Consider the following 288,358-nt stretch of genomic DNA (forward strand, 5'->3'; position numbering starts at 1 on the left):
CCTTCGAAGCCAGTATTTTCAGTCATGATGGACACCATTACCTGATTTACTAGAATGGCACTCAGTAGAGCGCATACCTCTGCCAAGGCACAACGATCCCCTTTAACTCAATCAAGGCTAATCCAGCATCAAATAAAAGATATTTAAATCCGCTAGATATGCCTGATTTTTTTCGTCAAGATCCTTGCATTATTCCCTGGGAAATTAACCAAAATGTCGGGGAAAAACGTCCTATCTTGCATTATTAAAGCAACTGAGATAAAACTCCTGGATGTCCCTTTATTCTGAAGTTCATGGGGTCTATTCTGAGCTGAGACCCATCCTCCATCCAAGTTTTGTGGAAGTCCGTTCACCAGTTTTTGTGAAATCCTGCCAACAACCAGAACATAACCTCGTCTGCGGAGGTAACAACCGCCTTCCTTTTGCATAAAGATGAGATAAATGTGTCGAAGCGACCTTGATGAACCACCACAGAGTTGTTCTTGTGCTACTTTTCCTGTTGTTGCTTTGATTCATCGGAGCTCAGATACACCCGTCATGAAGTCACTCAGCTGCGCGCGATGAATAAGACATGAATAAACCCCCCGACGATCAATGCGAGACTATTTATAGTGAGTAGACAGAAGTGATACTGGATCGATACACCAAACACAAAGACATTGTTTGCAGATGAAAATAGAGGGAGTCACGCTCAATGAACCATCAGAACAATGGTGATGCTTCTGGAGTGTGCTGAGTGCACTGTAACCCGGTTCGGGTCGTACTGTGCCGTGCGTTAAGCAGCTGATCGGCGGGATAATTGTCGCCAGCCTGTGAATTTTATTTATTTTGAAGATTTAAGCAGCTCTTAAACCACCAAACCACACAGCTAGTGTATTATTCACAGCTTCACAAGAGGTAGAAACACGACACGCCGCAGGGCTGAGAGCACACGCACACATCATCAGTCTTCAATCAGTCGCATTCCCGACGGAAACGTGGAAACTTCCTTCCTGCGAGGAACTAGACGGCTAGAAGCCGAGGGAGCGGGGCTGCAGAAACAGGAAATTGGTGGCATCGTAGAGAGAGGATGAGAGGAAGTGAAGTGTTTGATTTGAGCTAATGAAGATTAACTGGCAGCTCTGCCAGAGCGCCGAGCGAGGAAAACCCAGATCGTCCCTGAGGGCCTCACCTTACAGGAGGGTTCAAGGGTCGGAAGGAGTTCATACTGAGGGTTATTTTTGCAGGATAGCGTCGTTCAGGAGCGCAGGGAAGGAGCGATCTCACCTGGTCACAACAGAATCGAGGTTATAAGGACGACAAAGGACGCCGAGGTCACGAACGAGACGCGTCTGAGTCCAATTTTTAGACGAGGACACGATTGATTCAGGAGGGGAAAAAAAGATTAGAGTGTTCTTTCATTTTCTGCACAATCCAGAGGAATAAACGCAGCAGCAGACAAACGTTTCTCTCGACCTCAGTGTTGTTAAAGAAGTCCGCTGCTGCAGCCTCACACATGAATCATCAGATCATTAAAGCTACTCGTCCTTGGTTCGGTTTAATGTCAGAGACTTAACACGAGGAAAAGATAAAAGCAGGAAAATTGAAGAGAGAAAGAAAGAAACTGTGAGTTACAACAGTAAGACCATCAAAGTGCCACAGTGCAGTGAATGTAAAGGAAAGGTTCACCCAAAAAAAAAGAAAATTCAACCTTTATCTGCTCACCCTCATGCTGATGGAAAGTCAGGTGAAGTTTCTTAGTCCACAAAACATTTCTGGAGCTTCACGGCAAAACACACCACCTTCCCAACATCCCAAGACTGATTTAAGACGCAGCGAGACAAAACAAAGACGTAAAAGACGTAAACGGACAGAGAGGGAGGCTGGAATGGGGAGAAAAGGCGTGTTAGTGTCTCGTATCTGCAGAGATTTTCTTATTTTCTCACTTTGTTGCTGCTCGGGACGCTTTACCAACCCAAAATGTGGCTGTTTGACGTCCTGGGAATGAGACTCAACAATCAACTATCTTTGTGGTGCGTTCAGGAACAGCTGGGACAAATCCTACTGATTCTACCTTTAACTTTAATAGTCTTTGAATTATATTAATATGACGTGAGCTTCAGTTAGCTTTGACCACAAACGTTCTTCAGAGGGAGACTTTTTACTCTGATACTCTGAGTACATTTCAGAGCCTGTACTCTATTACTTTTACTGGAGTAAAGAAGCTGAGTCAGTACTTCTACTTTTGCCAGAGTCTGTTTTTTACACAAGTATCTGAACTTCTACTGGAGGAGCGAGCGTGTGGACTCAGACATGGTGCACACTAAGAGAAATCAGTCGAGGGTGCAGTCACATCCATACAAACAAGGCCGATACAGCTATTCCATTTATTTCTAGTAAGAAAATGACGTCTTATATAATGTTTTTATATAATTTGCACCATTTTAGATCAATGAAATGAGGAGCAGTACATTATTTCAACAGCAGAGACGAGCCACAGACGAAATATCCTGACGACAACGCTCAAAACAAATCGATCATCGATTCGAGAACGGAGAAAATCAGGTGTTCATGTGTGACGTGTAGAAGATTTCATCATCATTAACGTCTATTTCAACTTTCTAGGAGCGTCCCTATGCATCACTTTTCTGAAATTTCTCTTTGAATTCGTCGTGCCACGGAGCAAAGAGGGGCGAGCGAGGCTGAAATCCTAAATGAAGGCTCTTCTTTGGTATGCAGGTAATTAAATTATAGTGTTGATCAAAGGAAGGGCTGGGAGAGGTTTTTGTCTTTTTTGTCTCCTTTCTTTTTTTTCTCTTCTCCTTCACATTTTCCAACCATTTCTTATGCATCCCTTTGAAGAACTGAAGTGACTCATTCCTCTTTGTTAGACAAAATATTCACTGAATTGTTCTGCTTATGCAACGCTTAAGCTTGTTGGCAGAACACGGAAGGAAACCAGAGGAATATATAAAAACACAGTTATCCGAGGTGAGTTTATTAGCGTGCTGTTGCAAGCCTGCTGTTTTCCAGGGCTGGATGATACGATGCTGCCATCTTGTGCCGACAGAGTAAAACTCAAATCCACGTCTGTCTCTGAATTTCATCCTCGAACACACACCAACACCGAGAGGATGTCACCTGTCTGAGGATGTGTGTGTTGGATCTCTCTTTGATGAGATTAGCGGTGTGTACCCTGCCCTTCATTAGGCCTGTTATTCCTCACTGATGTTTCGGGATCTCAGATGAGTCTTCAGAGCTTTGAACTCTGCCCGTGTGTTTTTGTTGCGTCTGTGCTGACGACAACGCCCTGTTTTTATTCCTCTGCAGCGGGACAGCTCAGTCACATCCTGAGAATATGCATAAACCTACATGCTCTTTCATTTCAGGCCATGTTTCATAGACTTTTGGTAATGGTGGCTGAGAAGGGTCAGAAGTTATAAGATGTTCCTGGTGACATCTTGGCCATTTTTAAAAGATTTTAGCTGATGTCTACTACTATTACAACTTTGAGATACTAACACTGGACTTGAGTATTTACTGGAAGGAACTTATCATCATATATCATTTATATGAATGAATATTGATTAATAATACAAGATATTATCGACAATTAAACATGATATTATAGTTTATAAAGGCAGTAAAATAAGCCTCTCCGTCACCAGCTAACATTACATTGATTCATTCATTAAAGGAGCTCGATGTAACAATTTACATGCATTTAATCGCTTATTTATCGGCCACATGTGAGCGGATCGTAACATGATGGGACAATTTGTTTCTGTTGTTTAATGCTGGTTGATTTCTTTGTGTCGATGAATATGACTTTGTGCACGTTTCTCGAGTAGCTTTGCGTAAACGACCAGCTTCCTGCACAGCACAGAAGTTTCATTGTTTTGTTTTATGTAGGTTATTTCTCAGGGACGTTGCAAATTAATGAACATTACTTTAAATGTGCAAGAATTAGCCAAGACGCTAGCTTTCATCTGAAGTCCCCGGCCAACAAAAGATGATGAAGCTGTATGATGAAGCTGTGATAGTATTGAGTAAATTCTGCTCATGCTGCTCACGTAATATTTGCAAAAGCAGGACTTTTACTTGTAATGGAGTATTTTCACAGTCCGCTATTAAAACATAGTAAACGACGGTTCGACCACGCTTCATTTTTTATTCTCTACTATATCAAATCTGCAGGTATTTGTACATTAAAGTTTCCTCATCACTACCACATGAAGAAACACTTGTGATGACGTGATGTAAAAAGTCCAGCAGTGTAAAGCGTCCTCCATCTTTGACCTCATGGCTTCCCTCTCTGATCATGAAGAACACACTTTTTTCCATTACATCCGTCTTTGTGTGTTTCTCTAAGTGTCACCGCGGTGTGCAGCGCTCGTAGGTGGAACTGATGTAGAATTTGTTGCAGACAGCAGCGCCACAATCAGCGGCTTAATAGGCCGTGAAATCAACACTCGCAGCAGGGCGAAGCCAGATTCGTGTCCCTCTCATTGCCCCCTTAACATGGTCACATGACGCATTAGGATAACAAATAGGCCGTAACAGCCTGGCACTAACAAGGTAAGTGGGTACAGGTCTGCAGCACCGTCGGATATAACACATATTACCTCACTGTCCTCTGATTAGCTGCCGGCTGTGATTCCTGCTTCCTGCCGCTGAGCTGTAAACCCACAACAGACCGAGGCCTATTGATTGATCAGGCCGCACATCCATTTCAAATTGGCTGTTTGTTTGTGAGCTGCTCTGTTTGCTTTGGCTCAGATTTACCTTGTGATTCACCGGAACGTGCGTCCTTGACAGCTGACGGACATGTCCAATAAATGAACACAACGTGCTGCAAATGAATAAATCAATGGCTGACTTGGATTGAGTCTGACTTTGTTGGAGGAAGTCGATACTCGGCAGAATAACTCAGGTGCAGCAGCGTTCCTACACCAAACTTAACTCAATTTATGAGCTTTTTTGGAGGTCTGTTTGTCAAACTTTGTTCTCTTAATTTTTTATGCATCTTATTGAATCTTTGAGAGTTTTTTTAGGACCAGAAAATCATCTCGTCTTCTCAAAAAAGTTAACACAGATACGTGTGTAGATGTGTAGTGGAGTGTACGCCAGATTCAAGACAAGTTTTTTAACATTTTAAAGTTTTATTGATGTTAAGTTTTGTCTGGTCTCGACTTCCCAATCCTGAAAGTAGCGACAGGTGACCAAATGAAACACACCGTTGAGTAAACATTTGGGATAATGTAGTACACAACACAGTCTAGTTGTTTTTAGACATTTTAATGCAGAATACGCACGTATTATATCTTTAAATTTGGCTACTTCAAGGTCACTAATCACACCAAAATAATAACAATTTTACAATAAAAACAATTTTAAAAGTTTGAAATTTAGGAGACCGTATCTTGCAACTAGAATTGTATTCTTAGTCCGGGAAATGTTTCTTAAACGGCATTTTCACTTTCATGTTGGGAAGAAGAAAAAGTTAACATTATAGTGAATAAATAAAACATGCAAAATCTAAATATAACAAAATATTGAAGGGGACTAGACCTCAGTGTCACATTACATCACATTAATTTAGCTTTTTTCTCCAAAGACTGTTACATTAAAGGTCCAACTTGGAGTTTTTCAGCCACTAGGAGTGCTATCGAGCAGCATTTTAACGATTAGTTCCCCTTTTCTTATGTTTTTTACACACCACTGCTGCCAGTTTTGTGCTACTCTGCAGTAAGTGGCAGTAACGTGCAAAGAAACAAAGTTATACGCCGACAAAAGCAATGAAAAAGAAGACTGCAAGCTAGCAAACATCAGGATGTTTTCCTGGAAGTAAAAGCAATGGGCAAAGTCATCGACAATTTAAAGCAGAAATGTAGCACATCTTCTCTCTGAGTGAATTCAGGAGCTGGATTTCCTCACGAGGAAACGAGGAGGTGCCCAGGTAGTGGAGAAAAGCTTCACATGTAATTAAAACGTCTTGTGAAAACATTATGTGCTGCTTGTTTGATCCGGCGCTCACAGCTGACCCTGCCCTCGTCTATTTACCGCCACATGACAGCGTGGTGCATTTGAGAGCATCAGGTGCAGCCGGCGCTCTGCAGTCAATAATGTGCTCTGTCGGGGGGTCGAGCAGTTCCTCTCTATAAACAGTGTGCTCTCTAATGTAAATAGTGCAGCCCTATACCCAGCCCTCATTATACACTCTGGCTGTGTGTTTAAGGCTCCTCCAGGGCCTCCAGGCCTGCTGTAACAGAAGTGCAACACATAACAGCAGACTGAGCCCGGCTGAAGTGAACCGAGCTGCACCGAGCTGAACTGAACCGAGCTGCACTGAGCTGAACTGAACCGAGCTGCACTGAGCTGGGCCCGTTCAACACGCCGCTCTGCAGCTGAGCGCTGGAGAGGAGAGTCTGCCGGGTGGACAGGGACACATCTAAGACCTTTAAAGACCTTTTTAAACCCAAATCTGCCACAGGAAGCCCGGTCGTGATAGTCCTTTCCTTTTCCTTTCCTTTCCTTTCCTTCCCTTTTCCTTTCCTTTCCTTTCCTTTCCTTTCCTTTCCTTTCCTTTTCCTTTCCTTTTCCTTTCCTTTCCTTTCCTTTCCTTTCCTTCCCTTTTCTTTTCCTTTTCTTTCTTTTCCTTTCCTTCCCTTTTCTTTCCTTTCCTTTCCTTTCCTTTCCTTTCCTTTTCCTTTTCCTTTCCTTTTCCTTTCCTTTCCTTTCCTTCCCTTTTCTTTTCCTTTTCTTTCTTTTCCTTTCCTTCCCTTTTCTTTCTTTTCCTTTTCTTTCCTTTCCTTCTCCTTTTCCTTTTCTTTCTTTTCCTTTCCTTTCCTTCCCTTTTCCTTTTCTTTCCTTTTCTTTCCTTTCCTTTCCTTCTCCTTTTCCTTTTCTTTCTTTTCCTTTCCTTTCCTTTCCTTTTCCTTTCCTTTCCTTTCCTTTCCTTTCCTTTCCTTTCCTTTCCTTTCCTTTTCTTTCCTTTCCTTTTCCTTTTCCTTTCCTTTCCTTTCCTTTCCTTTCCTTCCCTTCCCTTCCCTTTCCTTTCCTTTCCTAACTGTTCCTTTCCTTTCCTCTCCTTTCCTTTCCTTTCCTCTTCCTTTTCCTTTCCTTCCCTTTTCTTTCCTTACTTTTTTTTTTAAACAGAAATCTGCAGCCCCGTCACGGTTGTCCTTCCTTTCCTTGATCACTTTTCCTACATGAAGTCTGCAGGTTGTCAGGAGCTACTTCTCAGATTATAGAAACATAAAGCAGTCCTGTTTCTGATCTCCTCACCTCTTCCTTCTGTTTATTTCCTCTCGTGTCCAAGCTGCATGAACCTTGCACATCGAAGAAAAGCCAAATTAAAACTCATAAATAAATAAAGAGAAATTCAGCAGGGAGAGGCCTGTTGTGATCGTCCCACCTGTTCCTCTCCTCCTGTTATATCTGGGTCGCGCATAATTTCGCTCATTAGCCGAACTTAGGTCCTTTTTTTACTCAGAAAAGTGCCGTCAGCAGCTCATCAACACTCTTTCTCCTTTCTTTTCATGTCCGACACAAACAAAACACACACCACATTTACTTCCATCACGTCCAACTTGCAAAGCACCTGGAGGCCGCTGACAGCCGTAACAGTCTTTCATTCTCTGCTTTTTCCTTTCTTTTCCTCGTCCTGCCTTGCTTTTCATACCGTAGTTACAAGAAATAGAAAGTCAAATCATGACAGAAATCTGCGGCCTTGTCACGTTTCATCCAGCCATATCTTTATCGTCTCATCAGGTGAGCTGCTGTTGAGATTATTGAATCAGAAATCAGTCAAAAACAGCCTGCTGCTCATCATCTTACCTCTTTCTTCTGGTCTTTTTCTGTCCTGACCAAGTTGCATAAACTCTGCACATTAAAGCCAAAATTAAAAGTTGTAAAGACATTTTAAAAGAGGAAATTTGCAATAAAACAAAACCCAGATGCTTTTCCTTTTCTTTTTCTCTTAATAGCCCAAATAACAACAGTTTTAAGTCTCTTTAACACAGAAATACGTCTCTTTTCTGCTTATTTTCACGTCCAACGTGAACCAATTCTGACTTTTTAAAAGATTATCTGACTCAAACGAGAGGAAAACATCGCACTTCCCCTCCACCCTGCTGTTGACAGCTGTATTTAGGAATCTGCAGCACCTTTTCACACCAGCCTTTCACATCACATCACATGAAGTTTGCTGCAGCTAATGTTAAGACCTTTTTAAAACAGAAATCTCTTCTTTGGTGAACAGATATCCACTCCCTCTGCAGACGCACAGTACAATGTGGCCCAGCTGAGCTCACTTTCTGCCTATAGAGGTCAGTATGGACTTAAGGAATCAGGACGACAGACGTACATGTGCTGATCTCGTGTGTCGTCTGCTGGTGAAGGCTGTGGTGTCACATGACAGATAGGATTACACGTGTGTGCTACTGGAGAGCAGATGTATACGACCTGCTAGTTTATCAGCAGATGACTGTTGTTGTCGTGTAAACAGCGGCGGAGTGAAGTGTGTGGACACACGACACACTCGTCTACAAAACAAGCCGACGATGATGTCGAGATAAGAATACAAATCGTAGAAGAAGCCACAAGAACAGATTGAGTGTTCGATGATGGATGTTACTAAGTTTCATCTGAAGCCTGCAGCGTCACACTGATAGTAATTTATGTTATTTAAAGTTCTCATTTATATCAGATAGATTGTGGGCAGGTCGGTCATGACCGTGTCCTTTTTCACATAATGCACTCTTGACTTGAAATAACTTACTTTAATGTCTTTTAGGTCGTATTTCGACATGTTCTGCGTGCTTTAAATTGCATCTATGTGTATTTCCATATGGATTATTTAATTTAAAGGGGTTATTATGTAGTTTAGGAGAAGAAATTCAAATTCTGAATTTGAATGAGGTTATAATACAAACTGCAAGTGAATAAACAAGCTGCTCTCAGAGGAAAACACTGTTTGAAGCTAGAAAAGGTGGCAGGGTCCGCCACATATGAACAAAGTAAAACAGTATGAAATTGTCCTTTAAGGTCAGTTTGTTTATTCAGTCATGAAAACAAAGAGTTTGTTTATTTTGATTGAATGAACGTCCTCCACAAAACTACATAGTGCACCTTTAAATGTCAGTTCCCTCTCTTATTGAAGACATATAGGTTAACTTTATCAAGACATGTAATAAATGTGAATAAAAATAAACTAAAAGTGATGCAAATATTTTTATTCTGTTCAAGGTGCACAAACTCTGCACATTAAAGCCAAATTAAAAAAGTTGCAAAGACCTTTTAAAAGAGAAACTCTGCAAGAAAACAAAACCCACTTTTAATTCCTTTATTGAAATAGAATATCATCTTATTTTACGTCAAGATAATAACAAAAGTGTGTGTTTTAGTGTTTCAAAGCGTAATTTCACATCATGTTTGAACTTCAAGTGAATTTTGGATCCACTGTGTTGCCCATCATCATAAAGTGCAGCTGGCACGATGATGAAGTCTCTTTTTTATTTCACCTCTTAATATAAAAACAAACACTTTAATGCATCTAATGGCTCGTTTGGTGTGAGTGTCGCAGGCTGGACTGAGCTGCAGCAGCACCAGCACCACCAGCAGCAGCATCCACCCGCTGAGGTCAGATCAGCCCGGCGGGCGGCGCATTGCTACCTGGCTGAGATCCCGCACGGCTTTTCCCCCCCCGCACACACACACGGAGAGTTTGAGAAGTGCCCTGGACTTCCTGGTACGGGACCATGGACGTCTCCTGCTCCAGTTCGGCCGGGGCGATACCTGCAGCGATGTGATTCGCGAGGACCCCGTCGAGTCGAGAGCAAGGTGAGTCGGTTGTTAGCTGAACGTTGCGGGGAAACTTCGCCGAAACGCATCTGTCAGTTGCGGTGGCGTCTACTGCGGGGCTGAATGACGGTAGCTCATTAAAACGGTAGCTTCTTTCTTTCTTTTCTTTCTTTTTTTAACCGCAACATGGCGTCCGCCGCTTTGAGGGCACTTTGTTGGGCGCCCGTGTGAAACTGTTCGCGTTGTTTTACGCCCGGGGAAGATGATATGTTGTGTTTTATTATTGTAAACTTTGTGCTTATTTGTATTCACCGAGGCCTACCTAGCCAAACCCACCTGCTGTCAAGCTAGCGCGGCGCGACACGGCGGCTTCCGGTGTCGTGCGATAAAATAAAAGTCGTGTTTGCGGGCAGACGTTACAAAGAGGTTAGCTTGGCTGTAAAACGTACTTAATATCGGGGTTTTTTTGTATAAAATGGCCATGAATGTGTGCTGCTTCTTCTTCCTAATGCTGTTATTAGTCTGTAAATTCAGTCAGTGTTACTGGCAGCACGTGTTAACGATGTAAATAGCTGCTAATGTTGAGTTACTTCACTTCGGGGTTGTTGCGCATTAAAACAAGCTAAGCTGTGTGTAAAGTCATAAACATAGTATCTAAAAAAATCTGCCTTTTAAAATCTGGTGATATTTGACTTGACATGCTAACGCTGTAGCTTAAAGGTTCAAAGTAAAGCTAATAACTGTATTTTTAACTGTTAAGTCTTTTATTTTGAACGTCACGTCGCTGTGGTTCCGGTCGCATTTCCGGATATTGACGTAGCCGAAACCCCCCAGGCTGCCTCCCGCAACGGAATCAATGCGGCCGGAGCACCAATCACGGCCTCCCATTGGCTGTCGCCCCGAGCTCTCAGGCTCCTGATTGGCTGCGACGGCCCGTCACTCACTTTGATGAGCTCGGAGCTGCTGCTGCGTCGGTAGCGTTTAAATGAATCGAGCAGCGCAGTTGTTTCCGTCTTTAACTAAGAAAATACGCGGGTATGAACCGCTGCGTGTGGGTGCGGGGTTAGAAATGCGTGTGTTTGATAAAGTTGAGCACTGCGTGATGTTTCCTGCCTCGCGAGAGAGCGGGTAGAGTTACCTTTGTAGCAAGGTGCGTTAAGTTGTACAGTAAGGGAATGTAAGCGGATGTAAGGTGATCCACTTTCAGAATAAAAGCCTGAAACGTGTCAGAGCCATATTTATGCCTATAGAGTATATGGAAAAAGCTAAATTTTATAGTACACACAGTGAAAATATTATATTCATATAGAGTAAAATCACATTAACAAATAAGTCAAATTACATGTAGACATTATGATTCCTGCATGCACTGATAGAGCTTCTAAAGGCTTGAACATACAGTAAAAACCAATACATATAAGTATTTCTAAAGATGTATATAATAAATATTCAATTCCATAAAATACATCCAAATCTGTATCAGTTCAAAGTACGACTAAAGCTCTTCCTTATGAAAATGCTGGTTTTATTTTGAAAGTCATGCTAGGGACTCATACATGTGAATGCTGCACAACTAACACTGGTGTGTCTTTCAATCCTTCCTATCCCGCTTCAGGATAATGCGGCTTAGCGCAGTCAGGGGCTTTACAGTTTGAAAACACAAGGCGTTTACTAGTAGTACTAGTGGTGTGCACCACTGTGACTGGGACGTGTTTTTAGGGACCCACAACCTTGTGATGTGGAGTCCACCTGCAGGACTGGAGGGTCGAAATAAGCAGAGAGGGATGTTTGACTGCCAGTAACACAAAAAAACAACCACAAACTGAGAGAAAAATCAAGGTTTTAGTCAGGAGAGTGTGTTTTTACTGTCCTGATGTGGTTGTCGGATTAAAAAAGTCTGACTTTGTGTTGGTTTTTCCCTCCGTGGTGTTCAGTGTCAGGCTGCGATGAACGAGCAGCATGTCAGGATGTGTCAGGGTCAGACTATTCGCTTTATCAGCTTTTTATTGTGTCACTGCTGCTGCTGCTGCTGCTGCTGAGTGGCTTTTCTGGGATCAGCCCTTTCCCAGCTCTGATGCAAAATAAAGATAGGGAGCCGAGCAGAAGCAACATTCCTGGAAGAGGCACATCCTGTCACACTATTACTACGACTAAAACAGTCATAACGTAAGCTGGAGGACTGGCTTAAAGCCCGAAACAACAAAAAAAAAGCTTAATTCTGCTTATTAGAGTTCTGATACCTGCAGCGTTTCTTTGGCAGTCTTGTACCTGTAATTCAAACTGTAACAAACAAACTGATTCGTCTCCTCTAATCTTTGTGTTACTTCTTCGTTAACTTTAGTTGACTTGGAAAAAAAAGTCAATGAGACGTCTTTCCTGGCTGAATACAGGTTTAATAAAAGTTGCTGGTTGCGACCCACAATCCCTCTGACTTGACCCTTGCAGTAAACCCATCAGACAGCGTCTCGGCGTCTTGCTCGTGGACACTGCAGTAGCATAAAAGTTCACTGCTGCATTATCTTGAAGTTAAAGGTCTGATTAGTCGTCATGCCTCACTGCTGCCGGTACACCATTGTCAACAGCTGACCTTTTTACACGCAGCCCCCCGCCGACTCTGATACGTAGCTGCTGCTCTGTGTGGCATTTTAGAGACGGAGGGAATGTGAGGCACATTTGCGCCCTGCTGATAATAGTTAACTACAGCTGCAGATTTCCTCTCAGGGTTTGATTTGTCTTAGTTAAACCCTGTAATGCAACATTTTACACATCATGAGCAGCTGTTGTTATTCATATACTTTGCTTTAAAGCTCTAATATGTAACACATCTCTAACTTTACTCAAGGTAATGTGCTTTTCATGTGGTCACTTGTTGATATAACTTTCGGGAGGGAGTCGGCAGCCAGTTAACGTTTCCACACACCATTGATTTGTTGACATTTGTACGTGTCATGCTCGCCACAATATTGACGCTTCAGCATTGTTTGACATGTGAGGCATGTTTACGACCAGACCTTCATATCGGGGAAGTGAGGTGGGCGGTGGTGGACTTTCAAGCCAGTGACTGCAGTTCAAGGCTGTGTTTCAACATTTTTAAGTGTGAAACCACGGGATATTTTTGATGATGGACCTCAGCTTTTTCAATACTTGCAAGCATGACTTCACTGGATATTTTTGAGGAGCCGCAGGGACAATTTTCAGCCGAGTTTGTGGATATTTTTGACGAGAAGTCGAGATATTTTGCGACCAAAAAAAGGTGTTTTAGGACCATCTCCTACCGTGTTTGTGGTGGCTAAAGCAGGTATTTAAAGCCAAATCAAAACTTATTTTCCTAACCCGGCATTGTCACAACGTAGAATTCAAAATTGAACCCAAAGAAGTGTAAAGATTCAACATATCTGTGGTCTGCAGAAACGTATCGTCAACATTTATTTTTTAGCGGCTGGGTTAGTCAGCGAGTGAGTAAGGAAGTCGACTAAACATGACGTTAAAAACTTTTAAAAATGACCTCGTCAGTGAAAATATCTGCCTGAATCATGTCAAGACATCAAGACAGCAACTCCCATGATTCCTTGCTGCTTACATGTTTTATTTTGTTTGAATTGAGAAAGCCCAAGTGGGAGAAATTACACAGACTTACACAGTTTAAAAGCCAAAAATCCAATATACAAATATAAAAAAGAGAAAAAAGCTGCAAATCTTCACATTTGACAACTGAGACACATCTAAGGTTTGACATTTTTGTCCAGTAAATGACTTGAAAGTCTTAGTTTGATTAACTAATCGACTAATCCTCTCACCAGTTGTGTCTAATTTAGTCAAAAAGTGTCATTACAATTGGTTCAGTTTGGGCTTTTCTGCAGAGAACTTGTTAAAAATGACCTTAATATGAATCTGGGAAAGTATTGGCACACTGGATTATACCTCCTAAAGTTTTATTTCAACTGTATTAATATCTGGATCTAACCACAATGTCCAAATTTGGTAAAGAACATAAAATGTGACGGATCCAGAGACAGATCCTCACACTGAGCTGGAAGCTGCTGCTGGATTTGTGGCTCGGTGACAGAGAGGAAATGGAAAAGCCCCGCAGTCGTCAGGGTCAACAACCACAAATTAGTTCATCTCCTTCTTCTGTTCCCTTTCTATCTCTGTTACAGCGTCCACAGAGCCTCTCCAGAAACAATCGAATGAGTCAATGAGTGTGTGTGTGTGTGTGAGAGAGGGAGAAAGTGTGTGTGTCTTCCTGTTGAAAGGGCAGTTTATTTGCCAGGCTGCACGGCGTCAGGTGGCTTCCCAAACTCAAAAGGCAGTTTTGTCTGACTGGATGTCTGTAACGTAGCAACAGAGACTTTGCAGGGTCTCTCTCTGAGCGTCATGCGGTGAACCTTCGTCTGTCCTCACAGTTGTATACCTGAAACTAAAAGTTTCCTGTCTATGCCATCATACAGAAAGGCTGAAAAAGCTTTTTTTTAAAAAGGTTTGCTTATCCATCTCTGTCTTACTTAAAGAAATGTACTTTCTTAAAGAGGCAGCGTACAGTCAGGCTGGGAACAGGGGAATAAGAGGCCTGGAAAACTGGTTATGAAAAGGAACCCACCATAGTCACTGGCCTCCATGTCAGGACTCGATCGGTATGGGTTTAACATCTTATGGATGCAGTCAGATGAGTAGTTGATCTGCTGCTTTCTGCTGTTTCGAGGCAAACTCATCCACTGGCAGTGGGGCAGGAGTCAATCACCTATTTTAATTGGTTGCAAGCTGCATATAAGTGATAAGTTTGTTGTAAAATTAGTATAATTATCACCTTACTTGTTTAATTTGTACGGAAACTGTGTCAAACAACAGGTTGTGGTGTCAGAAGTATCGGTAGGTGGATTTTATGTATCTTTGGACATGCTAAGCTAGGCTAACTAGCTGCCGGCTGTAGCTTTTATATTGACCGTGCAGATACAAGAGTGAGATGAAGAAGGCGTGGAGTAAACATTGATATCTCTGGTTCTGCTATCCATTTCGATTATTTGTATAGGTATAGATATGTAAGATGTATATTCCTCAAGACTGATGTTGTCATCCTGAGTTGCAGTGTCTCTGAAAATGACTCAAAACAGTCCTGCAGGGCCACCGTAGCTTCACCTGTCCATACAACCTGGGTAGGTTCAGGGACAGATCACGTTTTGGCTTCTGTCGCCTCAAACACGGCTGGAAAACGTGGAGACTTCATGTCAAAAATATCCAGTGGTTTCATGCTTACGAATGTTGAAACGTAGTCTTGGCACGGTCGCCGCCTTCTCCTCCTTACCATACGCTCCTTTCTAACTTTAGGCAAGAGAGCAAATTAGTGTGTTGCTAAAAATGTTGAACTATCCCTTTAAAAAGGCAGCAGAACGTCTCACATGTTGCTTTCAGGAACCTGCAGGTCGGCTGAAGTCTGATCAGGATTTCAATACAGTGCAGCAGAGAGGCAGGCAGCCCACACACACAGCAGATGTAGCCTGACAACACACACACACACACACACACACACACACACACACACACACACACACACACACACACACACACACACAGTACATTCCCTCACTGCCGTCCAGGCCTTGGCACCGGGTTGCTGCTGCTGCTGCTCGTCTTTATTGGCCGCTGATCCCGCTGGCTCGCTGCTCTGCTCTCTTTTAATGCCCGGCTTCAGAGCAGCAGCACACAACACACCACCAGATGCTGGGCCGCCCTCTGGCCTGTCTGTGTGTGTGTGTGTGTGTGTGTGTGTGCAGCGAGAGAGCTGCTTTGGCTCCTGACCCGGCTTCAGATGTAACTAACCTCATGTCCAGCAAACACACACCGCTGTATCGGCCAATGTGGGTTCATGAAGGCCGATACAGACGATTTTGGATAAATGTGCCACCAGCTGCCGGTGGTGCTGTTGTGTCAGCGGGCCGTTGATGCACTTCAGAGAGGTCTAACCAGTCTGAGGTTACACTGGTTACTCTTTAACACAACATAACAGCAGCTACACGTCGCTCACAGCTGCCGGCCCGCTGAGTTAACAACACAGAACAAAAGAGGTCTTGTTTCCAGCAGCAGCGAGGTTTGACTGATAGAAAGGTTGTTTTTTTAGATTGACTTCAGATAGAAGCTGCAACTAATGAGAGTTTCTTGAGTCGTTTTTGTCTTTGCAGTCTGACTTTACACTGAGGATCATAATGTTTTTAATTACATTTTGGATCAGTTTAGAATTAAAGTTGCTTAATTGACGACTGGAAGGCGTTTTAAGACTCCAACTTGCTTCAACAGCTCCGACAGTGGAAGACAAAGTTAGCTGGCAGACATAGTGGAGCATCGAGCAGCTGGAGGGCGAAACAAAGCGAAGAGGAGAGCCGGTGTTGGACTAAAAATCTCTCAGGTGTCCTGAAACACGACTCTAAATGAGCGATGACGCTTCTCTGTGTCTGCTGGATGTGTAAAGATGTTTGCTAAGTTACAGCTCGTTGCACTGCCCCCAAAATGGTGCAGAAAATGTTGTTTAAATTGATTTTAAGGTATTTATTTTTTCTTACATACTTATCTTAAGTTTATTCAATCAGAATTAATGAAGTTTCATCAATAACTCCCTTTATTCGTCCCATAAACCGTCCAAAAGATGATATATTCAGCATTTTTCTTTGTTTTTTTGCTGTATCTTACTACTTAATAATCAATGAAACCAACTGTATCCAACACTTTAACTACAACAGAGCTCTTCTCTTCACTGCCACAGAGCTGTTGGTGGTTAAAAAATGCATCATCCCGTCATTCAGACCTTTTGACCTCAGACTTTCTCTAAACTGACCCCCGGCTCCTCAGTGACGGCGCGGCTGATTGGCTGCGTGCTGAACAGCTCTGTTAGCTTGGGTCTTGACGACTGGCCGGTGTCCCAGCTCAGCGGCAGAGGTGGACATATGGTGGATCTAATCCCCCGGTCAGAGCCTCCGAGCTAATAGGGCTTCAGATGTTCTTAGAAACACTTGGCTGTTCGACTGAAGTATGAGAGATTTCTGCGTCTGAGTGTTTGCAGGTGATGTCAGGTGTTAATATCAGAATGAAGCTCTGATGTTTTTTGCTTCCGTTTCTGCTTTCAGAGACTAAAATCTGCTCCCACATTTGAACCACAGCTGCTCTTTGATTCTGCTAAATAGCCTTCAACCCGTCTAAACCCAGCTGTAAACTCCGTGTCGATGATAACGACGGAGATAACGACGCCCATCAGGCAGTGTTAGCTCTCTTTCCCACCTCTTGCAACGAATGAATCTGTGCACAGATTGCTGCTCCGCTGCGTGTTTGTCGTTCCCTCCGCCGCTGAAACAATCTGCTGACCTGTGCTGCTTTCCCTCGCAGCCCGGGGAGGATATTGGATCCTCCAGCATCTGCAGTTGTCGTGCTCATGGCAACATAGGGAGGAGGAGGAGGGGGCGGGGGGGGGGGGACTTAATTTCTACATCACCTGCATCATTTCCTCCCCTCCGCCTTCCTGCCCACCCCTCCCTCCTCGTCCAACAGGCATCTGCAGAGTGATCAAATTACCCATTATTACCGCATACTATCATCAGATTACTGTTATTCAGTCCAATGACCGTGCCCATTTGGATGGATGTTCATGTCCGCACACGCACACACACACACGCTCAAACAAGGCTGTTCATTCAGCCGCCCTCTGCGCCCTGCCAATTCTGTCCCAGTCAAGATGTTAATGGGCCGGCCCGCATCCTTAATCAACTGTGTGTGTGAGAAGGTTGGTGTGAGGCAGTGTTTGTCCATTTCTAAAGACATCGGGAAGCATTCGTGTCCCTAATTTCTTTATCGATTACAGAAATAATTATGTTTTTTGTCTATTAAATGTGAGAAAAGCCCAAGATGATGACTTTAAATGTCTTGTTTTGCTCAACCAGCAGTCTAAAATCAAAAATATTCAGTTTACAGTGATAGAAAACAGAAAAAAGTAGTTAATCCACAAGTTTTGGAAGCTAAAATAAGCAAACTTTTGGCATTTTTTTCCCCTTGGTGAGATTCCTGGTAGCCAGCAAACGATGAATCATCTAGATTAGATCATCCAGAGCTTAATCAGAACTTTGTTTGGCTCTCTGCTGATTAAATAAAAGACATGTAACCGGACAACTAGATGGCTAATAAAAGAGCGAGCCAAGCCGCTGCTCCATCCAAGTTATTAAGTGTGTTCGGGATGTGCAGAAGTGATTTCCTGTGTTTCTTTGCTCTCCTCCTCAGGTCATGAGTGCCTCTAGGAAAGACCCAGTGGATTATAACCTCACCTGTCCAAAGCCCCGCCCTACCTGGGCCTCGCCCTGCCCCCCACCCCCGGACTCCCACCATGAGTAAGTTCCTGGCTGTTCATGTGTTTCCTCTTTCACAGGTGCCACTGTGGTGTGATTTAGCTTTTCTTCTTCTATACTCTGGTTAAACACCTTTTCACTGGCTTTTATCTTTAAATCAGGAAGTATGAAACACTCTGACACACTGTTGCATGTGCGGTGACTCGTGGAGGTTTCTGAAGTTGCACTGTGAACCATGAATCTTGAGTTTTTGTGGAGGGACTCACGGTGGAGCTGAAAGCTGGCACGGCCACCGAGATACATGTCAAACAAGAAGACAGGATGAGGGCTTGTTTTATATTATTAAAGAATTATATAAATCACCGTAAATACATAAAATCTTATTCTGTTGAAACAAACATTTCTTTCTTGCAGGAAAGCCCTGGCAGTGTGTTTGGGAGCGTTGGGTTGTAGCGCTCGTGCATAGAGAGAAAAAACGCTGCATGTTGAGGGTCGACACGCTAACGATAAGCTCAGGATAGACAGACGCAGCCAGAACGAGCTTCACCTCCATTTTTCCTGGTCACCAGGGTTACAGGTGACAACCCTGCCCCAGCTGTTGCCTGAAAACAGTGATGATTTTCAACTAGTGGCTACGGGGCCTGAACAATCTGAACTAAACTACTTTAAAGGAGAATTTGGCTGTTTCGGTACGCTTGGTCACAGTCAGAGTTGGGTGTTTAGTGGAGCTGCAGATTAAGACTCTTTCATTACTGAGGCTTTAACACTGTTTGGTGAAATCAACAGCAGTGTTTGACTTCTGTAATGCTGGATTAGTTGCTGGGCTCGGAGGTGTTTGTCGTGGCTCGGCTTTAGTTGGTGAGCGAAACCATTTTTCCCAGCAGAGAGAGCTGGAAGACACTTCGGAGTGAGCGGTTTGGTTTTTAAAATAGATTTGTGCCGTGATATGTAATCTACAGGAACAGGGTACCGTCGCAGGAAAACAGCAGAAAACATAAGAAGTGTTTGAGATGTAGCGTGAACACGTTGGATCTTTACACCTTCATCCTGCTTCTCCCCTGTGACGGCAGAAACATATGGCACGGTGCTGCAACCCACCACCTCATCGCTCATCAATCACGCCGCAAAGCATGATGGGAGGGCAAATGTAGCGGGATGTGCTCTCCATCAGCTCCATCTACAGTGTGTGTGTGTATATGTGTGTGTGTGAGTGTGTGCGTGTGTGTCGTTGCACCGCTGTATGTCAGAGTGACTGTAATGGCACGGCCTCACATGTCGGCTCAGTGTGAGTCACCCGGCGAGGACAGACTGCAGTATATTCGCTTAATGTGTCATATGTTCATACATGTGTGTAGCGTCACACAGACACACACACAGACACACACACACACACACACACTGCAGCAGCAGAACTGATTGTTTTTATCTCCAGGGTGTGTCCTGTGATATGGATGAAATTCATATCATGGAAAGAAAAAATCATGTTGTGATTATTTTGACAGATACGGTGATTTCGATACGAGTCACAGTTTTTCGTGGATATTTTGCATTTTCATTTTCGCTGAAACAATCTATAAAAATGATTTGTGTCTGTTCATAACAAGCACAGATACAGAATATAATCTCTCGTCATCTCTGCATCATCTGCGTTTTATTTCTAATGGTATGTTGTGACACTTTTAACCTTTTATAAAAAAAATGGCCGCTCCTGTGATCTAGATATCGAGATTCTGATTATATTACAACGATCTGTAATCCCTCATCTCTGCCCATACACAGATAGATGCTCTCTCTCTTTAGCCCTGAACTTGACCTTCCTGTATGGATATCATTTTAATGTAAGTGGAGATGAAGTTGGGGGATTATGCTGTGACTGAATGAACAGTCTTAAAAGTTTAGAAAATGTGAATAAAACTTAATTGTAACACAACGTTAACGCCCTGGATTTACGATGCATCTCAGTAATACCAAGATTGGATGTTATATTAATTTATTGCCAGCAGTTAAGCTTCACACGTGTGAAACAGACACTTGATACGAGGCCTCAGTAGTTTACAGCTCTGCCCTCTCAGACCTTCTTCTTGTTGTCGTGTGCTGCTTAGCTCGCTTCACAGATAAGAGCTGAACGGCAGCCAGCCAGCAGTGTTAACTCACTCTGCGCCGTCCAGAGCTGCGAGGCTGCAGATCTGTGTACCGGGGGGCTGGCACTGGGTTACCGGGGCAACCCAACGCATGTGAGGCGTTTACTGGAAGGCGATTGGATTAAGCAGACGCTGCCGAAGGGGAGCGCTGAGAGGTTTAACCCGATTACTGCCTTTTCCTTTGCACACTCCGTACACATACACAAACAGGTGTGTGTGTGTTGGTGCGGTGGTGTGTGTGTGTGTGTGTGTGTGTGTGTGTGTGTGTGTGTGTGTGTGTGTGTGTGTGTGTGTGTGTCAGGGGAGGTTAGGTGGTTGATCTGATTGATTGTGAGTGATTAAAATGGAGGGAAGCGTGATTGATGAGCTGAGTCGTGTAACAGCGGGAAAAGCCTGCCGGCAGCTGGGTGGTTTATGCGCTCTATTTCTAAGTGTGTGTGTGTGTGTGTGTGTGTGTGTGTGTGTGTGTGAGACCCAAAGGCCTTGTTGTTTTAGATTCATAAAATCGATACATTGTTGTGTTAACAAAGAAGGCAAAACTTGTTGAAAATGGAAGAAAAATGACGACTTTGTGTCTAAATCTGCAGCCACAAACTTTATCAACGTAGAACAAATCAGAACGAGTGAAACAAAATGTAAAAGTTGTAAAAACAAGCGACAAAAGTCTCTAAAAGTTCTTATGATAATGTCTCTGCCAGCCTAAACTCTTTATAAACACCTGAAACGGAGCAAAATGACCTCCAAATAATGAAAGAGCGGAAACACACGGGATGAACAAACTGCTTATTGTTGTTTTATTGTGACCTGAATGTGCTTCGTAAGCAGCCGGCGCTCGGGGAGACAGCCTTTTATGTGTTTCATTATTTATCCCAACCTTTGATAGACTCGCCCTCTCGCCTGGAGATGGTTGATATCCTGAGCTAATTACCTTAATTACCTCCCCAACAACACACACAACCAAGGCGCACACACACACACACACACACACACATGCACTCAGCCGCCGGGCCCGGGCCCGGGGCGGGGCGAGGTCAGTTTCCTCTAACGAGTCTCTTAACAAGGATGGATGACTTACTCCTGATGGTCTGAGTTTTAGTGGAAAAGTGGAAATAGGGGATGGAAGGAGAGACAGAGGAATGAATAAGACTCTTCATTTAACGGAGCTTCGCTGCAGGGAGTCCTTCAGTGGGGTCTTAGATCCCTGAAGTGCTGGCAAGCAGTGCAAAATACTATAATTAGTAGTAATATTGAGTTTTAGACTCGTGTGAAAGCGCTCATTTGACCTCGGACCACACAACCAGACTGCTGAGTGTCTCATTCTGCTGTTTAACTGATGTTTGCTTGTGGTGCAAAGACAAATAATCAACTCCAATCGCCAGAATAAATGTTGGCTAAGTACGTTAGATAAGTAAAACTGAACGTTCATTGACGCCTGTCGAGGTTAATTTTTCTGTTTCATGCTCTGGTTAAGTTGAGGCACAACAACCACTTGATGGTTTGGAAAACATCATGGTTTAGGCTTAAAATACCTGTTTTGGTCGCCATGAGATTTTAAACTTCACTTTTTATTTCCACTAAACACAAAAAAAAACGTCAGTATGTTTTATGCGCTGACGTACAACAACTTTTCTTCTCCATTTTCATCTTTGCGGCTGTTGTATTGTATTTTACAATTCCTTTTAAATCTTGATTTGTAAACTAAACTTTCGTGGTGCAGTGCTTTTTTATTCCCTCGAGCTTTTAAAACCTTGAGTCTGGCCGTGAGCTGACGCTAAGAAAGGCCCTCGTTTCTTAGAAATGACACTTCTGACACTTATTTCCCGGCTTACATAACAATACCAAGGATTTTCAATGTGATCTCAGACATTTGAAGTCCGCTGTTTGCCAGACATGTTGCTATATCATTCACAAAAATGAATAAAATCACATCACATGATATCATAAATAAATCCATACAGGCATGTCAGGGTACAAAACTTTATCAGCCGTCCGTGATCTAATCAAAACATGCCCACGTCCCTTCAGGCTGGACATGACGTGACAAATAATATCAGTGTGAATAGAAGAAGCACACAGTCATTATACGTACTAATAATACACCACAGCTCTGTCTGTCTGCGGCACAACGACTCCAGCTGCTCCCCCACAGACCCGACGCTGCTGGAGGAAACAGATTCAGTGATAGCAGCGGAGGGAGAGGAGATTGATGACAAACGAGGAAGAGACACACAAGCAAAGAGTTTTTATTGGTGTTGTATAAACAGCGCTGTTAGTTAAAGGACGGGTAATGGCTCTGCAAAGATTCAGCAGCGTGTCGTCGTAGAGATAAATGGAGGGAAGGAGCGAGGGATAAAGAGGAAGGAGCTCCAATGTTGTTAATAAGTTCCTATTTATATTCTGTCTCTTCCTGTGGAGGCCTCACATGACTTTTCCTGTGTAACAACAGGTCATAAGGCACTGCATTACCTTTTAATGAGCATGTGTCACGAGGGAAGTGGCCACCAGTGATGTATAACAATAACAATGTGTAAGAATTAAGATCAGTAATACAAACAAAATGGATTTTCCCTTGAAGGTTCGTTCTCAAACAGCTTTACGGCAGTTTTGATGCATCTACAATATACATTATAGTTTAACAACACATTTTTCTCGTACTTTAACATCTATGTGATCTTAGATTGTAACTTCTTGGTACTTTCTAAATGTACCAAGAGTTTGCAAAGCAGTTTCTCCCTAAGATGTCACCTTGTCTTTGCTAAACCTAATTATACGAAGGCCAGTCAGTGTTAAGAAGTCTCAGTGTGTTATGTCTTGCCCATTTCTTCTCCTTTTATTGTTATTACTATAATTAAACACAGAACAACAACCCAACAAAGTGGTAAATGTAGTTCGGAAAGGCAACATTGTCCATGTGACATTTAAAGATATAATATCAAACATTTCTGCATTAAAATGTCCAGAAGCATCTTTGACTTTCTTAAATATTTTGTTGAGTTGTGTACAAGCTTACTCAAGGTGACTTGTGTTTTATTTGGCCTCCTTTTCGCTATAACTGTGGAGTGAGGAAGCAAGTCCATTAAGGAGAATAAATGTAATGTGTAATAAAACGTTAAAACAATACCTCGTCTGCGAACATCTGTGCCAAAATTACATCGTAGAAATTGTCATCAGCAATGAGTGTGTGTTCACCACCAGCAAACCGAATTTGACCTCAGGATCGTTTATTCACATTACATGTACAAGTGTTTTTAAATCCCAAACCAAGATTACTTTACTGAACATTAGCCGTAAAATAAAAAGCAACAGACTTCAGACAAGGGTGTGTCTGTATGTTTGAATTCAGGTCAGCCTCTGACTAAACTCAGCACTCACCACATACTCTGGTTCTCTCTCCTTTCCCCCCCCCCCTCCTCTCTGTAACGTTACGTTCATGAAGTAGAAGTTCATGAAGTTAATTTGCTGCAGTCAGGTTGATAAACAGGAGTGAAGATAAATCCAATTTTTAATCTAAAAACTTAAAAAGTAATCTCTGGGCTCTCCTTCAGCGGTAAACGGCTCCAGATCAGAGCAGAATCTGATGTGAAAATGAAATCGTTCCTTCATATTTTCACATATTTGGACAATATATTCCTGAAAAATCACTTAAAATGCAAGTTCAAAGTGTCTTTCCTCTTCTTCATTGCCAGTCTGTTTCTAAAATAAGACATCAGCAACCCTAAAATTACCTTTTTAAAGGTTCCATGTTGTTATTATCCCCAAATAAGTGTTCAAATGTGACTTTACGACCTCTGAACTCATAAATGGGAGGTTGTAGGGAGCACTGTTGTGCAGCATGATGATGATGAGGCACGGACGATTGGCTGCAATCTGTTCACCTGTCCTTCACTTATTACCACACACACACACACACACACACACACACACACACACACACACACACACACACACACACACACCTCATTCATCTCTCCCTGTCGGAGAAGACTGATGTCACTGGGTGGCCTGCTGGGCACAGTGTCTGGGTGTGGTGCAGGATAATTACGTCCTCTTCAAAGCCTCATCTGGCCTCCATCTGCTGGACTCTAGCATGGTTAGCTTAGCCACAAAAGCACACAGCAAAGGGTCTTTACACTTACAATCCTGCTCGTCCTGCGATATCTATTAAAAGTCAGCTGAGCGTGCAGGTTTCTTTGTCCAGCTACAAACGCACAGTCGGACACGTTCACACCTGGAAGCTGCTCAACACACACTTTCTGTAGTTAGCTCTGTTTGAAATGTTTGTCTGAGCACCCGAGACACCTCGGAGAGTGTTATTACCTCGACCACATTTTCCAAGCCACAAAAGCCTTGTGAACATGGTGTGTATAAGGTAGATGACAGCTAATGGTGCCAATGTGTCGTTCTCCGCCCAAGACGTCGCCATTTCAAATAGCTCTTAGCGGGTGTTCAGACTGGAAATAGCACCGCGTTAAAGTGCTGCTTCGGTGGAGGAGCGTTGCTTCCGGTGCCACCCAGCTGGTGAGGAGGGTAGTGTGTGACTCCAGTGCAAATAAAACCCACGTTATTCTGAAGGTACAGCAGCTTCTTGTGTGATGTTTTACATACACGTCAGGCACTTATATGGCGACTGATCTTGTCCTCTGCTCGGAGGGTAAGGAACTCCCAGGCCTCGTTGTCTTCCAGGTTTTTCATACACATGTGCTGGCTTAGCTTGACTTGGTTTGACCCGGCACATCAGCCCTGCGCGGCAAGGATTAGTAATCCCGTTACAACACGGATACCTGCTTGAAGGTCTACTGTAATGGCGTACTTTTCTTGTGTAGTGGTCAAAGGAGCAGCAGTAAATACTCTTCCTTCCAACTTCTGAAACAGCTGAAAGTAAACACGATGAAACACTAAAATCCAGCAGATATCTGAAATTACGAACAGGGACGCAGGAGAGAAACTAAACTTCAAACCATAAAGATTCAGTACGAAGCTACACAATTACTGAGAGCTGAACACTCAGACTTTTAAAAGCCTTTCTCTCGGGTTTCCTGCACAGACATGAGTGCAGTTTTGCGATCATGTGCTTGGCCGCGGTTGCACGACGTCACTGCAGCCCGCTTGGCTGAAGACTGCGCCACAATTCGAGTCCAGGTTTGAACATTTATAAGTGTGAAACTTCAGGATATTTTTGAAGCGAGACCATGCATTTCAACATTTGTAAACCAGGCACCACTGGATATATTTACGGAGACCTCAGGACAATATCCAGCCTCACTTGTGGCGACAAAAACCCAAATCATGGCGTTTTACTAACCATAACCAAGTGGTTTTTTCTTGCCTTAACCTAACCAGAGCGCCACCACCAAAAGGAAAGGGTCCATGCCAGACTTGGTGCGGTGAAACTAGTAATGGAAATTGCTGCTGCTTGGTTTGACTTGGCCCAAAGTGCCAGTGGAAAAACACAACAGCATGGTTTACAAAATGCCTCGCAGCAGCAAATGATGATGTAAAATCACCTGTACATTTACCTTTACCTGTAACAAGTTTATTGCTTTTTCGGCTGCCATCATAAAACAAACTGTCACGTATTTTAGGAGCAAAGCTCGGAAGAGAACTGATGAATCCTTCTTCATTGTTTCTGCTCTGTAGTGATTGTTTTCCACTCTGTCAGCTTCTGCTTTGGTTGGTGTATAAACTCTGCCTCATGCCAATAAAGCAGTCAGAAAAACAAATTGAATTGTGGGTTAAAAAAAAAAAAAGAGGGAGCAAGTCGGAGTGAAAACCACAATAAGAAGCGTTCTGGGAGTCGCAGGCGTGATGACCATTCTGCTGCAGCAGTGAAAACACAGTGTTTATAAAGTCTCCGGTGTTAATGTCACACTAGAGACGGCCTCCACTGGCACATCGCTGCCTCATTTCCTTCCTGCGGGAGACCTTAGATGTGGATCTGACACAGCGGCTTTAATGAAACCAGCATGTCACATCCGGCATAAAATCTGGACTAATTTTAATCCCTAATTTCTATTCAAGTTCAAATTCACAGCACGCTCAGCGTGACGAGGGCCTTGAAGTGGAGGAAGCGCGGCAGGCTAATAAACCCGCCCGACCTGTGTAACAACAACAACAGTCCAATTTCCTCAGGTGCTTTCCCAACAAACAAATACCGATCTTTCTAGCAATTAGCCTGGAGTCATTCTGTGGGCAGAGAGGCTCTGACTATCTGCAGTCTGAGAGGAGTAAGAAGACACATTTCACACCAGGAGATGTGTCATCATCACTTCAAGGCTTAAGGGTTTAACTGTACAAAAACAACAACAAATGCTGCCTTCAAGTGCTGTCAGAAATGTGGCGTTAAACTGAGCAAACACGAGCAAAGCAAGGACAGCAGCAAACAGGACTGAGCGAATCTGTAATTCCCCTGATAGACCAGATGTTACGAGGCAACACATAACAGTGCAGATTTAGATCCAAAATGAAACAACAGAAAGGCACGTTGTAGCTGTTATTACTGTACGTTTTTCTTGTTTTTAGCACTTGAACATTACTGGATGTATTTCATTATGACTTCTAAAGTGAGGAGTAGCTGATGAAAAGCAGTAACATGCAATAAAACCACTAAGAACGCCCCCCCGAGCGAGAAGGCTGCCAAATCAGTGACCGCAGATCGAGTCTACATTTCAACATCTGTAAGTGTGAAACCACTGGATGTTTTTGATGACTGACCGCAGCATTTCAACATTTATAAACATGACGCCACTGGATATTTTTAAGGAGACCGCAGGACAGTTTTTGAGCCGTGTTTACGACGAAAACTAGATTTCTTTGACGGTACGTGGGGCCATTGTTTCCGTGTTGGTGGCGACCAAAGTGGGTGTTTTGAACGAGACCTCAGGACATTTCCAGTGGTGTTTGTAGATATTTTAAGCCAAACCGTGATGTTTTCCTGAGCCTAACTAAGTGTTTTTTGTGCCTAAACCCAACCAAAGCATAAGCACAGTGTCGGGACAAGAGAGAAAAATAAAATTCAACCTTCAATACCAACAAATCGTGCGACATAAGGTCAAAAACACACACATAGCGTTTTTGTTTACAGCCTTAAGCGTGTTTCTTTGTACTAAAAGTTACTGTATGAACATGTGAGGAAAAATATCTAAATATCTGGACCTTTTCCGTTTTTTATTCATCACTTTTTTTTCCTCAAGAGTTCAAGTGTCCAACCAGTGCCAGAGCTGATTTTGTAATCGTCTCATCTGGATGGGATGCTGTGTGTATCGCTCAGAAAGATAACTTGTCCTTGTGCGGCTTTGATCATCATTTTCTTTTTCTGCGATCGCACACTGACACATTTTAAAGGACTTGGGACCGGGAAGAGAATTGAACTCTGAATATTTCACTTGAAAGCATTTTGTGCTTATTTCTATGCTGTTAGAAGTGTCTCCGTCGTCTCTGTTTTCAGTCGACTCTGTCCTCCTTTCTCTCTCTCGCGCTCTCTCTCTTTCCACCCAGCCTCCCTGTTTCATTTCAATTCTTGCCAGTGTGTATTGGGTGACGTTTGAAGGTTAGTAACTGTGTGTTGAGTGTGAAATGTGTGATGTGATGCCAGTTGTGTGGAGGAATGCAGTTCTTCCTCTCTCCCCTCTCAGCGTTTTCTGTCCTTTCCTTGCAGTGGTGAATGATGCTCGGATGTCACGTTTGTGGTGACAGCGAGGTTGTGTTCGTGTGTGTGTGTGTGTGTGCGTGTGTGTGTGTGTGTGTGTGTGTGTGTGTGTGTGTGTGTGTTGAGCAATAGGAGGGGGTGGAGGGGTGGAGGGGTTACAGGAAGGAAGCCTTGCTGGAATATGATTACATCTCCCAGTAAACAGGGCAGCAGTAGGAAATGGATCCTCAGACCCTGTCCTCAGGGCATCAGCCTCGACATACTGAAGCCACCAGTCAGAGGATTCAATGAGTAGTATAATGTTACTCAGACACACACAGACACAACCTGGTAGATCACATACCTGAACGCATCCTCACCTGCATGTAACATACTTAACATAACATAGTTATTTGTCAGTTTTTCCCTTCATTTAAAGCTAGATCTGGTCCAGTCAGTCGTCTGGTTTGATGGATGAGATGCAGTTTGATTTGATGTGATGGTCACACTCGAGGTGAACAGTCCTGCTTCAAACCAGTCGCCAGAATGAATGTTGTGTTTCTGCAAATGCTGTGCTTCGGGTTAGGCACAAAAACCACTTGGTGAGGTTGAGGAAAAGGTCGTGGTTTGTGGTGTCATGGTGTGAAAAACACCCAGGTGGTCGGAGATGGTCCTATTTTCAGTTTTTGGGTCCCACTAAAACAGATGGTCCTCACAGACTCGACCATTTGGCAGCCTTGTGATCGATCAGTTGTTTCTGGCCATGAAATGTCAGAAAATGATTAGACGTGTCCATCACAGTCCCTCAAAATGTCTCGTTTGATCCTTCCAATTATCCAAAACCTGACAATATTCAATTTACTGTCAGCAAGGGCAAAGAAAACCAGCTAATATTCACACTGGAAAAGCTGGAGCCAGTTAACCTTTTCACACTGAAGCGCTGATCGTAGATAAATAATACTAATAATACTATTTTAGAACAGAATAACAACCATAGTCCAACTATGTCTTTTGTATTTCCTGTTCGAAAGGTCGGTGGATGTGCAGACGACGCTGGTAAACATGAAGCTGATGCTTTCATTGATTTTGTCCTGTGTCCCGCGGCCCAAACCAGTCTTAGTTTTCTTGGTTTCTCCCACTGCAGGCGTTGAGATCCTCTATTTTCATTTTATCTTGTTTCTGTTTTTAACATTTCTAACAGACTGCAAAATCCTTTGATGTACCTTTTTTTGTGCAAGTGACTGAATCCAGCTTTTAACTCCATTATATTAATGAGCGCCTGGACATCTTGGTCTTCTTTGTTCTCCACCTTTTTAAAGTCCTTTTTGTTCTTGTGATGTGGCCTCTAACAGTACCTGAATCATGGATTAGATACAGCTAGTTGAGCAGTGCCCCGGTTTAGTTCCAGTAAGAAGTCAGTGCAAACAAAAGCAGAGTGTGTGCTCCACCCCAAAATCCTGTTTGAACAGGAACTTTATCTTATTAAGAAGAGTCCACTTCATGGTTCTTTAATAGCAAAGATAGAATTTCAATCATCTTTTCACTGCCTCTATGCAAAGTTTGTAGTTGCAGGGCTTCAGTAATACATTTCTGGTTGGCTGGATGGATTTCTCTGGCTGAGTGGAGCATGGAGGAACAGTTTGATACCTCTTTGCAACTGTGGTGCTGCAGCTGAAAAAGGATTTGCACTGCCACCTGGTTCATTTTCACTGCTGCAGGGCAAGTTTTCCATACTGCTGCACTTTTATCAGGTTTCCCTGCTACATTATCCAGCTCAGAGTGGACCTTGGGATTTAAAGAAGGTTGGTGTGGCATATATACGCTTTTTACTCCTGATGTTCTTGACAAAATAGCAGCAGACCACATATAAGTTTGTTTTCTTTGAGGGGCAGGGGCGTGACTGGACAGCGGTGGCAGAGATAAATGCAATTAAGCCATAAAAGTCAAGTTTATAGGTTGCAAATATCTGTGGTTTCCTTCAGCTTTGGTCCAATTTACTTTACTTTCTGTAGCTGTATCTTAAATATTCAGTCTGCTGCGCTGATTCAAACGTGCTTCACCCACACCCAGTTTTTCCAGAGGATGATTTGACTGCAAAAAGAAATAAGTATCAGAACAGAAGCGGCTCTATGTCGACTCCAGCCTCCAGTTTGCAAACACACGAAGAAGAAATAAGTCTTTGGATGAATACTGTTTAATATCATCCACTTTGATACTTCAAGCAGGATAATTACACCAGGAGAATGTGATACCGACCCACACAAATGTCGTTCTCTGTTGCTTTCTCTCCCTCTGACATGCAGACAGAAATTATGACATCGCCTCGTCACCAGCTTTTCATGGCCTCTGTGTTTAGTTGCCATGGTGAGACGAGCAGAGCAGCTGTTTTTCAGCGGCGGCGGCGGCGGCCCTCCTGCTCAGAAAGTTTCGTCCATCAATACTTAATGTCTGGACTTAAGAACGCCGGCATCTTGTACAACAAAAGAAAGCTTTGCTGTGTGTGAATGTTTGGCTTCAAGGGCTTTTAAAGTGTTTTTCAGCTCATGGAGCTGCTGTGAGTTCACCCAGACTGCATGTTCTCCGCTGTGCTGCATCTCATCTCAAGTTGTTTCCTTTGAAGAGGTCAAGTTATTCTTTCTTCCAGTAAAGGTGGAGTAAGATACATACAAGAGTTTTAAGGTCACAGTTTCTTGATGTTTCCATTCAATATTTAGTGAATGAAATGTCACAAAATGGTGACAAACGGCTTCAGATCAATGTTTTTGATCACAAGAGTGAGAGGACTATTTACAAAACAAGTTTTAAAGGTACAATATGTAAGAATCAGTCATACGCCAAACAACAGCAGGCAGCATATCGCAAGAGTAACAGCTAACTGTAACAGCTGTAGTTTGTTAGCTCATTTAGCAATGCAGCTAGCAGTCAAGACCGTGAGCTCGGAACACCAGTGGAGGAGGGCTAGCTGGTTAGCTAGCTGGTTAGCTAGCTGGTCAGCTTGCTAACTTAAGTAGGTATCTCTGCAACACAATACCTAGAAGTCTCTGACATAACATTTAAACGTATATTTCTTCTCTTTCTGTTGATAATTTTATTTAGTTTTTGAATGTCTTAAACTCCCACACACTGTTAGACTCACCCGCAATCAAGAATAAAGATTTTCCTTCATCACGAGTACGCATATTGATGTATTTTACTGTAATGATACTTGTAAAAAAACACTTAAAAAAACATTATCTATACTTGATACTCATTTCGCCCGAGTACTCACTCAACCTTAGTGCCTTTGTCGTCTCTTTTATAGGGATTAGAAACACACACACACATATAAGACACAGAACAGGTTTTCCCATAAACCTGCCAAAACATGACACAAGACGTTGTTGCCGTGTCTTCGAATCAAGTGTTAATGACAAACAAATCTTATCAGTCTTCAAGAAACCACATATGCAACCTCCCAACGACACCACGAGCATCTTACAGTAAACCAGCAGCTGTGGAGAAACCACACACACACACACACACACACACACACACAGCGGCCGGTGACAAACATCTCACCGCCCGTCAACCCGTGATAAACGACACACACCCTATCGACCAATGTCAAGCGGGATACACCTGATCGACTGTGTGATGTATGAATGCACGAGTGTGTGTGTGTGTGTGTGTGTGTGTGAGAGAGATTGAGACAGTCAGGCCGAGCGTGGAGCATTGTGGGTAATATTCGCTCACTCCCACGCCGGTGCCGCAGTCACCGGGGCTGTGTCGTCGTAGATCTTCGGCTGTCTGCCTCCTGCGTACATCAAACCCCCGCTTCTTCTGCTCGGCCCGTTCCTCTGCTGCTTTACCAGCTGTTTATTTTACTGTCGCCCTGTAAACAATGCTGCGCACGCACACACACACACACACACACACAGCGCTCTCTCTATAGGAGCCATTGAATCTCCCACCTCTGTGGTAAACATCATGGCTGTTTACTGTGAGGCTGGGTCAGGCAGGCCTGGGAGAGGTTAGCTGTGAGGGAGGCCTGGAGTCCCCGTCACAGACGGATTTATTGGCTTTCTGATATATTAGCCTTTGGTTAGGGCTGTGTTTGGAGGGTTTTACTTTTACTTCTTTATTTTCTGTTTGTCTTGCCTTTCAAGACTTAAAAGAACGAGAATAACTATCATGTAAAGGTCTGCAGCTGTTAGTCTGTTAATGATTTCCTTTACTCATCGATTAATTGTTTGGTCATTGAACTCTTAGAAAATAGCTTCACAGAGTCTTTCTTGGCATACAGTATTTAATTGCATTGTTTTGACGCGTTATCAACATCCGGTGGTGGCGCGTAAATAAATAGTACTGTACTGTAGTAAAATGTACAAACCGGTGATCAACGTAACATCCTCACTGGCCTCCATGCTTGTGTTTCCTTTAACTGGTGTTGTTCCCTGTTTCCGGCGCAACTGTGATGTGAAACGTGACGTCAGTGACGTACAACGCTTCAGACAAAAATCACAGACGGGATGCATTGCCTGCGGGTAGTAGGAATGGGGTCAATAGGTGTTTCTTAGCGGGTAAAAAACCTGTGTATGCCCACTTATTTTGGTGGAAAAGCGTCTTTCTAATATGTAGTTACAGCCCCTATTGCATGTTTGTTCAAGGATAGATGGTGCTGTATGGTCTTCAACTGTGAAGGCCTGTTTTGTCTACACAAAAAAAATCTTTTGACCGAAACAAATGGGGAAATATCGGATTAACTTTCCTCCAGCGCACTGGGACACGCTTTACTTGGAATTGGCATGTTTTTATGTGTATGCGAAGACAGACGCTGATATCTGCTTTACATAATTTGTACTTGGGAAGCAAACCGTCCTGAAGGGAAAGCGCAGTTTGGATTGATGCCTTAGTTCAGCTTAATGTGCACTTAACTGGTATGACAAGAACTGGTAGTAAAGTCAAGTAGCGACATGACAAGAAATGAGGTAAGTGAGATAAAAACACGAAACAAGGTTGTCATGCAGAATCAAAGTTGGGACAGCTCGAACAAATAGGCCACAGTGGTGCTGCGGATCGAGCCAGTTTTATTTATACAGCATAAAATCACAAGTATAGACTCCCTCTGTGCTTGTACCCTCAATTCGGATAAGGAAAAACTCCAAGACAAGACAACAAAGGAGAGAAAGCTTACCGAATTTAACACGAGGAGAAACAGAAATCAAGTCAGAATAAAGTTCAGATTGTAAACTATGAAAAAGAGCTATTTCATTATGGCTGTGGTTTCTCTCTAGCCTCATAAAAGTACCACTTATGAGTCAATGACTCGTGTTTACAAACCCTGGTTTTGCATTTTATGGAGCAAAACAAACCAAAACAAAACCACATGCAAAAAATGCAACAAATTAAAGTCAACCAGTGTGGTTCAAAGCAGACAGGATACGCAACAGTCGGCCAAGCTGTCAGTGAACTTTGGGAAATGCTTTGAATTTCAGCATGGCTGGAAAATGCTTTGATGGGTTCGTGATGCACTTTGTTTCACTGTGAGCTGATATCCTTGCTTCAAAACGAGGAGGTCGTTCGAGTCCTAAATGTGATTAGTTTTTACTGGAACTTCTTGTTATAAAGTTTTAAGTGAGGTCAGAGGCAATGACGTGAATGAAGCAGAACAGGTGGTGTTGGAAAAATGTCACAGCACGATATCTAACCACCCGTGAAGGACACTGGAACTCTGGGCCGGAGTCCGATTGGTCGAAAAGCTGCACACTTCAAACAGGAAATGACACGGGGAGGGCAAACAGGAAGTGTGAGGCAGAGCGGCGATGTTGTTCCACTGTGTTTTCTTTCCCGTCCGTTCCCATTCCCTCGCTCGCCGTGGCGCCACGCCAGGCCGAGAGAGGAAGGGGAGAGGAAAGGGAGTGAGAAAGTCAGAGAGAGGAGGGCATTCTGGGGAATCCCCCCCTCCTCCACCCTCTCCACCCTCTCCTCCTCCATCCACAGACTGTTCTGAACTGGGCAACCTTTCAAAATGCTGACTCAAAACTATGAGCCTTATTGTCTCCAAGGAGTGTCGGAGTGTTGTGACGTGTAGGAGGGTTTGGATCCAGATACTTTTGTTTGTGAGGCTGCCAGCTGTCGACAGATGTTCAGTGTTTTATAGCTGTCCGTGTGGAAAAACGCTGCTTTTTTTTAAAAAAATGTGACACTTCTGCTCATCTGCTATTGGACTTCTTTCACCGGGTGGACAGAAACATGTCTCCAACAGGATAATGTTGCTGCATGTCTGTTGGAAGTGTAAGTAGGAAATTGTCTGCTAACATATTAGATGATAAATATCTGTAATGTGAGTCTGTCATTTTTGTTTTGGAGCCAATCTGCTCCCGAGTGACCAAACCTTGTAATTGATGCAGCCAAACTTGAGACTGGATAAGTGGAAATGTTGACACGATGGTGAGGCTAGATAATCAGTCAGAGGCTCCAACAATTAATCGATAAGTCGTCAATTATTAAATTAATTGCCAACTATTTTGATAGTCCAATTGCTCTGATTTCAGCTTCTCAAATGTGAATATTTTCTGTGTTTTTTAATTAATGTCTTTGGGTTATTGATAAAACAACGTCATCTTGAGCTTTAGGAAACACAGATCGACTATTTTCTGACATTTTATAGACCAAGCGCCTGATCGATTAATTGAGAAAATAATGAACAAAAAATAATTGCCTGTTGCAGAACTCATCCTCTGCAGATCGTGACCGTCTGTAGCTAACTTCATCTCAAAACCAGCTTGTCTAAAAACATGAGTTTTAGCATCACAACCAGCTATTAATCTTAGCGAGCTAAATTATGTGTTTGAGCTATATAACATCTGATCTCATTCAATTTGAGTTGAGTTGTTCATGTTCATATTGTCCCCGTGCACGGCGTCTCATTGGCATTCAGCAGCAGGACTCTTGAGTGCCGTGACGCACTGAAGCGCAGTAGGCAGCATTAATCAATGCGCCGAGCAATCAGCACCCAGCCTAATTCAATCACCCCTCCAACAGAATGCCGCCATTAGGACAACAGACGAGTGTGTGTTCACACCGCCGTTATGTCTGTATGATTTGTGTGTGTGTGCGTGTCCCTCTGGCAGCCGCCGCCGCCGACCCGAAACAAACCCCTTCGGAGAGACGGAGTGGGAAGAGGAAGCAGATAGAGAGCATTATGGAGAGGAGTGCTGTGTTAAATTGGTGTTGCCACTTCTCTCAGAGGCAGAGGTTCAGACCAGAAAGATGGCAGTGTGGAGGGAGCTGTCATTTTCTGTGGAGGGAGTTGAAGAGGAGACAAAGGAGTGACATCCAGCTGAAAAAACCTTCACAGTGTGTTTCCTGGCACGCAGAGAAAATGTTCATTCATTCGTGTCGTGATAACTGAAGACAGTCCTTGAGTAATTCTGAGCAATGCTTGACAATACGGACTTTAAAGAGTCTGTGTTTCCTGTTGGAGTCTTTTTCTGGGACTTTGTCTGCCTTTCAATAGATTTCTTCTCTGTTCTTTTTTATTAATAATTCTTCCACGGCTTCTGTTTCACTCCCTCTCACATTGTCTTTATTTGTAAATTCCTCGACTGTCATCATTCATTCAAGCTGGCAAAGAAAATCCTTCGAAAGCTCACATCTGGAATCAGAACTGCGAGGGTTTGGCCAGTGAACGATGTCGTTGTCCGTCGCCAATGGCCGACAGCCATCGACTACAGAGCCCTGACAATTGCTAACATCTTTATTTTAAAGGTCCCCAAAGAGAGCACAAAAAAGTGGTATGTCCCCTCAGAGTTGCCGTAAAACTGGAGTTATTGTGACATGTGGGAAAGAAAATGGAAAGAGGCTTGTTACATCTCCAATCGCATCGATGTTTTGTTGCCTTTTCTAAGCTCAGCTTCCTCTGTATAGTTAGCCGGCTAACTTTGCTTCAAGCTTCTGAGGTTGAACAAGCTAAGTTGCAGACAAAGACCCTTTTAAACCCAGCATGGAGATGAATTGTATGTCGAAGGTGACTGGAGACATTTTTCTCTGCTGGGTGAGCCCGTTTGACGTTGCCGTCAGAGCAACAATGGGAAACAGGGCTAACTACAGTGTTGAGCTAATGAGCAACTGCTGCCTTGCTGCAACACCGAGGGGACAAACTACCTCAAATTCAGAAACACATATTACGATTTATTGATAAATTAACCAGACAAGATTATCTAGTTTCGACTATACAAATTAAATACGCAAAAAAATCAAGTTAGCTCCTCACATCATTGCAGAAAACATGGAAATCCAACTCACCATAAATCGCACCTTCTTCTTTTTTGCATCTTCATTAGTTTCAGTCATTTTTAAAGCCAATATGCCAAAAATTCTCTGGTTTCAGGCTCTCAAATGTGAGAATGTGCTGTTATATGTGCGAGCGTATTAAAATATGAATCTTTTTGACTGTTGTTTCAACAAAAAACACAAACTCCAGACATCGCTGTGGGCTCTGAGAAAGTGTGTTTCCTATTTTCCCACCATTTTTTCTTTTTTACATTTTATAGACTAAACAATTATTGTAGAAAACAATCTGCAGATTAAAATAATCGGTATCTGCATCTCTAATTAACAGCGTTACAAAAATGTCTGTATCGACCTGCCGTTTCACATCATCCCTGCTCTCTACAGTTGTTGCTGTGTTTTGTTTCCAACCCGTGTGCAGCATCTTTTCTCTCCGACACCGAAGATCGAAGACCCAATTGCAGCATCGACAGCCTCTCGGTTGCCAGTTTGAGTGAAGCCGGCTGCCACCGGGCCGAGCTCTTATCAGGCCTGTAGATTAAAGACACGATGCATCAGCGACTCGAACAGACTTACAGTAACCGTCTCCTCTCAGTCAAGAGGGTGTTAAGGCGAACTGGTGGAGGGCCTATTGATCTGGTGTTTGTGAGAGGGCCCCTGTATGACAGGACCTATGGGTGCTGCTGGGAGGAGACTGAGGACTCCATCAATAACAACTCAGCTGCAGTGATAGCAGCTGGATCCATATCACCTCTGTCCTCTTCCCTCGCCTTACTTATTCTTTCCCTCATGTGTGTGTCTCCTTTGATAATCCCTCTTCAAACGCAGGATGTGAAAAGTTTTACACAGTGATCTTTGAGAAAGTTCTTACCCGTGAGTGCTCTGAATGTGAGGACGAGGTAAGAGGTAATTCAAAAAACCAGCCACACAATGAAGCAGCAGTTCGTATGACCCGAGTTATTCGATGCCTCTAACGCACATCAGACACACCGCAGCCCCTTAACAAGACCACGCAGCACGGTGTAGTGCAGCACAAAAAGTGAATATAGAGTGCCGCACTGGATTTAAAAGTCTCTCCAGCTGCAGCTAACGAGATATATCTTTTTAAAAATGTTATCTTATCTGTGTAACACTGAGATGATACAGTTTTTCCTCAAAAATAAGTTCCGTCTCGTCGTCTTTCACAGCTACACCAGAGAAAGATGTAAGGAGTTTGTGCTACAGTAGCAGAGATGTGCCAATATTAATATGTACAAAAAATACTTGGAGTAATTATCAGAGCTGCTGCTGCTGCTGCTCTGTGAGTTGGACCTGATTAATTTTTAATACTGCTTGCACATTTTTAAACACAACTAAAAAGAGCAGCCTCAAAATTAAAGTCACAAAATGGAAAACGTAAATGTTACAGCACAGTCTAATTAGAGATTTAATATGAAAGATAAAAAGACTAACAAAACATATTACATTAGATTATTACATTTAACTCAGTTTTCTTTTTCTTTTTTATAGCTCTGTGTTTCAATGAAGGCCTCAGAGCTTATACGTGTAAGGACACTCCCACACAGGGTTTAAAACCCTGCAACTCCCCTCCAGTTAGTTAGAACTGAAGAAGCCTCTTGAATTGAGAGGTGAAACGTCTTCAAGAAACTGAAACATATCCAGTTGTCTACGATACAGCACTTAGAACAAGCTAGTGGATGTTTTTGACGAGGGACAATTCACAGCCGTGTTTGTGGCTACAAAAAATGAATGTTTTTGACGGGAAGCTGGGCCATCTGCTGCTGTGACACGCTTGATACCTAGTGCCATAGTCCAATCCAGGTGTATGAACCTGCAGAAATGTGGAACCGAGCTGCTTTACACGGAAAACAATTAGTGTGGGTGAAGCATGTAAGGTGCCACCGTTCTGTTGTGGAGTGTTGCTCCTGTAGCTGCGAAGCTAATTTATCAAAGGTAGGTGTTGGCGTCACTGAAAGGTGAGCACCATTATGTTTGTAAAAGGCCACACTTTCACCTCAAAGTGGCGAGGTCACAGCCTAGCAACAGTGGGTCTGAGGCATAGCAACAGCAGCTGCAGAGTCAATTCAGCAATGCAGTAATTGGACCGTTTGACTCGGTGCCGGAGGATCGACACGCTAACAAGTACAGAGACATTTCATCACTAGGACACATGTGCATACTGTGGCACACTGAGCAGCTGGTTGTTTTATAGTGACTCCATTTGTGTAAAAAATGAACCTGACTGTGCTGCTGCTCCTCTCTGCATGCTGTCCTTGGGAAGATGCAATGTGTGTGTGTGTGTGTGTGAGAGAGAGAGAGCTCATTGTGGGTGTGTGTCCTGCTGAACATGAGCACTAATGGCATTGTGTGTTCATGTGATGCCTTGAAGGTGTTGCGGTGTCGCTGCTCAAGGTCATCTTCAGACCGTTTGACTGGTTCCAACACAGATATAGGAGAACATTACTCACCACAGGGGCTGCTGGGAAATCCAGTTTGGATCTGAAACTAGAGAAGAAGAAAAGGATGGATGAAGCAGTGATGGAGACAATGATTTGGGGGTTTTGAGGCTGGTGGCTACTGGAAGTTTATTACAATTTTTTATTTTAAGTGTTTTCTTTTTCAATTTTCATTTTAATTTTTTTTGTTTCTACTTTTTCTTTTTCATTTTTTCATTTCTATTTCTGATTTTATTTGTATTTTTTATTTTAATTTTTTAATTTTTAATTTTCAAGTTGTAGCATGTAACAAGATGGTGTAAATCTGCAAATAATTGGGGCAGAAAAGCTTCTGAATTAGCATTCGGATCACAAAACATACATTTATTCATAATTGCCTGTATCGATTAGAGTCATATTCCCCGTTGAAAACCCAAATTTGATCAATTCTACATTAAATACGAATGATGTTAAACAAAACACTATCATGTCAGAGCTCAGTGATAAATTTGGAAAACAGACCCCAGTGGAGATGAAGAAATTACAGCATGAGCGATACATCACCGACTGGAAGAATAAATTGACTGATTACAGCGAGATGATGCAGTTAGAGAGAGAAACAGGGAGGAGAGACTGTATGTGGAGTGGTAATGGACGGAGGCAGAGAGTGAACGAGACAGGCAAGAGAAGGAAAAACTAACTTAGAGCTAACAAAAGAGGTGGAGGGTTAATAAACATTATTATGTGTACTGCACGAAGATGTACTGGATATAATCTCCATTTTATCTCATTTTAATCCATAATTGACCACTAAAAGTATTTATTTCTGACAACAAGTGAAGGATGAATATTTCAGCCTGTGTGTTATATAAATGTTGCCGTCAGAAACGACTGTTTGACAAATGAAATAGTGTACGTAGGTTGAGAAACGAGGACAACTTGTGCTATTGCGATGACCTTGATCATATTAACATTAACCATTACATCACAAGATCAAACTCACGTCAGTAGCATGAGTTGCTAATGGCATAAATATGACTCATCAGGTCACTGTAACAAGGAACAATCTTTATTTCCCTGGATACAAACTGTACATTTGAGGCCATTTAAACAAATGAAAATATTGCTAGTTGGTGAATCAAGACTGAAAAAATCTTTGAAAAACCGAATTGTGCGTTTAATTGCTAGCTCGTTGAATCGCGCTTGTTCGGAATCGGTGCGGACATCCCTGAAGATCAAATGCTGCACTGAGAATCACAATAAAATTACTTTAAGAAATCTTTAGAAAGTTAATTCCTATTTTTAACATTTGACGACGTTTTACTGCTTCGTCAGACTCAGTGTAACTTTATATGAGAGCTTTTGGACAGTCAGTTTGTAAGTGGGGTCGCTTAACACCCTTTCAAGGCTTTTCACACTGAATATTCTTAGTGCAGGGATATCCTTTGACCTTAGGATAAATTTGCACCTTTTGTGTTTTCTGACTGATGAAACGAGTTATCTTTAGTTACATGAATCTCTGTGATCCTCTGATTGGATTTCGGCAGCACATGGAAGTGTTGCAACGCTGACAACATACCTGATGAAGGTTGAGGAGTAAGCTAGACTGTGTTCAGGAGTTCTTCTCATTGTTTAGATGTCATTTAAATCATGTTTACATTCTTGAGTGACGTGGCGCCTCTCTAAGTCCATTGTTGGTCCATTGTGTCCCTGTTTCACACGGGGCACCATTGTATCATGTTATTAGCCCTAGGCGAAGTACTGTGTCAAAAGTCTTTGTGTAACAGCCTTGTAAAAAATACATTGGCTGTCTTGCTCAGTTGCTGTATTTTTGAAGGAGGTTTAAGAGGAAGTCGTTGTGGATACCACTGACCAACAAATCCCTGATCAACAAGGAGTTGCAGCCACAGATTGCAGTGTTTCAAATTATAAGAAGCACATTCAGTTCTGCAACAGCCCACAATTACACAGTTGTAAAGGCTGGTGATAACCAGTGCGAGAACCATGCAAAAGACCTCATATACGCCCAAATCGAGTTGTGTGTAAGGAAAAGATAGCCGTGCCAGGTATGGATCCCTGAGGAACACCACAGGAGCAACCAGCTATCGATGTAGAGAAGTCTACTTAAAAACACCTGTAAAAGTTAAACCAGTATAAAACTGTAACTTAAATACCAACCATACCATGAAGTGAACAATGTCATGCACAGTATTAAAGGTCCAGAAGAAGAAGGATATCAAGAGTAAACGATTGAAGACACAACGAGATTAATGTTGCGCGATAGATCGTGAACTTGGAAGTATGACCAGTTTACAGCATATTCTAAGACAACATGTGATGTCTTAATTAGCCTCTCTTGTCTTGAACAGTAATTAAAAACGTCTTCAGTGCAATAACCGGCACCCTGAGGGAGTGAAGGTTGCGACAAAGACACTTTGAAAATGTGAGAGGGTGTAACCTGAGGGTGACAGTGTTACTGATGCCACCGGGTGCACATTCACATATACACACATCTCCTGCTGTGAATTTTTTACCCCATTACATTCTGCTCATGTTCTCAGCCTCACAGTAAATGTAAGCGAGAAAACGGCGGTGGGTGACCGAGACATAAAGCAACACAATGAGAAGCGGGGAGACAAGGAGGAGGGAGGAGTGCAAGAGAGCAGAGAGAAGGGGTAGGGAGGGAAGGAGATGCTGTGGCTGAGTGAGTGGAAGCGGTCATTAATACGAATTTAAATGATGTGAAGAGAGGACAGCGAGCAAAGCAGCCCCGCGTTTTGCAGGACTGATGGGAGGAGAGGGTGATGGGAGAGGATAAGGGGAGTCAGAGGAGGAGATGAGAGAGTTGGACAGTTGAGAAAGCATCATCAACGGTCAACTGTTTATGTATTGATCCACAACAAGAAGAGGAAAAAAAGAAGGAAGAAAGAAGATTTCTCTGCTGTGTTCTGCTTCTCTGCTGTTGTCTGCCGACTGAAGAGTGTGTGAGAGCTCTCCAGCTGAGCGACGCATCACACGCGTGATGAACACATTCAGTTTGCGGAGAGTCGGCGCTGCCAGAGAGCATCCTCCGCTACTTCCAGCAGCTGCCAGTTGTTGAGTTGAGATTTAGAGGCTGTTTCATGTGGAGCGGAGACAGCAGTCGAAGCAGGTGAAGCACTTATCAGGTAGTGTGTGTGTGGAGACCAGCTGCAAAGAGTATCTGAGGACGTTTGAGCGCCGGAGAGTTTTTAAGCATGTGTTGAAATCTGAGAAATACATCAAAAAAAATAAAGGAGGAGCAGAAGATTCAAAGGAAAGGGCTGTTTTTTTTTTCGCCAGTTTGGGATGCTGAAATCAAGATCCCCAGGAGCCGGGAGTAATGATGTGGATCATTAGGGGATGAATCCTGAGGAAGAGCCAGGGAGGGATGAGGTTGAGGGGGTTGAGAGGGCAAGAATGGGCTGCCCCTGCCCTGTGGCATGTCCAGCTGCCTCTACCGCTGCCTCCCCGTGAGCATGCAGGTCCTACAGATCGTCAAGGAGCTGGTGTCGCCGTCCAGACGCAGGGCAGTGGCCAGATTTGGAGGTGTGTGCCGGTAGCGTACATCACATTTGTTCCTAGATTCTGTTTCTCTTTAAAGTCAGATAGATGCAGTGAAAAATTTTTGTCTCTAAGCACCAAAAGAAATACCAGAATTTTTGGGGAAAAGCTGAATCTGAGAAGAGGGCTGCAGTCCAAAGGTTTTATGAGCCTTGTGAATGTTTGCAGAAGGATTAGACCAATATAAGGGGCAAACAAGCCTTTTTTATTAAAACTGGTTATTGGTTATTTTCCCCTGATGCAGCGAAGGTCTGCTGCTGTTCTGTTCATGAATGTCAGTCTGTTAACCCAAGAATGAAAGCTGCCTCGCCTCGCTGTCAGGAGCTGTCATTAGTTTAAAGCAGATTTCAGATTCCAGCGATGGTCTGAATTCTGCGTCTGAGGCTTTTACACTCTGGGGTCCGGTTTCACAAAGATTTAGTTGACAAATCTGTAGAATTAAGAATTAAAAGTTTTGCTCTTCAAACAAACAAGTGCGTATGAAGTGTCACCCAGCCGTGTCTAAAGATAAAAGCGTTTCTAGCCTTTCTAAATGGATGTACTCAAAGGTTAGACGGGGATGAATGGAGATAGCGGCGCACACTTCAGGGACAGTGTCTTCTCAAAGCGATTCATAGAAGCAAATTGGAAGTCGTTGAGCTGTCTGGATTGTCCGTTTAACTCTCACTCATACTTAGTTATCGTCTGCACATTCAGACGTTACACACAAGAGCCACCCAACACATCCTCATACCTAACGGCTGAATAGGTTGAGTGGCAGTGACTCCCAAAATGACATGCAGTCCGCCAGCGACAGGTGTATCTGACCTTCTTTGTATGGTCGCAGATGGTTAGTTTCAGGAAAACATTGTGGTTTGGGGCAGAATAACTACATTATGAGATGAGATGAGATGAGATGAGATGAGATGAGACCTACCGACTTTACTTAAGTTACGTTCTCAACATGATGTAACTGAAGTTGTTATTAGCATTATTTTCAATAAAGAACAGGTGTTCACCATTGTTGAACATAACTCATAGTATTTCCAAACAACATACTTAAACAAGGAAACAAGGAGGTTGGTTAGGGTTAGGCATGAGGAGTGAGGAGTGAGACTGGTTAAGGTTAGGGTAAGATTATCAGGGTAAGCGAATCAGAAGAAGAGTAGGGCGGGTCATGCCTTCGCCATCCTGGCGTCTTTGAGGACAGAAACTTTTGTGGTCAAGTTGTGCATAAAAGTGAGGGGGAAATATCACATCCACTGACAACAGTTAATTTTATCTGCCTACAAAATAAAAATAAAAATAACGAGTGAATACTTAATACATCCACAAATCTTCCAGCTCAAACATCCATGACATGTTTGACAACTGTGCTCATGTTTTACCCACAATAAGTGTAACCGCACAGCTTCCATTTCACACTAGCACAGTTTTAATGTTAATAAAGCTAATGATTTTATTTTCAGTGTCGTTATGGACGAGGTCAAACTTCTTTCTCTGAATGGGAGGGACAGTCCCCTGGAGTCTCCACTGTAATAGCTCTGTTGCTGTGGGACGCGAGTGTTAAAGTATATATGTGTGTCCTGCAGCTGCATTTCTCTGGCGTGCAATGAATAATGAAGCTTGATGCCCGGGGTAATGGCACACTCTGCGACCCCTGACCCCTCGTCCTGTCTCCTGATTGGATCAGCTTGTATGCGATGGCCTCAATCTGTGTCCGCTATTGCTTTTATTATAGTACAGTCACTTGTTTCTCCAGGATTTTTTTTTTTTTTTGCCGCTGCAGGAGGAAGAAAGTCACAGCTTGTTGACTTCTAGCTTCACTGCTCTTCAAATAAAAAAGCAGCCTCCATATTTCCAGAGGGGCGATTTGCATGAATTTAACGAGGGGCTGATGGGCAGGTAAATTGGTGCTTCTTGTAGATTTTTCTTAAAATGTGCTGTAATTAGGACACTGATGATAATTTATGGTAATTTCTTTCTGAGTACTTTCACTCTCTGTCACAAAGTGTACCCAAATTTGCATAGGATGTGTATGGTGTGGGGGCATTTTGGGCATTCACCTAAATTGGCTTTACGAAAACATTAATAAAATAGTTTCAAGTGATATTTTTCATCAGTCTTTAAAGTTTCCCATGAAATCATGAACAATGTTTAAATGTTTTTATCACATATGTCTTGCTCTGTATGTCAGGATTCGACCCAACAGTGGCAAAAAAGTCATTTTGTAGGTATTCCTAATGGTATTTTAGAGTTTGTAACTTCCTGAAAAACGATACAAATTGTTGATGACTCATCCTGCACTCAGGGGCGTCTACTAATGTTTCCTCCAATAAACGCTTTCTTCATTTTTATGACACCACCATGGATGTATAAGGAGAAGAACGGCGCCAGAGCAGACTCTCTATGGGGACCAGGCCTCACGGATTAGTGTACTGATCCACTGATTTGGGCGAAACTGGATCATATTTTATGGAGGAAGTATTTATTGGTTGTCCCTTAAAAGTCTCACAGCTGCTGGCATCGTCAAACTGGCCTCTGTTTTCTCGGAGGTTTTGTTTTGTCCACAACAGGGAGCTGCCAGTCCGCATTGTCGGCGGCGGACCGCTAGCACTAATGGCACTTTCAGCACTGTTGGTTACTCTAACCACTGATCAATACCCGTGTGAAGGCACAACACGTAAATATGCTGACGCAAGTAGTCCTATTTCTATCACAGCTAAAACAAAATGGTTAGCTTTAGCTCTGTTTGTGCCACAATAAAGCAATCCTTTACATCTGCTGCCAGGCCCTGCGAAGTAGAAGTATTTATGTGATAGAAGCTTGAAATGATTCACTTTTAAAGCCTTGTACTCAGGTTGAAAGTGCTTGTCGTCTCCTGTCAGCTTGCTTTGATAACAGTCCACCAGTGCACTCATGGAGAACCGGTTAAACCTCACAAGTACGTTCTGCAGCGTGGAAAGTCAATGTTTTGGCTAGAAATTGCTTTTATCCTGAATTCAAGCAGGTAAATGATAGCTGGAGTCAGACTCCTTATTTTTCTTACAGTGAACTGATCATTTTTCGAGGAGGTGAACAAAGTCAGATATGTCTGTATCTGACACCAGGGCCCAGCGATCAACGGAGCTTAATACTACAACTTAACCTCTGAACCGATGCACTGACGACTCGGTGATCATTTTAATGGATTCAGCCCAGAGGCGTCACCTACACTCTGACTCAATACGCTGGGTTTTCAATAGGAATTGTGAAAAGTGAATTATCTGTGCTCGGACAGCATAAATTGGGTTTTTCCAGCAGCTTATCACTGTTTTTTTGTGTGTGTGAATGCTGTTATTGAATCATTTAAAAAAACATAATCACGTTCAGGGACGACTGCTGGCTGCAATTGGAAAGCTTCCCCCGTGGGCATGAGCATTTTGTTAATATGGTGCAGTGAAACATAACAGTGTGTTGTAGGAGGAAAACTCATTTCACAATCATTACAGTTATTATTGAATGTGAAGGAAGAGAACATTGTTTTGTTTTGTGGGTCATTTGAAAGCATGGCCAAGTTTGCTTTTAGGATGTTTCTGTTTATCTCTTGTAGCTGGGGACTTTTACAACGTAAACAAACAACCGAAAAAAACATAAAATGGCTCCATACAGCTCGTCCGGCGTCTCCAGTCTCCAAAAGCCACAAGATCCCAAATTGGTATCCCCCCCCCCTCCCTTTTTAAGCCAAAATCTTCACTGTAGCAGCTAAGCTAAAAGCGTTAGCACTCAAGTTGCTCCACCATGCTAAGGTTTGGCAACTAAAACCACTTATTTGAAGTTAGGAGAAGTTCCTGGTTTTGTTTAAGTACAAAAGATATCAACACTAACGTCCCACCTCTGAACTCTGTCGTTGGTGTCGATGCCCGGACTTAAGAAACAAGTTACCCAATCTAAAACAGTGTAGTGGCTGCCAGTCTTGTTGGCACAGGTCATGTTTGTTTACTAAATTCTTGTTGTAATGACTTATTGATTTTTTTAAAAGTGGAACCTCTAACAATCACAACCTGCACTCAGCCTCCGGCTCCAAACTGCAGTTACTCGCAGCGCTGGTTCTTCAACGCCGTTGCAAGTGTGTACTAGACTTGATGACAGGTGTGTGAAAGTTGTTGTGAGGCAGGAAAGTGTGTGTAATCAGCTCTAAAGGCACAGACACTTAAACAGAGAGCGTTTCAAAGATTTCGGGCCCCTTTTATCGAGTGCCCGGGAACGATTCACACTTTCCATTTGGCTGTCGTCTTTATCTCCGTCCATCAGCCCTGCAGAGGAATTCACCTTGGCTCTTCTCTCAGCTCGGATCAATGCAGGCAGATTTAGAGATGGCCTCCAACAGATGCAGCGCACATGCATAAATTCACACACTGCAGTGCTGTGTAGGCTGAGAGGTGCTGAGGTGTGATGACTAGAGGTGCAGGGTGCTAGCAGATGTTGTTGATGTGAGGCTCATGATCAGGGTGGAGCCAGGACACTGACTAATATGTGAAGAAATGAATAAGAACTGCTCTCCCTTTTCTCTTCTTTAACAATACAGCTGAACACTTGCAGGGGTGACCAGAGAAAAGCCTGATAAGGGAAACTAGTCACCGTATGAATCTGAAGCAAGGAAACTTGTATCATCTTTGTGTTGGTTAAAGAAATCTGTCAGCGTAATGACTCATGGCTCAGCTCCAGTAGCCTGCAGGAGCCCCGAGGCCTCAACCCCTGCCCTCGTTTAAAGCTCAGCGTAATTACCCTGGGATCTCATTATAATTTCAGAATTCAACCCCGTGTGTCTTCGTTTTGTGTGAGTAATTCAGTGAGGACAAACAGAAGCTGAGTTTCGGTCTGTTTTTTTGGGATTATCTCCATGTAGCACGGAAACATGGTGGGGCATGACAAGCCTCCTGAATTTGTACCACACAAACTATCAAAGCTCTTATTAATAATTTCACCTGCAGCAAGAGAAAGGAAACCGCACTGAGGGAAACATGATATCCATCCCAAAACACACGAGATGCTTCCAGGACTTGATCCAGGACTGTCTGCGAGTGTATGTTACATGCTTCATAATAAAACAAGAAGTGATTACACACATAGATCAGACAAATACGCCAAACGCAACGTGTTATTTCAGCCCCGTCGCCAGGATAAAATGTGAGCAGGAAACGTTTCTGCAAACAAGATACGTCAAAATGGATGCGTCATATTGATATTTGTACCAACCAACTTTCATATCGGTGGAAGTGGAAGGGCCGCTGATGGAGTTAAAGGCGACAACGCTGCCAAGCCAGTGACCGCAGTTTGAGTCTGTGCCATCGTGACAAAACTGGGTGTTTTTACGGAGTCCTTGTGACATTTCAAGCAGAACATGTATTTTATGTATCTCCTAGATAGTTTCCACATTTCCTCGTAGATGGCAACTGGTTTTGTTTCCTCTTCCTCTTCTTTGAGGTTTATCTGCAGTTGGCAAACAACTGGTTTTGTTTTCTGGTTGGTAACCTCTGCTTCTTCTACTTTGTTTATTACAGACAAGCATAACGTCACCTATATCGCCATCTTCTGACAATACCAGGCTTTGCGTAGCCTAGTTTATTCGATCCAAACCATTTGATGGAAACAATTCGCTTGACAATTAAATGGAAACACAACTGTTGACAGAGCTGGGAAGAGGTTGTGTGCCAGACTATTTATCTGCAGATAGACTCACCTTTCTGTTGATCTTTTGATTTGCTGTCTTTTTAAACAGAAAACATATAATAGTGAGTTTAGTGTCTGTGAGGGGAGGAGGAGCAGAGCTGTGCTGCTGCCAAACTGCAGGCTTCTCCTGGTCAGCACCACCAGCAGCTCAGTATCTCACTGCATTATTCAGTAGCCCTGATACTTCTTTCTCTCTCTCTCTCTCCGTCTCTCTGTCTTTCCTGTGGCATCCTAACGCTCAACTAGAGGAAAAAAGGTTCACTCACATATTCAAATACTGCACCAGAAGCTTCCAACAAGAACACCTTTATCTGTTTTGCATACCAACTTGTGAACCATCTGTGGGCTCGATGTGGGTGTGCAGGCTCGTACGTGTGTGTGTGTGGAAGGGAAAACCGCATGCTGGTTAGTTAAGGAGGGTCGGCAGACAGTCCGGGCCCGGCGGGCTTCGGGCTGCAACCGCCTGCTGACGTCTACGCTGTAGCAGCCGAGCTAATTGCCTGTCTGTCCTCCCTAAAGGGCGAAGCTGCGGTGCTCTTCGTATGGCTGCTGTCGGCCTTCGTGGCAGAATGTTTAAGTTTCATCTCAAATTGCTGATTTTGTCTTCTTGGCTTGTTTAATATTTCTCTGCTCGTGTCGGATTCAGCAGAATGTATTGATCCCTGCCCGCTGCTTACACCTCGTCTCGTTAAATTATGTATCAAACGACTCTCTGAAGCCCCTCAAACATCATTACTGAGCTCCGGCTGACGCATTGAGAGTGCGCTGTTGTGATGGAGGTTAAATGTGCGTAGGTACGTAAACACTGACTGCAAAGGCGGCAAGGAATTGCCTCTGTTGTTTGTTGTGATATAGATATCACACTGTTAATTAGGGATGTGGATTCAGCCGATACAATAACTAATAAAAGCCTGTTTTTCTACAGATGAGATAACCAATAACTCCACATTTTTGTACTGTGAAAATGAGTTAACAGCCTGTACTTTATGCTCACCTGAGGGGGATAAAGGCTCAGATGTAGTGAGCAAACATGGATGATTTATTATAATATTGTAAAAAGACTTTTCCCCTCCTTTCTGAACTCTTGCAGAGCATGAATTGCAAATTAAAGTTGTGTTTTCTTCCTCTGAAACTGTGAAAACAAAACACTGAGGGAAAATATTGACACGACACTGACGGCATTAAATTTTAGATTTGTATTAAAAGATTAATATAACAAAGCTATAACATGAAAATGAGATATGACTCCTCTTTCTTGCCTTGTAGCAGAGAACATCAGACAAGAACAGAGTTCATCAGTTTTTAATGAACAATATCGACGACAGAATTTTGTAACACAACACGATCAAATCTTCATTATTGTGGCTAAAAAACACAAGTTTCTGTTGTATATTTAAAAGTATGAATAGTTCGTACACAACACGACCTTCCAGGTAAAGAAATCACAGGGTGTGACCGTCACAGACGAGACGAGACTTCTTTTTCTACATTATGGCAGTAAACTTTAATGATGCAGTGACCTTCATCAAGACCTGTTAGCTTTACAGACAGTTAATTTTTATATTGCTTATATTTCATATATTCAGTGAACAGTTGGGCAAACACTGAACAGGAGCGAGACCTTGAGAAAAGTGGCCAAAGTTCAACGTTTTTAACAAACTGTGATAAAGAATTGTGAGATTTCCACCTTTAAACAACAATTAAAGTGTCACTGAAGCTGAAAAATGAAAAAAAGGACTTTTAACTTATATATTATTCACGTCGGAGGGTTGAGGATGAGTTCAGGTGTCACAGTCTGAGGAGTGAAGCTGCTCTGTAGTCTGGCGGTTCGGCGGCGGATACTTCTGTATCTCACGGCTGCAGGGTTTCATTCATGAAATGAAAAACCAAAAATGACCTAAAATATAGTTTCAAAACAATCCTTTTGCTTTCTCTTCTTTGTTTCAGCCCTCAGTTCAGATCTCTGTGCACTGAAACTAACTCAATGTGCTCTGTTATTTCTTTCCGATGCCACCCGCCCCGACTTGTCTTGTCTTGTTAATGACAAACTGGTGACGATCATGATGTTGGCACCGGTTTCTGTGCTGTGTCACAGGTTGTCATGGCGATCAGCTGCGTTTGATCAAACTTGTTCTGTCGACTGATTTTCAGTCGTCGGAGCTTCATCGGATTAGAGGCAGATTAGATTTCAGCCCCCTACGCTGAAATATGTTGCACATTGTTCCTGGAGGAAGTCGTCCATCACTGTAGTCTGAAAATCTGAATACGTCCGACAGAACACAGAAGCTTTTTTTTTTTTTTTTTTTTTTCCACCATTTGTCATCTGCACATGTTCAGTGTGAGAGAGCATGGCAGCTAATTAAGTCCACTTGGTGAGATATAGCCTTTTAAATCAGCCTCAGCCTTTTATTTTGGCGGGGTAGAGCACACATACAGCGCACAGAAGTCACTGTGGGTTTAATAACAGTGTGATCGCAGTCGAAGTGGATGCAGAAAAACGAGGAAATGACCTCTGGGCTTTAACCAGTGAGGAAGTTTAACTCGCAGCCTTTGAGGAACAGCAGCTTTTCTCACTTTCAGTCTGAACTGCAGAGCTTCATCCATCCTCCAACTCTCTGCTAAAGATACTGTAATAAGACACTTCCTGTTAAACCAGACGTGCAGCTCAAAGTGCTTTACGTTACGAATTTAAAAAGAGAATGAGCGATCCGATGACTGCATGTACCTGTATTTAGCTCCCTCTGCCTCTGATCTGTACCCACATTTAGCCTCTTTGAACAACATGACTGCATCTAATTATCTTCCCGGCTGCTGTTTCGCCCACTGACAGACACTTTGATATTGATTAATATTTGCTTTGTGGGTGTCTGTAGCGCTGCTGCGGCGCTCTGCTCGTCTCTCCTCTAATATTTCATTCTTCTGTCCTTGGTCTGTTTCTGTGGAGGACTCAAACTGACAAAATCAAAACTAGAAAATGATTTTGCATTAGTAAATTCAGTGTTGATCCTAATCTGGTGGAGGGCACCAAACAGGAACGACAAGAGAGAGACGCTCTGTGCTTTATAACTGAAGTATGAGCGGGACACACACTGTTTTAACATCACAGACGATAAAGAACAGAATAAAATAGTTTTGATAATAAACTTTATTTATATAGAACCTTTTAAAAACAGAGTTTACAAAGTGCTCTGACAAACAAGCCGAAGCAGGAAACTCAAGAGGACAATATTACAGAATGAACACTCAGTCGAGACAAAACACGAGGAAGCCGCGTCTAAGATGAGTTAAAACAAGAAGGCACAACAGAAAATGAAAAACAAAGAGACAATATGAGTCGTTACAAGAGTCGTTAAAAGGCAGAAAACAGGCAAGATCACAGAAGAAGAAAGAGAGAGGAAACTTAATGCAAAAACGGAGATAGATAAAAGAATAAAGGACGATAAATAGAACAACAATAAACAAATAAAATTAGTAAAAGACGGTGAAAAGAAAAGCGTTAAAACACGAGTGTGAGGCTGCAGGAAAAACATACAGCTGCAGGCTGATAAAGAAGTTCAGTGCGGCGTTCGACTGCTAAAAAGACGAACAGTTGAATATTTTTATTGAGCAGCCAGTTCAATAAAATCCTGATAGATGTGTCGACAACATACAAATAAATGAAATAAAAAAACATTTGTTTATTTCCTGTGATTTCAACACGGCGCGTCTCCTGAACGGTGAAGCGTCACAAGAGAATACAGAATCGATCAGAGCTGATTATTCTTGATAGTTTCTTCTTTTGCTGCATTTCATGGCATTTAAATGTATTTATCAGGTCATTTATTTATTCATATATATATATGTATTTCTGATTTTTGACAGTTTCAGTATGTTTCTGCAGTTCAGACATTTTGAGACACTTTCTCCGCATTTTCACTTCTTAAAGACCTTTAGGCTCGACTAACACGCTGTAAACAGGCGTGAAAAGAGGCTGCAAACAACCCAGAATGCAACACTCTCCTCAGAAGTCTTGAGTCACAAGAGTTTTGTTAGACCCAATGAATGAAATCCTGAGGCTGGTCACTACGTTGGGTCATGATGAGGCTTCATGACTGAACTTGAACTCATTTTCTGCGCTGTTACACGTCTGAATCATCTCCGTTATTTCACAAGACCTGCTGACTTATGATTCGTATTCTTTTGTTCTCGTTCATTTATTAAACATTCAGGTCAGAGGTGGTGTTTTTTTTTTTTTTTGTTCTCCTGTATGTTGGTAGGGTTGTTGACGGTGCCAGGATGCCCACCCACTCAGATACAGAGCTGAAGACAGGAAACAGAAAGAGGAGTAAAGTTAATGAGACATGAAGATACAAGCGTCAGGCAGGCTGTGTTGTAAGAACCAAACAATCTCTACATCCTCTACATCTGATGTTGTTAAATAATCTATCAAGTGACATTTTATTTGATTAATTTGTTAATCTAAATCTTCTTCCAGAGGATCTTTCACATTTATAGAGCTAGAGTTGAGAAAATGATAACAAATCCATTAAAGTTTCAACATTTGTAAGTAACCTTGAGTTAAATAACTCAAAGATTCAAAAGAGGAGACGGATACAAAACCATGTTCCATCAGACTTTACACAAGATGAGCAGCAGACGATTAAATATGTATCTGACACACTGAGCTCCAAATACTGAAGGCCCTGATTCATAATTATTAAATGAATGGGCATGGATTATTGATTCGATGCACATGGAAGTTTGCATGGGAGATTATGAGTCTTGACGCTGATGTGACGAGATCAGATAGATCGTTTCAATATAGAAGACTCCCCACTCTCTGTAAACTGCAAGAACATCACAGATACAGAGCTGTACTTCCTTTACAAATGATCTGCAGCCACAACTCTGTCTCGTAGGAACATCCTACTTATTTGTTTTCCTCATTATGTTTAAATGTGAATAATAAACGCTGCCTGGATCATCTTCACAGGCACTGTTGTTTGGTTAGACAGAATTTGTGTTTCATTCTTGAAGTCATTGCAATCTTCACCCCGTCACCATGATATAACGTTCGCAGTTAACATTTCTGCAAACCACAGATATGTCCGAGGTTGACATTTGTACCAAACATGTTAGTTATTACAGCCATCGAGGCTGCCAGACGGCCGACCGCAGTTCGAGTCACACCACAGGATATTTTTAAGAACATCTGGGGATATTTACATCCGTTTTTGTCCATTTTAAGGAGAGCTGCGAACATTTTCAGCGTTTTTTTCTGGCGACCGAAACCAGCTTCATCCAACGTGAAGTTGAACCATCTCCATCCGTGATCGTGGCGACCAAAACAGGGATTTGAAGCCAAACAATGATGTTTTCCAAACTCTGTGTTTTTTGTGCCGACACCTGAAGTATATATTGTGCGATTTTAGCCCGTTTTTTACCCGATTTTTGAGTCGCACAACTTATTTTAGAGTCAGGCTGAATTTCAGCTTCGTCGGGCGTTGCCGGGCAGTGTTTTGGGGGGAGCAAGGACATCCCAGTGCTCCCGAACTGCCAGTGGATACATTTCTGACATCCACGGGCACAAAGTGGCAAACAGAGCATCTGAAAATGCCATGGCAACACGACAATGGACAGAAAATATGGAGGCCAGGTTGGTCAAGCTTTGGGAACAGCATGCATGCCTGTCTGATGGTTCCTCCTCCTCTTACCACGACTGAGATGATTCAGAAAAGTTCATTTTGCATCCTGATTTAAACTAATCATGGGCTGTGGCTTTACATCACAGACGATTTACTCGTATAGTATGAGCTGGAATTAACAACAACATTTCTAAGATGCCCAGCTTAACTAGAGCATAAGCACAGCGTTGTGACGAGAGAGAAATAGAAAATTCAACCTGAACAGACCTAAAGTTGCAACGTAAAGAATATTTGAATCAAAAACTGATTCTGGATCAAATGGGACACCCCAGGGTTAATAACAGTTGTGTAGAGACATTTTGTAGAGAGCACCAAAACTAGATAACTAGTCAAGAGTTTCATTTTTGCTTTCTGTCCAGTTACTCATAGAATTTACTTTAAAAAGCTAAAGTCCATGAATAGGTGAAAGAGATTGGTGCAGCAGGAAGGTCCTGTACGTGCTGAGAGCCTCTGAACATGAATCAGCGTCACATTTTGAAGGTAGTGAATCACAAACAGACGTGTGGATTAAGTGGACTTCCAGCAAGTCGCCTGAAAGCGGTAAACTCCCCCCGCCCTCTCGCTCCTCGCCGTGACCCCTGGAGCTTCAGAAGTGATAACAGCACTTAAGTCCCATCCGCCAACTCGCCTCCTCGCAAACACAGATATTTCCTGTACCGATGGAGCTCGCAGATACAGCAGATAGAAATGACAAGAGAGCTGCCTGTTGCTCATTTTCAGCCCCTCCCTCCATCTTGTCTCTGATACGCCACATCACAAGACCCTTCATGGTACATCACGTCCATTTCATAATGAAGTTTTAATGGAGGCTGTTTATCATCAGACTGTCATCGTCTGTTTCTCAACTTCGACTCACTTGAAAGACGTTTTGTACGAACAGTTGGGAAACAGATAAATTGCTGAATTAATTACATAAATTAACACATTTCTGTGGCGTGAGCGGCTCAAACAGAAGGTTTAAAAGTCCATTTCTTCATTTTGGTTGAAACTAAAATGCCCAAACTTTAACTCAACTTGTCCCTCACATTTTTTTTTATTTTTGTGACATTTCCTCTCAAACAGTCCTTCCCTCTGTCCTCTCCCCTCTGAAGTGTTGAATGGAGCTTGTTGTTGTGTTGTTGTTGTGTTTGGGAGGAGAATGTTGTGTGTGGGACTGACTCGCGGAGGATCTGAAGTCAGATTTCTGTCTGTCAGTCAGTCTGGACCGTAGTCCTCGGTAACAAACGGTGGCTTTGTGATCTCACTTCTCTTTGCCTCTCGCTCATATTTCCTCTCTCCGGCTGCTGGTGTGAAGCAGTGCGTGGCGACAGAGAGATGGGATGAGGTAGTGCAGGTTGTCTCTCGGTGTGTGTTGGCTGAACCGTGACCGATGCGGACTAAAGCGCTGACTCGCTTGGAGGTTCCACCGGACCGCTGGAAAAGAGGTAAAGGACGGAAAAGATTTGCTCTGACGATCCAGGCGACAGTTTGTTTGCGTGCATTTTTGCTTAATACTCCGGTATGTGATGGGTACACATGGGAGGATTTTTGTTTGAACTGGTTTATGTAATTAGATTTAAATTGTTTGTTTTTAAGTGCGACAGTATCAGCTGAACAATTTGAGCAAAGACTTGAATGCTGTCCTTGTTTCCTCTCCTGAGAAGTGGTTTAGAAACTGCTACTCTTCTTCAAAGACGACTACAAGAGACACCATTGTTTTTACAGGACTTCTGCTGATGAGAGTCTCACGCCGTTCATTTAGCAAATTCCTTATCTGTGATGAAGTTACTTTTTCTATCTCTGAGGCAGCTGAGCTTGATGTTTTGATCTTCTGATGGCGTGCTCACTTTGGATCAGCCTGATCGTGCTTTGGATACAGCTGATCCAGTCTCTGAGTTTGAGTCATGATTTACGATTAACAATTGCTTGTTCTCATTGTCGATTCATCTGCAGATAATTTTCATGATTAATCAATCAAGACAGGTGACGAGACACTCTACAGTAAACTGTGATGTGCTAACAGCTCAGCGTACAAATATAATGCACTAATATTAGAGCGCTTATATCATATGCTAACACAACAAGCACATAATGATGCTGTGTGAAATGTCTGCTGTCGCTCCAACAGTTGTTAATCAGGTGAGCCTTCGTACTTGACAGGTGCTACATTTTAGCAAGCTAACATTAGCATGTAGCTTCTTTCTTTCTTTCTTTCTTTCTTTCTTTCTTTCTTTCTTTCTTTCTTTATTTTATTTTCTAAATCTTACAGAAGCAGCGTTTGTTAGCATTTTACATTTTAGCAAGCCAACATTAGCATGTAGCTTCTTTCATTCTTTTCCTTTTTCCTTTCGTTCTCTTTTCTTTCTCTTATTTTCTTTCTTTCTTACAGAAAGTAGTATTATTTATTTATCTATTTATTTCTGTTTTTGTTTTTTTAGTTTTTCTCTTCTTTGACTCGTAGAGAGCATCACAGCTTCATGGGAGTCATGAGACTTGTTGTGTTAATATTTAAACAATAATAACCCATTTTTTGTATCAACAAGCAGGATGTGTCCACATTATCCTGGCCTGACTGTTCCTCTGTATCCTGCAGTAACATTTGAAAAATAAATCAACAGTAAAACATTTTGGCTGCAGGATTAACAGAGCCGGTGCAAAGTACAGACAGTGTGGAGGTTAAGTATTTGTCTGTGAAGCACCTTTGGGATCAGGACGGCTGAAGTCTCGCTCGGTTGTCACTTGGCGTGGCATCACGTTCGTGTGGTCGACTACAGGTTGTAAATACAGACGCTGAGAGACAGATGATTGTTTTGGAGGCGCAGTAATGACACATAATAGTGTACTGTAAAGTGTCTGCAGCTGCGTCATCACTTGTTTGTTGTTAACTGGGTGACATCATTTGCTGTTTGTGTGCAGAGTTTCATCATTGTGTCACTTCTGTCACTGCCACATTGTTTCCAGTATATTAAGCAATCAAAACGTATCGCTTTTTTTGATTTTTTTTGTCGGTGTTAACTTATTTCTTCACATGTTTAGTGACCACACGGTTGCTAATTAGACACTGTGGCTTTATCTCGAAGAAACAGTGAATCCCTCCTCTATAATTAATGTCTTTATCATTACTATTCCTCTTGCTGAGCGTCTATGAAAGGCCGAGAGATGTACGAAAATGGCTGCGGGGAAGCAAAGAGCTATAAACAAGCGACGACTCCTTAACGTGTAGAACAAAGAGGGCTCATTACAGCGGCTTCAGGGGCGCAGAGGAAACGAGGGGAAGCTGTTATTATGCTCGTCATGTTGTTCATTGTCAGTGCTGCTGGTTAACAGTAATGATAATGAGGAACAAACACACAAATACAACCCCACAACGCTTCCTGTCGCATCGACTGCACTGTAGAATTAGATTTTACTGCGACATGTCTCATCTGGAGCCCTCAGCCTCACGTTGACTACACGCCTCACGACTGAGGCTTTGGTCACCAACCCTAAGTTCTGCTCTGCTCTCTGCTTTTCACCAGAGTGCGGCGTGAAAATTGAATCACAGTTGGCTTTCAAGGCTGCTGGATTGAAACAAAACACTGCACAGCCTGAGAGCAGCGTTCACGTGCTCACCTGTTAAACCCCGCTGAGGAAGTTGCACCTGAACTTCCTGATTTCTCGACGTGCTGTGATGGTTTTCAGACGAGTTGTCATGCACGAACACCTCTGACCTCTCAGCCCTCTGCGCTGACGGTAAAGTCCCACGTGACCTGAATGCGGCAGGAGTGAAGGGCAGAGCAGGGGGGGACGGGGCGGCGGGTGACGGACGGGGGGGACATTTTAATCACAGCAGGACGGGGGACAGTTAGCTGGAGCTGACACGGGCCTCGCCGCCGGGGACTGACTGGCAGCTCAGAGCGGAGGAGGAGGTGGAAGGTCAGCTCTGCGGGGGTGTTTCCAGCCTCGTAATGAAGGATAAGCAGGATGAAAAGAGAGAGAGAGTCTTTTAAAGGAATAATCCGCTCTGAGATCCTCTTTAACTGATACGTGTCGTCATTATTCTGTTGGTTCATCAATGTTTGTTTGTTTCTGCCTCAAGTGATGTCTCAGCTTTCTCAGGATTACTGAAGCGTTTCAGTTCACTGTGGTGTTTTTGTTTGAAGGCTGAAGAGAAAATGGTTTTGAAATTAGAAATGAGTTCCTTGTTACAAAACAGCAGAGTCGAGACAATTCATTGATCAGCCAAAGCAAATATGTTGAAATTCTGGTGTGAATATTATCTGAAAGACAAAACAAGATATTTTAAGACGTCATCGTGGTGACTTGGGAGTGTCTTTCTCATTGTTTAGTCTATGAAATGTCAAAAATGCTCACCGCAATTTACCAGAGCCAAAAATGACGTCTTCAAATCGGCTCTTTTATAACCGGTTTAGGTAAGAAATACAAATGAAGATGATCAAGGCTCATATTTAATGTTTGTTTGTATCGGGCCGTGTTTTCCCCGAACAGAAACAATATGGCGTCCACCTCCGGTTCACAAACTTTCTCTGCTGCAGCTAAACAATACGCTAAAATATGTTTCTGTAATGACACAAGTGTATTAGCCCATCAACCTTGATCTGAATCTGCAAAGTAACTAAAGTTGTCAAATAAATGTAGTGGAGTGCCTTACAATTGCACTGAAGTACAGTACTTGAACACATTTGTAGTTAGTTACATTTCATCCCTGGTTGTTCTCAACTTTGATGCTAAGTTTTTTATTTTTACCAACTTCCACTACGTTTAACCTCTACCCTACAAGTCCTAAACACATTGCAGAGCTGCTGAGATAAAACACCCTGTAAACTTGTACTTCTACGATCACCTATAAACTCTGTGGACCCACTACGATGTCCAACGAGAGCTCCACGGCCACAAAATAAAAACACGCACACACCAGAAATCTCCGTCACGGATGCCAATGTGATCCTTGAAGCATGAAAAGGGGTCTAATTGCATTTAGCTTAAGTCAGGCCACTGTGGAATACTAATATGGCTGTAAGGGGTTCAGAATTAAGGCTAAGCTTCAGTGCAAAGAAAAGACTGAATCCCCATTTCCTCCCCAATTCCTCTCCCCCTCACTATGGGAACGGCAGGGCCTCCCGGGGCTGAACTCCCAGCAGAAAGAAGGCTTTACTGTATTTGTTTATTTGCCCCAGACAGCTCGCCTTGTTGTGTACGGACCCCAGCAAGTCGTCTCCCGCTGTGTGTGCTCTCGGGCAGCCCACAGCGACGTGCCTTTATTCACTGACACACACCATCCTGTCATAAAAATGCCAAGCGGGCTCAATAAGGAGCGTGTTTGTTCGGAGAGGTTTGGAATTCCAGTCAAGCCTTTTCCACCCTCATCGAACCCCAGAGACCCGGAGAGGAAGCTGGAGAAAGACTGGAGTCAAATACTTCCTGCGAAGGGCTGGAAAACTGTCAGAAAGACGAGAGTTACAAGGAATATAATGATGAGGGGTGTGTGGAGCCAAGACTAACAGTTTTGTAGTCCATCGTGTCTTTTGAGCAGCATTAGAAAGCTTCAAAAGTGGCTATTTTAGATATGAACAGTGATAATTACAAGATTTTAATGCAGATGGAGGTTGTCCTGACTGGTTTCTCACTTAAGAGAGACTGAAATTCTTCAAATCAGGACAGTTTTTGTAGTTTTTGAACAGTTGAACAGTTCAAAGGAGCCATTTTCTTCCATGTTGGTTACAAAGTTTGGAGATTATTCTACATTTAAAGACATTTTTCACATGTTTTACCAAAGTGACCACCAAAAAATAAATAAAAAATCATCTGTTTGACGTTACAAAGTGACAAGATACCAAAAGCGAGACGACAAGAACAGCAACGCTATTTCTGACACAGGACGTAAAGAGAACCACGGCCGCTAAATAAAAATAAAAAATGTTTCAAATATGTTTTAGCTGTTTTTTGTCTTTATTTAGCCGTGTGGTTCTCCTTACGTCCTGTGTCACGTGAAACCAAAAGTGAACGCTGACTTATTCATTTAAATCCAAACCGTGATCTTTTCCAAAACCTAGTCAAGTAGTTTTATCGCCTAACCCAAACCAAACTGTGACTGAAAAGTGGAAAGACTCTTTTAAATACCTGAAAACAATACATTAAATCACACGTACCACCCTCTCGACCAGCTCATCGTTCAAAATACCAGGCAATGGAGCATTTTTATACTTTATCCCCTGAAGGTCGACCGTTCCAAAAACGGTTTTCCAGCAAAGAAATTCTTATAAAACCACCCAAACGGTCAGAATATCAGATTTCATGCACACGATGAGGTCAAAAACACAAATTATTGGAAAAAAAGCGTGCACTCAGAACTTTAAAACAGCCTATTTACCTAACAAACAGCGTGAGAGTTAAAAAAAATTAAAAAATCTGAGCAGCAGTCGCTCCGTGACTTCTGCATGCATCATGCGGGCAGACTGGAATTACAGTCCTGCCAGTCAGAGCTTGTTCGCTGTCAGATATTATCACATATGTTGAATTATTACAGAATTAAGGCGGAGCTGTGCTGAGGCTGGATATCGTACGGGGTGTCTGAGGTCATCAGACACGACAGAGTGTGTTAAAAAAAGCACCATGTGTGGTGTTTAGTGTGATGTTTCACCCCGCGCTGTCTCGTTCAGCCTCTCACTGTTTGTAGGTATGATTCATTATGCGCCTCCATTACTACGTGCCACACACCAAACACAACATAAACACAACGTGACCCCACTTAATGGAGTGTGTGCCAGCTTTGTTCACACGCATCCGATGTTTGGAGCCTCTCATGGTCGGCTGAATCAGGAAGTGTGTGTGTGTGTGCGTGTGTGCGTGTGTGTGTGTGTGACTGATCCTGTCCGATAATAAAAACACACGCAGTGGTTGTGAGGAATGTAGATTAGATACATAGAGAGGTGAGAGGTGTCTGTTAGCTGTGTGTGTGTGTGTGTGTGTGTGTGTGTGTGTGTGTGTGTGTGAGTGTGTGTGTGTGTGTGTGCAGCAACAACACATTCACACTCGCACAATGTGGTGTATAAGATCAGCAAACATAGAAAACCTCTCTGTGTCACTGAAACGCCTTTCTGTCACAGCAGCCTGCCACACACACACACAAACACACACACACACACACACACACACAAACACATTATCCTCCCAGGCTGAGGTCAGGCTGACACGCTGGCCGTCCTGCAGTGAAGCGTTCCTGCTGGCCTCACCAAGCTTTCTCCGACTGGTTTGAAGAGTGTGTGTGTGTGTTCAGAAGTGAGTGTGTGTGTGTGTGTGTGTGTGTATATGTGTGTGTCCTCCACGTCAGCTCTTGGCTCTGACACACTCAGGCAGAGTTGGAGTAACACAAAGCGTGTCTGTGATGACAGAATAATCTGATGTGTGTGTGTTCAAGTTCTGCAACGGATGATTTTCTTGATTGCTCTTGAGATCACTTGGTGCGAGGCTGCAGCCACTTAAATGTGTAGAAGCTTAAGTTTTGTCTCAATTACTACAGTTCAGTCACATAAAGTATAAGCTGAATTTACAAGCACTTCATGCCGAATCACAAAACGCTGTGTTTTACAAACTTAGCTGTCTACATTTACTGATAAGCAAAGAAATATAAAAATACGATACTTTTCAAAGGGAGTCTGGTACAGCGGGCTCCTCGTGGAACTGAACAAACCAAATTCCATTCAAAAATCTGCCACTTTACTGGCGTCTTTGCTTTATCAGCTGATGTTTATCGGCAGATTAGACCGTTCACAGAGGGTGGAAACATTTAACACGTCAGAAAAGTTATATTCTGATTAAAATCTTTATAGGGCATGTAAACAAATATGGGATCACTTTATTTAGCTTCCATGTGAAAAGGGCAAGTTTGAATCTCTGATCAAAGTGATTTTAATCGGGTTGAAGAAACATTTGTGGTTTTCAGTCATGCTAACATTAGTAGCATTAGCTCATGAGGTGGCAATGTCTTTCAAAATGTGGGTGTCAATCGCTGATTGAGATGAATGACCATGCTTTCTAACCAGTACCAACATAGCATGCTAACATGCTAATTTTTAGGTGTTAGACTCACTGTAACTGTAACCTACATACATATTTTTAAACTTTGAATACCAACACTCAAATAAGATGTTGACAATATAGTAAACAAGCTAGCAAATCACATGCTAAAGGTTAGCATCACAAAGTTAACACGTCAACCTGCCAAAGAACGAATGCTAATATAAACATCAGTGTCCTAGTTTTGACTTTTTAGTCTTGTCTTTAGTCAGCATCTTGATTCAGATGAACAAACATTTTATCACAAGTTGCTCCATAACCTCGTCTGTTCTCTGTCCTCTGCCAGGAACATTTTAATTTTTCAAAAGAGTGTCTCACTGTCTTGAAACTACTAATTAAAGGCAAATTTATGTGTATAACACAAACCCAGAGGCGACCCAAAGTGCTTCACAGATAACTGCACGAAACAATAGAAGCAGCAACAGAAATACATCTAGAATAACACAGTAAAAAGCCCACACAGTGCAAAAATAAGACACGCTAACAAATACATTTATAAGCAAAAGTTAATTATAAGCAAATGTAAGCAGGCCGGTCTTGGATTTAAAAGTAGTCGATGAAGCTGAAGGCAGCTTCAACATGTTAACTCTGAAAAACACTGATGGACGAGGGACTGAAAACCACCAGCATGATGAGAAGCTCGTGAAAAATATCATCACACTTGCTGCGGCTGAACGTCCATTAACAAAACCACCAAACACGCATGAATCTCCTCCTGACTTTGTGTAAAAACCCTGAAACCTTTGCAGCTGTTAAAGTCTTGAAACTTGTCGACACTCATTCATCTTTTTCTTTTTCTCTGTGTGTCTCCAGCGTCTGATACCGAGCAGGATGCGGCGGTGAAACTTGACCAGGAGCGGGCTGAGATAGTCGCCAAATATGACAAGGTACGCTGACGATTACACTTCATCCGGAGCAAAGAGGTTGTTGTTGTGGTTGTTCTTGTGGTCATCCACAGCCAGATTCCAGTCACTCAGTCATGCTGAGACTTCATAACAGTGTGGTGAATCCCTCCATAAATCACCGCCTTATTGCCCGTGAAACACAATAATAACAGCAGGCTGCGGGCATTGAGCGAGCCTGTGATTACAGTGCGAGAGCCACGTTTCAGATGAAACCCGTCCTCAGCCAGAGCTCATTAACCGCCGCTGAAAATCAACATGTAAACTACGCACGGTGTATTTAAAAACCACCTTAACTGTGTCAGGAGGGCAAAGAAAGACAAACATCTCTCCTGCAGAAGAGGAAACAATCTGTATATTTACATTAACCACCTGTACAGTGATACAGTGTGTGTGCGTGCGTGTGTGTGTGTGTACAGTACGGATGTGTGTGTTTCCTGAGTGACACCTCTATTTCACAGGCCGGCGGTATCAGTCGGACCAGCCCACCACGCTCGGTTTGTAAATTAGTCTTTTTAATTTAGTCCAGCAGGCTGCATAATCAAGCCGCCTCATTAAAAGTGAAGAGACCATGGAGAGAGGAGATGATGGAGGCGTGTGTGTGTGTGTGTGTGTGTGTGTGTGTGTGTGTGTGTGTGTGTGTGTGTGTGTGTGTGTGTGTGTGTGTGTGTGTGTGTGTGTTAGTGTTTGGCGAGGCAGAAAGAGGCACAATCAGACCTAAATCAATGTCATTGTCACTGTCGGGGATGGGAGGAGTTTTAATGGAGCCGGTTATCACGGCGACCACACTCGGTCGCCGCTCGTCGTTTCTCATCAGCCGACGTGCGTTTGTGGATATTAAAATGATTTCTGGTCTTTTGAGGAAAATGTTTTTGGTTCCAAAGGATTTTTCCTCTCAGCGCCGGCTGCTGTTTGTGTTGTTCACACCTGGTGTTTGTGCATCGAGGCCACGGATTGTAGATATGTCGTCATTTAAACTCAGGAAATCATCGATGACGGGCTCATTTACAGCGAGAGTCCAAAACATTTATCAATAAAAGCCGAGTTATATGTTGAGCAGACAGTTTGAAGCAAGGTGTGGAGGCTAAGGGTCCTGCTAAACAACCAGAACCTCTCTCAAGGGAGCAATCGGGCCGGAGATACAAACACTTGCTGGAGTCTTTAAGAGAGTCTAAAATCATGCTGCATTATCAGCATTTTGTTTGGTATTTAATATCACAACTGATAAAATGAAAATAATTCAAATGAAATAATCTGAGAGGTGACATCCCTTCCTGAGCTGAGGAATTAAACCTCTGAGGAGCTGTGACAAGGACAACCTGCTTTGTATTAAAGGGCCAGAAGCTTAAAAAGATGGTGGGAAACCGGAGATTTATCGTCATGAATCGGTTAATAAACTCTTAATAAACTCAGACCAGCGGCTCTGAAAGAAAGCACACGTGACTGAGCTGTGCATTGGATCGTAGAGGCGCTGAGCCCCGAGTCCTGCTTTAATTTTCCCCTGAAATTGATTTGAAGCAGCGAGAGAAGTGATGAATGCGTCGGCCATGATGACGCAGAGAGTGTGAACACACACGTGGTGCATGAGGACGGATCAACACCGACGTCTGTTCATCCTGCAGAGATGGTGTTTATATAACTGGTGGAGGGCGGAAAGGAGACGCATTTAGAAATATTTCACCTCAACATCTGGACCTCGGACCGACCTGCAGAACCACAGACAGGCTTTCTTTGTCTGTTACTGTAAGAAGAGTGTTATGAAGATATTGTAGTCGCACACAGAGGAGAGCAGCAGGACAGTCAAGTATCAGACGGTGTTAGAGGATCACTAATTGTTTCTGCTGTGCCCTAAAAGTACTCAAATCATCAGGCAAAGATCTCCTTACATCCATGTTGTAGTGAATTTTGCATTTTTGCAGTTTAAAATTTAGATTTGAAACATTTGCGGAACAAACTGATGAGTCATGAATATTTTTGGGACTTTAAAATGAGCTAACAGGCCGAACAAGTATAAAAAAAACTATCTGTTTATCATCTGTTCACATATTCATTAAAAAAAACAAATGGAGACTCTACATCACAAACTCATTTTCCCTCTTATTATTTGAAATTCCTCTCATGGTTTGAAGTTTTCTTTGGAGTATTTGCTCAACGATCGGCACATAATTTGATTAATGGAATGAATAAACACTGGTCTTTGTCTGTAATCAGTAATTTGTTCGGCACAATGAGGCATAAATTGCTGTCTAATTAAGTAGTGCTTGAATCACACTTGTAGAGCTCTGTGTGCAAATAAAGATAACGACACCAAGCTTACAGGCTTCGAATGCAAAGGTGTGGTGGGTGTCAATCAGCAGGTGTTTTTTAAAGGGTCACTTCAGCCAAATTATTTAAAAAACACATATTTTCTCACTCACTGTACCTCTAATGCTGAGGTTTACAGACCATGGACACAGATATTATACAATTATTGTGACTTATACTTTCCATGGATATCATAATGTCCGGTGTTCATTGTAAATAAACGTCCAGTTAGACGTCGCAGAGAAAAGTGGCTCCTTTTAAGTCCAGAACCTGCTTTAAAATCATCACATTTTTAAGTTTCATTCAATATCAAACAAATCCAGTGATAGTTGTTTATACTTCCATGGGTGCGTTGCAAACAGGACCTGCTTCCAGCTAATTCGGCGTACGTTGTGACAAAATGTAAACAAGTATAGTTTAAAAATAACTTTGCTCAACATTGGGAAGATTATACTTCCTGTTTAAATCGTCCAAAGCATTGTGGAAACTGTTTCTGGTCGGCACAAAAATGGCTGAAAATGTCCCCAGGTTTCCTTAAACAGCACCTGGTTTTGTCACCAGAAAAGCAGCTGGAGATGGTCCGACTTCCTGCGAAGAAAAGCTAGTTTTGGTCTCCACAAAAATGGCTGGAGATGTATGACTTACCGTGAAAAAAGTCCAACTTGGTCGCCACAAAACCAGCTGGAGATGGTCCAGCTTCCTGTGAAAAAAGTCAGTTTTGGTCTCCACAAAAATGTCCTCTCTACCGGAGAAATAGCACCTGAAGTGCTCATGATTATTTTAAGTGAGCTTAGTCCTAAACGATATGAAAAGAGCAAAAGATGGTATGAACAGCTAAAGCACAAATCCTGCTTTAAGCTCATATTTGTGTCAGTTTGAGGACTTCAGCGGCTCTTTCACCTTTTTGTCCTCTCTCTCTCGCCCTCTTTGATATTCCCGTCCTGCTCTCCTCTCTCTATAATCCTTCTTCACAAACTCTTACTGTGAGTTTTCTGTTTCATTGGTTCATGATGTTGAATTAACTAGACGCAATTTTTTATATCTTTTTTCGGAGGCCTGGAGTCAGACGGTGACGCAGGTGGGCGTCTGGCTGTTCATTTCACACCTGTTAATCGCCACACACACACACACACGGTTTCTCTGTGTCTCATAAACACACACTCACGCCGACACACTTTCCCAAGGGCGGCGGAGTCGCAGCTCCCCTCGTAATCTTGCAGCCAATCAAAACATGATTCTCTGCCCCGGAGGAACGTGGGTGGCATGTAATCAGAAGTCAGCGTTGAGTTTATTACGGTGAACGAGCAGCATCAGACAAACCGCACGGCTGCAGGTGATGAGGAGCTGCACCGCCGATGGATCTGTTGATTGTTTTCCTGATTAACTGATTTATTACATCGTCTATGTAACATCTGAAAATACTCAAAAATATCCAAGTCCAGCATGATGTCAATTTTTCTTTAAAATGTCAGAAAAAAGGGGACGATGCCCTGAGCCTTAGACGACAAGTTTTTTCCTCCAAGCCAAAGTTGAAAACTAAACTTCAGTTTACTTTCATATGACACAGAAGAAACAAATCCCTGACGCCAGGGACTGTTTCCTGTTTTAACAATGAAATAATGAATCATTTATCATAATAGTTGCCCTATAATTTTTAGTTTAATCACCTGATCACTTAATCGGGCTGGATTTTCAAGTCCTCGTCTTATTGTATCCTTTAATTTATCGATTATCTTCAACGTTAATGTAGATGTGGTGGTTTTAACTGTTGTCTCCTGAGTAAATGTTTAAGACGAGACGAGGACTACCTATAACTGACAAAAAGTAGATGTGAGGACAGTCGGATGTTGTCATTCAGTCTTTTCACAGTGTTTTCTCGTCTCGTCTTGATTGCAGGGAAAAGAGGCCGTCGTGGAGCCGTGGGAGGACACCAACTTCCACCTGTACAAAGTCATCGACCGCTTTGGCTTTGTCCAGTAAGTAAAACCACCGTCAGCTGTAATCATTCCTAATATCTAAATGAATAACCTGCAGAGGAAAGTTTGAACAGTGGAACCACAATGAAGGGAACATGGAGGAGAAAATGAGAGGCTGCGAGGGAGGAAGAGTGTCTGTGGGTTTGGACGGCCGGTCGGGAGGCTGCGAGGCTCTTAAACATCACTGTGCTGAGGGTTATATATAGGCTGGCACATGCAGGCAGGAAACAGCCCGGTTAGCCACAATCACAGGGCGACGGTGTGAGGATAGAGTGGTACGATCCAGACCAAAGGCAGGGAGGGATTGTAGGGAGGAACAAAAACATGTGGCCTATGTGATTGTTTAAGACGGGGACAGAAGTAGCCTGAGGTGAAGGTCACAGACCGGGAAGAAGAAGAAGAAGAAAACGATGAAGCCCAGGAAGGATGCTGCGGACTGGAAGGACTGGCAGCAGAGAGGAGCCCAGATCTCCGTGTTCTCAAGAGGCCGAAGGAGCAGAGCGAGAGGAGACGTTAAGAGAGAGCGGGTTGTTCAGTCAAGTGTGAAAGGACCAGAGAAGCAGTCAGCAGTCAGCCACACAAGAGTCAGAGCTAACTTATTATTTTAATTATTGATTCATTTAATCGTTCTGTCTAAAAAAAAATCAGAAAATAGTTTCATCAGTCCAAAACCCAAAGATATTTGTTTAACATGATATGGAAAGGAGAAAATTAGGCTGAAAAAACATTTTCTGCCGTTTTTGCTTCAAAATAGTTGCGATTATTTTTCTGTAGATCAAATAATCAATTAGTCGGCTAATGGTCTGAAAAAAGGAAAAATTTCTTCTGAAAATATTTTTACCAAGTTTCAAACATGTTTTCTCCTGCTCCTTGGTTTCACATAGAAAAAAAAGTTTTGTTTTTAATGTGTGAAATCAATTGGGAGAAACGTTTTTCAGAGATAATTTTTTTCTTTTCCATTTGAAATCAACTGATTCTTTGATTTTTTTGATTTTTTCCAGAATTTTTTTGTTTTTCACGAGTTAAACTTTTTCAGGAGAAACAAAAAAAACCTGAAAAAAATTTTTCGCTCGATTTCACACAAAAATTTCCTCCTGGATTTTTTTTCTCACTTTAAAATATTTTTCACGCACAATTTTTTTTTTCTCCTGAATTTTTTTCTCCTCTCAGTTTCACTCACTTTTGAAAAATGTCCTCCTGTAATTGTTTTTCAAAATTGTCTTCAGAAGTGTCTTTTTTACTTACGGAGAAATATGTTTTACTTAAAACCAACTTTTAATTTGTTTGTTTCCAGGAGATATTTTCTGTCATTTATGAGTAAAAAAAAAAAAAAAACTGAAAAAACATTTTCACTCATTTTCAAACATGAAAAAAAAATTCTTCAGGGAAAAAAAAAATTCTTCAAACTTTATTTTAAAAAACTTCAGATTTTTTAAAAAAAACTTCAGATTTTTAAAAAAAAATTCTTCAGATTTTTAAAAAAAATTCTTCAGATTTTTTTTATTTAATTTGAAGAATTTTTAAAAAATCTGAAGACATTTTTAAAAAAAAATTTAAGATTTTTTTTAAAAAATTCTTCAAATTTAAAAAGAAAAAAAATCTCAGATTTTTCCCCCAGTTGGTTTCACACTTGAATTTTCTTCTGAAATTTGTTGTGAAATTTTTCTTGAGAATTTTTTCTTGTCCATGAGTACATGCTCTTCGTGGGGATACAGTTGGTGCGTGTGGTTTGGCAGAAAGAAAATAGTTCTTACATGAAACTGATCTGGATGGATAAATAGCGCTACAGCTGAGAGGGAAAATAGGTATTTTGGGATGAACTGTCCCTTTAATTTGTCATTTTCTTGGAGGTTTTATGATCCTAAAATGCGAAAGTTCTTCAAAATGTAGTCAATCAATCAACTTTCACTTTCTAGCTTGATTTTGAACCCCGCCGTCGTGTCTTAAAGAGGAAAGATGTGAGGAGAACATGTTTGCCTGCAGATCGAAGATTTTCAGCTCATCACGTCAAAATCTGTGCGTTCTGTTTACGGTTTAACTTAAACGGCAGGAAGTGTCGAGTGCAGCTCTGCTGGTAGAAATCACTGAAGATGAAACAGAAAATTCACTGACTTCATCTCAAAGAAAACCTCCTGCAGCGACTCTGAAACACAGATAAGCAGAAAACGAGGAACGTCTAATCTGTTATTTCCTGTTTGTGTGACCGCTGACATGTCTGATGTTCCTGTCAGGGAGAGTGAGACGAGCACTGACCCCGATATCATCATGAACTAAAAATAAACCGGAGGTTAACAGAGATCGTCCTGCTCTGCTCGGTTTATCTCTCCTTTCTCCTGTTTTTCTCTTGTTCATTCCTTCTCTTTCTTCTCCTCTCCTCAGTGAGAATGAACTCCCGTCCTACGACTCAGTGGAGGAGAAGGTCAGTTACTTTATTACTTATATTTAACTTCTGCGTTCTGCAGCATTTGTTTTTATTCCAAATAATCAATCCTAGAGTTCTCGAACAGATCCAGATCAATGTTGGGACTATCTGGATTCTTCGTTTGGTTTTTAAAAACAAACGCAGCCTTGTTGTTTTATCTCGTCTTGTATTGAAATGTTTTTCAGTCTGCTTCAGGGATTTTTAAAATATCTTCTCGTCTGTTTTATTTTTTTTACAACCTGTGATGTTTAACATGTCAACACACATCAAATGTTGCATTCATGTACCATGGGAAATAGGAGCTTTTACACTTGAAAAGCTCAGGCCACCAAGTGCTTGAGTACTTTGGGAATAGACTCCAGATCCAAAATAAATCAGTATCATCCTCTTTATTTATCTCGTCTTTGTATTTATTTTCCTGAAATTGGACACAAATTAAGTATTTAATTAAAACATAATAAATAAAAGTAGAAATTGAGTCCACAATCCCACAGCAGCACACATCTTGTCTGAATCTGTTTGTAAGTGACAGATGTGCTTTGTTTCTCTGTACAACACGAGCTCGCTCACGTCTGCTGACGGCTTTAACTAGAGCAGCTCTGCGGCTTCAAACAGCCTTTGAACAAACAGTCCGATCGCTCCCGAGTCGTATCTCTTTTAACTGTCAAGATGCTCTGACAGCGATTCCCATCGGACGTGAACGCAGCCGCAGACAAACAACGAGAGAAGAAGTCGTTAACGTGTCACTTTTGTTTTCCACACAGCAAAAACACACGGAGGTGGAGAGGACCTCCAAATGGCTGAAGATGCTGAAGAGCTGGGACAAATACAAGAACAGCGAGAAGGTGAGCTTCTGTTTTTCTGATCTCATCCTCCATCCTTCCTCTTTCACACTCCTCTCCTTCACATGACGGCTTAACGAGAAGCTTTACAAACAGAAACAAATGAAAACAAGGTCGACAAAGCAGACGGGAAAAACCTGCATTCACCAGAGCAGAGCTGAATATAAAATCAAGTCATGCAAAAGTATTAAAACATCCACTGAGAGCTCGTTAAGTAGGAGCAATTTAGAAATGATGAAAAGCCAAAGAAAGGAGGCGAGCCTTGAGCTGAGCTTTGAATGCTCAGCAGATCTCAATTCAGAGATTCATCTAACCAGTGAGTTTACCAGAGTTCAGTAACAGGATCTGTGCATTCAGCGGTCAAATCGTCTTTAATCCTGTTTTTATAAACTCTGTATTCATTAGTTAAATTAATTCAGTTGAAGCCGTCTGTGCAAAAAATTCAGAAAATTATTTCCAGATTTTTTAGCTCACTCTGAAGAAAAAAATGTTACACACACATTTATTTTTTTCTACTGATTTTTTCCCACCAAGTTGCACACATTAAACAACATGAACATTTTCCTTCTGCAATTTTTTGGGCCAAATTTCTCTCTTTCTAAGAGATGAGATGGATGAAAAAAATAATCCAGGAACTTAAAAAGATTATGCTGGCAAAACATTTTTCCCACCAGTTCTTAAGTCATAAACACAGGAAAGAAAACAAATGAGATAAAACTTAGAAAATGGATCACCAGAAAAAGATATTCCTCACTTGCCCCTCGGGGCTTCTGTACAAAAGTGCTTAGAAAAAACATCCAAACAGCCGGTATACAGGTCTTTATTTTCAACATTATGTCCACACATACACATCTCCTCCATGTGTTAGGTGTAAAGAATTGAAGCATGAAGGTAGTTGTGGTTATTATGATGTTATATCTGAAAATAATCCAACCAGGGTCGGGGTCCTAAACTCTAAAGTCATGTGACCCGTTGAGAAAATAAAACTATTGATAAGTGCAGCTTTAAATCAGACAAAACCATCCAGCAATCACAATAAAAGAAAAAGAGTTCAGGTCGGTGCAGTTGTGCCCTCTGCTGCAGATGTGGAGGACTTTGTCTCCCACATGCACCATCAGAGGGGAGCAGGTGTCAGTTCTGGCTGCCTTCATTAGTCCTTTTAGGTCCAGGTTGTGTTGTGGTGTTGCCCGGAGCTCTTCAACACGACCTTCATTTGTATGAGTGGATTCAGCAGGGACTCAGTGTGAAATAGACTCATGGCTGGCACTGAGAGCACAGTTAGAGTCCCCTTTGTTTTACAAAGAGCGAGTTACAGCCAAGGACACCGAGGAGTGTTTGGACGTTCCCTCCATCACATCACTCTCCATCTCCTCCTCTTTCTTCTCTAAAGCTTCGGGGGTGTTTCTTTTCCTCGTAATCAGTGAGCTCAGCGAGGAAACAGGTCACGCTTCATGTGTCTCTTATTTTGTTTCCTCACAGCTGCTGAGAAACATTTAGCCTGCAGTAGCGAAAAAGAACAAGAGAGCCGAGCAGAGCAGATGTAAAGCAGCCATAAGCTTTGTTATTTCCTCCTCGCGCCACACACGAGGAGCTTGGCTTGGGGTTTAGCATAACAGTGATAATAAAGAAACATCTGAAAGCTTTAAGGAGGTTGTGGCGTACGACTACAGCTGCGTCATTCTTCATAATAACTGTCAGGTGAAAACAGAAGCACGAAAAGTCATTGTGTTCTCGTCGATGTGGTGACGACTGATCAGGTGTTCAGTGGCTAGTTTTGCTTTTGGTAACACAGATTTGATTAGAGCTCAACAGTGACCGTCCACTTTTTGAACAGCTCTGGTTCCAGAAGTGAAATTCCCATTTATCCAAAAAAAATAAAATAAAATAAAAAAATTTCCTTCTGAAACTTTTTGGGGAAGAATTTTCTTCTGAATATTTTAGGGGAAAATTTCTTCAGAAAATGAAAAAATTTCAAAAGGAAATTTTCCCCAATAATGTCTTCTGAAAATTTTGGGGGAAAAATTTACTTCTAAAAAATTGTGATCATGAAAATTTGAATCAGTGCAAAAAATTGTGAAAACGAAAAAAAAATAAAATAAACACAAGGTACAAGACTGTGTGCATAATTATATAAACCACTGCTAATTATTCCTTTCCAATGACTTCCAACTCTACATGGCCTCAGTCGTAATGATTTCATCCTTTTTTGTCCTCATTTCTAAGAAAATGCAGCATGTCAGAGGGGAAATCATGGTCGAAAAAAGCAGTAAAGACAAAAAAAACAATATAAATAAGAAACAAAACTTCACACCAATCAGACGACTTGCTGTTACACCCACAGGATTGTGGGTAGTGTAGTACTTCTCCATGAGAATGCATATAAAATATATTTTTCTTAAAATCAATATTAAAATCGTTATGATTTGTGGCTTCTACATCAGAATATACCATCGTTTCACAGCTTCCTTCATTTTACTTCAAACCAATCACCATTTTTGTTTGTAATGTAAGATCCCTGCCCCACTTATTTCAGAGTGGATACATCTAATTTATCTAAAATGCTTGTTTGATGCTTTCCGTTAGCTTCCAAGCTAACCACGTTCACTCGCCTCCAGTTCTCTTTGTGCTCAGGCTTCTCCATCTCAACCAAACTTTTTTTCGGTCCTCTCAGCTCAAATGTCGCTGCATATAAACAGTGCGAGCTGCTGGTTGTCGTCCGCGTTTGTTTTGGTACAAGAACGCCCGACAGCTGGTGTTCTGGCAGGACTTGAGGTGTCGTCTCTCGTCCGTACTCCAGCCATTTACTGACCGGTCGAAACATTTATGCTCCTGGAAACAATCTTCAAAAAACAATCAGTCTCTCGAGATTGAGATTGTTTCCTCTCGCAGCAGCAAACAACTGATTTGAGGACAATCTCCAAGTGAAAATCAGTTTCTTCTGTGAAAGAAAAAATCTGGTCGTCTTAAAACCAAAAAAACAAACAAAAACAAATGAGCTGTTTGTTTGTACACAGTAAAAACAAAGAAACAGTAGAACTGCACAGATTCACAGAAATGTAAATGTTGACACACGTGTTCAAGTACACACACACACACACACACACACACACACTCAAAGGATGATTAGTCTAACAGATGCTCTCATTGACTCGCTCATCAGAGCCTAATTACAAGGCTGTTGCACTAGAAACTAGTGAGTCCCGAGTGTGGTGGGAGAGGTTGATGAAGTGTAGGCTTTGGATACTTCACACACACTCACACAACCAAATGTCATTAATCAACGTTCTGCCTTTTAATAGAGAAAAACACCAACCACACGCATCCATCATGTGCTTCACACACACTGACGTGCAGGCGAGAGCTGACTTACGACTCCTCATCAGCTCTAAATCAGACCGACTCCCTCCACTTGTAAAATATATAAAATATGATAATAAAAGTTGTACAAATGTTACAGAAACACTTTCCAGTTATAAAGACCCGAGGCCGTATTCATTTTCTTGTCAGTGGGAGTCGTCCTACATGATGGTAAAAGTTCATAATTTCCTTATAAAATGAAGTCATTAAACAGCTGAGAGCAACTTTTACTGAAACTGAAAGAACTGCTCATGTTTAATAAATGAATTTAATCACGATGTCATCAATAAACAGGAGCCCGAGGGACAAATTAAATTAGACGGACTGACAGTTTTCATTAACAGAACTTGTGTTAAAAACAGTCTGATGTTTATTCGTGAGAGTAAATCTGCACTGAGTCTGAAATGTTTTCCCAGTTGAGCAAACTAAGAACGCAACTAACATTTATTTTCAATATCAGTTATTCTGCTTATTTTTTTCTCAAGTTAACTCAGCGAACAAATCGTTTTAATGAGGTCATTTTACATGAATATAGTGCGAACTTTACCGGGACATTCGTCAATGGGGATCAAATTAATGTATTTAATGCAGTTGGTGATTGTTTTCTGAACACTTATTGAGCGTGTTGAAGTGTTATTATTGTAACTAAACTATTACGTTGCTAAAGTTAACAGATATTTTTAAAACTTAAACGATCTCCGTCCAGATGAGCGTTTCAGCAACGTTTCAGAAATAAACGCAAACTAGCAACTTTCCTGAAAATCAGGCTAAAATGATGGAGCACAGATTCACAGAATCCTCCAGGATTATGTTATTTTTATTAAAATCTACAGCCAAATTTAGTCTCTCTGTATTTCAATATCGGTTAGCTCTGACACGTCTCCAGCAGGAGCTACCTCTAGCTGCAGGATGTTTTGTGAATGCGCTCCCCTCACAGAGCGACTGTCCTTTTCATTCGTGTCCCGTCAGTCACCTGTACGGCACACACACATTTACAGTCCCAACACCTCCATATCTGCTGTATAACTGTTCCGCCTGGTTGGGTTTTAATAGCTGCAGCCGGAGACTTCACTGCTCCGATTAGCTTTGCTGTTCCAGCAGTTTGGGTTTTAAGACTTAATCTTCCTCGCCCGGAGTCCGACTGATTTTCCATCTCTTTGTGGACGCTGAATTACTTTGGACTGTTCTGCATGCAAAGCAGTCTGTCTAAGTCTCTCTCTCTCTGCCCACAATCTCTCCTGGAGCTCGTCCAGCCAGATGGTCGCGGTTCACCTTCCAAAGCCCTTTGCTTTCGCTCGGGGAGAGTGCGGAGTACATTCATGCATACACTGTTTGTATCTTTGACAGGATGAGTGCAGCTCAGTTGATGGGTTTCTCCATTCTGAATCATTTTTGGCAACTGCCAGAGGCTCTGATTGCATCTCTGTGGCCTGCAGCAACAACCTCTGAACAGATTAAACTGTGGATTTTTCACTTTGCTCGTTTCATCTCCTTGCTGGCATCATATTAATGTTGTTTATTCAATTGTCTTTTTGTACACTGTAGCCTGTAAGCACAAAAAGGTTCTGTGTATGTTAATAATCTTATTAACATCTGGATTAACTAGTAACTGGGATCAGTGGAGCCAAATTTTACCCATGGTAGTGGTGAGTTTCATTTGGTTGCCCCTTCAATTTCCACAAACATCCAGATTACTTCACTGTAAATTAGCTGTAAACTAGCAAGCAACAGCTCAGAGGTTGTGTGTATCTCTGTGTTTTAATTCTGGTCAACACTGACTCAACTCAGCACTCAGCAGAGACTCTGACTCTTAATTCCCGTCAGGTTTGCCGACTTCTCTCTTTACTCCCTGACGCATCGTTTGATGTTTTCCCCGGGATATTATAGCGACAGTCGACCAAATGAAACACACTGTTGCCTTGATTAAATCACAGATTTCTCTGGTTTGATCTTTGTTGGAAACATTTGCGATAATGTACGTACACAACTCAACAAAATATGTAACAGAGATCTTGTCATTTAGACATTTAATGCAGAAAGCAGGATTTCCACAGGTGAGGCTTTGAGAAACATTTCTTTTCTGGTCAAGTCTTGAATATAAAGTTTCTGTGGTCAGGAAAGAACCATTAAATTTGACATTTAATGAAAGGCCTGTCAGAGTAAACCCCTCCTCTCTGCTCTGCTCTGCTCTGAAAGTCCAGGGTGTATCTGAGGTGAACAAACTGGCTATTCTTTGAAGGCCTTTTTCTAACAAAGACCTCCTGCTGTTTGCTTCCTTCCAGCTGGTCAGGAGGATCTATAAGGGAATTCCCCTCCAGCTCCGAGGGGAGGTGTGGTGCCTGCTGCTCGACGTTCCCAAAATCAAGGAGGAGAAGAAAGACTTCTACGAGGTGCAGAGCTCTCCCACACTAGTTTACTTCATTACAGCACAGGCCTCATAAAGATTCCAGCCAGCACACACACCTCGGTTTTATTTGATTTCAGTAAGCTCCAGAATTATTGTGGGCAAGATGTGGGTTTGGAGGCTTAATTGTGTTTGTGTGTTTCTGCACGCCGCAAAGTTTCTTTTTGTTCTGCCGAGAGACAAACTTTGGATCTCATTAGAAAGTTTAGCTGCCAGGATCAATATATCGCTGCCTTCAGTGGCTGTGGGGAAGTATTCTAATTATGAGTTGAGGGCACATACAGTGAACAAGCAAACCAAGTGGAAAAGATTTACTGTAGACGGGAAATGTTCTGTCTGGTGAGCAGGAAGCTGTGCCCATAATAATGCATTTTATCTTTTGTGACTGTTGAAAACTGCTACGGTACGAGTTTTTTTTAAATCTTTTTACCCTAAATTATCATCATGTGAGCAGAACAGAACACGTTTAGTTGATGAAAATGTGTCTAGCTACATTTTTAATAAGATCTGAATAACAAATATGTGCTTTTCAATCTGTACAATGTTATTTTAGAGGTTAAATTTCATCTAAACTACTAAACTGAAAAACATCCTGAATAAATTCAGGAAGAAATCCTGCTGTACATTCTCTGTAATGTTTCATTTCAGCACTACATGGCTAGTTTAAGTAGTAATTCACCGACTAGAGATGCAATAATTAGGCTAAACTAAGGTCAGAATGGAGGTGCAGTACTGCTCGTAGTTTTCATCATATGAAACAATCTTTGTAGTTTATTTGTTCCAGACTTGGTCGATTGTTACTGGATGTTTCCCAGACTGATATCTGGCAGTAAAAACACTCTTGCAAGGCTGTGTTTGTGATTCTTCTCTCGTGCAGACACGTTTTAGTTCTTGAGAAACTGATAAAACACAATGTGGGACTTTTAAGAGTGTCTGAATCCTCCTCGGTCACTGATCTGTTCTTATTCTTTGTTTTCTTGTTGATGACAGAAATTAAAGGCCCGAGCCAGAGGAGTCTCCCCGGACATCCGTCAGATTGACTTGGATGTGAACCGCACCTACAGGGACCACATCATGTTCATGCACCGCTACGATGTCAAGTACGTATCTCCAATTAAATTCATGCAATGATACAGTTGTTTGTATTTTTTTATTATAGAGAAAATATATGCATCACTTCCTGTGGATCAGATCTCAACATGACTGAAGAGTCAACAAAAAGAGCAATAAAACACCACAGGAGCTGCATTAGTCAGAGTTTAACAAGATGTCTTCGTGGTTGGATTAAACACAGAGAAAGTTAAATAATCGTCAGGCCACTAACTGATTCCTACAATCTGAAGCCTCAAAGAGTTCCCAGTATGGAAGTGAGAGGACTCATGTCCCCTTTCTCTGTCTGGACTTCTGCTTGGTTACGTAAATTTGACAAAAGCCTCTAAACTTAAAGCCAAGAGCCGCTGCTCTCATATACGATACAGGAACTAAGCTTTATTACACTACTGGTCTGATATTAAGAAATCGACCCTTTAGCCTTTCATTTTCGTGAAGAGGATACTGTACGTCACGTTCCTTTATTTTACCCCAGAGATTAGAGATAATGTAACTGGAAGCTCAAGCTGTTAGGATACAGAACCAAAACTATGAATGATGCTCCCGGGTCCAAACTCGGTGTTATTTGCAGCATTTTGTGGTAATTGTGGTTTTGTGTTTGTGTTCTCAGGCAGCAGGCTCTCTTCCACGTCCTCACAGCCTACTCCATGTACAACACGGTGAGTCACTCGCACTCAGTCTGCAGGAAAGTGTGAAGGTTACTTTGCTTTTCACTCTCTTTGTGGGCTGAAGCATCTGTCTGTGAGCCTTTTTATGCAGAGCTGGAGCAGCTCTATGTTTGCTGAAGTACAGGACTTCTACTCTGTTACTTTGGGTTTCATGTTTCCCAGTAAAACAGAACACAGACATAATAATTTATCACATGAAGTCCTATGATACAGATCAGCTGTGCCCATTATTAAAAAATAAAATCAAGTTCTGATTAGTTTGAACATAATCGACGTAGTAAATCCTACGCTACATTCGAGAATTGGCATCGTTCAAGAAGAAAATCGGGCTCATGGACACGCGGGCAGTAAGGAATGAAGTCATCATCATCACCCCGACTGTGTGTGTTTGCAGGAGGTGGGCTACTGCCAGGGCATGAGTCAGATCACAGCTCTGCTGCTCATCTACATGAATGAAGAGGACGCCTTCTGGGCGCTGGTCAAGCTACTGTCTGGGCAGAAGCACTCCATGCATGGTAACACATCTACTCGCTACTCTGCTCTAAAGAGTTTGGTTGTGTTGAGCTCTTCTAGTAGGACATCCCTCAGTCTTCTTCAGCAGGTTGAAATGTAGGAAAGTGCATGTTTAAGTTTCTTTGGAGATAATTTAAAACTCCAGAACAGCTACTAATGAACCTTGTGGGTTTATATGAGCCAATTTGGTCTTACAAGTAGAGAGAAAAGGAAAAAGAGGGAGAGAGACGACGACAGTTTCACTGCTGGTTATATACTCTATTTAGGAAATATAAATATAAGACTGTGTAAGTAGAAATTAAAATGTGACTACAAGCCAAGTAAAAAGAGATTGTGAGAGTTTTTGCTGTAAAGCCCTACACACATACTGGTATAAAAACGATACTGAAAATGTGGCTGCTGAAATGCTTCCAAACAAAGTGGACAAAACCACTGCGACAGAGACAAACTGCAACCAAAACACAACACAGCTGCATCCTGTGAATGTTGGTCATATGAAGCATATCAACAAAAAGGCTTCAATGAGGAGGACAAATGAGCCAGCGGGCATTCTGCAGCAATGAGCTCATGAGTCTGTAGCAACTGACCCTAAACCTCCATTAGAATAAGATCAGGGTACTCGGGGATAAGTCTTATAGATTAATCATACCGACGTATGTTAGCGGCCCTGGGAGCCAGAAATACAGACAACCAATACAACTGGGAAATGTTAACATTAATGACTGAATATTGCACATAACTGCAGGACAAAAGAGTAAGAGACGTCTGCGTCAGCCCCGTTGACCTGACCGTCCCTCTGTCCTCACCTGTAGGGTTTTTTGTCCCCGGCTTCCCGAAGCTGATGCGTTTCCAGGAGCACCACGACCGAATCCTGAAGAAGATGATTCCCAAACTGAAGCAGCACCTGGTGAGACGCAAAACATGACTGTCGCAGTTAATAATGCAACAAGTCCTGAACGATACAGAAGAAGAGGATGGTGGAGAGTGCATTTATATTTGTATTATCTTGAGGTCACAAGTTAATTATTCGTTAAATTGTTGTTAAGTGATCAGTTATGAATCCTATGACATTGATCTTAATGGCTGAATTCTGGTGTGATCAAATGAACCAGACACTCCTTTTTTGGGCTCTTTTGAGTAGGGAACATTTTATAAATTTTATCACCCCTCAAGGCTTTTTCAACCGTAACTTCCTGCTCAGAGCACTGAATAGGTTTTCTGTTGGGTTTGTTTGTGCCGCTGTAGGACAGCCAAGAGGTGTTTACCAGCCTCTACACCATGAAGTGGTTCTTCCAGTGCTTCCTGGACAGAGTGAGTATTTGAGCAGCAAGTTTGCCTCATAAAACTGCTGCTGTAGGATCTCTTTCTTAAAGGTGATGGAAAGATTTCTTTGTGTAAGCCTCCATTTAATGTTTAGTGTCAAGTGATTCCTCCACATACTACCATCCTGGCATAATGTTCCCATGTCAGTTGTTTGGAAAATAAAAAGGCATGTCTAGCTGCAATCATGAAGAAAAAACTTCCATCAGAGTTTTAAAAGAGAAGTGTGGTGATATTCTGTGTTGTTCATCAATCTCCAAAAAAGACCCAAAATCAGTGATGAATCGATGATAAAAAAGATTGTTAGTTAAAAACATCAATGCCTCACTGTAAGTCTGTATATTTGTGAGCCATTTTTTGAGATTCATGTCTTCTGTGACCAGCACATGTTGATTTTGCTCTTTTCATTGGATTTGTTGACAATAAGAAAATATAGCCAGCCTTATCCTTCAGGGCCACTGTGAGCCAAAGCCATATATCTGTCTACGAGAAGCTGCAGGGAAAACAATGAGGTGATCTTCTGACCTTTTGTTCCATTTGTGTCCAGACTCCCTTCACCCTCACCCTCAGGATCTGGGACATCTACATCTTGGAGGGTGAACGATTGCTGCCCTCCATGTCCTACACCATCCTCAAACTGCACAAGAGTAAGGCTGTTTACTCCACACAGCGCTAACTGCTGGTGTCGGGCTCTCAAACACTGAAAAGGGCTTATTTATGTGTTTGTCGTCCACAGAGCACCTGATGAAGTTGTCCATGGAGGAGCTGGTGGAGTTTCTGCAGGCGACACTGTCCAAAGATTTCTACTTCGAGGACGACGTTGTGATCGAGCAGCTACAGGTGTCCATGACGGAGCTCAGGAGGGCGAAGCTGGAACTGCCCGCACCAGGTACTGCTACAGCGTGACACACATGGACACATTACAACTACTGTCATACAGAAAAGGGACATTTTTGACTGATATTTGGTCCTGTGGTGACACGACTACAACAGAGCCACAGAGAGACATCTATGAACCAAGATTCTGCTGTTCTTATTTACAGTTAGTCGCAAATCTGATCCAAAGTTTCAGACCTGATAGTTATGACAACAAGTACCCAAATTGTTGGGTTTTCAGTGTCCCTAATTAGTCAGAGGAAAAAGGAGGAGGAGAAATTCTCACCACTCCACTCCGCTCACATGCTCTGTTAATCACCAACTATTTTGATGGTCCATTAATCACTTTGAGTAATTTTTTTAGAGAAGAAAAAAAGTCAAAATCATTTGATTCCAGTTTCTTACATGTGAATATTTTCTCGGTTTCTTACACCTTTAGTAAAGTAAACTGAATGTCTTTGACTGGTGGACAAAACCAGACATTTGAGGACGTCATGTTGGGCTTTGGGAAACAATGGTCGACATTTTTCACCATTTTCTGACAATTTATAGACTAAATTTATAGATTAATCGACAATGACATTAATTGTTATTTGCCTCCCTGGGTCAGACAAAAGAGAGCAATTAAAAGTAGGATTCATTAAACTGTGATGGGCATTTTTTTCCCACTTTCTGAAGTTTCGTCAACTCAAAGAGCAGTGCAGAGCAACACTGTCTTGTTTTTTAAATAATAATATGTGCAAAGTATTTGTAAAATAGCTCCACAAACAGATCAACAGCTGTAATCCATACTGACACGGTCCCTCAAAAAGACATTAAATCAGTCGATTACCAGCCAGAAACTGTGTCAACAGTGGAATAAATGGCCCTACAGGTATTATGGTTTCCCCTGGTGAACTGTGGCTTCCTGCTGTCCTTTAGCTTGTAGCTGTATTAGCAGTAGTAGTAATCTGTGTTTCTAATCTGTCTCCTCATTAATCTGCCTTCTCTCCCTCTTCTTTCAAACGATGTTAGCCAACAACAACAAAAGTGTGGCCGTGAGTGGGGGCCACATTCCCTCCTACAACAGTAATCGGTGGGCTATCCTGACTGGTCCTTCATGTCTCTGTCCATCTGTCCCTTCAGTCAATCCGTCCGTCCTGTCTGTCTCCTGTCTGTCCAACAGCACTCCGGTTTCTCCTCCACAAACTAGTCTTCCAGCTGTTTTTTATCCCCCACATTAATATGTGTAACTCAGTTCAGATGCACTGCTTCAGAGCTCAGTGGAGTCCTGCTCTCCTCTTGTCTTTGTTTCTTCAGTTTTTTTTACCTTTTACTCTCATGTTTTGATTCCAGAGTGGTTGCAATCTTTCAGGTGACATAATGTGCCCTCTGGTGGGCGACTAAAGGCACTGCATCATACTGTTTTACACTGGGACCTTATTTAGTTTTTCTGATGAAAGTCTTTTTGATAGCAAACTATCACAGTTTCTAATTAGCAGCTGACAATTTAATCTGCAGCTTGTTATGATTATGAAATGTGTTTACCGTCCTAAATTAACTTCATTTTTGTTACGGCACAACTTGCAGCTCATTGTAGACTTTTAAGTACAGATATTTATTTATAAAGACACGGAAAAATACTTTAATTTCTAAGTTTACCAACTGGATCTACTTGTTCCTCTGCAGTCCTTTTCAGGTTCTTATCTGTTGTCTTCCTCCTGTGTTTAGTCAGTAGTCTGTCCTCTACGACTTTTTGTAAGACTTTTGCCTTTAATACTGTCGCTGCAGAAGGAACCAGAACTTTCCTTTCTTCAGGATCCCACACAACTGTAACAGTAGCAGTCTGTTCGTTTTCCTGCCCGCTGACAAGATAATGAGCCACTTTTTCCAACACTGGGGGCTTTTGTCAAACTTCTGTTTTAACAACCGTCTGCTGCCACACTTGCTGGTATGCATGGAGGGATATTTTTTAATCAGTATTTTTGTGTCTCACTGGGCCGAACTGTGAGAAAAGACGGTGGTTTTATAGTTCTGAACTTTACCAGATTTAGACTGAGATAAGAGACAGTCTCCTTTTTTCTTCACCACCACCGCAGTATAATTTACTCTGTGCAAACAGCAGCTGGATGAATCTCTTTCTGTCTTATGTCTTTACTTGGTGAGTCAGTGTCTAGTTTCATTTTTTTACAGCACTAACCCCTGCACATACTGAGTTTAGACCAATATGGGGTATTGACTTTGAAGGCTACCAATAGCTGATGAGATTTAGTATCAATAAAGTAACATTTTTTTCTGTTCAGGACAAAAAGTTGCTGCAGACTGTGTAGAAACAAACGGATGACTGTTTGGAAGGAGTCTTTTCTTATCTCTTATACTTATCATGGCTTGTTCAAACATCCCAATAAGAATTTCATACATTTTTATGTGATTTTATGATCCGTAAAATCCCAAAACGTCCACAACAGTGTTTATACTACCATGGTGTTAATACAGCTCCTTGAGGCAACGTCAGGCAGGTAACTTTGTTTTACAGACTGCACCCCTGATGGTGTTAAACACTACCTCACTACACTGAAATCACTTCCTCTTTCCAGCTGTGCTGAATAAAAACAATACTGATATCTGCCAGTGGCAACCAATATGTTGGAAGAGTTTAGTTATGAAGTGAGGAAGATGGAGGCCAAAAATAAAGTGCGTCAGGCTCAAACAATAATCATATGTACGTACACCTTGAGATTAAAATAAATATAGAAGTATGGGAATTCATTTTCCTATTTGTATTATACTTAAGAAAAGTATTTTTTGTAAGTCATTAAATTCAATTAGTAAAATAAACACTGTGACTAGTTTACTTACCTGCACAGTACAGGAGAGTCTCCAGTAAATAAGACATACAACTATTAATTTGGTGCCAGAAAAGAGCACTTCGCAACACTGCTCTCCCAGTTTAAAAAAAACACAACATTTTTGTGACAGATTTTGAGATACGTACACCATAAAAAGTTTACTTTTTCATATAAACTGACTATGAGGGAGAAGAAGTAGACTAGGTTAGTCTGCCTTCTTGATTTAACCCATATGTACAGGAGAAAAAAGGTCAGTGGATAAACTTCGACATCATGGACGTCATGATGATCATGGCGTCATGGACGCTTTAGTTTGTGGATCAGTGCCACTAAGTTCACTTCCTGGATCAGTCCCACAGCACTTCCTCTTCCTTCAGCTGCTGTCTCCTGACTGGGGTGATAACACTTTCCCTTACAGTCCCCAACAACACCCAGCGTCACCATCACTGTCTGCACACTGTATATGTTCCTGTGAACCGTACTTTTTGGTTCTTTTTGACATACAGCAGTACGTTTTTAGTATTAATGTCATGATTTGTAACATGTTCTGGTTGTAGAACTTTTGTACAAGCTGAGTAGTCTCAGAAGAAGAAATATTTCTGTGGCTTTAATGCCTGTCCGTACAAGTCTCAGTGCATTTAACAAGGTTCATTAATCAAGAATTATTTCTGTATGACCTTTCAAGTCTGGGGCTACTGCTGCAGCTAAGTACAGTTTAATGAAATTGAGTTAAACTCATAATTTCAGAGACAACTCAATAGAGTGTCACTTCCTAATTGAGCCCCTGGAGCGAGCTGAGAATTAATATCAAACATTATTTCTGATGTTTTTATTTCTGTCCTTTGCTCTTTGCCTGTGGAGATGTGATTATGTGTCGTCATCAATGTAATTCTCCTTTATTTTGACCTCTCTATGGCAGTGGTGTTGCATGAATCCATGTCCCTGTTGTGACTCCTCATCCGATGTGATTCAGCGCCACACAGTGTGTTAAACCATCACCGTTCACTTTTGTTTCCTGATGGTGTTCTAATGTTTTCTCTGCTGTTTTCATCTTGCAGGTAAAGAGGACGAGTTTCCCAAGAAGCCTCTCGGGCAGCTTCCTCCTGAGCTGGCGGCAGCAGCGGTGAATCACGTGGCCAACGGTCAGAGTCATGCCGAGCCAGCCGAGCCTCCCAGGGGCCCGAGTCCTGTACCAGACCGTCAGCGGGACAGTCGCCCCCCTAGCCGGTCACGCCGGGATTCACTGGAGAAACATATCCGCCACCACAAGGCTGAAAGGAGGGATGTTCGCTCCAGAGGATCAGGGGAGATCCCCAACGAGCAGCGAAGGCAGTCAGCCTCAACTACGCCTGAGAGAGGGACAACACCAACCTCAGCCCCCAACCCTACACCACAACACATCATGGTGGATAGAAGGAAGCCTCAGAGCCACGCCACCGCCAACCACAACTCCAACGCAGCCTCCAGCTCTCACAAGGAGATCACTCCCCGCTGGTTCAAACCCTCCGAGACAAAGTTGGAAGCAGCAAAAGCGGCGGCAGCCCGGGAAGTCAGGCTGAGCCGAGGTGCATCGCCCGCCCCTTCCAGTCCAGAAGACGGTGCTCTGACCCACAGACGGCCTCGCTCCAAGGGCTTCGTCCCAGGATCCGACCGAGGCTCCAACGCCTCCCAGTACGACAATGTTCCGGGGGTGCCAGAGCAGGAATTCGAGATCCTGGAGCTTGACAGACCTCCGTCCAGAATGAGGACCCCTCGCAGTGATACACCTTTCAGTATATCGTCCCTCCATCAGGGCAGCCCCAGCCATGGACCAAGTCTGGCTGGGAGCGTCGTGTCCGTCGCATCAGGGCCAAGGATGGCCAAACATCCTCTTCCTCCTCCATTTTCCCACAACAGTCCAGCAGGAGTCCAGGCTGGCTACCCTGGCAGCCAGAGCCAGTACCACACCCCTCCTCAGCAGCATTCCCCGGGCAGAGCTACAACAGAGGTCCCCATCTTCCATCCTGCCTACAGTGTGAGCCTGGACCACCGAGGAGAGGACAGACTCTACGCTCCGCCCGCCAGATTTACCCCACCCTCCAGTGTGGCTTACGGGGAACGTGCTTACGCCACCACCCAGCGGCAGCCCAACAGCCTCTCCCCAGAGAAGGCTCTCATGAACAACTCCTACACCACCTACCGCAGGCAGCCGCCACCTAGCTCCACCCACAACCCCCGTAACGCCAGGCATCCCCCGGAGCACTCCCTGCAGCTGGAATCCCAGGGGAGCTCCACCCCCATCTACCTGCAACAGCTCACCTCCACCGCACAGGTCTACGCTCCGGTGGACTACAGGTTCGAGGGCCATCGGAGAGCCGAGGCGAACCCACACTACCCTCCAGAAGGCGGGGCTCGGCGGCCTGTAGACGTGATCCCATGGGCGGACGAGGACCTGCCCCCTCAATCCCCTGGTGGGATGCCCCGCTCGCCCAGCTTCCAGCGAGCCCAAATGTCTCCGGTTCAGGAGTTCACTTTTCCAGCCAACCCAGACAGCCTGCATCACTACAGGACACAGTTCCAGGAGCAGCAGCCTGTCATGAGGCAACAGCTCCCCCAGCTGTTTGGAGGACCACACTACAGGCACGCACAGGAGGCGTTTGCCATGCAGGAGTCCATGCTGCTGTGATCGGACAATAAAGAAATGGCGAGACACTGTAAAAAACTGAGGTGTAGTCACCAACACTGTGGTAAAGACGAGCAGTAGTCCTAGCTTTGTTAGGTACCGGGTTTTGTTTCTGCTCTGTTGTTCTTTATGTGTGAAGTACTGACCTTCTGACTGTCACGCTGCATCGCAACGTTGCAGGACACACCAGCCTCTGACGTTTTTACTGATCACTTTAAAAGAGAAAAAAAAAACTGACTGAAGATTTAATTTTATTTTTGGATGTAAATCATTAACGAGAGGTGACAGTATATATCTTTTAGAGTCTGATATGTACAGTGGATGTTTTTGTTAATATGCTGAGTTGTTATCATTAGCAGGAGAGCGTTCTCCTGAGAGAGCAAAACTCTGGCTTATTTTCCATCTTTATTTTTTTATATGTTACTTGCAGATATTTACATTAGAGATGAATTTACTCTATATGCTTGTGAATGTTATTTTTCAAACAGACGAAATAATATTATGTCCAATGATAGAATTAGAGAGCAGTGATGAACGGATCACTGTGAGTTTTGATTTCAATTTTGAAGCGCCTCCACTGTAGAAAGAGCAGAGTTTGTTGTTTATTTTCTAGTTTTCACTTTTCAGTTACAGTGATAATTTTTATTCCAGATTAACTGATGTGCAATTCATTTCTTTCACACGTGAAGTACAATTCATTTCTTTCACACGTGAAGTACAGTACATTGGGTATTTACAAGTATTTGAGGCCAGTGTAGTAATTAAAATCCAACCCTGATTAGAGACTCAAGACATAGAGCTAATTTGTGAGGGCTAATAATATATATATTTTTATGTTTGATGGCTTGTAACCATTGGTAACATGTTTTTTTAATTGCTGTACTGTTGTTACCACATCTTGAGCACATGCAGCCAGAGATGGATGTGAACTAGTTTCAGAACAAGTTTGCTTTACATCATTATGTCTTATTATTCTCAACACTGTCATATCAACTACTGTTCAGCTGCTGGCACTTCCACTGGCATACAGAGTCGTCTGGCACACACACACATTTGCACACACTACATGTCACAGATGTGTGAGTCACACATTTCAACATTTAAATCAGTCACATTCCCTATTATCGTTTTAATTATTCCTCATACTCTGGTTTTGACACAGTTACTCTCCAACAGTATTGCCGTACTGTTCATTACATTCCCTAAGTTATCTTTGTTTTTTTTGTTAAACGGACTAATTGCAGACCATTCTGATACTTTGCTTAATAAAATGAGGTGGGGTGAAAATGAATCTCCGGCTCTCTCTTTGATTTATCATATGCATGCACATTAAAGTGATTTCCACAGGGGTTTTTTTCTGCTGCTGCTTGCTTTTATCCCCACTAATAATGAAACTCTGCCCCCCAGTGGTGCAGTGAAGCTTTGAAATAATGTTGCAGGACATAAGCTAGGAGGTAAGGTTTTATTTTTAAAAGGAGGCAATTAAGTGCTTTTGTAGAATCCTGGGTGATACATTTATTAGATATTCCTGTTAATTAAGTTCCAGCACTTCACAATGAAATGTAGAAACACGTAACACATAATTCTAACTGAATTTATATGATCTTAAAATTGATGTAGTAATTTTTTTGTATATAGCTGCAATGATTAGTCAATTAATCGATTAGCCAAAATAACAGATTATGTATTAATGAAAAATATAAGGTGCACCAAAATCCAATACAAAGAGGTATGTATAATCATATATTTCCACATGGATTTAGAGTCAGTGGGTTACATGACATGGAAGCTATTGAAAGAAATGTGGATTTTTTCATTAAAAACATTAATATAAAATATGAGATGCACAAAAATAGGGGGGGAAAAGAGGTGTGTATCAATCAACCAGTAAATAAGACGTATCGGCATTGAGTTAGAGTCAATAGGTCGCATGACATCTAAGCTATTGAATCAAAAGGCTGATTTGTCATTAAAAAATATATATCTTATAAATATTGTGAATCTATGGGTCATATGCCAAGGAAGATATTAGGGTCAATGACGTGACGCAATTTTTTTTGTGTTCTTATGGTTCAGTTGAATTTAAAAAGGTTAAAATTTGAAAATAAACGTACAAATTACTCGCATACATTCTCTTTTTGAAGACCTTATCTAAAATTTCTGGATTTAATCAATTTTCAGAGAATATTCAGGGGAAAATGGCAAAAATGTCAATGAGGTGTAACCATAAAAACTTCGTACCAAATAGTTTAACTTGTTCAAAAAAGGTGAAATTCTCAATAAAACACCCTATCAACTAGTTTAGCATAATCTTACATTTGTGTTGTTTAATAATGAATAAAATAAATGGAACACCATTGTTCTGAATATTATAATTCATTTGGGGAACTGTGTCTGTCAAGTCAACTTCCTAAAGTGTCAAGGTGGTGTAACCAACATTCAAGGAGCCATTTTGTTAATTTGTGCAAGAAGACCATGTGACAGGAAATTATATCACAGAGAAGGACCCCTGATTAGCCCAACTGCTGCATGACGAGGTTAGTAACTCTCTTTGAAATCTTGATAATTTGACATTTTTAGGGTATGGTCAGGTGTGCTTAGGGTTACATGTCAAATGGTATGACCCCAGGAAAACATTTATCATTCATAATAATTGTAAAAATAAGTTGTTATTTTAAAAAATGTGTTTGAAATCTTCACACCAAGGCCATGTGCTTACATAGGTGTCCATCATAATGCCTGATAAATTTGAATTTAAATTGAAATGTCAAATGGTGTAACCGGTTACACCATCTGACTTTTATTACATTCCTTTTGGTTAGAGGCCGATTTTGTCAAATATCAGTAGTTTATGATGCTGATTAAAGATGTAATATGAACTAACTTGCTATGTGGAACTATTTTCAAGTGTTAAGTGTTATATTTCTGAAGTGGTGATTTATCCACAACTTTATTATCAAAGCTCTGGAAGGTTAGGATAAAATCATTATTTTGCATGGCTTTGATATTTTTTAAATGTTTAGCTTTAATATATATTTGTTTTCCATTCACTTACAATTTTAAGCAATATATAGTGCAATATATGTAATTTCATAATGTAGCAGAATTAAGTGGGTGAACACTGACAATGTTGAACATGAACAGCAGCTTTAAAAAGACTTAAAACTCCAATAATATGAGAATTGTCCAACTACGTTGCCTTAAAACAGAAAAATACGACTTCTGCCCTGAGACCAGGAGAGATTCACCTGCCCTCAGACAAAATTGTGGGAAACAATGGTCTCTGCCCTGGGACCAGATGAAACTAAACAGCCATGAGGAAAATCCTACAAAACAACTTCTGCCCTGAGACCAGAGGAGACAGTTGACTCCCTTTTGTCCAACTACGTTGCCTTAAAACAGAAAAATACAACTTCTGCCCTGAGACCAGGAGGGATTCACCTGCCCTCAGACAACTTCTGCCCTGAGACCAGAGGAGACAGTTGACTCCCTTTTTTCCAACTACGTTGCCCTGAGAACAGAAAAATATGACTTCTGCCCTGAGACCAGGAGAGATTCAACAGTCCTCAGACAATTTCTGCCCTGAGACCAGGAGGGATTCACCTGCCCTCAGACAACTTCTGCCCTGAGACCAGAGGAGACAGTTGACTCCCTTTTTTCCAACTACGTTGCCCTGAGAACAGAAAAACACGACTTCTGCCCTGAGACCAGGAGAGATTCACCTGCCCTCAGACAAAATTGTGGGAAACAATGGTCTCTGCCCTGGGACCAGATGAGACTAAACAGCCATGAGGAAAATCCTACAAAACAACTTCTGCCCTGAGACCAGAAGAGACAGTTGACTCCCTTTTGTCCAACTACGTTGCCCTGAGAACAGAAAAATACGACTTCTGCCCTGAGACCAGGAGAGATTCACCTGCCCTCAGACAACTTCTGCCCTGAGACCAGAAAAATACGACTTCTACCCTGAGACCAGGAGAGATTCACCTGCCCTCAGACAACTTCTGCCCTGAGACCAGAAAAATACGACTTCTGCCCTGAGACCAGGAGAGATTCAACAGTCCTCAGACAATTTCTGCCCTGAGACCAGGAGAGACAGTTGACTCCCTTTTGTCCAGCTACGTTGCCTTAAAACAGAAAAACACGACTTCTGCCCTGAGACCAGGAGAGATTCACCTGCCCTCAGACAACTTCTGCCCTGAGACCAGAAAAATACGACTTCTGCCCTGAGACCAGGAGAGATTCACCTGCCCTCAGACAAAATTGTGGGAAACAATGGTCTCTGCCCTGGGACCAGATGAAACTAAACAGCCATGAGGGAAATCCTACAAAACAACTTCTGCCCTGAGACCAGGAAAGATTCACCTGCCCTCAGACAACTTCTGCCTTGAGACCAGAGGAGACAGTTGACTCCCTTTTGTCCAACTACGTTGCCTTAAAACAGAAAAATACGACTTCTGGCCTGAGACCAGGAGAGATTCATCTGCCCTCAGACAAAATTGTGGGAAACAATGGTCTCTGCCCTGGGACCAGATGAGACTAAACAGCCATGAGGAAAATCCTACGAAACACCTTCTGCCCTGAGACCAGAGGAGACAGTTGACTCCCTTTTTTCCAACTACGTTGCCCTGAGAACAGAAAAATACGACTTCTGCCCTGAGACCAGGAGAGATTCACCTGCCCTCAGACAACTTCTGCCCTGAGACCAGAGGAGATGGTTGACTCCCTTTTTTCCAACTACGTTGCCCTTAAAACAGAAAAATATGACTTCTGCCCTGAGACCAGGAGAGATTCAACAGTCCTCAGACAATTTCTGCCCTGAGACCAGGAGAGATTCATCTGCCCTCAGACAAAACTGTGGGAAACAATGGTCTCTGCCCTGGGACCAGATGAGACTAAACAGCCATGAGGAAAATCCTACAAAACAACTTCTGCCCTGAGACCAGAAGAGACAGTTGACTCCCTTGTGTCCAACTACGTTGCCTTAAAACAGAAAAATACGACTTCTACCCTGAGACCAGGAGAGATTCACCTGCCCTCAGACAACTTCTGCCCTGAGACCAGAAAAATACGACTTCTGCCCTGAGACCAGGAGAGATTCACCTGCCCTCAGACAAAATTGTGGGAAACAATGGTCTCTGCCCTGGGACCAGATGAGACTAAACAGCCATGAGGGAAATCCTACAAAACAACTTCTGCCCTGAGACCAGAGGAGACAGTTGACTCCCTTTTGTCCAACTACATTGCCTTAAAACAGAAAAATACGACTTCTGCCCTGAGACCAGGAGAGATTCATCTGCCCTCAGACAAAATTGTGGGAAACAATGGTCTCTGCCCTGGGACCAGGAGGGATTCACCTGCCCTCAGATAAAACTGTGGGAAACAATGGTCTCTGCCCTGGGACCAGATGAGACTAAACAGCCATGAGGAAAATCCTACAAAACAACTTCTGCCCTGAGACCAGAGGAGACAGTTGACTCCCTTTTGTCCAACTACGTTGCCCTGAGAACAGAAAAATATGACTTCTGCCCTGAGACCAGGAGAGATTCACCTGCCCTCAGACAACTTCTGCCCTGAGACCAGAGGAGATGGTTGACTCCCTTTTTTCCAACTACGTTGGCTTAAAACAGAAAAATATGACTTCTGTCCTGAGACCAGGAGAGATTCACCTGCCCTCAGACAACTTCTGCCCTGAGACCAGGAGAGATTCACCTGCCCTCAGACAAAATTGTGGGAAACAATGGTCTCTGCCCTGGGACCAGATGAGACTAAACAGCCATGAGGAAAATCCTACAAAACAACTTCTGCCCTGAGACCAGGAGAGACAGTTGACTCCCTTTTGTCCGACTACGTTGCCTTAAAACAGAAAAACACGAATTCTGCCATGAGACCAGTTTTTTCTTCATTGAAAATAATTTTAAAAAAGTTCAATTGACCTTGTTCACTGTCATGCTTGATTTTTAGTGCCAGTTTCTTCAACAAACAATGGCCTTTGACTGTAGAAGCAACATAGTCAGGTGGTGTAACTGGTTTGTGTCAATTGGTGCAATATTATAATATACAGGAAAATTCATGTGGAATAAGATGTAATCCTCTATTGCAATGTATTGACATATTTTTTAACAGTTTATACATAATTTGTCAAATTATTATTTAGGAAACACAAAGTGTTTTCAGCATTTGTCCTGCTCTATATTACAAAAACGCATACAGTTTTAATTTAAAATAATCCTAATAAAATCTATTTTCATGTGATATTTTAAAATTAAGTAACTGTTTTCATAAGTACACAAGTGTACTTACGAAAACAGTAAGTTTGCATACACTAGGTGGAAAGAAATATTTAATATTTCTCCTTTTGTTGTGGTTACACCACTTGACATTTTCAGGGGCAATCAGTCTTACCTTTCGTAAAAAATAGTTCAAATGCTATTTCAAATTACATGAAACCAACATATAAAACATAACAAAATATACATTTTAACAAACCTGATGCAAGCTTTTAAAACAATTTTTTATAACATTTTGAATTGCTCACAATGCAAACCCTTAATTGTCACTGACCCTTTAATACTTATTTTTCATTAAAAAAGAATATCAATAAAAGATAATGATATCCTTGTAGCAGTACAATTGTTTGACTTGCTATTTTTCTTTGTTTGGGCTGATTTTCCCTCATGACTAATCACAGGGGATTCAGAGCACCTGTGCACAGGTGGGGGGACTGACTCCTGATTTGAGGAGTGGAAGCAGCTTGGGGTATTTCCCTCCCAGCCAATCGGGGTGTGATGACACCCTGTCTGAAAGGCTTAAAAGAGGTGGGAAATGGCACACCGGGGGCTTATCACCCTCATACTGAATCTGCTGCCCACATCTTTAGTGAGGAAACTTTTTTTTGGGAACCCTTTAAAACCCAGGCCCGTTTACACCTTCGGTTTACTTTTTTATTTCCCTGGGGCCTGTAGAAGAGGCTTTTTTTTTATTACATCCAAAGGAGGTGAAACCCCATTTATGGGTTTATTGTCCTAGTAGTGGACATTGGGCATTCCCCTGGTTTTTACATGTTTTTTGTTCATATGTTTATGTAGGTTGGGCTGGCCTGTAGGCAATTTACAGCCAGTACCACCACAAGAGCACTAAAATCCAGTAAGTATGAGAATGACAGACAGCGGGCTTTCACTACCCTACAATGAGCTTCTGTGCTACATGACAAATAACTAACTGAACTACAATCCAAAACAAAACACGTAAATAAAAGCCAAAGATGCAGTCAGGAGCATCTTGAAGCCAACTTACTAACCAAAACCAAACCAATATCATCCACCAACTGGCAGGAGAAGATGGAAAGCCGTTATAGACAGCACGCTGATATCTTACAATAAATACTGTTCTTTGGATTTGGAGGCAGTCTGCATCAAAAATGCTGCATTACAACAACTAAAACATCCTTTAAAACTGATGCAAGACTGTACACATGTAAGCACAAGCAGCAGGTACTTAGCTCGGATCACCTGTCGGCAGTAAGTCGGCTAGAAAACCGGTGTAGTGCCGAGAAGAGACGGCTTGCCGAAAAACTGCTGCCCCCGACGGGAACGCGCATCAGTTCAGAGGAAGTGGGCGTAGGTCTACTACGGGTCAGCTGGCAGACGCAGCACCGAGAGAAATGTTTGTTTTTTTTACTGTGCAGTCCTGTAGCCCAAGTGAAGAGGCTACGGAAAAAGAACGGCGCAGATAAAAAAAGTAACCTGATGTTTCCATAATGTAGGCTAGTTGTCATCAATTGATGAGGGTAGATGCTTTACCTTGCCACTTTTGTTGTGGTTGTTGTTGTTGTTGTTGTTGTTGCAATGTGATTTTACACCGCTTTGATCTATAAATAAAGTCATAATTCAATATCCCTGTTTCAGTGATTTTATAACGAGGATTAGGAAATCAATGCAGAAAAGAATGCAGGAGTGTTTCCACGTCACATTAGATAGCAATCATATAACACAGTTACAGGGTGCAGTCACTTTTCGGCAGGCCCTGCCGAAAAGTGACTGCACCCTATAACTCTGGATTGGGAGGGGTTACATTCTCTGTCTTTTCAGCATTAATAGTAGAGGAAACCAGGTGCATGTACAGTGAATTTGGTCAATATCACTCCTTGCAATCCAGAGTTACAGGGTGCAGTCACTTTTCGGCAGGGCCTGCCGAAAAGTGACTGCACCTGGTAACTCTGGATTGGGAGGGGTTACATTCTCTGTCTTTTCAGCATTAATAGTAGAGGAAACCAGGTGCATGTACAGTGAATTTGGTCAATATCACTCCTTGCAATAAGGACTTACAGGGTGCAGTCACTTTTCAGCAGGGCCTGCCGAAAAGTGACTGCACCTGGTAACTCTGGATTGGGAGGGGTTACATTCTCTGTCTTTTCAGCATTAATAGTAGAGGAAACCAGGTGCATGTACAGTGAATTTGGTCAATATCACTCCTTGCAATCCAGAGTTACAGGGTGCAGTCACTTTTCGGCAGGGCCTGCCGAAAAGTGACTGCACCCTGTAACTCTGGATTGGGAGGGGTTACATTCTCTGTCTTTTCAGCATTAATAGCAGAGGAAACCCGGTGCATGTACAGTGAATTTGGTCAATATCACTCCTTGATATCCAGAGTTACAGGGTGCAGTCACTTTTCGGCAGGGCCTGCCGAAAAGTGACTGCACAGTGACACAGTGATATTGACCAAATTCACTGTACATGCACCTGCAAACACAGAGAATGTGATGCAGAATGTAAAGGCAATCCGTTACAGTTAGCCTACAGTTCTATATATACTGCATTATTGTATTCATAATTATGCTCTTAAAAGTACAAGTTATCCAAAAAGTTACTTAAGTAAATGTAAATCGTTATTACCCACCTCTGATAGCACTTACTAATTTCTCAGTATGTGTTATATGATTGCTTTCTAATGTGACGTGGAAACACTCCTGCATTCTTTTCTGCATTGATTTCCTAATCCTCTTTATAAAATCACTGAAACAGGGATATTGAATTATGACTTTATTTATAGATCAAAGCGGTGTAAATCACATTGCAACAACAACAACAACAACAACAACAACAAAAGTGGCAAGGTAAAGCATCTACCCTCATCAATTGTTGACAACTAGCCTACATTATGGAAACATCAGGTTACTTTTTTTATCCCACTTCCTCTGAACTGATGCGCGGTCCCGTCGGGGGCGGTCGTTTTTCGGCACTTCACCGGCGAAAAGACAGGAAAACTTGCGTGGAGCGGTTTGGGCTAACGGCTAACTTAGCTAGCTAACACTATAACGTGACAAACGGTTGTCCGCGCGCTCCCTACTCGTTTTTTTCTGAAATCTAAATAACTGGCGATCCTTTAATAAACCCATAGAGCCAAAAAAACAACACTCACCGTTGTTTGTATTTCTTTTACCCTCTTTCTCTTTCCTGTCTGTTTTTTTTAAAAAGTTAACTTTCTGACCGGAAATCACTTTTAGCTTGTTTCCGCGAAACCAAGATGGCGGCCGGATGTGACGCAGCTCCGCCTAACATAAACAAGAAAAACCTAAGCGCGTTATTCAACATACAAGACAAGAAATGTAACAATAAACATATAAGGAGAGTTTTTCAAGATAAAAAGAGGTTTTCTCCACGAGGAAAATTTTATTGGTGCTCTCATTTAGAGGACATAGACTGGGAAAAAGCATGGCTTTTACCTCACAAATACTGTATTCATAACAAAGTAAAAGAAACTCATTTCAAAATTCTTCACAAAATATATCCTGTTAACTCCTTCATTTCAAAATTCGTGGATGTGGACAGCTCCTGTGTTTTTTGTGGGCATACTGATGAAACTTTAAACCATCTGTTTTTTGAATGTAATGTCACAATGCAATTTTGGTCGGACTTGTGTTCTTATATCTTCCCCAATGTTAACATGTCATACTGCTTTTCCCTTAAAGATGTTATATGTTATTATGAACATGAGAAGAACAAGTGTCTTCAGTATTTAGTTAATTTTTTCATTTTATTTGGTAAATATTTTATTCATAAGCAAAAATTTTCAGCCTCCAAACCAACCTTTCCTCATTTTTTAATTGAATTCAATTCACTTTATAAATCCCTAGCCTTAGTTAAAAATAAAAAGAATACAACATTTTTAGACAACTATGAAAAGATATTTGACGTACTCCCTGGCATTTAATGAAATTTATGATAAGAGATTAGTACATACATATATGTGTTGACATGACAATATAGTATTTATTTATTTATTTTATTTGTTTAAATTTTATTTTATATGACATCCTTGCTGTATTTATTTATTCTATTTATTGACCTTTTGAATGTGAAACAGCTCTCATGTGTTGTGTTATGTGTTAGTGTTTGACACTTTGTATAAATTGAATACTTAAATAAAGAGAAAAAAAAAAAAAAAAAACCTAAGCGCGTTATTAAACACGCACATTTCAAACAATAGAACAAAACAATAATACAGATTAATTAACCTTACAGTTAAATACTTTATTTTGAATTCAGTTTCCATTTCTTGTACTTATTAAAGTTATTATTAGTTTAAAATTAATGGGCAACCATGAAAAATCTCAACTGAAGAAATTCCCATTACACTTTTTTATATCCTCAATGTTCTGAGGTTATCAATATAATGATACATTTAATGATACTGCTTTGTTATGGCATCATTTTAATTAAATTCAAATTGAACTAAACTTCTCAGACAATGTTTTTTTTTTCCCACCAGTTTGACGTAGAAGAACCAAGAAGCTGTTTAAAGGAGACGTATTACGCTCATTTTTAAGTTCTTACTTTTATTTTGGGTTACTACAAGAATAGGTTTACATGCTTTAATGCTCATAAAAAACAGTTGTCTCATACTGTCCAGCGCAGCAACATGGAGTTGATCTACCAATGATATCTACCGTTTAAGGTCCCCCCTCCCGAATACTGAGTCTCCACTCATTGGTCACAACAGATTAGCTGTACTAAACTAGCCAAACTAGCCGCTTTGCTTAAATTATGCAAATGTGTGACATGGTGACATTGTGTGATGTCACAAACTACCGAATTAAAGGCAGGGCAACTGACGAGGCGTTTCAGGAGCAGTGTTTTCTGTGGGAGAGAGGAGCTTCTGTTGGTGCGGACCTTCATCACTTTCAAGATCTTTAACATGCACAATAGGTCTCCTTTAACAAATTTGAAATGATTTGTTGGCGCAAATACGGGAATGAATAATCTGTAATAAATACAACTGTTAACATCTTTTGTACGTACTTTTTTATTACACAAACCTGTACCTTTGACATCATATTAAAGGTGCTATTTGTGAGAAAAGTGTATTTTTGAGTCTCATTCCCAACTCATCAAAAACGGACTCTTTGAGATGGCAGCTGACCCGTCCTACAATCCCAAAGCGTCACTTTTTGACTAATTGGGAATGAGACTCCAAAATCAGCTTTTCTAACAAATACCACCTTTTTAAAGAACCAGATGTTTTCTGGTATCTTTGGTGCTGATGATTTATCCAGGAGATTTTCATGTTCCTCCTCACCATGGAAGAGCTTAAACTTTCCATCACCAACACAGTCTATGCAACAAACAATGTAGACTTTTACTTCCGAAAGTCCTACTGATTCAAACCATATTAACATTATTTAACAGCATTTAACATCACACAAATACAGTGAGCAGCATTGATTCTCCACTAGCTTTATGACTCTGTTATGTCATTAAACATCTTGAGTCCTGGGTGGCAACTATCTCCACATTGCAGCTTTTAAGGCACAAAATGGTTCAGCAAAATGGAGGAAATCCTCAAGGAAGACGAAATCAACCATTCAAACTTCAATCGTTATCGACTTGAAAATTACATATCTACCATTTACTAGTAGAACAGCTCATACATAAGCTTGGGACTGGTGCTAATTATTCCACACCAGTGACTGAAAACCATGTGAGTCTCCAACAGTCCATCAGTCATGAGCTTTTTCTGCTTCATGGCTCCACACTGGTTTGCGTTTCTCTATGAAGGCCCGGATCCCCTCCTGTCCGTCTCTCAGAGCCAAGTTGTCAACCATCACCTTGGAGGCGGTGGCGTAGGCTGCATCTCGACCTTGAGCCATTTGTCTTTGGAGGACACAAAGGCGAGAAAAATACAACATGTGAAGGGAAATGTACATGTGTTCATCACAATGTTTTAAATGTTTTCACACAATGAACCTTAATTACTATTAAAGTTGTTTAGTTTTATCCATCAGTGCCCCATATTGAAATAATTTTGTTGATCAGTGGTAACACCTAAAACATTTACCCCAAAACATTCTTTCTCAAGCATCCCTGGACTTTAAAAAACACTTATAACCACAAGAAAGAGGTGAAAAGTCTGTCTGTACCTCTGAAAAGTGGCCTTGCCGAGGGCTACGACAGGTCGACTGGCCTGACACACCCGCTGGGCGATGGCTAACGTCTCCTCCTCCAGTCGCTCTTCTGGCACTACCTTACTGACCAGACCGTGCAGCAAAGCATCATGGGAGGAGATGGGAGTTCCTGTGAACAGCATCTCCATGGCAACCTGGTAAAAAGGAGGCAGAGCATCAGTTAGGGCTCGATACTGGATTTTCGTGGGCAGTTGCCAAGTAATCTGACTATATATGGACTGATAGTAGTCCCCTTTATCATATTAATTCATAAATATAAATAAATTAAACATCAGTTAAAAACACACCTGAAGTAGACGAGTGTGTCTTTCTCCTGAAGTCCTCCATGTGTTCAGCTCTTACCTTCCTCGGCACGGCTCGGCCGATGGCCACCGCCGGCGTCGAGCAGAACAGACCCACGTTGACGCCCGGAGTGGCGAAGGTGGACTTCTCCGTGGCCACGGCGACGTCGCAGCTGGCAACGAGCTGGCAGCCGGCCGCTGTGGCAACACCATTCACCATGGCGATGACCGGAACAGGTATGTCTTGTATCAGAGTCATCACCTGAAATACAAGAGAGGGTGAGTTATTTGTAAGAATAAAGCTCCTTTGATTTGAAAAAGACGAAGAAACTCACCTCTGAGCAGGTGTGAAACACCTTTGTGTGATACTCTCTGCCCTGAGTCGACGTCAGCTCCTTCAGGTCGTGTCCGGAGGAAAACACTGGACCTTTGGCTGACACACACACACATATTAGAAGGTTAAACCAGCATTTTCTCTCTTTGACACAGACACTCAGAATCAATAACTACCTGATATGATAATAACTCTGAGATCATCACTGTCGACATCAGTGAGGATGTTTTCTCTGAGGGACTCGAGCATCGACAACGACAGAGCATTCCTCTTCTTGGGGTTGTTTAATATTATTCTCCTGGAAGAATAAAAATAAGCTGAATTAGCATTTAACGGTGGTGATTTGTTCATCTGAGCCTCTGTTTCACTTCACAATATTAGTGGTTTATCCTCTTCTATGCAGCCAGAAAGGCAGCAAACTTTGTTGTGACAGCGATTCTGTAACATCTTTATGAAATTGTGCACAACAAACGCAGGAGATTAAAAGAATAAGAATGATCTGCAGTATAGTCACTTTAAACTCAGTATACTATATGAATACTACACACACTGTAGTACACAGTCAAAATGTTTAACAAAACTTCAATCTAACTAGTACAACCTGTTTTACCAGAGAGATCATGTTGCATTTCCTTGATTCATTTCAACCAAACTCCATTTAAAAATGTAGCAATTTTATTCTAGTACTTTCCTTTAGTTGTTTACATACACCAAGAACAATAAGACTTAAGAGCTCTTATTAATGGACAGAGTACTTTCTTTAACTAGGCATATACAGATTGAGTACTGCATTGCAATGTTGCTGCTGCTTTACCTGATTATTTTTATTTTAAACTTGACTCGACTTTGGAAATATTGTGCTTTTTAATCTCTTAGATCAAGGTAACTGTTCTTACCAGATATAACATACTTCGCATAAAAAGATTTTACATTCACCAAATAATCTCATACATTCAGTGATTGAAGTAAGAGGAAAAGTTGTAATACCACAAAATAAAAATACTCATTTACTGACTATTATCAGCAAAATAAATCAATTATAAAAGTACCCAAAAGGAAGGTAGGCACAACAACTGGCCAAGATGGTGCTATTTTTTTGTTTAGTTTATATATTTCTAGATTTCCAGATAACTAATAATATTTTTTTGTTGTAATTAAGTTAATCTGCATCTTCTAAGGCCTAAAAAGTGCAACAGTAGCACATGACACAGGACATATAGTTGAGTACAGAGTAAAATCATTTAAAAGTAAGTTAATATATCTACGTAAACATCTTAATTACTTCCCACTATTGCATTAACTATGTGCAAAAAACCGGATTATGAAATATGTTTTGCTTAATGATACTTCCCGGACTCCGTAGCCTTTCATGCTGTCCTTAAGAGAAAATGTTTACTTAACTGTACGGTGACGTAGGGAACAATACGATCCAAACATTGACATTTTATCACAAAAACATATTTTACACATGAACAATACGTATGCCGAATTTACCTCAAGACTTTGGCCTGTACAATGAAGTACAATATGTACCACTGTAACGTGACGTCGTTGTTAAAGTCTGTAATCTCTCCATAAATGCACAGTTTCTACCTGGGAGCACCTGTGCTGTGAAGTACAGTTCCAGGAGGACGGACTCACGGACACATTTGCTTACTGCACCTGATTCCGTTGTTTTGCTGCCTCACTGTCAGCGGCTCCGCTTCAGTCTGAGAGTAGAAACGACTCCCTGTCAGCAGAGTTGAAGTCCTGCTGAGCTGAAACACACCGACAGCTCTGCACAGAAAACTACGAGCCATGTTTCTCCTCCTAGCTTCACCTTCCCGCTCACACTTCCGGGTGCGGCGACGTCATCGACACGTAGGACAGACCAAGAGCCAATCAAAACCCAAAAGGAGCCAAGCGTTCAGAAATGAGTTTGTAAAAATAATTAAATGTACAAATTAAAAATACACTTGTATACTTACATATATTATACTACTATTTACTTAAAATATTTCTTATAAAATCAGAATTTTTTATATTTTTTTAATTTTATTTTTTTGTTTAATTATTACAAAGTAATTAAATGGATACATTTAAATTAAAATCATTTTTCCCAAATAAATAATACTTAAAATTAAATTCTACAAACTAAATAACAAAATAAATCAGTAAATAAAATGTGAAAATATTCTTGAGGGTTTTCTTTTCTTCTGTGCTTCATGTAAACACACCAGTATGTCTTTTACACTAAACATTATAGCAGCATTATAATTTTGTGCAAATCTGCTGAACTTCACACATTTTCTAGATTTGTAACAAGACACTTGTTTGGTTGAATTATCTACTAAAGGAACAAACTTCCTCCCTTGGATCGTTTGAGCAGATCAGGTATGGACACCACGTTCAGACGAAGTGAGTGCATTTATTCTCACACAACACAAACGACAAAATAAAGTGAAAAACACACATGTACAGTACAGTGATTGGTTGCCACCAGTTACCACTACTGGTAGTTAAACTGTGACTTTAAATAAAGACTCAATGTTTGTAATTATTGCTTTAATGATAATGAACAGAAAAACACTGAACAACTGAAAAAGAAAAAAAACATGAAGAAATGTTTGTCTTTTGGTTTGTGGTGGTTCTAGAGACCATGTTCACGCCGCCGCCATTTTCCTCTGATGTCACGCTCAGTGCGAGAAGCTAAAATGTCTTACTGCTGTGTTCCAGGTTGCAAGTCGCATCCTGATTGAACTGAAAAGACGATAGATAGTGAAAATCCAGAGCGAAATTGGGCCGTATTTCAAAGAAAAGCAACATATTTGGTAACCCATTAGCTAGACAACAGCTAATGCTAACATTAAACAACTTCCTGGCTAACAGTACCGTTTGAAAGTGTTACACATTTAAATGGGCTATAATGATTTTTTTAATTTGCATAGCAAGCTACAAAAAACAAAGTTACAGGGTTAGATTAAGGCAAGAAAACAAGGGTGAAACTCCATTTCATAACTCCAAAACAAAAAGACCTAGAGACTTCAAATTTGCAGGACTTGTGATGATTCTTGTGCCACGCCAACACACCAAATATCACACCAATACGGCCTTTCTAGCGGAAGATATTCGTATTAAGGCACTAACACAAGGGTGCTAACATTAGCTAATGGGTTATTAAATGTTGTTTTACAGCCTAATGTCCCTTTTAGTTTGTCACTATCCATCATCTTTCAGTTGCTGATCAATCAGGAAGCGGAGAAATGATAACAATTTGTCATATTCACAATTTTATATGGTTTAAATCCTGGAAGACAGCAACATAACATCAGTATCTGAGCCTGAGTCTGACATAAGAGGAAAATGGCCGCCACGTGGTCTTTAAGTGCTGAGAAATGTTTTCTGAATGAGTGATGATGTCAACAATTTGAACAGCTAATTAAAATAATATCTACATTACTCCATGAATGCAAACATGGTGTAACATTAACAGTAAAAGTGTTGGGAGACGAGCCGAGATAAGGCAGGAAACAGAAAAAGCACGAGTCCCATCAGAGCAGGAGAAACACCGACACCCACAATCCTCCTTCCCACCAGGAGGAGCAGGCCGGCCAGCAGGAGGCAGGCCTCATGTCAGGTGACGGCGTTCAGGCTCTGGCCTCCCTCGCTCGGGGTGAAGAACTGGACTTTGGGCATGGCGAGCGCCGAGTTGTTCCTGCGCAGGTTCCCGCTGCTTCCGCCTTTACGCATGGAGTTGTTGCGTCGCATGGAGTTCCGCTTCCTCAGCGAGTTCTGGTGCGACAGCTCGCTCTTCTGGAGAGTCTGGATTAAGATGGACGGCTTCTCGTCCAGTTCTCTGGCGCTGCAGCGCGGCGTCGCTACCTTCAGGACCGACAACAGAACATTTAGAGATGTAGTGATTCTTTCTGTGACAAACATGTCGGCAGGAGGTCTCTGTAGTCAACGTGACTGCTTAGCTATTCAGGCATGGCGCTGCTTAGAGCTAAATGCTAATGTAAGCATGCTAACATGCTCAGAACAACAATGCTAACATCCAGATTTTAAGTGGGTATACATATTAGCCTAAGTATTATATTTTACACCCATAGCAGGTGCAATGTTTTTGTCAGCCATCTTAAATTAAAAAAAATAATAATTATTGTGATATTGTTAGAATCCAAAGAAAGTATAAAAAGTATTTAACAAAATAAAAGCATCAGTCGTGTCCTGAGCGATCAGTTTGTCGGGCTGTTACCTTGACTGTGTTACCGAACTTGGAGTAATCCACGGAGTACACGCCCTCCTCCTCTGTTACTATGGGAACGAAGCGGTGACCCCACTGGATCTCCTCGGAGACGTAGGAGGTGCGGGCCTGCGTGGTGATCCCCGTCGTCTCCACGACTCCCTCCAGGATGACGATCACCTCCAGGTCGCTGCACTGCAGCTCCATCGCCGACAGGTCGTACAGCGGGCTGACGGCACAAACAACTCAGTCACGGACGGCATTTGTAAACTTCTCTCGTCTACCTTGTGCCACATTGTGAATTGAATTAAAAGTAAAGGAAAGGAGTCAAGGAGGTCAAACTGAGTCAAGTTTAAGACTTAGTTTGTGTTTGTCCAGCAGATGGAGGTAGTGAGTCACACACATGAAATCCAGTGTTCAGAGAGATTCAACCAAAGAGGAAGCTTCCTTCTTTACAGCGTCGTTTGAAAACTTCTCAGAGGCCAGAAGAAACAAAATGTTTGAGGATTTTAAAAGAAAAGTGCAAAAGAAGAATCTGAAAAAGTGAATATAGTTCTCTTTATGGTATAAACATGTTATTCTACTTAATCAGAGAGAACCTGTAACGACTGCACGTCCTTCGTCTCTCTACCTGTTCTTGTCGATGATGTGGCAGATGATGAGCGGCGCGAGGAGGAACAGGCTGTTGCTCGCCACGGCGCTCTCCGTCTGGACGTCGATCTGATGGATGGGGATCACCTCGCCCTCCGGTGTGGTCGTCTTCCTCACCACCTGCAGGGGAATTATTGTCCTGATTAATCATGAGGTCCTTTAAATCTTAGTGTGGGAGATTGTGGAGATTTGCTTGTTTTCTTGTTCTGTGAACCTTCAGCTCAGAGGTTAATAAAGTGGACACTCGCCTGTAACCTGACGGTGGCTCCTATGATCATACTCTTCCTCAGATCTCCGATACGAATCATAAAACACAGTCGGTTGTTTCTGACGGCGATCACAGCGTGACGGCTGAAGATCAGCGTCTCTGCTCGCCGGTTCGACTGAGCCGTCTTCATGAAGATACAACCTGAGGACGGAAAGAGGCAGAATATCACAAATGTGACCTGATCACATGTGGATTCATGTTTGTTTTGTGTTTTTGTGAGTTTTTGTCACTGGTGTGGCCGTTTTTTTTAGAAAAACAACACGAGGGAAAAAGTCTGAGCTGGAACATCAAATAAACCATCTTTGCTCACAACATCTGAGCCTTTCTGACACTCAGCTGTGCGTGAAAAAGCAAAAAAATGTTGGTTTCTATCATCGGTTATTTTATCGTATCGGCCATGAGAGTCAGGTAATTATCGTACTTATCGTATCGGCTGATAAAAATCCATATCGTGCATCCCGAGACTAAATGTTTCAGGGACAATGAAATACTGTATATATGATATGAAACCCAACGCCCAGGACTTCTTTCTGAAAACAATCTGACTTTCGTTGTGTCCATCATGAAAGTTGATGAGGGAAATAACAGATCACGAAAAGAAAAATGTTTCTGATGGATGAAGAAAGTTGTGTGTGGTCTGACCGACAGTTCACAGAGATTTTTAACTAGATCGTCAATCAGAAAAATCATAATATCGATAAAACTTGGGAGCAGTACTCTTGGATTTAATCTGTCTTCACACGGGCGTGAAGCTCCAGTGATGTTTCGATGTATCAGCTTCAGCGTCTGATTAATAACTGATACGCTGCTCACATGTATCCTCACTTCTTACTCCTCGGAGCAGAAATAAGAGTTTGGGACGGCGTGCGAGATGGCGGACCGGTCCGAGGCTCTCACCTGTGAACTAATCATACTGTTTAATCAACATCCTGTCATGTCGATGGATCATCTTGGTGGAGGAGGAGCGCTCACGCAAAATAATATGTCTAAAATCTTTTACTTTAACTCTGGAAAAACTGGAGCAAAAACAAAAGTGTTCGAGTTCATTCTGCATCATGAGAACTTTGATTTCTCTTACTTTACGTATATCTTGATGCTTATACTTTTGTATTTTTGCTGCAGGTGTCTTCAGTCTGACCTTCGTCATCCTGTAAACAGCGTCTGAGTCTCACCCAGCATGACGGCGTTGACGATGAGTCCCACGATGTTCTGCATGATGAGGAGGGTGATGGCCGTCGGACACTGTTCTGTTATCATCCGCCCCCCGAAGCCGATGGTCACCTGAACCTCGATGGAGAACAGGAAGGCCGACGTGAACGACCTGAAGAGACGGATTCAGAAAAAGTTCTGTTGTAAAGCAGCAGGAAGTTTCAGTTTCATTCAGTCAAACAGTCTCAGTGTTTCAGGGCCAACTTTGAGATTCTGGCAGATGTGATGGGAACAGCAGTTTTAAATGTTTCTGTCGTTTAGTGAATTCATCTTAAAGCACTCTGACCTTTTCTCTCAAGGACGCTCGCTCCCATTTAAGGCAACATTTTGTTTCTATCTGGTCGGTTATGAGAGGACGAAACATTCACAAAGCAGCAAAATGGAAACACAAATCATTTCACAGCTCGGCAGCTGCTTGACGTTGCTTAAGACGCGTTCAAGGATGTATTTTATTTCTTCATATCTCCACTCATTATGTGTGATATTCAAGGATTTGAATGGAAGTGATGGGAGGGGTGAAGCAGCACTGATCAGATCCTTGACTTGGGTATAAAATAAAAACATCACGAGCTGAATGTTTTCATTCTGCAGAAAATTGTCCCCTCTGACTAAATAATCAATTATTTATACTGGTGCATGGATGTTAGAGCAGCAGTTCACTGTTGCAGCTGCAGGAAGTTGAGTTACTTTATATACGTTTATATGCCCAGTGGCTCCCAACCTGAGGGTCGGTATTATATATTATCGAATATCGTGATATTTGCAGCCATCTTTCACATTATTTGCATATCGAACAGCTGTTTCTTATTTTATTTCGATATTTGGGAGGCTACTGCAGGTTGTAGCGGTGTGCACACAGCGCTTTAACATACAGACATTAAGGACTTACGTTTCTAGAAACCCCAGCTCACCAATTTTGCAACATTCCAGGTTTGCATCGGGAGAAAATGGCGAGACAAAGGATTTGAACGAGGCTACATGTGTTTGTGTCTCACATCAGAGTCTTTCATCCAGCGCAGTTTGAGTGACGATAATATCGTCTGTCACAGTAGGCGGAAACAAATGTGAGATCAAATTTTGAATATCGTCAAAACCTCATACACAAACTAAAGAAGCTTTGATGTTAAATCTTCACCCAAATAAATGGAATGAAATGATGGAAAGTAGTCCACAAAACATTTCTGAAGCTTCACAGCAAAACAGCGTTGCAGCATTCTGCTAAACAACTGAAGCTTCAACCGGTTCGATTTTGTGCTGACTGACTGATCGACTCTGTCATCTGTCCTCCAGTTTCACTCACCTTAAGTCTTATTTTGTTAATGATTTTGATGTTAAACTTCAGAAGAAGACAAGTTAAGTTGAGAGAAATGAAAACACGACGAGTCACAGTTGTCCTGATGGACTGTAGAGCTGCTACGCTCTCATTCATGGTTCGTCTGAGTCTCGTGTGACATCTGGTGGTGAAATCTGGTATTACCGGTCCAGTCTGGTCTTAGGCCTCAAAATCAAACCGGTTTGAAAATGTTTAAATCGGCCGACCCTGGCAGCTGGGGACTTGTTTTAAAAGATAAATAAAACAACAGAAGATTGATTTTGCTCGTCCGGCGTCTCTGGAAGCCCTCGAGGTCCGAAAATGACTTGAGAAGATGTTTTTTAGGTGCATGGAGGTGAGGAGATGATGACTGGATTTACATTTTTTGGTTGAACTTATCCTTTAATCTGAACTCTAATAGTTAAGTAAATGCAGTGAAGTAGAATTAAAAACAAGCAGGAAATGAAAACACTACAAGTACTACTCGCACAGTGTCTGAGTAAATGGAAAGGAGAGATAAAGGAAGAAGGACTGAGGGAAGAGAGGAGGTGCCAAACTCTCCCTCCTCCTCCTCCTGCAAACTTTTCTTTATTCCCCCTGAAGTTATGAGAGCAAGAGTTCCCTGACTTCCTGTCATAATTAATATCTGTCTCTCCCTCTCCTCCTCTTCCTCTGTGGAGTTTAAAAATGGAGGAAGAGAAGAAGAAGAGGAGGAGGAGGAGGAGGAGGAGGGTGGGAGTTCAGGATGGATGGAAATATTTTTGTCGCAAAATAAACAAGTTTAAAGTCTCATCAAACACACGCTCACAATCTAAATTCTACCTTTATGAAGATTAAAGTTGTCTGAGTCTTTCTTACTTGACCTCGGTGACGCAGTGGGTCCCGTTCTGCCGCTCCGGGTCCAGGTCTCCGTGCGCAAACGCCACCAGCCACCAGCTCATGGCGAACAGCAGCCAGCTGCTGACAAACGTGGTGGTGAAGATGACCAGCGTGAAGCGCCATTTCAGGTCGACCAGCGTGGTGAACACGTCCTGCAGGAATCGGCCCTGCTCGCGGATGTTCTTGTGCGCCAGGTTGCACGAGCCGTTTTTGGCGATGAAGCGCGCTTTGTTCACGCGGTCCCTGAACACCGGCTTGCGGGGCATGCGGGAGGCGAGCCCCGGCAGCCCGAACTCCTCCGGGATGATGCTTTTTCTCGCCAACATCTTCTGCTTCTCCTCCTAAAAGGTCGAGGAAAAAAATCAACTGCTTTAATCCGTCTTCAGTGCGTAATTACGCACGGATCCAACATGTCCACCTGCAGGAAGCGAAGACGCACAGGCTCGTCTCCTTCTGTTTGGGGATGTTTGGGAGCGCGCCGCCTCTGCTCAGCTCCTCTGAGGGCTGGGACGGTCTCCTCTCTCCTGTTGACGTAGTCCAGCTTCCAGAGTCCAGACCGGCTCAGACCAGGACGCTGCTGCTGCCTTCACGGACTGAGCAGGGGCCGTCGGAAAACACGTTTCAAATCAAATCAACCGAATCAGAACTTCTATTAAAAGTCTTCTTGTTCTTCTCTCAGCCACTGCACTTTTACATAATCTCTTTAACCCCTTAATTATTAACGTGAGGTCATCAAATTCACTTTATTTGCATTTTAATCGACTGATTTATGCGCATTTTCACATTAAAGTTACTTTTTTAAACTTCAAGTGAATTTTAATGAGTAAAACTTAAAGGATCCTGGTTTCTAGTGTAAACTCAGAGAGCTCACAGGTGTCTGTTACAATCATTTGGTCACATTTAGTCTCTCTTATGGCTCCTCAGTTGACATATTTATGCTTTTTTTAAGCTGACATTTAGGTTGGAGAATTGATTAAGGGTCCCCACACTGAACAAAATGGACCTACAGCAGCCTTTTATGGATGATAAAATATAAATGAATTCATTAAAGCTTAAATTTCTGCTTTTCATAGTTTGCAGCTGCACTCAAGCCCAACAGGAAAGACTATAAGTTTAATTTTTAGTCATTTTTTGTACTTTTTTGTGTGTTTTCAGAACATTTTTAAGGAAAAACTGTGCAGTTAAGGCAGAAAGGAGCATTAATAATTGATATAATAGCCAAGATAAGCAGTAGAAGTATTAGAAAAATAAGCTAAATATTAGTCCACTCCACTAATAATGGATTTAAACAAATAAATAAGCATTTTATACACTTATACATATAAAATAAAATGTTAGTTGTTATTAAATGTAACATACAGGTCAAATAAAACCCTAAATTTGACTTGTATTTGTGCCAGGATGTTTGTTTGGCATCTCAATAATTGTAATTGTTAGGTTAAAAAGAAAAAAAAAGACAACTTCTACTCTTTTTGTGTCACAAAACTAAATAAACCACATCTTTAAAAGTTAAACACAATTAAACTTGTTTGTTTAAGATGTAATGTTCATTAAATACTCTCAAAAATTAGCTTTATATTTGTTTTGCCATAATCCCTGATGTAAACTGGAGTGTGTTTTACTGTCACAAGTCATTATAATGTTTTAATGTATTTAAGTCTTCTATAGAATCTATAGAAATATAAGACTCGGTCACCAGGCGGCGCCATTTAGCAACATATTATCCATCAGCCGAAGTGTTGAGACGAAGAAAAGATTCACTTCTTTCACTCAAAGCCATTTTATTATCAGTCCAAGTGTAAAAAACATGAGGCACACACATAATAATACTTTTCTATATACGCTTACAAATTCTTGGATATACAGAATGTACAAAAGTCACAAACCTCTTCTCGTAAAAATGCTTTCTGGTTTCATTCTTTAACAGTCGAATACAAAGAAAAGCGTCTGCATAGATGAAGCGTGAAGTTCAACTCTGTGTGACTGTTCATGCAAAAACACTGCAGGTCAGCGTCGACCGTAAATGAACCCACAGTTTCACCTGCGAAAGGTGAAAAGTCTCTTTATGTTTGTTTGTTCCCCAAAACTGACGATGGGAAAGAAGTTAAAACAGAGTTGATGAAAACTTTAAGATCAAAAAAATCCTGTCTGACGGCATCAAATCAGAGGAATCCATCTTTCCTGTGTCCTGATCTACGGAAGCTGAGAACGGCCACGATTTAATTTTTACTTTTTATTTAAGCCACAATAATCATTTATACCATACTTCCATTCTTCTGTATATCTCTAAGTACGTGGATAAGAACCAAAGACCCAAGAAGAAAAAAAGAAAAACAATGCGAAAGAAATATTTAAAGACAAGAGATATAAGTTTCTAAGTTTTCTATATTTCTATATTTTTCTGTGGCATGGCACTTCTGATCTTTGATGAAGTTGTAAGAAAAAACAGAAAACAACCTTTTGTTTTGTTGTAACAACGAATAACTTCTCTTATCTTATCTTGAGATAATGGAGCTGTTTTATTTTTTGTAAGATGACCTCTCAGGGCTTCCGTACTTTTTAATGATACAATAAAAGAGGAGACAAAAGAAAAACAAAACAAAAGAAAAAGAGAAGAGAAAAAGTTTGGAAGTGAATAGTGAGAAATGTTCGGACTCATTTGTGTTGTGATTAATTGTCCTAATTGTAAATTTCTCGGGTTTTATTTGTAATTTGTCAGGCAATAAAGAAGAAAAAAAAACAAGACGATGGCAAAAACATAAAATAAAATGCATTACAAAATAATAATAATAAAAAAAATCATAAATGTGAAACTCCAAGTTTGGCCGTTCTGGGCTTCCACATCACACGGTGTAAGAAAACTCACTTTGTCATTCCATCTTCTGTCTCTGAGACAAAGATAGTTTGGGGTGCAGAGCAAAAAATTTACAAGGCAGCAGTTTGCAGGACACGAGTCCAGACACACACACACAGACACACACACACACACACACTTGCAGTCAACTAAACACAAAAGATTAATGAAACGTTTCTCGAGGCCGGGACAAAAAAGGAAGCTGAGTCAGGATCAAAGATGACTCGGTCATTACGAGAGGAGAAGATGGAGGAGATGGAGGAGATGGAGGAGATGGAGGAGTGACGAGTGAATAAGTTGTGTAACAGGAAAAACCACAGAGTGTGGCAACTTCTTGAGATGAAACATCTGCGAGTACAATATTCAAAAAAAATGTATTTGGCGTTAATTCTGTACAGTATAAAGTCATTTAAAAATCTAACTATGATCGATCAGTATGATACAAAGGGACAATAGCACCGCTCCCACAGAGACGGGACGACGTCTTGTTGTGTGAAATGTCGATAAAACGTTTGTTGATTTGCAGTTTGAGGGGCTGTAAACTATCTCCACAGCTAACAGGACCAGGCTAGCTCGAGTTCAGATCAGAGTTACGGAAGTAAAGGTGCCGTCAGCTGTTTGCATAGATAATGTGACTTGATATTAAAAATGGATTTAAAATCCTCCTGGTTGAATCATTACATGACAAATATTTTAACATAGAATGTCTTTTGCAGAGTTATCTGACCAGTGAGCATTAGCATCTGTTGCTAGCATCACTCATGATGTATTAAAGCTGAACTACTTGGACTTTTTGGCCACTTGGGGGCAGCAGAACAAGCTGAAAACACATTTTAACATGATTATATGTGGCTGTGTGTGTCCCACCGTTGGCACGGCCAGCTGAGGTGGGAGAAATCACTCTGATTGGCTGCTTGGCTAGAAGCGGATTGATGAATGATTTCACGTATTTGGTGCGTTGTCTCAGCGCAACTTTCTCGATTAGAAGCGGCTGTATTAGCGAAAGTGGTCGGCAAACATTTTATCATAACAATGTTTGGTACATCCGTAGTCCTGAGTCTAAAGGTTTCCGTTTCTGAATGACGGATACAGACTACCGCCACCTGGTGGTAGGGAGAAGTTTTTCCTTTCACATGGGCGCAGAACGATATTTTCAACGAGACATCGGGACGGTTTGTAGCAACGAAACCCGGAAGAGATGTTGGGACATCTCCAGTCCTGTTTTTTGTAGCCAAACCAGGTATTTTAGGCCAAAACACTTCTTTTCCCAACCCTACACAAGTTGTTTTTGTGCGTAAAACCTAACCAGAGCACACACAGCTTTGTCACAACATAAAATAAAAAATGAACCCAAAGAAAAACCCAAAACTTTTCAACACATCTCTGGTTGCAGAGATCACTAAACATCTCTGGAGTTACTGGGAGCTCACGCTGGGTGTCTATTGTCCCCGAGGATAATAAGTTCAGCAAAGCATGACTGCAGACAGACAGCGGGTTCACCGGCTTCAGCCTGAGCCATGACACCCTACAGTGTTTGTACTAGTGTAGGCGTAGAAACACACCTGACAGAACAGAACAGAGTCGAGGTGGAAGCAGACCAGAAATAAAATATCCAGCCTTTGATTTTAAGATGATTGTTTTCTTTACTTAATAGATTTTTCTTCCCAGGTCCAATCTGAATTTGTGTACAAATCCTTTTCATATTCAACACGTTTATCCTTGAATTGATTATTCTGGATAATGAAAAGTCAAACAAATGCAACGTGCAGATCCCGATCCTGGATTGTGCTTTTTTTCCATAAATGTAATAAAGTTTAAATGTTTTAAAAAGAAGCGTAGTTTGGGAAGTACAAGTCAAACATGTTTCCTGTGTGAAGGAGCACATTCTGGATTAGTTTCTGGTATATTTCTGCCTTTTTGACACCAAAGTTGGCTGCCGACTGGCCCCACAAATGTCTGCTGATCTTGTCCCAAGGAAGTCTTTGCCACGCTGACATCAAACAGCTTTTAAAAACTTGGAAAAGACGTACAGGGCGACCTCCTGGTGGACATTACGAGTAGAGCGAGGACGTTGTCGGGTCTGATGTCTTCTTTTTGGTGTCACAAGTGTTTCAAAGCAGACACCAAATGCTTTGACGTTGATTTCCTTTGTCACACTTCTTCTGCGGACGAACTGCCGCAACTATTCACTCCACAATCCTCTTCTGTGATTTGGGAACGAGAGCTTCAAGTCGGAGCCAGAAGACATCGTTCAGTTCTTCCTCAGGTACAGATCGTTCTGACGTTCTATCAGTTTTACTTCTACGGCAGAACTTTACACAAAAAATAACAGCATGTTCTACACCAGGGTCTAAAATATTAAGGATTTAAAGTCATTTACAGTTACAGTCTGGCCAAAGCCAACATTCAATCTTTAAAAAATTAATTAAATACAAGTTCTCCCTTTTCTTACTGTTGCATAATAGACGTGCTGAAGAGTAATAAAACTGATACGTGTTTGTGCATACGTTTAAAATAAATGTAACAAATATATTAACAAGATAATTAAAGACTTCTGGAGTTCAGACAATCAAAGTTAAAGTTCAGCTCGATCTAAAACTATCCAATAAACTGTCGTATAAATGATTCAGTCCGTAGATACAGCGAGTTAAAAACTCTGAACAGACCTGCGATCGGTCTATAAATGATATGATGACGATGTTTACAGTCTCGGCCAAAGAACAGAACTTAAATCTGTCTGGTTATGTTTTATATTTTTCTTACTGCCAGGAAATCCTCTGAAAAGACCAAAAAACAACAACTGTGAATGTGTCTTCCAACATGTTGTGTGTGTATTGCCTGATATATCTTCTTCTTCTGTGCTATAGAGCTGCATTGTTGTCCAAAATCTATTAAAACTGACTCAATCCCACATGATCGGTCCTACTCAATAGGTCCTTTTATTAATTTTTCAAGCTCATTTGATAAAAACGACAGCGACCTGCTGTTTAAGGAAATAACCTTTTTAAAAATGAAACTAGATATTTGTGAGTCTTTGTAAAGATTTGCGTCTTCAGAAGGAACCAACGGGTGTCGGGAGGTCAGGAAGTGTTGAGAGATGGTCTTTTCATTCGATATGTTGATAAGAAGAAAAATACAGAATAAAGCCTTATTGTTAAAATATTCTCAGTCAGAGATATAATTTGTCTTCCATCTTCCAGCCGCAGTAAAAAGCCCAAGTATCCTCTAATAAATCTACCCATTAGCATCATATATTAGCTGTTCAGGGACACAAACATATTTATTAACTTTGTCCCGGTTGTTTAAAGGTCTTCATTTCCCAAAAGCGCCATTTTGAATGAAGTATAAACTAAAAATGGACTCTAATTTAAATGCTAAGTTGTGTTTCTACATGTCACGAACAAAAGGCAGTATTTAATTGGCAGCCTGAATGATTCAAGTACAATTTTATAAAACATCAACTGACGTCATCGATGGTGTTTCTGGAAGCTTCTCGTTAAAGAAACACGGCGTGTTATCGGCTTCACTGGAGTGTCGCAGTGTCACGGAGGTCTGTCGGCCTCGTTAAGATAAAAGATTTCTACGTAAAAACAGAAGAAGATCAACAAACTGATCAGTCTGTCAGCTGTTGGAGCGTGTCGACTGACTTCGTGTCTACATGTCAGCCTTGACGAACGAAGCGAACATCCCATCCTCCTGCTCCAACAGAGTCTCAGGTTTGTCGTACTCCAAAATGTTCCCTCGCTTCATCACGATGACCAGATCATGTGTTAGGATGGTGTGGACACGGTGCTGGAAAAACAAACAACAATGACGATTAGGTTGTGGAAATAAATGGTAACGTCGAAGAAATTATGGCCTCACAAATCTCCATAAAGAGCATGCAGTAGTTTGGTTTGATACCAACCAGGCGGTCAGTGGCAGTAAGGCTTCAGCAGACCCAGACTCAGCCAGGAAAAGTAGCAAAAAAACAGAAACAGGTGGAAAAATTGGAAGGAGGAGAAAAGACAGAAGATCCAAAGTGGTCTGTGCTGATCCGGGTCTACTTGTGAGTCCTCACTAGCACACTGAAGAGGCTCTCCTCCTGTGATAGAAGGTTGGAAGCCGAGTCACTTTCCACCAAGATCCCTGAGGAGAAGACCAACACCTGCTCGGCCTCCAAGATAGAGGACACTCGGTGCTGGTGGAGGGACGAAGGGGACAGAGAGGAGGACAGAAAGGATAGAAGACACCGAGGGGAAAGGGAAAGAAAAGTGTGGAGAGCACAGAAAAGGCGAAAGAAGGTAGATAAAAGAAGAAGGTGACAGGAAGAGATGGAGGAGTTAGGGATGAAAGAGACAGAATAAAATAAAAGAGAAGATGGAAAAGAAGAAGATGAGAAGATGGGAAAGGGAGGAAGAAGAAATGAAAGGAGGGACAAAGAAAACAGAGGACAGACAGCATCACAGAGAGAAAACAGTCAGAAAAGGACTCTTCTAGATTCAGTATGGAAACACAGTTAGTGTGAAAAGGTCAAAGGTTCAGGAAAAGGATGTTCAAAGCATCCTGAAGGAAAATATAACGTGATGGATGCACATGAGGCTCAAAGATAAGAGCCACATATCTGCATCTATCAAACCTGGAGGCTCAGCGAGCTGCAGGACTGAAACCTGCTGACAGGCGACAGAAAGCTGAAAACTTACTGCGATCGTAACGACCGTTCTGTCTGCAAACGCCGTCATCACAACTTTCTGTAAGATGTTCTCCTGCGAGGACAAAAAGAGATGTTAGAGATATTATCTGAAAGGGAATAATAATAAAAAAGAAATAGATTTTTAAATCAAAGGAGATTTGTACAGTATCTGATATCAGACACACACCGTGGCCATGTCTATAGACGCTGTGGCTTCGTCCATGATGAGGATGCTGCTCTTCCTGACGAAGGCTCGAGCCAAACAGAAGAGCTGTCGCTGACCGACGCTGAAGTTCTCTCCACCTTCTGTCACCACCGCGTCTGGAAGTACAAATACGCACATTCAGTATCACAAAAAATAGTATTTGATTCTTCAAAACTGACTTTTGTTGCAATAAAAACTCATTTATGTTGAGATGAGGACATTTATTTGAGCACCTAGTCCTCCAGGCAGAGCTTTCACCATGTTCTTCAGCTGAGCGATCTCCAGCGCCTCCCAGAGTCGGTCGTCAGTGCACGTCCTCTCCGGATCGAGATTAAACCTGCAACAAGAGCGCAACATCTTGTGTTTTAGTGTTTGTAATGGCCGAATGAGGAGGCTGCTGAGCAATAACGTGAAGTACGAAGTTAAATAAGAGAGCTTTAATGTATTCATCACTGATTTAGTGCAGCACGTGACGGACATGCACATGTGAAGATCATTTCCAACAACTTGCACACATTTCTTCATCGTATCTTATCAATTTAAACATGTGGTATTGAAGAAGTATCTAAATGCAGATACTTTTGACAATCTCAGTGTTTGTGCAGAGCAATTTAAGACGAAGAGGCCAAAAAAACAAAAGCACAGAGTTTGTAAGATACTTTCTGATGTCTCCGTGCCCGTCTCTGATTGTTGGTGGAGACATTTTTAATCGTTTAAATTCTTAATCGATTAATCATTAATCATTAACATCCCGAGCAGCCGCTGTAGAAATGTCGACGAGCTCAACTGGACCGATCCCAAACTGTTAATACCACGATATGTAAATATGAGACCCAGGTTTTAAAACACCAGAATTCCCCTTTAAAAATGCAGAGCTTGACATTTTAAATTGGGAGATAATTCAGAAAATATTGCAGAAATAGATAAATAGCTAATTTCTCTGTCACACAGACATGTTTTTATGCTGTTGTTGTTGTAAAGGTTTAATGTAACACACATAATCACGACATGACAAAGCTGCTGAGCGCTTTTTATTGAATCTGTGTGTGGCAGAGTGTCAGAATATAACAGCAACATCTAAGATAACAGTGTGAAACAGTTACTGTCGACCATTCACCCCCAGGCTTACGTTCGCATAAACAAGAGCCGGTGGAAACGCCAAGACACACACTCTCTCTCACACACACACATTTATCTAGAGCGCCGTATCTGTCCAAACAAATATCACATGCTCTTTGTCTTTTATAACAAACACAGAGTCACTGTGTCTTCTAGTAACACAAACACACAGAGGTTGTGAGTGTGTGTTACAGATTAGAAGAAGGAGACAGAAAAACAACGCTGGGTCCTTCATCCGTCCAACGACCTCGTCAGTTCGTGACGTCTGTGACAAAAGTCAGATTAGGTCCAAGACAGAGTTCCCACTGTGTGTCCAACCACTAACCCCACAGCTGGGACTTCATGTCACCATGTGACAAAATGTCTTCCAGGACAAAAAACACTCAGACTTCATTTCTCTCTACTTACTTATTCACTTTCACTGCCGCAGTTTAGATATCACTCGTTATAAAATGTCACTTCTGAGGTTTTATTTTATAGAAAACTGAGCTCGACATGTAGATGAGTATAGTTAATTCATCAGTGTGACACCCAGCTTTGGTTGCTTTCAAGAGCCAAAGTCACATCCTCTTTTCCGTTATTACTCATTTTTGTGGCTCAATATCTCGTGTTAAACAGCCGGTTCGAGGTGCAGATGTTGCGTTGTTGTTCCGCCTCATCGTTTTGTACAAAAGGTATTTGACTACGTGAGAATGAGACTCATAAATCAATCATTTATTTACCTCACCTGTCTGCTCTGTTGACTTCTGCCATCAGCAGTACGTTTTGTAAAGTCAAAAACACACCTCACACCATTTTGGATTTATTTTTACCCCTGATTCTGTTTTCATAACAGCAGGTGAGCCACGTGTGGAGGGAGCTCGTCATTAACTATGTAGCTTATCTAAACAATCAAAACCAACATGGTACTGACTGACAACCTGGTGCATTTACAAGGTTGTATGCAACAACAGAGGGATGGTACACCAGAGGACATCTCTCTCTCTCTGTGTTTTTCTGCAGGGCATGTTTGAATGTCAGCAGACGGAGAGAGAGAGCGAGGGGAGATTTTCCACCTGTTATTAGTTAAAGGCTATAATTGGTTGCCAAATATACCTGCCGTATACCTGAGTAAAGTCTACGTGTGGTAAAACACTGGGGTCACTGTTGTTCCTTCTGAGCCAGCAACAAATGTAATAACAGAGCCGAAGCCGACGTCTGTGTAAAACTGCGACCCATCGCCGGGAGATTTAAAAGCAGCTAGCAGCAGTTAGCAGCTAACGCAAAGAAGTAGTGCAGCAACTGAAAACGACTGCGCCTCGTTGGGAAGACAACGAGGTCCAGGAGCTCTGTACTCGCCGATGAGTACGAGATCAACCGTCGTATAACAGGGACAGTAAGCGATTGTCGCTGTCGTGTTACCTGTCACGACCATCTTTTGCATGCTGTCTAAAATCACACACTGGGTAACTGTTGTTGGTTCGGTAAAAAGAAAATTGGTGTCCGTTGCTGCGTTCCTTTGTGATCTCTGTGTGAATAAATGAGTATCTAGTTCAGCTAGTTGAGCTCTTTCAAGCTGTTCCTCCTCTTCATGATATCTGCCCACATTCTCTTCAAATTCCATCCTTTAAACTTTTGACCTGAAACTGCCAAAAAAAAAACACTTTCGGCCAACCTCGCCAAGCTGGTGACGTTTAAAAATAGTTGAGTATTGTGGAAAACACAGCATCAGCACAACTCTGCAGACTTTACTTCATTTTGTCATCGCTGAAACCTCCCTTCAGCTTCAGACGGATGATTTGGAGAACAAACAAGGCAACAAACGAGCCCCCAAGGTTTATTATGATCTGAACAGGAAGTCAGTGAGGATGAAACAGGATCTTAAATCTTTATATTCAACAGGATACACTGAATCTTTGTCCGAGTGTGCGTTCGCGTACCTTATCGATCCGCTGAACAACACGGGATCCTGGAGGATGATGGAGAGTCGCGACCTGAGCGTCTGCAGAGGAAGCTTACAGATGTCGATCCCATCGATGACGATCTTCCCTGCAGATAATCAAAAACAAGTCAACATGTTTATTTCCCCTGTAAATTTAGGTATTTTAACTTGTGGCTCTATGGGGATTGACTCGCTTTTGGAGCCTCGAGTGGCCATTTGAGGAACTGCAGGTTTCTGAAACGTACTTTTAATGTAACTTACAGGTCCTTTATTTGCTATTTTTAAACTGAATTATCATCTTAAATTTTCCCCTTAAAACTTAAAATCCTTTACTTATTCTCTGATTCATAAATATATTTGTTCTGTTGAACACAATGTGATATTTTGGGGGTCGTAAAAATCGAGAATGTTCTGTTCAGTTCAGTCAGGAGAGGTTTCACCGGGACACTGCTCTGGTTTTATTTCACTGCTTTATAAGGAAATGCTGCTGACACACTTCTTAATTTACTGTTAAATGAAATGTCTGCCCAGCTGTGTGTGTGTGTGTGTGTGTGTGTGTGTGTGTGTGTGTGTGTATGGAAACAGTGACTGTGTAATCTCATCTTTGTCTCAATAATCTGTTTAGGAGCCGTCATCTTCACCCAGACTAAAAACAGAGCTTAACGATTACGACTCGCTTTTCAAAATGTCGTAAATAATAAAGACAGGTTTAAGACTTCGTGACTGCCATCTTGAAACAAAAATATGACCCAGAGCCTGGAAATGTCTGCGAGAACATGTGCCACGTCTTCGGCTGTGCCCCTTATTTTAATCCTCTGACTGAAGAGTCTACTTCAGGTCCTCTTGTGAGGAATTTAAAAGTGAAACAACGCACACGAAGAACAAAAAGACCTTCGGATTCTCACTCAAAGACCTGCGCAAGTGTTTAAAAAGAGCTGAAACACAGGGAGGGACGGTTAAATAAACATTTTCTTCAACATAAATATACACTACTGGACTACAGGACGGACATTTAGAGATGGCGTCTTCTGGAGGACTTTAGTTTGTCTCGTTTAATGAATGTGGATTATTTAAAAGGTCGATAATCAAAGAGAAAACATCATATGAACAAAAAGAACAGGTTGAAACAAGCTAATGCAACACTTGAGTCGACCACGGAGTGATAAACATTTCGGTCTAATGTTTCTTAATGTACAGGTGAGACTAAACATTTCTTATATACTATCTGTCGAACAGATGAATGGGGCACGTTGGTAATGTGCTGCAGTGAGCAGGAGGAACTGAGAGGGAGCAGATTTACAGTTTGGTTTACAAACTGAAAAGGTTTATGATGACCACTTTGGAAAGGAGCTGTAAACTATGAGGGTGATTAAGTTAAAAGGGCTGGAAATAAAAAATACGAGCATTGTTAGATCCATTATGATGTCTGAGTGTAACACTATAAATATTTCTGTCCCATCCAGTCGTTACTGTTGATACGAGAACACATTTCCCACAAACGATCTTCCTTCCTGTACGTACGACGGTACAGCACATTGACAAGAAACAACGTTTGCTGGACCGCTTTTTTACAGACGATATCTTAAAATTGTGTGTCACTTGTTTGCTAACAGTCTTCTGGTAGCCCGTCTTTGCTTTGCTTCTTTGCACATCGCTACCGCCAACCAGTGTTTGGTAACGTTACTTGAAAGTAACAAGATTACTGCCATTAAAAAGTAACTTGTTACGTTACTGCGTCTACATGCATCTACTGAGAAAAGTAATGCGTTAGAGTACTTTAGAGTTACCAAACATTACGGTAAAGCCCCTTTGCAACTCGTTGAACTGTGAACTTGTCCACCAGTTGGTCTGTAAAGATCATATTATGATCGATCAAAAGGTATAAGTACCCAATTTATTCTAAAGTACATCTTTTATCTGACGAGTGGATCAGAGGAAATAGCTGAGAAGAAACAGTGTTGCGTTGTGTTGAGGAGGTAAAGTAGAACTCAGGGTGAAGAGGTACTCGAGGCAACAGTCCTGAGGGGAAGTCCTCCAAACAGACAAGAGATGATCTTCAGGATCACTCCCTTTAATGAGACATAAACACACTGAACCACTGAGAGGCAGCAGGACAAAGAGAGACGAGAGAGGCCGCAGGAATAGAAACCAAAGATGAAAGAAATGGAAAATCAAAGTGAACTCTCTCTCTCTTTGTTAACAGTGTGACAGGAGACAGACCCACCTTCAAAAATATCCACCATGTTGAAAAAGGCCAAGGACAGAGACGACTTCCCGCTGCCCGTGCGACCGCAGATTCCCACCTAGCAGGAAGAGGAGAGAGCCAATGAGCTTCGGCGTGACACAGCTGTGAGACATGAGACACCTGCGTGATAACAGAGTGGCAGGGACGTGCCGAGTGTGGACGCAGTTTGGTCACTAAGTGTCAGCTCACAGGTTCTGGAGGCACTTGGCTGTGACTTCAAAGGAAAAGTCCACAGTTACACAATAACTCACCGTCTTCTTATTAGCGTTAGACATTCCTCACTACTTTAATTAATTTAAACAATATTTACAACAATATTACATGTAAGACCTGAGTGAGAGATAAATAAATGCTAAATGCCTTACTGAGTGAGTTACAGGATGATTTAGGATGCTTTAAAATGCTGCTCAATGATGTTTATGGATGCATTTGTTTCAGAAGCAAGTTGCTGTTATTTGGCAGTGCCTTTAACTTTACTTTACATTTTAAATTTGATATAAAATACACGTTAAGATGAGGGAAAATCCAGTCCACCAGAAACCAAGAGCATGGTTGTGGATTTGACAGGAGCAAGGACTTTAATTAATTTAATCTCAGACTCAAACTACTTTTTGGAGGAAGCCTCAAGCCTTCAATTTGTGCAGCAAAATTCTGCGGCCACTTCAGACCAAAGATATGCAATGTATGTTCAATATCCAGCAGTTATTAGTTCTGTTTTCTACTCCGGAGGGAAATATCTGCCATGTTTTACACCAAAATTCATATTTTATTGTGGATTTCTTTGTGAAGGACTGGGGTTGGATGTTTGACGACAGTCCAGGAGGTGACTTGATGCACTTTCTCTGCATTTGAATCCATTTATTACATGTGTATTTATACTGAGTAGTGTTACCCAAAAAACATGAATTAAATGATAAATGACAAATATCAAATATCACCAGAGCATCAATACCTGCCTCTGAGGAGTTACTCCACCACTCTACCACACGCTGATCATTGCAGCTGTGTGCTCTCTTCACATCGTCGTGTTAATTACCTTCTGTCCTGGTTCGATGTACGCGTTGACGTGTTTGAGCACTGGCTTCAGCATGGGATCGTAGCGCACACACAGGTCCTGGATCTTTATCTCACCGTTCTGAGGCCAGTTCTCAGGTACCTGCGAGGTGTCTGCAGGGAGAGAAACAACGGGAGGGTTTATTTCACCTACTCTCAAAGACACTGGACCAGACAACACCGCAACACAAAACAGACCACTTACTGCCTCACCAGTTGTCTATGTTACAGTCCAGTCTGGTGTAAACAGGAGCATATAGAGCATATGGAGCAAGTCATAACACTGCAGATATACAGAGCTACAGTTCTGCTGTTAAAGTGCTGCTGAGATTCTCCACTGACACCACAAACATATTGTTAAAGTTTTATTAAAACCCATGATGCCTCATCACTTTAACACCATGCTGAATAACGTAAAACCAGTGCCAAGCCTCACTTTCACTTTGCTATTCGACCTGCTCATCAGGCTGGATTTTTTCCCGCAAAAAGGAAGCGCGTCTGCTCAACCAAAACAGGAAGAGGCATAGTTTTCCCCGGTCACTATCCCCAGGTAACTGTGGAGCAACTGGAATAACTGTGGAAACTCTAGAGAACAACGCTGATGGAGGAGGCAAAAGAAGGCGAAGAGGGAGAGTGATAGAAACCGAGGTAAAACAAGAGTGAACGGAGTCATTTTTATGCACAAATTATCAAAAGTTTTGCACAAATGATCACAAGATGACGGCACTACGTGAAAAATGAAGGATTATGATTCTTTCTGAGGGGAACATGAACGCCTGAACCAAATCTTAAACAGTTTCATGGTTTCATCCATTTTTAGATATTTTACTCTGGATCCTTCACTTTGCATTAAGCAGCTGGATCGCATCGGTTTCGGTTCGGTTCATGCCCTCAGTTTGTAAAAATGTAATATCCAACGACAAGTGGAACTCCCTCCAGCGCCACTGTGGACAATGTTCAGCTGTATTTGAGGCTGAGTAGAGTCCCTGCTGCAGCTGAAGGTAGAAACAGTGGTGCTTCTGTGTCACATTATTCATATTACCACACTGACAAGATAAGAGGTTCATGGCTCTGCTGCAGGCTTCGTTTAGTTTGTTCCTCCCTAACTGTGAATGATTTTTCTACGTTTATCAGTTCGCTGGAAGCTTCCATGATGTCAGAGAGGAGGAATCTTTCTGTTTTCTGTCACTCAGGGGTTTTGGGGTTTGTTTTATGGTTTAATGGGTCATTTACTGTAAGAGACAGGGTTGAGAGGACGAGTCAATGAGACAAACGACCCTGAAAGAAACATTATCCTCAACTCAGCTTTCCTCCTTTTCTAATATTTTAACAGAATCTGGAAGAAATATCTATTCTCTCTTTTTCTTTTCTCGGTTTTCTTTTCACCTTCTTTGTTATTTCCATCCAATCCCTCAAGCTCAGGAATTGTTTTTGTTTCCAGGAATAGCCGCTGCGGTTCAAAGTGTTTTCCCTTTTTTGTTCAAGTTTCGAAAAAGATTCGGTTCGGCTGGACATTAGTAATCTCTGTGGCACCCTGATTAAACGGTTCAACAATGAAAAGTGTCGATGTTTTGTTATCCGACCTGCCAGGAAAAAATTCCAGCAGCATTTGTATCTCACCATAGCAACAGCACATCCCATAAACCCGAACTGCTTCTGGACTCAACAGATACTCGACTGCCCACACACACACACTGCGCAGTTACAACAAGACCTTCATTATCGTGAGACCAGGTCATTGTGTTCAAATCTATAAATCATCGTCTTAAAACGCTTTGTACTTGGATATAAAACATATTTAGACGTGGTGTGAGCGTAATCCGTGTAATGATTTGTCTAAACGTGCGTGCGTGATGACTCATGGAAGGCTACTGCGATTACATCAGACACATTAGATAAATGAGATTTGGAAATTCTGTAATGCAGCAACGAGATACTTCCCGACATTTTGGCCACGTTTTCGCCGTCTGAAAAACCAGAAGAGGTTTCTCCTCTCGGAGGTTATCGGGGTCATCACGAAAATGTCAAAACACAGCGAGACGTGTAATTTCACAAGCGCTGCCAAGCTGAGTCGGGTTTTTCTGAGATGTCGTCAGGATTTAAGGTTAAACAAGAACTCAGTTACCCATATTTCCCTCGTAGTTCTCCGACTCTGTGGTGAGGAAGCTGTTGACCTTCTTCACAGCTGCCATCTGGACCTCCAGGTCTGCCAGGTTCCTCACAACCCAGTTCAGGTAGTTGGTGACCTACAGGGTGACACGCACACAGACTGGATCATGTTTCCACTATTAAGATAATGTTTATATCTAGAGTGAGAACTATGGCTGAAATAACTCACTCAGGGGGAAATGAACTGGGTCTCCCTGAGTGACCTCCCTTTCTTCAGGTCTCTCTGAGTTTTGTCTCCTCAAGTTATTCATCAAGTGTCAAAATATACAGTATTTTACCTAGAAACCAACTAGCAGTCAATTCCTAATGCTAACTGAGACTCTAGCTGAAAAGTTTGATTAATCAGTTTGTGGTACACACCTTGCATTATGTAGGTAGTATTGTAGTATGTATTTTAAAAGTACATTAAAGTACTTTGAAGGCAAAAAGAAGATATCGTGGCTGTTTTCAGGGCCAAATCTCACAAGTGTTTGTTTAAAGGAGCCTCCCTGAAAGTACCAGGGCAGCTTCGTGCACTGGTACTTTATACAAACACTGATTGTGATTGTGTTTAATGAAACATGTTAATACCATTTTCAGCATCTTATAATGAACCAGACTGAACTTTTAACATTAATAAAAGAATATTTGTCTAAAAACATACAGCAGGTAGTGCAGATTTGATTAAACTCTCCTGAAACGTCCCTTTAAAGTACAAATGGAAAGTAATCAGATGTATAAAATGTAGACGAAGGGAGGGAATAATCGAAGCTAAGTACCGTAACAGGTGTCTCCAGTACTTTAGTAGGTGATCAGACTGAAAACAAAGTGACAAAGAGAAAACTCACAGTGAGGGCGTATGTGAGTCCGAGGCCCACCAGGCCTCCAGAAGGCAGACCGTAACTTAAGCTGCATATGGAGGCTCCTGCTGCTGTCAGCACGATCACTGCTCCAAGGTAGTCCTGCACAGAGAAGACGAAGAGAGAGGAGATGTTTACTCACAGAGCATCATCATTCAAAAGTTAAATTTATATTTTGTTCATCTGTGGCAAAATCAATAAATAGTAATGTGAGAAGTCCTCATAAAATCGTTCCTCACCGTTCGGACCTCCAGCCAGCGGTTGGCCGCAGACAGAAACAGGTAGGCTGTGTTGTTGGTGTCCGTCAGCTCCAACATTCGCTGTTTGAAACGAGCCTCGTGTCTGAAACAAACATTTCAGCACGCGTAAGATACACAACACATCCCTCCGTTCTGCTACGAATCTCTTCATGAACTCTGTGGTTGATGTTTGTGTTTAACCGTTTTTGTGGCAAACCAAGAGAAAGTCTACAGAAGAAATAAACACTCATATAGAAGAATAAAATAGTCTCAAGGTTTTATCATCATCTGTGTTCAGTAGTCGATCACTGCCATCGAAACCAGACTTGGTTTGGAGGGAGACCAGAGGGTAATGATAATGGGAACTATCCAGTGATTGCCAAGAATCTGTCTCAACACCAGATTCACTGTTTCTGTGTGCGTGTGTGTGTGTGTGTGTTTGTATATTTGTGTGCATGTGTGTGTATGAGGAAGAGGAAGTCCTCAGGGAGGCCAGAAGAAAAAAAGCGTGAGAGCTGTTTAATGTTGGATTATATCGACGATGGGAAAGAGGGTGAGGACAGAAATACAAGAAGAAACTGCTGCTGTGCTGGATCCACTAACATAACTTTAACTACAACAAGAGCCACAACGAAAGCTTCTGTCACTGCAGAGTAAAACCACAACTACTGACAACAATACAACAGCTGCTGACTCTACAGCAGCTGCTGTTACAACGGCAGCGACCACAATTAAAATGTTTATCTCTCATGGCTACTATCAGTGTCGTCATGACACTACTGCTGCTACTAACCACTGAAATGTGGACAGGGTGAGCTGGGGATTGAATCTCCACTCCTGCAAATAATGGACGTAATTATTTTAATGTGTTTGGCGACAAGGATCTCTTTGTGCAGTCATATTGTGAGGATGTAGAGCGAGCTAGGAAAGTGACAAGGACAAGCGTGTGGGTGTTTGTTTGTGTGTTGTACCTGAATGCTCTTATCGTGGTGAGACCTTCGGCCGTCTCAGAGAAGTGACAGAGCAGAGGAAGCTGCGTGGAGTCATCAAGGTCCTGGAGGTCCCTACGAGAGAGCGTATTCATAATATGTATATCAGTTTATATGCAGTTTATTATGAAATAACATCTTTTTTAATTCGTCAAACTTTTTCAAAATATTCAGGGATTAAATAATCTTCAGTTTGCCAAGAAGTGCTTTGTAAATAAACAGAACGCAGCTCTGTTCTTTTCTCAGTGATGACGGCGACTCAACTCTCTCACAAAGAAAACAGCAGTCATCCCCAGGGCCGATGATAGGCTGCATCAAGGGGTTTCAGTGTGGAGGCAGGAGAATATATCCACATTACATCACCAAAGTGGACTGGACAATTTGTTTTCTGCAGCTCTGGATGATGATTATTGCCTTATTTCAATAAAAAATGTCAGTTTTGCTTTTGAGGATTTGGTCCGTTTATACATATGTTTCTGCAGCACAGAGCCTACTAATGGCGTTCACTGTTTCTGGTTTATACTGCAGGAGAATATACTGACTTTCTTACAGGAGTTGACAGGTTTCAAACTGATTTTCAGATGTTAAAGTGCCCCTAAATTCAAAAGATAATATTTCTTCTATGTTTCCTGCAGCGAGAAAATCCTCTTACTTGATCTAACTACATTCCCAGATCTCTTTGAGTAATAAAAATAAAAATAATGTACTCTATCTTCAATAAATACACTGTGGACTCACTTGGAGGCCACCCGGAAGTACTTCTGGATGAAGTAGAAGGCCACCGCCAGAGGAACAAGGGCGATGAGAAAAGCTGGAGTGATGGAGGAGATGACCCCGATGGCTGACAAACAGAGCAACGTGGATCTCGTCAATGACTCCAGTGTCGGAGGAATATGCTGAGAGAAACAGTAAAATTCAGAGATTGTTTGTTTAGTTTACAGATAAGAGCATAGAAAGACATAAATACCGCTAAAAATATGTAGTATAGTTAAAATATGTTGTCTACTGACCTGGTCTATGATGTTGGTGTCAGCTGAGAATCTGTTGAGGATCTGCCCCAAGGGAGTGATGTCAAAGAACCTGAACAGAGACAACATAAGCACATCAAACAATAACTGCAACACACATTTTGGTTTTTTCTTCCTGCTCTGACATTTAAAAGGTCATGTTACCCAAAGAAGAAACCCAAACAGAAAAAAGCTGCAGGCACGGAGACAGAAAGCCGAGTCAAGTGCAGTCACTTACTGGAAACTCACAAGTGTTTCCATGGAGACTTGTGTTTGTGAAGTCTCCTTTCTGAAAGCCAAGTCTACCGAGAGTATGTCAACATTTTTCACTTCATCAGATAGTCACAACATCCAAAAAGTCCTGATGAGCATCATGAGGTCTTCCTGCTCTATCTTCATCCATTCTAATTTAAGTGACAGTTTTTGACGTAAAAGCAGCAAAGAAACATTCGGTTTTGCCAAATCATGAATATGAGAAAATGCAGAGTTTTGGCTCTTATAGTTATAGTGTTCGTTTGTGTACCTGATGGGAGCGTGGATGATCTTGTTGAGCAGGTTGTGGTGAAGGTTGGTGGCTGCAGAAAGACCCAGAAACTCCACAGTGAGAGAGGTGATGAGGCATAACGTGATGCCAGCCGCACACAGGATGATGAACACCGGCAGGTAGTACGAGTCGCTCTGGGAGTCACACACAGTAAAAAATAAACAAAACACACCATTAAAAAACAAGCAATGTTTAAAATCTGATTATTATTTTCTACTCGACAAATATTTGTATTCATCAATACTTCTCCACATGCTAACACTTAATTTTACCGGTCTGTAATGTCTACAATAATTTTCTACTGATGTTAAAGAAGTTTCTTGGAAAAAAATATGTGATTGTTTGTTAAATAAAGAAAAAACAGGAGTATATTTGAAATAAGAGCTTCATTTAAACTCATATTTAGACATATTTTTTTAATTGTATGTTTGAAATTTCAGCAGACCTATCATGCACTGACTGACTTATTTGTGTTATGTTAAGTTTACAAGACAGGATAGTAATAAAAGTAGATGAATAAGCTAATTCTGGCAATTTCAATCCACAAATAGTCTCATAAAACCTTAAAAAAACCTGTATCAGAAAAAGCCTTGTGAGAAATCTTCTACCTCGGCCTCGGCAGTAGCATTTGTAGGCAGCGTGGTGTTTCCACTGTAAGCAGGGCTGGTTCCGTTAGACGGGTCCGTTCCGGCTCCTAGGCTCTGATTGGTTTTGGAGGAGGTCCAGATAGCCAACCAGTAGTCGATGGCAACGATGACGGAGTGTTTGAGAAGCTTCGAGGACACCATCATGAAGACCATGAAGAAGCCACCAGACGACAGGTAACACCAGCACACCTGAGAGAAAATGAAGGAGCAGGAGAGTCAACATTTATATTCGACAAATTCTTTGGGATGCTCGTAATATTTTAACTTAATCTTTTAAATGAGGTTTTTATTTTTATTAATTACCTTCCATGGGATCTTTGATCTCCTGTTGGTGGTTGTGGACATGTTGTCATCATCTTCCTCCTCCTCTTCTTCCTCTGATAGGAGTAAAATCAAGTATTTGACAAATGATTCAGTCAAACATTACACAAAAAGAAAAATTTCACAAAGCCTTGAATCCTCGCATGCAGTTCTTTGTAAGAGTCTGTCACGAAACAGACGACTCTAAAAGGTGGTGAATCATCACCTTCGTCCTCATCGTCAACTTGGTTCTTTGCTTCTCTGGAGTAAAACGCTCTCCTCAGTGTTTTCCTCTCTAGCATCGTTTGACTGTCCTGTTGTATGTCCTACATGTAGAGACACAGAGGATCACAATAGAAACATGACAGGCTGTTTGTGTCAGTAAGTAGACGAGCACTGAGTGGTTCAAACATGGATCATTTTAGGGAAATGTAAGTATGTTGGTCGTCCAGATTTGGAGATGCGTCACTCTACCTTCTCCAGCTCCTGGTCTTGTCTGTTCATCAGCGTCTTCCAGTGATCGTAAAGCTCAACGTCATGAGTCTGAATGTCCTTCAGAGTCCCATCTCTGAGTACAGAGCCGTCCTTCATTGCTATGATCTGGACAAGACAAAGATCTCCAGATGAAGATGAGGCTTGACTGGAATAAATACAGCTCACTGAATGGATTATAACTACTGTGTGTGCTCACATAGATTAGATCAGTTTCTTACCCAGTCTGCATGTATGAGGTACTGCAGTTTGTGTGTGACCAGGACTACAGTCCGTTTATCATCCTGCAGGAACTTGAGGATCCCTTCCTGCATCAGGTGATCGCTGAGGTGGATGTCCAGCGCTGAGAAGGGATCGTCCTGTGAGACGCGACACAGAGACACGTTTAACGCTTTGATTCCACCAGTACAAGATGTTTTCTAGGCCGGCAGGAATGAGAAATCAGACAGTTCAGCCTGTTATTAAAAAAAAAGAAAAGGTGAAGTGGAGGAAGAATATTTTAATTCAAACTATTACTGAATCACTTCCTCTAAATGTTTACAGTCAGTTGTTCCGATGAACTTACTCATGAACACATACGTCTTTTGTTGCATTAACGTCCATCTTGCTGGGCGGGTCGGTGCTATAGAGTTTATGCTATAGTGTGCTAATGGAGTTCTTGTTATGATTAATTAATGTATTTCGTGATAAGTGTGCATGATGACGCACGTATCAATCCTGAGATGAGATATGAAAAACCCCAGCAGCTTCACTTTCGTAGCGAAATAGTGTTAATTGAATAAAACATTCCCTCCTCATCATACATGAGACATTACAAAGTGATGATGGCTTTTAATGTGGAACGTCTGCTTGATAAGGAAAAGCCTGCGGTGGCAACAGGAAATGACGCAACTCCTCTGAAAGATAAACACATGACGGCACGGTGGAGAGAGAAGTGAGGAAGAAGCAGACGCCTCCTCATCCCAGAGGCCGGCGTGTACTATGTGTTGTATCATATAAACAATCATAAAGAAATGTAGGAGCTAATGCAGTAAAGAAAGGGTGGAGTAGTACACAAAGTCAATATCAACACTGATTCCTTCCTTTCAGCATGTTACTGCACAGACATTAGAGACAAAGTCATCTGTATATTCAATCTTTTGTCTTAAGAGCTCACCAGGAAGACGATGTTGGTGTTCTGGTAGAGAGCTCTGGCCACACAGATTCTCTGTCTCTGACCTCCACTCAGGTTGATGCCCTGAATCACAGCAACACATGATGAGAGATGACATCAGTGCAGCACCAGAGATACATAAAATGTCACAAATATATCACAAATGTCCCATCTTTGCATCTTTAACAATGTAAATTATGATAAATAATCAGTATATTAAATAATACGTGAATAATGTGTATACCCGCTCTCCAATTTCAGTTTGGTCTCCAAAAGGCAGCAGGTCGATGTCTGGCTGCAGAGAGCAGGCGTCAATCACAGCCTTGTACCTGAACAACACAACATACACGCCGTCATCACAGGTGAACTTCAGATCAGGAAAGAGCTCCATGTCTTCTTTGGTTGGGCTCAACAGGATGACGTAATTAAAAGAGCAATAGTCGAGCCTAAATGTTTGCAACGTCAGAACTTATCTTATCGAGTTTTTTTTCTGAATTTTGCTGTCTCCATCAACCTTTTCTGATGCAATACTTTAAAATCTGCAGCTAAATACTTTGATGGGTTTTTGACAATTAATATAAGACACATACACGTCGCAATAACAGCACCAATGAACATAAAAGCACTTCTTAAATCATCTGTAATTGATTTTACCTCTGTTTATTGAAAGGGCTGCCAAAGGTGATGTTTTCCTCCACTGTAGCGTTGAGCAGCCAGGACTTCTGGGTAGCGTAGGCCACAGAGTATCTGTTCTTGCTGAGTGCATCATGGGAAACAGAGTCAAACAGACAGGTGAGAACTACGAGCATTGTGTTCATAAAGCTTTAAAGAGCAGCAGTACTGATCTTCTATCACCGGTCACTTTTATGACCATTACAGTCGATTCCTTTGAGTAATTATGAAATGCTCGTTTAATTTTTAGGTGGAAGAAGAAGTCATTTGAAGTTTTCAACAATGGCAACACAAGAGCAAGACCCCTTCGCTCTTTTGTCGATATACAGCGTGCTAAAGATGCAAGAAATAAACACTCAATACATTTTAAAAATCCAATTACAAAATCACTTGTTCAAAGACGAAACTATACACAGTTTAGTTGTAAAGTTAGTATCAGATCAGTTCTCCTGTTCTGTCCAGCTTTATATAAATGCGACACCCAAACATAAAAAAGGAAGAAGACCGGAGGGAGGATTATGTTTTGGAAGATGTCAAACTCCACCGCAACATTAAAAAAATACTTTGTCAGATATGAGAGAGAGAAATATGGATCATGGGTCGGGTTAATGATGAGCAGCAAATCATCAACAACAACAACAGCAGCAACAACAAAATCAACAATCACACCAGCAACAGCAACACAACAAAAATAGTAAACATCAACAAGGACGACAACTTAAGCACTTTGCTGGGAGTCTGATCTGATAGTTGTGTTATTTTGTATTGTGTTAAAACATATCCACTACAGATATACTTATCTTATCCTTTGTCACTTACATATGAAACATTAAATACAACTTAGATACAACATTTACAAATGTATTGTCTCAAATATATTTACACATTTCTCCTCTATGACTGTAGTGAGATACAGTGGAGAAGTTTAGACATTCTCTCAGTATTATACTGTATCTCTGTGTATTACTATATAAAACATACCTGCAAGTATCGTGTGTCTATATCTTTGGTCCTCCAGCCCAAATTTATGAGTCTTAAAGAAGGAAAACACCATTTTTGTAAGGCATGATTGGGTTTGTAATTGTAATGGTAACGACTCCCAGCATTAAAAAGCACAAACCAAACCAGAGTCAGATGAACAAATATCAACTCAATGGGAGAAGAGCGACTGGAGGAGGAGAAGGTAGTACACTGTGAAGGCTGATGCAGTTGTTCCTGAACACACACACATATATTAACGTAATGCTGCTGTAGCAGAATGGTTGCAGAAGCAGGATAGCACAAGGAGTGTTTCACTGATTGTGAAGCAGATACTGATGCTTGTATGCAACCAATCCAGATTGGATAACTCGGAAAATATAAATAACTTTTTTGTGGCGAAGTGCTGAGGATGAATGAGGAGTCTCACAGCAGAGGAACGAAGCTGCTCTGTAGCCCAGTGGTGCAGGACTAGAACAAAGTTTACTTGTTCAGAAAAGTTCATTACAACCCCAGAGGTCATATAAATGTTTCTATTGTCTCTCTGCTTAAATAACCCTCTCTGTTACCTGAGTGTGTGTGTGTGTGATTGGCTGCAGGTGTGTTTGACTGATTGTAGGTTGTCCAGGGAGCTGATTGGTTCCTGCCCCGAAGCCAGGAGTTTAAAGGCCGGCTCTTCCCAGTTCCTGTGGGCTCTCCTCTCTCAGCCAGACTGCCAGCATGTCTGTTTGTGTGTGAGATGTGTTTTTAAATAAAACCTTTTAAAAATGCTTCTCTGCTGGTGGTGCTTGGGTGATGGGAAGAGGGGAGTCTCATTTTCATGTTGCGCCAGGGTTTCCCCTAGGCCCTGGTCGTAACAAGCAGCTTTAATTTTCTTGTTTGCATAAGCGAGACACTTCACCATTAAAGACTCCAACTGTGGAGTTTCTCAGTGACCAAAATACTGAAAGATCTGTTGAACTTTGCAGCTTCAGGATGTGAATGTGATGCAGAAAAGAGTTTGAAAGAATTTATGAGTTGATAAAATCTGTAGATAAAGATTCATTCTGTAGAGACTAAAAAACAAAAATGTTTGCCTGATTCTTTAAAACAGAACATTGCATCCAAACTATGCCTTTAAACATCAAAGCCACACAATAACACAAAGAAGCTAACTGATCGAGGCACCGGTAGACCAACAACTTCCGTGTTCTGCGGGGTAAAATTAGTGTTTTTTTCAAAAGGAGTCTGGTGGCTTTGAAGACAACGATATATCAGCTTAATTTAATTTGTTAAGGTCTGTCTGAAGGCGAGATAAAGCGGTGAAAATGTTCTCAATTTAGCAAACACTTCCGCTTCAACAACTGATACAACGGGCCTTTCTAGGTGTCTAAAGTACAGTTTAATTCTGCCCACACAGTACATTGCTCAGCACTCCATCGGTATTCCTGTCTGTTCCTCCTACTAATGTGATATACTGTGATGACTATATCAAAACTAATAAGCTAATAAAAACAGATCAAGCCCACATGTATGTGTCCACGAACAACACAGCCTGAGATACTGGTAGAAAACAGTACTTTCTTCTAAGAGAGCCACAGCAAAGATGAAAATGAAGTTAAGTCAGATGAGAGCAAAAGGAGGAGAGGGTGAACGAGGGGTCAGAGGGTCACTTCACGTCTGAAAAAGGAGGCATGAGACAGGAATAAGCGTAACGTGTACCTCCTGATGTCTTCGTCAGACTCCTCTGTCTCTGACCAACTGTCAAAGTCACGTCATTGTGTTAGAACGAGCCTACTGCAATCAACTGTGTGTATTTTTGTGTGTTTGTGAGTGGAAATGTGTCATAAAAAAGAGGCAAAAGGACAGAGAGAAGGAGAGAGAGACAGCTAAGAGCGACAAACTCCGAAAGACGGAGAAAGAAACACAAAAAAATGGAAGAGACGGACGTGTTTTCATGCCAAACCCCAGATAATGAAGACATGATGTGAGCCTGCCAACTGCTAATCGAATTAACCTTCCCACCCAGAAAAGAAGAGCCATGTAAGTGATGCAGTCATTGTCTGTCTGTGATAATTAGGTTTTGTGGCTTCCTCGACAATGTCTCATATTTTATGAGCACCAGGGAGTGTTTGTGTGAGTGTGTGTGAGTGATAACTACGTCCTGGGTTAAAGGATTACGTATATTCAGTAGGACTTTACAAAATTAAGCCCAATGAGGTTTTTCTCTTACAGAAGAAGAGACTGTCCTGGTTAAAACTGGACTAAATGCTGTTGAAAAGTCAACGTTTTTCAGGTGTAAACATTACAAATATGTGTTGTTTTAACAGCTTTTAAAAAACTAAATTCTGGGTTTTTGATTCTGGGATAATCTGCTTGCATTTCCCTGCTGGTAACACATGTGGTTTAAGCCAGTTAAACTTGCTATGAATCACTGTAAATCAGATATAAACGGATTATAAACGTAAATGTGAATGATTATGGTGTGTGTAAATGATTTGTTTCAGACAGAAGAGACAGGAGAAAAAAGTACCTTATGTCCCATTTGTGGGCCATCTCACAATCAGGCGGCCTGATGTGGCAAGAAGGCAGGAGGTAAAGAGATAGACACACACACACACACATCCATGTATCACGTGCGAACACAACATACACACAGACACACACTGCAAAGGTTAGTGTGCAGACCAGGAGGCTACAGCTTCTCTTGTGATACAGATGTGGATCTAACATTTTTAACCATGAAAGTAGAGATGACTGATAGAAATTCAAACTTCCTGTAAGAAAAAATGCAACGGACATTTCCAAAAAGTAAACTTTTGAGAGGTTTTTGAGTTGCAGGTATGAAACACCCTCTGCTACCTGTTCATTAACAACATCCTTTGAAATATGACATATTTCTTCACCTGTCTGAGGTAAATTTACATGAAAATGGGCACATTTTCTCTCACTGTTTCGTCTCCATATGCCCCAAGGTTGTATGAATACGTATATATTCTCCTGAGTACTGATTTAGTGACTCTAACTAACTGTTGCTTTGTGTTATTGCCGGCAAATGTGTTGAGAACATACTCCTCAGAAATGTCATGAAATATAACCGTGACCGAGTTTTCCATCACTGAGCGAGGAAGCTATCAAATCCAATAACACTAACAGTCATTTCATTTTATTACAAGCATCAAGTAGACGATTCAATCATACTGGAAACTGATCTGGGAGACTCGATGCTAATGGATACATTAATAGTTCATGTCAGTTCTTCTTAAAATGGAAGTCTTCCACTTTGCACACACAAGATAATATTAATTTAATATATGTTGTTATTACCAAGCTTTGTACTTTATCCAGCAATTACTTTAAAATATAGAAGGTGTACTGTATGTGATCAGAAATGTGAAGCATGTAATAAAACAGCTACGCTCACAATGGGTTTGGGTCCTGAGAAGAACCAAAGCAAATTCTGGCATAATGACATGAGATACTGCGTTCTGGTGAGTGTTGTTGTAATTTCTTACTTGCTCCAGTAGACTCTCCCCTCGATGGTCTGCATCTCGCCCAGCATGGCCAGCAGCAGGGAGGATTTCCCACAACCCACCTGGCCCACGATCATCGTCAGCTGACCTGAACAGATAGAAAAGGGTGAGAAAAGTTACTGTTGGCGTTTGAATTTATTTTATTTCATGGAATTTCATCTATCTTTAATGGCATGATGTCTACATTTCTAGGCTCATTTTTTTTTATTTTGTCTTTCAAATCCGTTCTATAAGCTCTTTTATTAACTGACTCTTATGTGAATCACTACCTCTGCACTGCGGTCCCCAATTGTTCTGCATCTCGCCCATATTTCCTTTTATTCCTATTAAGACTAAAACTATGACTTAATCTAAAATAGCTGCCAACATTACCACTGCTCTAAACTCAAGTCCAACTAAAATAGTCCCTTGAAAACTTGAGGACCGGTGAAAATGTCCTCACTTTGAAAAACACACTCGCTCTGAAACACACACGCTACAGTTACTGCATATGACATTACACCAGCTCTTGGCAGAAAAACAAATCCTGTTTGTCTTAGTAGTAGCATGACTGGGATAGCAGGCAAGTCACCTCCCAGGGGACGATGCAAGTGTGTGAGTGTGAGTGTGTGATATACTACACTGTCCATCTGTTGGCAGCCTTTCTCAACATGACCTGGTCTCCTGACACTTGGTATTTCAGTGACATCGCTGCAGCGTTACTGTAATACTGTATGTTTCATTCACAACGTAACTGTGTTCTTACAGCATGAGCATGAATTTCACACTGATGGAGTACAAAATTAAATAGATAATAACCTGATCCTTTTATCATGCTACTACCTTTGTCCTGCACAACACTCAACCTGTAGCTAAACCTGAACTAACTAGGCCAAAAAAATAAACAGCTAGTCTCGATTATTAAAGATGAATCTGTGATGGAATACAGACTAAAGAAATCATATTCACTGTGTCACAATTATCCAACTTTCAGAAAGAAATCTACTTAAACAGGCTGCTTACAACATTAGCGACAAAACAACTAAAAAATATTTTTTTGTTTTAAGCATTTTTTTTTTTGCATTTACTTGCATCAAATTCTCTAAATTTTACTGGATTAATTCTGATGAATTGCAGAATCTAAGCTTGGCTATAAGTGTTTGGAAAGGTTAGTCCTACCTGTTGGGATGCGGATGTTGATGTTGGACAGCGTGGACAGGCTGCTTCCCCAGGTGAAGAATCCATTGCTCACCTAAACAGAAACACAGCGAAGAAGAAGAGAAATTTAATACAAAGATTCATCTTAGAAAAGATCAAATAAAAAGTATAGTATAAGTATAGTATAACTAATGTTTTGGATTCCTTTAATCTATGTAGTTTTGTCTCGACATTAGTTGTCACTGTGCAACACATGACTACGTGCTGTTTTCTTGTTATGTGCTGACCCACCAGAGAAAACCCTGAATAATGTCCTGACCCCGAGTTTAAGAAACCCTGACTTTGAGTTCACTGGTGTGAAATCTGCCGAGATAACTCTAATACACAAAGCGGGACACATACTGTGCTCATGGTATGTGGGACTGATGGCTGAAGTCATCCTCTGACGCACTTCACTTGGATGTACGCTGACAAATAAAATACCATTACACAAGAGGTGCAGGTGCTGTAGTCCGGTTATGTCTTTGAACTGTTTTCTATGTCAGGAAAAGGGATCTTCATCCTCCGTTGTTTATGCAAATAAAGGTTGTTGTGTCCGATGTTTTGGTGAGTTTCTTTACTCTGTGGTTGCAAAGTAAGATTGCAGTGTGAACCATCTTTATGAGCCTGTCACTGCATTAAGTGTCCAAAGAAAAAGACGGCAGAGATACGTGTCTATCTAATCCCTGTTCAGTGATCTGTCACCCTGCTTCCTGCTAGGACTCTGTTTACATTCCTCCCATCTGCTGCATTTATTTGTTTATTTTATGTTTATTTTATCTGACAATCCCCCAGACTTTCCTCCACTGTTCCCCTCTCCCCATGACACAGATCCCAAAAGACATCTCAGAGATATAAAAGTCTTTGTTCCTTTGGAAGCAAATACGTAATAGGAACAAACTTGTATATGAATCTGTTGAGACATTGGGGATAAGAGGAGATGACGTAACATTAAAACCAGTGAAGTATCTCATCAGATGTCTCAGGTTTTAAAATGTAGACGTTCAACGTAGAAGCACCTGTTGTGCCTTACACTGAGTGATTAAGTAGCAACTAAACTCATTAACACAATATCCAGGCATTAGCTTCACCTTCATACTTAAATCAACTGGTTGCACTACACAAACTTGCGAGAAATCACAGATTGTAATCGTGGCAGCTGAGAAAAATCAGTTAAGAAACAAAATGAAAAATCACCATCAGATACGATCAAAAGACCACAGAGGGAAGGAGAACGGAAGCGGAGAGCAGATATGTAAAAATGGGGAGTGAAACGTGAAAATATGGGACTGTGGGGTCACGTGTGGGGTCACTGCTGTATAACCAAAGAACGGTTAAATGTCAGACGGAGCAGGAAATGGACCAGAACAGTCGTGTTCACAAGATACTTCAATCCCACAGAGGATGAAAAACTAGAGACCAGTTTCACATATGAAGTCTGATCCAACTTCTCTGTGCATTTCTCACTTAAACTGGCTGTTTTTTGCTTCAACATATTGTATGAAGTAAATGTTGACTGCATGTAATGGATATACAATAACAAAACCTATCTTCCAGTAAGATATTAGTGAGTTTATAGTGATTTTCTGTTTTAAACATTACTGTTGCAGCTCTAGAAACAATATAGTTATATTTAATTCAGTTCTCTTCCTGTTCTGAGAGCAATTATTTTGTAATAGGGAGGTATCAATAACAGTAGTAGTATCAATACAATCCTAATGACACCCAACCCTCGGAACGACCTTTCCTGTTTGAACAAGAAGACAGATGATATTTTCATATGTGTATTATTGACAAAATATCAATATTTATTTTTTTAATAGCACAGTTATCATATATATCGCGATACCCCTCCCCCAAATCAATTCAACAGCTTCGGGATGAACTGCAACACTAGAGGAAAGACGTCCCAGGAGAGCGGCGGCTGTTAAAGCAGCAAATTAAATCTCACGATTTTGGAAATCACATTTTCAGCCATCACATATGGTGTCATGTGTTGGTGTTTTATCTTTAAATACTTGAATTGATTAGCTGATTATTCCGACACTGACGAGCCAGCAAAGACTGTGTATAGTACGGAAAACCCTGCTCTCTCTATTTCCGTCTTTAATTAGCAGACCACCGTCTGGCCGGTAGCATCCCTCCGCAGGGATGAGGCAGGAAGAGCAGCCTTCACAGAGGGGCTGAGAAAATGCTGGACACGTTCACAAGGGGCAACAAATTCTCGTGTGAATCCTACACTTCCTGCGAGGACGCACACAAACACACACAGATACACACACAAGCACACGTCACACGTATGATTCCACGCACCCTTCAGTGACCCCGTGGATGTACAAACAGTGGAGATATGAAGCAGCTGCTGATGGAGTCAAATAATGAGGGTGTTAGGGAGCAGATCCTACGTGTCCATGTGTGAGTGCTAATGATCTCTTTATTTGAATGAATACACCTGATACAACAGGTGGTTTTGTAATAAATACAGATATCAGTACAATGAATGATCTCTACCGTCATATCAACACCATTTCACTTTGTTAACTAGACTGTGTATCTCTTATTAACACTTTTTCAAATCATATCCAGACAAAGCTTATTATTGTTGTGAAAACTGTAGGTGTAGGTGAAACTCTATTTAAATCAACCTGCACCTTTTAAAAAAACAAACACAAATATTCTTTGTTTTGTTCCTTCTGTTAATTCCCTCTTCTATCTCCATTTATATCAATCTGGCAACCCATCCATCTGTTCCTAAACTTGTCTATCCCCAAAGGTCTCCTCACACTTAATGACTAAGAGGGGAAAGAGCCAGGCAGCAGGCTGGAGAGCTGAGTTCATCGGTCCTGAATGTGCCGCCTCTAACCGTCTCTCTCTGTGTCTCACAAAGCAAAGCTTCGATGTCAGTCAGTCTGACGTGAAGACAAAGTTTTCTACTGAAACATGTTTTACAGAGCAGGTTCTGCCTCGCAATCCTCGCCCACAGAGACCAATTAGCTTCCTCTAACATCACTGACCACCAAAGCAATACTTTCTTTCTGTACATTTCGTTTGACGGTTCTCTATTTTTTTTTGACAAAACTTGAAACTAAAAAGTCTAAAATCTTGTGTCTTTTGAACACTGGTAGTTGGGTTCTAGTTGTTTCTATGAGTTCAAACTCTTTTTTTCTCCTTACCCCCCTTCAACCATTCCCCAGCATGTGAATTTTGACCCTGACCTTCACAGCTACATCCTCCGTCTCCGTGGGTCTCATCAGTCGCCTGGTCGGCTGCTCGTAGTTGTCCATCTGGTAGCGCATTGGCTTCTTCCTGTTGATTGCTTTGGTCTTGAGGGGGACATAAAAAGAGGAGAGATCTGAACTTAGTATCGACTAATAAACTTAAGACTTTCCTGCATCCGCTTCAGTTCCTTGGGGAGAAGAAGAAGTGCGGGGGTTCACTCTGAAGATGTTGCCCCAGAGGGTTCAGCCCCATCGTGAGCTGTTTACCCTGTTTTCATTATCCAAACACTGTATACATACAGCGTGCTGATGTTACTGTGGTTAACCCTCGTGAGTCGTGGGTTATTTTGCCCATTTTTGAATAGTTTTTAATTAATTTTACATTTGGATTCATCCCCCGAGAACCCTGAATAGCGATCAAATTAAAAAATCTGTTAATTACTTTAAAGTTACTTTGTTAACGACCTGACTGCTGGTCATGTGGAAATTTCAGTGAGTCAACAAAATCAACACGAAGCATCCTCTGGAGACCGTGAATGTTGACATCACATTTCATGACGATCTGACCAGTAGTTAGGTTGTTAGGGGGAAACCGATGGCATCACTCGGCCAGAATATCAATTATTAAACACAACAGTGATTCAACCTGCAGTCTGTCCAGTACATGACGTCTTCTGCAGAACTGTTCAGAACTTCTCGTCTCTAATGACCCCTGGAAATCTCTTCTAGAGTACAGGAAGTGGTGCTTTCACATTTTCACTTGACTTTGGGGTGAACGGTCGGCACAAGTACTGATCAGAGGAAACATTACGTTACAGAAAAGTCACTTTACTCGCTGCGTTGTTTGATTATGTAATCTTATTGAAAGAACAGTTCAATACAACCACAGCAGTGGCCACTTAGCTCCCAGATATGTCTTACCACTTTACCACTTTGAGTTCGTAATGGCTTCATAAAAGTGGCTGAATAATACATTTAAAGAAATATTCCATTATAAAACTGGACGTGTTGCTTCTACAATCCTATTTAAAAACCATTAAACCTCTAAAGAGTACTGTGAGTCACTCAGCTCTCATGAGTGACTGTCCATTTTAATACAAACAGTGTTAATCCCACTGCAACATACCAGCCACCATGTGACTCTGTCACCTGAAACCTCAGACAGACACAAGATTACAGTTTGGGCTGCAGTTCACTTGGTCGGGATGTTCTGTAAGACCTCAAAAACACAACAATCAGACCTGAGGAAATAACATGACATACAATGTGTCTATATCAGTCTGCGTCACAATAAATTATTCATTCAAAAATGCCGTTTTCAGCCTTTCAAATATAGAGATTTCTTGCTTTTCTGTGTTTAACGTCATATTAGACTGAATACCTTTGGGCTGTTATCGTTTGGTGAAGTAGAGCAACACATTTAAAAACATCACCTTTGGATTTGGGAAACTGGACATTTTTTCACTATTTTCTGACGTTTTATAGACCGAAAAAATATTCTTGTAATCTAGAAAATAACCAACAGATTAATTGACAATAAAAATAATCGTTGAACTCTGAAGGACCAAAATGAAGAGCTGTATCTGGCAGAAATAACATGTTTCCTGATGAAGGGAATCCTTACGATGTGAATATGTGAATGTCCACAACTCATCTGGGTTGGTAGGTTGTGCCGGCTTAACCCAAAGCGTCAGTATCCGACGACCAGGGATTGAGACTCAACAATATAACTTACAAATTGGACCTTTAAATACAGATAAGCCACTCACAAGAAATTTTTAATAATGCTTCTTTCTCACAATATGCGTCATCACTGTCTAACTCCTTCAAATGATCTCCTTGCTCATCAGGACATTGTCCCTGCAGGAAACAGGACTGATGTTACACAACGTCCCTGAACACCCTGTTAAAGCAACCTGTCTCCATAATAGAAAAGGACACGAGTTACCTGGAGTAACATGGAAGGAATGTCATCTGGCTCACCTCATTGATCCAAACCCCTGTCCACGAGGAAGCTCGGGCTGTTAAACTCAGCACATTAAAGACTTTTCTTGGCACCTTCACTGTGCTTTGTTAAGGCCATCTGTTTTAAATATAAGATAAATGTTTGGATTTTTTCTTCATTACCCAGAAGTCATTTGACGTGACGTCTCTAAGAAATGCATGATCCTCACACCTGAGTTGAGGTGAAAAAACTGTGAGATGAAATAAAACCTAATGTCACATTTTCCCTGACGATGCTCAGATTTGTTGATTGATTTGGTTCAGGACTCACCATCCCCATGGGCTTTTTTCCAGCTTCGAAGGAAACAGACATGTCTCCGTTTCTCCAGCTGTCGTCTCCAATTTCGTCACTCTGAAGAAACTCACCAAGCTTCTGGACACTGTAAACACACACACACACACACACACACACACACACAGAGTCAGTCCGTGAATAAGTGTGATTGTGACGATACCAGTAGTCTCTCAGGAGTTTAGAGTTTCTCCTCACTGCTGTCATGTTTCCTCCGTGTTCCTTTAATTAGATTTTCCACTGGAACCACATCCAGTCTGTGACTCTGCATCTCCAGTTTGTCTTCCTTGTTTAGTCATGTCTACATCTCCTTATCTCTCAGCCAAAACAGCATTAACCAGTTGGCTTCGATGGTCACAGTTAATCTCTTTGCAGTGAGAATGAACACGATCAGACACTCACCTGACCAGAGCCTTGACAGCAAATCTGACCACAGTGGAGAGCAGGAAGAGAGGAGTGACCAGGATGTGGAACAACGCCAGAGCTGCGAAGGCCTCAGAAGGAGTGGGACCCTTTTCATTGAGGAAGTGATGCATCACAAACGTCTACAAGACAAGAATTTATAATTTACCATCTGCTCGCTCATGTTCAGTAACCCTGGTTGATAGGGATGCGCTGATATATCAGCCAAAGATTGGTATCAGCCAGTATTCACCCTGTGGACTGCTAGTGGCCTGTATCGTGCAAATAAAAAGACCTTCACCTTTAGCAGTAGCAGATGTTTATCTGTTGTTCCACATTCGTGAGCTTTTGGCTCATGACATCCTTGTCATCAGTTTGTAAGGATATATCAGTAGTGTTTTGCACTTGGTGATGGTTTTTGGGGTCGTAATACCCCAAAATTGTATGTTTTCAATTAAAGAAATATGTAATTTCACATCATTTTGGAGCATTATTACATCTGTGCAAGAAAAGAAGTCTACTTGGGACCAACTACAACCATTAGATCTGGGAAAAGTCAATGATCATTGATTTTACGTTCAATTGGCTTAGGTGGTGCGGCGCCTAAGCCGTATAATGGGAAGGAAAAACCCTGGTAAGTACTGCAAAATACTTCTCATTGACTAGGCAGTTGAAAGGCTACTGTAAAAGGCTTGTGAAGCAACTACTTAAAAAAAATGTCAAAGAAGATTAAATTAAAGGTTGTTTCATAAATTTGAATGATCGGATTTGTGCTCCTTTAAAGATAGACAGTAATAATAATAAGATAATAAAAAATGTGTTTCCCTTCCACAAAAGTGGGAATAACTAACCACAATAACATCAGTATCAGCCCAGAATTTCACAATCGGTGCACTTGATGATATTAACACATCATATTATGGTTAAAGAAAGCAGACAAACACATTTTTAAAGGAGTTACAACCTCATAAATTATTGTTGTTTCCCTTCTTTAGGGGTGTCTCGTTACAAGTGTGCTAAAATTGACTTACCGCAAGAACGGCAGCAATGGGAATAGCAGCATTCATGAAAACTGCACAGAGAGAGAAAACAGTCATATGAGCTAAAAGCAAGTGATCTTTGAACTTCACAACATACTTCTCATGAATTTAGATGTTAAATTATAGAAATAATAATAAGCCAAGATACATTAAGATAAGGATTAAGGGATCCACTTTCTGCAATCACAAACAAATGCAATCATTCTAAACTCAGGTGACGGAGATATTTTCATCTTACTGGACATCGATGTGAAGAAAGCGAAGGTTTTGAGGCTCGTGAGCTCTTTGCCTCTCGTCTCCTCCACGCTATCACAGAAGATATTCTCCCAGGCGTACAACTTCAACAACTTGATGCCCTTCAAGATCTCTGAGGTCTTTTTCAGACGATCTGTAGAGTGCTCCTGATAGAGACGACAGGAGATAAAAATCCGGTGTAAAATAGCAAACTTATTTCATTAAGTTCAGTTAAAGTTCTTCAAAAATCTGCAAATCATTCTGCAGGAAACAACAAAAACAATGACATAAGAAAACTGCTTACTAGTGAGCTTTTCTGTGTGTCTGCCAGTTTCGTAGCTATGAGGTACTGGACCGGAGCCAGCAGAACTATGACAGACGCTCCAACCAAAGCGCTCGGACCCAACAGATAGTAGAGCAGGATCACTCCCATCACAATCTGCAAAGGAACAAGGAGACGATAAGTAAAAAGTCTTCACTGAAACATTACTATGTGGAGGTCACGTTCAGCCGACTGTACCTGTACAGGCATGGCCCACAGGTTGGGACAGAGGAAGAGGAACCACATCAGCTGATTGGTCTCTATGGCCACCAGGTTGTTGATCTGCCCCAGCGTCATCTCGCCCATCGACATGTTGGAGGTGGACAGACGCAGGATTTTGTTGTAAATCATCGCCTACGAGAAGAAACAGAAACACGTACGATTACATTTGAGGCTGAGCCAACAGGGTTTTTTTTCATTCAGTCCTGTTGACTGTCTGAATGCGACCTAATGCTGCAGATTACGTTCCAGTTTCTATAAATATATTCAGCAGCAGCAGCAGAGGTATCCTGGGGTTTAGTGGATAGTTTAAGTCTCATGGTTTTATAGTCAGAGGCTTTTCTGCCCCACTGAGGGATTCATTTAAATTAATTTAAAACTGACGAGGTATGTGCAGCATTCGATTTGACATGACAGATTTTTTGGGGGAAGTTTTACAAATATGAAACCTCTGTGGATCAAAAATGCCAAATAGAAAGAGTCATAATCGACCTAGTCTGCGGTTCTTGATGGGGATAATGTCTCTTTGGGCCGCAGGGGAATTTCTTCTGATTGGAATCAAAGCTGAGCGGCACCCCCCGGGACCTGCCCTGACCTCGTCACATCCCCAGACTGGTCTTGCATCTTGCGGACATGTAGCATTGCTTTCTGAGGACGTGCAGAATATGCGAGGCAGCCTTCATGCGTACGCAAACATGTTGGCCTTAGATGCACACAAGCATGCGAGTGTGGAGAGGGAAAAAAATCGCTAATTCTACTTTTGATTTCGATGCTACAAACTGAAAGCTCATTTCGATCATGACACAATTTTTACTACTTATTTTACCCCAGAGAACTCTGTTATCATGTCCTTTGTATTTTCAAGAATCAGTTGGACGGTTTGTAAGTTTCATACTGCACAACATGAAGCTCTATAAAACCTCTCTGTCCCTGTAAGCCAGCTGTTCCCTCAGCATTTAAAACCATTTGTTGTCAGCTCAGGTGGATAATGTTATAATGTAATATGAAATAATGAGACAGCTGGGAGATGACACATGCAGACGCTTTTCAAAGCAACACCTCAGTATGGAAACAAAACGTCCGAAGTTAAATTTCCGTGATGTTTCACTCACCAGCAGGGCTCCCCGCAGGTTGATGCCTGTTTCTATGGTGACGTAGTACGAAGCCTGCAGGAAGGTCCTCTGCAGGACCAAAGCCAGGAAGAGAAGCACAGCCAGGACTGAAGTGTTCTGCAGCAGCTCAGTGGACGACATGAAGTACACACCGAAGTATCGCTCCTACAATAAAACACACACACATTGAGATACATTCAACTGTAAAATAAAAAGTATTTCTTGAATAGTTTCACACAATAAAACTGATTTATAATACGACCACTGAAACAAAAACTTGTATCAGAAGCTTCACATCATTTGTCTTTGGTGCATCAACAACTTCTCCGTGAACGAGACATGTGTTTCTTTTTATTTTACATAAAGGTCTCTTTCTGTAGGAATTGTTTCGGTAATGCTGTCAGACACTTAGAATAAAAACCTCAGCTGGTCAATGGCGAAAACAAACACCTATAATGAACGTAACTATGACGGTTGGAGTTGCCCCAGCTGAGGCGATCTAGTGGACCGATTCCAAAAAGTATGGATCATTTACACGGACGTTAAAACATTTGCCGACTCATTTGCTTATTGTTTCGTGTCATGCTACCTTCACTTCTTAGATCTTGGTCATTTTTAAAAATATTTTTTAACAAGATCAAGGAATTTAGTCTTCCGACGTCTGGCTCTTCAGTTAACAAACGAGCTGAGCTAACGTTAGCGTCAGTTTGGCTCACATCACTTCCTGTTGAGCTGCTTTTTTCCAGTGTTTTTACTGCTTTTAATTATTGAGGAGGAGGAGACCTCTGGGCTTCAACACCTAAACAACTAACACTGAAGCAACCCTTCATACATAATGACAGCTATTTGTAAAGAGGACCTTGTACAACTGAAGGGCATGAAAAATCTCATGCTAGATGTATGAATAAAACAATGAAATCACACACACCCACTCACGCACTCACTGTAGTACCAAAAAGCTCAGTCTGATGCTCCACAGACCTTCCCTCTGTATGAAACTGACACAGAGTGTGAGGTGAGTGGGAAATTTTCCATGTCACTTAGAAATGCAGCTCTGCTCTGCTCTCTATCTCTGCTGCCCATTATACCCACTTTAACAGGCAGGCACGGACCCGACAACAGCTCACATTAGACGTCAACTATAACAACGTGCAGCCAAATGGACTGAATGAAAATACACTGTCATTGCAAAAGCATCTGTTCTGCCTCTCTTAACAGCTCCGGCTGTATTATGACCTTTGGAAGAAGCTGGCATGGATTAAAGATGAGTCGATGTCTGCGATCGGCTCTGCCAGCTTTTCTTCCTTCGCCAAACGAAATGTCTGCTTCGTCTCTCGTCTGCTAGATGTTATTGTTTTGTATCGCTGCAGTGTGATACAGCTAATACATGAACACTGGCGCAGACGCTGATACATCTGGAAGACGTAAGAGTTGATGTTTGGTGTAGATATTCGATGTAGTGCCAGAATGATTAGACACTTAATGGATGAGTTCATCAACAACATACTTAATCATCGACGAATCATTAAGTTATTAAATAATGCTTTGCCCAGGTTCAAAGACGTGAGGATTTCTTTTGTGAGGCTTTTTGTAACATCTGTTCTTAAAAGTTGCTATATTAATACACTTATAATTACCTCCGCAAAGGTGTTTGTTTTTACCTTTGTCCATTTCTTTGTATGTCTGTTTGTTGGTTAGATTGTCAGCAGGATTACACAAAAACTACTGAACAGATTTCCACAAAACTTAGATGGAGGCTAAGAATAACACCCGTATTTTACATTTTTGTTAATGTCTCAGGGAATGATGCATGGATCTTGGTGAATGAAAGTGTATTTAAATGGCTGGTATCTCTGAGTGAGCACAGTTTGATGAGGGTCCTAATAAAACATCTGTCATTCATCGATGCTGGAAAACAGTTGGATGCAAATCTTGGCTAAAAATCTAAAATCTGTTTTGCCAAACAGCTTGACAGACATTTAAAAAGTCTGAAAAGAAGTTTAAGAGGTGGATGCTTCATTTAGCAAAACAGTTTTCAGTGTTAGTTATATGAAATTCTCAGTTTTGACTCATATCAACCCAGATTATGAGCTGTTGACAGAACAGAACAGGAGCTGTTGGACTTCAACAGATTTTCCCAGTAAGAAAATGCTAATTTTCTTATAAAGGAAACCCTGGGCAAGACACAATAGCTAACGATAAACAAAATTAGCATTTGACCATTTGATAATTTTCCATAGTTACTGTGTGTAACACTCTGCATGTTCTATTACTTCTAGTTTTGCGAGGACCAGTTTGAGTTGTAGACTTTGACACCATTAGGACATTTTAGAAAAGTGATGACATAGCTGAGATCAGATTTGGGGTTAAGGTTAAGTGAAGGTTGGGGTTGGGTCGGTTGTTGTCATGGTTAAAGTTAGCTTTAGGGAACGGATTATGTCGACAAGGGTCCTCACATGAATAAAACTACAAGTGTGTGTGTGTGTGTGTGTGTGTGTGACTGTGTGTGTTTGTGTGGTGTCATCTCAGCACCAGCGCATTATGACATTACAGACGTATGATCACATCATGCACATGCAGCGTCGTTCACACACTTAGTCGTGCCGTGGTGACATGATGACTGAACCAACGCCTCGGTGACATCACTCTGGGAGTCATTCATTGGTTGGCCGGACCACCCAACATCACCCACAGACAGTGACACAATTTGTGTGGATGACCCATGATGTGGGACTAATTTGCACTTAAGCTTTAATAAAATGATCTTGTGTAAACATATGAGCCAGAGCTCAGTCCTGTTGATGGCTTTAGTAACATCAGCTGATCTTTTGCTCCAAAGGGAAATGAATGACGTTTAATTTTTCATATCGTCGCCTCAGTCAGTCTGCGTTCATAAGAAGCTGTTCAAACGTGACTCTACCAGGTAACGAGTCCGTCAGAGTCAGAAGAAAACCTCCAGAGGTGAGCAGCCCCCAAAGTTATTTACTCCAGCAATTACTACATAAACTGAAACGCATATGGCAGCTACATATGATGCACTTGAGGTATGTCACAACCTACTTCCAGAATCTGATCCTTCTTCACTGTGTGTTGTTTTTGGCCCATGAGCTAATCTTCTATCTCTCTGAAAGGCCTCAAAACTTTTCCACCGCAGCAGGTTTTGTTTTCAGCTCCAGGTACCGACAGGAGACGGGAATCAAACCTGACTCTGACACCACTGACAGGTCACAAATGAACTCGCCGCACCATCATGAACCCTTCACACTGGGAGCTGCTCTGTGGAAACTTTTGATTCTTCACTCTAGGTAGCAGATTTAAAAATAACTCTGAGTTTAAGAGACGGACCGGGGATCACACCCAAAACGTCTGAAGAGTCTGGCTGACAGGCAAACCTCTTACTACCCTGCTGAAAAAATAATCGCTGGCATAGACCGTGTGTAATACCTAAAATATGCAGATTCTGCACTCTGTCTTTGGAAAATCTGCAGAAAATGCAGAGGGAAGATGCTTTATCTACAGTATTATTATTGTCATTTTATGCCAGTGTTAGTCTCTGGAAGGTGCTGGTGCAGGTATGTAAACGTCACACTGGACGCTGACGATGTTACGTCATGTGTCACACTTCTTTTGATCATATATAAGGGTCATATTGAAGGGTCTTTGTTGTGACAGGATTGCGTGACTTCTGTGTGAAAAAGGGCTACAGTCTCATAAATACGACTACCTTGGACTTGTCTGTTGTTGGAACAGAATTTTGAGGATCCAGGTACTTGACGATGCCAGAGATGCAGAGCGGCCCAGCGAAGCCCAGCAGGTCAGCCAGGTAGCGGAAGGTGCTGCTCAGCAGGATGGGACGACCGAACGCTCGGTACATGGAGCGCCAGATGGAAGGGGAACGATCCGGATCCTCGGCTGTCTGTGTGGAGTCGACGGAGTTAGAAATTACACAAGTTTGTCTCCAATTAGGGAAAACTCAGGTTAAAGCACACAGAAACGCTGCATCAGTGGCCTCCATCTGCTCACCCTCTGATCCTCATAGGCGTCTTTGAGCCGCAGGTAGTTGGTGAGGGCTCTCATGGCGATGGGCAGCTTGCCGATCTTCTTTAGCTCTATGGGCCTCTTATGGGCTCCCATGATGAGAGGGTTCATCCACCAATACGTTGCCTAAAATGTGCCAAGAATTTATACCATTTACGGAACATTTTTACTTGTATTTCAGACTATCCAGTTAGTATCAATCAATGTTTTAAAAATGAAAAATACGGCAGTGTGTTTGTGTCTACCTTGGACAGCAGGTTGACAAACGGTTGCAGAAAGCGAACCCCCAAATCCTGTAAATCCTCCGGTGGTTTCACCTTTTGGGGGTTGGCAAAGAAGACGTATTTCTACAGGGAGACAGAAGGACAAAATTAATTGAAGGAAGAAATACTTTTGGAAAATAGTTAAATGTAGGACGAAACACTGACGACTCACCCTGACTCTTATGACGTTGACCTCCACCGCCATCAGCAGCCCGTACAGTATCACTAACAGAGCCGTGATGCAGAACCTCAGGTGCTGCGGTCCAACATCGTACTCTGCAAACTTCCACAGCTTTATAGACTTTGTGACGAACGCCAACACCCAGTAGATGAACAGGACTGTGTGGATAATAGACGAGGCATGTTACATTGTTACAACAGGAAGCATCCGTAAAGTGACCTCATTTGTATGTTTTAATGCATATTACATAAGCCTGGGCAGTTCTTAGTGGTGCTGGATTTCTTCCACTTCACTGACGCAAAAACATCTGCCCTTAAAGAAATATGTAGATGTATGAAATATGAATATTTAGCCCCTAAGAAGGACTGCAAATCCTTCACCTCTGTAACCACTTTCACTTCCTGCTTGAGTGTCATTCTTTCAACTTAAAAGCCCGATGCTCCCAGTGTTGCGTCTTACCCAGCAGCAGTTTGGGGAAGTTAGATGTCTCTATGTTGTGGTAGTAAACCACTGATGTCGTGGCTGCTACGAAACCCATGAAGGCTGGCATGAAGAGGTGGAGGTGGTTGGTCTGCATCATCCTACAGCAAGAGGCAAACAAAAAATATAATTAATATGGAAAACAACTACACATTTCAAAAACGTTGCTGAAGAAGTGTTTGTGTCGTAATATGATAGGATTTCTCTCTGAGGTCTCACTTGTTGGAGACGATGCCCTCTGCGAACTCGCAGACGTGGACGAAGAGCAGCGAGAAGGTGAGGATCCATCTCAGGTTGTGGCCGGGGAAATGTAGCCACGTGTTGTGATGGATCTGGACCTTGGAGCTCTGGCTGCCCCAACCTGACACACAGACAGATACAGACAGAGTGAAGGATCTGGAGCACCATCTGGCATGGGTTTTATTTTGTCCATTTTTCTGAGCAACCAGTCATGTTGTGCAAAACAGACATCACGTCACTGTATTAGGTGACTTGACTTGTGCTCTCTGCGCAGACAGGGAACTGAAGCTGTTACATCAATCTGTGCTCTCTTCAAATCCACCAGACTACTGTGATAAAAACAGCGATTTTACCTCGCTGAACACGGCCGATCTGCTGATCTGACATACCTTCCCAAATTTGCGTCACTGCCGGTGTGAGGAGTTTTGATGCAGGGGAGTATTTAGCCCATTCGTGCTGTGTGACTTGTTTGTGCCTTTATTTATAAGTTTGTTTCTGCTCTTAACTAAATGGACCGCAGCCATTTCGGAGGCTCAGAGGACGAACAGCATAAAAAAAAAAAACAGAACCAGGAAGCATCAATTAGTGAGTCCTCAGGGAACCGGCTGAGGGCTTCTGGTCAGAACTATTCCCATCAACTACTCACCGCACACACACACACACACACACACATAAACACACACACACACACACAAAACATTTAACCAAGCACATTCAGTGAACATTATTCTCTGCATAGTGATACAGAGGAGTTACGCAATACCACACTAAACCAATTTTAAATACATTTATCATTTGTGATACAGTTATCGTATCCATCCTCCTTCACTTCCTTCCGTCTTAATATCTTTCTTCTTATTGCTTCACTGTTCAACAGCTACAGAAACAGATGCAGGAGAGGAAAGTAATTTCTTATTATTCCCCCACTCTCGATGTTTTATAATATTTCAGTATTTTTGTTTATATTCAGTTTGACTGTGTTTACTGTAGTTTGTTTACTGTTTGTTTTACTATTTCCTGCATTTCCTGTCCCCACTGGATCACTGAACTGTTCTAATCCCCTCTTTACTACCCTTCAAAACTGCTTAATGTCCACACTGGTGACAAGATAGCGTCCGTCTGTGTGTCAGTGTGTGTGTGTGTGTGTGTGTGTCCGGGTTACTGTAACATCACTAACACATCTGCTCTGGAGTGACCCTGGAGTAACAGATGACTGTCGCACAGCTCAGTGGGAACCGACGCAAGTTTTCCTCCCTCATTCCTCACTGTCACAGCAGGTTTTCAGCTTAGTTTACAGCCTTTCTGATCACAGTACTGTCAGAAAAATGTCCTGGTCATAACTCAGACTGAGGTTTGACAATATTTTATCGATTTTACATCATTTTTAATGTTCAAATCCATCTACATTACTTATGTCCAAAGATTCTGAGGTCTGTGATCTGCTTTTGTTGGCTGAGGAGAATATTAAAGTGGGATGAGCAGCTTAAGACATTAAGATACTGTTAATTATATATGTATGACTCACTGAGAAAACAGCTGTCTATGTGTATACCATATTTTTCAAGCTATTTGCTCTATAAACAAGACTGTAAATTGTCCAAGGTCCTTTTTCTGAATGACTAAACGTTTGAACAAAAGTTCATTTCCAGTAAAAACATTGTGAAGTCATTTTTTGTACAGTTGTGAAACTGATAAGACAACGATTGATGCATGAGAAGGTTTGATCTTCTGTCCCAACAAGGACAAAACTCTGGAATTAAACAGAAAAAACAGATGCATCTTTGCTAAAATAGGGCAGAAGCAGCTGTGGTCTCTGGGTCATGAGACTGAATCAAAATGAAGTTATAGTTCAAGCCACTGGCACAAAAAGACAACTTCAACTTCTCTTCTAAATACTGTGGATAAATGACATGGACCGAGACAGAAGATTTTATCCAACATCCATATTTTCTAAACCTCTTATCCTACTCAGGGGTCACATGGGGCATTCAGTGAGAGGCAAGGGCCGGTACACCCGGGACAGATGATTAGTCTATCACAGTGCTAACACACCTTCAGACAAACAAGCATGTTTACCTCCACAGACGTTCTGCAACAGAATACTGTACGTATCAAACAATCTGAACAAAGATCAAACTGTCCGTCTCAATCTGCTCCAATAATCCTCACAGGATTAGTTCTGAGTTTCCAGCAGAAAAGGTGAAGCTTTAAGAGGCTTAAGCAGGAAACACTTAAACATCTGTCAGAATACACACAACACAGACTGTAGCACTTGTGACTTTTACTGCAGAAGCACAAAACATCTTTTGTGTACTTAATCTAGTTAATTTGCTAAAATAAAAAATAAAATAAATCCAGCAATTGTAAATATTCAATCATGAAAATGTAGCACTTGATTTTTCTGAGTACAAAGAAAATATGTTGGCACAAACAAACAGACGTATGTACGTGTGTCAATTTCCATCACCTACCAATGAAGAGGATGGGGAAGGTGATGAAGAGCAGGAAGACATGAGGAACTAGGTTGAGAGCATCCACGAAGCAGCCATTGTTCAGCACGCCATCCGTCACGTTGTAGGAATTGACACCGTCGTCATTGCCGCAAAACGACAGGGCCATGCCACCACCTGACTGCTCCACACAAGCCTCGAGTCAGTCTGTGAAAACAAAAACACAGATGTGAGCGGCCAAAATCACTGGGTATAAACAGTATCGTGTGTTATATAATCTTGTTTTCGTCCTTGATCCTGAAACAGTTAGCCGTCTGTGTCACTAGCATTGCTTTGGCTTGAACTTTGGAGACCCGGTCAGAACTTCTCGTGGCATGTCAAGTGCACACATTCACCCGCACAGAAACACAAATGCAGGCCGGTGTCAGGCATGAGAGCTATTTCAGGGGCGCTGCCCAGCTACATGCCCTCTGGCTTATGGCGCATTCATAGTTAATGAATATAAGTGTCGGAAAGGCAACATGCTGGAGGTGTCATTAAAGGTTGTCATGACGCCATGAGTTAAGCTTCAGGAGACTCAGGTTGCTCTTCTTTTAACCCTTCAGAGCTTGGAGTTAACGTTAGCTTCACAACCCAGAATCACAGACTAACTTTAAATGTAATAGTCTTTATGTAATTATATTTTAAAGATCTTCATAATTTCTCTGTTTCTGTCTGGACGAGAGCATCTTGAGCCGAGTGTAGACACAAGTAAACAGAGAGCATATTAACAGGAACATAGATGTCACTTTGTAGTTATATGGCAAGAAGTAAATCTTGGCAGAATTTTTTTTTTTAAATTAGCTAAAATTATCAACAGAATGTGAAGAAATAACAGTTATGACGCAATGACATCTGTGCATTGTGCTGCAGAAGTTAGCATGCTAACCAGCTAGACCACCCCAGCCAATGTAAACACCAACCCTCCCCTGTCCAGACTGCTAGCTGCACAGCTAACTGAACTAAATAGCTAACGAGAGCTTCAGTTAGCAGTTACTCTCACGATATGCTGCTCCCTACTTGTTTTAAGGATCAATTTGACAGGTGGGCCCATAAGCTAAAGCTAAGTTTTGAATCTAAAAATGGTTAATTGTCCATCACTACAGCAAAACTACAATGTAAAAGCATTTCAGTTACGTATCATTGTTTTGTTTTATTATTATTGACATAAATATGTCATTTATTACTTCTGGTTGCATTAATTTCTTGGCAGCATCGAAACTCTCACGTCAGATTCGACTTCTGACTTCACAGATTTAACTTGCTAACTTACTTAGAAGAAGTTTTATTATAAAAGTTTTAAATATAGAAATGTTTGGTTTTCATACCCACTATGTGTTGTCTTACTCAAACATTTCCTTCAGTTAACAGTAAAGCTGAATTTAATTAGTTTTACATGCTAACGCTTTAGCTCCCTGCACGAACAAAAAACAAAATGGCCGCCGAAAGCGCCATCTGGCGGCCATCTTTGTTTGGGGAGTGGTAATTTTGGTGCATTTTAATGTCTAATTATGGACAAATTAGGACAAACTGGGCACAGAAACTCATAGCAGAGGAGGTTTTAGGTATATTTCGATGAAAGCTTTATACTTTTTTATCAAATATGAACATTTTACAGCATTGAATGTATGCCAACTGCCAGAACAATAAGAAAATGACTTACTTCCTGCCACCTTTCACTCAAACATCAGTGTATAACTTCAGATTTTAGCCCCCTGACCTGTGATTAATGAGTGCAGCTACATTATGTGGACAGAAAATTGAAATTTCGTCCTCAAATGAACGTTTCTGTTCGTCCTGACACCCTTGACACAAGTGCTATAAATTAAATATCTAAAATTAGCTAGCTCAGAAGTAAATTAGCCCCAAGCCTTCAGCAAAAACAGCACCTGTGTTATCAAACCAAATCCTTTTAAAATACTACACACAGCTCAGTGAAAGTTAAAGTCAAAGTGAAATTGAGTCTTTGAGTTTAAGCTAGCTTCACGAGAAAGAAGAAAATGTCTCTTACCTCGGAGAAAAGTTATAATCCTCACTGACACCGTTTCATTCCTGATATCCTGGAGGGTTTTTCTAAAAATAAATAAAGAAAGAAAGAAAACAGGCAGAGGAGAGGAAGAAGAGGAAAAGAAACAAAATACAGTGAGAGTTTCGAGAGAAAAAAGTTGATTATTTTTAGCCCCGCAAGAGCATCAGCTGCTCCGCATACTGCTGCCTGCTCCGACCGCGGTGTCAAGTTACAACCGAGAAGACACGAGGCTTCCGGGGGTGTCCTTCAAAATAAAAGACTGAAACATAAACCTTAAAAATGAATACAAAAATCTAGTTTTACATCCAGGTTAGGATTATCAAACATGTAGAGATTATACATGTTTTAAGAATCACAGAGTATTTCTTTGATCACATGGCCAAATTAACCCACCAGGGAGCAAAACTTCAGTTTACTGTAGTTGTAAGGTGATTCAATGTAAATGTATTTAACGATATTGACTATTGAGGAAAATATCAATTGAAATAATCATTATTTCATTTAGTAATTATTAATAATAAACTGTATTTATATAGCACCTTTAAAAACGACGTTTTTCAAGTCAACAGTCGAGCCAAACACAAGGAAGCCTAGTCGAAGGCGAGTTAAAACAAGAAGTAAGAACAGAAAATCTAAAACCAAAAAGAGACAATATGAGTCATTACAAGTAAATGAAGAGAGAGAGAAGAAGAAATAAATGCAAAAATAGAAATAAACGAATAAAAACAATAAAGGACGAAGGAATTAAGAACAGATAAAAAAAGATTATGAGCAGTAAAAGGAATAAAGGACAATAAATACGAAAAAAGGGAAATTCCTCATGTATTACCATTTAAATTGAGCATGTTACAATTAATTCCCATTCATTCCAGGTGCACGTTTGACTGTGTTAACATGCCATCTTTTTAATTTGTTTACTTTCATCTTAACGTTAAAAAATCCCCTAAATTACTCCACATTGCATTGCTGTGTTTATCCGTTCAAAGAGCAGCCTAGAATAAAGTTTTCTTCTTCTCTAATGATAACATCCTTATGTTTTTATTCTGAAGGTGTAAACTTAGTAAGTTCCGGTAAACGTGTGCCTAACATTTGGGGACTTGACGCGTCGCTCCCTCCTATCAGATTTCCAAACTTGAACCAGTTGCGTTGACTGGAGGTTTATTATGGGATTCATCCGCAGCCAGCACATGTCAGCTGCACACACAGGTCAGAAACCTGCAGCTGAAGCTTTATCGCCTCATCTGGTTTCACTTTTGGCATCTTTGTGATCTAATAACTTCATTCAAACCTCACATATGCGGTCCTATGATCAGACCTTTCTCCTCTTTTGGGATTAAATGTGTTGTCAGGTTATAAATATTTAACAAAACATTTCTGTGAAAAAGCTCTTAAATATTTCAAAAAGCCCAAAATTGTCAAGTGGGTTGGTCTAAATTTAGTCATGACATTTTTAAAACCAAACACTGTAAATAATGAAGGAGAATAAACATGTTTTTAACAAATGTATTAATATTTCTAATGATTTACAGTCTGAAATCTATAATCTGATTTCCTCCGGTGCACGTGAAATCATCCATAATCTAAAATCTCACTGAATCTGGGAGGATGCACATGAAACCGCTTTGCTTGGCACTGAACTCCGTCAGAGAGAAGGACCTTGGATGCGGTCAGCTGAGCGCACTGAAGCGGACACGATCCCTCTCAGTCGACTGTTCACGCACACAGCTGGATCCATAGCAGCCAGATGTAAATCCTGCATGCTGTTATCATTAAATATCGATGAGGCGATAAGAAATCAATGTGGTGTTTCTTATGTATCGTGCAGCAAAACCTTCAATGTGATTCAGGCTTCCTTTCAATGAGACAATCGAAACTCCATTTAGAAATCAAGCGATTTAAGGTTCTTACGCGTATACACAAATATCCATATGGAAAAAAAACGATTGAATGTTATTTTCTAAATCAGTTGAATTCACTCTAATATTCGGCAGGAAGAAAAACAACATGGGAATATTTTTTTCTTTATCAAACTCTGAACTTCTTGAACCGTCCCGTTTGAAACTCCCTCAGCCGCCTGCCACCCAAACTACCTTACTCAATAATAAGCAGCAAGGCAACCCTGCGTGAATGAAGCTGAAATCTACCTGAAACACATGTGACTGCTGGATTTTATAGATGCCGAAATTAAGAATAGCCTTCAAATAATTAAAAAAATATTTTAATATAAAATTTTAACACATGCAATTTTGCCGTAAAGCGGGATAACGTTAAATTGTATGATTGTTCAATGAAGTCTGGTTTTCGCGCAAAGTATCTCTGCAAACTGGGGACGTCGTGTAACACCATGCTGAGGATGCTGACGCTTGGCTGTGAATGACAGAAGGATAAAATTACGAGAGCCTTCCCCAACACTTACCCGTCCTCTGACGCAGGTTTGCGGGCTCTTCTTCGGGTCAACGCGTCCCCCTCCCGGATCTTAAGTCCCGCGTGTGATGTTGCGGTTTACACTGAAGGCACTGCGGGGACGGGAAATGCCGATATATTACATTTACTGTCGTGACCGCTGAGACGCGGCATTATGGCGCTCAAGCAGCGCAGCACAGACAGTCTCAGAGATGGTGGTTGGATTTTTCCGCTGAATTTTCCTCACAACAACACGAGCAAATGTAGGTCAAATTAAAGCCGAGTGAGCACCACGGACACGAGTCGGCTGTGTCATTTCAAAGATGATGTTTTTAATCTCGCATTTATTGTAAAAGGAGCGTTTTGACATTAAATCGTTATTTACTGCACCGTGTCTGGCAGGAGAGGTTAGATGAGGATCGGGAATGAACCCTGCAGCAGATGAAAGCCTTCAGTAAAATGTTTTAACAGGATGGATTCATCAGAATAAAACATAAAATCTGAAATTAATGAAAGAAATCTGTCAAACACACCTGTCCAGGTCACCAAATGTGGGAGAAAAACACTAAATATCTACACAAATAGGTGATGTACACTCTCTGCTAAAGATCTTCTAATCATTTTAACTTCATCCATTTTTAAACGTGACTGTTTTTCCCTAAAAACGCAGCAAATGTCAGTCTCTGCCCACCTGCATTTTATTTTGAAATGTGATGGATTGCTGTGCAGCACAGGACGGGAAGAGGGCGCTGTTCTGTCAAATTAAAAGCTCCTGAAGATCTGCAGCATTGGCAGATGGTTGGTGGAAGAGTCATGTTCAGTGTTTGATATATTTCTGAAGTTAAACCAAGGAGAAGAAGTTTGAAAAGAACAAATTAAAGCTTAAAAATCTTCGTTTATTTAAGATTATTCCCTCTCTGTACCGTCAGGTGGAGTACATGGCTGCTATTTCTGGAGTTTTAATGCTTAAAGTTTTTTTTGTTTGTTTGTTTTAATTGGACAAAGCAAACTTGGGAAAATGTCACTTTGGGCTCTGGGCGATTGCAACGACTTTCCTTACTATTTTTTACAATTAGGAGATAATATTTTTAACTCTAACTCATAATCAATGTATAGGATGAATGAGGGGCTGAGACAGTGACACAGTGAATTCTGTTTCCTGTAGCTGAAACAACAATTTCAGTAGATAAAAGCAAAACTACATTGTTACCTGATAAACATCTTTCTCACAGCCTCAATAATTATCTTACAAACACACAACTGTAACTTTTGACCTCATGAGGGGCCCCGAAACCAAAGTTAGGACCTCTGGGTCTGCGGAGTTCAGCATCACTGGGACATGTTACGGATCTTTGATGTCGAGCCTGGGACTCCATTATGCTGCCGTCTCCCAGCGCAGCCGGACCGGAGGGGGGTGGTGGAGGTGGACGGGTCGTATGGGTTCGTGTGTGTGTGTGTGTGAAGAGTGGAAGAGAGGGTGTGTGTGGGCGGGTTTGTGATCAGAGAGATCAAAAAGAGACATCAGCCTTCATGAGTGTGTGTGTTGACATCACAGTGAGGGACAGTGTGAGGAGAATCCCGTCCACCAGTGTTTCCCAAGAACCTATCAAGGGAAGAGCTTGACCCCTACACACACACACACACACACACACACACGCACACGCACACACACACACTAATTGCCTAATCTCCCCGAGGGTCTGACAAAAACTCCCACTCACCCTCTCTCCCTCTGTTTTTACATGCACGCACTCACATACGGTAGAAAAATAATAAAGCCAGACAGCTGTTCATCTTTCACCTTTGACCTTTATGTCACCAGAGGAGGAAGTAGCACTCGTCACAGGAAGACCCACAGCGCCACCGAGGGAGACGGATGACGGAGAATAAATCATTTCTGTGAATTTAAAAAAAAAAGAGTCCTGATTCAAAGATGACAGGAAGTAGCGTGATTGACGAAACACCTCGGACACAGTTTGACTTTTTGTTGTGCGTGCGTGTGTGTGCATGCGTGTGCGTTCGTGTGTGTGTGTGTTGCTCGACAGCGTGAGAAAGCTCTCTTTTGAGGGAAGTGTTTGACCGACACGCTGCCCCGCAACAGGAAGTGGGGACCGGTCCCGTCTCCAGATCACATAAACACACGCACACATTTGTACCCTAAGAGCAGCCGATGTGGAAGAGCCTCAAAGCTGCATTCTTTCTAATGGCCAGCAGGGGCCACTGGTTTCAAACTGAAGTCTGAGTGTATGTAAGCTTATGAGAAAATGATGCATCTTCTCAGTTGATTTATGACCTCAGTAAAGGGTTTATGGTCTCAGTCTCGAGTTTCAAGTGTTTTTCCACACTTGAAAGGAGAACTCGAGAACAAGTTTGCAAAAGAAAATGTTTATTTACAAATAATACCAAATAACCAAAACTATGGGAGCCTGGAGGCCAACATGAACAAAAACTTAGAGGAGACTACATAAACTAAACTAATAAACAAAGGCATGATAACAGGACTACCAGACCTCCATCCTCAAATGAAAACAAAACACCAACTGAGGACAAAGACACACAGCATGATCTTTTCAGCCCAGTCATCAGGATATAATGTTGGCGGATTCTGCAAACCACAGATGTGTCCAAGGCTGACATTGACACAAACGTGACATATCATATGCTTATTCGCCACCTGTCACAGCAGGAGGTGGAGGGGATGTCACTGTCGTTAATACAGCCAACAAGGGAGTCACACCACTGGACACCTTGAGAAATATGAGGGTTTTTGTGGCAACCGAACTGGCCGTTTTTCACAGGACGCCGGACCATCTCCATCTTCATCCTGCAAAGACATCAGGTATTTTCAGCCAAACTATGATCTTTTCCTCACCCTTACCAGAGCGTAAACACAGCACTGAAAATTCACCTAAACAAACAACAAAAGTTGCAACATAAAGAATCACTCAGGTTTGACTTATCTGTGGTTTTGCAGAAACATACTCAGCTAACTTATTCTGGCGAATGGGCTGCACATTTATAGTCAAGTAGACTATAAAGCAGGGTCTGCTTAAGGCGGACAAAACAAAGACATCCTCACTTTCCAGACATCAGAAATGTTGCTAAACTTCCTCACTCTCTAAAAACAATAGCTCTATAACTGAAATGAGTCATGCAAAAAATCCTATTTCTCAAAAATTCAATGAATAATTATCTTAATTATAAAACTTTCCAATATATCACCATAAATATCACAAAAAATGTTCTGATATCCTAAAAAATATGTACAGCCTCAAAAACCTCCTCACTGTTCTTCTTTTGACAAACCTTTTCCAAAAACCAAAAACTCAGATTGGTCCTCCCAAAGATGGAAGTTAAAACACACACACACACACACACACACACACACACACAGATTAGCCTGTACTGCCACCTTTTGGGGACTTTTGCCGACTTGCTTGTCTCTGATTTCAAACTGTTGCTCACCGGCTCAACAAAGCCATAAATCAAACACAACTGAAGGATTAATAAACTCAGACGACACTGAGTAAAATACAGTCTTCATCACGTCCTCCAGCAGCCGAGACACGACAGGGCATTATTTTCCGACACTTGAAGGTTAACAGAGATAGCAGGTGGCAGCAAAGGTTTATTACACATTCAGAAGTTTTTTTATTGGATCGCTCTGCTCGGTGAAGCCTGTTATTCGACGGCAGCCAGCCGTTAAAGTCCGTAATGAAAGGACGCCAATCTGAGCATGACGTGATTCCTGCAGATTAAAGGAAATTAGTTCCATTTTTAATGATTAGCACAAACAGATGTGACAGAGGCAGGCCGGATGAGAGAGGAGGAGGAAGGAAAACAGTTTGACAGCTACGACGCTGTCACACATATCAGGAACGCAGTGAAGGTAGAAACATAATTTCCCCACTCATTTATAAAATAGAGGTTGTCACCTTTTGATGACATACATTTATGCATCAAAGAGAGATGCGGGAGGAGCAGAAGATAATCTAATGAAGATCATTTTCTGGGTTGTTTCTCATCATGATCATCATCTCATTACACAGTTTAAAGGATGGAGAGTCGCATCTGATCTGCCTCAGTCAGAACTAATTTATGTTGTCAGAACTTATTGACATCAAAAACACAATTGTTTCTCCCGTCTCATGTTTATTGCACCAATCTTCTGTCAGTTTTTGCTTCATTTAAACGCCTTTAACTTTAACTCCTTACTGTCGCTGTGGTTAGCTCAGTTAGCCATGCAGCTGAGCAGCCAATGCCTCTTCAGGTACAAGTGGTACAAGATGGGACCAGCCAAGGCTAGCTGGTTAACAATATATACTCGTCTTCGACATAACGTCTCGAGTGTCATGTCCTCGGATTCATCTTCATCGCACCTTTAAATTGAATACAAATACCTGCATAAACAGAGTCCAGAGAAGAGCAACAAAAACAGGTACACACAGAAGCTGAATGGTTTGTGTGAACAAACTATAATAATATAATAATCACACTGTTGAGATAATTTATTCTACAAAAGGATTCCTGTATATTTGTGCATACTGTCAGTTTCACCCCTCATAACAGTCGTTGTTGAGAAGCTCATGTAAAAGAAAACACTTTGACCACTAGAGGGCGCCCTTGCCTCAATTTAGTTGAATGGAAAAGCAGCAGAGAACAATCTGATGTTTCTTTGCTGTTGTGTTTTTAAAACTAGGTATTTTCCATTTTCCAGCCTCACTGTCCGTCCAACGAACGACAGGAGGGCCAACTCCTCAGGTCAGGACTCTGCTGTCCACTTACATCTGGAGGACAACAATGTAAACATCTTGTCCAGAGAAGACAGATGGTTTGAAAGAGGAGTACAAGAATCCATGTCAAACTGGAGCAACCATCTTTGAACAGAGGAGGTGGCCTACGACATGACTTATCACACACCTACATGCAGTACTGAGTTCTCTCCTCAGACAGCTTAGCAACCATTCACACCTGGGCTCACCTAGCCCTAACATACCCACATGAAGGCCGGTTGGCTCAACGACCCACAGGTGGCCCTAACGACTCTGAAACTCAGAGCTCGTTAGCGACTCTGTGAGGACGCTCCACCACAGAGTTTAAAAGCCTGCAGCTCCCCTCCAGGTGGGTAGAACTGAATCAGCCTCTTGGATGAGAGGTGAAACATCTTCAAGAAACTGAAACACGTCCAGCTGCCTACGATTCAGGACTTAGTTATATTCATTTTGTGAATCACTTCAGATGCAACGCTGATTTCCTCCGAGGACAAACTTTATAGCGGGGAATGTGAAGGCAAGCATTTAAAACACCCTCACCATATCAAATAAAAACATCCGATTTGGAAAATATTCCACATCCATCACACTCGAGTCTACGAATATAAGTTTTTCATTCAGGCGGTGTGTGACTCAGTGTCTTCTGGTTCAATATGCAGCCGGTGCGATGTCAGACGGATATTCATAAATGCAGTCTGGGTTTATTATTCGAATACAGCGAGTGGACAATATATTCCAACATTTACTGCGTGATCTTTGGGAGTCATTAGCAGCTGTTCTGCCATATTCCAGGTTTCAAGGTCACTCATTAGCCTGTTAATGATGCTTTAATTTTAGCTCTTGTTCCATGTAATTAACTCCAACTTTTTTTCATTTAAAGAAATGCACCCATTTGTCAACAGAGCGGGGAAACGTGGGAGCAGGGCTGTTTTTCAGGTCAGGTGCTGCTTCCCCAACCTTTCTGGCTTTGGGTCCCTTGTCGCCACTTGCATGAGTCAAGTAATGATTTGGTTTTATATAAATGTACTACAGTTATTCTCAAGTAAAAGAAGTAATTTACAGAAAAGAGCACAGATCAGACTTAGATTTTTGAAAGCTACTAAAACAGCGACAGCCTGAGATCACCGGTCGCAGCCTTCATCAGGAGGACACATCATAAAGGTGTCAAAAATGAATTGTTAGTGTTCTTGACATCCCCTGTGTCTCCATTTATTTCCCTGGTCCATGTATCCACCCACACTCCCCTGGCTCTTGTGTCTTGTTTATGTGAGTTATTGTCGTGGAAATAAATAGGTTTTTTTTGCTCAGTTGCTTCTGATGTTGGGGTATCTATACCCCCGACCAGAGGGGGAGTGGCTGGACTGAGATGTATAAAAGCATGAATAAAAACAGAGGAAGGAGTAACAGCTCTTTGGTTCTTTGGATGTGTTCAGGTTCAAATGTGATGAAGTCATTTAGAAGTGGACCGCGCTCGTCGTCAGCCTGCTCCAATCTGCTCCATATCTCATGTTTCTCCACCATGTTAAATATCTTGTTACTCCTTGGATTTGTGTTGCAGGCTTTTGTATTTGAGTTACCACCATTGTCCTGTTAGTATGATCAGGATGGTTATTGGTATTAAAGGCAGATACATCTATATTCTGAAGGTTTTCACTGCAGGTTCGTTCAGATATCATTTGTAGACTTTTTCAGAGAACAATGTTAATGTCTACTTTAATGGCTGTTGACAGTATTTTCTGCTTTCTTGAGAGAAATGTCAACAAAACAAAACAAGGATTTTGAACCTGGCTTGATCCGGTGTTTGCAAATGTGTCATTTGCATATTCAAACGTAAAACTTTTGTCTTTATTTAGTCAACTGAGGACGTCTCATGGTGATATCTGTTAGTTTAATTTTTCACCTGACCCGAGGCTGTATTTACTCGGAAAGAATACCTGAATGTTAATGTGTACTAACACAAGATCTTCTTCAGTGTGAGAAGAAGATTTAACACATCAGTTCAACACAAACAGCTGCTCAACAGGCTCTTATTCCCTGTTTATATACTGTTATTGTGCTCATCTGCTTCAGGTCCAGAGGTCACAGAGAAGTTCATTTTAATATTTTTTAGACTAACCAGGGAACAAACACTTTTGTTTTTCTGGTTCTTTTGTCTTGGAACACCTTTGTTGTGATTTATAGCTTCGACGTGTTCATCAGAGGACAGGTCACAGATGACAACAGCATCCGCACATAAACTGTAATATCATACGTGCAGTTATTTATTTCTGAGGGAAGCGCTGCTGAGCGGGCTTCTCGTTTTTCAGCGAAACCTTCGGCAGCCCCGGGCAGAAAGCCAGACGAGGACGTTCTGTGATCACACGGTGTTCAGGTCAGCCTTCATCAAGGACGGAGGGGCAGCGGGAGCAGCGATTAGAGAGATTATAGAGGCTTGTTCTCATATCCGAACTGTATTCACAGTTAGAGCCAGAGAACCACAAAGGCCAAACAAAAATATCTTGGAAGCAACATTTAGTCCTTGAGTGGTGTCACCCAGCTGGGATACGACCGACAAAATGCATCGACTGCACATTTACAGTGGAGTTGACCCCAGCAGACACCTCAGTCTGACTCTAATAGACTTTATTCACATGGCGACCCACCCTGAGAGTGATGTCAGAGGAAAATGGCCGCCATGTGAATATGGTTTCAACAACTACAGTACAATAACAACAACTTTATTATCCACTCGGTATAACAGAAGTGAACGATAGCCACTGTGATGTTACCTCTTGGTTTGTGGAGCCTTGAGTTTGATATTTTGGCCGTCGCCATCTTGGTTTTTGGATCCAGAAGTGAGCCGGAGCAGAGCGAGGGTACCTTAAGCATAGCATCCAGCAGTGTGTTTCCTGTGGTATTAACGTTGGCACCACTGCTGCAAAGACAGCGTTAGCAGCATGGCTACTGTCCAAACAAAGATACAACCGAAAGACTTGAAATTTGATCTAGAAACCCAGATCTCAGTGCTGTGAAAAGGCTGAGGAAAACAGCTGGTTGTGTTAATAAGTAGGCCGGTTCTGGAGCGCTCCGGAGCGCTCTCCATCCTGTCAGTATCCGTCCGTTCACTCTTGTTTTACCTCGGTTTCCATCACTTTCCCTCTTCGCCTTCTTTGCCTCCTCCATCAGCGAGTTATTCCACCGTTACCTGGGGATAGTGACCGGGGAAATCAATGCCTCTTCCTGTTTTGGACGCGTATATCGCGCCCCGTGGCAGATCAAATGGTTAAGTGAAAGCGAGGTTCATAGGGACCAATCTGTAGGTGGATGGTGTCAGTTTGCTACAGCCATTACACTCTGACATCATCTCATTTTACAGTATATAAAAATGTGTCCTGGTTGTGAGAACGCAAAGGTAACGGGGTAAAAAGTTGAGGTGAAAGGATTAAAAAAATATGAGCAACAACAGCCAGAGTCACCTTCTGCACTGAATCTTCTTGCATGAAAAATGTGCACATTTAAAAATACTTTCAGCTCTAAATATCAGCCATCAAACCACCCACATTAACGTCAACTCCCCACCGATGTAGGTCCGCCCGTGTGTCTGCTCCTGAAATGTTTTATTAAATGAACTGCCCATTATATTAATGCTCCAGTCAAGTCTTTGCCGGATCAAAAAGACACAGCGTGGCCTTTATCAGCCTAAATTATTCAGCGCATCCCACGACAGGTGGAGCTGAGGGACAATGGAAACGAACATACCTGTCATCCAGCTTGTTAAATATGAACAAATCGCCTTCTGTATACGAGCGGCGTAGGACCTTGGGCCCAGTCTTGTGGGGATGTGCTGCTGCTTCCACCGGCTGAATACTAAACGAGGATTTTTTGGGTGTGCGGACGTGGACGCACAGGAGGTGGATTAGCATGTAAACAACACCGAGGACATCCACTAAAATCCCTGCAGAGCAATTCACAGTCATGAAGGGACGGATGCATGCAAACACACAAACATGCACTGAACATACAGAGGCTATATACAGGCCATCAACCCCAACACACACACACACACACACACACACACACACATGCTCTCCTCGCTGGCAGTAATCAGAGTGCAGTGTGTTTTTCTCAGCGGTGTAATTCATCAAAGTGACGTCTGCCAATGAGTCTCAGTCAGCCAGACAGCCACGGCTAATCAATCATCAATCTACCTGCTCTTTGTTTCACAGCCCTCTGCAGTCACCATACTTTCATCACACACACACACACACACACACACACACACACACTCGCTCTGTGCATGGTCACGTTTTGAGGCTCCTCTTCGCCGTCTGGGTCAGCGTGTAGAGCAGGACACTAACATGGTCCAGGTGAGAAGGTTCAGGTACCTGATTAGGTCGTCTTCACTGAGGAAGTAATCAAGGAGCAGATTTCCTCTTTGCTGAAGGTTTGATGGATGAGTTTCTGAAGCCACACAAGTCTCATATAATGAACCCATATTCAGCGTCCTTAAAGGACTAGTTCGACATTTTGAGAAATTGGATTTTTAAGCTTTCATTCCAACAGAGAGAGAGAGATGACATAATCGATACGGCGTGTCTGTGCATTAATGCTGCTAAAATCAATACCTGCATATAGACAATACTTTTTTTTTTTTTTTTTTGAACGCACATGAGATTAGATAAAATCACGTGATGGAAAAACATAACAGACGTGTCAGGAGAAGAAGCCAATTTCAACAAAAAACAGAAAAACTAAATCAATAGACAATGAGACAATGATCCAATTGAAATATAGAAAGACTTAAAAAAAGATTAATACAAGCAAAAAGATAAGAGACGACACGGCCACCAGGTGAATATAAGTTCACTGTCCTTTTAGCTCTCTTTTTGGTCTCCACAACTCTCAAAGGAAATGTCTTTACTGGCTTTTCTACATTCTGACTGACTGAAGCGACTGTTTTGTTGTTTAGTTTTTCACGACTTGTTGCTCAGCAGGTACAACTGGAGGACTTTTTTCACATATCTTCTGATATGGCTTATAAGATAGCAAACCACTGGTGAACTTGGTTCATAATGCGAGGGCTGAAGTGTCCTCTGTGGTAGATAAAACATGAACAAGTGCCCTCTATGACGCCCTTTCTGTGCATCGGTGCCCCGCTGCATACAGCTGGTGCCCTTTTTACTTTTTCACCCCTGCACCTCAAACATCCTCACTCCACCCCAGCAGCATACCAATGTATTTTACAAAATATTGGACTTTACAATCTACTGAAAAGTCTTGAAAAGCTGACTACTACTGCACCCCTCCACATTTCCAGAAGGGTCACGACTCCTTCTTAACAGTTGTCAGCACTCTAAGAATAAACAGTGGAAGTGCAGAGCTATTTATTTCCCGTAGCACGCTGTCTGTGTTGTTAACAGGTTCGGTATTGATGTAAGTGAGATATTCTATTTGTTCCTTAATGGACATGAGGAATCGCCCAATTTGTTTCTTCCATAATTGCAGAGAGAGAAGATGAACACAGTTCTGTATGATTCCCTCCGATCAATACTCACTTTCCAGGCCTTTTTTCCCCCGTATTTGAAGGTTTTCTTTATCAGTAGCTGGTGTGTTGGATCATTGCCTCAAACACAAAAACGCTGTTCGTCTGTCTCTTCAAAGGCTTCATTAAAGAGACATGAGAGAAAAGGTTTTACACAGAAAGAAATGAAGTGTGTGGCGTGGGTGTGCTGCAGGAGAGACAGCATCATTACACCACCAGGAAGGAGTGAATCCTAAATGCACCGTGGCTCATTGTATTGTCCCGCTCTCACAAGCTATTCAATTCACATCCCACCTGGTTTGTTCCTCTCCGTGTGACACAGAGCAGAGGTAGATTGATGGACTGTATATTGGTCTGGTGATGTATGGGGGCAATATTTGGCCTTGCTGTCAGGATGAAGGGTTTCTTTTCTCGTTTTTCTCTCCTCGTCTGTAGTCAAACCAGACACTCGATGCCTTAACGAGACTAAAACACCTGAAATAAAGTCTTTTAATTTGAAATACGCATCTTCTTGGTCTTTTTTTCTGCCTTTTAAAGAAAATTCAGTCACATTTCAGTCTGAATGGAGAAAACTGAGCCCTTCAAAACAAGTGGTAGTTGTTCTCAGACCTGGTCGAGTGCTTTATGCAAAACCGTCACCTTCACTCCTTTTCAGACTCACTGTTTCTGTATGTATAAAATAGTGGTTCAGTCGAGGGTTCGCTGCAGCAGCATGGGAATAACATGAGCCGTGGCTGGCAGGCTGCATTCATGACCCTCAGTCACATCATTATTTTCCACTCCTGCAGTCGTGTCACTACAAAAATGGAAAAATATGTCAATAACATCAAACTGTGTGACGAGAGATGGAAGTGACAGCTCCACCGAGGGGTTTACTCCACGTTGATGGTTCAGTTTGTTATTTCTGTCTGAAGGATGACGGATAAAGCTACTGACTGGATTATAAGGAAAATTGGTGGAAGGGTGAAGGTTGATGAAAGAAATATTTCCATACTAGCCAAAGTCATAATTAAATAAATAAAAGAGATTAAATTCACGCTAATGAGATAAAAAGTAATAATTATGAGATTAATAGTGAAAATTATGACCTTTACTGTCAAAATTATGAGATTAAGAGGTCAAAATTATTTTTAAAAAGTAAAACAATTATGACATAAACAGTCAAAAACACAAAATAGAGTCACAATAATGAGATATATTCATGTTTATGAGATAAATAGTCAAAATTCTGAGGTTGAAAGTCACAATTATGGGATAAAAAGCCATAATTATGAGATTAATAATGAAAAATATGATATTAAAAGGTCAAAAATGGGATAGAAAGTCATAATTATGAGGTAAAAAGTCATAATTCCAAAAACAGCCAAAATTGTGAGATAAAAGTAAAAAGTATGAGATAAATAGTCATACTTATGAGATTAACAGCCAGAATTATGCAATAAAAGGTCAAAATTCCTCTCATAATTCATACATCTAATAATTTGACATTTTTATCTGATAAGTATGACTTTTTATTTTATCATTTGGATTTACCACACCAGTATGTTTTCATCAAATCAAGTTTTCCACTGATTTTTGTCTTTAACTGTCAGAAATGGGTTTCCATAATTGCGAGATGGGGCATTTATCCCTGTCAGAATAAAAGTCACAGATCTTTAAATCCATCTGATGGTAGAAACTTCTTTAGTTAAACTTCTGAATGACTTCAGATGATGATCCACATTCACAGGCAGCGGCAGTCCTCCGGGTAACCAACACATGTAGATCATCAAACTACACGGAGGCAGCAGTCGTTGTGGAGCCCTCGAGGGACGAACGTTTTATTAGGGATCTGGTTCAACTGTAACATCCCCACAGTTGTAAATACATCCAGACATATATAGTGGTTTGCATTTGCAAATTTCAGGAAAAATCTGTTTCTGCACAGCCTCACAAAGCTGCTCGCGGGCTGTGGAGTGTTATTCTTGTTTATCTTTGGGAATTATGGTATGCACACATTATTATCTTGTGTGCACTGTCTTGTCAACAGCTGTTGCTGTTTGTGTGCTGAGCACTCAGGATCCAAGAGTTTGTTTCGTTTTTATGTTGTTGTTTTTTTCACATTTTGAGACAATTGTTTTGGCAAATCATGAAAATTCATCTACAACTTTATGCATCATCGCCAGACCATGTAATCATGGATGCCAGTGAAATAGTCTGATACAGTGTAGCCTGCTTAATGTCTGCTTCAGGACATCCCTTATGCAATGGAAATATATTTTCCATATATGTAGATTTAATATATCACCATAAAGGCTTGTTTTGTTTCATTTGTTTCATTTAAACATTGTATGACAGTATTTTCACGTGTCAGTGTTTGAAATTAGTGTCATCTTCATATGTATTTATGTACTAACAGTGTATTTTTTAAAATGTATCAAATAATATATTCTCTATATGTTGACAAATATACTACTTATTGCCAATTCTGTATATTGGAAACATTATTACCATGTGTTTTCCAAAGATTTTTTTTTTTTTAATAAATGCAAAATATATTTCAAGTAACAGATTTTTAAACACATATCAGTTTAAATGATCAAAATGTTCATTAATTATATTTGTAATATACGCTACAACATATTGGCATGTATTGTCAAATATATGTGAACTCCTTTCATATATTAAAATGTATTTTTAATATATTGCATGATATTTTTCAGTATATGCCAACATACACATGTGTTTTTGTGTGTTTTTGTGCAAGAGAAGCAAAAATATGATTGTACTGTTTCACTTTACAAGGTGAAAATAAATCTTTATTTGCCAAGTTGTTTCCATTTTTAGCTGTGTGTGTGCATACGATGTGGCTGAGCTGCAAGATAGTGAAGCAAACAGTTATTTATCTTCTTCCTACAAGAATACAATTTAAGTACATGACACATGTGCACAACATAAAACATTTTATGGTGTGTCGTTGTCATGTTTGTGATTTTCCCTCGTTAGATAATGATATTGTAGATAAACGGAGGAAACTGGTCGTGGAAGAGGGATAAAACGGTCACTTGTGGCATGAACTGTGGACATTTCAGTAATATAGTGTGTCTTCAGGACACCTCAAACCTCTACATGTTTTCTCTAATATAATTTTTAACACAGTAGTCAGTGAATCTTACTGCACAAAGCCGTTTGATTATAACATTCACTTGTCAGTGTGGTAGCTCGACCCTGATGAAGGTCTGTGCGTGGGCGATACATATTGATCTAATTTTTAATCAAGAATAATAAAAACTTTTTACGTAACAGTTGTACTGTTATGTGTACTTTTTTATTTATTTTTCTGAAAGAAACCCATTCCCTTCACTGTAGCACCCATTTTACATGTTAAGAACTTCAAATAAATCAGTATTAGTGAGGCCTTCAACCTTCATAAACCTTATTGTAGCTATAATGCTCATCGTTCTCTGTATTTTTCAGTGTTTTCTATGAGTGTGCACATTTAAATGCAGCCTCGGTCTGGTTTGTCTCTCCGTAATGTAAACAGTTCATTTCCATTATGAGAATTTTTATTGGCTCAGACACACAGCTAATGTTTATCGCACATCTGAAATGGAGAGTTAACTGAGTTTTAGATTGGCGGCTCTGACAGAGCAGAATATTATGAGCGTGTGTGTGTGTGTGTGTGTGTGTCACTGCTCTTCACTGTCCTTCAACAGTTCAACAATCTCATTTACATACTCATAAATCATTCACATCTGACATCTCTCTCCTCGAATTCACACACACACACACACACCTGTGGGCGCAGTAATAATGAGGTGTTTGAATACCTCTTTCAGCTCAAATACTAGCTCACATTCCCATAGATGGATGGATGGATTTTATCAGACAGATGGATGGACGAATAGATAGATTGATAGATTTATGGATGGCCGGATTTTATTGGACAAATGGACGGATGGATATATAGATTAATGGATGATGGATGGATGGATGGATGGGCAGAGCACTTAGTATCTCAGCTGTCTAGCTGTTCCTTTGGTCTGCCAGTTGTCAGGATGGCCGAGCGGTCTAAGGCGCCAGACTCAAGGGTTGACTCCTTCCTGAGCAAAGGGACTTCTGGTCTCCGAATGGAGGCGTGGGTTCAAATCCCACTCCTGACAGTTTTTACCATCAACTTTAATCCCCCCATTTCTGATGTAAAGTAAGAATTCTATCATCATTTTACTTCTTTTAACTGTGCTGGAACAACAACAACACTCACAAACCTCACGATCATACTTTTGATTGATTGAGGTTGTCTATGAATCGAACAGCTTCTTCTATAACAAGACTAAGGCTGCGACCCAATCAATGCATGGATTTTATTTGCCAGCCAGATGGATGGATGATGGATGGATGGATTGACAGACGGATGGACGGATGGATGGATGATGGATGGACCAATGGGTGATTGATGGATGGATAGATGGATGGATGGATGGACCAATGGATGGATGGATGGACGGACCAATGGATGGACCAATGGATGGACTGACTATGGTTTCTTTCAAGTTCCAGTTGTCAGGATGGCCGAGTGGTCTAAGGCGCCAGACTCAAGGGTTGACTCCTTCCTCATCAAAGGGACTTCTGGTCTCCAAATGGAGGCGTGGGTTCAAATCCCACTCCTGACAAAGCTTGAATTATGTCTTAGATTCAAGCTCTCCTGTTGCAAAAAGGCTGAATGCCCCCCAAAAAGTGTTTTTCAAGGAAAACAAACAACTCTCTGCATTGTGTTTTTAATGTACATGCCATATCTCTCTTCATACTGAATAAAATATTCAAGTCAGGATACATAAGCGCTGCATTGACTGGAATATGCCAAACGTCCCATACGCAAAATTCAGCTTGACATATGGTACGTGGTGTTGTTGCAAACTTTAGGGTCTCTACTAGAATTTCAAATAAAGTTCAGTGGGTCTGAATAATAACCAGCTGCATAAAATACATTTGTTATGGTGCAGCAGCTGAAGGGGCCATGCTGCTGTGGTCAGAAATACTTTATTTTTATGTTGACATTTTCCCTAGAATACATATTCCAAACACAGTTGGAATAAACATCAGCTCCAGAGTTTGGGCTCAGGGCTGCTACCGAGGTGTTGGTTGAATTCTGTAGTACTGTTTGAATCCCATCTAAATAAATATGCTGTGGTGTTTACATATTATGTTGGTGAGCTTGGACTTATGACCTCTCTTAACTTTTTTATTATGCAGTTTGTTTGGGGTGTGGTCAGGATTTTTTAATACAGAACGTAAACTGCTTCACTGTTTAAATGTTTTTGCTGATGTGATGTAGGAACGTATTGGTTTTGTGTTGTTTTCTGTTTCTGTTACTTTGTTCAGAATGGAAGTAAGATAATAGGACAGATGGGCAGTTAGCAGGAATGAGTCAACCGCGGATTAACGACCAGACATGTTGGAATGTCACCCAACATTTGGGGTCGAAGGTCATGGGTCAACATCAGGCTTTGAGTGAGGGCAGATGGGCTTAACGCTGCACGTTTGACAGAATGATGAAAGACTTCTGAACAAAAACCAGGACAAAAAAAAGTGAACTTCAAACAAAGTAGGTGGATCGAAGAATGTGATGAGAGCAGAATTTTATTTCTTTTATTTCTTTTTAAGGGGTATGTCCTTGACTTTGTACTTGAGTTTGTCTGAGCTTTAAATGCCAAGACTGATTAAAGTTGTCTGTCAATATTTGTAATTATCCTATAAAAGAAAAAAGATTTCAAATTACTTCTGATTCTGGGGAACAGTTTGGGTCAGGCCCAGGCCCCAAAGTTGACAATTTTGAGGGAATAGTGTGGAAATGTCCATCCAAAATGGTGGTCCAAGTTCTGGTAAAGGGTATAGTGAACACCAATAGTTAACTGTCAGGATGGCCGAGTGGTCTAAGGCGCCAGACTCAAGGTTAGACTCCTTCCTGATCAAAGGGACTTCTGGTCTCCACATGGAGGCGTGGGTTCAAACCCCACTCCTGACAGCTTTAAGCTGCGATCTGGCCAGCTGGATGGAGGGATGGATGGATCAGTAGGACCATCCCAGATGTCAGGATGGCCGAGTGGTCTAAGGCGCCAGACTCAAGGTTAGACTCCTTCCTGAGCAAAGGGACTTCTGGTCTCCACATGGAGGCGTGGGTTCAAATCCCACTCCTGACAGAGGTTGAATCCACAGCTTTAATCCTCACAGTTGTCAGGATGGCTAAACGCTTTAAAGAAACATCAGAGCTGTGCTGAAATCTTTGGTCATCAATCCAAAATGGCCGTTCAAGCTAACCTTATATTAATCGGGCCAACGTATGTGTGCTACTGGGGGAACCTCCACAATCACATGGTAGACCATTTAATCGTAATTTGAGGTTATTTCAATCTGGACCAAAGTGTTGGAAGCACCAACAGTGTCGTCTCTCGAGCCTTATCCTCAAGCATGGTTACAAATACTGACAAATTAAAGCATTATTTCCCTTTGAAACTCCATTATGACTGAACTTTACAGACATCTATTCTCTCTGTCATGTTGTGAAATCTTTGATGAACCAAATCCAATCCAGAAATGATCCCAAAGGCCAGATCTTGTTCTCTTAACCTAACCTCAACCACATTTTATTTGCCACAACCACAGTCTCTCTCTCTAACACAAACCAATAACTGACAGTTCTGTGTCCAGATATTGCCGAAAGCAAGAATCTTGGAAACTGGACTAAATCCAATGTTTTGCTGAAATGACAAATATTGGCGTTCTTGTCTGGCGACGGGGGTTGATGAGCCCGAACGTGGCCAGACACGAATACAATCTTTGTGTGTCCCTGCGCGCTGATCCAGGTCTATGTAATGTGTACTGACAGGCTTCAGAGTGTGTGTGTGTGTGTGTGTACGCGGGCATGTGTGACAGTATTTGCATGAGCTCTGTTTGAGAAGACAGTGTAAACACAAACACACACACACACACACACACACACACACACACACACACACACACACACACACACACACACACACACACAGCCTGTTTTCATAACAGCTCACTCAGTCAGCCAGTGAACCCTGCAGACCATCCACACATTCATGTGATCAGCCAGTCAAATACAGACGCACAGAAACTCAAGACAACTAATTAACCAGTCAGACGAGCAGAAAGACAGTTTGTCAGCCAACCAGGAAGTAGTTTGTCAGCTAGATTGATCAGTCAGTGATTCAGGAGCGTAATGAGTCTATCAGTGTAACATGACCGACACATGGCGGCATCCTGATCGTGTGTTCTTACCGTCAAGGTTTCAGGCAGCACTCAGACTACATTTCCCATGATTCTTAGCCATCGATGCGCGTCAAAGGCCTCACCAAAAGATTAATTAGTGGTTTTTATTGGTTAAAATCACAAGATGCTTACATTTTACTGTCTCTAATGGTAGTTAGAAACTAAAGCTGCAACAGTTTATCAACTATTTGTCAACTATTAAATTAATCACCATTTTATTTTGATGATGGATGAATTAATTGGTTTTGAGTAGTATTATATGAAAAAAACAGTAAAAATTCTCAGATTTCAGCATCTGAAATGTGAACATTTCATAGTTTCTTTCCTCCTCTGTGACAGTAAAGACATTTGAAGACGTCATCTCGGTCTTTGGGAAACACTGATCGACATTTTTAACAATTTTCTGACATTTTAGACCAAAAAAATGTAATTAATTGAGAACAAACAAATTAAGTGATACCTTCATTTTAATGTGTCTGTATGTCATTAATGAGGCTTGTCACAGGTAAACACAGAGATGGCAAATGTCCACACATTGTTTCCTCCAGTAGAAGTTCAGATACTTGTGTAAAGAATCAGTTTCATATCTAATTAAAGGCTCAGCAACTTTCCTGAAACAGCTGGACAGCTTTAGTTCCTACCTAACGTTACTCAAACAGGAAGAAATAATCAACATTCGGTTGCTCTGGTGAGTCTGAGTCGATATAAACCGCTCATTGTGATGATAATTTAAGAAAAAATCTGTCTTTCAAGGCTTTAACTTCACTCCCTGCTCATGACCCTTGACCTTCCTGCACCCAAATGCTCCAACACGTCCCCCCCTTCAGAGCTCAGTCCGTGCTGCACAAATCATTCCTGCCATACCAGGCGACTTGCACCACTTTGAGTTGTTCTGAAGCACCGGTGCCTACTGTAACATTCAGGAGACTTATGAAACAAAAGGTTAGGCCCCTGAATGGCCCAGTGTCAAGGATTACTTCTCAGACAAATTCTCCAACAACAAAGCCTCCATTGTGCCCCAGCGAGCCCTCGAATTAGCAGCGGGGGCGACTGCACGCTTAACTGGGCTTGACAGCAAGACCACTCTCACAGACCTCGCTGAAGATTTACTCCGATCGCTCCGATTTCAGACGCCGAAAGAAAAGAAAAGGATAAACTGAGACGCAGAATGTACGGATGAAATGAAAAGTAAATCCAATCCATATCTCCCCGGGGGGTCGGAATATATTATGATGGATGTGAATTATTCCCTCCATAATCTATTTAAAAGTAGGTTTTAATCTAAACGTGGATTAAGCTGCAGCATATACAACATCTGTCAGGAGACAGCAACAGTTTGTTTGTTTGTTTTCTTGTTTCTCGGTTAAAAGCCGCGTTTTGATATTGATCACCATGTAATCAATAAAAGTGAGCACCACATCCTTTAATTTCACTTTTTATTAAAGAGGTGGTTGCCTTTCTTTAATGGCCTTCAGTTTAAACCCAAAGACTGAGTAATCTGCCGTTAATCAAGGCAGAAGAAATACAGTGTGACACTTCCTGGTGCAACTTCAAAATAAAATCCCTTCCTGCAAATATTAACCAAGAAGTCTTAAAATGCTGTTCATGTATTTTACACCAACAGGAGATGATGTTAAAGGAAAAGTTCACCCAGAAAAATGTAGTCTTCATCCTCTCACCCCCATGCTGTGAAGTTTTGTAGTCCGCAAAACATTTCTGGAGCTTCACAGCAAACATCTGAAGTAGCTGGGGACAGAAAGCATTTTTAAAATGGCTCCATACAGCTCGTCCAGCGCAACCCAAGTCCTCGGCAACCCTGAGATCCCAAATTGATTTGAAAGGACGTTATTTACACCCTCCACACCAGGTCAAGCTCATGCACCCACTTCAGACGAGGTGCATGCTAACACTTTTAGCTTTTAGATTACACAAACGAATACTGTGGTTACTATCACAGCATTTTCCTGATATAGATGTGTTGAGATATTTATGAAATAATTTACAGTCATGACTCAATCAGATGTTCAGCTGCTGGCTGCTAAATAAAACTCTTTGGTTGAATTGATTAATAAAAGCTGACAGTGCAGAGATGAGCCTGACAAGCTGAGTTTGAAGATAAGTTTTCAAACTTTAATCTCATATCATTCGTGCACATTTGACTGCTGGAGGGGTTTTATGTGGTCGTAGAGATGTTAGCTGCAGCTAGCTAGAGCCGATGATTAATTGGTCCTGAAACTTATCTTGACCGCCAGTTTTTTCTCTCTGGATTCCTGTATTTTACTTTTTTTTCCTGTGCATTCATGAATAAAGTCATTAAGACTCATAATGTATTTGGAAAGACTGAAAAATGCGTAAATATCCACAGAAAACACAACAATACACGGACACCAACTCAAAGATTTGCTTTGCATTCAGTCTGAACACCTTGAGATGTTTGATAACAGTCGCCCTGTAATCCTTTGAATTTAGATAACGACATTGGCCTTTCAAGACAGACAGGAAAGAGTGCACATTTAAAATATACCAAACACAAGTGCAAGCATAAAAATGAGCAATACAAGAGATATATTTAAAATGCCGAACATATAGGCTAGATAATAATAGTTGTAATGATCGTCATGCACAGAGATTTTGCCCCATATTGTGTTTTATTGGTTTGCTGCTTTAAAAAACAACAAGGCAAGTTAACTGTGGTATTAAAAACATGGACGTGTGTCCGAGTAAGACTGAGAAACACAACAAACGACAACAAACCCAAACAATTTGTCCATTACAATGTGAATTGTAAATAACACAATATAAGTGACACGACATAAATCGATTCACAAAACAGAGAGTTATAATTAAAAGCATTTAACATCTGTGTGGTTTTCATACGTTTGGCGTTGTGTGCTTTTGTTTTGAAAGGACACTCCCCCTGCTCCTGGAGCTGGTGCATCTCACTGCTGCTGACTTGACGGATTGTATAAGCCTACAGGCATTGGGGGGGTTTAGTGTTGGGAGGAGGAGGAGGAGGAGGAGGAGGAAGAAAAGCCCTTACACTCTCCAGCTCTGCTGCGTATCGCGCCGTTTCCAGCGGAGCCTCCTGCTGCAGACCCGGCTGGATGTGTGCGCCTCGTCCTCGCGCTGGATACAGAAAACACACACACACACTCACTCCTGCCTTTAAAAACCTGCGCGCGCGCACGCGTGTGTGTGTGTGTGTGGTGTTAGTCATGAATTACACCTGAGCAGGGCATGTAGTTAGCCGGGTTCCTGGGCGTGGGAAGGACGCAGAGAGACGACTTGTTTGTGGGAATATTGTTGGACTAAACTTCTGCGCACCGCTGACGCTGGTTCGACCCGACCCGAGCAGTTTTCTCACACCAGGATGTAAATTTGGGAACTTTTTTTTTTTTTTTTTTTTGTGACATTGAGGACTAGTTTTATTTTCTCACTTTTTTCACACCTTTGCGGAATATAGACAGAAACACCAGGGCTGCGCGGTGAGAGGGGTGTAATCAGCGGCGGATCCAGAGGTAAGATCCTCGTTACTCCTGCTTCGTTACTTTTTCCTAAAATATATCAGCTGTTTTATTTCTGCTCAACTTTCACACAAAACCTCCCTTTCCTCCACGACAACTCTTTACCCAAAGCTTCCCGCAGCAGGGAAAGCTTTAAGGGGATTTTTGGAGATTTGTGAGCCACTCGTGATTCCGTCGTCACACCAAACTCCGCTTGTAAAACTCCACATTTAATTATTTATTGCTTCATGGTAAAAAGCAAACGCACCATGTGGCGTAAATTGTGATGTTTTACACACACAATTAAGCCATTTGACATTCGGCGTACAAGATGACCACTAAACGGTGTGTTATTGTGGGAAAACTTTTGCAAATGTTTTAACAAGCTGCAATCGACGCGTTTGAAGACGACGGTGGCGTCTTTTTAGTCAGAGGGCGGGTATGTTTTTCAAACTTGGCCTGCCTTAACTTTAAGAAAACGCGTTTGACTTTTTATATGTACGCCGAATTAAAGGCTGGGTTGTAAACTGCTCGGGAGAGGAGTTCACACCTCATTTGGACGTGGGAGTATTTGCTGATCAGTGAGGTCATACTTAATGTCCACATTTCTAAGCGGAGTCTGGCGTGACGGTCTGCGCACAAGGGGAGCCAGCGGAATGTGTTGGGACTAATCAATGCACAGAACATCTGGAGCCTCGGCGAGTGGGCTGATCCTGTCGAGCGGCTGACAGGGCTCCTATAATGTATTCCAGCCTGGGCTGACTTCACCCAGTGTTAACTTCTTCACACGCACTGGCATTTACAACACCTGTGCAACACCATTACCCTCTATTGATCCTCCACATTAAATCCATACCAATCCCAGGGTGGATAATTGAAAGTTTAAGCTGTTGTGAGCTCTAAAGGATTGGCATGTATCTCTAATATCACACGTTTAATGGTGGAAACAGATGTTTTTTTTTTGATGGCCGTATTGATCAGGAGCCAGATAATGATTGTGCTCAGTCACATCTTTGGCTCTAAAGGTCATTAAAACACATCTCGTGTGTGGAGCTATGACTCTCTGAGAAATACTGTGCCGGCTGCCATCTGCTTCCAAGTATTGCTGTGTATGATGGGAAGGTAATTGCCCATGGTGTCAGTTAATGGATTAGAATAGCCTCCACACTGCACCTTGAGCTCTCGGAGCCATAAAACCATTACAGCTACAGCAGCGGCGCCTCTGTTTAGACTCAGGTTGTTTGATGTTATGGCTAATGTGAAGCCTCAATCTGGGCTGCTGGAGCGTGCAGCTTCAAGGCTGCTTGAGCAGTTCATTGTCATGTTTAATTTACTGCCGTCACTGTGGGCAGGACGGCTTGGATGTGCATTTTTATTGGGAGTAAACGCAGAGTTTTGAGGCGGGAGTCTATCAAAAGTGACCGAATAACTCTTAAAAACTGCAGGCTCAGGCTTCCAGCCGTCGCTTGTTCAATTAATGTTTTTTCCAGGAAATAACAGTTCTGATGTGTTCTTGAAGCAATCGATGCGTGTTCTTTTTGAATAAGCTCTTCAGTAAATCCTCCCCCCCCCTTTTTTAAAAAATGTTTCCCTTGAAGCCAGGAGATTTCGGTGAAAGCTTCGACACATGCCTCCATACACTGCAGCACAATACAGAACACTATCTCCTCTTTTGTGATCCGACCGTGTTCAGTTGGTGAACGAGCGGCTGAACTTCATGTTGAATAGCCTCGAGGACAAAGTGTTTCACATTATCTCCTGACTCGGAAATGGAGCGAGGAGCTCTCCGAGGTTTATACAAATGTTTCTTGGGGGAAAAAAGTACATTTATTGGTTTCTTGTTGGGCAGATCCAACAAGACGGCTTGCTTGCAACTTTATGATTGAAAAAGGAGAAGCTCAATGGAGCAATGACCCCTTTTCGTAATCTTGGAAGGTCAGCCGGTAATTAGATTTTTCTGAAACTGAACTCAGGCTTTCTCTTCTCTTATCTGTTGGTTTTTTAACTGGACTTTACCCTCCAAACTGAAGGATGTACCTGATGTTGTGGCGAAACCCAGATGTTACTGGAAGTTGTGCCAATATTAGCTTTCTTCCTTTTAAAATCTTTTAAAGTTTGCTTATTTGCTTTTTTTGCGAGAGTTACATGAGGATATTGACACCAGTCTCATGTCTGTACGGCAAACCTGAAGCGACAGCCATCAGCCGGTTAGCTTAGCTTAGCTTAGCTTAGCTTAGCTTAGTGTAAAGACTGGAAGTTAGCCAGTTAGTCCTTTTAAAGATTGAATCTAGGGCCGCAACCAATGACTATTTTCACACATTTTCTAATTTTTTTCTCAATTAGCATAATTGTTTTGATATAAAATGTCAGATAGTCTAACAAGCCTATGAAAATTTTCCAATTATTCAACATACAGTCCCAAAACCCCCCACACATTTTCAGTTTACCCTCATTTTTACACTACAGAGTTGTTCAGTTTTGGTGAACTTTGGGTGACCGGAGAGCCTGAGAGTCCAAAATGGAGGACGCTATCGTAAATAGCTGAGCTGTGTCGCACAGTCCACTTTTATTTAACTGCTCCACACAAGACGAATCATTTACTGATGGTTGTTAGACAAGAGTTGATGATACCAAGTCTTTTGCATATATTGCACACTAGTTATCCATTAGCGACTGAGCTAACAAGCTTGGTAACTGACAATTAGTAAGCTAGCTAGCTGGAAGAACTTTCCCCCCTTTCAGACTTTCTTTATTGAATTAAATGATGTACAATCCTGAGAACAAACACGTCAGTATAGAGGAAATAGAAATAAACTAATAATGTGACTCACTAGTGCTAGCATGTCCCTAGCTTGTAGCTCTTCGATCAAAACCTTCTGTAGCCTAGCCACACATGGTACAGAAAGCTTTTAATTCAACTTTTCTTTCTCTTTCTCTTTCATCTTTGTCGACCTGTGGATTTATTGCAGTCAGCTGTAGCTCACAACCAAAACTGAAAACACATTCATGAATTTGTCACTCGTACCCTCCTCGTCTCTTAGCTAGAAAAACTGCAAACCTCAGAGGAATGTTTGAGTTGCTCAACAGCTGATCTTCCAGTCTGTTGGTTAAACTGTGCGTTAATGGAGCCGGTAGCTACAGTCAGACTATCACAAACCTGTTTGAGAGGAATGCAGGCCGGTGGTTAAACAGCTATCACTGTCGCACTCACATGGCAGTTTGTCTGCAGACAGAAAGTTATGTTGTTGTGTCAACGTGAGGCCGGCAGTGAAATCTGATGAATGACATTCACCTGATGGTTCTTTAAAGAAGAAAACAACAGTTAAATTAGGAGTTTTTAACAATATGGAAGCACAGATGTTACGATATGTTTATTTGTGATATTTAAAATCCAAAATCGAGAGATTAATTTCTGGGATGAAGTCAAAAACGGGGCGATTTCTAATTAAATGCACATCGTGTTAAAATTGCAAAAACAGTGCATACGCGTGAAGGTCAAAGTTGTCGTCGCTCCGTGTCGAGCAGACTGTTCTCATGGCTTCGTAACATAGCAGAAGCTGTGTCTAATCTCTGATCATACGCTGTGTGCAAATTGAAAACACAGTGTTGGAGATAAAAGTCTGACAGATGGACGTCATGCTCTCGCTGCTGACCGGCCGTCTGCTGTCTGCGGCAGAGTTGGCTCAGAACCGTCTGCAGCATGTGTTCAGCCCCTTTGTCGGTCCGCTGGCTGAAAAAAAGTGAAGTTTGCAGAGCTTTTTGTGGTAATCGCTCGCTGCTTCAATCTATTTTTACATGCATGTCATTACAGCGGCCGAGCTGATAGAGCATATAGGACTTTAAGCAAAGCCCTCACAGATCAGTTTCTCTTTTTAATGCATTTTTTGGAGGTAATTCAACACAGCAGTTCGCGTCCAAAGTCCTTTTAGCTCGCTATTGGAGCCATGTGGTTGTTTTCAGCTCCTGTGTAGCGAAAAGCTAAAATACATTTCTTCACCACAAAAGCCTGAAATTGAATTATTCTCCATAACTTGGCAGAGAAAACAAGTTAAGACACAAAGAGGGGAAAACCCCCTTTTCTCTGTTTTCTCCATGTTGTTGTGATTTAAGACAGGAAGAGGCCCGCTGGTCCTCAGAGGTCACAGAGGCAGAGGTCAGTCACTTAGATGATCAGTGTGACCATGTTCTCTGTTTATTTGAGTTTATCGTCCTTGGCAGGAGATGTTATTTTCTGTTTTTCTTTATTATCTTGTTTGTGTAACACTTCATGTTTTCAAGATAAAGATGTGGACATTTTGGGGAGTTTGTGCTCGAAAATGTAGCAACCAGAGATAAACGTTTGAGCAGGGAGCTACAGAGTGACCTCATGTTGCATATTAAACTGGGCTTATAATAATGTGGAGCTAACTGGCCAATATGTATTCAATAATATGTAACGCGCTGGATTATGGTTTTTTTTCTTCACTTTTGAATAATTGTGATGATGAACTTTTATTTGTCACATATTAAAGGAACAATATGTAAGGATCTTAGCTGAAAATATTCATAAATTAACCAAATTATCACCAGTTTCTGCTTTATGACGTCTAAAAGATATATACTGAAGTTAGCATGCTAACAAGCTAGTCCCGAGATGGTGCCATTACACAGGACTGCTAGCTGCACAGCTAACTAGCAGCTACAGTTAGCAGCAGTCAGCGACTGTTCAAATGTCCTACTATACTCGCGTATCTGTCAGTAGGGCTGCAACTGAGGATTGTTTTCATCATCGATCAAGCTGCTGGTCATTTTATTGATTAATTGTTTCATCTTTTGATCTATAAAATGCTGATTATACATTTCTAAAGCCGGAGGTGTCACCTGATCGGGAAAAACAACTAATTCTCACATATTTGTAGCTCAAACTGGGGAATTTGTGGTATTAAATACGAGAAAAATATATCAATCAATCGTCAAAGGCGTATTTATTTTGTACTTCTTGTACTTTTGTACTTCACGAAGTGTAAAATAAAAGACAAGAACCAGGAAACATCGAATACATTTACATTATAAAGGAACGAACTGTTAGTCTGTAATAAAACAAACATCCTGTGATCCTTCATGTGTGCTTGAGATCAACACTCGGTCGCCTCCCACCTCACCCGGTGACGGGGCCAGGTGACATTCCTCCAGCGCCTCCTCCGATTGGCCGGTTGAAGCTGTGAGTCGGCTCTCAGCATCACACCCAGTGTGTGTAAACCGCGGAGCAGGAAGTCGCCCTGTGATGACTCAGTCAAGACTTTACGTTGTTGACTCGTCTCATGTTTTGCTGCTGACCTTTGATTACCTCACATTGTCGTCCCGCCTGTTGTGTCATGAAGCCGGTGAGCTGAACTCAGTTTACCTCCCGAGGCTTCCACTGGGAAACACTTTAGATCTCAAACAAGTCAAAGAAAATCACAGAAATCCAAACATTTGCTGCTTTCGGCTGCTTAAGTGTGAGTATGTGTTGTTTTTGTCTGTCTTGTGTCGTTGTAAATAGAGAATCTTTGAGTGTTTTTTGACTTTCAGTTGCACAAAACCAGCGAAATGAAAGACGTGAAATCATTTTAGTTCACAAAGCTGCTTCTGGTTTATTCTGCAGTGACTGAAACATCAGTGAAGCCGTGTGAAGAGTTTTTCAGCTCGATAACAAAGCGAGAAACTTTGGAAAACAGACTTTATTTAAAACATATTGCTCTTATCATGTGGAGCCTCTTAAAGGGATCATCCACCAGATTCCTCACGTCTTCACGCTACGCGCTCTTCGCCTGTACGTTATAATGAGGATGCTGCTCGGTCATGCAGACTCGCCTGTAATAAACAGAAAATTGTTCCCGAGCTGCATCATCTCTGTTCCTCTTTGCATCTTTTCATCTCTGATGGGTTTCCATCGTGTTGGAGAAGAAAAACACGTCTGTTGCTTCCAGAAACATCAAAAAGCTTCACTTCTGTGCTGCAGAGTGCTTTTTTTTTTAAAGGATGCAGGTGTCTGTGTGCAGGATGTTCACGCCAGAGGCTTTATTGAATGAGTCGCAGTCATTATTGTACAGTAGCACACCTGCAAAAAAGACATTTTAACTTTAGAGCTGCTCATTTTACTACTCATTACAGCATTTAAACAACCCAGTCGCCAGAATCAGTGTTGGAAAACCACAGATATGTTTAATCATGAGGTTCAAATTTCAATTTTATGTCGTGATAACGCTGTGCTCGTGCTCTGGCTGGGTTTAGGCACAAAAAACACTTGGTTAGGGTGTAAAATAACCTATTTTGGACGGCACAAACATGGCTGGAGATGCTCCGAGGTCTCCTTAAAAATACCAAGTAGTGTCAAACTTGGAAATGTCGAAACACAGTCTTGAACTGTGGTCATTGGCCTGTAACTCCATCACCTTCCTGTTGATATGATATGTCACAGGAAACTTTACTAAACGATCGATGCAGTTACCACAGATTGGTTGTTGAAGTGCATTTTAAACCCCAAGAGGCTTCTGTGTAGGCAGGAAGCTGGTTTTAAGTGCCGTGTGTGGACTGTGTTGCGTTTGTTCAGCTGTTAATGTGTCGGTCTTATAAAGCTGCTGTTGTCTCAGAGTGAAGCGCTGTGATTACTGACCTGAGCTGCTTGTTCTCTCTGGATGTGCTTCATAAACGCTGTCTGTGGGAACATCCGACACTTCAAGGATGGATATTGTTCGAGGTCTGTCAGCTGATCGTGTCAACACTGAAACAGGAGGATTTTTATAATAAGTCACAACAAAGCAGCTGATTTCCTGAGTGTTGTTTTCATCGTTTCTCTTCTTCAAGTCTGCAGCTTTTTAAAGTAAAACTCGATGACGGTGTCGATCAGCTTTACCTTCATTTACTGACTTTTGTTGGAGATGAAAGCGGCCGTGTTTCAGTTTCCATAAGGAGTCAAAACAAGCGCGATTGTCTCCGAGACATTTACATAAAGTCTCTCAGCCTTCACACGTCGCAAAGCAAGATGACTTTTCAGTTTGAGTCACAAAGAGCGCAGACGACTTGCTTTTTGAGGTTTAGTCCAAAGTTTATGGCGTCCTGTCGCAAGAAACTTGAGTCCTCTGTCATCACGCTCACAATAACAATTCGATAAGTTGAGGGAATGACTGAGGTCAAAAAACAACGTTGAAAAGGAAACCAAACAGCTCTCTGCTTTGTCAAAGTGCAACGTTTTGTTCCTCCTTTTTCCCTTCGTAACAAGAAACAACAATATCGGTCGTAATAAGCTGCTTTCACAGTCGTCCTAAGTGGCTGTTTTCCGCTGAGGATGTGCTGTTGGTGGTGACTAACATTTTGTCAAGGTTCGGGAACTATTGTGGTCCAACGTGTAACGATACACCGATCCGGATCGATATATCGATTCAATGATCAACGACCCAATAGCATCGATGCAAGGTGAAAACATCGATTCTGCTTTTTGTGAGTTGATATAAATGTAACTGATTGTGTTAAATGGGCAGATGATATCATGTCCCATCGATCGCGGGCCCCTGTATCGTATCGTATCGTATCGTATCGTATAGTATCGTATCGTAGCAGACTTTGTGATATCGGCGAATATCGTATCGTTGTCCAAAGAATCGATATAATATCGTATCGTGATGAAACTTGCGATTTTACACCCCTATCAAAACCCAACGTTGACTATCAGTTTGAAAAGTGTATCATTTCGTTCTTCCCTTTTTTGTTTTTTGCACATTTTATGCACAGAATCAACTTGTTAGGGTTCAGAGAAACGTCGTGGTTTGGATTAAAATGAGAAGACGACCCCTGTCAACACTTCGATAAGGTTGTGGTCAAAAATCAACGTTGATAATTGGTTTAAAAAGGGAAGCAAAGTGAAATGTTTATGTCCTCCTTTGTTCCCGTCATGTTCACGGCCACTAGAGGGCGCTGAGCAGTCTACTCATGAAACATGCTGGTTGTGAACGCCGTACTTCAGTCTCTGTGCATCAGGTGATCACGACAGCTAAATGAGAGGTGATCAATAAGCCATCACTGCGTCTTTGAATGTTTTGTTGGTAGATCTTAATGTTCAGAAACCTTCCATCTCCAAGGCAATTTCTGTGCGGAGCAGAGATGTAAATGGACATTTTGCCGAGATGAGCTTTCGGTGGCGACGAAGACATTTTGCAAATTGTCCCTGTGGCTTCTTCATTGTGTCTTCCACATTGCAAAACCCGAGGAGGGAGGAAGAAATAAAAAAACACATCACATCAAGTCAGATTACATTGTCTCGCTGATGGAACAATTTGTAAGTCAGTTTTGTCAGCAACACGCTCTCGCACAACTCCCAGGAGGACAATGTCTGCAGCCTGCCGAACCATCAGGCATCATTTATTTTACCCTGGATGCCCTTTAACTTTATCAACATGACTGCTGATACATATACACACTCGTTACGTCTATCTGTTCCTCACACACACACACACACACCAGTTTACGATGATGGATATTTCTCTGCTGAATGACGAGTTGAAAGCGCGGAGGACCATTTAGCAACCTGGGGTATTGCTTCGCTGTCTCCGTCTCTCTCTGTGATAATTCAGGGTCACGTCAGTCAGGGTGTTGGGAGATGTGAGGCGTCGCTCTCCGGGGAGACAGAGTAATCATTAAATGAATAAAAGGCCGCCGCTTTGCTTGGTAAAGAATAGAAAACATGAAAAGAGACGCAAAGACAAAAACGGCCGGGGGAGGAGAGCTACAATGGCCCTCTGTCTAATGATTCCAGCCAGCTTTTTCTATTTCTATTTAATTTCATACAATGCCTTTAATTACTTGCTATTCTTGTTGCTTAAGTCTATTGTGTGGGCTTATTACTGCGGGGACTGAATGTTCATTATACGGAGAGACGGGTGTACTTCAGAGTTTCTTCTTGTCGGTGTACGGTGGAGTGTTTTTCTTTCACGGAGAGGTGAGCGAGGTTTATGATCTGAAGTGACGTTTGAGCCCGTAATTAACGATCTCTCTGGTAGTTGCAGTCTTTAATGAAAGCGTGCAGACATATTTTATTTTTTCTAATGTTTTTTATGGATTGTTTAATGTAGTGATACTTTTTTTTTGCTTTATGTATGAAGTAGGCGTGTCACGATTCTGCAAATCCGATTTTTGAGTTTCTGATGGTTTTTGCTATTGTTTGACTCTCGTGTCTTGATTTGTAAAAAAAACAAACTGTATAACTGGTTTTAAGTCCTGACAACTGTCCTTCACATTTTCAAATCCTTGACATCTTGGTTTTCCATCTTAAATCACACCTGAGACATTTTTGGACGAGGTTCCTCATTTCAAAGCAGCATCAGCGTCCCTGCATGTTTAATACTCAGCTTTCCAATCTTTAAAAAAAAAAACCTTCCACCCCCCTCGAGCTCCACCATCAGCTAACGCCCCGAGGACAGAGTATAAAGTCATTATAAGCCGAGGTTGCTGCTGCTTATGTCGGTGTTGCATCACTGCGGCGTTGCTTCGGCGTTGGCTCGGCTTTACATTGCGTCTAAAAGCAGCTGAGATAAAAGAATAAGAAAGTTCATTCATCAGACACATCGCTGAGTAATGAAGCTGCTGCTGGAGCACAATAAGTGGAAAGGCAACACGCACACCACTGGCTTTCTCTCTTAAAAGGAAGAAAATAAATTCCTGACATGTCCCTTCTCTTTTTAACTGGAATATGAGTTGTGGAGCTCTTAACAAAGACACAACCTGATAATAAATCAGTGCTGAAACACATTTTTAAAATTAATTTGCCAATTAACAGATAGATTTGCGACTTTCTTTTGTTTTAAAGATGCAACATGTGTCGAATTCCGACTCCAAACAAATAGGGGGCGGCGTATCACTAGAGTAACAATACTGTAGCTGCCATTAGCTAGTTAGCTCGGTTAGCTGTGCAGCTAGCAGTCCGGACTGGGAGCTCAGAGTTGTGGGGGACCGAGGCTAGGTGGTTAGCGTGCTAACTTCAGTAGATAATCTCGAACATGAGAACATCTCTTTACGTTCTTTTGATGATATTAGTGAACTTTTTTGAATGCTTTGTACTAATTTTTCTACATATTGCACCTTTAAATCATCGTAAATGTAATATTCTTTGGGGTTGAGACTTTTACTGTGACAAAACAGGAAGTTTAAAGATCTGTCTTTGGTCTCTGATAGTCAGCTTTATCTTTAATATTCACATTTTCATTTTCTGGACATTTTATAGACTAATAATGATCAGCAAATTCAGATTATGAGCTGCAGGGATAGATGATAAACTCTCTGTCATGGTGCATGTAGTTCTGTATTGCAGTGTTTATATGTTTTGTGATATATTAATATTATTTTGTGTTGTTTTTATGGACTCTTTGTTTTCTCTGGTCCCTTTCCCTGCAGAAACAGCAGGACATGTTGAAATCCTGGGATGTTACTGTCACATAATCAGCATCTTTTTTTTGTTTTTGTCTAATCCGCTTAATAAACAATATGACAGAACCTCTGGTGGGAGACAGTTATTTAATTTAATCATATGACAGACAACACAAAGATGAAGATGAGCTTCAGGTTTTTTGGGAAACTGTCGGTTTCAGGTCATCTTAGTTCTGACTGACACGTGGTCGGACGGTTATCTGTGTGTGTGCGTCAGGGTTTGGGTTTATGTTTGTCCATTAGCAACGGAGCATGTGTGTGATCCGTGTTTGGGCTTCCAGAGAGCGTCCGAAGGTTGTGTTTGCAGTAGAAACAGCAGCAGGTGTGTGTGTGTGTGTGTGTGTGTTGTGTCCTTGACCGCCCTGTTTGTTTAGATAGGTGAAGCAGATAAAGGTGATGCCATGAAGCTACCTGCCCTCCACACTTCACTTTCTCTGAGCCGAGCTGTTATTTCCACACGTTTTATTTGTGAATATTGTTAAACTTCTTGTGAAAATATACTTGAACAGTAAGAGCGATAACATTTTCATGTGTGGAAACTGTTTTCTTGCGTTTCTTAACCCTTTTGTTCATTGAAAGTATCTTTTTGTAACTTCCTCATCTGCTTATTGATACTGGTTCTGATCCAGCTGATTAAATCAGCGGCCGATATACACTGCTGGTTATTGAAGCGCACGCAACAGCAATCTAATACAACCGCCCCACAATAACTCCTGTTTTTATGAAGGTTATGATGCTATTTTGCTGGAGATGTGTTGATTCAACCACAGATTACATCCTCCAAAATGACTATTAAGTTTAATTTAAGACGTCTTATGATCAATTTCAACACACAAACCTTCATTAAGCCGTAGTTACTGCAGGAATGTATTCGACTGCGTTGATTTAAGGTGATCGGACCAAATAAACAGACTTTTCTAATCATCTAATAATATTTCTCATAAGATTTCTTGGTGGACGCTTCTCTCCATGTGAAATAACCACTTTTCCACCGGCGTCGACGTTTCTCGCCACTTCCTAAAAATATTCCTGGTCATGGGACAGACTCTGTGAAGAGGTCAGCACATTGGATGATGTGTCAGGTTGTGTTTGAGTCTCTGAAACACTTTTACTGCACAAACAAAAAGATTTACAGTCTATGATCAGGCTCGCAGCTCTGTGAGGCTTAGCTTCGAGCTGAATGCTAATGCTAGCCTGCTAGGATGCCCCCAGTTCCAGTGCTCATATCAGTGTAATGTTGACCATGTATACAGAGGACTAGGTGGTTAGCATTAGCAGCGATAGCCGCCCACATCTCTCTTAAAATACCACTGAAATCCATCTTGCATGTATTTTTGGGAACTTCCCGTTTTGTTTCCATTTTTGGTCTTTGGTTTCAGTTTCTGTCCGTCTGCCACCTTCCTCATGTTCCTGCACGAGTTGACTCATTCTGCTTCACCATCACTTGTTCGGCTCTTTATCCTCGCGGCTGTCGCTCAGGCCTCGGCCACATTGTTCTCTATCTGGGTTTTTGTCATTCCTGTCAAGAGTGTGACTCAGCGGCTGACAGGTCCTCTTCCCACACCGGACGGCTTCACAGCTCACAATCCTTTGCAGCCTTTCACATCAGCTTCAGCTTCATGTGTCTGAGGAAAACAATGTCGCTAGTTTACATTTCCGTGATGTTTAGCACAAGTTTTTAAGGTGAGTGGACGCTGCTAAATTCAGATTTTAAGTCGTTTGCTCTCATGTTTTTGCCTGCGAGTCGTATTTTTTCTTAAATTACTGATTTTACACCCGAGGTTTACTTTAACAAGGAGTACCACTTAGTTTCTAAAGCGAGTCGTCCTCGGTGGCTCCTAAAGCTTTCTAAAGCTTGATGGAGTGTATCTTGAACTGTGCCTTTCAGTTGCATTATGGGAAATAATGGATCCATTGTTTTCAGAGCGCATCCCAGACCGTCTCTTCTGAGTGTTGCCAAATTCACAGAAGTGCACTAAACTTCTGCCAGACAAGTGAAATCATTTGCTTCTTTTGTTTTTGTCGGTGTGTCCAAACAAAGACGGATCACGACATATTTTATGTAAAAAGCAGATTGTGAGTTTCCCTCGGCACAGCAGTACATGAGTGACTGAAAAAACTGAAAAAAAAGTACGACTCAGTTTGTAAAGGAAGTTGTCCTCGATGGCTTCTAAAGCTTTCTAAACTGTCTTGAACTGTGGCTTTGAGTTGCATTATGGGAAATAATGGAGCCAGCGTTTTCATCCCGTACTTGTTTTCTTTTTCAAATCTCTCTCTGAGTTTTCCAAGTTCGCTTTCAGCTTCTCTAAAGTACCTTGAACTTTGCTTTTGACTTGCATTATGGGAAATATTGGACGCAGTGTGGGCTCAACCCATACTGAGAACTGAAAGTGTGAATATTTCATATTCTGCTGCTTTTACATTGACTTTTTTCTTTTACATCTGTCTCTTTTATGTTGATAGAAGTGCACTGAATCTCCAGCGTACGTCTTAAAAACAAGATAACTTCTGCAAACAGACTGAAATAATTAATCTCTTTCTCTTTCATATTTTGTTTTAGTGGCAGATTTAGATTTTGGCTGGATAACGGAGTGAATGACAGACAGTAGATTGTCCACCTGGAGAAGCACTGCTCAGTTTGTAAAGACAGTCGTCCTCAGTGGCTCCTAAAGCTTGAAGTATCTTGAACTTGCATTATTGGACATGTAGGATCCAGTGTTTTTGGAGCTCGTCCCATACGGAGGACTAAAAGTCAATATTTTGTCTGGCTTTCTTCTGACTCATCTCTAATGAGTTCCCCAAATTCACAGAAGTGCACTAAATCGCCAGCGTTCGCCTTCAAAACAGGAAAACTTCTGCCAAAAGAGTGAATTAATTTATCTCTTCCTCGGTGAAGTTTCTCTTGTTTTTGTCTTCAAACAAAGATGCAAAACAAAACACATTTTATGTTGGTAGCAGATTTAGACTTTGGCTGGATAATGAAGGAAAAAACGATGCCGACAGTCTGAAAACTGCAAATTAATGCTGAATTTAAGCAGTTTTGATTCAAAACAGTCACAGAAACTGTCAAAAAATATCAAAAAAGGCAATTAAAATAAGTCACATTGTTGCAGATTCAATGCTGGAGTCAGTAAAACCAAATGATTTATTTTATCTGTGTGTGATGACACTGATCCTCCGTATCATGAACAATCAGACTTTTTCTAGACAAATGCACAGAAACTAGAGCTCGTTTAGTCCATTTACAGAAATAACTGATCAAATAAACAAAGCAAATCGTCTCAAATATACATCTCATCTGGTTTTGGGCCAAAACAAGCACTTAAAGACGTCACGTCGGGCTGTTGGAGCTTGTGTTGGACACTTTTCACCACTCGCTGACATGTTATCAGTTAATTAATCAAGACAGTAATTTGTAGATTATTTGGCAGCTCTGGCAGAAACTGGAGAAATGAACCGGTGTCCTCTCCACACAGGACCTTTTGTCTGGACTTGAACTGTTGACTGTAATCCAACCGGAGCACTTTCAGTTTCATAACTTCAGTGGGAATTTCTGAGCTGATGGAAACCTGGAATGTGGATGTGATCTTTGGCACCGGGAGTTTCCACTGTTTTATTTCGGTCTGTTGGTCGTCAGTGGCTTCGAGGTAGCGTCATGTTGGAGCAGATGAGCTGTGATTAAACACAGGACGTGTATTTCTCAGCATCTTCCTCCTCTTCTTTCTACCGATTCTGAGATAACATCTGAAACCACACGTCTGATGACTGTTATTTCAGACTTCTTCTCTTCTTCGTGCACGCTGGAAGTTGTGCCAGGAAGCTCTCCTCAGCTTCTGATTACAGTTCCTTTAAATACAAAGGGTGCTTGAAGGTCAACAGACTGTCGGAGTAGAGAGTATTTAGACACGAGTGGTCTCTCTGTGTGGGCTGTAATTAAAACCACTTGTCGTCTACTGAGGGCCGCTTTCACACCAACGGTGTCGAGTCCACGGTGGTGCAGTCTGTCAGGAGCAAACGGTCCTGGAACATAAAGGTTGATGGATGTGAAGTGTCGTTTAATGTCTGCTAACACCTGGTGTGAACAGCTCGGGAGGTACGGCAGATAGATAAACCTGAAGAAGCACTTCTTCTGGCCTCTTGTTGGCAGGCAGAAGCTTTATTTCCACATCCAGCAGTTATGGAGCAACATTTGGATTTGTGTTTGTGTCACCTGATGAATCTTCTGCTTCTCAACACTCAGCTATGTTCACCAGCTCGTCTCTGACTGTGTCTGCAGCTTTTTTTGTTGATGTGCATGAACCAAAATACTAAAAATGTGTGTTGGAAAGTTAAACAATGAGCTGATTATCACTGTTCAGCTCCAACAAGCTGCAGATCCAGGTGATAATTAACTGTAGGTTCATCACTACGAACAAAGGCGCTCACATTGTCACCTTTTTCTTTTTTACACATCGTTTCAGATTTAGTTGTTATAAAAATATCATAGCAAGACAGACCAGAGTAAGATAAGATTATAGCAGCTTTAAGATACAAGAACTACAATCTGAACCTTAATGTCAACCTTTACTGGACTTCAAGGGAAGACGGAAGGAAGGAAAGGAAGGAAGGAAGGAAGGAAGGAAGAAGGAAAGAAAGAAAGAGGAAGGAAGGAAGGAAGGAAAGACTAAGAAGGAAGGAAAGGAAGAGAAAGAAAGAAAGAAAGAAAGAAAAGGAAGAGAAGGAAGGAAAGAGACTAAGAAGGAAGGGAAGGGAGGGAAGGAAGGAAAGAAAGAAAGATGAAGGAAAGAGAGAAAGAAGGAAGGAGAGAAAGAGAAGACAAGATGGTGATGATCACATGGTTTCCATCTTGAAATGAACAGTTGGTCCACTGAGAACAGATCACTTCACAAAAGCAAACCTAATAATAACAGTTATATCGATTAATCAAGAAAACAGCCTGCAGATGAACCGATAATGAAAATCTTAGTTAGTCGCAGCCGTTAAACTTGACTGACTCCCTGCTGTCTGCCTGACCTCGCCTGAAACTGTCGGCTCTACCGTGTCGGCACTCAGAAGCTTTTTGTCCACCACGCTGCCACTTTCAGATTCCTCGCTCACTTGCAGAAGCTTCTTCACACCGACGGAGGAGAGAAACGTCTCGAAGAAGCTCCGTTTCTCAGATTAATCTGCGTCACCGGCGACGTTGTGTCATCGGAGTGTGATCGCACCCTGAGCCGCTGCCTGCAGGCTGCTGTGACTTCTCGTTGACACTGCCGGCTGTTTGTCGAGGTGTGCGTTTGATAATCTAACACCAAACATGGTGTGAGTGTGAGGGACACGTCCACACATCTGAGACCTGCACGGTGGCAGGATGTGAGTGAGTGGTTTAGGTGGGTGGGTGTTCACATGTGGTCTGAGGTGATATGTCTTCTTCTTGTGTTTGAGCGACATCTGACCAATAAAGATGAAGTTTTCGGGGACGTGCGTGTTCTCACGGCTGCCGGTCGACCTCCCGTCTCCACCACAGGAAACCCAAAACCACAATCCTCCCCTCCAATATTTTGTCTTGTCTTTCTTTCAACATTTGCGTGTTTATTAATACCAGAACTTTCCCACATGTCTCTCTGGATTCTCGCCGTCTTTGCTTTTTTTTTTTTCCACCTCTTTTTCTATTTCACATCGTCTAAATTCTCCGTTTTGATTTTGCTCTACACCCCGTAGTGTTTTTTTTCAGGGCAGAAATAGTCTCCACATGACTTCATATGAACCCCACCACCCCTTCCATTAAGTGTTTGCACTATTCGCGGTCCTTATCATGCAATCAACATGCCTCGGTTCACGCCGTGATGGTAATCACAAACACACATGCACACGCGCGGCTGATTACAGATGAAGCATGCGTGATTTAAAGTGGCAATCAGGAAGTTTCTTATTGTTTTACTTTTCTTCAGCGGAAAACCTGTGGAGTTCGTGAAGAGTTTGAAATTGGAAGGAGAAGACGTCTGTTTTGGGAGCCTGGTCCTGAATTACAGTTAGATATGTCGCTCGGCTTGTGGAGCTCAAAGCGGCAGAAACTAAATTTAACAGCGATACCGCTTTACAGAAACCAGGACCCGGTTACTCAACATTATCCACACAGGCCTTGTTGTGAGCAGCTTCATGTCAGAGCTATTTCCTCCATGCAGAAGGAAGCGTGCATCTACTAACTAAGCTAGATAACGTTACATCAAGCACCAGCCGCTCCGTCAATCAGTATGCAGCTTCCTTCTGATACAGTCGGCAGGTGAAGGTCAGCAGAAAGGAAGTAGCTCCTACATGAAGCTGCTTCCTACCTGTGTATCAAGCTTTAGCAGCTCTGTAGCTTGTAGAGCTGTAAAGAGTATTCGATTAATCAATGAGTCAATCGAAAGAAGGTTGAACGCCACATGTTTTGATAATTAGTTAATCATTTGCTGCTTTTCTTTGTCATTTATGACGGTAAATGAAGAGTCTGTGTGTTTTGGACTGTTGGTCGGACAAAAGAAGCAACTTAAAGACGTCACTTTTGGCTTCGTGGGATTGTGACGAGCATTTTTCAAATTTTTTCGACATTTTAAAGACTAAATTAATCGATTAATCACAGAAATAATGGGCAAATTAACTAAAAATAATTAGTTGCAGCCAGATTTAATCACAGAGTAACTCACGATATGATACGATTCACGATAGGTTGCCCACAATTACGATGATATCACGATACAGCGATTCTTCGATAAGCGACACATTACAAGACAATCGTCTCATGATACATCATGACATCTGTCTAACTGATGAATACAATCAACGTAATAAAATAATACAAAATATCGACATCTGGCCCCAGCGTATTGATAATCGTATCTCATACTGGAAGTATCACGATATATCGACGTATCGACTTTTTGTTCGAACATAAAAAATGTAATTTTATGCATCTTCCTGCACTGACTCGCATTATTTCGGTCCCGTTTGGAGCAAACTGCGACCGTCTCCTCTCTCAGTGGAGCCGTGTCGTCTCCGTAACCTGGACAGATGTCATTAAATGAGGTACAAATGTTCACGTTTCCCCTCAGAATGATTTGTGACAGCTAAACCTGAGCATGCTAACAGTATAGCATTAGCATTGAGCCTGAATACAGCTCAACAGAGCTCCTAGTCCTGTTTATCCCCCGTCGAGTGTTTAATGTTTCTGTTAATATTTGTCTTAATTTAGTTTTATTACAGTCTGACTGTGACTGGATGTAACACGTTAACAGCGTTAAAGCTCAGATGGATCGGGAGGTAACTCCGGGTCGAGGAGGCCGGATGGCTGATGGCTGTTGAAGGTCTCAGTAATGTTTGTCAAGTGCTTCCCATTTGGCTGCAGAAGAGGAGAGAGGGACACACACACACACACACACACACACACACACACACACACACACACACACACACACACACACACACACACTCTAATCAGTGACAGTCAGTACTTTCCACTGGATGTGACATGGCGTTACCCATGAATAAACCAGTTTAACAGAGTTGCTGCTGCTGTTGACACACAGCGAGGTGTGAGTCGGTGTGTGTGTGTGTGTGTGTGTGGGGGGGGTCCTACACCATTAAGCAGCTGGGTGAGCATCTGTTCAACTCTGCAGCTCCTTTGAGTTTTCCTTTAAAATGTTTTTCCTCACCGCTCTCGTCCTCCCCGTCCTCTGCTTTCCATCCCTTCTTAACTCAGACCAAACAGTCGACCACCTCCTGCGTCCCACACTCCGGCCCTCCGTCTTAAAGCTGCTTTTAAACAAGTACAGCCTGGTTACTGTGCTTCCTCCGCGTGGTGAAAATCTGATAATCAGTTATGCTCCCTGCTACCGCTAAGATTTCTTCGAACTGACGCCCAGAAAGTCTGTATGTTTAAAGTGGAAACAGGCAACTTTTCCCCTCGTGTTTTCCGAGTGCTGCCATTGTTTCCTCGGAGTCGCAAAACATGAGTTTATTTATTCATTTGTTCTGAAATCAAGACGTGAAACTGACAGAAACTGAATCACCAGTCAGCTTTCATTTACCCTGGAGATTTTGTGCACAGTGTGCTAACATGTTAGCCTTGACAACTTTAAGAGGTGTTTTTTCAGCTTGTTGTTGAGTTTTTACCCCAGAAAATCAATCAGTGCAGCTTCGATGTGTTTTGTTTTTCAGTGTCTTTTAACAGAAATGAATATTTCAGCTCCGGTCTGCATATTGATCTTTCTGACCTTGACTTTGAGGAACTCCCCCACATGATTTCTGCTTCATGTTGAAGTTTTGGAGGACGATCTCAGACTCTTGATCACTCGCAGAGATCTTGTTCTTGGAGTCAAACCGAATCCATCGAGGTCACATGAAAACCATCAAAGCCCGGTGTTTATGTATTCAGTTTGCATGCAAGTGCTACTTACATAGTGTACTTGTACTGGGTTTTGTGTACATATCTTTATATTTAGTTGAAAGTGGTGGTTACAGCTTGACATGTTGTGCTCTGTGTGTTCACTTCCTGTCTCCTGGCCTGTTGCCTGTTTGACCCGGCCCAGTTTGGCTCTCCGCCCTCCTCTGTTGCTTTCTTTCTGATCTCCTTCCTGGCCTCCTCCTTCCTTTCTTTCTTTCCCCTCCCTCCTCGCATTTCTTCCTAGAAAGCAGCTCACACAGTGTGTATTTAGAAGAATAGCTTTGGCCTTTACCTAACTGAGCTGCAGACAGAAGCAGGTCTTTATGAGCGAGGCTGTTATTACTGACGTTTTGTGGGTCAGCAGTGATTCTGCAGCCTTCCTGTGTTTTAATTCGCTCCAGTTTACTGTGTTAATTTGCTGTTGCTGCTGTTTGCTGTTCAGACAAACTCAGCAATTCCTGCAGATGTTTTACATTAAAAGTCATCCAGTGGTTTAAGAGGCATTATCCTTTCCCCTCCCCCTGGAGGGCTTTTATTGTGAAACAACCGCAGGAAGAGAGCCAGAGAGCAATAAGTATTGTTGTTTTAATTGAAAAACCCGTATATATTTGTTATTAGGTTGAGTTAAAGGTTATGAACCAATTTAATGTAACCAGCGCTTAGGATGTTCACTTGATGCTAACACATAATGGGAATTAGCTCATTGTAGCAGTTATATGCAGCACTGCAACAATGCTTCTGAAATAAAACTCAGAAACTCAAAGACTTTTATTATCACGTCTCTATGTGCCGTCATATGTGATTATTTTTTATATTATCGAATATCGAACAGCTGTTATGTCATCTTCAGGCTTTTATTTTGAAAAGAAAATGCACATGACACTGTTGTGGCAGCAGATGCAACTCACGCCGATATTTTGGGGGATCACTTACAGGTTAATTGGTGACGTAAAGGTATGCACACAGTCCTTTAACATACAGACATGGAGGACGTTTCTGAGAAAAACACCAGCTCGCCAATTTTTGCAAAATTTGGGGTTTAAAGTGGGAGAAAATGGCGAGCCAGGGGATAGGATGAGGCTACGTTTGCTGGAAGTAGGTGTTAAAGTAACACCCATGTATCATATCACAGTGTTTAAGAGCTGAAACTGAACAATTGACATTCAGCACATCTTAATAATAAAGGGAGAAGATAAATTAGATTTGTTTTAGATGTTTATCTTAACAAATCTGTGAACCAGATCCAAAATGGACCCGGCTATCCATACCGACCCTCTCTGGTGTGCATATGTTCGTCTTTTTTTTTACCCTTGTTGCTGTTTTTCTGTTTCGGTTGGTCTGTCTCCGTGAAATCCGAGAGCTGTTGCCATTTTACAGTCACATTGTTACATCTAAATGAAACCAAATGTCAGATTTCCCTCCGAACACACGCTCACACACCACATAATGTACACCACACTGCAGCGTGCTGGCTCGGCCCGTCTCTACATCCGCAGTTTAGTCTCACTGATTGTCTGTTTGTTTGTGTGTGTGTTGGGTCATTGTGGGATCTCAGCTTTGATTACCAGCAGTATAGAAACAGACAGGAAGGCTGTGGGAAGGTCAGGACATTCATCTCTGATCCAGCTGTGTGCAGCTAATTACATGCATCTCATTTCTCGTCTTTTGTCCTGTTGTCTTGTACTTGTACTGAAGTGTGTTGGGCGTGGGCTGAATAATTGGCCCGACAGTTCATTTAGATTTTAAGTGTTTGTGACTGGACACACATCAGCTCCACATCTGCATCTGGATTCCAACAAACCCATGAAGGACATGAAAATGGCAGCGAGACAGAAAGCTGAGCCAACAGGAAAAGGTTCAGATGAGGTTAACACGTTTAACTTTAACCTCGGTTGACTCATAGTTTGGGAGTTGCCTGAAAAGACGAGCTCAGGGGAAGAAATCCCCACGTTCTGTGTTTGCCAGGAGGTTTGTTACATGATGTTTAGCTCGCAGGGCTTTTCTGAACAAGATGGTTGCATCCAAAAAAGGTTGTAATTTAGCAGAAACTAGGAGCAAACAACTAATCTGGGGAATGGTTGAAGTTTTGTCTTACAGTACGTTAGCCTAGCTTAGCACAAAGACTGGAATCTAGAGGAAACTGCTCGCCTGGTTCAGTCAAAAATGCTCCTTTAACGACTCCAGAACTGTCAGATTTGCACGTTGTACTTTGATGATTTAACACGTGTGGAAGTCGAGTTGTAAAATCAAGATGTTGTGGTTTTGGCAAAAGTTATCATCTGATCTTGTTCTTGACTAACAACAGCTGGGTGTAGTGACTAAATGCAGATTGATTTTAAAAAAGTAAGTCCATCAGAAGTCAAACACTTTGGGCCGTATTTAAACGATCTGAGGCGCTTGGTCTAAAGCGAGTTTAGGGCGTGTCCAAGTCCATTGTGCGAGTTAATTGGTGGATAATCTGGGCGCAAAGTAAGCCACACAAAAGCGGCTGTATTTAGACTCTTAATTACTCATTTGTGTTTTGGGCGTAACATAAATTAAGCCAACCAAGTGTCAAGTGTCAGATTTGTGGAGTAAAATTGTTTGGAGTGAAGCCTGAGCTCCATCAGAGCCGTTTGCTCTGGAGAGTTTCCTCTGAGTTTATAACCGAAAAACTTTTAGGTTTGCTGCTTAAATGTGCCACTATGTTTGTTACAGTGACATTAATGCTCATGGAAACGTTTTAATAACTGAAATCAGCCTCTCTATTCAGTAAATCACAGTGTACATGCCCCGTGTAGACGCATCTTACTGTCTGTATAATGCGTCCTTTAAAATGCAGGAAACACGCTGCACCTCTGACTTCAGACCAGCTTTTTATTTGGGTCTTCGGCGCTGTCGCTTTCTGCTGCCTCAAGACAGCAACCTGCCATCAATGTGCCTGACAACACCTCATTTTAAAACCAACACATTTGCTATTTACTCAAAGTGGGCGCTGGGGGTCATTCTGAAACTAGCAATGACCCTCGTGCTACCACTTACCCGCAGGCCTATGATGGAGCACTTTTATCTTCTAACAGCGTCCAAACGTCTTGTTAGACTAGACTTGCTAAACTATCAGTCAGACTCTTGACTTAAATTGAGCGTATCAGTAAAGCAAAATACTTCCAGACATCACAGCCCCGTCCAGCCGGTCCAACTGAATGACTCGCTGCTTCCGTCTGAAGCTATTTTTACCCCCATTACCGCTCAGCGTAAGTCATTAAGTTAACAGTAGATCAGCTAAATATCTTTGTAACAGCTGGTCCACTCCACGGAAAAGTTGTTTCTATTCCCGTTGCATGTTTTGTTTATCTCCAGAAGCTGATCTGAGTCCAGCTGTTATTTCCTGTTGTGTGTTGTTGTGATTCCTCAGATCAGTGGGTATTTCCTGGAGCTGTTCTCCTCCTCCTCCTCCTCGTCCTCGTCCTCCTCCTCTCTCCATTTCTGGCTCTCACACTCTGTCCTCCCTCTTCGCAGTATTAAATGTGTGTTTGTGTGTGTGTTATAGTAAATTCCTGCTCCAGTTATGAGGTGATTAGTCATATGGTATCAGTTTATTTTGCCAGTAATGGAAACTGCTCGCTGCCAAAAAAACGCCCCTCTCTCAGCTTCCCAACTTCCTCCTCTGCCTCAGCTTTTTCTCCTCTTATTTTTTCCTCTTTAATTTCCTCCCTCCTCCTCTTTCATCCACCCCTTTTTTTGCTCTCATTTTATTGCCTCGCTTTCCTCCTCTCACCTTCCCCTCGTCCTCCTCCTTATTGCATTGTTCTCATTCCTCCTTTAATCTTCCACACCCCCCACCCTCTCATCACTTTTTCCAATCTTTACATCGCTCGTTCCCTCTTTTTCTGCACTTCTTTCCTTCCCTCCCTCTGCCATCATTTTCTATTTTGTCGTGTCTCCTCCCTCTCTAATGTGATTTTTTTTTTTTTTTCCCCTCTCATGTTTATCGAGGATGGCAAACCGGCTCTATCCCTCCCTGCTAATAAAGAAAACATGCTCTGACTCAGGAAGAAGTTTTAGACTCAAAACAACCCAAAAAAAACCCCGTTATTACGCATTAGAGTAATAGATTACAAGCGTGAGTGGGTTGTTTCATTGCTGTGTCCGCTCTCATAAATATTCTACATGCATCTCGCACTCGAACAAGCTTAATGTTGTGTCAATTAGAGCGTGGGGGATGTTGAGGAAGGAGATAAACACACAGAGACGGCGCTCGGTCGAGTGTTTACATTTGGTGGCTGCAGGTCTGATTGGGGAGGAATGTGAGGACGTCTCGGTCATGTCGGCGTTGGATAACAGAGATTACGGGTCAGTCAGAGGCAAAACAGCAGGACATAATGAAACACAGGCGTCATACCAACACGGTTATCTGGAATTCTGTTAAGTCACTGAGTTTAATCCTGTTACTGTAAAATGTCTGTGTTTGTGTTGTTGTATGAGACCTCAGCTGAGACTTTATGGGTTTGTTCCAATGTTTCTGGACTTGTTGCAAAAGTTGTTTTTGTTGTGGAGTTGGAACTACAGCTGCAGCTATTTGTTGAACTATTCTGAGCTGAAATGTCTTTAAGGTAATTTATTTGTCCTTGTACAACACAGGGTTGCGTAACAAAATGAAATGTTGCAAGTTCTCTTGGTTCAGTTTTCTATTTTTAGCTTTCGACAACGCTTTGCTTATGTTCTGGTTAGGTTCAGGCACAAAAGCCACGTGGTTAGGGTTTGGAAAAGATCAGGTTTTGGCTTAACTCTACAAATACTGCTGGAGATGTCCTACAGTCTTGTAAAAAACACCCAATTTTGTTGCAAAACATGTCTGGAGATGTGCTGACTTCCTGTCAAAAATATCCTTTATTTGTCTCCAGAAACACAGCTGGAGATTGTCCCGAGGTCTCCTTAAAAACATTCAATGGGGTCGTGCTTCAGATGTTGAAATGCCGCGATCCTTTGTTCAAAAATATACAAACCTTGAAATGGGCCTTGCCAGCCTCCTCGCCTATCAGGTGAACACTGTCGATCAATTTTGAATGCACTTAAGCAACAAGCATCATCGATGTGAAACCCAAAGTCGACCTCCCCTCGTTTCTTTTGGAGGCTTTTATTTACATCATAGTATATGAACAAACGTCCATAAATCTGCTTAGAAATCATAGAGACGCTACAGAACTTCCTTGAGAATCTTCACATTTTTAAGTTTTCTTCAGTATCAAAGTAATCCAGTTATGGTTGTCGGTGCATCCATGTGTACACTGCAAACAGGAAGTGCTAATGGCTAATTCGGCATACTTTTAATGGCTTTAATTTACCAAAATGTAAACAAATATAGACTAAGTATATTTCTGTCTACCTGCAGCTGACATTACAACAGCGCATTTCATGAACTTTTACGCGGTCTTGCTCTTCCAGCGTCTCAAGAATGATCTTTTCCATCAACGACCGTGCAAACGATGTAAAACCAAAGACTTCCTCCTCACGCAGCATCTGGAGCACTGTTTCCTGGAAGCTATGTTACAGTAATACTACAGAATAAACAAAACTTGTAACGATGTGTTTGTCCTTGAGACGCAGACTTCAAAGCCGGCAGAACGTAAAGTGGAGCACAATCGTTTCCCCAAAAGTAAAAACGCATCAAAAACGAGGACGTACAATCGACTGAACATTTGAATTAACGCGTGGAGCATCTGGATTCTCACGTTAATGAAGCAACATTTGGGTGCGATTGGCATGAAATCAATCAGAAAAGACACATTTTCGAAGCCAATCATGGATTTAGGGTGACGAGTTCAAGGTCCCGTGAATGTTACGCTTTTTTGAAATGTAAACGTCTGTAAGTGATCGACGCCTCGAGAACGATGTAGATGGGAAATGGCATGTGTGTGTCTCCACAGGAGGCAGATATGGCATACTGAGGCTGCATCTCATTAACGTGTGTGTGTGTGTGTGTGTGTTTGTGTGTGTGTGTGTGTGTGTGTGTGGCAGAGAGAGCTGCCAAACAGGAGAATATCAATGCCAACAACACACAAACACACGCTCGCTTCAGGGTTATTTCTCAAGGACGCAGACGCTCATCGCCGTATGCTTGTGGATGAATCTGCCTCCGATCAGCGTGAGGCTGCACAGACCTCCAACATGTTGCCCGACCAGCTCCACCCAGCTGGAGGAAATGTCAAAGCTGGCCTTTTTTTTTCTTTTTCTTTATTCAGCTGATGGAAACCTCTCAAACGGCAATCTCAGAGGTTAGATTCTGACTTTTTTCTGCTTTAGCTGAATCACACTTGAGAAAAAAGCAAAGCAGAGCAGAGAGATGAGTGATGGATACTGAAGGTTTGAGGAGAATCGATTCTGAGATGAAGGGAAACGTTATTAATGCCAATAGCTGACATTTTCTGACCGTATTTGACATCTTAAAAGTAGATTTTGACATTTTGGCGTAAAGGGTTCGGGTTATTTACGCTCTCTGCCAAGAGTGAGATGAAAAAAAGTATTCATTTATTATCTACAGAACCAGAAAAATGTTGGAACTGCTGAGTTAAAGCAACAACGAGGAACTTTTAAGCGTTTATGAAACAGTCTCAGCGAACAGACTGCTGTTTTTATATAGTTATTATTAACGCCTGTGCTCAGGTCTGATCATATATAGACACATTACCTCATCGTGATCCATCCTGCGGTCTCTGACAGGCTGTTGTCTGTAGCTTCTCGTGTCATGAGACGGCAAGAAATCGAATAAATGTTACACGCTGAAGGAAATCCAGTCTCGCCTCTGTGTGACATTTGAATGCGATGACATGATTTTTTTTGAAGGGATTAAACTGGTTAAGTGTCTTTCTAGACCAAATATTGGCTACGTGCAGCTTCGTTACAAAAAAAGAAAAGAAATATTGGTATCCATCTTCAAAAACCCTCCGTATCTTTCCAATCCTGGTCTGATTTATCTTTCCAGACACAGACTCTGATGGATGTCCAAGCGCCTCACGCATTTCCATCAGATATTTGATGTGCATCCCAAGAGCTGTTAATGCCAAGCTTTGCAGCAAACACATCAGAGCAGTCGTGGAGGGGAACAGTTGTGTTCGAGAGAGAGAAATTTTCCAGGGCAGAAAGAGAAGGCATGACGAAAGTGAAACAGACAGATAAGAGAAGGAGCAGAGGAGTTTATGACACTTCAAAAGTGGGATTTTTTGATCGAAGCTGCAGCCTTTTTTCTTCCTTTTTCTTTTTTGTTGCTGAAATCGCTTTAAATGCCGTCATTTTTATGCCAAAACATTTTTAAAAAATGTGCAAGTATTCAGTGTTTCTCTTGACACCTTTGACAGCGTGTCAGGAGCTTCATTCTCTTCAGGCTGGAACTTATTCTGCATCAGCATTTGCAGCACAATGAAACATGAAAGCGTCGTCCCAATTTTTCCCTTTAAACTAGCGGCCTACCATTTCAGGATTTTGAGTAGTCGTTGAAGAAAGCGGAGTCGCTGTGAGCGGCCCGGGTGCAATAATCTCAACAGTAAAGAAATGGGACAGCGCTCGTAACTTGTGAACATCATCGGGAGGCGGCTGTGGAGGAGAATTTCCTCGAACCTTTTCTTCTCCTCTCGTGTTGTTTAAAGTCGAAATCTCTTCAGATGATTTTGTTAAATCATCTGAATGTCGACATCTTCTGTGATCAAAGGTTCCCTGAGGAGTTTGAATCCACTTTTAACAGTCTGGAGACGTGTTTTATACGCGTGGCCTATCAACAGGTGGCGGCAACGTCGGAAACAAGCACACTAACCGTGCAGATAAAGGCAGTGAAGAAGAAGACGGATAGATGCAAACTTTTTTAAAGTTTGGTGTATCAGGGACCTCCTGTGAATCAGAAAAACCCCTGAAGATGTCATGAAACTGTCGACGTCTCACTCAAAGTTTCGTCCGGCTGCAGGCGTGCTAACGTTAGCTACCGCGAGGGACTTTGACTCTTTGGCTACAAAACACGGCACACTCTTCAGCTTTGATCGCGACATCTACTGCATGTCTGTCCGTCCTGGGAGAGAAGATCCCTCCTCTGTGGCTCCTCCTGAGGTTTCTTCCATCTTTTTTTTCCCTGTTAAAAGGTTTTTTTTTTATCTCAATTTGGCAATTCTTCACTCCGATCGAGGGTCTGAGGACAGAGGATGTTGCTCGCTGTACAGATTGTAAATGTGATTTGGCACCAAATAATTAAACCTGAGTCGATTCTCAGGAGCGCCGACACCCTTGCTCTTAAAAGTAGTCGGTTCAGTCCCCAACCTTTTAAAAACGATGTGCAGCGCTATCTTGATGATATCGTGGCTCGTGCCTCTATCAGACAGACAGCTTATCCCCTCAACTTTTTTGTGTAGTAACTATTAAAACACTTTTGATTTGGGATCGTGTTGGATAGCATGTCGTGAGAACTCGTTCTGATGGAGTATTTCCCTCCGGCTCTTCAGGTCTTTTTGTAAATCAAAGCATTCAAACACGTCGTGCTTTACGTAACGAAATGAAAAACATCAGAGCATCAACACCTGATTGAATTAATATTTTGTGTGCAGCAGAGAGCCTTTATAAGATGTGAGTCTCCATCTTGTTGTCACTCAGAAGAAAGACGGATGAGGAGAAGCAGAGAAAAGACTTTTGTGGAGCAGTAAAGACGAGTTTCTGATGCCGGGGAGAGAGAGACGAATGAAAAGTTGTTTTGTTTCTGTTCAGCAGATTAGATCTGTGTGTGTGTGTGTGTGTGTGTGTGTGTGTGTGTGTGTGTGTGTGTGTGTGTGTGTGTGTGTGTGTGTGTGTGTGTGTGTGTGTGTGTGTGTGTGTGTCCAGTGATTTGTAGGTGTAAAGGCTCTGCTCTGTCACTTCCATTAAACATGCTGTCCTCATCTTTGTTCTGTCCTCACCTCTCCACCCCGGCTGCTCCCTCGTCCTCCCCTCTCTCCACCTCCCGCTCACTTTTCTTCTACTACTTTTTTTTTTTCTGTCTCCTCTTCCCGGTGATGCTCATCTCTCGCTTGGCTGCTGCTGCTGAGGTTTGGACTCTGGCTTGCTGTGACACACACACACACATATGCACACACACACACACACACACACCTCAGACAGAGCGATCCACTACACTGGTCAGGAAATTGGACCCTCAACAGTCTGTATATTGGAAATGAAATTCCTTTGAAAGGCCCAGACACTACACACACACACACACACACACACACACACACACACACACACACACACACACACACACGTACACACACACACACACACACACACACACACACACGTACACACATGTACACACACTATCACACTGAGTTTTGAAGACAGGAGTCTGTTGCTGCTCGCTGGTTTTAACTATAGAGTCTTATCTACAGACCCACTATCAGTAGTTTAAAGATGAGTCACAGCTCTCTCTCTCTCTCTCTGTGTCTCTGTGTCTCTCTGTGTCTCTCTCTCTCTGTGTCTCTCTGTCTCTCTCTCTCCTGCCCTTTGTCTTCCTGACAGTCGGTGTCTCTCGCCCATGTGTGCCGCTGACAGATAAGCCATTGATGTTAATTAGAAGACATGTAGCCTGTCAGACAGAGAAAGAGAGAAAGTTCGACAGTGAGCTTCGACCGATGCTCGAGCTTCAACATCAAGACCGGGACGGATTATTTCAAGCTCTCGTACCGAAACTACAAACTTACAAACGTGGGTCTTGTATTTGTAGCTCTGGCTGCCATTTTTTGAGACTGCAATCTGAAGACGTCACTGAAGACTCAGTACCAGATAAATAATGTATTAATCATGAAAATAATCATCATATTACTCACTGATGAAAATAATCATTAGTCGCAGCCTCACTCAGCAGTATTGTCTCACGTCTCGTCACCTCCGATCCTGTTATTTTGACAGTGTGTTCATTATCCTGACTGTTTTCTCTGCCGTAGCTCAGGATAAATGACCGTAAGCATTCATTTGTTGGTTTGCAGGTAAAAAAAGGTTGTCTAGACTTTCTAAATACGGTCCTCGCTGCAGCGAGTGCAATAACATGTCGACCTGCAAATTACTAAATCACTGCTTGCATCTTTGTTACGTAACACTGCAGAGAAGCTCCAGAGAACAAGTTGATTCGCGGCAAAATGAAGAATCAAACGTGTCACTTACTGTAGCGGTGTCACGTCGGAGCTGCTTTCTTTATCGACTCGCTGCGACATCACTTCCTGTTTTTGAAATGTGAAGATTTGGGAGCTGATGTTTGTTTGTGTGCCGCTCACTTCTCAACCTGTAGCTCGAGTCCCACAAACCCCCACCGGTTTCTCTCTGTAGCTGCGTTACAAAGACACAGTGAGCGTCTGTCAGGCTGACAGTCTGACGGTGATGAGAAGCCCTCCTGAGGTGCTCTACGTGCACGGATGTGTGTGTTCGTGACATTTTCTTTGTGCTTCTTGTTGGTATTTCTTCATGTGATGAGTTAAACTGGGACCAGGAGGAAGCGTTTGGCACAGATTAGTGTGTCGGCGCTCTGAACACACAACAAATGATCAAAATCGAACCAGTTCAGTTAAATATAAGATGCATTGTGTCAGCGCTCTGATGGAAAGCAGAGATGGTTGTCGTGGTTTAAAATCTGTTCAATAAGAACCGAACTGATTCTTTTTCATTGTTTCTGTTGTCAAATTGCTCCTAGAAATTAATTCCAGGTGATATTTTAAAAAAAGCTTTTCGGTTCAGCGCCTTCGCAGCCGTAATTTCCTCTGTAGCAAATTTCCCAATTTATCCTCTCAGCTGTTTGCAGCCCAGAACTGGAATCCACATTAACCTTGAGGCTGAGTCATTTTGCCAAACTCCCATTAACCTCCCGAATGAGCTGTTTGGTGAATTGCCATTAACCTCCAGTGTTGGTCGTTTATCAGACAACAAAGACGAGTTGGTGGGAGGGTGCAGAACGTATTTCTGCCTCATCGGGAGATATTTGTTTCCCTCTCTTACAGGATGATTGCTAAAATTAGGGTCACATAGAGTCAACTGAGCAGAACAGTCATTTGTGCGTACTTGAAGGACTTAACAGTCGTCTCATTGGTAGAAATATTAGAGCCTGTGTCCACATAGTGTTATTTTCTGAGTCTTTTTTTAATTGTTCCCAACGAGGATCGAGCGTCTGCTGCAGCAGGAGGCCGCCATGAGTACAGGCGCCGCACCCAGGGTCTTTTTTTGTGTTTGTGCGGCTGGTGACGTCAGGGCTTCTCCTGGCCTAGGCGGTAATATTCACCGTATTTTGTCTCCTGTGGATCACGTCATCACTCACATCCTCCTCGCTCTGATGTCAAATACAAACAAACGGATATTAAACCACAAAGGTATTGTCATTGTTGTCATAGAGACAACACACACCTGCAGTGTTTTTTCATCTCGGCGCTCCCGAGCGCACAGCGAGCGCTTTTCTGCCCGCAACAAACGCCACATGGACGTGGGGGCCCTAAGGCACATCTTCCACAGGTGACAGTCGCGTGTCTGAGACGACGTCTCCATATCGGTTTCCTTTTAGGTGCTTCAGTTTCTTTCCACAGTGGGAAGACGTGCTTGTCAGGTGAACTGAAGACGAAGTTGTTGTTTTCCTCCCGCCGCGATTCAGAAAGTGTCACAAATCGATTTCTAAGTGTTAATTAGTAGCGTGAGGTTGACTGAAGGAAAAAAGGCGTTACTAAACCGCGAGGAGTGCAGCACCCGGACAATTATCTTGTTATCTTGAAGTCCTTCGTCAAACGAGGCAGCGGTTGCAAGCGTTTGCTCCGCAGCCTTCAGTCGTCATCGTCACGACGCTGTGACACCGACGCTGGCTTGAAGCTGCCGTTTCGCTTTACAAGAAGAAAGACCCAGATTGTTAGTGTCGTGTTATCCTGCTAGAGGGACTGAGAAATCGATGAGCTGCAGCTAAATGTAATAAAAAATTAAATCCTCTCATCAGTTTGGATGCTAAGAAGCTTTCAGTGGAGGTGTGTGACCTCAGGAGATCAGGAGGGTTTGACTTCAGATAGTCAGCTGAGATCACCTGTTATAAACTGCAGGTCCGGATTATAAGAAACGTTCCTGCCCACGGTTTCATTGCGGTCTTTCTGCTCCTCTTTGCAACACGTATAGTTCCTTCATCTTGGCTTCAGTCCAGCTGAGAGCCGTCATACCGCAGCTCACAGCTTATTGAATAAACCAGAAGCCTCTCAGAGTCAGGAGAGATTAAGTTGCACTCAGGAGAGAACATCAGGCGCACACACACTCTGTGTCTCATGCTCAATGGTGTGTGTCCATCCACTCGCATTTTGTAGGACTAATTTAAGCACGCTCACACCCACACACACACACACACACACATATATATATAGAGACAGACATATGCAAGAAGCACATGCACGTCTGAGGAGGATGGGGAGGTTCGATTTGGGTCATCGAGCATGTGAACGGAAACGTAGAGTCATCCTCCTACAAACAGACGAGCGTCGGGACGAGGGGAGACAGAAAATGGAGGCTGGAGGAAATGTGATGTTCAACAGATCGAGAGAGGGCGAAACTGAACTGCAGGGAAGGAGAGAGAGAGAGAGGAGATATGAGACGTGTTCGCTTGAGTTCTCAGCTCTCAGCCTGAGGTCGTGACTCTGAGTAAATATGAGTGAGAGATGAGCGACGGGTTGAGATGCAGCCTGCAGCTCGGCAGTGATGTTCGATGTCGTCTTGGTTAGTGTGATCTCCACAGTGATTTCCCCTCGCATCCATCCAGCATTCAGCCGACGACGCAGCACGCTGAGGAAGATAAATACAAAAAGCTCCCAGTCAACCTCACACTGTCACACACACACACACACACACACACACACACACACACACACACACACACACATCCTCCTGCCTCCTGACGCCTGCTGGAGTTTTTAATGTTATTCAGTTAAAAACTCAGCTCTGATTGGATGGTTGTTTTATCTAATTGCAACCATTGTGCCGTACAGTGAAGTATTTAATCTTCATATCGATGTTTTCACTCAGCGTTGTACTGACTTAATCCCTGATTAGAGCTGCGGCAGACTATTATTTTCATTATCGATGAATCCTTTATTCTATGAAATGTCAAAAAGTGCTCATTACAATCTCCAAGATCCCAAAGTGATGTCTGCAAATCTCTTCTTTTGTCCGGACGACAGTCCAATGTCCCCAGTAGCTTGCTGAAGTGATACCGTGGAGAACAGGGATGTCTTTGACTGCAGAGATCTGCTTTAGGCAACGTTTGAAAACATGTTGGATATTTACGATTACATCGGTACTGTACGAGCCAGATGACAACAACCAAAGAGGGAGGCATCCCAGATCAGCTGATGGTGCTGCTAAGAAACTGTAAACGTCCTAGCCCTTGAGGCTAATGTGAAGAAGATCGGACGAGCAGTTCTCAAGTTATGCGAGGAACAGACGGACAGATGGACAGGGATTCCTTGATTTATAGTTTGATGAAACAATCTGAGAAGTTCAGAGGTGAAATGTCTCTTTAGTGTGAGTTTACTGTACTGATGGAGACACAACTAGACTCTTTGTCAGGAGTTAAAAACTAAAAACTGCTCAAACCTTTGACAAAGATCTCTCACCTTCTGGTGCCCCGACTTTTCTGCTTTTCTAAGGTTTATTGATCGCTCTATTCATCTTACATCTTAAAACATGAAGAGTTTAGTATTTAAACTCTAAACTGAATCAGCAAGTTGTTGTCGATTAGTGTCTGAACGTCCTGCCAAGAACGAAGAGCCTGCAGGCAGACTCTGAATTCTTCTAATTGTTACAAGACACCATCATGTCGACGTTATCGTCTTTCATCACATCTTCAGGAGCTGTGTTCGCCGATGTTTTTGGAAATTAAAGGCAGGCAGTGAAACGCTTTATCAGGCACATCCTGTTCTTAGATGACTTGCAGCTTGTGATCTCTAAAACACCCATGAGAACGAGATCTTAAGTGGGTCTGAAGCGTCTTGACAGTGATTGATACCAGCAGGGAGCTCTGAATGCCGACCACAGTGCTGGTCCTTATCACTGGCACATCCGGCTCCGAAACAAGATGTCAGCTGTTTGCGGAGGGGTGAAGGAGGACGTGGCCTGACTGCTAGAACGAAAGTCGGAGTGACGGGAGGACGGTCGTGTTGACGCTCTTTTTCACAAAACGCCGACAAGCTCTCTCTGTTGAGTAAATCGGTGTTTGTGCTGAATCCGGACCTCCTTTTTGATGCTTAAGAAAAAAAGCTGCAGGCATGAGATTAAAAAAACCAACACCTCCAGTCACAGATGATTCACTGAAATTAGTGCCACAAAGCTCCGGAGCATTCAGCGGTAAACTGCAGAGAGATGGATGAATAGTTAGCATAATTGTTATTACGGTCCTTTTGCTGCGGTGCATCTGTCTGTGTACCGTCTCTGTGCTCTTTTTCTGGTCTAATTGTTTTGAAACTGCCGAGTTAGAGGTCTCAAAAGAGCTGCAGCTCGACGGGGAAGCGACGCCAGGCAGCTAAATTACAACAGACGAGCTTCATTTTCCTGTTATCAACAATTTAGATTCACTCTTTTTTCTCTGCAGAGTCTGATGTTAATATGCTCTCTGAAAGTTGATAAATTGCGGCCTTAAACGAAAAATACATAAATATGAGAGTGTGAGCAGAAAGATGGAGCGGTAGACATGAAAAAGACATCGCGACTGAGGATTTCTGGGTAATGAACTTTAATTTCATAACATTTTAAGGACTCTAAGAGGGTTTTATCCTGGAAATTGAATGCACATTTCAATTTGCATTGGCAGCACTTAACTTTCTCACGTGATTAACAGTCCACAGTAAAAGCCTCAGAACAAAGAGGACAGAATTATGAAGTCACGAGTGGAATAATTCAAGCACAAACCTGGATTCAGTACTCGGTCCTCAAGGCCCAGAGCGCTGCAGGTTTCCCTTTATAACAGTCTAACTTTGGGGTAATATTACAGCACAGATGACAGGAAAATCCAGTTAACTGCTGCAGAAGTTCAAATCCAAACTTCACAGATCGGTCTTAGATCTACAGATCATATCCGTGGTTTAATTTGATTCATGAGCAAGTTTTCTTTTTTTATATAAATTGTCCCGTTTCCTCCTGATGTCTGCCTGCTGGATCAGAAACAATGTGTTCAGTGTCCCATTATCTGTCCTTTTTATGTGAGGACGTCAGAAGAATGATTCAGACGAAACTGAAGTAGTGCAAATCATCTTTCTGTGTCAGAAGTAGATGGTTATCTTGATCCATGAGAGCAGATTTCTCAAAGACTTTGGACACGCGGGAACTTAATGAAGATGCATCACGTTGTCCACGTATGTTGTGACTTTTTTAATGTCTTGTCTTGCAAATAAATCTTACAGCCACACGTGACCATCGAACAATTAATTTGGATACAGCTTCGGAGGCGGGGCCTCGTTCAAGAAGCCAAAAAAAGCTCAAATACCACGTTGTACGACCCGTAGAGCGTGTGCACGAGAGACCTCCGCCGACCCAGTTGGCTAACTTCTGGTCTAGCGCCCGGCTAATTAATCGCGTGGCTCTTCTAGACTTTCCAAATGTTATCAGACGGATGGTCAAAATGTCAATCACAGACTACAAGGACGTGTCTTCAGATGTCTTGTTTTGTCTGAGAAACAGCCCAAAGCCAAAGATGTTAAGTTTACGACCATGTTGGGTCAGGAAAAGCACCAGAGTCTCACTTTCGAGAACCATAAACATCCAATGTTGGGATTAAAACAATGAATTGATTATGAAAATAGTTGCAGATTTATTTTCTCTCAACAGACTAACTGATTATTCTAACTTCTGCAGATCTCCCAACATGTCTCTACATGTCTCAGTGTTGTATTAAAAGCTTGTTCTGCTGCTTCCAAGCAGCAAAAAACACACCAGATAAGAACTTTTTTAAATTACTTCATGAGATAACAAAGTTTTTAGAGGAAATGAAGCACGAGCAAAGCTTTGAGTCTTATCTCTGACCTAAAAAAAACTCTTCATTATTCTTAGAGCTGTGTGGAAGAAATCTTTTTAATTGTCTGAAAGTAAGTCTTTACACAGAATCTAATAAAGTAATGTGATTTAATAGAATACCAGCAGTGTTTTTGAGCTCTGAGAAGCAGGAAATCTGCTGCACTGCAATGTTTTTGACTAATATCCGGGGTATATTTGTCCTGCAGCACACTCGGGCTTTTATCCACCGCCTGCCCTAAAACCAAGTCCGATGTGCACAGTCCAGCTCTTCTGTGACTAAAGGTGCCAAATAATTGATGACTTTGGGGAGTTTCTTTAAAGTCCAGTGGGTTTTTGTTCCAAAACAGAGCACAACTTGAAATGGGAGTGATGAAAGCCAAAATATCTTCACACACACACACATGGAGGAGCGGTCGAGTCGCTGGTATTGATCAACCTGAGCTGATATATTGTGGTCATTTTTCTGCTGTGAGGGCTGGTAGAAATCTTTGTTATTGCCTCCCTTATAATACAGAGGACGGGCGTTAATGAAATATGATGCGTCCCTGTCTCCCTGTCTGTAAACTGCTCACTCGTAAAATTAACGTTTTTGCACAAAGCAGAGCTGAATCCATCAGTTTTCTGCTCCAACCGAGAGACAGAGATCGAATCAAAACGGCAAGAATACTCCTGTGATTTTTTTTTTTCTTTTCTTATTATTTTGGTTTTTGTTCAACCAGAAACCAGGAAGGAGAACGATCCCATATTTTATTGAGCCGAGATGGATTTCATCCTTTGTGTAAAACGCAGGAGGATGTTCAGATGTCGTCTGTAGTTGTGAACCTTGTGGGAGGATACCCAGGATGCACCTGGGGCAAGACTGAGAGTTTAATCCAAGCATTTTATTAATTTCTAAGAGAATATGTGATAAAGCCTCAACTCAGTCTTACGTTTAGAACAAGTTTAAGACAATTGGGGATTCATTTTATAATTTTTCATGTGGGTGATATAAAGTATGACTGTAAATTGTCTTTCAGTGGCTTTTAAGTAAGTGGCTGTGTTTGTGTTGGTTGAAAAGTCATCAATTAATAATAAAAATGTTTAGTTTCTGCCCTAACGCTAACCACATACTGTCATATCCAGGTCATAAATCTCCAACGAGCTGGACTAACTACTTCAAACTAAAAGTCCTCCGATAACACTCATTTTGTAGCACCTGTGTGCTAGCTTAAAAGCAACATTGCGTAAAAAATTGGCGTTATGTGTGACACCACTGTCAAAAATACAAATCCCAGGTCTGTAACAAACAATGTTACGTGTTGGAAACTTGTATCTTGAAGTAAACAAGACAAACAAAACACTGTACCATCAAAATAATATTGAAGCTGTTATCTTAAAGTTAAAAATCGACATAATGTGGCTTTAAAATACCACAAACACAGCTTCAGATGGCCAGACTTCCACACAAATATTCGTTTTTTGACTCCACAAACGCAGCTGGTGTCACCTTTACAAATGTTGAAACACAGACTCGAACTGCAGTCACTGGCCTGGCATTTGCAGACTTGATGCTTTTCTTTGACTTTGAATGAAAGTAGACTGCATATATTTAGTTTTTTTGCTGTTGGTCAAACATAACAAGACTTCTGATTGAGTCACCTTAGGCTGTGAGAAATGATTTTTATATTTTATAGACAAAACGATTAATCAGTAGACAATGAAAAGAAACATCCAAAAACTTTTCTATCTTGGGTTCAAGATCAGGTGGACAACTGAGGTTCAGGATGTTTGAGAAGAGAGTTTTAACCACAAACATCCTCTTCTAAAGGTATTTTACAACAAAAGAGTAAATTTATTAAAGAGTCACGTTTAAGATATATTGCCCAACCAGAGGAGAGACGGGAGCAAACACGAGTTCAAACCAAGAAGACTACTGATAATCCATTATCCACTCCAAATGGTTGCATTTAATTGTTCGTATATTTTAATAACGAGTGCTTGAAAGCTTACACTATGAAAAATCAGCACAATCGTTTCTGCTAATTAAGTTTACTTCGGTCTAACTTGGATTGAACAGACATGAGCGTCGGTTCGAAAGAAGTAATAGATCTCAAGATGGCAGTCCAGAAGACTGATTTAGGAACTAAAAGTGCTTAATAGATATTAACATTTATTCTGCTTTTCCCCCTCTCTGGGTCCAAATCGCATAATTATCTCCTAACTCATTAACGGCCTTCTCAATACTCCCGATAGATCGAGATTGATTTTTTTTGGATATTAAAATTGTTCAGCGCCACATTGAGACAATAAGCTCCGGAGACGGATCGACAACCCGAGAGACGGATTCAACAGCTGCTAAACAGCGAGTCTAATGAGTTTCCGAACGGCCGCGGGAAAGACGAGGTCGTGGAGATGGAGAGGATTTAATAAGACCACCAACAGAGAAACAGGAGAGGTGAAGAGCAGCCGGATAGAACTTAGTTTCACCTCCTGAACCTCATTATGGAAATGGGCAACATTTCTGATTGCTTCGCTGCATATGTATTTGTCCCTACAGGTGTGTGTGTGTGTGTGTGTGTGTGTGTGTGTGTGTGTGTGTGTGTGTGTGTGTGTGTGTGTGTGTGTGTGTGTGTGTGTGTGTGTGTGTGTGTGTGTGGCTGCAGAGAGAGATTCAGTCCTCCATATTGTTCAGAACCGGACCTGTAACTGTAGTTTTATGTTTCTCTGATGAATACTTAATGCCAAGATTTTACAGTTTCATGAGGACGAATGAGACTTCCACAGACAAAAGAGCAAAAAAAAAAAAAGGCACCTTTTTAAATTTAACGAGTCTCGTTTGGCTCGTTAAAGTCTTTATCTTCTGCATCCGAGTACAGTTTTGAGGGTAAATGGCTCCCACTGTTGGGTATTTTGTCGTAACATGACTTTGGTCCAACTGAGATGAAAGTGAGATCGTTATTTAACTTGTTTTAGTTGTTTTTAGCCATGCTAGCAGCTCGAGGGATGGCAGTGGCGTTCGTTTGGTCCAGATTGAAATATCTCAACAACTGTTGGATGGATTGGAATGAAATTTGGTGCAAACGTTCACAGTCCCCAGAGGATGAATCCTAATAAATCTGGTGATCGTATGTATTGTTATCTAGCGCCACCATCAGGTCAAAGTTTCTATTTGGTTCTTGATGAAATACCTGCAAAGCGAATGACATTCCCAATAGCCTCAGCTGTACTTTAGGTTTAGTGCTAATTAGCAAATGTTAGCATGCTAATACGCTGAGCTAAGATGTTAGCATTTAGACACACAGAGTCACTAACCTGGTGTCAAATTTTAGCCAGCATTTTTAACATTCTTGAGAACATTTTACTGGATTTGCAAGATCTTGTGATCGGACTGTCTGATCAAATACTGACCTTTTTAATCTGCTACATGTATTTGATAAGTGTAGTTACTAGTTTCTTTGCAAATTCAGATGATTAATTTATCTAGAAACTGATTAATATAGTGGTACAAATGTTAAATATTGGATGTGATAATCTTTTAACTGTACTATGAGCAGCCCTCAACCTAAAGTTGTCCTTGTGACGAAGCCTGATAATCTTAATTAAAAGTAATCTGACATTATTCTTTTAAATGTTCATATTCAAATGCTGTCAGCGAGATTTGGAACTTAAATAATATTCATTAGCTTTTAATCTGCAGATTATACTTTTAATTTATTGATGAGCTATAGGCCTTTTATATATAATAACCTCCCAGAGTACAAGGTCAGTCTTTAAATGTCTTGTAGTGTGAAACTGTAAAAGGCAGGAAACTCTCACATTTGAGAAGCTGAAGCAGCAAATGTTTGAGAAATTAATCAAATATTACAACTTAAGTTTCTGCGGATGTACAAATTGATTTGATAATTAACATTTATTAAAACAAAATGATGTTTGTTGATGTTGAGAATCTTGAGTAGCTTCTCCAACAGCTAATTTAAGAGTCCTCCCAGCTGTTTAACATCACAAACACAGAAGCAAACACACTTCTTTAAATGTTAAAGGAGTGCCGACACTTTTCCTTCCACATCACGGTCTCCCTCCTCGCTGCAGTCAATCCTGAAAGTTAACCTTTGACCTTCTCCCTCAGTAGTCGGCCGGTTCATTGTCGGAGTCGAGGGTCACGGCCTTCAGAAGACCTCCGAGTGATTCCTGACGAGCTTTCACTGTGAGAGCTTTGTCTGCGTGATAAAGCTCAGACATGTGTTCTCTTGTAAACATCTGCCCCGGTGCGAAAGTCATAAAGCCAGAGGTCGGAGGTCGGACGTGTTGACACTTCTCTGTGGGTTTCTTTGTCCGGCAGAACAGAGGATGAAGATAATTAATATTGAGTCTGTGTTTTTCTGCTACATACTTGTTATTATACCAAACCCAAGTAAATTTGGACATTTCCAAACACGATTCTGCCAGAAAATGTCCTCCGTGTCTAGATAATTTAAGGTTTCTTTCCTTCCTCAGGGTGTTGTTGTGGTGCGAGCTGAGTTTTTCTTTCTCAATCCCAACCTTTGTTTCTTTATCTTTTGGTTTTTTTGTGTTCCCTGGACGTCCACTCCCCTCACAGAGTCCATTACATTGCAGTACAGTACATGGGAAAAAGGGAAAGCCCCTGTGGTCTCTGAGGAATCCTGCATGGCTCTGGTATGACGATGTAGGAGTTAATTAAGAACAGACGTACTTCTCTGCTCCGCTGCAAAGGACAAATGACCTCTGTAGGGACCTCCTTACATGAGTCTCTGCTTCCTCCGTCTGTCTCTTTTCTCTCATAACAGGGAATCGGTCGCGGCTGTAGGATGATGTAAAAGATGTGTAACAGAACAGATAGATCACTCCTACCTGCCGGTGTGTGCAAGCTTGAAATTAAGTTAAACAATAATTCTTTTTTTAGTCGAACTCGGATCATATTTCTGTTGGTACGGTCAACGGTTCTGCTGATGCTGCACTCACGACCTCCAGGTTATTCAGACTTGTTTGAAAGAAAAGAAAAACTTCCAACAATCCAACAATAAAACTCTCCACTGTCAGTTTACAGACTGAGTTTATGGTTCAACTTTGACCTAACAAGCTCGCTGAAGTTGTGAAAGCACAAAGGAAACAATGGAGTGAAGCACAGTTAGCCTACTGACATGCTGCTGCTGCTGCAAGTGGTTTTAATGAAACTTACAGCCTGTTTAATCATCTGAGAACCAACTTTATTCCCCATCAGACTTTGTTGTAGCTTTGGAAAACACAATGATAAAGCTATTCAACCTATTGATACGGTCTTTTACGTCATAGTTACCTGTCTATAACGATGATAATTAACCAAACTCACTCAATAACCACATAAAACCAACCTCTGCACAAATTTAAACAACTTACCTTCAATGTATGAATAAGAAAAATATGATTTGGACAAAAAATTGTCTTAAATTTGGCTAAAAATGATCTTGATGACTGTAGAAACCCTGTTTAACCAATCATATAATAATAATAATAAACTTTATTGATATAGCACCTTTTTTAAAACCGTTCCAAAACCGAATGACACACAAAGCAAATAGTAAAACACGTAGAACAAAGAGAGGTTTTTCAGAAGTGACTTAAAAGATGACACTGAGTTTGCAGCCCTGATCTCCTCAGGTGGTCGTTACAAAGTCTTGGAGCTCTGACGACAACCTTTGTGGATTAATCCGGACCTTGGAACAACACGAAAAGAAGCAACTGAGGATCTCAGAACAAGAGAAGGAACAAAGGGCAATAATAGATCTGTCAGCGAGGCCTCTCGGGGCTTTGTAGGTAATCAATAAGGTAACCAGTGTAGGGAAGCCAGGATCAGTGTGATGTGGTCTTGTCTTGAAGTCAGAGTTTGGGATTTCTTTATTAATGCCAGAGAAGTTGCAATAATCTAATCGACTGGTTACGAATGCTTGAATAACAGTCTCCAGATGTTTGTTTGAAAAGAAATGATCTGATCCTGGAAATATTTCTGGAAGCCGAGTTGAACTACTGAATTTACATGTTTGTCTGAACGGAGGGATTGATCAGAAATGACAGCGAGATTCCTGCAAGGTGGAGAAACTGAGTGAGACGGAGAGCCAAGACTGTTAGAGATCACACATCTGTGGAGGGGAGGCCTTCACTCCTCGTCATATCTGTAACGTTTGTCAGTTTAAATCAACTTCGGGTGAATAATGCTTCTTTAAACCTTGCTAATAGTAACAAATGTCTTCAGTCCATCATTAATATGGACTTTCAAAGTTAGTTATCAAACCATATAACCATGTAATTTACCGTTAGTTACTGGTTAGTATATAAGTTACATGCATGGTTGATGACGCCCTTGATCAATCAATTAGTTGTTTGGTCCATTAAATGTCAGAAGATGGTAAAAAATGTTGATCAGTGCCCAAGATGACATCCTCAAACCCAAATATATTCAGTTTACTGTCAGAGAGGAGGAAAGAAACCAGAAAATATTCACATTTAACAAGCTGGACTGGAAAGAAAACCTCTCAGAACATTTGGTGATTGATTTATGGAAACCTTCCTACACGTCCACATAACAAACCTAACAATCCTCAACACCAGTGAGGTGATTCTCACAGAGGTTGAGGTTTTTACCAGCTGTATTAAAACAGAAAATGCTTTGTTGGATATTAAATAGTGTGCATTAACATTTCTGCTCCAGATCTATGAGCTCTATTACTGTTTCCCTTTGAGGGTTTGTGCCGAGCCGTAAGATGTATGAGAAACAAATGCAGAGCAGATCTGTCTTTCTGTGCCACTTTGTAGCTCCTAACCTCTGCTGACTCATTCCAGCCTTCTGCTCACACTTTGTTTATTGCCTTTTTCTGTCCGAGGATTATGAGATTTTCGTTTTTTCCCTCAGCGGACCTGACGATACATAGCAGCTGCAGCAGAAACCCCAGTCAGAAGCTGTAAATTTTCCCCACATGATGATGAAACGCGTCGGTGCGGTTAGACATCACGTTTTTTGATGACACACCTTCTTCTCTCCGCTCTCATCTTCTTTGTTTTTCAGAAATCCCTCTCTCTCCTCCTGGGAGTCGGTTTTTAATGGCGGTCTTTCTTTCTTTTTTTTTTTGTGTCCCGCATGAAAGACAAAAAGTCTTTTTGTGTTCACGCTGGCATGCAACTGTTTGCCAGTGGCGAACACAGAGGAGGAATGTTCAGTGGCATGTTGATTTGCTTTCTGTATCATCAAAGAAAAGGAGTTCTCCCACGAGTTTACCATTGATCTGAAGAGGAATACCAGTGATCTGCCCCCTGGAAGCTAATCACAAGAGGGTTCTTATTGATTTCTGAAGTCTTTCGGCCTGTTTTTTTTAAAAAGTAAAACTTATCCATGACTTAAGAAATCCATGAGTCCTCCTGTGGATTGTTGGTTCCAGTGATAACAGACCAGAGCTGTTAAGAGTTATAGATGCAATAATGTTTTTCAGTAAAAGTTTGATTTTATGGCCTATAGATTCACAGGCTGTATCTTTTTTAAAATGATCAATATTGTATTAAACGTGGAGACGCAGCGTTTCTTTTTCAGGTTTTATCTCTTTAATTTTGAGCCACCCTCGAGGTGCAACTCCACGTTTGTCTTCCCACGTTGGTCCAGACTAAAATATCGATTCAAAGATTGAAATCAAATCCGGGCCAGACATTCGTGGTCCCCAGCGGATATATTCTGATGACGCTGGTTATCCCCTGACTTTTCATCTAGTGCCATTATTATGTTTTAGTGAAATATCTCGACAATTATGTGGATGTGTTGTCATTAGATATGGTTCAGATACTCATGACCCCATCAGGAGGAATCGTAATAAACTTTATGGTCCATTTGGCGCCATCATCAGATCAAAATGACCCCCAAACTTAATGACATTGTCATCAGCCTCAGCTGTCTTCCAAATTCAGTGTCTTAATTTGTCCACTGTAATCGAATAATCGGTGTTTGTGGTGCAATACTGTACATTTAGAGTTTTACAGGGTGTCAGCAGGTCCTTGAAATGGTTTTATGTGATATAAGATAAAACTTTCTCTGCATTATAATGTCTCAAAACGACTGGACCTTGTTCCCAGGTCGTCAAATTCAGACGCTGGCTCAGACTAAGCCACACACCATATCCGTCAGTATTTGATGACCTGGATATGAGGCTCGAACAATCATCTGTCTTTTCCCGAATCGCTTAAACTCCACCGTTACTTAGCCTCAAGACAGTGAACGTTGCACATGCTTAAATTGCGAGAATTAAAAATGTAAAGCTAGAAACGTAGTCCGAGGAATGCGCCAACGCTTCAAGCGACTCAAGATTGGTTTCAGGCATCGTTGTGTTCTGGATTGTGTCACCTGAAAATCACGATGTAAAGCAAGTGCGAGCTGCAGTCTGAGCGCCGTAGCATGAAAAAAACAAGAAGCTGATCCCATCTGTTTGGTTCACTTCCCCTCAAAACAACCACAGCTGGCCAGTCTGACGAAGCTCGAGCTCCACATGTCCGCATGACAAAATTCTCTGGTCCCAGCTACTTAAATGTGAATATTTTCCGGTTTCTTTCCTCCTCTGTGACGGTAAACAGAGTATCTTTGAGTTGTGGATGAAACAAGATGTTTGCTCATGTCATCCTAGGCTTTAGGAAACACTTCTGACATTTTATAGTCCAAACAACTAATCAATTATTCATGAAAATAATCAACAGATTAATTGACAATGAAAATGATTGTTTGTTGCAGCCCTAATTTGTAATTTCATGCGTTTATGTGTTATGTATTATTGTTGAAGTTTCACAGTTTCTGTCACTGCAAGAAAACTTAAAAAATAACCAAAAATCAGGTTTAGACTGGTCATTTTAGAGCCAGTTTAACAGAGCAGGAAACTGTCTGAATGTGTCCCTGGTGTCTTGTATTTGTGTCAGACTTCGCTCACTGACACCAGAAAACCCTGTAAACCGTCTGTTAAACCTCAAGAACACATAAAGGTCAGAACACGACTCGTATTAATGTCGGGAAGATTAAATGTTGAGAGGAGTCGCTAAAATCCAACTTCTGAGAGGGCGTGAAAAAAAAAAAAAAAGTCAGCTGTTTTCTGAACAGTAGCTTCTTCGTCTGTCTCATCACAATGTAGGTTTTCTGAGGCTGCTTCAGTTTTCGGGGTTGAAGGATGAAACTATGTCTCTCTGTCAGCTGACTTTTCTGTGCTTCCCTCAGGTTCACCGGCGGGTGAATCTCCTCTGAAAGCTGAATTACTCCTCGTGCTCACAGAGGACTGTTGATCAATGTTGTGGTATTTAGAGAGCAGCTTATGTAAACTGTGGCTTACAAATGTTTTTCTGTGGCGGATCCTCGCAAAGACAAAGCTAGAGCAAAACATACCAGGGATTTTTCAGTGCTTTTTGAGTTAAAGGCAATTTTATGGTCTGAAACATGATTTGTTTATATCCATTGTTTCCTCTCTGACGCTGCAGGACAGGAGGTTGGTCTTTAAGTGGAGCAGAATCAGTCAATAATACAGCTGTTTTTTGGAGAATTGAGACTTACAATCGTACATTTACATACCGGATATTCACATGATCAATGAAATTAGACACACATGCCCTGTTCAGACCTGGTATCAACGTCCGTCTGTATATAAGTAAACATGTACGTCACCGGGACAAACTGACACAATGTTTTTTACACAAGGGAAGAAATAACTTAATGTATAACATTTGCCGAATTTAAAAGAAGGCCCACATTGTTAAGAATTTGTCAAACACAGCCTTCACAAAGTTTCAAAAGTTTCTCCTCACTCAAAATCTCCCAAAATTGTGCGATTTTTCAAGGGAGTCTGGCGACTTTCTCCACAGGTGTCAAAGAAGTAACCTATATTGGTTACTGTTTAATGGTTTTGAAAAATTTGACATGTTTACTGTCAATAAAATGTCTTTTATCATAAATTTATTAGAAATGGTGGAATGAGTTGAAACAGTGTCTTCAAACTGCGATGCTGCGACAAACTGGCACTTTTTACACATAAAGAAACAACTTGATGTATTGCATTTTATGACGAATTTTCAAGAAGGCATGAATGATTTATAATTTGCCATAGATAGTGTTTCATGATGTTTAGAAAGTATGTCCTAACTCAACAACTGGCAAAATTGACCGATTTTTCAAGGGAGTCTGGGGACGTTCTCTATGGATGACAAAGAAGTAGCCTATATTGGTTACTGTTTACTCTATTTGTAAAATCTGACATGTTTACTGTCAATAAAATGTTGTCTTCTTTCATAAATTCATGGTAAATGGTGAAATCAGTTGAAACTGTGTTAAAACAGCTGCTTAATGTTGGCAGGTAAGAAGCACTTTAGTCAAAAACGGCACTACAAAATCACACTTTTTTACAAGGAAAAAAACAACTTGATGTATTTATTTTAATGCCGAATTTACGAGAAGGCTTGAATAATGTTGAATCTGTTGTAGCAAAGTTTGAGAGAGTTTTTTAAGTGTCTCTTCACTCAACAGCTCTCAAAATCATGTGATTTGTTAAGGGAGTCTGGTGGTACTGTGGTAACTAGTTCAGTGGTTGGATCAGTTGAAACAGACAGAAACATCTGTTGCTAATATAGCCAAGTTAACAGTTTATTCCAACTTTTTGGTGTTTTTACTGTGGTGACTGCTCCTAAAAGCACACATAAAACTATTTTTGCACATAAATTCTGATGGACATGAACGCCTAGAATCAGTTTGGCGAAGATTTCCCTACAGAGAACCGGGGTAGTATTAATAATCTTGAACCTAAATGAGTGTAATCCATCAAACTGAGTCGTATCCATCACATCACAGGCGGACAACACGATTTATGTTTGCTAGCAGCTGTTGGATTGAACACTTTCCCTGAGAGAAGCTTCATTTCTACATTTGTATTTCTCCTTTCTGCCTCTCTAAGCATAAACTCGTCTCTGCATCATAGAAAATCAATAGCACCTTCTGGAAAGTTCTCAACTCTGGTAATTACATTTATTTCCTGCCCTTCTCCGTCTTCACGTGAACATTAGCTCTTATGCCTCCTGTGCCTATAAAGTGTAGTATTATATTCCCTATCATGACACCAGTTAAATGCAAGAAAGAGGCTCAAAAACTGTAAAAGACAAGGATTGTTTTGAAGTTGTGTAATTCAGCATTTTTGTGGTGATTTATTGATTACTTGTCCCTTGAAGAAACCAGAGATGTAGTGGCAGGACTTGATTCTCACCATTCTAGCTTTTAGAAACCAACATTACGCTAATTATTATTGAGTTTTGCCAGCTTGAGCTGCAGCAGAAATGCACTTTTATATAATATACACTATATATCAAAAGCTCAGGGTCTTTTCACGGCTAAGAACTCCCAAAAAAACTGTGCCATAAAGCAATACAGTGGACAACAAGGACGTTACAGGGACTTTTTCATCAAGCAAGTAAAGTAATATCAGTGTTGGTCAGAGAGTATGAAAGACTCGTACCAGAGTTCAATCCACTTTGTAAAGAGTCCATTTTGTTTTCCCCACAACTCCAAAACACTTCAGATCCAACCACAAAATGAAAGACGACTCAAAAATCCGCTCTGGTTTTTACCGCAAATCCCCCCAAAACAAGCTTCAACAAGACCAGCAACTCTGGAGAAACTCTGACGGCTCCTTACGAGTTCACAACTATATCTGATGAGCCCTTAAAGACATAACAACTAAAGATAGTAAACAACTAGACCTTTCTAGATGTTCAAACCCAGAATACACGACTCTGACTGCAGTCAACACTCAGCAGAGACTCTGGTTCTCTCTCTCCTCTCTGTAACGTTACGTTCATGACGTAAAGTACATTTCCCCTCCAGCTCCAGTCAGCAGTCAACATTACAGAACATAAACACCCGACAATGGAGGTCACCTCCGCGGATCTCTGCTGCAGTCGGGTTGATAAACAGGAGTGAAGATAAATCCACCTTTTTAATCCCAAAAGTTAAAAAGTAATCTCCGAGCTCTCCTCCCGTCGGTATATGGCTCCGGATCCGAGCAGGATCTGATGTGACTTTCAGGTGTTTATTCCTCCAGGAGCTCTGGATCTGCACCTGACTCTCTAACCAGAGTACAATATGTTATATCATACAGACGACTCTCGCAGAGTAGTTCCTTTAGTTGTAACGAGGAGATGTTGAAGTTTATTCACCTTACTTGACATACGCCTAAAACCAAAACAATGAGCTGAAACACCCTAAAACTCTCTGTTAAGTTGAGGAAAGTTTGGTTTTTCACCCGTTTAACTTCGCACACAGTCGTTTGATTTATTGTTGCAGCTTTAAGTTTAATGTCCGAGTTTCGTATTCCTCACAGCATCGCAGCAGAGATACCACTGGTGGCCTCCGGCTCCGTCCATGTGGTCACAATATCCTGCGTCCTGATACGATCTGGTATCTTCGTTGCATATCATTTGTCTTCCATATTTCCCTGTGTTCTCCACTATCTCACTATCAAAAATAAAAAACACTAGCTGCGTTTAACAAAAGCATCACGTCAGTATAGCTTACTGTATTATTGTGACATCTTCCAGGCTTCTCTACAAATGACCTGTTATTTTGTTACTTTTAGAGCTGCTGCATCTTCAGATAGCAGCTGAGAAGTGAGATGTATTCCTCATAAAATCTCTTTTTTTTTGGCTATTGGAGCTGGAAAAAATGATGTGTTTGCTACCAAAAAGAGGCACCAGATTAGGCATCAGTCTCTGCAGTGTGTGTGTGTGTGTGTGTGTGTGTGTGTGTGTGTGTGTGTGTGTGTGTGTGTGTGTGTGGTTTGCTGAGCCAGGTTGAGCCGCTGCACTCTGAGCTCTTCAAAGGGCTGCCATAAAACCTCTGGATCTTAATCGGATGCTGTTCAGACTCCACATTGTAATTATGTCCCAACAAATTCCTGTCTGCATACTCCTACAGAAAAGTGTGTGTGTTTGGTGTGTGTTCGGTGTGTGTTCGGTGTGTGTTTGTGGGTGGAGGGTGGTCGCTTTTTTTTTGTGTACAGTCGATGTCTCTTTGGGGGGTTTATAAGCTGCGTGTTATATCACGTTAACATTGTGTTTGGGCTATTGATGTTTGTGCTCGATGCTGGTTTGATATTTACACAGATGTTTGCGTGTGTGTGTCTGTGTGTGTGTGTGTGTGTGTGAGTGTGTGAGTGTGTGTTTGCAGCTTATCTCTTCCATGCTCTTCTCACCAAGTTTCTTTGGTCTCAATTGGATGTGAAAGGAAATCCCATGTCTGCGAGGCTTCCACTACAGGCACAGACCTGTGTGTGTGTGTGTGTGTGTGTGTGTGTGTGTGTGTGTGTGTGTGTGTGTGTGTGTGTGTGTGTGTGTGTAAAGCCTTTAGCATGCCACAGTGGATTAACCACACAGTTCGAGCGGTAACACTGAGGCTGTGAAGGAGAGATTCAGGGAGAAAAACAGGGAGCGTGAACCAGCTCGACGATGGTGAAAGATTGATGGAAAAGGGATTTTAATTTAGGAAAACGCATTTTCCCTTCAAGAAACAAGAAATTACCACCAGCGTTAATTAATCCTCAATTCAAAAAAACTCTGATTATTACAGCCTTCGGAGTGTGTGTCTGTTTTTGTGAGCTACGCTCGCGTCACATTTTCTGTCTTGGAGATAAGTCGATCCCTTTGGTAACGCTGGCAAGCAGAAAACAAAGGCTTATTAAGACAAATAATAATAGATGATTTAATTTTAACACAGCCAATAGCTGATAGGTTGTGCCTGCAGAACACATGCAGTGAATCATTAAATATGATCCAGCTGGTGGAGCTTTGCAGGTATTAGGAGGCGAACATGGAAGGAGTTTATTTCTCCATGTTGTGGGGAAACAAAGTGAACACACAGATTAACAGAGAAGTGGATCAGCTGCAGGAGTGTGAGAGGTTTCTATGGCTGTTTTCATCGTCTGTCAGTGTTTCTGAGAAATGACTGTCACGGTCTTCCCAGAGTCCAGTTAAACGTCTTAACACAGCTCAACTTCTCCAACCGGGAGTCTGAAAAAACAGATGATAAATGTTTTAAAGCAGCAAATCCTCATGTTTGAGAAGCTGAAACTGGAGAATGATGGAATATTGACGCTTTGGGGTCGTAGCTCGGGCCAGCCGCCATCCTGAAGCGTCGCGATTTGACACAAAAATCAACTTTTCTTACAAATACAACCTTTTAAAGGTTCAATTTGTAGGACATAGCCACCTCCATACTCCAAACAAATAGGGGGCAGTGTATCACAGTACTGGTAGCAGCAGCTGTAGTTAGCTACTTAGCTCAGTTAGCTGTGCAGCTAGTGGTCCTATTCACCGAGTTACGGCACATGTACAATATGAATGAATGTTAGTAAGACCGGTGGATTTAATGGGAAAGTGTTGATTATCAAGGATACAAATTGGACAGGTGTGCAGGGTCATTATGATGCGTCAGTTGACCAGATTCATGAGGCAAAATGTCAAAACTATTGTTTCTTCACGCCGTCTTGATGCAGTCACAATCACAATCTCTAAAAAAACTTCTCATACAGGTGCAAAGTGGACAACTTTATACGCCAGTACTGATATATCTGCAATAAACCAATAGTGACTGATTATATCAACAATGAGAAATAAATGAAATATGAAAAGCTCTCTTTCTTCTACTTCTTTGCTCAGATATTGCTTATTTTTTTCTGTATTTCACTGGATTTTGTCCCATTTTGTGAGATAAAATAAAGTATATGAAAACTTGGGAAAGAAATGTGTTGAAAAATATCTTATCGTTGGGTTCCAGTTCCTGCAGTATGCATCATTTTAGCGCTGGTACCTAACTCTTGTTATAGGCTGAGATATAAAACAAAAAACGCTCCAGTTACTACATAATATATTGGATTTCTCGCACAGAATTTGGCAGTTTCCATAACAGCTGTCGTGATTTTCCACTTAAAAATACAGAAACAAACAGCAGTGACAGCTGAGTCAGCAACACATTCATCCAAAGTTGTGTCAGAAGAGTTAATGGTGATGGATCTGAGCAGTGAAATTTACAGTGTGTTGAGTTTTGCCAAACCTCAACGGGGAGGAGAAAAGTGAAAATGTCACAAAGCATCCTTTAGTGAGCAGTGTAGTATTTTTACCATGTGTCATCATCAGTGCTGGACCACACACTGATATTATCTCCAGAACCAGTCCAACCAGTTCAGTGGCGACTCTGCTGGTTATGTCGCGCCGCAATCCGTGTTGACACACTTAGACATACAGTGTTGTTTCATAACGTTTCATCATTACTTGCACACTGCGATGCTGTTCTTACCTCAACCTGGCAGCCGCTCGCCTCCTCCCTGCTGTTCAATGAGGCAGCGACTCCAGCGAGTCATTAAAGAGAGAGCTGCACAGCCCTCAGCTCGCTGTACCGCCCTGCTCTCATAGCTGGCATTTCTCAGATAAGAAGCAGCCGGCACAACTGATTTACAAGGCTCCTCTCCTCCCCGTCTGTGTGAGAGCGTGTGTGTGTTAGTGTGTGTGTGTTGTCGTTGATTTAAAAGACTCAAAGTCTAATAAACAATCATGAAATACAACGACAGCAAAAACACATCAACCTGCAAATCACATCACAGCATTCAACGCCGGTTCTCCATCTGTCATATAGCACAGGTGTGTGTAGTTGTGTGTGTGTGTGTGTTTACAGTATATGAAGGTTTCAGTTTGCACTTGTCGAACACTAAATCTCCTTCTCTTCACCCTCCCCTGTCTTTTTCTTTCTCTGTATAATGTTTCTCGTCTGGCGTTTCTCGGCTGGCGTTCCTGCAGCTTGTTGGGTGTATTTGTTGACTTCACTCCCGTTTCCTTCACGCTCTCATACTTCTTCTCCCGGCGACAGTCATTTGATACACGCATCGATATTACAGCGGGGGGAATTCCAAGAATGCATGTTTACTCCTTCTTTTATTGGATTTTCTGCCACCAGGGCTTTTTCTGGAGTATCCTTGCAGAGTAACTCAACACCGAGCTGGAAGGTGTTCATTTCGCTGACCTCTGACCACACCCAGCAGGAGCGCTGACGAGGGTTGGTGACGAAATATTCCCACTGGCTAATAAGCTTGTGACAACTCCGGTAATCCCCGGTACTCTGGCTTTTTACTGTCGAAACCACGAGTTGACTTTTATTTGAAGTAGGCTAGTCACAGGAAATGCAAAGTGTTTGTTGAGTTTAGCACCGCTGTCTTATCAAAAATGTGTCTACGGAGCAAAACAACCGTCATTTTCTGTATTTGTGGACAGCGGATCAGTTTTAAACATGTCAGGCGGTAGCTTTAGTCAGTCTGTGGAAGTAATAGTACTAGGCTGCACACCTCCAACTTCTCAGTAAAGTAATCAACTCCTTTTCCCTCGTTAATGTTATCAGGTTCTCTGTTAGCACTGGGTTTAAATCCAAATATGCGCTTTTCGCTTTGACAACAAGTCCTCGGCCGTCATCTTGTCAGTCAGTTGTCCTTACACTCGTCATGCCACAGGTTGAATGTGACTCCTGCTACTCTGCTGCGCCAGCTTGTAATCGTAGCAAGTGTCGTCCGACTACGTATTGATTTTTTTGGCGGTGGGCAAGTAATATAATCAGTGTGTGCACAACCACCATGTAACCCTGGGAACATGGACTACCATGGCAACCCTAGAGCTAACCGATAAATCACATTTTCATCGTCATTGCGATGTAAACATGCAACCAAATCGCCAGAATAAATCTTAGCCAAACATGTTTTTGCAAAACCATAGCAGATATGTTTAAACTGAACGTTTGTTTAGGTTGTTTTTCTATTTCTCTCTTGTCACAAAGCTGTGCTCATGCTCTGGTTAGGTTTAGGCACAAAAACCACTTGGTTGGGGTTTGGAAAACATCTTGGTTTGGCTCAAAATACCTGTTGTGCTCACCACAAAAACGTCTGGGGAGTGAGCTGAACAATGCACGATGAACACTGCAAAAGACTTCCAAGAAAAGTGATGGAAAAAGTAAAGTTAGGGATGGTCGTAAACAGAATAACCGTCTGAATATCTGCAGTCCTGAGTCTCACTAACAAATGCAGACTACCTCCAACTGGTGGTATGGAGAGATATTTCCTTCCACATAGTACAAACTAGTTGATCATCAGCTGGAGTCTTTGTGGTGTGTTCAAGTGCAGCTTTTTGACCGGAGACACAACAGTCGGCCTTTGTGGCTGCTCATTCTTTGATGCTGGTTTTGGTGTGTCTGGGTCTTTATACACATCAGTTGGAGCCATGACATCTGAAGAGCACTTCAACATGCCAGGATGTCATTGTGTTGCTCTGTTGTTGCCACAGATGTTTTGTTGTCTGGTGCATGTCAGTTTGCACATTTTAGATACATTTCAATGGACGTTTTTTCTTTTTTGGAGGCATCAAAAAGATCTAATATTCCCCTCTCTGTTTCATTCTATCCAGATCTCCTCTTACTTTCTACTGTGAACTTTCTATTCCAGGTGAATAAAGCTTCATAAATCATATAAAAGCGTAATAAAAGAGAAGACATCACTCTCTTTTCTGGGGTCACAAAGCTTTGGTACGATTTCTAAAGAGGCAGACAAGTGGAGACAAAGTTCATGGTACATCTCAAAGATTTAATCATCTTGTCTTCTGTCATAGAGTATTTAATTAAGGATAGAATTTACCGTCACACTTTTATCTCTCGTGATTGAATATTTCTATGATTTATATCCAAATGAAAAACTAAAAAATCATTCCCACATGGATCTCTTGGACTCTTTGGAGAGATGCATAAAAAATGTTTAATGTATAAACGCTATCGAACGCAAACATTTCCCATTACAGATGAAATTTCAGTGATCCGACGGCTAATGAGATACAGAGCCGCTGCCGTTGAATACTGGAGTGTTCATTAAGTCCCGAGGACATTCTGTGTTGTGATACAGAAGGTTGTATTTACCGCTGGATAGATGGAGAGTTGACTGACAGATGGTTGGACGGATGCATAATATCCAGTTAATTAAAGAGTGAACATGTTAAAATCCTTCCAACTGTCACTCGACTTTGTAAGAGGAGTGAAACGTCCTCCAGTGGAAAAAGTAACTGATGAGATGTGGACGCACACATGGAAAAAATGAGCACATTGAAATTCTGTTTCATTAAGTCAGTCATCTGCAGAGCTGCAACGATAAGTTGATTAATGGTTTCGGTCATTTTTTAAGCAAATCTGTCAAACACTTATGGTTCCAGCTGCTTAAGTGTGAGGATTTGCTGCCTTTTCTTTGTGAATTATGACAATAAATGAGGAATCTTTGGGTTTTGCACTGTCGGTCGGACAAAAGAAGCAATTTAAAGACGTCACTTTGGGTTCTGGGAAGTTGTGATGAGTATATTCCACAATTTTCTTATATTTTATAGACTAAACGTGGAAATAAATAATCTGCAGATGAGTCGATAGTGAAATAATTGGTAGTTGTCGCTCTAGTTAATTGTGTTGTGGGCTCGAACAGATTGTGAATAAAAAGAAAATACTCCAAATATTTTCTTTAATGAAGATAATCAGTGTTTGGTAAGGCGGTGTGTGCAAATCAACACATGACATCGGGAGCAGAGACAAAAAGGTCAAAAGGGAATCTCCAAAGCAAAAGATTGCAGCATATTGAACAGAATGAGGATTTATTGAGTGCAAGTTGGACGTTTTGACATTTTGTCTTCGTCGGGTAATATTTAAAATGTGACTTCCCCTGATTGAGCCCAGGCTGACGACACGTTCAGTAGCAGTGTTTTCTGTGGGAGAGAGGAGCTTCTGTTGGTGCGGACTTGGACTTTTTTAACTTTTACATGCACAAGGACTTCTATAACACACTGACGGAAAGGAAAACACTAGAAAAAGCATTATAGGTCTCTGACCTTATGTTGAAATATCATATTTATGTGTTTCAGCGTGTAGGAACCTTTTCCTCGACAATAAAGACATCAAATTCAGAGCACTGCGCAGCCATGGCAACTCTATTGGCTTTTTAAAGATTTTTCTTTTTGAGTCATGGCCGTCCAAATCAAACATTTCAACACCTACAATATGTTACATCTGTTGTATACACACTCATCCACATCCTGTGTTTGATCCACTGCAGCCTGTCAAACTCTCGTCTGTTGTTCCTTTAAAGTTTGCAGTTATCTTTTTAAATTAAGTTTCAAGCGAATGCAGCAAAATCTGATATTGATTTATGAGTATAATGGTAAGCGTTGTTAAATATCCCTTTGTGTGACACTTGATGTTAATCGGCTCTACATGTGCAGACCTTCAGAATCAGGATGAGCGTCATGAAATCGCTCACTCAGTGTCGACTGTGAAGTAATTTAAAAGCCCGTTAATCTGAGGTTGATCGTCCTGCCAGACTGTGGAGTTAAGTGTTCTGACTCATGATGATTGGTAGTGTAGGTGGTTGATTAGTTCGGTCCAGATTACACGGACGACTGAAGTCTGATTAGGCTGAGTCATAGAAAAAGTTGGAGGCTGAGTGGTGCCGCCGTTAAGTCTAATTAGCATCTGTGTGTACGTGTGTGTCCTACTGTGTCAAACACCGTCCACCCACTCCACCACCCGACTCAGAGACAATGTGTGGGCGTCCTCTCTAAAGTTGACTTCTTCAGTTTGTAGCCGTTTCTCTGCGTAATTAACCTTCCTCCAAATGGCAGTTTGTACCTCGTCGCTTCACTCTCATTAATTTACATGTTTTAACTCTAATTGACTGCTCGGGCTGGAGAAACACTCCTCAAACCCCCATCACAGGATTTTAATAAAAAATGAGTGTCTGAGGATTTCACCCAGCAGTGATGAACGTGTATGTTTGCACGTGTTGCATGTTTTTGTACAATATGACGATGTCTGAATAAAGTATCATGGATTTCTTTATTAGCACGACTAATCTGTGAATCATAATGCAGCCAAACGGTTTAATAACAAACGTATTGTTTGTGTTTTTGTGTAGGAGGAGAGTGAGGAGGTTCACGTCATCACAGTTCAACAGGCCCGAACACTGAACAGGTAAGAAAACACTTACTTTGTTCTTTTCACATTTTCACATCTCTTCTTTAAAGGTGCAATACGGAAGAATTTTATTTGAAAAAAGTCAAAAATAACTTAAAGTATCTACTAAAGTTAAGCTCCCGCGCTCGTTGTCTAATGCTGACACTCACCTTGTTCTCCGAGCGCCCAGTCCGGACCACTAGATGCACGGCTAACCAAGCTAAGTGGATAACAGCAGCTACAGTTGCCCATAGACATATTCTGTAGTATTTATTTTGATTTCCTGAAGCCTAAGGTTTGAGATGGAGGTGTTTCGGACTGAGACGAGTGCAGAGCGGGACATTTTACAGTTAAAAAACACACTTGTCCATGTTCTCTGGTGTTTAAAGTGATAGTTTGGGTCTTTTGATGTGGGGTTGTATGAGGTACTTATACCTGGTTAGCGTGTTTCCTGCAGTAGATGACCGTCAGCTCTACCCCTGTGTGGAGAAGCAGCGCGTAGCACCGGTGTTTCCTGTAGAGTTCAAAAACGGTAACATGCAGACAGCGAAGTGAAATAGGAGGCCAATGACAGGATTAAACCTGCAGTCTACATCCAGTCAGCTCATTACAACAGTAATATGAACACATGAGTAGCTCCAGTGAGTGAGTGGTTACCTCGTTTAATGAGGATCCACTTAAAATTTGAAGACACAGCACACAGAAAGCGTGACAAATTAAAGGTTATCACCAAATAAAATGTTGTTTCATTGTTTTTCAGCATTTTAGATGAATTGTTTTGTTCATCCTCTGTATTTTGGTAACAACATGACCTTTTTCTGGCACCACACTGAGACAGTCATCAACTTTCTCCAGCCAGTGTTGCAGCCTCGTGAGCCAGTTAACGCCTCATGTTGTTTTATTGATAAATTCCTGCACTCAGACAAAGGCCTCCTGTTTGTCTTTCTATAGGCTGTGTCATACAACATTCTCATAAAAGCAGTTCATTAAACTGGACTTGCTGTGTCAACACATAGTTTTGCAGAGCTGTTACCTTATTATGTGGCCTTATAACACACAAACACACATTATTCTCTAGTGTGAACGTGTTTGAGTGTAAACTCGTGGGAGACGATCTGATAGTCCCACTGATCCAGGAAGTGGTTCAGCTGTAATAATAAAGCATTAATAGAACTGTGCTGATGTTTATCACCAACCTGCAGGCTGGCTGTTATTATTAAACAGCGTATATCTAAAGTTATCATGTGTGCTGTTTCCTGCACCCTCAAGTGGCTTCCAGTTTGTTGTAGCTTACGTTGCTAACACTGACGGCAAGAGCGCTAGGTAACGTTAGGGCATTTTTTTCCCCCACAAACTGGCGACTACCAAGACTGGAGTCAGATGCCACGTGATTTATACTATCAGCTCACAAACCTTGTTAGAAGCTGGAGCGTACTGTCAGAAAAACCAAGTTTTTAAAATGATTGATTCACAGTTATGTTTTTAAGGAAAAGAGGTACTTTTATTCTGCACATTTCTACAAGCTCTGTAGATGTGTTATTTAAAAAGAAAAATGATTTGTCTACATAACAATGTTGTCAGTTTGACCTTTAAGTTATCAGGAACAGAAACTTCGGTATTTTATCAACTTGGCTGATAAAAACGTCAAACATTACCCGGCCCAGGTCACAGTCCTGCACTGTAGAGACTCAAAAATAAGATTTTTCAGTTAATTTTCAAACTTTTTTTTATTCTAAAGGGTTAGGGCTAAAATATTATACTGTACGTATTTGAAAAAACATCTGAATGATTACATCGGTACTTTTACGAGTCAGATCACACGAGGCGTCCCGAAGCAGCTGATTTTGATGGTAAACATTCTAGCCCTTGAGGCTAATGTTAGCTAGCATGCTACTGTTGACAGAAACTTAAAATCCCACCACCATTTCTCTCCGTCAGTCTGTATTTCTTCAACCATCTGCTTTAATTTTTTTTTTCTCACAGCAAGTTGTTGCATCACGCTAATCTCCATTTTGTTTATCTTGTTTACGTCTGCTTCCCCACGACATCACATGAGAGGGAAATTTATTAATATTGAAGGTGTCGCATGTCCAAATTGTACCAAATTTGACTCTGCACTTCTTTGAGTCCTCAGCAACAAACATGTCAAGTATGAAATAAATTGGATGAATGCTTCTCTAGATTTGGCAAATAGCAAACAGAGATTCCTTGCTTTATTTTGGATTTTGGATGTGTATATGTGACATGTAACAACGAAATAATGGTTTATAAAAGCATTCAATAAATAAAATCATAGTAATTAGTTGCAGTCCTGCCTCCTTTAAGTGTGACTAAGCCCACTTAATTAAAGCCCATTGAGAAACAAAATATTAATGTTTATATCCGTCCAATCCACTGCTGTATAATATGAATATAATGTTCATATCGAGTTTCATTTTCAGAGAAGCTAGTCTCAAAAAAAACAAAACAAAAGATAAAACACTTCTTACAGCGTAGTGTACACGCATATATACTGTAGGCCTACACACACTCTCCCACCTTCCTCTGGGAGCTGTACAGGAAAGCTCTGGTTTGTTGTGCAGAAGGAAGTTCAGTGCGTTTGCATCTTTATTTCTGTGTGGGTGTTTGTGTGTCTCAGAGGGGAGCTGCAGCTGTGAAGGCTCGCACAAAAAATGTGAACTACACAGACACACACACACACTCTCGAGAAGACAGGGACTGTCAGTATTACTGTCAGCAGATGTAACAGTCCCCTTCCTGCTCCAGAAAAGTCTCTTTTTAAAAAGGCTCAAATGCTGATTGAGTATCACAGCTTAAAGTCAGCACAGTGAACATGTGCACCACTGTGGATGGATTATTCAGTCCAGCAGACTGAGAACTGAATAATTGCATGAATTGCACATTTAGAGGAATACTTCGCCATTTCGAGTCTCGTTTAATGTCCATATTTTTCCATTTTTCTTCCAGTTGTGCTTCTTGTCATCTCGAGATTTGTGTCACTTTTTTTCCGTTAAGTAGATTTCTTCAATCATTATTAGTCACTGGTCTTTGTCAGTGGCACTACCTTTCCCCTTTATAATACTCTTTTTTAAATAAATTACAAATAAACTCATAAGCATCTTACAGATCATCCCATTATTTGTTGACACACTTTCCATTTCCCAAAAGACCGGCAGAATAGATGCTGACAAAGTACAGAACAAAAACTTAACTTCTATTTTTCACTTGTCACAACACTGTGCTGATGGTCTGGTTAGGTTCACACACAACAACCACTTGGTTAGGTTTGGAAAACATGTTTTGGTCGCTACAAACATGCCTGGAGATGTGCCAAAGTCTTGTTAAAAACACCTGGTTTTGCTGCCACAAACTCAGCTGCAGGTGAACAAACATCCCGTCAAAAATATCATTTTTTTTGTCACCACAAACCTTCTACTTAAAGATCCTGAAAGGCTGTTGTCTCTTGTCAATAATATCCAGTGCTTTCACACGAGGAAAAGATACCTTTTTTTGTCATCAAACACCTGTTTTTGTCGCCACAAACATGGCTGGAGCTGACCAACTTTTTCTTCAAAACTATCTGTTTGTTTGTCACCACAAACCTTCTACTTAAAGACGTTGAAATGCAGTTGTCTCTTGTCAATAATTTCCAGTGGTTTCACACAAGGAAAAGATCATTTCAGTTTTGTTGCCACAAACGCTGCTGGAAATGTCCCAACTTCCTGTCAAAAATATCAAATTTTTGCCAATACAAATGAAGACGTTGAAATGCCGTGGTCTCTCATCAAAAATATCCAGTAGTTTCAGACAACGAAAAGATCCTGTTTTGGCATAAAATACCTGTTATTGTTGCCACAAATGTGGCTGTAGATGTCTCGATATCTTGTCAGAAACAGCTGTCTGGAAATGTCCCAACTTCCTGTCAAATATTTCTTATTTTTGTCGGCTCAGGTTTGCTTACAAATGTTGAAACACGCCCTTGAACTGCGGTCACTGGCTTGCCAAACTTGCTGCCTGTAAAACCACCATCATCCCCTCCAGCTAAAGACAAAGAAAACCTCTGACACTTACAAATGTTATCATGTCTGTGGAAACGTTAATATTTTTATCTTTCCGACTGGGAAGAAAACTGTTATGTTACATGAGTTGATCTTCACTCTCTCCAACATTTCTGACATCTGACAACTGCTTATTTTTCAATTTTGATGTGATAAAGAAACAAATCAAATCTTCCCAAGATTATTATCTCCATGTCCTTGAATCGTACTCGGCCAGGACGGGTCTTTGGAGGGTACGATGTTATCACCGCTGATAGAAACGATGACCAAAGCTTTGAAAAGAAGAGGAATGTTGTAATTAACTGAAATGATCCTGCAAGTCCTTTCAAATATCCCGTCTTGCACTGCACAGAGGTTTAATGCTAAATTATAAAATATATTGCGAAGGGTCCTGCAGAGTATTTCACGTCCTCTAAGTGTTTTTTCCAGAGGAGCCGTTACAAAATATTTAAGCTGCTTAGAGAGTCACATTCTCGCTGTCAGATCTCATAGTTCATAGTTGACAGTCCTGACTTCAGCCCCTCCTCATTAGACCTTAATATATGCTGGGTATTGTTTGAATATTGTATTATTATATATATATAATTCACTATTTCTCTGAATATTGTATGAAGAGGATGTATTTGAATTCAGAGGCAGTAACGCTGCTGAAGGCGACGGATGGGAAGAGACTAAATACTTCTAAGAATCGGACACAAGGAAGCTCACAGATGAACAGGAGGTAAAGAAAGTGAACATGTAAACATATGTACAGACCGCACTAATGATTCGATCAGATTCCTACAATGAGAGGTTGATTGTGCCGGCCTCTGTGGCGGCGAATGTGTCTGTGTGTGGCTCCTCTCATCTGTAAATGTGCTGATGCAACAGGGGAGAAAAAACGAAAATGTGATCTCTCTCTCTTATCTCACCTCCTTTATTATATCCCAGCATTCAGATGGGTACAGCATGAGATGAGAGAATCAGTTTGTATTGAACATGGTTGAATGCAGTGCTGATGAAAGCTCATGCTGATAATAGCTTTTTCATTATGTCCTTAGCCAGGCTTGGCATTTCATTTTCCATCACAGAGAGAGAGAAGTTCTGATTTTCTCTGCTGCTGCTGCTGATTTGGGTGGGAGCCACGTCGTCTTCTGACTGGGTTTCGATTGTGTGTTTGGAATATTATTTTTTATATTGCATTTCTGCTCGATTAAGCCCCGCGCAGAGAGACAGGGGTATGAGGTGTGATGGATTGTATTTACCTCCCAAAATAGGTGTCTGCGATTTAAGAAAAATCAAACTGAAGCAGCTGTTTGAGACAAAACTTTCACCCTGTAGCTCATGTGGCTTTGTAGATTTTATATAAGTGATACTATTGTGGAAAGTCGTGTTTTCACAGCTACATTTTGAACAAATTGTTGTTATTAAGTAGTTACCGGTCAGAAGAATTTAATATTGGAGAATCTGAGGAGATGGATCGTGCAACACTATGAAAATCCAAAATTCTTAGTCAAGTTATCTGCACGGCTCCAAGGGCCCAGACACACCACAATGACATCAAAGAACTTCTGGTGCCTCCCGGCGCCGGTGTATCAGCCAAAAAGCCGCACTTGAACACCTCGCAAAGACTAAAGCTGACAGACAACTGGTTTGAACGTCCTGCACCTGTGTGAGAGGAAATACCTCTCCATAACACCAGGAGGCGATAGTCTGTATTCGTCATTCAAAAAGGGAAACCAAAAGCCAACAGTATCGGCCAAACCCCAAAAACTAGGGCCACAGACGTTCGGTCAGTCAATAGGTCTCTTGGTTGGTTGGTTGGTTGGTCGATAGGTCTGTTGGTTGTTTGTTGATTGATGGGTCTCTTGGTTGGTTGGTTTATTCATTGGCTGGTTGGTTGGTTTGTAGGTGCATCTGTTGGTTGGTTTGATGTTTGGTTGGTGGGTCTGTTGGTTGGTTGGTTTGTTGGTTGACGGGTCTGTTGGTTGGCTGGTTTGTTAGTTGACAGGTCTGTTGGATGGTTGGTTAGTCTGTTGGTTGGTTGGTTGGTTTGTTGATTGATGTGTCTGTTGGTTGGTTTGTCGGTTGACGGGTCTGTTGGATGGTTGGTTAGTCTGTTGGTTGGTTGGTTGATTGATGTGTCTGTTGGATGTTTTGTTGGTTGTTTTTGGATTGCACAAAAACTACTGAATGGACAGATCTAGGATTTTAGCCACTGATAGCTACTCTAGTCATTAAATGCAGTCCAGCTATGTCAATAGTTAGGTTGACCAAGTTTATGTTTGGTTGTGATTGGTCAATTATTTTTAACTTTCTGTTATCAGCTTTCAGCTAAACTTGGCCTGCCATATCCAGGTACAACTACAGTAGTGTGCTCAGGTACAGGTGAGAATATGAAACAGGAGGGAAGTCCACTTTGAGTAGCACCTGCATGAGTTTGAAGGCTGATCAGACGATGAGACAAAATTCTACCCGACTTTTCTTCGGCTGGATCCTCTACGTTGGCACCACCACCTCATTGAAATGAATGAGGAGGCTGCATTCTTGTCATGTAGTGCTGATCTGAAACGCAGCCTCAGACTGGAATAGAGAAAATAATTCATTTCATGGAACAATTGAGGAAAGAAAAGGGGCGGAGGAGAGCGGGCTTTAGTCAAGGAATTCCTGGAATCTCATAAAAAGGTTGAGACGTGAGTGTGACATGGAAAGACAAAAGTAAATTTGGAAAGTTTGAAGTCATACCGGGGGAGATATTTTGAAAAAGTTAAGTAATAAACCAGTAAAGAACATTTTGTTTGACTGAAGTCATTGAAGCTCTCTGACAAAGTAACGGACAGCCTTGGAAAAGTCATAACTTCGCATGCCGGCCACAGTGTCAGCCCAGCTCCCACACCCTCCGCTTGCATCAGATCAGACTGTGGTATTTTGTTTACATGGTCAACACCTCATACTTGATCAGCACAGATGCCTGCTGGGAGATGGTTTTAATGAAGCTGAAGACCAGTTCATTACCACCCAGCCTCTGACTCAATCCTCCCTGAGGAATGTCAGTCATGTTGAGCAGAACCAGATGTGTTTGCACCACCTTATCCAGCCCTCCGTCCCTCCTCTGCAACAGTTGTCAGTCGATATGAGTTTTTTTAAAGGATGATGGAGATATTTTGGAAATGTTGCTCCAAGTTTTCAGTAGTTTCTCCAAAATATTATTCATCAGCTCATGGGAGAGCTGCCAGAGCTGCACTTACATTACAGCAGTCCATTTGTTTCTACATCACCCTGGGGCGGTGCTGCAGCTTTAAACTTATATTTGCTTTTTAAATGTCTTGAGAAACAAAAAGTTACACAATCTACCCACTGAAGAAAAGAGTAAGATTTGTCTTATTTCACATAGTTTTGGATCAAGGTTGCTAAAAGTCTTGACTGATTCTTGTGGTGAAACAATTAATGGATTTGTTTATTGGGCCTCCTAAACTTTGATAATTAGTTAATCACTTAAAAGCTCCAGTCACACTAGAAGTAGTTAATGAAGTACTATAGATGGTGAGCTAATGGCTAGCATGTTAGCAAGTAGGGCTGGGCGGTATGACCTTAAAATAATATCGCGATGTTTTTAGGCCATGTGACGATAAACGATATATACCTTGATATTTTGAAATCTTCTCAAAAGTCAATATTTACACAAGTGTGTAATTTTTATTAGCTTTTTTTAATTTAAGTTGAAGAAGCATTCAAGTGATTCACTGAAAAGCTAACATAGTTTATCTTTACAAAAAATCCTGAGAAGTTAATGAATCCCTCTCTTATCTGTGTCAGAAACTTGTCGTCTAAATGTGCAACAATACTCTGGAGCTCGGTTTTATTTGGCATCTCGTGTGAATGTGTTGCATTAACTGAATGAGTCATCTCTCTCCGGGGAAATAAAGAAATATCACCCTTGTTGTAAGATAATATTTGTTTATAAATCCTCAGAAATGGGTTTTCACAGGGAGAGGAGTGGGAGTGGAGCGGAGGTGAGATATGGAGGGAGTTAAAGGGAGGTGAAGAAGACGAACGCGAGATAGAAAAGTTTTTCTCTTTAATGCGCTCACATATTGGTTCTTGGTTGGAGTATTTAAGGTTTGTCTGCCCTCCTGTCTTTTTCTCATTTCCTCCTCTTTTCCTCTCTCCAAACATATCAACACGGATTCGTTTAGTTTCCACTTCATTTCGGAGCCGGTCCGTCTTGATCAGAGCGTACCGATAGAGCCAGATTCAACATTTCCTGTCAGAGCGTTAAACAAACTGCTGCAGCTCTGTTTAAACTCACCCACCTTTTATCTCCGTCGCCTTTTTCTGCCTCATCTTTGTTTTTCCTTCCGTCCTTCCTCATTTCATCTCCTCCTCGTTCCTCAGACCCTCACGTGGGTGTATTTTTCTCACTAATTACTGCGACTCCTGTGTGTGAGATTCTTACCAAAAGTTGTCTAATTACTTACTTAATTTACACTGCGGCACACAATCTGACTGCACACCAGCCTGTGATTATGTGTTTGAAATATAGAGACAACACCGACTCTCTGGCCTCCAGTGAACAGGGCCGGGTGTGAAAGTTGAATCCTTTTTATGATACTGAGAATTAAAAACACACCAGGTGTCTTAATCTGTTAAAGTTAGCCGGGAATGATCACACACATCTCTGCTTGTTCTTTAATTCAATGAGTCTCCATTCAAATCACAATTCTGCTGGTTTGAGCTATTTTTCCTTTCCTGGCTGCTTCTGTTGTAACATTGAGACGTTTGGCTGCTTTAACAAATGAAAAAAAGGTGTTTTAAAGTTAAACTTTGATGTTTATATCCCTGAAAGACAGTCATCAGAAGGTAGTGGTGTTAGGAGCTGAAGCTCAGGTGTGGTGCTGGCGCTGATATTTGAATTTTTAAGGTGAAAGTCAGGTGTGATGACCACATCAACATTTTTATTTACGGTGCACCGATGTGGCTTTTTCAGGGCCGATACTGATTATTAGAAATCAAAGAGAACAGTAGCTGATATTTGGATGTTTATTTGCAGTAAAAATGATAATTTCGTGTCAAAATCTAGGAAAAAAAGTAAAATTTTCAGGTACTTCACTTGAGTATTTCCATTTTCTGCTACTTCATACTTCCTCTCCACGACATTTATTTGGTACATTTAGTTACTAGTTACTTTTCAGATTCAGATTATTCAGTGTTTATAGGTTGTTAATCGTGACGTGTTGCCAAGGAAGGATGTTGAGAGGAAGCTGCATCAGAGCCAGAGTAGCACATTTTGAAATTAGTTTGTTTTGTCGTCAATCTGACAGAAAAATCACTGATACTGATCAGAAAATGCTGAATATTGGCCCGATAATAGGTCCAACACTACTCCATACCGTCTTTACATGCTCATAAAGACGTCTGGTGTCGTGTGAAAGAAAACATCCACATTGTAATCACCTCTTCTCTTCTTGCATCTGTATTATCGCGGCTCGACAGTGAGAGGAGACGGTTCAGACACATTTTAATGAGAAGGACTCTTCCTTTTAGTGGAAATGACGTCCTTGCTTCCAGTAGCAAACTTATTAATTTATAAGTGAAGCTGATAAAAAAACAACCATGCGATTAGCATCTATTAAAGCAAACATCCCAGTCTGTGGACATCAGTTCTTTTAATAAACCCCCAATTTATCAGCCTAACAGTGGAGTCATTACCCTCCTGAACCCTGCGAAGGAGGATTTTTTACCCTGCATGCCTTTGGCCTCATAAACAAACTGATTAACTGTGTGTGTGTGTGTGTGTGTGTGTGTGTGTGTGTGTGTGTGTGTGTGTGTGTGTGTGTGTGTGTGTGTGTGTGTGTGCTCTGATCTGGTGACACAAAGCAGAAGTGGTCTGGTCTGCTTTGCTTCCAGCCGATGAGGGGAGAGATGGAGGGATGAACACAGAGAGGTGGTGTGTTGTGTTTGGGAAGTGGGTCAAGAGGAAGTTGAGGGAGTGTGTTTAAGTGTGTGTGTGTGTGTGTGTGTGTGTGTGTGTGTGTGTGTGTGTGTGTGTGTGTGTGTGTGTGTGTGTGTACGTGATGTTTCACAGCTGAGACCGTGTTGTCGGTCAGTGTGGGAATTCGCTCTTTTGTGTGTGTGTGTGTGTGATGCATAGTTTAATTCCTCAGGGAAGCCGAAGCAACAGCTCCTCTGTTTCCTGTCCTAATTGCTTAAAATCCTCCACAAATAAGCCTCCCCACTCAGCACGGATGCACACGTCTGCAGTCATTTACGCATTTTTTTAAACAATCCTGCGTTTAAAAAGGATTTGTGTCGTTAGTTTTGAGTTTCGAGCCTTTCGCACGTGGATTTAACATTCTTCATCTGTGTTGACAGAGTCGCTCGTTTATCTTCTTGACAGCACGTTTCGCCTCCGTCACTCATTTTCTGCCTCTTCACAGTATTTCACCTGTCACCATCTTTTCCTTTGGTTTGTGAAACTCTCTCATATTCATCTCTGAGATTAAACCAGAGCCGGGTGGTAGGGCGCAAAACAAAACCTCTATTTTCTTTCCAAGCCGATTCACAATTTGTATAATTTCGTACATTAAACCATGATTGCCATATCATACTTTTTAGAGACTTTATCTGCAGAATAATTTAGCATAGAGCTGTAATTACTCCATTAATGTATCAGTCAATCAACTGAAAATGAACTGTCAGTTATTTTGATTTAATCATCCAAGTTATTTTTGAAGCCGTCTGCAGCTTCTCCACTGTGAGGATTTGCTGCTTTTGTCTGTTTTTAATCACTCTAAACTGAATATCTTTGTGTTTTGGGCTGTCAGTCAGAGAAAATAAAAGCATTTGAAGACGTCATCTGGGACTTTTTTCACTATTATTTGACATTTGGATTTCTCTGTGTTGTGCTGGAAGTCGGACTCCATTTCTAAACTTACATTAGCTGCTGTTGCTCTCCGTCAGCGGAGCGGAGAGAGGCACTGAGACGAGGGCTGAGTCACATCCTTCGGACAAAATTTGAGTCGTTGACAAAGAAATCCAAAGTCCAGCAGCATTAAACGGCATCAACAAATCATCCACAGGCTCGTATAAGCAACCGAGCGAGACGTTGACGGTCTCAAATTTCACGTCACGTTACAATCAGATCACATACGGCCAATAAAAAAGTGATTAATACATGAAAATTGCTACAAATTGCTACATAGAGCTCCACGCTGCAGCTTCTCCAATGTGAGGATTTGCTGCTTTTGTCTGTTGTATATCATTCTGAAGTGAGGATCTTTGTGTTTTGGATCGCTAGTATGAGAAAATAAAGCATCTGAAGACGTCAACAAGGACTGACAAGGATAATACCACAGGCATATTTCACTATTTTCACCATTGGTGAACCAGAACCGTCTGTTTTCAATCGGTGATCGTGGAGACCAAAATGTCTTTTTTAAAGCCAAACCACGATGTTTTCCTAACCCTCACCGAGAAATGGAAAACTCAGCCTAAACGAATGTTACAATAACTTATCTGTGGTTTTCTTACAACACTTGCCAGCGTTGGGGAACAGACACAGTGCTGTTGCTTAATCCTGGATGTCAAACCCTCGATGCTTCAGTCACTCGGTGAATGCCCCCTGAACATCATCCAGCCACCGAGTCAGCAGGAACCGTCCCCTCAGACTGAAGCAGCTCGTGTAGTTCAGCCATTATTAATTATATTATTTCCACCTGTGCTTCTCCTACTGTAACATCAAAGTGTCTGCTGTAAAACGGATTTTAAAAACAGGCCTGTCTGCTGCCACGAGGTCTGCTGACCTGAACATAAAGTCGTCACCATCTCCACACCTGTGTAACGAAAGGATTCGGGACTGACTGATGGATTTGTCAGTACAGGTTGTTGTTACGTGCATGAGAGGAAGTGTGTGTGTGTGTGTGTGTGTGTGTGTGTGTGTACGAGTCTGAAAGGAGCTCGCTGTTGTCTGGAAGCTAATTTAAATGTAATCCTGTGAAATCCTCTGTGATTCTGTGAAAAATCACTTCAGCTGTGATTTCATGCTCGACTCCACATTGTGACCTCACATTGAACTTCACCTCAAACTGAGCATCACAGCTGATAATGAAGTCTGTAGTGAAATACACTCACAATTCAGTAGTTTTCCAGTCGCCGTGGGACATTTTTGTCAAAGTTATGTTAATTCACTGGATCCTGACGTCCTCAGACGGGAGTAGAGGAAACTTTTGTGCTGATTCCCTTCTTTAGCTCTTAGCTTCGTGCTGGCCCTACAAGGTAAAATGGTTAGCACCAATAGTGAAGCGCTAACCAGATGAGGGCTAACGTCCTGTTTATGACCAAGAGCATAAACAGGACGCTAGCGTGGGTCTCTAGAGGGATCCTCCTGGCTCTGAGTCACTCATCCTTCATCCTTCATGCTCTATAACGGTGCATCAAGAAGGACACCAACAATATGAATGGCTCGCTGAATCTCGTGTTTTCTGACTTCAGATTTCTTTTTATTTACTCTTGACCGCTACATAGTGGTGCGGAGCACAAACACAAAACCACAATACAGGAGTAAACAACCAGAACAGATCCCCAGAGGCAAAACATTACTCAGAAATGTTCCTAGCTTACATACAATCTGTGGTTTATCGGACAACGATTCGAGACATGTATTCTCGGATCTCACAAAGTCTGCCGCGATACCATTTCCATACAATCCAGGCGCCTGATCGATACGGGACAGTACCATCTGCCAGATTAACCCGATCAGTTACAGAAGAGGCTGCCAACGGTTTCTTTTCTGCTTTTGGACAAAAAGAAAATGTCCACTAAACTAACAAAACAAATAGCAGCTGAGCTCGATGAGGCAAAGCTGTGAGCTAAGTGTAACAACTGATGCTCTGACTCACATTTTGCAGTGTGTTTTAAATCCCTACGTCAGAGCTGAGTCACATTTTTAGGATTAACCTGAGTCCAGGAGGAGAAAAACTGAATTTTTAAGTCTCTCAGATTCTCAAACTGACCGCTGACCACTGACTGCTCTCTGGTTTCTGGCTCTGAGCTCCTCGTGGAGGCAGCGGAGAGATTAATCCCTAACAAAAACCACACAGTTGTTTCAAACAATTTCAGACTGCTGAGCCAACGAGGAGAAACCGATTATATCCAAAACTTTATGCTTCTCAGGATGAAACTCATCCTCCTCTTTTGTCTTCGTCTCAGCGTGTGTGTTGATATTTAAATGCACTAAATGAAGCATTAAGCGTGAGCTTCGTTTGCCTGTAAGTGTGTTTGGGCCCTTTGTCTTCAGGCTTGGCTGCTGTTGTTCGACCGTCGCTGTTGGCACATGACACATGACTCATGGTGGGTGTGTGTGTGTGTGTGTGTGTGTGTGTGTGTGTGTGTGTTTGTGTTTGTGATGGACAGACAGTGTGTGGAGAAGCTTTTGTCTTTTTCTTTCCCGGCGTAGAGGTCAGACAGCGAGCAGAGGGCGTCCCTGCCTTCAATCTGGACCTGCTGTGTGTGTCTGTCCTCCGTCTGCCTCACTTTTACACACTAGTTCAGCCAAAAATGGAAAGAAAATCAAGATAATCACGTATTTAATTCACATTGTCATCACTGGAGGTCTTCATAAAGTTCATTCTTTGACTGATTTAATAAGCGACCTCGGCCTTCTGCCTTTCTTCGAGCCGTTTACTGATTCAGAGCGTCTGTTGATTCATATTGAGGAGAGTGAGAATGAGTGAGGTCGGTGCAGAGCTGAGCTGAGAGAAGAAAGAACAATAACCTTCTGAAAATGTAATAAAACTCATGGAAATTGTTTCAGATGGTTGGAGGTCCAGGTGCTTCTTATCCGTCCTCGGATTGAAACGACCCTGAAAAATTAGTGTCACTCAGTCGACGTCAATCCAACTTCTGTCTCCTTCAGACAGCAGCTGCGCATTAAACAACACAGAGAGAACAATATCACCTGAGATCATGTTAATTGCCACAATTACCTCGTTATGATTGATAAATATCAGTAAATGACCTGAGCACAAGATTCTGTCAACTCTACAGTAACGTTACCTGCACCTCCGACCTCAGTGTTTACCGTTCTTCTTTGTTTCTGCTGTCTGTAGCATTTTGATGGTCACCTCACTAGTGATGTTAGCTGTCAGTTAGCCTAGCTGGCTACTGAAATGAAGAAAAGCTTCGTCAAGTTCATGAGCAATGAGGTCGAAGCTTAGTGCTCACTTTTTGCAGGACAGTGTATGCAGAGACATAGTGACCTAACGTTAGCAACCCAACCGCCAAAATAAATGTTAGCAAAGTACGTTTCAGCAAAACTACAGATAAGTTAAAAAAAAAACATGCATAAAAATCACTTGGTTAGGGTGAGGAAAACATCATGGTTTGGCTTAAAATACCTGTTTTGGTCATCGCGCTCACAGGTGCAGATGGTCCGACTTCCTATGAAAAACGGCCACAAACACGGCTGAAGACGTCCTGACTTCTTGGGAAATATGTCCTGTTTTTAATCGCCAAAAACACGTCTGGAAATGTCCTGAGGTCTCGTTAAAAACAACCAGTTTTGTCAGCACAATCACAGCCGGAGATGAAAAATAGGCAGCTTCGTCGGCACTAAATCGGCTGCAAATGTCCGCAGGTGTCCTTTAAATTATCCAGTGGGGTGACTCACACTGTGGTCGGCCGTTTGGCAGCCTTGTTGGTCGTAATAGCGACACCTCCATCCCCTCTACCTCCTGATGTGAGAGTTAGCTACTGGTTATTTTCTCTTTCCTCCGTCCAAAAATGACCAATGGACAGTTTGTTACTGACCTGACCAGCTGACTTCACTACGAGGCACTGATTGAGATGAGACTGGTCACTTCACACTGCTGCAACTTTCCCCTGCGACTGAACCGGGCTTAACGTTTGCTTACGCCGCTTTTTCATCTTTTTACTTCACTTTTCATGATTTCGCATCTTTCAATTATGAGAAAAACTAAAAAAATGATCCTATTCTACTCTCACAAGAGAAGGAATATCTTTATTTACAACAGAATCGCGTGTGAACAATGAAGTTAAATGCATGAAAGAATTCTCATCAGATTGTGAGTGGATGCAGTTATGATATTAAATTAAAGTTTAAATTCTCTTTTGTCTCGTCTCAAAGGGAGCTTTGAACCTGAGAAATAAGAAAATGTAGGTGGATGAAGTACAAAGCACGGCTTTGATCGGTTCCTTTTGGACTGATGCGGTCGCACCATCATAAATCGAGCCGATGGAAACTTCAGAAGTAAACGAGGACGACTGGATTTTTAATTTTTTCGTGTGTCGCTTCCTCTCAGATTGAATTCCTTTGGGTTATTTAGACCACAGTGTTTCTTACTCTGTGTCATCTTCAGTCTGTTTGGAATTTCAAATCAAAAAATACTTTCTCCTTTTTCTGTCATCATAATAAAATAACTTGTATTATAATTGTCAGACGGCGGTGTGGTCGCTCCCCGGAGCCGCCAGACCATGAATATTTATTGCCTTTTTACGGTTTTCAGGCTACTTCCTGGTGATGGAAGGAAACATTGTGTCGACTGATGCTCCGCCATCTGGATGTTTAGATGTTGGATGTTAGATGCTGCAACATATGGACACACTCTCAGGCACACAAGTGAACGAACACACACACACACACACACACACACACACACACACACACACACACAGGAGTCGGCTCTGCTATCCAGAAGCATATGGTTCTTTGAGATAGAGTGGAGACAGACTGGGCCATTCTGTTGGATAGCACCGAGGGCCTCAACACATTGTTAGAAGTGTTGCCAAACTAACTTCACCACACACACACACACACGCACGCACACATGCACACACAGTCTCGCCTCACTAGCTGCTTCGCTATTTGTTTCAATGGGCAGTGAAAGGCTGCATTCACTGCAGGCGAGGCTGCGTCGAGTTTAAGAGTGTGAAATGAAAATTAAGATACCTGCGAACTGTATTTCTGGAGGCTTATTCAGCAACACTCGGGCTGCTCTTTGTTCATTACACACTCCCAGAGACGGTCTCGTTTTTTGTCTGTTTGGTTGTCTCATTATGAAGATTACTCCCCCAAATTGATTTTTTTCCTTTATCTCCTCAGTTAAAAAGTCCCTTTATTTTAAAAGGCCGGCGAGCCTGTGAGCGTTAATGTTATCGTTATGAGAGGAAAAACTGAGGCTCTCTTCTCGTATTATCACAAATTAAAATGTCTTTAGTTTTAATTCATGCCCCGATGAAGGCTTCTATTAAAAGTCAGGCAGAGCTCCAGCTTTTTGTTATTATTCCAGGCAGTAATATGCTTTTCTCTCTGATAGATAATACAAGATTTCTGGCAGTTTCTGTGAATTAATTACGTTTAATTAACACAGCCATCATTTTGATCCGGCAGGTGCTGTGGCAGTTGGGGCGGATTCAATTTAAGTGCAACTGAGTTTGTTCCAGTTTTCATAGCATCATCTCCACTGCGTTGTGTGGATTAGAGATGTACCGATACTCGTGTTTTCTTCCGGATACCGATTCTGATACTTGTGTAAAAAATGTTGTCGATGTGCTTGAAGTCACACGAGTCGCTTGCAGTTTATGGATATTGGCTACATGTGCGGTAACAAATCTGTTAGTTGCAAACAGATGTACAAGACGCTGCTAAGAAGTATCTGGGTCCCATATCGGATCAGTGTGAAGACTTCTGTACTGTTTCTGTAGCCCGCCGTACAAAAAGCCTTGTTTTTATTCGCTGCTAAATTACGCTGTTAATACAAACTCAACACTTTTTCTGTATCAGCTTCAAATTAAAAGCCCTCCAGCAGCTCCCTCTCAGTGGACAGAAAACCTTCATTTCCTAACAAGGCTTTTATTGTGAAACATTATCAGGAACGTGTTGTGGAAAACTCACTGGACGACTTGAAATGTTGCTGCTGCCCATCAACCACGATGTATCACAGTTGTCCTGATGGACTGTAGAGCTGCTACACTCTCATTCATGAGCTCTAATTACCTTCCTCTTGGGAGCGGCTGAGTATCGGGCATCATCGCTCTGGTCTCGTCCGGTCTTAGGCCTCATATCAAACCGGTTTGACTTTTTTAGATCAGCCCAACCCTCCTGGTATCTACATCCAAACAACACTAATAACAGTCTACATGGAGCTCTGATACATCTGTACTTTGAGCCCAATGCTACCATTGGCATGCTAACATGATAACATTGACAACTCTAACACGCTCACTTTAGCAGGTTATAACTACCATGTCATGTCAACAGCTCAGATCAGGTTGTGACACCACCTTCATTTAGCCTGTTACCAAGCTAATATTTGCTAATTAGATCAAATGGTAAACTGAAGCTAAAGAAGATTTTGTTACATTTATTGGTATTTGACCAAAAAACCAAAGTGTTGATAAAATCAGAGGATCACAAAATATGTTTAGTCTTATTGGCATCTGGGAACTTACAATGGGCGATTTTAATTATTTTCAAAGAATAATCAGGAAGCAAAATACATAGATTAATTGTTAATGAACTATATTATTATAAAGAAAAGAGTCAATGCACCTGAAACAATCATTTTAATTGCAAATAAGATACTATTGATTTATTACCATTGTTTAAATACTTAAATATCCCTTTAAAGTGCCATTGAAACTCAAAGCAGTAAACATTTCATGTCATCAATCATCATGTTTTTACTGCCAGACTCATATTGGTTTATTGTACGGTACGACTCCACCCTGTTACCACCACCCACCCACAAAATGTCACAACAGCACCGGCTCAAACGCTGAGAACTGTCTTTCTCAACTTTATTACTTTTTGATGACGATTGAGCCACAATCATGCCTCTAATATTAGCATCTCGTGAAACTTTCAGGACTGTGGGAAAACTGGAAGATTACAACAGCAGATGGTCTGAAGGCTATAAAAACAGATTTTATGCAACAATGCCGCAGTTTGGGGTTAAATGTAGACATGAAACCAACAATTTTATTTGAGGAGGTTTGAGGTGAGGTCTGGATTGTGGCTCTTAAACTCCTCAGGAGAAGAAAACAATGAGAACCTGAAACTCACTCCGCTGAAACTCAATCAGTGACAAATATGTCACCTGGCTTTCACCTGTAATTCGAGTGTAACCCTCAGGCTGGTCATTGATTCCACTAAGTTTCAGCAAATTCAAGATGTGTTTTGAGATATCAGATGACCAGTGGGGCAAATATAGCCGAGGTTATTTTTACCACCACCAAGGAGGTTGTGTTTGACCCATGTTAGTTGGTTGGTTGAAAAAGTTGGTTGGTAAGTTGTTTTTTTATCTGGGTTGGGTGGTCGTTTGGTTTGCCTGTCAGTCAGTTGGTTGGTTGGTTGGTTGATTGGTTGGTTTGTTGATTAGTTTGTTGGTTGGAAAGTTTGTTGGTTTGACGATTCGTTGATTGTCGGTCGGTCAGTCGGTTGGTTGGTTTGTTGGTCGGTCGGTTGGTCAATTGGCTCGTTTGTTGGTTGGTAGATTGGTCAGTTGGTTGGTTGGTTGGTGGGTCTGTTGGTTGGTCGATGGGTCTGTTGGTTGGTCTGTTGGTTGGTCTGTTGGTTGGTCAGTTGGTTGGTGGGTCTGTTGGTTGGTTGGTTGGTGGGTCTGTTGGTTGGTTGGTTTGTTTGTCAGTGGGATTACACAAAAACTTGTAAACCTTGGATGGAGGATGGGCCTCAGCCCAGAATATACCCCATTAACTTTGTGTGGATCCTGATAAAAGGGACGGATCGATCGACATTTTCGTTAATTTCTCAGAGAATAATCGTGAAAATATCTGGTGTATTAAGGTGTCTAAGGCTGGTATCTGTGAGTGAGGACAAATTGATGTGGATCCAAATAAAAACCCGGATCTGGCAGAGTTAAATATGTTTTATTCCATATTGGATTAGACATGATTAAATATAAAAGGACACTCTTGGGCCTTGGCGGAGGTGAGCAATCTACTGAGTGCCATTTTAGTTGATTAACTTAAGTCGTTTTTTGTGTTTCTTTCAGGAGAGTGAAGTGGTTGATGTCACCAGAGATCGACAGGCCTGAACACTGAGCAGGTGAGGGAGGATAACAACTTTTCTCTTTTATCTCTGAAATCCTTCTTTTTGTTTTCTTGTAAAACTACTTTTCTCTTTCGCTCTCGTCACACAGTATTTATATCATTTTTCACGCTGGCCTCCCTCCTCCGCAAAGCATTATGTGTTCCCATGAATGCCATTGGCTGTTTATTTTGGCGGCTTCAGCCCCTTGTGTGTGTTTGAGGGCAGAGGGTGAGGGGGGTGAAAGGGTTAATTGGAGGCTTCGGGCCGTTTTTTAAGAAATGAATTATTGCTGAGACTCTGGTGCCCCTCACACAAACACTGTTCTCACATATCAGCCAATTACTGACACTCTCTCCACACACACACACACACACGTAGACACCTCTCTTTCTCTTATTATATTGCTTTTCTTCTTTTCTTTTATTTGAACTCCCTGAAGAGGCAGCTGTCAGGGAACTGAAGCTTTAATACACAAACAGAACCAACATTATAGTCTTCTAATAATGTGGTGAGAAGATGTGAATGTGGGGCCAGAATACACTTTTCGAGACAAAGAGGAAGAAGAACAATTATCCAGTTTGACTCACCGTTAACGCTCGACACTGAAACCGAGTCTGAACTCTCAAACAGACGTTAACGATGTGTGGGCCATTAAAAGATGTCCATTAAAAAACTCTAATTAGTTCTTAGCAGAGATGATACACGAGCACACACACACACACACACACACTGGGAGTGAAAGATGGGGATTAAGGAAGTTAAGCTTCAAGTTATGTCAACCTCAAGTGGATCAGGGATTACAATAAGACCTTTGTTTATACACAAACACACATTAGAGGTCTTCAGGGCAGATTCACCAGAACCTCAGCAACATGTCCCGACCTGGACTGATCCTGCATCCGCAGGTTATCATCGGCCTTGATTCTGGGTGGTATCAAGCAGTATTACTGACCCCACAGGACCTGAAAACAAGTGCTGCAGCCTTTTATCGATTAATTTTCAACTATTTAGATAATAAAATAATTAGTACAGCTTCTTAAATGTGATTATTTTCTGGTTTCTTTCCTCCTGGATGAGAGGAAACTGAATATCTTTGGGTTGTTGACAAAACAAGACAGTTGAGGACGTCATCTTGAGCTTTGAGAAACATTAATCAACATTTTATTGCCATTTTCTGAAATTTTATAAACCGAACAAGTACTCTATTCATCGAAAAACAATCAGCAAATTGATCGACAACTGAAAAAAATAGTGATGCACATTTTGCTGAGCTGTTTTTTTTTCTAAGTATAAGAGGAAGTTTCTAAACAAGCCACCATGTCCGGGTTGTAATCCAGGTGCAGACGGGCCATGAGTGGTGTTTGATCAATCAGGTGAGGAGTGTTTGCACTTCTGTTGGAGGGTTTTGAGAGCTGTGAGCACTTGTTGACCTTATTACTGGGTGTTTGTATTGACATATTGTTACCGAGCTCTCAAAGAAACCCTGTGGTTTGATAATTTTGACATATTCTTAGCTTTTCTTTACATATTTGAGCGGAGACTTACCGCTGACTACCTCTTATCAAACAGTTCTCCCTTTTTGTTTTCAGATAAAGAGTGAGCTTCATTGTCCTCCTGAAACTGCAACCACACCCTCATCACAGCTGGGTGTGGTCAGGTTCTGGTCTGTTGGGCTCGATGTGACCACACTCAGCTTTGATGTGTCTCTTGGTACACAGTGCCACAGTTCATCACTGCTGTGCAGGGTGCGGAGGGACACGTCATCAGCTGTAGTTAACAGGGCAGCCACATTATTAGACTGAGTTACTCTGTCAGCAGATCGTATAAACCAGTGGCTCCCAAGTGAGATAAACTACGCCCAGTAAGATGAACTACGACATCAGCATCCCACCAGTTATGTTCCAGATGTGTTAATTTGATTTCCAGCTAACTATTAATCATATACAAAAGGATATAATAGAGGATGTCGCCATATTTTCATCCACTAGAACTGTCAACGTCTGCTTTGGCAGACTCAAAAGCTGAAAGTTCAAACCTTTTATCCATTACTTTCAGCCCATTATTTCAATTTTATATCACTTTTAGCCTATAGTTTAGATGATATAACCATTGCTTTTAGCTTGTTATTTCAATCAAATAACTTTGTCGTAGTAGGTCTCAGTAATGCATCTTAACGCTGGTTGACGACCCCCATAAAACCAGAAATAAGAAGTGACTAGCTAACTGCTACTGCCGTGCAAAATCACGTCACGTCCATCATATGAGTTTGTACTGACTGACCCATCACGGATAAGTCGACGTGTCGGCTTCAGTGAACCGACGCGTCATTATTTTGTCAGATAAATTGTTAAAGTTCAGTCTTGGGAGTCGCTTCTTTGTATGGAGATGTTTATATGTTCAGCAGCTCATCTCTGAAAGAAGTCATTTGGGATGTTTTCTCAGCGCACTAATGTTCTTTCTTTACATTATTACGTCGTCGTCTTGATGTGCAGAGACATTAAGCTGCTGTAATGCAGAATAACATATTTGACTCCAGCTTCAGTGTGGGTCTTTTATCTGTATTTTTTCGGGCATGTGAAGAAGTCTACCACACACACACAGGAAGACAGAGTATACACACTGATTACCTGCTGCAGTAATGGCTGTAACACCTCAGTCTGTTTTCTGCCTGCCGGCCTGCTGCAGGGTTATTTTGCCCATTTAAGGCTTCGTTTTATTTTTTATGTCAGAGGCACCCTGCAGAGAATCAATCCAGCTTTTTGGGGGAGAAAATAGTTTATATTAACGTCTAAACATGCCAATTAGTGAAAAATGTTGCTGTGACCCTTCAGAAACTCATACGGGACTGGAGTGAGTCCTTCCAGTGTGGCCAGTTGATTTAAATGGTCGTCTGATCTGAATGACTGGTTTTTATGTCCGCTCGCAGTCTGCCAACTCACATTAAAGCGTGTCACTACAGTGTGTGTGTGTGTGTGTGTGTGTGTGTGTGTGTGTGTGTCCTACACTTCTCCGTCTGTCCTCCATCCATCACTGTTTCACCCTCTCGCCTCCATGTTCTCAATATCTCGTTCCCCCTCTGTTGTGTCGTCCAATCCCGTTTTTTTAAATAGCTCTTGTTCCCATAAACTGCTCCATTTTCTCAGCCATCCATGGGAGCTTGTTCCTTGTCACTCCCTCACATCTTATGAAAGCAAATACAAAGTTGTGTGTGTGTGTGTGTGTGTGGGTAAGTGCTAAGATACAGTGACTCAGGGTGAAATCATTCATTCCTCTCTCATATTGGAGGTGAACTGATAAATCTTGTTCATCTCAGTTTTTATTCTTTATTCTCTGGCTGGCTTTTGATTTTCAGCAGCAGCGTTTGCACGTCGTCTCTCCTGAACAAATAGAGCAAACCGCAGTCGTTTTAACTCAGATATGTTCCTTTGTCTACATTCATCCACTAACCTCAACTGTAATTACAACTCTTGACTAGAAATCTGAAATCTAATCCCAAAACGAAAACCCCCCCAAAAAATCTAAATCTAAAATAACCTAGCAGAGCTGCAGAGATTTTAGAGTCAGACAGAATAAGGACTTGATACTAGAGATGCCACGGGGAGGAAATCTTACTGTTGGTTAATAAATGATTACAGCAGGCAACAAATGTTTCTTAAAATGTGTGATAATTAATCTTAGCTAGAGTCATTCTGCAATCCCATAGTATCGAAAATGGTATCAAATATCCAAAACATACTCATCCAGTTAGACAAGTCCTCATCAGATAAACGACCGTATAGGTTGACCATGAAAGAAGCTTGTTACGACGCTAATCTAGGTTTCTTCGTAGGTGGTGACCTCTAGTGGCCGTATCAATTATTACAGCAGCAAAGGAGGAAGTCAAGAGCGACAAGTCTGCAAAGGGAGGAGGCCGTGGTGGACTTTCACCCAGGAGACTGCTGTTTGTGTTCAGTGTGAAGTTACGTCACGAACATTACATGACTGATGTCTCTGGCAGTCGACCTGTTCAGTCCTTTAGGTATGATGATGTGTTGTGATTCCCATCCTTTATTATTGTCTTCCTCACTTCCTTCCTCATTTCCTTCTCTCCTCCTCCTTCCCTGTATCATTAAGACAATGGATTAATGAGCTGATTACAGTTATATATAACGACTAAGATGGACACACACCGAGTTTTGGCAGCGGTGAGGAGATGTACGCCATCTGTGTGTGTGTGTGTGTGTGTGTGTGTGTGTGTGTGTGTGTGTGTGTGTGTGTGTGTCTGAGTGTGTGTGTGTGTGTGTGTGTGTGTGTGAAGACAAAAATGGCACCCAGTCAAACCCACACACCTCACATTTCATGCAGCGATACAATTCTGGGACTAAATCCAAACACAACAGTCAAGCAGCCAGACACACACAGACACACACACAGACGCACACACAGTGTTTGTGTTTGAATCACGTAAAAACTCCAGCAGCGGCAGACATGGTGAGGTAAGTGATGAAGTGATGAAGAAGATTAATAGAAATGTGAGAAGCGGAGGAGTTGATGAAAGCTCCTCTCGATATCAACACGTCTGCTGGAAACTCACCCTGACATTAATCATTCACTGGAGTCCGACTGATGCGGCTCTGAGAGGGTCAGTATCGACGTCTTCTGGACTAAATCTGCTGACAGCTCATGTCTTGTCCCGATGTTAAATATCTAAAGAGCAAACAGTGTTTCGGAGTGTCTATGTGGTCGTTTCCATTTAATGAAGCTGTTAAATACTTCGGAGACGTAATAAATAAATTAGAATCACCGCCTCGCGGCTGTGAGCCTCCACCAACCTGTCGAGCTGCAGTTTATATCCGTCTCTGTCAGAACTGATTTAATATGTGCAGTGATGAACTTGCAGTTCTCGGTGAAATGTAAGTTATCACTATATTGACAGTTTTATCGCAATACTGGAATTTCTGTCTTTGATACAACACCTTGAAAAATATTATATTTGCAGGCCGTCCTACTGAAAAACAACCATACAGGTCGACTGTGAAAGCAGCTTATATAAGACATGATGAGAGGAAGGAAGGAAGGAAGGAAGGAAGGAAGCAAGGAAGGACTACAATGAAGAGGGAAGGAAGGATGGAAGGAAAATAAGGAAGGAAGGAAGGAAATGAAGAGGGAAGGAAGGATGGAAGGAAAGTAAGGAAGGAGGGAAGGAAATGAAAAATGAAAGGGGGAAGGAAAAAAGGAAGGAATGAAGGAAAGAGAGAGAAATTAAGGAAGGAAGGGAGGAAGGAATGTTGGAAGGAAAGAGAAAGAAGGAAAGACATGAAGGAAGGAAAGAAAGGTGAGGAAGAAAGGAAATGTGGAGAGAGGGGAGGAAGGAAGAAAGGAAGGTAGGAAGAAGGGAGGACAGAAATGACGAAGAAAGAAAATAAGGGAGGAAGGAAGAGAGGAAGCAAGGAAGGAAAGAAGGAAAGAAAGAAATGAGGAAGTACGTAACAAAATGAGGACTGAAGGAAGGGCGGAATAAAAGAGTCTTGGTTCTTGGGTAATGATAAATGAAAAGTGGAGGACCAGTGCGCACACACAAAAAGTGAAAGGATGGAAAGAACAAATTTAAAATGGATGGAGAGACGCCAAGAAGGATGAAAGCACAAAAAACTGCACAAAAGAAGAATAAGTGGAGAGGAAAAGAAGAAGAAGAAGTGAAGTGAAGGAGGGAAAAAGTTTGTGAGAAAGCTGGAGAGACTTTAGAAGTCGGAGTTGATGACTTGGATCGGACTTTTATCAGCTGCCAACTGGTTCTGTGGTGTGTTTATGTGTGTGTGGTGTGAGTGAATAGTTTCAGGACTGTTGCCAGTATCGTGTGTGTGTGTGTGTGTGTGTGTGTGTGTGTGTGTGTGTGAGTGTGAGTGAGTGTGTGTTGTTGTGTGTGTTTGCAGGGCGTGGGTGAATGGATGCTCATGTGTGGTTTCTACTATTTTCTTTTCTGTGTTAGCCAGCAGAGTGTGGCTTCTGTCTCTTCACATGCTGGAAACGCTTTGGACTCTTTTCTTCCAGCTGCTCCGAGCTGAACTGGGATGGGACCAAAGAAGAAGAAAAGTTGGTCGGCTCCTTTGTTTATTTGCTAAATGCTCATTGTAGTGAACTTCCACAGATGCATGTTATCAATTTGCTTTTGAAGTTTTTATGCAGGAATTTCTCTTTCGCTGCAGCTGCTATCAGACCTTTTTTTATTCTTCTTCTCTGTCGGAGGAACATCTGGTTCTGGTTTCGTCGTTGTTCTGAGCGATTCTTGGCTCTGCTGCAAAGTTTCCTTCAGAGAATCTGCTCCAACACCTGAACTGTGTTCAAGGAGGCATAATTTACTGTCATGAGATGTAAACATGTCCTGGCTTTGTAGCATCTCACACGTGTCTGAACACGTTCAGTCATTTCAAGTTTTCTTGAGTTTGTTAAGAAATATATAAGTATAAATGTATCTATCACTCTGACTGCTGACTGGGAAGGAAAGGAAAGGCAAGGAAAGGAAATGAGGAAGGTAGGAAAGAAGGAAGGGAAGAAGGAAGGAAGGAAATAGTAAGAAATGAGGAAGGAAAGAAAGAAATGAAGTAGGAAGGGAAGAAGGAAGGAAGGAAGGAAGGAAGGAAGGAAGGAAGGAAATAAGTAAGAAAATGAGGGAGGAAGAAAGGAAAGAAAGAAATGAAGAAGGGAAGGAAGGAAGGGAATAAAGAAAGAAGTGAAGGAGGAAGGGAGGAAGGAATTGAGGAAGTAAGGGAATAAGGAAGGGCAGATGTCTGGAAGATGCAGATAACGTGGTCTCTTAAGATTTTTTTTACCAGAAGCTATGAATGAAATCAGACTGTGGAAATTAAAGACAAATCGTTGATCGATCAGATGATTAACTGAGTGTCAGCTCCTCCCCCCGTCTTCACCTCAGCAGACGACTGATCGGCAGAAATTTGTCTCACTTCTCCAGTCAAACGTACCATTTAGGGCTCAAACAGGCTGAACCCACACAGTGTCTGTCTGCCAACACATTCAGGCCTGGAAGCTGTCCAGTTTAACACCATCTGATCTGCTGAGTATTTGATCCAGAGAAGTTTTGGTGTTACGGACCTTGCTCTTGCTCTTGCTCTTGCTCTTGCTCTTGCTCAAGGGCACCTCAGAGTCAAGACCTCCTCTTTCATTTCCCTGCCACCCGGTGCCCTCCTGGTGCCCTCCTGGTCTTCTGTAGCCTTCGGACCAGCTCTGATCTGTTCGGTCAGAATAAAATATTGAACTGTGCTTCTGGCATTTTTTATCTTTTATCTTTGGCACAGTCAGAATCATAATGTTGCATCTCATCATCACATTTTTTTTAACCAAATCCAGTGTAGTGAGCTCATTCTTCAATCAATAGGATTTGTCCCAGCTGTACCTGAACGCACCACAAAGATAGTTGATGTTTGAGTCTCATTCCCAGGACGTCAAATAGCCACATTTTGGGTTGGTAAAGCGTCCCGAGCAGCAACAAAGTGAGAAGATAAGAAAATCTGTGCAGATACGAGACACTAACATGCATTTTCTCCCCGTTCCTGTCTCCCTCTCTGTCTGTTTACATCTTCTTACGCCTTCTTACGTTGGTGAAGAGTAAACGAAACACATTTATTGTCACCTCCCTTTTAAATATCTGCTGGTAATTACCGAAAAACTGGGACTTTTGCTTCCATCAGTTTTTTTTCTAGTGTTGGAAACAGAACCTCAAATAAAAGCTCTGCTCTTTTGTTTTCCTCACTCCACACTGAAGCATCTTTGAGTGCTTTTCCACCGAGTTAATGAAGCAAAAAAAAGAGCAGAAACTTCCTCCGTCGCTGCAGCTTTCTTCTCATCTCACAGAGAAACTACAAAACATAAGTCATCACACGCAGCAGCTGGATTATCTGTGGTGTGAGAGCCGTGTTTGCTGTTTGTGACAGCTTCCCTTCGCTGATAATCAGCTCATGTTTGACCTGCAGGGATCCATCAGTCACATGTTATTAATCGTCGCTTCATCATTCGTGCATATGTGACAGTAATAAGCTGCTGTTTCTTCTTACTTCTTTTCTTTCTGTTTGCTGATAAGCGCTGGTCCGTGGTCGTCCCGAGGCGTAGATTTTTTTTTGGGGGGGGGGGATGTCGCTGAATATGTTTACTTTCAACTCGTGCACACGGTCCACAGCAGCGCTTTGTTGTTACCCAGCCAGACTCGACTGTTTCGCTCCTTTGATTCCTTTTTTTTCATCACAGAAGTCGCTGAATCAGGAGTACCTGCAGCTCATTTTATATTATACATGAACTCTGAAATGCTGCCAGGCTCGCAGAGGAGGAGAAGAAGAAGAAGAAGAAGAAGTGAAAAGTGAAGAGCAGGATGGGAGGAGGCGAAGTACTGAAGCAGGCTCTCTAAGCTGTCTGCTACATTTAAGCTTTTATGGACAACAGCGGGGATCCTCCCTGCCTCTGATGGCTTAAACAGCTTACTTCACTGCTCTCCACAGCCTCTTTCTCCATTATTCTCCTCGTTCCTTACTTCTAAAATGGACTCTGAGTGTGTGTTTGTCTGTCAGTGTGTGTGAGTGTGTGTGTGTGTGTGTCTGCAGCAACAGGTTGAGGTTTTAATGTCTTCCACATATGGACCAGATCTCTGTGCAGCTTTATTGACTCCCAGCGATGCACTCAGTGATAAGTGTCGTCTCTCCTCTGACTCCGTCACAGAAACGCAGATTTATTTTTGTGTTTTTTATGTGTGACTCATCACATTCTTCGCTACATCACGTCAACGTTTCGAGAGGCTCAAGTGTCCTAAAAATAGACTTTAATGGTTTGACAAACTGGGCATTACCGGGGAGAAAGAAAAGAAAGTCTTGTCTTTAGTCCAAGTTGTTATTCCTCTGGGAGTTAATCAGGTCTGTGCACATTATGTGGAGTTCGGTCCGCTTGTGGTCGTGTTGGTCGGACTGCTTTCTCTCCTGGGTGTCGACTTTGATGTTTGATTGGCGGGTTGTTAATTATCCTGTGAGACTTCAGAGATTGGCTGACCTTTTTGTATCAGGTGGTGTGAGGAGTGTTACAGGAGACGCTTGTCATCTCGCTGGATTAGTTTTCTTAATGTGATGTGACCAGTAAACGGTGACATTTAGGTGACACATGAGAGAACTGTACTTTGAGTCAGAGAGCGCAAGTTAGGAGTTTGGCTCGACTTTATTAACTATTAATCATCAACAATTCTGATCAAATGATAAAATCATCAAATAAGATAAAATAATAATGTTTTCTTGTTTCTATATCATATTAAAGTGACTACGAGGAACTTTTAAGTGTTTATGAAACAGTCTCGTGATTCTTCTGATGATAATAAATTACCAGCAACAGCAAACGAGACCATCAGCGAACAGACAGCCCTGATCAGAGCTGCTGTAAATCGCCTCCTTACTTTATCCCCTGTCTTTAAACTGGAGTCTGTTGGACTGTTCAGCTTCTGTTCAGTATCCAGCCGTGTTCATGCTCATGTTAGGCTGCCAAATCAAGTTGAGACTGCGCCCTGTCGCCCATGGTGACTCCTGGTGATCCAGCTAATTAGCTAACTACAGCTAGCTACAGCCAGGGATAGCTTGCAAAGAGCAGCATTATATATGCGGCCCCCTGTGTTTTTGTAGCTACCTTTGATTTCTTGATCGACTTGATTAATTATTAAAAAAATTGTCGGCCTTGATGATTATTTTGTGTTTGGATATTACCAGCATGGTGGTGGTCATAGTTTTACACTCACACACACACACACACACACACACACACACTGCGGGGTAACTGTTTGGTTTGATGATCTGCATGGGGGCGTTTTGAGCCACATGGGAGTCGTGAAGAGTTTAAAGTTTATACAGCACCGTCAAAATTAATGAACTAGGATGTCACAGCACAGAGAGAGTGGGAGCACACACACACACACACACACACACACACACACTCAGGGCCATATAATGAAAGAGCATAGACAAATCAAGTGAAGTGACATGAAAAGCTTCGGGATAATTACAAACACACACGTCTGTCTGTCAGAGCTGCGATCGTCCTTTTCAGACAACTTCCTAACTCCTGCAGTGTGTGTTCGTGTGTGTGTGTGTGTGTGTGTGTGACGAGGCTGTGGCCCGTGACAAATGAGTGTTTCGTTTTTTCATGGGGAAGCGTGAATGCCGCCAGCCTGTGGTGTGTTTTTTCTGCCCCATTCAGATATTCTTCGGAAGCATCTGGGAGGATTTAATGGAAGAATAAAATTATTCTCTAAAGATTATCTTCCCTTAGAGCTACATCTGTGTATGTGTGTGCGCATGTGTGTGTGTATGCGTGTGTGTGTGTGTGCGCGTGCGTCTGCATGTGAACAAGAGTGCACTTCTTCTTTTCAACTATTCAAACATTTTCCACAAGCTTGAGGAAGGATTGAGTGAGATAATGAAACTATTTTCTGAAGATTTCTTCCTCCCTACTATCTCCCCTCCTCACCCCCGTATTCGCTACCGGCTGGATTTTTAATCTCCTGGATCATTTTGATCTCCTGAATCATTCACTGTCATCATTTTGAATTAAACCATTGCGCTGCTCCTCTGCTGCGACTGTCTTCTAGTCAGGGCTTGTGTTTTCTTTTTTTTCTTTTCCAGCATTGTGCAACAAGAAGCAATTATTTTCCCACTTTTCCCCTTTGTGTTTTGTTCATCAGGGTGTTTGTAGGTCCTGAGAAAGTATTAAAACATCTTTTACAACTAACTCCAGGCTGTAAAAGCTCTTCGACACACCTAAATTATTGTGTTTTAGGTCGTAAATTCACTTTTATCAGTCTTGAGATGCCATTTTTTTAAGAAAATGCTTGTTCTGTCACAGTTGCTCCCATGAAATGCTGTCAGTACTTCCCTGATACGATGTAATGGTTGGATTTTAGAATCAGAATCAGAAACTTGTTTATTGACGATCCGATTTTTCACACACAGTGAATTTGCCTGGGAGTCGTTCTGCTCTCATTATTCAAAGTAAGAGAAGAGAAAACTGACTGCAATAGTCAAAAAATGTCAAATATATATATTATAAAATGAAGAGCTGTACAGTGTGGCCCCCACCAGAGAGCTACAAAAAAGTAGTGTGTCCCCTCAGAGTTGACGTAAGACAGGAGTTGTTGTTTGTGACATGTTGCTGCTCGAAGCACTATTTCCTTATTGAACCAGCTCAGTTTTATTTGTAGCAGTGGTGTTTCTTTTCTGCCGGCTGTTGCTCGTGTGTTTTGTGTTTCAATCAATCAATCAGTCAATCAATCTTTATTTGTATAGCACCAGTTCACAACTTTCCAAATTGAGCAGGTCTAGACCAGACTCCTTGATTCATTTATTTACAGAGACCCAACATTTCCCCCATGAGCAAGCACTTGGCGACAGTGGCGAGAAAAAACTGGCTTTTAACAGACAGAAACCTCGACAAGAACCGGACTCAATGGTGGGTGTCCATCTGCCTCGACTGGTTGGGTTGAGAGAGAAACAGAGAGGGTTTAGGCACAACAACCACTTCGTTAGGGTTGGGAAAACATCATGGTTTGGCTTAAAATACCTGTTTTGGTCACCACGATCACAGACGGAGATGGTCTGACTTCCTGTGAAAATTGCCGGTTCTAAACGGCACAAAAACCGCTCAAAACGTCCTGGGGTGTCCTTAAAAATATCCAGTGGTGTGACCTGAACTTTGGTTGTCATTTGGCAGCCTTGTTGGCTGTAATAACGCCACCATCCCCTCCACCTCCTGATGTGAAAGTCAGCTAATAAGCATGTAATGTGAACGTGATACGCCACGTTTTGGACCTTGGACGTATCTGTGGTTCGAACTGCTAACTTTATATCCTGGTGACTGATGAAGACATAGGTGAGCTGTTTCAAACAAGTGTTCCCAGATTCTGACATCACTAAAGTTAGTTACGCCACTGTAAATGTGAAAATGTCATAAATTGCAGACTCTTTAAAAGCCTTTAATTTAACTTGTCGAAACCTGCAGAAAACAAACCGAACTTTGAGTGCAGCCTTTCAGAAACTGTCTATAACTCTGTAAACTGCCAGAAGTGGTATTTGTTCTTGTCTAGCAGGAGAAGATGTATTCGCAGTGTGAGCTGTTGGTGTTAAAATCACAGTTTGCGAGCAGAGCTCTGGTGCCTGGAGGTGACTGCTCGGCTGTGTAAGAAACACACCAACACCGCTCTGAACACAGAGTCGGGAGAAAATGTGATGTAAATAGTTTGAGTCGCCTGAGACGCTTTGCTGCCTTTAAATCACGTCAAGATTGGAATGAGAAAAGGAGCGCTAACAGACTCTTATTATCAGCAGCGACTAGATGACTCTGTGTGTGTGTGTGTGTGTGTGTGTGTGTGTGTGTGTGTGTGTGTGTGTCCTGAAGCCACCTGATAGCTATGCTCTGATGGGTTTTTGTCTGCTGCCAAATACCCGTCCACTTTCCCCCTGAAATAAATTGCAGAGTAAAGTAGGTGGACTCCATCCGCCGTCTCCTCGGCGACTCAGCGCTCAAAGACTCTCCCGGTCCTCCTCTGATGCAAACCAAAGCTCGCAGAGAGGAAGAGGAGCCTTTGTTCTTGTCACAGCTCCTCCGTCTGAATCACAGCTCATCAGCGGGTTTCATCTCTTTGGGCAGGACCTCCATTAAAGATGAACAGTGTGTCACTGGTTGCATAAGAGGCCTGAACTGCTTTTAAAACTGAGTGCGCTATGACGGATCGATGCAGAGTTCCCAGCTTGGGATAGAAACTTTTCTTTATTCGTCTCCCTCTGGCTACAGGGGCTCCTGAATCCTAAAACAAGTCAGGAGTTCAATTATGTTAAATTCTGATGAAACTCTGAGTAAAGATGCATCTGACTGCTCTGCTTCCATCAGCTTGACCTTCTACACGTTCACTCAGATTCAAAATGGTGGCCTGTAATGTAAAAATGTGAAAACTTGTGTACTTGTGTCTAATAAAACATGCATTTCTTGACCTATATTACTACCTTGTATCTTGCTGGTCAAGTCTTTACAATATGGCTGATAAAATCTTCAAACAACACAAACTTTCACAGTCCAAATTGGTTTCTAAAAAAGCTGTTACTTACCTTGAAATAATCTTTGAATAATCAGATTACTGTGTTTTGTCTTGTTTTTGTAGCTTGCCGTTGTTAACCTCAGGGACTAAGGCTACAGGAAGCTGAAGCTACATCACAATAAAAGCCTTAAATTGGTTGTACAGCGAATATGTCCTGATAGGAGTGTAGAGAGACCCAGACCCAGCAGGTCAGAATATCTCAGTTCTGTTCAAAGTTCGGTTGAGTTGAACTTTTGACTGCAAAAACCTGGTTGAATAAAATAAATAATAAATGAGCACCTTGCTCTTTGCACTTGCACGTTCAGTATAAAAGCTTTAATAATTAGGTTTTTAGACCAAAACCTTAGTCGTTTCAGCAAGTACTCTCGAAAACAGCTATCATTATGCTCAAGTGTCAAAGCCCTTTTATCAAAGAGCGATAGGCTCAATATTGGATGACAGGGTGGAAAGATTGATCAACAAAACACCAGACTTAAGTGCAAACTGAACATTTCCTACAGCTGCAGCTTCACATTAAACAGATCTTGATAACTTGACACAAATCTGTTAGAGCTGCTGGGAAGTAGCAGGGTCCTGTTTCTAATTAAAAAATGATGATGCATTGAATTGGAATAGAGACTTGTACACTTGGGAGATACTGATTACAACATTTTAGGCAGTATCAGAGGCATTTCTCATACTGGTGTCGATATCGGAGTAACCCTGTTTTATTATGAAGTAGTCACAGGAGGTGCAATGTGCGTCAGGGTTCGGGTTAGTAAGCCTGGCACTTACCGCTATCATTAATCAGAAAAATGTGTCTACAGAACAAGAGTCATTTTCAGCATTTTTTGAAGGAGGATCACTTGCAGCCACAGTGAGCTGTTAGATGCAACTTCTCAGTGAGGTAACTAACTCTTTCCACTGTGCCCTGCAGTTTACAGACTCACAGATTGATGTTAGAAGGTGAATTATTGCGTGACTTCTTTATTAAAACAACAGCAATGTGTTTTGTTGCCCCCAGAGTTATGCCACCTCAAGTATTAAACCGCATTTGCTGTTACCACTGGTCACCAGAGGTGTCGCCAAAGCAACCGGGACTGAAATCTTAGGTTTACAACTTAAATAAATGAGTGCCAATTCTAGTTTTCCAGATACTTCACCATGTTTTTATAACTAAAACCTTGATAAACAAAGAACTTCTTTTAAAACCAAACCAAGATGTTTCCATAAACTTAACAGGGTTGTTTTTGTGCCTAAATCTAACCGAAACTAAACCATGAGGTTGTCACATCGTAAAACTGATTTATTTCAGCTCCGAGCAGAACGGATGAGAAAACAGAGGGATTGCTTTGCTCAGTGATGGAGATTTGTAGGTTTTGGGGGCTTTTATTGCACCTTTATCGTCTCCTGGAAACAAGCTGTGGTTTGATTTTAACTTACTTTAGTGTCTTTTCTTGTTTAAGAACCAAAAGTTGAGGAAATCTCGAATCTCAAAAAGAGAAATAAACAATAGCTGAGAGTCGTCTCTCTTGTTTATAGAAATAGTTTAAATCTTATCTGTCTTCTGAAGTTATGTAATAATTTAAAAAGCTGGGATGTTTTATTGAAATTATTTAATAAAACATATCATTTTCTCTCCTCATTCACTTTCTGCTCATCCCCTCTCTTCCCCTTCAGACTCTCTCGCTCGCGTCTCTTCCCTTCCCCTCTGGACAGGCCTGGATCAGGAGGATTACAAGGGTTTTGTGTTTCAGCGGCGAGAAAGATGAGGAGGAAGAAGAGAGATAAAGAGGGCAGTTGAAAAGAGGGGGTGGGGATGAAGAAGGGGGAGGCAGAGAGATGGGGGGAGGAGGGCAGTGACATGTTTGTACAGGCGAGAGAGGAGGAATAAAAGGGGAGAGGAGGAGGAGGAGGGAGGACCTCCAGGGATTCTTGTTCTTCTTTCAGCGCTCTTCAGTCTTTCTTACTTTTATCCATTTTCTTCACTCTCTCTTTCACCCCTCCCTCGGAGCCCGTAAAGCCCTGGGTTCAGTCTGTTTACACACTCGCAGACACACACACACAGACACACACACACACACACACAGAGTATCTTTAGAGTGAGAGTACCTCATTATGGCGGTCAAGTGTGTTCTCGGACTCTCTATTCAGACTAGGGATTGGAAATACAACACCAGACACACCCCTCACTGTGAGAGTCAATACACTCTCACACACACACACACACACACACACACACACACACACACACACACACACACACACACACACACTCTCTGTCCTCCCAGGTGAATTTGCATTCCCTTTTCCTGCATGTTAGATTGTGTTTGTATTGGCGCAGCCTCGACGCCGTTTCCCTTTTTATAAACTATCAGTCTGAGGAAACGATGATGGAGAGCCGATCTGAATACAGACAGTTACGCTGACGGACACACTGTTAGTGTCAGAGAGGGAAAACAAAGTGAGGCTCGAGCAGCAGATTAAAGTCGTGATTGGGTTTTGATGGCGTGGGAGATGGGAGACATTTAGACGAGTAACTGTTACGATGTCTTTTACGGATAAACATTTAGTACTAAATTGAATAAATACGGTTGTTGAGTTCGGAAACTTCTCAGCTCACCAGATGTTTTTAGACAGGTTTCTGGCTTTTTGAAGTTGTGTAGCTTTGGTAGGGATTGCAGAGACATTCAAGTGGCACATTTTTTGGCCACTAGAGGGCATAAATACTTTTGTCCTGCGAGAAGGACAGGGCAATGTATCAATATGATAACGATTGAATTTCCGTGAGTAGGATGCAGAAAGTGCTACATTCATTTTTATTTATTTAAACTTAAAGTTGCTAGTGGTGTATAGGTGAGATATAAGAGAAAAAGACTACGTCTACAAGACTTTCTCTACGTGGAAAAAACATCAATTTTGACTTCACGGGAACTTCAGCAGACATTGGAGCAACTTTGAAGTCGTGTTTGTTTCCATCTGATGATTTTAAGACCAATATTCACTCTTTTAGCTACGTTTTGGTCTCCACCAACACCTGAGAGAAATATTTGATCCTTCAGCTGCTAAATGTTCAACTTCATTCACCAGCTAGCTGCTGTTTGGTTCTGAGCAGGTAGTGTACGGTGGGTTTGTTCAGCTGTTCAGCCAACTAAAATATCACGTATCCGTCCTTGAAGTGGAAAGGACTAACATGACATTTCTAATTTAAACCTGAAATTGATGCAGGTTGATCAGAAGTTGCTATATTGATTATCTGTTAGAAAACTATTTACAGAACTGCCTCTGAATTGAGCTTCAGAAAGTTTTTAATAAACCAAAAGAGGATTTTCCTTCATCACGAGTACGAATATTGACACATTTCACCTGGATGATACTTGTACTTGCACTCACTGAACCCTAGCTTTTAGAGTCTGCTGGCCTGCTGCCTGGAGGGCAGTCAACTGAACCAAAACATTAAAGGTTGAGCCGTAAAACCAAACAATAATCTCAGTAGATCTGAGAGGCGCTGCAAGGTCAGATGATAATCTCTGAGAGTTCATCTCCACAAGTGACCCCTCTCACTTTGGTCATACTAATCCGACCCATTTAAAATATTATCATTTATTATATCAGTTTTAAAGTCTTCAAAGCTGCCTGTAGATATCAGTAATTATCCTGTGAGTGTGGAAAATGTTAAGCTCTTCAGGTCTCAAAGATAAACTCTATTATTTACATGAGCTTCTTGCTGCATGTTGATCAAAAATCCTCAGAAACAGAGAAAATGTTGCTGAAGTTCAACAGCTGCAGCTTTTGTGTTTTAACATGTGATTAAATATGCATTTATCGATGAGTACATTCAGGATTAATTGAGATTTGGAAGTTATCAGGACTTTGCAGTTTAAATGCTTCTTCCAAGCTACTGGTGAAGTAAAGGTTTACAGGGCTACAGGAAAGTGGCGTCAGTAAATTTCAGGCGGCTGAAATCAGGTTCTACATATTTATTTCTCGTCTGGAAGACAGATTTATTTTTCTGCTGCCCGAGCCATAGATTGGACTGATTGGGTTTGGGTAAATATGATTTTTCATAACTAATCCTTATGATGGATTTAGCCTTTCACCGTCTGGACTGGATTAATATGTCCTGTCCATCTAATCCTGTTTGATTTAGTCTGCCTGGCACGGCGTAGAGTTGATGGGAAGAGGGTGTATGTGTGCACGATTATTTTTCTGGCTCAACATTTTACACCATTACACTTAAATGGGACCTCGCAGCTCCGAGTGAAACACCAGTGAAGTAGAGCTGAACAAAGATGGGAAAAGTTTAGTTGCAGAAGTGTGTACAAACTTTTGTACCTTGCAGTTTTCAGGACTTTCTGTAATATCCTGGGAACTTGGCAATGATCTTGTCACAGGGTTTGTGATTGGTCTCACAGGGATGGTAAACCATTAAAGGTCCTATATTGTTATAATTATATTAAATTATAAAGCAGGTCTAGTTGCTTTATGTTGTGATGTCACAACTATACAGTAACCACCCTCGGCCACGGCCCCAGCATGGCCATGGTTGCAAAAACACAGACAGAGTTGATGCAGAAACACGGTGAGCGATGCCCATGGGTCTAATAAGGGAAAATCTGGATGCAGCGTCGGAGAATGAAACCCATTCATTTCTCAAAGCTGCTCAGTGAGGCATGAAGCCAAAAATGTTTGACTTCATGGGTGTTAGATTACCCGGATCTTCTGCATAACTTCTGTATTGTGCAGCCTCCATCAGAGACTTCCGTAGGTTGAGCAGCTAACTTCCTGTTTAACGCCCGGCTGACCTGAATGGGAATTAAAACTTCTTCTACACTTTCCAAATGTTATTGGACCAAATGGCTCAAATTCTGTTGGTGAAATGGGACAAAAAGAGTTTCTAGTATTTTACAGCCGCTTCTTTCACAATGTAAGCTTTTGGGGAAATGTATTTTTGGCCAGTGTGCATCCCATGACGTTGTAATTACAGTTTGGCCAGTGTGCCAAATTGGCTTCAGGGGCTGTCGCTGTGTCTGGGGGTTTGTTGGTGCCTGCTCAGACCTGGAGCGCTGACCAATCAGAGCAGACCAGGCTTTTTGGGAGGAGGGATCTTATACAGTCAAACTGTATTGATGTTTTTAGAGGATGGTCTTCAATACAGGTGAGGTGGTCAACTAACTACATTTATTATGCAGTTATAAGAATACTATTGCAACAACAGACTGACCTGACTCACTATATTTTTAGTTTACCAGAACAAAAAAATCAGAGAATGTTGGCTCTTCTTACAGTTGTTGTGTGACATAAATATTAAATCTTCCTGTTTTTGTCATTTCGTGCATCACATAGGCAGACGTCTCCACTGATATGACGGCTGAGTATTAAAATTTTACAGCGCTGAGACGATCCAGACACAAAGACAGACCGCAGAGTTCATAATGAGAATATTGACAACGAGAGTGAAAGAATGAACTCTGAGTAAATGGTGGAATAGAAGCCAAGAAAGGAGGAGAAGAGAGTTTTTGGCTTCGAGTCAAATTGACTACCACTGAACTCCCCTGTGTGTGCGTGTGTGTGTGCATGTGTATGTGTGTGTGTGTGTGTGTGTGCGTGAGGCAGCCTGCCATGCCTCAGCGTGTTAATTATGTAAATTGGTCATTAGGAACCCTTATGGGGGCTGGGATGAAACTGCCCAAACACAACACACACACACACACACACACACACACACACACACACAAGCAAATGGCTGCACATGTTAAGTGGGGAAACGGGAAGAAAATGAGGGCAGTGGAAAAAAAGGAGAACTTTTCCTTCGACCTTTTGAGCAAAGCACTTCATCAATAAAGTGTCGGTGTGGACGTTTTTTTTCTTTCCTGTGGAAGACTCAAATCTGGGGAATGAAACCAGAAAAAGTTTCCACATGCCGCCAAATCACCTGGATCAATAATATTAGAAGCAAATTTGTGGTGTAAAAAAAACTGGGCTTTGTTTCTAAACGGTGTCATTTTCTCCACATTGTCTCTGCTTTCATTTAACGCTTCAGTGAAATAGGCGCATTCACATTCAGAGCAGACGTCGCCGATACTAAATTGTGTTTACTCCAGATTTTTTTAAAAATACAAAATGAGCAGTCGAAAGTGTAAAAGACAGGGCTGCTGGTGCCTTCAGTGTCTGTGTTGTGCTGTTGTTCAGAGCCTGTTTTTGCTTATAGAAAAAACACAAGACTCCTTCCTGCATATTCCTTTCTGAAAACTAGAGTCTGACTCATACTCCATTTTTATTTTAATGTTGATATATCGACTGATATATACAAATTTTTTTAGATGATTGCTCAAATATGGTCATCAAACACTCCGTCAAGATATGTAATGGAGGCAGTTTAACAATATATATCCACACATACCTGTAAACACACTTTATTGTGTACAATTGGTGGAGTTACCCTTTAATATAAAGTAAACAATTTGGACTCGTGGCCTCAGTGTGTATGAATGTGTTGTTGTGCTGTTGGTGGTATCACAAGAAGTCGTACTACAGAACAAATCCTGACAAAGAACCTTCATTAACTTTGTGGATCTTTGTGACTTCACGTTTTAAGAAAAGCTTCCTTAAGCTTTTTTGGACACATCGGCTCAGTGAACTCTGTATTGGGAGGCTTTGGGAAGTAATTAGCCCCCTGCTGATTCCAGCGCTAAAACTCTGTCTTGATGAATGGATCTGTCAGCGATCAGTGCAGGACTGCAGTCACCTAGCCAGCGCTCGACATTAATGCACAGATATGAAACTGTAAGCTGTTTGTGATGTGAGATCTTTACTCACTTGGGCCTTTTTTTGAGGACTATTATTAATATTTTTTACCTCAGTTGCCCCTCGAATCTGTAACTTTTGGGCTTGTTAAGTAGGAGAAAGAGAAATGAGAAAGAATGTCATTCTGTCATTTTGTTTAGTGGCGCTTGACAAATCAAATCAATCAAAACTTTCTGTTTTTTGTAATATCCAGTGTTCCTGATTGACATGCCTGTGTTGTACCCCCTCTTCCCCCTTTCTGTTCTTTCTTGCCTTGAAAAAGCTTCGGCGTGGGCGGCTTCCATCTCTCAGCCTCATTAAAAAGATTGTTTGTACATAATGTTCAGATTGAGAGAAGATCTGGATCAAAACATACAAACAACTGACCAGATTGCCATGAATTTTAATATGGATATTTATGAGTTCCACTGATTTCATTGACCTCGACTGGCATCCTGCCCAATCTTCTCTTTTGTACTCAGTAAATATCAAAACATAATGGCCAGATTTCCATGAAAGTTATTCAGCTCAAATGTTCATGCTCCCCAGAGACGGACACTTTATTAGCATCCCTCTAACACTACCAAAGGTCATCCATTTTGTTTACTCTATTACTGTCCCTCTAATACCACCAGCTGACCAGATATCAGGCTTGTACGTTTGTTATAGCTCAGTCTAATAGTCAGGATGCTGTTGATGTAACTGATGTAATTCATGCTACCCAGAGGATGAACCCTTTCCATTTTATTCACTGTATTAGCATCCCTACCACCAAATGTCAGGTTTGTATATTAGTTATATCCTGAAATAATAGTCAGGATTCAATGTATAATACTGAGCACATTCATGCTCCCCAGTGGATGAACTTTATGACCTTTACATTTTAGCCTGACTACTGATGGGGCTTGAAAAGTGTTTTCAAACTGATTTTCCACAATTTTCCTTCATTTACTGACCAGATTACAATGTTTCCAAAGTTTAGTTTGTTAAATTTCATGCTCCAGAGAGGATGAACCCTTTCCATTTTGGACACTTTATAAGTATCCCTATAGCACCACTAATTGTCAGGTTTTTACATTTGATAAATCCCAATGTAAGAGTCAGGCTGTCATGAATAATACTGAACACATTCATGTTCCCCAGTGGATGAACTCATTGACTCAATGCACCAAACGTAGAATAACTTCTGCATTTTCACATCGATTGGGAAACAAATTTCTGTCTCTTTTGTAATTTTCCTTCATTTTCCAGCCAGATGTTTCCAAAGTTTAGTTAACATTCATGCTCCCCAGTGGATGAACCCTTACGATTTTGTTGACTTCTTGACCTCTAGTTTTGGGTTGTGTTCTTCCCACTTATTTGTAGCCACAAGGAGTCCCTCTGTCTCCCTTTACTACAGTGCATTGTTGTCCTCTCGCTTTCCTTTTTCTTAAAGTGTGTCCATGGATTTGTTCTGTTTTGAGTTGAAGCCGTCACGTTGTTGTTAAATTGCTGTCAGTTTGGGACGGCATCACCTGGGATTCTGGGATTCTCCACGCGTCACATCAATCTGCACGTCAATCAATGACAGGACTGTATTGTTTTTATTTTGACGGAGAGACCAGACGCACAATTGGAGGAAAATATGATTCATTTTTTTCGGATGTCCAATTTTTTTGTCCTGTCTCGTCTTGTCAACGAAAACAAAGCAAACATTTAGTCATAGCTTTTATTATGAAAGATCTTTTTTTAGCTTGTCGACGTCTCGTCTTCATCATGGGGAAAAAAGGTCTTTGACGAACATTTTTCGTCATAGTTTCTGACCCAAAGTTTTCCAGCAGAACGTTGCGTTGGAACGAGATGATCAGTGCTATTCGCTTCACCTGTGAGTGGTTTTAAGCTGTGGCCGATCAGTGTATGAGACGATGAAAAACAAACTTGTGAAGGTTTGCTCTCTACCTTCCTCGCTCCTCCCATGTCGACTTTTGTCAACGTTTGTCCATCGATCAGTCTTCTCTCAATCTCACCTTTTCTCCGTCAGTTATCCTGTCTCTTCTTCCTTTTAGGTATTTATTGCTCTCCGTCTCTCGTTCCATCTGTCTCTTCCTCCCCTGCTGTCAGACGACTTAAGTGATAAGAAATGGCAGCCGTATCAGTTGAACAGACTGTGTGCGTGTGCGTCTGTTTGAGTGTGTGTTGGCTGGGTTGTCATCTCTCGCTGTCATTTTGTCATCGTTATTTTCAGACGGATCGTCTGGAATCCCTGCAGAGCTTAGTCACACACACACACACACACACACACACACACACACTGATCTTTCTGTGTTTGGTCGCAGCGAACTGATGGACGGGGAGAAAGAGATAAAAACAAAGAGACAAAACACTCACAACGGAGACATTCTTGATGTCAAATTTGTCAAACAGCAGTTTAACGAAGAGAAAAGACCCCGCTGAGTCTCCGACAGGCTGTGTGAGACAAGCTGTAACCTTTGACCTCTCAGATGTTGTTTCACTCTTTAAAAACTCCCATTAACAAACTGAACTACAGCATAAAAACAGTTCATAACCTCAATCTCTCTGCATCCAGGAGGAAAATTAAAACCAGCTTCTTTTTGAAGTTATTTTGAAGTTCAACAGTGCAGAGACGCAAGTTGCATATTTGTGCGAGGAAAAAGTCAGAGGGGGAGGATTATGGCTTTTAATTCAAAAAGCTCACCCGTCAAGTCAAATCATTTGAGTGAGATGGATCCCCACAGAGGAAGTTTAATAGAAGTCAGAGAAAGATCCGATCTGAAACAGGAGCGTTTTCTTTCAATGAAACCGTCTATTTCTTGTTATTTAGGAGGAGTAATGAATATGGAAATGTGCCATTTGCTCCTTGAATGCATATTTGTTTTCTTGATTATCCCATTTTCTCTCAAATTTGCGAACGCATTATTTTCACAAAACATCTTTCAGCTCGTCAGAGTCTCCTGTTGAGTTTTGTTACACATCCTGCGGCTGATTAAAAAAGTTACCACACTCTTCTGTTTATTGCAGCGTTGTGCCTGTTGGTGCCATCTGTTGCTGTTTTTTTGTTTTTTTGTATCACATCTGCATATTCTGTTAGTAATTACTTTGACCCAGTCTCCTCTGTGATCATCAGTTTCATCAAAACTGAATAAAGCGCCGTTAAGCCCTCACATATTAACAGTTTTTTGTCTTTTAAAGCATCTTGTATTGATTTTTTCGGCCATTTGAGGACGATGGAAATGAGCTGTAAGAGCTCCAGAGGAGGCTGCATGTAATCTGATAAATTGCCTCCAGTGATGTCTCTCTGTCATTCGCTAAGTTGCATTGTGGGTAATGTAGGCTCCAACTTCATTTATGTTTGGACATACGTACGTGACTTAAGTTATCGTCTCTTGAATGCAAGTCCTGTGTTTGCTTCTCCTAACCGTCCGCCCCATCTTCCTTCCTTTGGAGACATTGTAGCCCTTTATACAACTTCACCTGACTTCCTCCTTTGCTGCTGTAATAATGACTACAGCCACCAGAGGTTGCAAAAACAACAAACATAAATAAAGTTTGTATAAGCTCCTTGCACGGTCGACCTATATGGTTATTTTTCTGACGAGGATGGGCTGATGCAATACTAGGATCACAAGCTGCACGGCTAACCAAGCTAACTGAAGCCAATCAAACTTCCTGATAACTACACACAACTATAACACTACATGGGGTTGTATGCAAATATTTACTTGAAATACTACATCATAAAATTATTGAATTCAACATTCATCTACTGAATGATTTGTGAAAGTCTGAAGCAATGAGATGTCTTTAGGAATAAGCCAGTTTATGAACAACGTTGGTTTTTAGAGCACATTTTTATTCTGAATGAGCTCGTAAAATGATTATTTTTGGCATAATTGAATTGACATGTATTTGAAGCTACCAAAAATACAAAAATGAATTCAGGTTAATTCAGTTAGTCTGCAACACACAGGAGCATTCAACAAGCAACGATCAGAAAACATGAGCTTTTTGAATCATTGAGGAGCTACAAAAACAGAATCTGATTCAGCCTTGTGGTATTTGAAATGTTTACAGATTGGCGAGCAGTAATCTGTAGCAAGTCTTTTGATGTAGCAATCACTGATTTAAAGTATTCCTGTCAGGCTGCATGATTAAACACATTTACTTTAAGTGAGAATTATTTATTATCTAGTAAGGCCATTGTACAGACAGTATATCACAAACCAGGCCAATAAAAGACGTGTTGTTACAAGCATAGAGAGTCAGTTTCCCTCCTCCAGAGGTTGTGACCTCCTGAGAAAGATTCCCTCAGAGAAAAGGAAGCAGGAAATGACCGTCTTCTTGTTCTCCGGCTGTTAATGGAGACGAATTAGATGCTCTGCTGAACTTGACCCGCTTCTGTGGATTGTTTATCAACAGCTTTCTATATATGATCAGGAAGCTGCTTTAGTCCGCAAGTTAAAGAAAAAGGTAACGCTACACAAAATGTGAGAAGTTACTGAGGAGCGAGTAAGTAATGAATCAGGAATTACTTTCTAGTTAATGAGTAATTCCTGAATAACTGTTATTCAAGGCCTATAATGAGTTACTAGAGAACAGGCGATACTATATTAATGAATCATTAGGTAATTATTAGTTCATTAATATCTGTGAATCAACTTACTGACCACTTTCTTCATGAGTTGTTCCTGATTAACTATCAACCACCTGCTGATTAGCACAAACTAGTGACGGCTCATTAGTTACTGATTACTTAAGCATTAGTTACACTTGTGCACCTTCAAGTAAAGTGAAGCATCATACTGAGTAATAATCCATATATACTCATTAGTTACTAATTACTTAATCATTACTCACTCTTTTTGTGCACCTTCAAGTAAAGTAAAACGTCTTACTGAGTAGTTACCCAATAAAGACTCATTAGTTACTGATTACTTAATCATTAGTTAGTTTTTGTGTACTTTTACCACAAAAGTCATCAGATTCGTACATTAAAAGGAACCTTTTGTTTTAAATGTTGTTTGACATGAATTTATCAGATTTTTGTGTGTTTACTTGGTTTATAGGAGCATTAAACATGTTAACTATGAGAGCATTTGAGAATTATACCGTTCTGTTGGAGATAAAATCTATATAAGCCCAGTAGAGTTTGAAAAACATCTCATGTGACACCTCACAGGGAGTGTAGAGCTCATATCAAAGCTGCTCTCCTGGTGGGAAAACAGAAGATGCAGCTCACCTCCCCTCTTCCATCATCCTCTCCTCCTCCTCTTCTTTATCTTTCCATCTGACTTGTCTATCACCTCCTTATCCCCCATTCCCATCTCCAAGCCTGGCCTTGTCTCCTCTGAAGGTAACCTGAGAGAGGAGTGAAGGGAGGAGGAGGAGGAGGAGGAGGAGGTAGAATGTGATTCAGAGCGAGGAAAGATGGTGAGAGATAGTGAAAAGGGCGAGACAGAAAGAAAGGGCAAGGGCAGGGAAGAGGCGAGCTGAAATTAAACCCAGAGTGGACGAGTATGAAAGTTCGACAGGGCGAGCAGGAGAAAAGACTGAGGAGAGTATATGAGGGGGGAAGATAAGGTTGTAGGGTGGGAAGGGGTAAGTAGAGGGTGAAGATGAGAGAGTAAATTAAATAAGAACACCGATGGGAGTTGAGAATATCTACAGAGCCGGTGTTGTACTTTTATTAAAAATCACATGTGTGCTTCGCTGCCGAAATGATGGATGATCCAGTTTGATTGATTGGAAATGTATTGTAGAATTTTCCTGCAGAACTCTGGCCGTGTGTGGTTATTTGATTTTGTCAATAAAGTACAGAGCGTTGATATAAGATGGTTCGGACTGAACATTTTCATCAAGAGGTTTCTCTGCAGACTTTACAGTCGGTATATCTCTTCTTTCACCCTCTCGTCTGAAGTTTTGGTTTTTCCTGTGCAGCAAAAATGGGACGAAACTGTTTGGATGAACATCTGGGCCACAGCGTCTCTGTTTGGGTGGAAATAAGGGTTATACTTGCTTGTGGCGTTTTGTCTTTGTAGATTTAAATCATTTTAAGATCAGTTCTCAGCTTAAAGTGGAAAGTGTTCAGAGTGTGACTGTGACCTCCAGCGCTAATATCGAACTACAAAATGCTTAACAAAGTGTTACCAGATTTGTCTCTTGTGTATGTATATTTTAATAACGTAATTCCTGATTTGGACAATTTTAGACTTAGGAATTTCAGTTTGTGCACGGCTGCTTTTGTTAAAAGCAGCTGTAAGTGTTCGTTTTAGCTAACTTCCTGACCATTTGCCCCCTCTCTTCACCACACTTCGACGTCACTAGGAGTGCTGATATCGGTAGCTTTCCCTGTTCTGCCATTGGCAGTGTCGATCAATCAATCAATCTTAATTTGTATAGCGCTAATTCGCAACAAATGTCATCTCATGACACTTTCCAAATTGAGCAGGTCTAGACCATGCTCCTTGAACCAACATTTCCCCCAAGAACTTGGCGACAGTGGCGACAAAAAACTGGCTTTTAACAGGCGGAAACCTCGAACAGAACCGGACTCAAACCGGACTCGACCGGTTGGGTTGAGAGAGAGACAGATAGAGAGAGGGAGAGAGTTAAAACAGGGGAGGCCTGGTGAGGCTGAATTAATGAGGCGTGCAAGTGTTGACAAGTTTGTGACGGGACTCCCAGCCATAAGTAAGGAAGACGATGAATCTACACCAAACTTGACACCTATTAAAACAAAGACAAGAAAATATGACCAGGCATATCTCGCCCTCACCTTCACAGTAAAAATGTGGAAAAGATGCATGCTGCTCTTTTAATGCTTCCACTATAAAGGTGACTTGTTCGATATTAATTTGTTTTCAGTGAGATGTCACCCTGAAGTTTGAGTCGTGTTTTAAGTGCAGGCAATGTTTAAATTAGATTAAGGAGTCTGCGAGCAAAATGCGAGTGAAAATATCTCCTCTCCGGCTTTTAGAGACTCTTTCGTCTCTCTCACTATCTTGATGGTGAAGGCAGAAAGAAGAACAACTTATAGGAAAAATGGACAATGAGTGTTTAAGTTGGACTAAAAGAGAAAGAGGAGGGCAGAAGAAAAGTCCGAAAGATAGATGGAAAAACACGAGAGAGGAAAGTAGGAATTTCAACCAATGAGAGCCAATGAGAGAGAGAGGAGTAACCTTTTCCTCCAGCTACTTCCATAATTGGATTTTGACTTTCTGCAGTGTGTGTGTGTGTGTGTGTGTGTGTGTGTGAGAAACAACTCCTGTTACACCTCTCAAGACGATGGATCAGATAGAGGCCCGAGAAAATGACCAATTCTCTCTCTCCCAATAGGCCAGTCAACACATACACAGACACACACACACACACACACACATTCACACACAGGGACACAGTTGAAAAGTTCATCACACACCCAAAGTCAATACACACTATGTTATTTATAGCCCGAGTGTTTTTATAATTACAAAGCGGCTACATGATATAGATTTAATAAATTCACGTCGTCGGGTCGCTCTGCACAGCAAAATGAATAAAAACCTGAGAGTGTGTGTTTATGGTTTGTTCGTTCTGTGAACTTTGTGCAGCTAAACTCTGAGTGTTTTATCTGTCGGGGTGTTTATTCATCAGATTTTCAGCGCTTCACGGATTCGGTATCTTTGTGTGAAATCGTGGGAGGGAAGGTGTGGAGAAAATTACACCGACGTGCATCTCACCACATGTTGAGGCTCCACTGCCGCACTGTAAGATGTCATATGATTGATTTGAACGATGACTCATTACTTACCAACAAGTTACATCGAGTCCAGACTTCAGTCTATCCAGCAAAGTGTTCCAGCTCCTCTTGGTGGATTCTGAGGCTTATTCATGCTCCCTTTATGTAAAAAATGTAGATACATCCATCTCAAACGATGTAAGCATAATTGCCCACATACCTCCATACCTCCTTTACCTTGGAATTGATGTTTGGCAATGCATCCACTAGAGGGCAGCTCAGAGTCAAAACTTACTGACAACAACCAACAAGGGGACGTTGGAGGAAGTTGTGATGACGTACCTGTTAAGAAAGAAGCCTGTGAGAGAGGTCAGTGAGGCTATTAAATTAATCGCAACATGTGGACGGAGACTTTCTCTAATTGTATCAAACACATCCTCATACCTAAGTGGCCAAATAGGTCAATTGCCAGTGTCAAAACAACATGACCATTGCAGCATAGAAGGCATACCAGACTTTCATCACACGGTCACAGTTTGATGAGGTTAAGTCGAGAAAGATTTATCCTCATGTGTCAGTTTTTACTTTATCACTTCCTGTCTTTGTTCGTCTGTTATCGTCCTCACATCAGTACAGTGTTGTTGAGCATAACTGAGCCTTTACCAGATCAGTTGAGATATATAATCTCTCAGTTGTAATCTTGGTCAAATGTGGGGTCTCCTACCAGATGTTCATGCCTAGAAAACCTCCAACAAAGGCTTCACACTTCACTAAAAACTGCTCCAATGTGTACAGAAGGTCACCGTTAAGTGAAACTTAAAGAACCACATCATCTGCGTAGAGCAGAGAGAAACAACACGTAACAATCAGCACTTATTACAGTGTTAAGTATTTCTTCACATATAAGCATGAAACATTACCAATGTATACTTCAATCGACTCTCAACAAAACACCAAACTGACGTTGAGGTTTCCCACAACATTTCTAAGGTTTGTTTGAATCTGTTTGACAGTTGGATGGAAACCTGTTTTTACTCCATCAGAGAGATAAAAGCAGTGAAAGGAGGCAGCAGAGAAGAGAAGCAGAAAAAAACAAGTGAACCAACAGATAACAGTGAAGTTGGGAAGACTGCAGCCACGGACCACTGAAGTGTAGAAGAAAAAAAGCTGCTGGTTTGTTTTGTTATCAGAGAAATATAGAATGGAAGTGATGGTAGGACGGATGGTAGGAGAGGAAACAGCAGATGGTAGAGAAGAAACACAAGCAGACAAACAAGATTTTGTTTTAAAAAACACTCCAGAATACAAACTTCTCCTTGTTGTTTGTTAATTGAGAGGTTATCTCAAAAACTGGACTAATTTCAATGATGTCCGATGGAAAGATTTGAGGCTGTGGGCCAGAGAAAAGTGATTAATTTCTGGTGGAGATCCAGGATTGTTTGGCAAAGTGGGACATGTCTGAATGTGTTTCACTATCTTCTCATGAACTACTGATATCACTAGATTAAAAAATGTGTGCAATGTGAAGGCTTGGCAGAGAAATGCACTCAGAGGATGTTTTTATCATTCGGTTGTTTCTTTTGGGAACATCATCAGCAACAGATAAGTTTGTGAAGTTGATTGTGGGTCAGAATAACATTGAAATGTGTCCTTTTACTGTGTTCATCTGTGTAGAGTCAACCTTTGATGATTTGATTAATCAGATTATTTTTCTGTTTGTCACTTAATATGAAACTTGAGTTAACTGCTGTCTCCTTTTTTTTAATCAACATACATTTTAAAGCTGCATGTTATTGCTACATGCATTCTAATGCAAATAATGTTTTTTTTGCCATCCTGACATTTCCGAAAGTTTTTTTCGCTCCATGCCATCTAGAAAGTATTGTCCATTTTTATAAGAAAGACATGGCGGCACTGTGATAACAATCAATCAATTTACAAATATCAACTATATGTGATAAAATAGTGCAGAAAATTGCAGCTGTGGGTGTGAGATTAAACATTTATTCATTCGACTCAGACAAGCCGTCGCTTTAAATATGTGATTGTTATTGTTTTGGTGAAAACATTTACTCTGAGTTGATTTAATCACATTGAAATCTCACTTCGTCTTTGGTGGGTTGCCACGGTGACCAAAAATAGGAAGCAGAGAGATGCATCTTTTTAATAAGCAGAAGTCAAAGTTGCATTATTGAGCAGATTTGTGGCAGAAATGTCACTCCTTCTCAGAGTCATAACTACCTCCATTCTGAATATACGTCCATAAAACCACTTAGAAAACATTGAAAAATTAGGCTACAGAACTTGCTTTGGAATCATCACATTTTTAAGTTGTCTTCAGTATTAAAGCCCTCCGATGATAGCAGTGTGTATATTCACTGTTGCAGTGCAAACAGGAAGTACTAATTGCTAATTCGGCATGCTTTTAATGGTTCCACTAAATGCCAAAATGTAAAGAAATACGAGCTTAAAAAAACATGAATTGTAATACATTGTCCTTCCAGTAGCATGATTGGAACGGTGACAAAACCCATCCATAATAGAATGTGCAGTAAATTGCAGCTATGGGTGTGAAATCAAACATTTATTCATTCGACTCAGGCGAGCTATTGTTTAAAATATGTGATTGTTATTAAAACAAAGCAAGTTTGAGTTTACGTAATCACATTCAAATCTCACTAAATCTTGAGTGAGTTGCCACGGTGAACAAAAATAGGAAGCTGAGAGAAGCATCTCTTTAATAAGCAGAAGTCAAAGTTGCATTATTGAGCAGATTTCAGTTGGAATATGAAGTGAGATAGTCACAAAGCGCCGCAGGCTCTTTTAATATAAAGTTTCTCCTTCATTTCTCCTCTACAACTTGGCCGGCGATAACAGCTGGATATTACTTTCCTGCTGAGGATTTCATATATCATATCATTACTGCACTTTGTTATCCCACTATTATCTTCAATATGGACTATTACATAATATCTCATACAGGAACAGATTCTGGAGTGTGCTACTTTCCCATTTCTCTCTTTATCCTTCTCTCTGCCACACTTCAACCACAGTCTGAGTATCATACTTTTAGAAAGTCGAGATCAATTTTAGAGTTGATGTAGCTGAGACAGTTTGAGCTGATATCCTGCATTTTGAAATCTGATTTTTTTTTTGTGGCAACAACGCATCCAAATAATCTCACACATTCAGACGCTTTCTGTGTTTAATTAATTGTCTAGCCTTGGCGCCTCGATTGACCACAATGCAACCTGAGTGCGGAGTTTGGTTTGGGGTTTTTTGTGTGTTATGCTAGTAGCGGCTAATGTAGCCTTGAGGTGAACAGCTTAAGATTTAACTAGGGTTGTTTTAATATCAACTTTGAGGTCATTGTTTTCAACTTCAAAAAAGACTGCTGTTCCTGTCCAGTGTGAAACTATGTCAACATTAAGTTGTTTTAATTTAGATATTTAGTGAATTTATATACGTAGATAATGTAATTGCAGTTATGTAACGCGAGTACGTTCGTAACTTAAGTAACTTAGTTTTTTTAAGCCAAACCACAGTGTTTTCCTAAACCTAACCAAGTAGTTTTCTTTTTGAAGGTCTGGCATGCCTGTTGCTGGTATGCTGCAATGCTCGTGTTGTTTTGGGAACGGTGATATATGACGTTGTCGGGGTGACTAGCAAGCAACCTATTCAGTCATTGGGGTGTGAGGATGCGATCAGGCAGCTGTAGTCAGTTAAAACGCTCTAAAAACTCACTGGACACTACCTGCTCAGCAGCAAACAGCAGACAGACACAGTTAGAGACTCGCTGGTGAACACACTTGAGCATTTAGCGGCTAAAGAGTCAGATATTTCCCTCAGGAGGTGGTGGAGACCAAAAATGGAGCTAAAAGAGAGCCAATATTGGCCAATATTGTGCTCACAGCTTGTTTCTTCTATCCCCAAGTGGCTATAAGTCAATTATTCATGGTTTCCATATTTAAAACCAATTCCACCTAAACCATGACAGAGAAAACAAGTGATACTTCCTGGTTTAATCACAAAAAAAGCAGTAAATAAATGTCTAAACAAAAGTTTTGTGTACAAAACTAAGGTATTGAAGGCTTTCTGCAGTATTTGTTTGCCCTCTCATTAATTCAGTCAGACATCCTTCTCTGCATTGATGTTGTACTGAATCTTTCCTGTGGTGTTTCCACCCACAGGATGGCCACACTGGCTGTTTTCTGTTTATTGCAGCTTTCTCTGTGTAACCTCTAAAACTCTGCAGTGCCAAAAATCCCACGTAAATTCATATTTAATTCATGTTTTATGATGCATGTTTTTCTGTCCGCCTCTCTCAGGGGTCTGCAGCTCCTACACAGCGGTCAATGAGCTGCTTTCTCTCTCTCTCCTCAGTCGCTTGTCACCTTTCTCTCTTCAATTCTTCTTTTCATGTGTGGACCCCCTCTCTTGTTTTCAGCAGGAGCAGAGGCCTTCAAAGACAAGTCTACACTGACCCTCTCCTCCTCTGTTCTCCGTCGCTCCCAGCTCGTCTTCCTCTCTCCTCTTTACTCGCCAACAAATGAAAGGTCTGCACTGACCTCCCGCTTCAGAAATTCTGCAAAACTATCTAACTGACGTCTCTCCGGGAGTTTTGGTGTGTGCGTCTATTTACACACAGACTAAAACAAGTCAATTGAAGGAGCAATTTTCTTTTTTGCTATAGAGTGCTAGAGCGAAAAATAGCAGATTTAATCTCACAAACAACAGAATATCCAGGGAGAAGCACTTAAAAAGAACTTGAAGAGGGTCATCACAGGGCCAACGGCAGCTCCACGAGGCTTCAGCTAACAAATATTTTATTACAGATTGATCAAGAGAATAATTAACAGATTTCTGGAAGACAGTTGTGAAAAAGAGTACAATATGTGTACCAGAAAATACACGTTAAAAAGTGAGGAACATCTACGTCTGAATCAAATTTCATGTGAGTCGTTGATGAGGTATTTTAGTACAGATTAAAGTGGCAACAGACCCACATTGCCAGCTTCAGTGCTGACAAGTTTGTTTTGGAGGAAACTGTGCTTACAGTACAAATTTTGAAGTCAGTAATAGGACTCTAGACAAAAGTATAGATGATTATGGGTTAACCTATTGCACTCGATTGCCTCAATTTGTGTCAAAAATGTCACTTCTCAGAGTCATAACTTGGTCAAAGACATCCTGAATTATTGTCTTAGAATTGTAGAAAAAACACAGTGCAGAACTTGCTTAAGAATCATCACATTTTTTATTTTTCTTCAGTGTCAAAGTCCTCAAAAGATAGCAGTCTGTATACTAAAAGGGGCAGTGCAAACAGGAAGTGCTTACAGCTAATTCGGCATACTTTTAATGGTGCCAAATGTGCCAGTATATAAACTAAACTAGTCTATAGATTTGTCTTCTTGCAATCCCATGAAGCCATGTGGGTGAATGGCTAATCCTAGCGCCCCACCCTACCCTCTTTTTTTCATGTTGTAATGTCATTTGTTTGACGTAAGTCTCAAAATCCCATCAACATTAGTCCCATTAACATTATTCTTATATTCCTTACCAAAGAAAACCACAGGTTTTCCTTGTTAAAAACCTGTGGACAGACAAAAAAACCCTCACAATTTCATAAACTATTTTACATTAACAACTCCAGTATAACTGTAAAACACTTTACACATACAGTAGGGACTCTGAACTGGTGTAGTACTTTTAAAAACTACTTTGGTATTCAAATTTATCTTGTATTTTGTAATTTAAATAGCTCATAACCATAAGAATTGTCTACGGAAGAAGATCCTGCCTTGATCTACCTAATTAACAATCAACAACAGCTCATAAAGATGCAGCTCAGTGAAATAAAACATGAAATTCAAATATCAGGCAAAGGCATGAGAGAAGCCTTGGAAAGGATAAAAATGGCTCAGACAAAAACGTAGGAACAATGAAAGGAAAGGCCACCCAGGAAAGGAAACCATGGGTGGTCAGGGATGAACCCCTCTGTGGATCTCTGTTTAGATAAGCAATAAAAATGGACAGTAATATGGACCAGGAAATTTAAATAGGAAAACAGATGTGACAGGGAGAAACATGTGGTTGAAGGATGGGAACTGTGACCAACGCCAAAAAACACAATCACTACCTCAATATAAACAGGAGGGAATTTAAGCACCACTAAGCAATTTATTTGGCCAGAAAAATAGCAGATTCAATTTCTTTTATCAATTAAGAATCAGGATGTGTTGTAAGTTGATGAGGAGCTTCTTTATTCAGCACAGCACGCATAGAAATCCCCTGGTGTTTAAAGGATGAAAACAATTTCAGTATCATTAAGTGTTCGAAATGGCAGGAAGAGTAAATAAAAACTTTTCATCCCAATCAAGTTTAAAAGTGTGCATAGGCATCTGAAGAATTTCTTCAGAGCTGAAACAACAGTCAGTTATTGATCAACTTATCAAGAAAAATATGGCAATTAGTCAGATCTTTTATAATCGATGCATAATTTGAGGATTTTTTTGTCGAAAATGACAAATTCACTGATTTCAGCTCTTCTCAGATGTGATATCTGATGGTTTTCTTACTCTTCCATCGTTAATTGAATATATTTGATTTTGAAACGGTCTTAATTCGATTATTAACCTGATTATTATGTTAATCATGAAAGCAATTGTTGTTGTAGATGATGAAAATACACATCAGTTGCAGCCATAATTATAAATAAACAAATATTAGTGGGCCGAGAAGCGAGCCCTGTAGTACACCCTGAGGTACAACAACTCACAAAATTGAGCGTTTTGATAATGAAGTCTGGGGAATTTCTCTCCCTCTTCATCTTCCTGCTGTAGTATGTTGGTGTTAACCTTTGCCGTCTGCTGTAATAATATAATAATAATAATAACTTTATTTATAACACTTTCATCTAAACAAGGTTGCAAAGTGCTTCACAAATACAGGTTAAAATAAGCTTCACGTAAACCATGAGAATACATGCCGATGGCAAAAGCTTGGTCGCCCTTTTAATGTAGTGTAAAATGTTCTCAAATTGTTGTTAATAACTATTAAATATAAGCTATTCTGGTCGTTGAAATGAATATAAAAAACATCAATGATGTCATTATATAGACTGACCCCTCAGCACCCCCGACTGTGACTGACTTCCTGAATCCCTGAAAGTATTTGTACTAAATCACCTCCTGTGGGTGTGTAAACAAACAGACGCTGAAGGATATTTGTATGAAACAAACACCTAAAGTATCCTAAAGCTGTGCACACATGACACCATGTAGAAACTTTATATAATGCTTATCGGGTTTTTTCTCTTTCTGCATCGCCTCGTTGAAATCTTTCTTCTTGTTCAGTACCTGAACCTGTTCGGAGAGATCAACAAAATAACGGATAAACACGCTGCTTCTTGTCCAGAAAGTGTATGACATCATTACCCTCATAATCGTTATCATTACGATCACCTCTTCTCAGTAACGGCTCGGCAACGGCTGCTCTGCCCGCCGATCAGATTTGGCACAAAATGTTCATTCCTTAACGGCAGCAGGAGTCGACAGCAACTTCATCTGTGTGTGTGTGTGAGAGTGTGTGTCTGTGTGTGTGTCACCTATTCATTTCCACGGTTCCTGTCCAGGCCTCTGTGCTTCCTCCAACTATTCCAGTGTTATATCAACATCACACACACACTCACACAGTGGGTATAATAGCTCTGTCCAAGCATAACACGACAGTACAGAGGCATGTCCTACTCATAACATCCCTACTGTACATACTGTGCTGTTAGCTCAGTGTGTGTGTGTGTGTGTGTGTGTGTGTGTGTGTGTGTGTGTGTGTGTGTCGGGTGTGTGTGTGATAACCCAGGATAACCTCATCTCACCTCTGTTAACACACACACACACTCTCCTCCTCTTCTTCTTTGTCTTCTTCTTTTAAATTCAATTCTGTCTCCCATCCTCACCTTGTCGCCTTATCTGCCCTCTCATATAACACACACACACACACACACACACACACACACACACACAGTCTCTCTCGTTCCCACAGTGTGCAGTGGTGTAATCAGCGCTTCATATTGTAACAAGAGATTAGCGCTGCTCAGCTAAAAATCACAATCTGCCCTGTCAGATAGCTCAGCTAGCACACACACTCACACACACACTCTCTCTCTCTCTCACACTCACACTCACACTCACACACACACACACACACACACACACACACTATAATGAAAGAAAAGTGCTACCTGCAGCGCCTGAGACGACCCTCTCCATAATTGGTGTCTCCGTCTCTCATATTATCAGACTTTACAGCAGCTCTTTTGTAATCACCGGGACAGTCTAATAACTGCAGAGCTACAGTCTAATAACTGCAGAGCTACAGTCTAATAACTGCAGAGCTACAGTCTAATAACTGCAGAGCTACAGTCTAATACCTGCAGAGCTTCACTCTGAGGAGACGTAATGATCCTCTTCTGCTGCTCTAACCTCCCCGCGCTGCCTCAGCCGAGGTCATCTCACCTGTGTGTTCGAGGTCCAGACTCCAGCTTGGCCTCTGTAACCGACTCCCGGAGGTTCAGTCTTCCTCCT

The 288,358-nt window shown here is 41.5% G+C and overlaps 5 protein-coding genes, 1 long non-coding RNA gene and 4 other non-coding genes across 11 annotated transcripts in view; 6 read left to right on the plus strand and 4 right to left on the minus strand.

Annotated features, from left to right (window-relative positions):
• Positions 1 to 9,662: 9,662 nt before the first annotated feature.
• Positions 9,663 to 87,059, plus strand: usp6nl (USP6 N-terminal like). Of its 2 annotated transcripts, none has more exons than XM_073480923.1 (15): positions 9,663 to 9,822; positions 18,037 to 18,143; positions 62,398 to 62,471; positions 66,687 to 66,766; positions 69,146 to 69,185; positions 69,953 to 70,033; positions 75,670 to 75,777; positions 76,782 to 76,891; positions 77,512 to 77,560; positions 77,964 to 78,084; positions 78,895 to 78,989; positions 79,328 to 79,393; positions 79,950 to 80,049; positions 80,139 to 80,291; positions 84,165 to 87,059. In XM_073480923.1, exons 2-15 carry the CDS (start codon positions 18,140 to 18,142, stop codon positions 85,769 to 85,771), a joined length of 2,688 nt encoding a protein of 895 aa, XP_073337024.1. In that variant the 5' UTR covers positions 9,663 to 9,822; positions 18,037 to 18,139; the 3' UTR covers positions 85,772 to 87,059. The 2 variants fall into 2 exon arrangements, with proteins under 2 accessions (XP_073337024.1, XP_073337026.1); XM_073480925.1 differs by lacking the exon at positions 9,663 to 9,822 and adding an exon at positions 17,468 to 17,545.
• A 7,737-nt stretch (positions 87,060 to 94,796) lies between these two features.
• LOC141008277 (uncharacterized) lies at positions 94,797 to 96,385 on the minus strand. The gene is made up of 2 exons (XR_012180061.1): positions 96,219 to 96,385; positions 94,797 to 95,341 (listed from the first exon to the last, which is right to left on the minus strand). It is a non-coding gene; the product is annotated as an uncharacterized lncRNA (long non-coding RNA).
• Positions 96,386 to 97,054: 669 nt separating this feature from the next.
• echdc3 (enoyl CoA hydratase domain containing 3) lies at positions 97,055 to 100,689 on the minus strand. Its single transcript, XM_073480567.1, has 6 exons — positions 100,509 to 100,689; positions 99,023 to 99,144; positions 98,848 to 98,945; positions 98,574 to 98,774; positions 98,187 to 98,365; positions 97,055 to 97,920 (listed from the first exon to the last, which is right to left on the minus strand). The coding sequence occupies exons 1-6, from the start codon at positions 100,643 to 100,645 to the stop codon at positions 97,767 to 97,769; spliced, it is 891 nt and encodes a 296-aa protein (XP_073336668.1). The 5' UTR covers positions 100,646 to 100,689; the 3' UTR covers positions 97,055 to 97,766.
• A 544-nt stretch (positions 100,690 to 101,233) lies between these two features.
• kcnj8 (potassium inwardly rectifying channel subfamily J member 8) lies at positions 101,234 to 107,868 on the minus strand. Its single transcript, XM_073480565.1, has 6 exons — positions 107,367 to 107,868; positions 105,160 to 105,308; positions 103,968 to 104,128; positions 103,700 to 103,839; positions 103,081 to 103,297; positions 101,234 to 102,707 (listed from the first exon to the last, which is right to left on the minus strand). Exons 1-6 carry the CDS (start codon positions 107,711 to 107,713, stop codon positions 102,459 to 102,461), a joined length of 1,263 nt encoding a protein of 420 aa, XP_073336666.1. The 5' UTR covers positions 107,714 to 107,868; the 3' UTR covers positions 101,234 to 102,458.
• Positions 107,869 to 109,605: 1,737 nt separating this feature from the next.
• abcc9 (ATP-binding cassette, sub-family C (CFTR/MRP), member 9) lies at positions 109,606 to 154,787 on the minus strand. The gene is made up of 40 exons (XM_073480498.1): positions 154,719 to 154,787; positions 152,690 to 152,875; positions 150,198 to 150,339; positions 149,958 to 150,079; positions 149,490 to 149,656; positions 149,300 to 149,401; positions 149,040 to 149,180; positions 148,741 to 148,932; positions 145,017 to 145,181; positions 143,884 to 144,039; positions 143,668 to 143,802; positions 143,368 to 143,530; positions 143,121 to 143,161; positions 142,090 to 142,232; positions 141,667 to 141,775; positions 139,389 to 139,496; positions 136,156 to 136,228; positions 134,980 to 135,085; positions 130,490 to 130,591; positions 130,080 to 130,164; positions 129,839 to 129,919; positions 128,904 to 129,041; positions 128,665 to 128,790; positions 128,417 to 128,516; positions 128,194 to 128,267; positions 127,852 to 128,079; positions 127,223 to 127,377; positions 126,703 to 126,772; positions 126,431 to 126,588; positions 125,675 to 125,767; positions 124,704 to 124,806; positions 124,453 to 124,566; positions 123,582 to 123,702; positions 121,440 to 121,570; positions 120,383 to 120,461; positions 118,157 to 118,265; positions 115,352 to 115,455; positions 115,101 to 115,234; positions 114,924 to 114,986; positions 109,606 to 114,033 (listed from the first exon to the last, which is right to left on the minus strand). Exons 2-40 carry the CDS (start codon positions 152,835 to 152,837, stop codon positions 113,896 to 113,898), a joined length of 4,719 nt encoding a protein of 1,572 aa, XP_073336599.1. The 5' UTR covers positions 152,838 to 152,875; positions 154,719 to 154,787; the 3' UTR covers positions 109,606 to 113,895.
• Positions 154,788 to 171,463: 16,676 nt separating this feature from the next.
• On the plus strand, positions 171,464 to 171,574 carry trnal-caa (transfer RNA leucine (anticodon CAA)). The gene is made up of 2 exons: positions 171,464 to 171,501; positions 171,529 to 171,574. It is a non-coding gene; the product is annotated as a tRNA-Leu (tRNA).
• A 399-nt stretch (positions 171,575 to 171,973) lies between these two features.
• On the plus strand, positions 171,974 to 172,084 carry trnal-caa (transfer RNA leucine (anticodon CAA)). The gene is made up of 2 exons: positions 171,974 to 172,011; positions 172,039 to 172,084. It is a non-coding gene; the product is annotated as a tRNA-Leu (tRNA).
• A 1,241-nt stretch (positions 172,085 to 173,325) lies between these two features.
• trnal-caa (transfer RNA leucine (anticodon CAA)) lies at positions 173,326 to 173,436 on the plus strand. The gene is made up of 2 exons: positions 173,326 to 173,363; positions 173,391 to 173,436. It is a non-coding gene; the product is annotated as a tRNA-Leu (tRNA).
• Positions 173,437 to 173,500: 64 nt separating this feature from the next.
• On the plus strand, positions 173,501 to 173,611 carry trnal-caa (transfer RNA leucine (anticodon CAA)). The gene is made up of 2 exons: positions 173,501 to 173,538; positions 173,566 to 173,611. It is a non-coding gene; the product is annotated as a tRNA-Leu (tRNA).
• A 4,191-nt stretch (positions 173,612 to 177,802) lies between these two features.
• LOC141008247 (plexin-B2-like) overlaps positions 177,803 to 288,358 on the plus strand; it is a 179,298-nt gene continuing 68,742 nt past the window's right edge. Inside the window, exons 1-3 of the mRNA XM_073480510.1 lie at positions 177,803 to 178,225; positions 233,048 to 233,103; positions 252,152 to 252,204. The gene's annotated coding sequence lies outside the window, so the exon portion shown is untranslated. The remainder of the gene's footprint in view (positions 178,226 to 233,047; positions 233,104 to 252,151; positions 252,205 to 288,358) is intronic.

This window comes from Pagrus major, chromosome 14 (genome assembly GCF_040436345.1).
Source record: "Pagrus major chromosome 14, Pma_NU_1.0".
Classification (NCBI taxonomy): domain Eukaryota; kingdom Metazoa; phylum Chordata; class Actinopteri; order Spariformes; family Sparidae; genus Pagrus; species Pagrus major.

Coding starts and splice junctions, on each gene's coding strand:
- usp6nl (XM_073480923.1), top strand. Junction 62,472..66,686: donor TAGTCGCCAAATATGACAAG/GTACGCTGACGA, acceptor TCTTGATTGCAG/GGAAAAGAGGCCGTCGTGGA. Junction 70,034..75,669: donor AATACAAGAACAGCGAGAAG/GTGAGCTTCTGT, acceptor GCTTCCTTCCAG/CTGGTCAGGAGGATCTATAA.
- echdc3 (XM_073480567.1), bottom strand. CDS start 100,645: ATGGCTCGTAGTTTTCTGTGCAGAGCTGTCGGTGTGTTTCAGCTCAGC. Junction 98,946..99,022: donor CAGAGTTATTATCATATCAG/GTAGTTATTGAT, acceptor TGTGTGTGTCAG/CCAAAGGTCCAGTGTTTTCC. Junction 98,775..98,847: donor TGTTTCACACCTGCTCAGAG/GTGAGTTTCTTC, acceptor CTTGTATTTCAG/GTGATGACTCTGATACAAGA.
- kcnj8 (XM_073480565.1), bottom strand. CDS start 107,713: ATGTTGGCGAGAAAAAGCATCATCCCGGAGGAGTTCGGGCTGCCGGGG. Junction 105,309..107,366: donor CACTGCGTCACCGAGGTCAA/GTAAGAAAGACT, acceptor CCGTCTCTTCAG/GTCGTTCACGTCGGCCTTCC. Junction 103,298..103,699: donor CACATCATCGACAAGAACAG/GTAGAGAGACGA, acceptor TTGTGCCGTCAG/CCCGCTGTACGACCTGTCGG.
- abcc9 (XM_073480498.1), bottom strand. CDS start 152,837: ATGGCCCTGTCGTTTTGCGGCAATGACGACGGTGTCAATTCCTACAAC. Junction 128,080..128,193: donor GATCAAAGATCCCATGGAAG/GTAATTAATAAA, acceptor ATTTTCTCTCAG/GTGTGCTGGTGTTACCTGTC. Junction 115,235..115,351: donor AGCTCTGCCTGGAGGACTAG/GTGCTCAAATAA, acceptor TTGTACTTCCAG/ACGCGGTGGTGACAGAAGGT.